General features: G+C 44.9%; 5 protein-coding genes across 11 annotated transcripts in view; 1 reads left to right on the top strand and 4 right to left on the bottom strand.

Moving 5' to 3' along the window:
* Positions 1-14,957, bottom strand: part of LOC146195954 (uncharacterized) — a 25,387-nt gene extending 10,430 nt beyond the window's left edge. The window contains exons 1-5 of the mRNA XM_084597980.1: positions 14,723-14,957; positions 5,893-6,055; positions 5,525-5,669; positions 3,500-3,775; positions 377-472 (exon numbers count right to left, since the gene is read on the bottom strand). Of these exons, the coding sequence (XP_084454106.1) occupies positions 377-472; positions 3,500-3,775; positions 5,525-5,669; positions 5,893-6,055; positions 14,723-14,875 (833 nt within the window). The 5' untranslated portion in view covers positions 14,876-14,957. The remainder of the gene's footprint in view (positions 1-376; positions 473-3,499; positions 3,776-5,524; positions 5,670-5,892; positions 6,056-14,722) is intronic.
* A 39,078-nt stretch (positions 14,958-54,035) lies between these two features.
* LOC146195953 (uncharacterized) lies at positions 54,036-67,814 on the bottom strand. The gene is made up of 4 exons (XM_084596887.1): positions 67,749-67,814; positions 63,590-63,757; positions 54,713-54,796; positions 54,036-54,080 (listed from the first exon to the last, which is right to left on the bottom strand). Exons 1-4 carry the CDS (start codon positions 67,812-67,814, stop codon positions 54,036-54,038), a joined length of 363 nt encoding a protein of 120 aa, XP_084453013.1.
* A 5,316-nt stretch (positions 67,815-73,130) lies between these two features.
* Positions 73,131-85,732, bottom strand: LOC146195952 (uncharacterized). The gene is made up of 4 exons (XM_084596885.1): positions 85,667-85,732; positions 80,530-80,697; positions 77,382-77,465; positions 73,131-73,214 (listed from the first exon to the last, which is right to left on the bottom strand). Exons 1-4 carry the CDS (start codon positions 85,730-85,732, stop codon positions 73,131-73,133), a joined length of 402 nt encoding a protein of 133 aa, XP_084453011.1.
* A 29,858-nt stretch (positions 85,733-115,590) lies between these two features.
* LOC146195951 (uncharacterized) lies at positions 115,591-210,162 on the top strand. 6 transcript variants are annotated; one of them, XM_084597979.1, is made up of 5 exons: positions 115,591-115,695; positions 139,759-139,846; positions 157,406-157,434; positions 159,622-159,690; positions 210,010-210,162. In XM_084597979.1, the coding sequence occupies exons 2-5, from the start codon at positions 139,783-139,785 to the stop codon at positions 210,124-210,126; spliced, it is 279 nt and encodes a 92-aa protein (XP_084454105.1). In that variant the 5' UTR covers positions 115,591-115,695; positions 139,759-139,782; the 3' UTR covers positions 210,127-210,162. The 6 variants fall into 6 exon arrangements, 4 of the variants coding, with proteins under 4 accessions (XP_084454105.1, XP_084454102.1, XP_084454103.1 ...); XM_084597976.1 differs by lacking the exon at positions 210,010-210,162 and adding an exon at positions 167,468-167,653; XM_084597977.1 differs by lacking the exons at positions 115,591-115,695; positions 210,010-210,162 and adding exons at positions 128,925-129,037; positions 167,468-167,653.
* LOC146195950 (uncharacterized) lies at positions 169,029-263,403 on the bottom strand. 2 transcript variants are annotated; one of them, XM_084597975.1, is made up of 5 exons: positions 263,305-263,397; positions 240,883-240,980; positions 237,901-237,966; positions 173,535-173,599; positions 169,029-169,314 (listed from the first exon to the last, which is right to left on the bottom strand). In XM_084597975.1, exons 1-5 carry the CDS (start codon positions 263,369-263,371, stop codon positions 169,302-169,304), a joined length of 309 nt encoding a protein of 102 aa, XP_084454101.1. In that variant the 5' UTR covers positions 263,372-263,397; the 3' UTR covers positions 169,029-169,301. The 2 variants fall into 2 exon arrangements, 1 of the variants encoding a protein (XP_084454101.1); XR_014706062.1 differs by lacking the exons at positions 169,029-169,314; positions 173,535-173,599 and adding an exon at positions 214,010-214,186 and having other exon boundaries at positions 263,305-263,403.
* Between the last annotated feature and the right edge of the window lie 24,955 nt (positions 263,404-288,358).

Below are 288,358 nucleotides of genomic sequence, written 5' to 3'. Positions count from 1 at the left end.
CAGTACAGTTACACAAAACTATCATGCCCATTGAAGATGGCAGTAGTGTAAAAATATGGCTTTCCACACAATGGTATCGATATTTCCTATTGTACTTTTGCACAAAATATTTCATTGGGGTTACTATATGCCATGGGAATATTAAGTGCTGATCTGGCACCCGGCCAAATGCATATGGGCCACAGTTATTGAAATAAAGTGGTCACAGTAGACACTTATAAAACGCAAGGCAATCTTAGATGTCCGCACCTTGACCGAATGTATTTTCTATGTCCATTTCAGGCCAATCTGGAGAGGTTGGTTCCCTTACTTGAGGAAATAAAAGCGAATCTGAAATAGCATCGTATACACAAAGGGGCAGAAGCTGAATACACACCCTTCCTCTGTTTGCACTGCTCTCGTCTTTTGCTCCACCACCATCGATCGGCAAAGACTGCAAATCACCACCAGGTCGCTTTTTACAGTTCCGGCTCTGCACACAAGACAGGTAAAGAGCATGGACAAATATGAGACTCCAATTCAAACTGTGAAGGCGGTTGGACAGCGAAGCTGTAAACTGCACTGAATTACCCATTGGGACAGAACTTAAATTCACACATGTGGCTCGACAAATTGTGGCGTATACTTTGCATAGTGTACCCATGGTAGCCTCGAATGAACTGAACGAATTGTTACGACTGTGGGAAGAAGGAAAAGAAAATGCTCGGGCCTGGTACTGGCTCTGTAGCTGAGCCATTTTCGCTGCCTTGTGCGGACAGAAAGGAAAATAGAGAATAAAGAAAGAAAGAGGGAGATGAAAGACGCGCGTCGTGGCAGCCAGTGCGTTGACGGCCACAACAGATACAAATCCGGATGGCATGCTAGCCCCCACTGCAATTAGGCGGCAGTGACCTACCAGTCCCAGCCCCTTAGGGCCAGGAGTCTTCCCACCCCTTGAACGAGTTGTTAGACCGGTCTCCCAGTTATAGAAGAAAGCGTGGTTACGTCACTAGGCGATTTATATGCTTTTGGGCCCTTTCCAAGGGAAGATTACGGTTGTGGAAGTTACTCAGAATGGAAAACACGCGTGGAGAGGAAAACACGCTTCGCACTTTTCAGGCGAAGTAATCATGCATATGCAGTTTGTAGTTCACTGAAAGGCTTTGAATGACTGACACCTATCGAAGGCCTGGTGCTTTTGCTAATAACACGAATCTTTTTTTTGGACGCTAGAGGTATAAAACCCAAATCATTTTTTTTTGCGCCGATATTCAGCATAAATCAGTTACGTGTTCCTAATCAAATTCGACACAAACACTGTGGTTGTAACACCATTTTTACTATTCATTCTGACGTCCCCGTTTTTTTCACGTCCACGCGGCTATATAGACGTCCGCGCTATTGTGACTACAAATACGGAGCCCTCCGGTACAGTGTCTCTTTGACTCCCGCCTCCCTCTCCTTTCGTGCGAGGTTCAGGAGCACACTGAGAAGCAACAAGTACATGCCCCTTTCCTTTCCTGTACTGTGCACCAATTCTACTGTATCGCCGCGGCTCCCAAAGGTTTCATCTGCATTACAGTTTCTATGACCAGAGGTCATCGGTACGACTACATTACGCCTGATACAACTCGAATCGAAAATCACTTGAAAACGGTTGAATACCAGGCAATTCGTTGAGCAAGATCGTTTCGAGATGGGAATAAATGCACAGTGACGCCGTAGTGCATCGTACTAGTACTGTGAAAGTTTATGCTTCAGTAGGGGTTCACACTACGTTAAAAAAAAAAACAAAAAACGCTACTGCAAAAAACCAGTGCCACGATAAAACGTCAGATGAATGAACCAGTAGCCAAGTCAGTTGCAGGCCACACCTAAAATTTAATCCAAAACGATTCCTCCGCGATTCATTCAGTCGTTTTGCATTATGACAACTGTTTGGAAATGCGGCGGCAGTACTTCAAAAATTTTTATTTGTCAATATATTTATGGCCACTGCCCCAAAAATGTCATTGCTAATTCGTTAATATACTAATCAGTATGCAGAGCTAGGGGTGTGCGCGGGCTCGGGCAAGCCCGAAAGCCCGTTCCCGGCCTCGTTCACAGACCAGGCTCGGGCCGCTTTAAAGCTCTTTACCTCTGGCTTCGGCTGGGTCCGGCTTGTATTTGTCTCGCGCGGGACAGGCCAGGCGCACCGATCTCGAGTACACACGAGTTTAGCGAAAACGCGAATATTGCCATGGTGCGCTAGGTGTCTGGAATGAAAAAAAAAATTGTGTTTTCCTGCATCCACCTAACTGTTAACGGTTAACTGTTAACCGAAGTTGAATCGCCTGCCCACCAGATACTTCCCCTTTAGCCTACGTTTGATTATTTGCTTTGAAATTCGAGTTATGCTGCCGCTATCGCTTCTATGCTGTGGCTTGCTTCTGGCCTTGTTAGCCTCGATAGATAAAGCAGACCGCATAAGTCCTATAGTCATCATCCGCGTTGCCAAAGTTGCATCGAGATTTCTGGGTCCCGACAATGCAGTGGCGGCGCGCCGTGCCACAACCATTAAGGATATACTAGTACTCGGGCAAAAAAGTTATAAATTAGCTAACTTATAACCTGGGAACCTTTCGCAAAGCAAAAAAGGTGCACACAAATGTTTCCCTTGCTAAGAACGTGTTAATCCTTCCAGACAACCTAGAGCAGCAAAACAAGCGCGGCTGGATTCAAGATCCTAAATCAGGACGGGTCGGGCGTTGGCCTTATTTCTGAGCAGAGGGTGGGGTCGGTCTGACAATTTCAGTGTCATGCTGGGCCGAGCTCCGATATGTAACGTAGGGCCCGGTCTCGGGCTCGGAATTTCATCCCCTGAACACTTCTATTCTGAGAATCCTCTGTATGTGTCAACTATACCTTATGAAACATCCACACAAAATTTTAAGCTGAAATTTAAGCTAGAGCTCTGGTGATCTGGGCCATTGCAGCACAGTATAAAATGGCGTGCCGAAACGTGACACAGTCCCCCCCCCCCTCCCATGCTTTTCCTTAAAAGATTACACAGCGTTTTTGATACCCGTCCCCTGCTACGCCTGCCGGTCTGCGCTGCAGCACTTGTCCTTTGCTATTCAACTAACCTTGTATTGTGCGGCTCCTTCTCCCATGCCACTCATTAGCATACATTCTCAGACTAGAAATGCGGCTATCATACGCGAAAGAACCACCCGACTGATATGAAGTCCTTTCGCGAAGCCGTGCGAACATGCTCATGTGGCCAAGGGTTTGTATTTCTAAACCTGGAACCGGGGATAGCGACGTTTTCGATTCGAATCCAAAATAGGCTAGCCAAATTTGCAGTTCATGACTAAGCGTTGAGAGGAAAATGACCCCTCAAACAAAAATAGTCCAAGGAAGTCTCCCTGAAGTTTACGAGAGATCACGAAACCCGCATAGAAAGTTAGCACACGTGGCAATGCCAGTGATGGGCTCGAACGCCTGCAAACAAATGACAGAGTAAAGACTTCCTACTAACTCTGTAGATGGCGTTTCGGCCGAAACAGCCTCGGAAGGAGCCAACTGCAGCGGCGCAAGTTGCGATGGTGCTGACTTGACACGAGGAATGTCGGCTGCCGCTTCAGGCGATGTCACGGGGTCCGGTGCAGAGACTGACGGTACTGGGCCAGTCAGCCCTGTGCGCAGGCGACTGTGCACTTTCTTCAAAATCTCATGACCTTGCCGCCAGCGCAATAAGAAGCGTCGCATTTTCTCTAGGCCTTCACGTTTCGGGAAACTCATCTCCTCGAAAATTCTGAAAATAAAAATATGCTGTGAAGCTACTGCACGCCTCTCAAAAGCACACTATCGCAAAACAAGTGGGCGAGATCCCAGTCGCCAATTATTTTCCATGGCAGGAGCTTCAGAAATTGTGCAAGTGACAGGTTTTACATTTGGTCTCAAAAAGCATTGAAACTTACGCGCATTGCTGCAGGCGCTAAACACCTCATTGAGCTAATAACGGCTACCGTAAAAACAAAGGCTTCTAGAATTGCATGGGTTTGTTTCACTGTATCAATGGGTTCATCATACTGCAGATATCATGAAAGTAATTATCAGCACAAATTTGATCAATTGAAACGTTGTTACATCCGCACTTAAAAATGTCTGCTCAAAACTTCCAGAAGCAGGAAGCCTGAAGTAACATACAGAGAAAAACATTTTTCAACAAACAGTTGGAAATGGAAATTCCCTACCCCAAAAGTTTCAAGAAAGCTCCTGACATTTCGCTCCTAGAGTCCAAGGCGAATGTACAAGAAATCGAAAACTTATAGCTTGCTGCTTCAAAAAAAAACATCTCCCCTAGCTTGCTAGTTCGCAGTTTTAACTTCGAGTGCGAAAGACTTATGTAACTTCATTGCGTTGTGCTTTGTGTTAAGGCACATAGACAGCAAAGGTCATGATGTGCCAAACGCAGTTTAATAATTTTAACTGGTGGAAGGTAGAAAATACTAGAGCAGGTTTGGAAGGTTGGCATCCCCTTAGGAATTGAAGAAGAAATATCGACGAGCGAATTTTTAAACTTCACCGCACTAGGCTGGAGCGGGGAGCTTGTCCTCAAATCATAAAAACTGCTCTTGTTCAACTTTCCGAAATGTTTGGCATGAACATGAAATGTGGTTTTGTGGTCGCCCCTTTTCTACACAATTTGTGTGTTGGTCTGTCTTGTTTTCCAAGACTAAGTGGAATGCACTGGTCACGGAAATGGGCCACAAGGCGACATCACGTTTTTGAGCATTACGTCCATTCTTCTATTGGAGGTTTTACTAGCTCATACCTCCGTATTTTGTTTGTTTTGCCATTTATCTCGAGCTGTAGCGCGAAGCAACTGCTGTGGAAGGGACGTTTCGTTGTATAATTGTGGCGTGCTTGTGCAGCCCACACGTCTCTTGTTTCATTCCCTCTTATTCCAGTTTGCCTTCCGTAGACACGTTTCAGCTACTCTTTTCACTCCTCGCCTAAATCCTGTACACGAACATCATGCGTGCCTGGAAACTCAAAATTGAAATATACTCGGCTGGCTCCTAAGCTACGTGTGCTAACTGCAGATAGCATTTAATATCAGTATTCAGTAGCTGCTATAAACAGATACTACAGCTGACAAGACACATTCATGCTATCGAGGATTTGTTTTTCGCTCGCGTATGTAGTGCAGGAATCGGTTCGGCAAACTTCAAGTTGAAGGCTTCTGGTGGGGCAAGAACAACCTTTGCGGTGGTCGACAAAAGGAGGACGAAGTATTATGCGGCAAAATTGTGCCTTTGTATATTTAAATCATTTGGTCCCTCAAAAGAAGCGCCTACTGCAAGATGTCTCAACATCCTGCCTGATGCTGCACTGAAGCCACTTTTTTCGATTTTGCAGCAGTTTTTGAGGAATACACGATTCAGCCACATTTTGAATCTGCTAGGGACACTACAAAATTACATAATAGATTAACTGCATCTTTTATCTATTGAAAACATCAGCCCCTATTAACAGGCCTTAAACAATCTCAACTTACAGTTGTATTTTGGGATCTTCCAATATATCCAGACCCACATTGGCTGTATGCCAGGGCTCGGCAGCCCCTGTGCTTGCAGTCGCACCTTCAGAAATATTCGAAGACAATTTCTTCTGTGCAAGGACATCGCGAGAAGAGGAGGCGCCTGCAAGAGATCACCATTGACGGATACCCGACCAATCTTAATTTGTTAGGGATAACCAATAAACAGCTGCGTTGTGCAGCGTTTTATGGCACATAAGCAACTCACGCCAAGATGTGCAAAGATCATGGTTTGAAATTAAATGTTGAATACTTAGAGATCCTATAGCTGGTTAAAATTATGCTTAAAGATTAAGGAAAACAGATTCAAAATATCAATGAAATACCTTTCTCCTCCAGGAAAGCTTGGGGGTAGCGGGGGTGTATTCTTTTAACATTGGTGGGAAGTGTTTCTGTAAGTTCCTTTTCCCCAGCAGATACTGGCTCCAAGACTGCATGCTCTTGTCCTTTTGGAAGAGCCTTGGCCCCTTCTTGTTGTCCTTCACTCTCCTGCATGAAAGAAAAATATTCACTCCAGTTTCGTATTAGTGTCGTTTGTTCGCCCCCTGTGTTTTGTTCCCTAAAACCTAGCCAAGCTATGAAAACCGCGAACGTTTCTGAGGCTGCTCAGGGTTAACAGTATTCGCGAGGGAAGAGGACGCATGCTCGGTTTTACACTGGAATGCGTGCATGCACAAATGCGTCCGACAACACGGTGTGCCGCGGTTAGGTTTGAATGATTTTTCTTAAACTAGGGTTAAAGTTTATAACAAAAGAGGGCAGAAAACCGAAAGAGATGAATAGACAATTGAGAGGAAGAGACACTAAAGGACATCTAAACATAAAAATTTCAGTCAAAAACTGTGCAGGGCTACGTAGTAATTTCAACCGCCTGATGATCTTTATTGTGCACTGATACCGCTCTGCACATGGACGTCTTTCCGTTTCGCCTCCACCGAAACGCAACCGCCGGAGGTCGCGATTGAACCCGGGTACTGCACGGTCGTCGGGAATCTTGAACACTCCACCACCGTGGTTGAGGAGATGAGAATGCAAAATTTAATTTCACTGTTCAGAAACCGGCCGCTGGGAGCCTGACAAACTGCGCAACACTAATGCGTGACGCCAGTGCTACAAAGCGTAATTGGCCGATGGACCCGAAGCAATACTCTACGCATGTTTCCAGCAGCCGACGTTTGCTGGAGCGACGTTCAATATGAATAGTTCTTTGCACGCATGTGATCGACGGGAATAGTGCGCCTTGTTAATATCCCCGTTCCATCACGTTTCCTTCTTGTGTGGGGTCCCATGCGCACATGAAAACGAGTTGCAGTTCTTATTTCCACAAGCAGACATTGCGAACAACGGGTTAGGCGTATGTTTAGTTTGTCCTCAAAACTGTTGAATAAGCGAAAAGCATTTTTCACAGAAGTTGACAAAACGGCAGTGCGTAGTGTTTGTAAATTAGATTAAATGATCCAGCATCATAGACCCATTAATAGTTCCTTCATTTTCTCGCAGCGAGAAGGTGTGCTTTGCCTACTTTGTACTTCAGGCCCCAGCATTGAGGCCAGCTCAAAAGGTGCGGGGTTGGTGGTGGTGAAAAACTTTATGCAATGTTGAGATCCTTAAGTGATTACACCCTAATGACGGGTCGGCTCTTGGCGGCGTGTTGTGGCCGGAAGCTGGTGCTTCCCAGCGACACCCAGCCCAGTCCGTCAGCCGCTTTTGAACGGCCGGGTCACAGCTGGACACCACAGTCTCCCATCGCTCGAGGTCGGAGAGTTGCCAAGTGGCTGGAGGGTGGAATTCCGAGCATTTGATCATGATGTGTTCAAAATCAGCTTTAGGTGTCCCACACAGGGTGCACTGCAGCGGGAACAGTTCTGGGTGGATCAAAGCTGAGAAAGCCGGGGATGGGAATGTACGGGACTGAAGCTGGTGCACACGTCACCTGTTGTAGCTTAGTCAGAAAGGTGAGGCACGACCTGTCTCACTACCCGTCGAGATTATAAAATATGCTGTCAAATTTGTGCACGCGTGCGACAGAACGGACCAAGAAATAGACGGTTGAAGGGGATGGGGGACAAGGTGGAGTCTCCCATCCCCCTTTAAGCATTTTCCTTCGTCACCTCTGTTACACGCGTGCACAAAAAAGAGCCTAAAATTGGCGCATTTTAGCATCTCGACACATTCCTCTCTTCCCTTATGGTGCGGTTCAGGTGTCGAAAGAAATAAACGACAAATACTGCGCCTTTCCCTTACTGTGAGACCATTATTATGTCGGGCTGAAATAATTTGTCAGAAAAATGCTATGAAATATGTATGCATAAAAGAAACCTCTAACCAAGAGTGGTTGTAATCTGCCCGAGACAGAAATTGAAATTGTTTTTTCGAGATGGGATGCCCTCATCACCGAAAGCGCCTATGAACGCCGATTACAAGATGCAGCCTCACCGCGGGCAAGAAGCCGAACGTAGAATGCATCCCTTAGTAAGAATGCTCATATTTTGCACTCTCCAGCCAAACATACCTGCTATCGGGAGTACAGCCGAGAGCTCAAAAGGAACAGAAACTAAAGGAACGTTTTGGGCAATGGCAACAGCGCATTGGGTTGTATTCCGATATAGAAGTTTGGATTGACTAAACCAGCATGTAACCTTCGAACGCTGTTGTCACACTGCAGGGAGCCTGGCTAAACAAAATGTTTGACAAAATGGAAATAGAATACGGAAACAAGGCTAACCGGCACACCGAATTATTCACCACTCCCAGCTATTCCCCAACGGAAGTATTTCACGAGCGATGCGAACGGTGCTAGACAGGTGTAAACCCGAGAAAAAAAAAGGCAACTTGAAGGGATCACCACAGAACATTGTCCTGCTGAAATGGACTGCCCAGTATGCATCAGGCTACTCCCCTTTAAACAGGTGCACATAAAACACGAAAACAGAGCAGGACGAACCAGAGCGCAATAGCAACTGATGTGTGATCGAAGAAAAACTTCACTCATTGAGCATGCGCGAGAAAGTTGCTAATGCGCTTTTGTCCGTCCTGTTCGGTTTTCGTGTTTTATGTGTGCCGCTTCTAAATGGATCAATACTAAGTGGCACAGCTTTTTCGTCAATTGAACTATTCCACTTTTTGTAGGAGCACAACCGTGCGGAGAACTACCATTTCCAAACTCTCAACCGAAGGCTCCTTTCAAGGTAGTTTCTGAGCCAACGTTTTGTCGGGAACAAGGGGTACTTTTCGGACTCCTAGTGGATCCTTAAGAAAACAATTATCAAATGGTCGGTTGGTTTGTGGGGTTTAATGTCCCAAAGCGACTCAGGCTATGAGAGACGCCGTAGTAGAGGACTCTGGAAATTTCGACCACCTGGGGTTCTTTATCGTGCACTGACATCGCACAGCACACGGGTACCTTGCTTTTCGCCTACATCGAAAAGCGGCCGCCGAGACCGGGATTCGATCCCGCGTCCTTGGGAACAGTGATCGAGCGCCGTAACCACTGCGCCACCCCGGCGGGGCACAATTATCAAATATTTAAAGTGTAATGACAAAAAAATGAAGGTTCGTGCTCAGTTTTTCTTTAACAAAAATGCCATAAATAACAAGCAATTGGCCTTATCCTTCACAATTACCAGAAGAGTTTCAACTACACATTGTTAATATATATTATTGATATTTGAAAATTTCTCTAAACTCATCTCGTTACTCATGACAGCTAGAGAGAGAGAGAGAGAGAGAGAGAGAGAGAGAGAGAGAAATAACATTTATTGGCACCCAACAAAAGGTTGACGAGGATCCGAGGCGCAGCTCTGTCCCAGCTATGTCCTCCCTTAAAACATTTTATTGCTGTGAAGGTGATAAAAACATGGAAAGTTTTCTAAAGAAACAAACTTCGGCCATCTCTGAAATTTTATTGACATTGGTTCAACAATTTAGAGCTTGAGCCTTTATCACCTAATCCCCCTCTTAAACGAATTTAATAATGCGCAATATATCCGTTTGATGTACGGATAGGAAATTAGCCAAATTGGAGTGTACTATAATAATTCTCGGTAGCCGCAAACATACGGGGATCGTCACTGAAGCTCCATTGGCCAACGGTGACGCGGTATCTTGTCGCAGCGGAACTGTCCGTCAAAAATTTAGTCTATAAAACTGACCTAAAATGCGAATACAGTGATGGTATTAAGAAAAATGTAACTTGAAGAGATGGGCCGAGTGAGTCAAGGAGCAAAAGTGAATTATATTGTGGGCTCACTTAAGGTGACATTTGATGCAACATAGCCTGCATTGTGAATGATGGCTGCATGGGTAAATTCCAGTTGAGATAAGGGAGTGCTTAACATGAAACTAAACCTGGAGCAGTAGAACTTCAGGGGGGGGGGGGGGGGGATGGCGTTAGCTCATTCTGGGGTTACGGTAGAGAAAGAAGCTGGTGCTATTAAGAATTATTAAAGATACGAGGGGGGTATGATTCTCTTGCAGCGGGCATAACCTGATGAACACGGCATATAACGAGGAATGATATGTGTACCACATTCGTCTAAAGTAACCAGGCTGCTCCGAAGGAAAGAAAATGCGTAAGGTAAGGAGACATGATCACCGAGTACTATTCGCAGCTTGCTCAGAGGAAGTACTCAGGGACGTGGAATGAGAGCATTTAGGGATAAGGGCTTATGGAGGACACCTCGGCAATCAGCGATTCGGTGCTTTCATTTCTTTGCTAAGAAACTGTGCGTAATATTGCGAAGGATGATTCATGACCTAAAAAAAATGATATGAAGATAAGGCAATGTAAAGGAACAACAATTTACAATAGGTAGGGAAACACGTAGTGGTAGGCGAATATGTATAATTAGGATCGTAACAGCAGATCATGACCATGCAATGATAATCAGGAAAAAGATTACGATGAAGCGCATTTTGCAGGTGATCGCTGAGTGATTAGCAGCTTACCAGTATCGCTAATGACATTTTAGTGAAAATGAAGAAATGGCTATGCATGCGCAGGGCATGCAGTGCGAAGAAAGGGTAATGGATGGCCGCTTAGGGTAACAAATTTGATTCCGAGGGATGTGTAAGAAGTTCGCAGGGATCAGATTGATACTGCTAGCAGAGAACCGGGTTAGTCGGCCTTCGCCCTGCAGTGGGTATAGGCAGGCTGATTATGAACTCTTAAAGCTGTAAAGTGTGTCCTAGCTCATTGTGTAAGCTGAGTATAAAGAGATGCAATACTTAATTATAACTTCCTATATTGCCTTGTAGGATGGGGTGTAATGTTTTGTTGCAAAAATGCTACGTAAGCCAGCTCGGCTCGTCGCGTATGTTTGTATGCCGTAGCCGCAAATGGCAGCAGCTTCCAATTTGGGTCTCATTTCACATGGGACGGTTATGTCAGTTGTTATACTCGAGTTGTGAATAGCGCGAAAAGCAGCGCCGGGAGAGAGGGGGGAGAGTGATTGTGTGTGTGTGTATGTGCGTGTGCGTGTGTATGTGCGTGTGCGTGTGTATGTGCGTGTGCGTGTGTATGTGCGTGTGCGTGTGCGTGTGTATGTGCGTGTGCGTGTGTATGTGCGTGTGCGTGTGTATGTGCGTGTGCGTGTGTATGTGCGTGCGTGCGTGCGTGTGCGTGCGTGTGCGTGCGTATGTGCGTGCGTGCGTGCGTATGTGCGTGCGTGCGTGCGTGCGCGCGTATGTGCGTGCGTATGTGCGCGCGTATGTGCGCGCGTATGTGCGCGCGTATGTGCGCGCGTATGTGCGCGCGTATGTGCGCGCGTATGTGCGCGCGTATGTGCGCGCGTATGTGCGCGCGTATGTGCGCGCGTATGTGCGCGCGTATGTGCGCGTGTCCGACAAAGTGGAAGGAGCCCGCTAGGCCTCACACCTAGCCGGTTAAATGTTTATTGCGTTGGCGTGAAAAGGCTCCTGAAAAACGCGAAAGAAGTCAGAAAGGCACAAACGGAAGAAAGGAATAGCACGGACGTTAACAAGGCGATGCCCAGTAGACAACCGTACACGTGAAGAGGGGCATAAAGGAAGAATAAGGTAAGAAAGCAATAGATTACTGAAGAAATCACGGTATGAAGCTGGGGCGGCGCCGTACGCGCGTGTACCTAACTGTCGCAACAGTAAAATGCAATGCATAGAGATTTTCTGACTAAAAAGCAATTCACACAACATTTCAATTAACAATATCATAACTAGAGCGTGTCGTTATAATGTGCTCTGGAGAACTCATTTTTGTAGAAAATAAGCACGTATCAAAACAAAACTTCACATAAAAAACATCACATGTGGCAAGCTAACATGTGCCATGAACACAGCTCATACATTCCTTGGTTAAAACAGAAGCTGACAGTATTTTTGCCTGCTTTTTTCTATCGTGGGAAGGCTCTTCAATAACATTGCTGTGAGTGCATAGTGCTAGACAAAAAGGAAGTGTTTAGGCCGACGTTTAAGGCAGTCCTTGGTGATCTCTCCTTGATAGTCGCTGCGAAGTTCCGTGAACTGACACCGCACCATACGACGCCTCAGGTTGTACTCACGAACCATGCAGTCAGATAATTGAAAACATCGCGGTGCTCTCTGAAATGCCTCGTTTCGCGCAGATCAACCGCTAGAGTTGGCAGACCGCCATTGCTGCACTTGGCAACTACGCGGATTGATGATTTTTCAATGAGGGCAAAGTTTTTGCAACGCGAGGGCAGCTAGGGCCCCATGTGGCATTAAATTTACGTCTTCAATATTCACCTAGAACGTTAACCTGAAAGTACTTCACGTCAATTTCCTCGTGTTTTTGCGCAGTCGCCTCTGAAATGTTTCACTTAAATTTGGTCATTTACAGCACTGGCAGCACATCCTTTACGTAATGAAACGTCATCTTGGCATCATATTATAAAGTTTATACATTACGTATTTCTCACCAAACTACTTCAGCCAGTCAGATTTTAGGAGGCGGCTCTTGACAGTGGGCAGTTCATTTCGCCCCATTCGTTAGACAAGTTTAAGTGCTTTGTTCTCTACCATCTACATCTTCCACAATTACTTATATATAAAATCCAGGCATCATGAATAGCGCTGCTAAATATCCGTTTTCATCCTCACGTCATTTTTACGCCACTGCAAAAATATAATTCGACAGATCGCAATTACGCGTAACCAATTTGAAATACGTGGCCTTTCTGAGAACCAATAGCGGAACAACATGGCTCCGAACGGCCGCCATGTGTGTCAAGAAATAGGACCTCTGGTGCAATATAGCTGACATGCCAGGGTAGGAGTTTGGCACCATATTGTTTGATTGGTTCTCAGTATAGTCAGGTGTTTCAAGTTTTCGGCGCGAAATGGCTTCTGTAGCGAAAGCTACACTACTGTGTTTTCAAGCCGTCGGTATGGCACCGTGGCACAGAGGAAGGAGCTGCCAACCTGTGTCGCTCGTTTCATATAGGACGGTATGTCAATCAACTTTCGAGGACCCTGGTATTCAAGTTACCCCTATAGGCCACTACGGCACGTTCATGCGGCTGGGTTAAAGCGGGGTTTTATATGTGGACTGGTAGCCTACTCTATCGCGCCATACTCTTAAAGGCAGAGCTTGGGTCCCCCACATTTAGATTAAATAAACGCCTTTACCACAACCACCTAAAACGCCAGTGAAATTTCATGCGTTCAAAGAAACGCTGGCTGTGTTCGATGCAACGCTCGGTCGCCCGCAGCCAAAGCTTTCGCACCACTCGTATGCCTTAGTCACAAATGGCAGGAACAAAGATACCTTCAGGAGGCGGCATGCAAAAGAAATGGATGAAGGTCGCGCTGCAGTAGCCATGCAAACGTTGCTTTCGCAGTTAAACTAGGGTTAACCAGAGCTAAACCACCGCCAACGTTTTTTTTTTTGGTTAACAAGATACTGCCGGCCTCAATCTAGGCCTATGGCTAAGGAAACGAACTAATGAAACTTTGTAATGCTTAGCCTTTAGGTGCATACGGTTATTGTTGCAATGAGCACAATCCTTTATTTATAAGCACATTTGTCTAAGAAAGGAATGACCCGAGCCCTCGGTGTTACCTACGAGCTGCTTTTGCGTTTTTCTGCAGTTCTCGAAAAGTGCGAATAGCACCGTCAGTCCACTAAGAGGCCTCGCTCGGCACAGCCAGGCTCTACACGCTTGAAAACGCAGCCCACACATTATTCGCCTGGTTTTTTTATCACATAAAGAGCGATAGTGCGGGTGGGGAGTTCCAACAACTGCTGTAACCTAGGGGCTGACAAGCTCAGGCAAGCGTCAGCGACTATAATGGAGCAAGGTTACGCCCCTGTTCATATAGCCTTGGGAGCACACTGGTTACGTTTGGCAAAGACAGTACTTCAAGGAAACGTGCTTGAAAAATGCTTTACTTTGTGTTCTCGCTTGTGACGACGTATCTTGTCTGACGATTGGAATTATCCTCGCGACAGTGAAGATAAATACATGAACATGACGACCTCACTGCTAAGAGCAATGCCACAAGATCCTGCCTCTCAACATTTAGGACGCTATGGGCGTGACGGGTACATGGAAACTGAAGATAACAACGGCCATCTCCCCCGAGATGATTATAGTTCCTTGCTTCGAGCGATACCGAAAGCGTAGCACCAGCTGTCCTTTAACGCTCAGTAGATTAGTTATATTAATGAGGGATAACACAGGGATACGCGGCATATAGCCTAAAAGGAACTACCTACATTGTTTTGCCCAGTTTAGTGGAAGGGATTTTGCAGACTTGCCTGCTTTTGGAACAAGGTGAGAAGCATGTCCCTCTACACTCTGTTTCTGAGTGCGAGCGCCGGACATCGCTACGAGTGGTGTGCAGCTCTTGCTCTCATTTCTGTGTTTACACAAAATGATATCTTCATTCCACAATATTACGCACATGGTTACGAGGTATGTCAATTTATATCGTATAATAGTTTCAACTCTGATTTGAGGTTTGCGCACATGCTATCTGCATTATTCGTCGTAATTACGAACACAAATCACGCACACGTGAACCGGAAACAAGAACTACAGCACGGCAATGACGCCACTAAAACTAAAATTACTATCTCTTTCTCATAGCTTTTAGAGAGGTAGGAACCCCTGGAAAAAAAAACTGGAATTATTTCGTGGAATACACGATGCCACTTGCCTTCGCAACCGGTGCCTGATTCGTGCCCAAGGCTGATTCTGTAGCCTCTGGTTCGCTTCCATGCTGTTCTGTGGGAGGCACTGGCGGCGGGGAGCGCTTCCGCGACCTTTTCATCGGACTTGTGGTCCCATCGTCGGGGCCGCCCTTGTCCATTAGGAACGCCGGGCAGTCAAGACGCCGAAGGCACACACCAAGCCTGGGTGAAGCTGTGCCTCGTACTGAACTGGCGAGCTGCTCTCAACATTCACGAAAGGTCCATGGCGCATGCGCACGAAGGGGCGCATGGGGGCGGTTCCTGGAGAGGGGCGTAAAATACAGCGACGCCGATAAAACGATTGCGATCTTCAACTGTAACACATCATACGAGGGTGATGCGCTGAATTGGAATTGTGGTCGCTAGATTGCGGCGTCACGCGAGAAAATAAAGCAAGTGGTGAAATCTTGCTGCAGTACTACTGTTTACGCATACCGATGGAAGGCAGAAAAGAAGTCCGTTGGAAATTGCGTTATTTATCATTTCAGGGCTTGAGAATACATATATGTATATATATATATATATATATATATATATATATATATATATATATATATATATATATATATATATATATATATATATATATATATTGCCGCGTTCCTCTCGGAACCGAAAAAAAAAAGATGTTCGCTGCCTTGTACTGGTTACATTTTCTGGTGGAGCAGCCGGGTACGATTTTCCTTTTTGCTGAGTTCCACCCCTCAAGGGCAACTGACAGCCACCACGGATTTGACACCGGTCCATCGCAGTTGCAGCCGCCGCTTTCGAGGAGAGTTGCTAGAGTTCTGGCCTCTTTCCTGCACGCCTGCAGCCAACATGCATAAATCCAATACGAACATTGCAGCTAATGGAGAGTCTTCACCCCAGTTCGTCGTCCTGAAGTCTCGAAAGGCACCGGCCTTTCATGAAGAGCTTTATGAGGACGCTGAAGACTGGCTGGAGCAATTCGAACGGGTCGCCAATTACAACGGCTGGGATGAGAAAAGGAAGGTTTTGGTTTGGTTTGTGGGGTTTAACGTCCCAAAGCAACTTAGGCAATGAGAGACGTCGTAGTGGAGGACTCCGGAAAATTCGACCACCTGGGGTTCTTTAACGTGCACTGACATCGCACAGCACACGGGCGCCTTGCTTTTCGCCTCCATCGAAAAGCTGCCGCCGAGGCCGGGATTCGATCCCGCGTCCTTGGGAACAGTAGTCGAGCGCCGTAACCACTGCGCCACCCCGGCGGGAGAAAAGGAAGGTTTATGATGTGTACTTTGCTCTCGAAGGTTCAGCGCGGACGTGGTTCGTGAACCACGAAACGACACTATCATCATGGGACCTCTTTCGTCGCCAGCTGTTGGCTACCTACACCGCCAACCACAGAAGAGAGCGTGCGGAGTCGGAGCTGCAATCTCGCTGCCAAGCCCCTAACGAAAGTATTGGAATGCACTATGAGGACATGATCCGCCTGGCGTGCTGATCCAAATATGTCAGAGGAGAAGAAAGTGCGCCACCTAATGTGCGGGGTGAAACAATAACTTTTTGTTGCGCTTGTGTGCAATTCACCTGGTACGGCATCAGATTTTCTAACGGAGCTCGCCACCACGATAGAACAAACACTTCGACACAGGGCTCAGCACTATTACTGTAACGTGTCCGCCATGTCACCGGTTGTCTATGGTTCCGGCTTCACCGGTTTTGATGATGCCTTAAGGGAGCTCATTCGATCTGTGGTCAGAAAACAGCTGAGACGCATTCAGTTACAGGGTCTAACGTCGTCGTCCAGGCTTCCATCACTCGCGGAGATCGTTCGCGAAGAAATTAGGCAAGCCGTCTCGGAACCGTCTGCTCCTGGTGTGTAGCCAACGTACACGTCCGTGCTTCAGCAGCATACTTTTTGTGATTCTCCAAGAGTGAACCCCACTGTGCCTCATCCAAACCAGCACCATAGTGGGTACGACTCCCTCAGAGTCAGAGTGGACACCCCTACTCTTGTTCCAAGCCAGCGCCGTCCTCCTCTTTTAGCCGAGGCACAGTTTCGAAGGACTGACGTCAGGCGTGCCCCTGACAATCGGCCACTTTGGTACCACTGTGGTGAGGCCGGTCACATGTTGAGGTTCTGTCCGTACCGCCGCGCCGGACTTCGTGGCTTCCATCCGCGTTCACGATGTCCTCAGAGTGTTGAACGACCACCCGAAATCGAGGAGTACCTGTCGACGCGTACAAATACTCCAGACGTCCCACAATACGGGTCCCGCGTCATTACCTCCTCCCGTTATCGTTCTCCAAGTCCACGTCCCTCTACATATCGCACTAGCCGCTCGCCGAGCCCCCGCTCCCCGAGCCGTCGGGAGAACTAGGAACAGCGACCAGCGGAGGTGAGGCCGCTGACGAGCGAAGTGCCAAACATCCTCCATCAAGTTTAGTACAAGATAATGGCTATCAGACGGCATCATGAAACGATGAACCTAGGTGCTCAGCTTCGGACATACCGGTTTCTATCGGCGATTTTCTCATTACAGCGTTAGTTGATAGGGGGACGGACTATTGAGTTATGAGCAGTGGGTTAGCCAGGAAATTGAAGAAAGTTTTAACCGAGTGTACTGGGCTTCAGATCCGCATTGCAGGGTGACACCTTATTACTCCGGCTGGAAGATGCGCTGCGAGAGTTGCAATTGACGGATATATTTATGTTGGCGAATTCATTGTTCTTACCCACTGATCGCGAGACGTCACACTCGGCTTGGACTTCTGACAGGCTAATGGTGCGATAAATATTTTTCAAGAATCACGAGTGATGTTTTCGCCGAGCCAAGCCATTGCGAGATCTAGCGTCGACGATTCATCAACGCCCGCCTTACGCATTAAAGCTGCTGACGTTACGGTCCCGCCACGGTGCAGCATTATGGTCTTGGTAGAAAGCGACTCACCATGCGACCACGACGTACGGGCAGAGAGGAACGTGGGCCTGCTTCTTGAGAAAGGGATCTGCGCTGCAAGATGAATTGTTCGCTTGCGGGACGGTTGTGCGAAGCTCTGGATTACGAATTTCGGGACCGAGTTTCAGCACATTGTGAAAGGAACGGCCATCGCGTATGTTGCCGACTTTATTGAGCCAGCGAACATCTGTACTCTGGCGCAGCCGTCGCCAGCCAGATGTGATGCACCCGATATTCTATCAACTGCGGACATTAATCCCAATCTGTGGGTGGTTGAGCGGCGGCGACTCCTAGACCCCCTTCAGGAATTTGCTGGATGTTTTGCAACGTCTTCGAAAGTTGGGAGTACCCCAGTAGCCAAACACCGCATTATGGTTGACGCGGAGACCAAGCCGATTTCCCAACACCCATACCGAGTGTCGTCAACGGAACGTGAGGCTTTTTGAAGCCAGGAGCAGGAAATGCTTACCGACGACGTGGTGTAGCCGTCTACCAGCCCCTGGGCTTCGCCTGTAGTGTTGGTGAAGAAAAAAGACTGCTTTTCTGCGTCGATTAGAGTAAGTCAAATCAGGTAACGAAACGGGACGTGAACCCGCTCCCACGTATCGATGACGCATTGGATCGGTTACGCAATGCCAAATATTTCTCTCCGCTTGACCTCAAGAATGGCTACTGGCCGATAGAAGTCGACGAAAGGGACAGAGAGAAAACAGCGTTCGTCACCCCTGATGGCCTTTATGAATTTAAAGTGCTTCCTTTCGATCTCTGTTCTGCGCCAGCAACCTTCCAGCGAATGATGGACACCGTTATTTTTGGACTGAAGTTGCAAGCGTGCCTAGTGTATCTCGACGATGTCGTCCTTTTCGCGGCTAGTTTTGAGGAGCACCTTGACCGGCTGCGAATGGTACTACAGGCGCTGCGTTCAGCCCAACATACGATAAAACCACAAAAATGCAATTTCGGATTCCAGGAGCTCCGCTTTCTTGGCATGTTATTAGTGCTGAGGGCGTGAAATCAGATCCCGACAAGACTGCTGCCGTGAAAAAGATCCCGCGCCCAACCGAAAAAGAGTCCGTTAGAAGGTTTTTGGGGCTTTGTGCCTACTACAGGCGTTTCGTTGAGTATGTTTTAGTGATTGCCGAGCCTCTTACGGGTCTTACCCGAGACAATGCTCCTTTTGCATAGCAAGATGACCAAGAGGATGCTTTCAACGAGTTGCGCCGGCAACTGCAGGCAGGCCCGATACTTGCCCATTTTGACGAAAACGCTGCTACGGATATTCATACCGATTCCAGTAATTTTGGACTCGGTGCCGTTCTGATTCAATGGAAAAATGGCACTGAGAAAGTTATCGCTTACGCAAGACCGCTCTCTTTCAAAAGCAGAGGCAAACTACTCAATCACGGAAAAGGAATGTCTCGCGGTAGTTTGGGCAATAACGAAGTTCTGACCCCATCTTTACGGCCGACCTTTTAGGGCTGTGAGCGACCACCCTTCGGCATGCTGGCTAGCCAACCTCAAAGACCCCTCTGGATGGCTTGCACGGTGGAGCCTCCGTCTCCAACAGTACGACATTACGGTTGTATACAAGTGCGGCCGTAAGCACAACGCCGCCGATTGCTTGTCGCGTGCACCAGTTCATACTGCCCCTCCCGACAGCGAAGATGACGACTTCCCGTTTCTTGCTGTAGTCACGACCACCGACATGGCCCAGCGTCAACGGGCTGACCCCGGTTTACGCCCGCTTATTGAGCATCTCGAAGGCTTGATGTAGCTGTCCCACGTGCTTTCGCACGGGGTTTATCCTCCTACAACATTCGCAATCGCATCCTATATAAGAGAAACTTTCAGCACAACAAGGAAATCTTTCTTCTCGTTGTGCCGCCCGACCTCCGGCCAGAAATCATGTACCATGCCACAATGAGCCTTCGGCTGGTTATTTAGAAGTCACGCGAACATTAGCACGCATTCGACAAAAGTACTATTGGCCTAAGTTGCTGCCTTCAGTCCATCACTACGTGAGAACCTGCCGATATTGCCAGCAGCGAAAGACACCTACGCTGCAGCCTGCAGGGCTCCTTCAGCCGATACCTCAGCCAACAGCCCCTTTCCAGCAAGTGGGTATGGATCTTCTGGGCCCTTTCCCAACGTCCGCATCAGGACACAGAGGGATAGTAGTAGCGACAGACTACTTAACGCGATATGCCAAGACACAGGCCCTTTCCCGTGCAATTGCTTCAGAAGTAGCCCAGGGTTTTCTTAAGACCAACGTACTGCGCCACAGTGCTCCCTCGGTTATTATTACTGACCGCAGTACAGCCTTTACGGCCGAACTGGCTCTCTTCAATCTTACCCGCACAAGTCATCGTAAGACTACTGCTTACCATCCGCAAACAAACGGAGTGACTGAACGCCTCAATAGAACACTTGCAGATATGATTTCCATGGACGTCGACGTTGAACATCGCACGTGGGATTAAGTCCTTTCGTATGCAACGTTTGCATACAATACGGCTGAACAGGAGACCACCCGTCTTGCGCTATTCGAGCTAGTCTACGGTCGTCCCGTCACCACTATGTTGGATGCTATGCTACCCATAAGTCACGGCGACGATGCCACCAACGCCTATGCGGACGTCGACATATTTCTGCAGCGGGCCGAAGAAGCGCGTCAGATCGCACGGTGCAGTATTCAACATCAACAACACCGCGATGCCAGTTGGTACAATCTCCGATGCCGTGATGTCCACTACCAGCCTGGTGATCTTGTACGGGTGTGGACACCAGTGCGCCGTCGAGGACTCTCCGAGAAGATACTTCGCGGTTACTTTGGGCTATATGAGGTCATTCGACATCTTAGTAACGTGACCTACGAAGTTGTTCCTCAGAGTTAACGTCCCTCAATACGACGGCGCTCAGGTGCTGAGACTCTTCATGTAGGGCGGATGAAAGCATAGTATGAGAGGCAGGGACCTTTTGCGTGCGTGCAGCTTCGTGTTCCTTGATTCTCCTGTGTGCATATAGCTTGAGGATGCTCCCAGCGTCGAGTCACCGCTCCGGAGGGGGGGGGAAGGGGGGTGGTAATGCCGCGAGCCTCTCGGAACCGAGAAAGAAGAGAACGAAACTAAATACATTGTGTGGAACTGGTCGGTTCAGTGTTCGCTGCCTTGTACTCGTTACTGCATATATATATATATATATATATATATATATATATATACAAGTGAAAAAAGCTTCATACTGATTCCAGTCTTATCTGTAGGAATATATATATATATATATATATATATATATATATATATATATATATATGACCCTCTAATCCGCGTTGGGGTGGCGCAGTGGGTAGGAATGAGGATGAAGGATCGAATTCCGGCAGAGGAGCCCGCTTTTGATGTAGGTGAAAAGCAAGGCGGCCGTGTGCCGTGCGATGTCAGTACACGGCAAAGAAGCTCAGTTAGTCGAAATTTCCAAAGCCCTCTACTATGGTGCCTACCACTGCCCGAGTTGTTTTCTGAAGTCGACCTCCACCAAACAAACCCAACCATATATAACTGTATACAGCACATGTAGTGCGAAGAGTCATTAACCGATGGTCAATAACAGCACCCAATTTATTCCAAGGGAAGGAAAGAGTAGCAGGAAGCGGCAGAAAATTTGGTGGGCGTATGATGTTAGAAGTTGGAAGGAGTCAAAGGGATGCAGCTAGCACAGCGCCGGGCTAACTAGAGGAAAATGGGAAAGGCCTTCGTCCTGCACCGGATATACTCCGGATGACGATGATGAACATTAGCCAAGTGGTAAAAATAAAACACTTGAGGTAAGCTAGACCACTTGCATACAGCTACCAGCCGTCTGGCGCACCACAAGTAATTTTTGGTTTGCAGTAACTGATTAGTATTAGGGTAATTTCCTGAACCTAATAACATTGACTTTGGAACAAAATTATTATTTTAAAATTGCGGAGCACTTTCTTTGACCCCGCTTTCCATTTATTTCTGATAAAGATATTTTCGCGTGTATCCTTTTTCCGAACTTCAAAGAAAACCCGTAAAATACAAAAACTAACACGTGATTAGCATTGTCGCGAGCCACGATTGTGGTGCAGCCAATCGTGATTTCGGTGAACGAAATTAGCTGCGTCCGCAACTGAACGGTCAGTTCCTTCGGTGGGCTGATATGTTGGCAATAGTTTCGGCAAGCTCCCTGCACTCGTTGCAACTTGCATCGTCACGTGCGCCAACTGGCTGACGCGGGCGAAGAAAACATTCGTAGCCATATCATCTTGCCGCTACAACGGGGCCATGGAGCCATGCCACGGCTCAACCACGGGTGACCGCAGCGCAATCGTGGCGCGCGAATGCGGCCGTTACGTGATGCTTTAGTATTTGGCGGGCTTTTTTTGGAGCTGAAAAAGGTACACGTGAGGCTTTCTTTGTCGCAAATAAATGGAAGGGGTTTTCTGAAGGTGATCTAAACTTTGGGAATCAAGTTTATTTTAGTCGTTATTTATTAACCCAGAAAAAATGATTCTGATTGCTAAACAGTGAATTACAAAACGAGAAACTGCCTGTGATGCGCAGGAAAGCTGGTATTTATGTGCCACTGGTTTCCTCGGGCAAGGTCTAATGTTTTGTTTTTAACTCTTGGCTTGGTTAGGTTCGAGAATGTATATATATATATATATATATATATATATATATATATATATATATATATATATATATATATATATATATATATATATATATATATATATATATATGTATAACACTAACTATTTCCCCGCCGGGGTGGCGCAGTGGTTACGGCGCTCGACTGCTGTTCCCAAGGACGTGGGATCGAATCCCGGCCTCGGCGGCAGCTTTTCGATGGAGGCGAAAAGCAATGCGCCCGTGTGCTGTGCGATGTCAGTGCACGTTAAAGAGCCCCAGGTGGTCGAAATTTCCGGAGTCCTCCACTACGGCGTCTCTCATAGCCTGAGTTGCTTTGGGACGTTAAACCCCAGAAACCAACCAACCAACCAACCTAACTATTTCGCTTTTGCAATGTGTGTTAACATTACAAGCTCTGGATATTTTTTTCAGCTGCAACATCTTCGATCATTTCTGATTGTATCCAAACAGCCAAGTGTGTTGTCCGTTAGTTCCGACACATGATAGTTCTTGATGGCCTTCTTCCAGCAACAGATTTTTTCACTTTCACGATGACCATATATATATATATATATATATATATGAGAAGTGGGTAGGTATCGGCGAAAAGCAGTTGATTAATAACGTTTCGTCCGAGGACTGGTCATCGTGAAAGTGAAAAAATCTGTTGCTTGAAGAAGGCTATCAAGAACTATCATGTGTCGGAACCTAACACACAACACACTTGGCTGTTTGGATACAATCAGAAATGATCGCAGATGTTGCAGCTGAAAAAAATATCCAAAGCTTGTAATGTTAACACACATTGCAAAAGCGAAATAGTTAGTGTGGACAAAAATACAGCGCATCTGTGCTTTCGTTTAATGATGAATTCGAGTGGGAGAGCAGGTGCACTCAAGAGCACTTCGAAAGTGCTCTCAGCCAAGCGGGCGCTCTTCAGTGGGAGAGCAGGAGTAAAATCACTGGCTACCAATGGCAGAAGAGGAGGGCTTTTCCTCCGCTGAGAGCAGGCGAGTGCATTCCCGGCTGCTCTCTTGTCTAAAGCGAGTGTAGAGGAAGACACATAGCATAAAGTGCCATATCCGCACCATCTTTTTTTTTTCTTTCTCTTGAGCCCGCGACGCTCAGAATGGCGGCTGCAAAACGTCGGAGTTCGGCGAGCTCTTCGGAATCAAGCAAATTTGCATCAGGAGCAGAAAGCATTGCTCAGGTGCTGTATGCATGTTAGACAGTCTTGCTGGTGTCGAAATGGCCAAAGGAGGCAGATCGCCGCTCTGTGAGAACAAAGGCACACATAACAAGCGGTTCTTCACCGAGCGTTGGCCTCTTCTTGGGTTGCAACTGCCGCCCCGGCGGGCAGGCGGAGAAAGGTGGGGAGAGGGGAGAGAAGTGTGGTCACGTGGTCGTGGCGCGCTGCTCTCGACACGCAGAGAGCGTTCCCGTGGCAGGGCAGTTACACCCTCGCGCAGCCTACTCTTGTACTGCTCTGCAATGCTCGGCGCCTCTGCTCTCGTCCCGCCAACCGAATGCGCCATAAGTTTAACCTTCCGACGGAATATCAAATTTGTAAATAAGATATGACTCAGAGAAACCCTTGAGTTATATCTGATTTACAAATTTGATCTTATCTCGGCCAAGTTAAACGAAAGCCAGGTGCGTGCGGGTATGTGTGCGTGCGTGTGTATGAGTGTGTGTGTGTGTGTGTTTTGCTTAGAGCTACGACGAGAATCATTTCTTTGCTCACACGATTGAGGAGAAACGGGTACTAATTTTGGTATATGTATCTCGCCGAGTGCAAACTAGCTTGCCTAAGAAATGAATTAAGGGTCACTTAAACCCCGCCTTGTTAGTATGACCTTAAAAGTAATATGCCGTCCTCTGAGGTTCAACAGCATTAAAAAGATGATGTAACGCATGTCTGCACTCCGAAGGCAGCTTTCACACTCAGTAAGTACAGACACATTATTTTTGGCAAGAATTAAAAGGTGGCTACCGCATGCTGGCATCACAGCATTTTTGCCCAAGGCGTCTTCGACCCTATCTATCAACTAGGGTATGACGATGTCGTCCACTTTAGACCGAATGTACTGTGTACGCTATCTCCGAAAATGTCTTGTACCGGCGTTGCTAAAAATGATGCTCGAACATACTTCACTTTGTATTTTTTGCATGATTTTGCTTGGTTTTTAGTTTAGAACTTCTATATTTTACAGTTTCACTTTTTCACAGGTATTGTAGTGGACGGCACCGGGCATGCGGGCAACTTTGGTTCTTTAACGTGAATGTATCGTCTTTGTCAAATGAGCAGAGCCCAGGGGGTCGATTTTGAGCTGTGTAGTGGAGGTCCTTCCTACTGGAGAGGGGACCAAATTTTTCTTACCATCAAAAGATTCGGAACACTGGAAATGCAGTACAAGCCACATGAAGTGGCTCAGAAGCAGGCCCCCTGGGCTCTACACATTTGACAAAGAGTGTACGTTGGACAGTACATCGGTGTTTTCCTTCGCGTCTTCACTGAACGTGGACGCCATGGCTACGAATGAAGCGCGGCTTATTAGTCGCGGACCACAACTGCAGTGCCCCGCGGGCGAGACACACACAGTGCAAGCATATGGGTTCAATGTGAAAGCCGTGGAAGAGAGAAAACCACTGTTTCCATTTCAGTACTACTGAAGGAGGCGGGATGTCAATGTGACTGTGGCTGTTGTTATGCGGAGCCACACTTCGGCTCTTTGAAACTTGTCCTGTGTATTTGTAATCGTACCACTTCAGTAGCAAACGCCTACTTTTGTCTAGTGAATTACCATTAATTTGACTATAAGTTACAGGAAAAACATTAAGTCGAGCAAATACAGCTTCCAGTATACACCTAGGTAATCTCACCGAAGACAATTACTTGTTTTGAATCCTCGCTAGGATAGATTACTGATTGGACGTTCGCCTGCTAAGGCTGACAAACGGATTCAACACTGCACCCGTTCCTACTGAGCCGAACGTAAAGCTTCGATGTACAGTGCGATATCGCTCGACATTATGAGCTCAGTAATTAAAAATTGTTCGGAGTCTTCCTGTGTGGAATTACCCGAAGCTCAAAATAACCACAACCATACCCATAACCAAGACTTCTGGGATGGAAACAATTTTACCACACATGCTTTTAAAACGTTGTCATTACATTAAATTAATACTAAAATGCCAACATCACTCTAAGTTTAAAAGAAACTCGGCATTTTACCTATCGTTAACGCTTTTTTGTTTCTTTTGAGGCTTTGTTGTTTTTATTGCCGCTTTATTTTGGAGGCATAATCTCTGTGCCTTGGAGTTCATTTTATGTCTCAAAACATTCATTTTGTTCAAACTAAGACCACAGAATTTGTGTGTGTGTCTTTGTCAGACGTCTTGTATTATGTTTCGGCGCGGCTTTCTGCTTCACTTGCTCTTTATTCATACAGTTGTAATGTCTAATGTAATGTAATTTAGAGCATTCTTTTTAGAAGTATTACTTGGTGAGTACATTGCCTGCTGTTTCGAAGTCAGCACCTATATTGGATCAATAAACACATGTATCAATGCTGAAACATTTCAGCGTTCATTCTTTGATGTTCCACGATGTGAGCATAATGGAACTGATTACGACTGTTATATATATATATATATATATATATATATATATATATATATATATATATATATATATGTGTGTGTGTGTGTGATTTTTGAAGTAAAAATTAAAAAGACAAAGTACAATCCCCAATGCTTTCCTTGGCATCGCCGTCTGTTGGCTTCTTTCCTTCGTGTATTATAACGGGCACCCTCATTTCCTCCTCTTCATTTATCTGCTTGTAGCATACGGGGGTCTCGGTTTTGGCAGTCTTGAAGCCATAGGTATCGTAAGAGGCTTCTAGCAAAGCTTTCGCCCTCGGTCTTGATCACGTTCTACGTGGCGCTGGCGGTAACACCGGACGTTCCACGTCCACCACTATGGTTGAGGGTGGCGCTGTTGAACACTCTCAAGGTTCGTATACAGACGACATTAATACCTAAGAAAGTAGCAGGTGGGACAGCGGCCGACGTAGCTCAGTGGGAAGAGCACCGGACGCAATATTTGGAGGTCGTGGGTTCGGTTCCCACCATCGGCACGTTGTTTTGCCTTCTACTTTGTGTTTAATTATCGTTCCCCTAACAGATTACATTACTAATTTATGTGATTATCGAAGTAAAAATTAAAAAAAAAAGACATAAAGTACAATCCCCAATGCTTTCCTTGGCCTCGCCGACGGTTGGCTTCTTTATATATATATATATATATATATATATATATATATATATATATATATATATATATATCTTGAGGCAAAATAGTTTCTTGATCCATGAGTTGCATCTGCAAGAACTGAGACCTTAAAGTGTGTAACGAACTGATTAAAGATTGAAAAAAAAAATAACTAAAATGGTGGTTTATGTGGGACCCGAACGCTGCCACCGGCGTGCGAGGCAGGAACGCTGTCACTCCGCTACGACGCTTTTTTCATTTCCACCTTTATCGAAATCGCGGTAGAGTCCACAGAGAATCTACTGGTCAAAAATGAGGGTCATTTACCATGAAACATTATAAATGTTCTGGGCCTCCAAAGCCTTTGGAGGACAAGAATGCACGTCAATCACGCCGATGAAATTATTCGCTCTACGCGTGAAAATTTCATTTACGGTGTGACATGTAGTAGGTTGCCCTTATAGGCCAACCCGAGCAGCTCGAATGGCTGATCCTTTTGGACATATTTGCTCCATTGAGGACGTTCTAGTGTTAAGTGTATATTGTTGCTTGACGCATCCATTTCTCTTCTGCCACGCGACGCTTCGAAGTTTGTAGCCGAGTAAAGGAGCGTACGGTGAATTCTTAGTAGTCTTAAAACGGCGTTAAAGCAGCGTTGGGGCAATGCCCCATACACAAACGTAAGCGTTCACATAAGCAACAACAGTGCACCACACAACCAAATGAATACAGAGATACCTTTGCATATTGTCGCATATAAAAAAAATGACCCCCCCCCCCTCCTCGCAAAATTTTATATTGACTGTATATAAGGCTTTATAGCCCTCGTTTTGCTGTGTCATAAGCTTCCCACATTGTTAAGAGGCTTGCAACTATTTGAATACGTATTTTTGTCACCGCAGTGTATGGCTAAACTCACCTCTTGTTGCTTATCTTCAGAGCTGTTCAGAGTTGCTGTAGGAACATTCAATTTCCTAAGACAAAAACAGCAAAAAAAAAAAAATCTGTTTCAGAAACAGCGCCGGTCGAAGGCGTAAGACAAACAGTATATTTCTGCATTGCACAGAGCTATCATATTCGCTATATCTAAGTGATGTAGCGAAATACCCTGCTAAGGGGGAGTAGTTTAAGATACACTGATAAACAATAAGCGATCGCAGAAATACTTCACTGGTAATCATGCCCACTGTAGACACGTATATCTGCATTCGTACCGAGATAACCTTAGACAAGGACAGGTTACGTTAACTACGCTGCTCTTCCTTAGTGACTGCATAAGCCTTCTTCAGCAGCGCCGAGAGAAGGGCTCATTCTCTGGCTAGAAATAATCTACGCTTCTTTGGACAGGTTCATCCGGCACGCGTCTCTAAAAAGCAGCGGTAATCTTCTTCGTGAAACCACAGTTATGTCTGGAGAGGACAAGTCTCGGCCGTTCTCCCCCGACAGCCAAGGAAAGCCCTCAAAGAAGCCCAGGGGGCCTGAAGAAGAAGACAGTAGGTCGCCTCCCCAGACATCGCGTTCTCCTGGTCCAAGCGCGGCAACTCAGGAAGAGCCGACGGCATCTTGTAGTCGCACTCCTATCAGTAAGCCACCTGTTAAAAGCCCCAAGAAAACTTCTAGGCCACGTTCGACCAGTCCCAAGTCGCCAGTATTGCGCCCCAAGTCACCACTGGAAAAAGTTGCCGCGCTCTTCAAGAAAAGCCCCAAGCCGAAGCCGCCAGCAGAAGGTGGCACTCCGAAGGACATCAAGCAATTGACTGAGCAATGGGTGCGCTATAAAAGTATCTCTCCGCCCCCGGACCCAATGGAAACGGAACCAGTAAAGCGACCTTCTACCAAGAAGACAAAAGGGAAGTCTGGAAAGTCACAGGCAGGCGCCATCGCTGTACCACTTTTCAATACGTATGATCAAAAACAAACAGTATTCGAGCGGCTGCCACAGGACGTACTCGAGCGGGAGGGAATCCCGAAAAAACCCCCAATAGCATCGGTCGAGACAATGTCGACCGCATCTGGATCTTCTCAAGAAAGCGCCAAGCCTTCTACGTCGTCCGGTGCAGTACGGCCACCGCCTCCGACAGAAACGCCGCGCCCCAGCGACTGGCCTGGACCCGAGCCAGTTGAAGAGCAAGAAGAGGCATCCGAGGAGCGAGAACTTCAACCGCGACACAAGGACGAACCCAAGCAGTGAACGCCATAACTTCCGTTGTCGAACAGTCCGTCCACCTTGAAATTTTATGGGCAGGCAGGTACAGTCAATCCTAGCTCCACCCATTTGTCTACCGTCCTGCGCACCTTCGTTCAGTGTGGCTCATTTTAGTGTCTATCTGCCTCTTGTCGCAGCTGCCTCTATTGCTGTTACATCAACGAGTTGAGAAACCTTGGCAGGTAGCATGTATTCTTTAGCCTGCAGCTGGTTCCATTGGTTTAAGCACTGCGAATACACGTGATTATTTTCTCTCCCTGAAGATGTCGCCCACCTCAAGATTATATTTCACACGCGTCACTCTGCTTTTGTTTCGCTAGCATTGCATATTTTAATTTTAAGCCCACATTCCCAGGCAAATACATTGTTCTTATACAGAAGGAAAAAAATCCGCCATGACACAGGCCCACCCCCCTGTGGGAAAGTGAAAATAAAGGTATTTTTGTATGAGCGAGTATTTTTCTGTGACCTGCGTGTGTGTAAGAGAGGCTGATTTCTTTAAGATGTATTCAGCACGCATAATAAGAAAAATGAGGACCAATAAGCATTGAATTGTTCAGCCAACATATGGACTGCCTGCCTAGTAGGCACACGTTTTTTTGGTGCACAATTTTTAGCATATATGCTGCTAATTTGCAGTTTCTACTACTCATCACACCGCAGAAAAATATATAAGAGCAGTGTCAAAGATTTTACATAAAAGAAAAAACATTTAAAGCACTCAATCAGAAATGCAACTTATTAGCGGTCGACTGCAGCTCCAGAAAAGTAACGGAAGATTTACAGAATGCTAATAGATTATTATTGCGCTAGATTTCTTGAAATTTATTGGCCGTAACATATACGTGCTCCAAACGCTATAGATTAATGTCGCTTCGTGGAAATATTGTCACACGTTTTAATTTTCAACAGTTGTTTTTAAAAGTTGTCGCTGATATCTGCATGTTTCCATGCGAATAAATTTGCCGCTATACTGAACCCTCTCTCAAACCGTATGGACACCTGTACAGTTTAGCGCGATTTGAAGGTTATCGTGCGAGCGTCGGCTAAGAATAGGAAATGTGCCATGGCCCAGAATTCTCTGCCCTGGTGACGGAGGTAACAGGCATGCTTCCATCACTCTTTTCCGTTCCATAGGCAGCCGCCACTCCCGACTGGGCGGGTAGCTCCTTAAGTTTCCGATTTCTTTAAGCGAACAGGGTGCGATCGTAGTTGCGCGTAACGTATTCACCAATTTTTGTTATCATCCGAGTAGAGAAGAGGTAACTGAGTCCGACCGAAGCGTGGCCTTGTGGTAGAGCATCCGCCTCGTGTTCGGGAGGTACCAGGTTCGATCCCTGGTGCCGCCGGCTTTTCAATGGGTACAAGCTCTCCCCCGGCATGGTGCTCGGCTCTTTGGGGTGGAATGTTTGGGAAAGGGATCATAGGTTTCAAACAGTTGCTCTGATCGGGCAACAATATGTCCGGCTTGTGCGGCAAAAGCCCATTATGTGGCCTTTTTTTTTTCCCTTGTGGATTCGTTAGTTTCTCGGCAGCCTGCCGAGTTTTTTTTCTGCTTTTTTCTTTCAGCCCTGCATTTGCAGGCCATTAGTTGTCCGAAACTTTAAGCCCTAGAAAGAGCACCAGCAGGGTTAGCAGAGCCTCTTCTAAACGCACACCACCGAAATAGCCGGGCGCCGGGCCGGGGGAAGCTTGTACCGAATTTTACCGGTGGGTGTCTGGCGGCGGGTTTCGAACTGACCACCTCCCGCAGCTAAAATATGTTGGCGATTGCCTCATTGTTTTCGGCACCACTACCCGACTAGAGAGCGGTCATCTGCTATTTGGGTCGTGAGCTTGATGTGTCACTCGCTGTGGCCATTCACACGCCAGCTGACAGCCTATGGGCGTCATGTGAAATGGGTACGAGTTAGCGCTGTATGAGCGCTATTTTTGTTTGTCATGTTTTAAAGGCGGAGATTAGATTAGACGTAATGCAGAGCGACAGGGGAGATTTTAGGGGGGGGGGGGGGGGGTTGTCTGGCACGAATGGGGGCACTTTCTGGGAATTTCCCGGGTATTACGCAAAGCTTCAGAGCCACTTTCTACGTCCTCTATGAAGCGCGGTGCCTACTGTTGGCGCTGTGCAAATGCAACGCAGGTAAGACCACCCAACAACTGAAAGCATATCCGTAGCTGTTTTTGTAGGAACATCCGACACGGCTTTTGGTGAGGGACCATAAGAAGGTGAACTCTAGCTGGAGCACCTTACGTCGTCCTATGACGATGTGCATGGTCAGAGAGCTATTCGCACAGTCCTGTGGGCAAACAATTTGAACAAATCGAATCGTCAATGATGATTCGCCCCTGTAGATATTAAAACAATTACTGATTTACCGGTAATCAACTACTTACACAAATATAATACAAGAGGCGCTGTGGTGTGAAAAAGTATACCATTCATTGTAAAATTCGCCAAGAAGAAAGTATTTATTCAATTACCTACAATGTTGATCCACATCAAAAGCCTGGGCACAGTGTTGAAACCTGTATCGTGTTTTTTTTTCTTAAACTCGGCTTTGAACCATAGCTTTGCTCCGTGCCCAATATTTTCTGCAATAGACGCAGAAGCTGACGTCAAGGATACTCGTAGGCACCGCTGCCCGGCGCTCCTTATACTTTTCTGTTGAAAGGCCAGACTGCATTTTGTTTACAAGCCGCATGCCACGCTATCTCGGAGCGGTTTTTACTGCGACGGCTCAGACCAATCATTGCGTTTTCCTGCTGATCAGCACAGATTGAACAGAAAGTGGCCCCTGCATTTGATAGCCTGGCTGGGAGCTGCTGGCTGAGTACAGTTTCTGTAGCAATCTTGATTAGCACCTCAAGTTGCCTTGCGGAATACCCCAAGCTTCCTGCTACTTAGCTGCTTCATTTTTATGTTCTTTATCCGTGTACGTTTGCATATTTCTTTGTTATCGATGCTGGCAGCACCCAGGTATATTATTGCAGTAAAGCACTGAAAGCCGGGATCCGTGCATAATCGAAATGTGTGGGACAATACAGTTTATTTTTCTCAGTATCCAAATAGAATTTATAAAAAAAGAAAGACCCACAATTGAGTGTTTAGAAAGCAATTTGTATTTTTCTGAAGAGTGAAGGAGGATTTCTGAGAAAAAAAAAGGAGCGGTGTAGAGGTAGCGGCTCTTCATTATCTTTTCAGAAATTTTCTTCGACTATCTTTCTTCAGATAAGTTACCCTGCCAACGACACCAACGGCCACTTAGCTAAAGCGGCGAGCAGGCCAATAGGAGCTGCGTAAAATATTACAAGAATGAACAAATATCCCACCACTACACGAGTTCAGAGGCGTCGGCTTCCTACTCAGAATAGATACTTGTGACATTAAGAAAATTCAGCGCAAATGAATAAAATGAAGTAACCCAAAGGCGAAAAGAAGGGACACTGTCTGAGTTGTCAGTCAGCGCTCATTCCTATCCCTTTTTCGTTTCGCGCTTAGGCTACTTCATTTGCGCTAAACTGTTTCAGGTCATAATGGACCAACTAGCCCCAATAAATGCTTTAATTCAGTACTATTCTTGCTTGCCTCGAAACTCTGTTTAGTGAAGCGCAGTCACGGCGGCAGGCCGCTCCGAGTTGAGTTCATTATTGATATAAACAGCGCGAACACGAAAACAAGGGACAAGAAACAAGAAAGCCACAGTACATGCGCTGTACTGTGGCTTTCTTGTTTCTTGTCCCTTGTTTTCGTGTTCGCGCTGTTTATATCAATAATGAATAAGTACCAACTCGCCCAACAAAGTATCCGAGTTGAGTATGACTGAAAATTTGTCTCCTGTGATTCCAGAATACCGGCAGCGGCAGGTCTTGCCTTAATAGCTTTACGGTATTCCCGGCCGGAATATAATACCCGTACTTGTTATTTATAATAGTGGCAGCTAAACCATTTTCATAATTTCTGTTAGTTGGCCACAATTCTATATGCGACACTTGCGAAGAAGCCCAACGAGCATTGAGCATGGGCGTTCAAGTTTTCATTTTAGGCAGTTCTCTCGGAACAGATATGAAGAAACTTGTCAAAAGAAACTAAACACATATACCGTCTTTGCCAAAAGTAACCAGTTTGCAGGTTCCGTTTTTCAGTCGAGTAGTAGAGAATTCGTGCCACTTCTGAAGATGTAAATAAGTGCAAAGTAAGGCTGGGCTCCGTTCCTCACTTATTAGCAAGTTATGATCGTCTGGAAAGCCACGTCGGCTTTAGAATACACGCAAGAAGTAAAACGTGCTGCCTGGTTACTTTTGGCAAAGACGGTACATGCGTCTCGGGTCTTGATGGAATAACATGGGCTAACAGGCCACTAGGCATGCCACAAAGCTTGTGGTGATTTGTCATGAAGCCGCGCCCAATTTTGCAGTAGTACTTGTAGAGAGACCTCCCGGACTTTTAGAGCCGACTGCATGGCGGAAGTACGCAGGTGGACGAGGCTTGGCCCAAACGCGATTATGAGCTACCGCAGCATAGTCACTAACTGGGTGGGCATCTACTGAAAGAAAGAATTATATAAATACAAATTATGTAGCTATGTCAAAGATATAAATAACAAATACTTTGATACCTTGCTTTGTGATTGAGATAAGCTATTTTGTTAAAGCACTATTAATTCGTTTCAATTTTGCAACACTTTTCTTGCGCCCCCTCTTAACGTTGAGCAGTGCCGAAAGTTGAACGAGTTGGTGAATGTTCATAATGAAAAGTGGCGCAAAAAGTACACGAAGGACGGATGGACGACACGGACAAGCGCTAACTCGCAACTGGGGTTTATTACTGAAGCGCGCAATTTATACTGGTCTCATGAAAAAAAATCAACATAAAAGAAGCAGCCTCCTTTTTGGAAAGCTAGGTTATAATAAAGGAAGTAACATGTACCACTCACTGCTAGGGAAGGAAGAAAGAAAAAGGCAAAGAGAAACCAAAGCAGATAAGTAGATCAATGCAAAGTAGAGGCTAATAAATCAATTTTGCAACCTATCAAGTTAACAGATGGCTCGCTGACACAAAATTGTTGCCATTTTTTAACATGATAGGCCTCAATAATTCACGTACCAGCTTGTCATGATGTCTAAAAAGAATAGAGGTCCTAGAAAAAAAAGTGGTGTGCACTTCTTGTTTCGCTTATGATCCTCTTTTTTGCTACAAGCGCGGTAATTCTCCGGAAGCACCACAACTCCGGAAGGAGTTATGGTGCTCCCCTAGCCTAATGTTGAGAGACCGCCCGTTTGTCCTAAGAAAACACCACGGCATGATGAAGGCAGATTAAACACCACACCGACCCCACACGGCACAAATGGAGAGCGGTGCTTTACGGTGCATCCACGCCTTTTTATCTTGTCGCCGTCATTTTCCTGCCAGTTTTGAATATGTAAGCACAAACCGCTCAGTTTTGTGACCCCCAAAAAACCACAGGAATGCCGTAGCGGCTTCAAAGTTTTTTTTTAACCCATGTGCCATTCTATGCGCATACGGCACCCCGCCAACCTTTTGACGCTTCCGTCTAACACGTTTTGACTTATGGTCCGCCTTAATCCACTGCACAAATGTTCCACAAGTAATCATTGTAACATGCACGGGATAGCCACATTCCTTCAGCCTGTTTACATGTGCAAAGACGCTCTTTTTTAAGGAGTGAATGCAGGAGTTTGTGATGGCTGCTTTGAGACAAGACATCGCGATACCATTGCAGATAATTTTTGAATGTCCAGAGGCAAAATTAAGAAGAGCTTCGGCAGACCGGGGGCTGTAAGTCCAACAAACGTGATCCCGGCACAGGGACAATGATAAGTCTAGAAACCGAAGTACCAAATCTTTAGGTTGTTCAACGGTGAACTTCAAGCCTTAGCTGCAATCTATAAACACCTTCAAAATGTCAGGAAGGCTATGATTTATATCAGATTGAACAGAAAACACTAAGTAGTCATCCACATACTTGCAAATATTATAAACCAAACCAACTTAATCACGAAGAATGTTCATGTCCAACTGCGCGGGGAAAATATTGCTTAGTACGGGGGCAACGCATGAACCTATACAAACACCAGTGCGACGAATATAGCAGCCTCCTTCCCAGCCGATAACTGTAGAAGATAGATAGAAGGATAGAAGTTTCATGAATGAGTCTCAGACACAGCGCATCTGCCCACAAAGGTGAATTCATCATTATTATTCATGATGCATTCCTTAGCACATTTCATTAACTCATCATGAGGCATGGAGCCGTACAAATCGTCGGCATCTGTGCTAAAAACACCACACTGCCTTGGCCTTGGTTCTTGGTCCTCAAAAGGTCGACCACCGCGTCGGAATTCGGGATGACGAAAGAATCCCGCACATCCAAGGATGTCAGATGCTTCTGCAGGTGAAGGGCCACCGAGTGCTGCCAGGTGTGACGCTCAGAGACACTGGAACGGAAAAGTATGCGGGTTTTATGTGTCTTAGAAGTGCAAAACACCATCAACAGCCCAGCGTCTGCCTTCTTCACGGAGTTCGCAAGCTTTTCCAAGTTGTGGCTTAGGAGCAAGGAAACAGCGTCTTCTTAAACTCTCTTGGCCTTGAACAATACCGTTTTAAAGTTTTTCTCGATGTCACTGGCAGCCTTTTCCCCGAACGTGCTATCTGGCATCACCACACAACAACTCCCTTTGTCAGCGCACACTACTCTCAGATCCTTCGAGACAAGGAAATCGATCAGAAGACTGGTGCTCTTTACCTTTCTTTGCCTGCCCTTCATCTTTTCGAGGACACCGAGGCATTCTTCCCCACACCTCTAGCGAACATCAACACGGGTGAGACGGGATACAGATTTTGCTGCTGGTAACTTTTCGGCAGGCTTAAGGACGGTCTCAAAGCCGAATTTCGGTCCAAGTTTGAGTAGATCCATGTGCTCGTTCGGGATATCCGTTTCGCCAAGGATGACGACGTTTCCTCGGGTTCCGTTGTGCTTTCTTCTTGGTAGTTTCGAAATTGCGGAATTCCACAACAGCTTCGTGATGTCAGACAAAGATGTGCACCACTCCCTGAAGGTCTTGTCTTTCTTGGTTTGGCTGCACGCCACTCGGAGCTCTTCGAAGAACCTGGCCTGTCGCCACCACTTGGACCGCAAGAGTCTGCGCAACCTTCTACGGTGATTCGCCGAGGTCTTTTTTAGACATCGTGACAAGCTGGTACGTTAAATTATGGAGGTCTACCATATTAAGAAAGGTCAAAACTTTTGTGTCAGCGAGCCGTCTGTTAACTTGGTAGATTGCGAAATTGATTTCTTAGCCTCCACTTTACTTTGATCTACTTATCTACTTTGGTTTCTCTTCGCCTTTTTCTTTCTTCCTTCCCCCAGCAGTGAGTAGCACGTGTTACTTCTTTTGTTATGACCTAGCTTTCCAAAAAAAGAGGCTGCTTTCTTTATGTTTATTATTTTCTATGTGACCAGTATAAATTGCGCGCTTCAGCAATAAACCCCAGTTCCGAGTTGGCGCTTATCCGTGTCGTCCATCTGTCCTTCATGTACTTTTTGCGCCTTTTTTAGTCATTTACTTGACGTTGAACCGTCCGACTTTGCAGGCCTTGTTAGGCTCTTTCGAAAGAGGCAGCAAAGCAGTTTCCTATTGCTGCCATCTAAGTGTCTGCGCAGGCTCCGGGGGATGGTACAAAGTCAGGTCGCTTGTCTCAAAATGTGCCAAGTTTTCGTCTTGCATGCAAGTTGCTTCTCAGTCACTGTAATGTGCGAGGATTCTTCCCAGTTTTGTAAGTACGTTGTTTTCTCGTTTTACGTGCGGCCATCGCCCCGTAATTGGAATCATTGTGGCACGATTCGAAATATTTTTTGGCATCTATGTACTGGGCGTCCAATTAGGAAAAAAAGGGGATGGTACACGTTACGCGAACACAGTGGGCGCTCGATCATCGAGTTGTTCACGCGAAAGAGTTGTAGGTATCCAAAATAATCTTGGCATGATATCCCGCTGGAAGACTCACATGAGAGCAGCTCTTTCAGTATGGCTGCATCCTGTCAGTGAGACCGTTTCATCTAATGACTCTAAATAAACATGTGGAAATCATAGATCTATCGTGCTTTTTTTTCCCCACAGGTTTCATAAAATATCACGATAAGACAGATCTGTAGAAAAAACTTCCTATTATTTCTAGAATACCATTCGTGAATGATGTTCGACGAACCCCAAATAGTGAATTCATGCTATAGAAATGTGGAAGGGGAAACACCATCTTGGGCGGCAGTCAGAAATTGGATAACACTCAGACGACACAACTGCGATTGACTGCCCTAGCCGAATGCAGTGATATTATTAACTTCTTTGTAGTTGCTGCTCTGTTCGTGCTGCTTTTTGTTCATTGTCTCTTTTTTTCCCCTCCTGCGTGCAAATAATTTCGCTTTATTCTGGCTTGATCCATGATTCGCCATTTACGTGTTATGTTTTACAATTACTGCAGTACATACGTTTTATCTTACTACGTTGCGGTGGATTAGCCAATTAGAGCTGATCTTTTACTTACTATTGCCTTTTGTTTGCCTTCCTAGCGTAAAGACTTAAAGAGAGAACTAAACCGGAAAGTTATGCGAATATACATGCACGGTTGTTCTTAACGTTGTTCTTAACGTTGTTTTTCGTGTCTCGTGTCTGATGTTATTTTAACTCGGTTTTGTATAAATTTCGTGTTCCTTTCTTGTATTTGACTTGTACCGCGTTCTTGTACGATATTCTTGTACCGATTTGCCCCCCTCACCCAATGCTCTTCGGGGCCTGTGAGGTACTAATAAATAAATAAATAAATGAACTGAAGAATCGTAACCTTAATTTGAGAATTTGAAGAAGACGCATACGAAACAAACAAAAATGTGAAGACAGGTATACGATCCTAAATTACATGTTACCGAGATACCTCGCGAGATTATAAAAAAAGTAAGCAATGCGTAAACTAGGTGCGTGGGAATTTAAACGCTGCCTGAAAAGCGTGACACGATAGCGCTTTGTGGTCCTCACAGGTGCTTCTGCAATTATAAGTGAGATACGTGGAGTTTGCATTCTGATGCTGGCCTCAGAATGAAAAACAATTAAATGCACAGAGTTGTGGCTTGGTTTGGTTTATCGGGTTCAGTGTCCTAAAGCGATTCAGGCTATCAGAGATGCCGTAGTGGGGGACTCCGTAAATTTCGACCGCCTGGGGTTCTTTAGCGTGCACTGACATTGCACAGCACCCGGGCGCCTTGCATTTTGCCTCCGTCGAAAAACGGCCACCGCGGTCGGAATTCGATCCGGAATCTTTGAGTAGTCGAGAGCCCTAACCACTGAACATCCCCGGCGGGCTGCACAAAGTTGTGTTTCACAGGGGCGCTAGTCCAGCACCATTTGCCACGCCAAAGACAATATGGCGTGCAACGCGCACTTTGCTAATCTCGTGGTTAGTGCTTCCGGAGTTGAAATCTATCTAATAAGCAAATACTCATTAGCAAATGGTAATACGGTAACATATTACATGGAACGCTATATTAGGCGCATAAACCCTATCTTATGCCGAGTCATACAAGCCTGCCTTTCCACCCCAACCAAGAGTTCAGTTGGTTCCCAAGGAACAACGGTCACAGGATCGAGTCTCGCATACCACCCGGTATTTTTTTAAAGACAAAAAGATTAGTTTTCGGCGTTCGGCTGCCTTTATTTTTCATTATATGTCTTGCTTAAATCTCTCTCACAACTGTTCTAACAACAAGGTTTACGCGAGCGCTGGGGTTTTTTAAATTGCAGAAGTAATCATGTAGCACCAATGAGATCATTTTATCGGTAATTTGCGCTTGACGACGACACTAACTCAGGCTTTTTTGCGACTTAGGTACTTAACTTTATCCTGTTAAAAGAATATCCCAGAAATCTTCTAATACGATGTGTTGGTGAAAGAAGGCGTTGTCGGAGCCAAGGCATGGAAAGGCTATCTGTATACATCGTGTTTACAGCTGAGCTTTTTATTGCGCTGAGCACACTGTGAGGCCTATTCAAAATTTCGTCTTTACTGACCTTCGTCGTGCATGGCGATATTTCTAGCCTTTATACAGATGATTATGGGAGAATCCTAGGCCCTGCAGCGGGTCGCGGCTAATGATAGTGACATAGAGCATGACGCGATGGTCGCACGTGAATCCCACTTGGCCTTCATAGAACTGAAACACAGCGTCTCCTACTTTTACAACACCTGCCGAATGCAGCTGATCGGACCGTCGAAGGCCATCTCCTGCCCACTTTTCCTAATCTCCCTCGTTGGCTGAGAACCGGCTTAGGGGTGCCACATGGCGGAAAGCAGGAAAAGTACTTTTTCGTAATGTTCACTTTTTCTTTGTGGGGCGCCTCTCTACATCCCTCACTGTTAAGGTGCCTCAATGTCAGCGAACGGTGACGCTGCATCGATGCGTCATATAGCACGCCGTTCCTGACAGTGCCTATTGTGAAGCTGTTGCAAGCGCTGATTTTGAAAGGAGGCACAAAGAATGGAGTGGAGCGGCGTAGCACCGCTTTGAAAATCTAAGACGGCTTGTTAGAATCATGTATTCCAACTAAAAGCTGAGACATATTGGCAGTGGTACTGAAACTACTAGGCACAAATATTAAACAAGATGATAAACTAATTTAATAATAAATGTAGCTAATTTGTTGTCGATGAAATCAAGTTTAGTAAGAAAAATGGGAGAATTTAATATATAAGGCGTGGTAAATCTTCCCGAGTAGGCATTTTTCGAAACTGCCAGATTGGATTAGCTCCTGCATCGTACCTCTAGTTCTGCCTGGATAAGATGCGATCGTCACGGTGACAAAGACTTTTCACTGTCCCTATTAGCTGCAGCTACGATTGTTTTCAGAACCAGAAAGAACTCCATTCTCGAATGCATGACAGTGAAGGTGATGTAAAAGTACGTATACAGACTGCTAATTAAGTTTTCGGCTAGACAAATCTTTTGTAACTGCTGCTCTAAGAGGATTCATTTGTGGTCTAGCCGTGCTAGTGTTCATGTTGCGCGCAAAGAAAGCACTGCTCGAGCGAGACGCGGAAGAAGAGGCGAAGACGTAGACAAACGCATGACCAGGGAGACAAAAAATGAGAAGGGTTCAGCGCTGCTGAACCTAATATGTAGCGAAAGCAGTTGCGGGTGAACGAGGGTTCTTTTTGTCTTCTTTTTCTTTTTCTCTTTCTTTTTCTTCTTTTTCTCTTACCTCTTCTTTTACTTTATCTTTTTTCTTTTTCTTCTTCCTCTGCACAATTAGACGCGGATCTCGCGCATGCGCATAACGAGTGGGGCACACTCACGCGAAACTCGGCTCTTATCCGCTTAGTTTAGCTTTACGCTACAAAAACACTGCGCAGGCGAAACGCTTTTATGCGCGAAACGAACGAAAGAAAAATATAAAACACTTTATTCCTCTGACGTTTAAAAGTAAACAACGTTCCAAGGCCTCAAACAACTCCTCTTGTATTGCCAGCCACGTTGCTCAAGTTATAAGTGGAGCGAATGCCGCAGCCACGTCTGAAAGCGACGAGCAATGCTGATCATCCGATTGGTGTTTGGAAAAGCGCTGCACTATGGATGATGCGAAAGCTGCACCAAAAGGTTTATGAAGTAAGAATATGGCAGACGTGTGGTTTCTAAATGTGAGCAAGCTATCACGCTAGCGTCACACGCCCGGGCGCAAGCATGACGCGCAGGCAGTCCCTAAGGTAGCGCCGCATCGCAGCAACTGTCTAAGAAATGCGTTGCGACGACTCCCACTGCGAAGAAGGCCATTCGACTGACATTTTAAAAATGGAGGAGGCGCTTTATATTTTTATGATAATCGGCGCAGTGATGTGAGCTTAGTTCCTGAATTCATAACCTCTGTTTATTGTCATAAATAAATTCAGTACGAATTGTCGACCGTTACTGAGACATTTTAGCCTACGCAGGAAGCCAACAACACTTAAATAAAAAAAGGGGAATATTTTTCCTGCTGATGAATATGATATAGTAAGCTAATGGTGCCGTTATGAAAAGAAGAAACAACCACATGACGCTGGTGAGACCTGGACGGGCAGCCTCCGAATTCCCCAACGGCAGATTCCAATGGAAATCGGCACTCTTCGTGTTATCGGAGTTTGGCGCTACCTCGAAATCAAGTGATATCGCCAGAGATAATTCAAATTTTATTTCTTAAACGTTGTTTAGCTTAACAAAACACAGCGCTCTCATTGTTTACTCGTATTAAATCATATATTAGTTATACTTACTCACCCTAAGGCGGGGACCATATTCGAGAGTGTTTTGCTGGGCTTTTCAAATGAGTCTTCTCTATCGATAGCGCTGTATGCTTGCTGTCACATGTGTTGATCATGGTCTAGAAACGTCCCAAAATGATAAGATTCGCACGAGTTCGCAGTTTTGAATGCTTAGGCTAAAGAGGAGGGCACACACACGAAGGCATCGATGTTGTTCGTTGAAAAGAGGCAGATATTCTGTTCATTCCTCCAGCTGCGTTGATTTTGCTCGCAGGGAATGGAAGAAGTGAACGACATGGAATCATCCGCAGGCGGCTGTGATCAGAAAAAGGGCCGAAGGTAAAGACAGTTTATATCGACATGTCATTGTGAAATGTAACGATACATATTAGATAAAATTGATGTAGAAGGTTTTCATTGTGGTGTACACAAGGGAGTGTGCTTACGAATAGTGCTCAAGATAAGAAAAGGGCCGCACTTAATGTGCAGACTAGGTATTCGAAACAGTAAGAATATTATGCTTTCAAAAATACTGGTCGTTATCATCATCAGCCGGACTATACCCACTGCAAGACGAATGCCTCTCCCATTTTACTCCAATTAACTCGGTCCTGTGTTAGCTGCATCCACATAACCCTTGCAGATTGCTTAATCTCATCCCCTCCACTCCACCTCCGCCTGATTTTCTGCCGTCCATGCTACGCTTACCTTCCCTTGGAATCCAATTGGTTACCCTTAGAGACCATTGGGTTTGGGGGCTGCGGCCTTGTCAAGTTGTCATTACAACTTTTTCTGCTGTGCTCCCTCATCCTATGTACACATTGGGTGTAAATAAAATATTATTATTATTATTATTATTATTATTATTATTATTATTATTATTATTATTATTACTATTATTACTTTCCGTGATACTTTTCGTCTCAGTTTCATTTCATGTATTATTTATTTCGTTTTTTATGTTCTCTCGGTGTGGGTAAACAGGTTTGTGCATTTTCATTTTTTTTCTTTTATTTGTGCTGCAGCACGAAGACCACATGGTTGTTCCTGCGAACATTAAGTAAAGATTGATTGATTGATTGATTAATAATAAAATATTACTATTATTATAATAATATTATTACTATTATTATTATTATTATTATTAATTATTATTATTATTATTATTATTATTATTATTATTATTATTATTATTATTATTATTATTATTATTATTATTATTATTATTATTATTATTATTATTATTATTATTATTATTATTGTCATTATTATTATTATTATTATTTTCTGTGAATTCTGTGCTGTTGGATAGGGTTGATGAAATTAATGACCTTGGTGTACTTTTTGACCGCACCCTCAGCTTCTCCTCTCACACTAACCGCATTGCTCAGCGGGCTATGCGCACACTCGGATTCGTTTGCAGACTTTCGAGAGAGTTCCATACTCCACTTCCGTTCCTAAAACTGTACCTGTCCATATGCCTGCCGGTCTTGGAGTATGCGTCGGTTGTTTGGAATGGCACTTGCAAATTGAACTTGGACAAGGTTGACAGAGTACAAAAAAATTTTTACGGATATTTCATTATCGCTTTCCTTGCGCAACTTCCCCCTCTCGCTCCACCAGGAGCGCCCAACTGAATCTTCCTTCCCTTCACTGCCGTCGTATCAGACTTGATATCATATTTCTGTACAAACTCCTTCATGGCCACATTATGTGCCCTCAGCTCTTAGAGTACATCCTACTGCGCGTTCCGCGAAAGAGCATGAGGGAATTCAGACCATTTCAGGTTTCTCCTCTTCATTCCCACTCCCCTCTGGACAGGATGCAGCGGTTATTTAACTCTTTTTGTCCTCACCTTGACATCTTACAAAACTCGCTCTGTTCATTTACATTGGATGTTCGTAGCGTTGTATTCTAAATAGTACTTTATCACTTAAAACTCCCTCTTTCTAGCCTTAAATTGTATTTACTTCACTTTTTGCTTTTTCTCCTGTTCAATGCTGTCTGTATCGTGAACTACTTTTTATCCGTTTCTTACTTGTATTTCAACTTTAAACTTTATATTCGAATCTTACTGCCCCTTGTTCAATTTTACTTCTTTATTGTATTATTCTGTATTTCTAGCCTGTGTTTAAAGTACCATGCATTGCTGCGCCTGGAAGGGTTGTTTATTTTATGTATATTTCTATATTACTATAATCAATGTCAGTTATTTGTTGTTGTCTTTTTTTTTCTCTTCCATCTACCGTTCTTTTTTTTTTCTTTATTTCCTGGTGTGCTAAAAAATTCTCTCACTGTGTATATAAGTGATGCTACTCATTGTTTGCTTACTTTCCGTGACACTTTTCATCTGTTTCATTTCATGTATTATTTATTTCTTTTTTTTTGTGTTCTCTCTGTGTGTGTAAACATGTTTGTGCTTTTTCATTTTTGTTTCTTTTTTTTTACTTGTGCTGCAGCACAAAGACCACATGGTTGTACCTGCGCACATTAAATAAAGATTGATTGATTGATTGATTGATTATTATTATTATTATTATTATTCTGGGTGTACTCTGGGTTTAGAGTTGAATTTCTCAATACTCATGCTGTTAACCTGTTTTTTCCACCTTTTTTTTTGCTCTCGCTTGGGTGCAGGGAGAAGCGCTGCTATATCTACTGCCTTTTTGTAGTCTTGGCCGTAACTGCCGGGCCCAGTCCCTCAAGCCTCTTGTTGGCTTATGACGGGCCTGAACCATATTGTATCATCTACAAAGTGGCAATAAACATTATTATTATTATTATTATTATTATTATTATTATTATTATTATTATTATTATTATTATTATTATTATTATTATTATTATTATTATTATTATTATTATTATTATTATTATTATTATTACTATTATTATTTCTTCAAACTACAGGTCCTGCCCATGCCCGTTTTTTCTTAATTTGGACTAGAATGCTAGTAACTTTAGTTATTACTCTGAACGCTTCCATCTCAATGTTGCACCTACTATTATCATTTCCATGGCCCTCTCCGTTGTCAACTTCAGTAGAACCCTATTCGTTAACCTCCATATTCAGCCCTATAGGTCTGTACCGGTAGGATGCAACTGTTATACACTTTCTAGCGATAACCCTGGCATTCAGTTCAAGGCCGTCGAATTGGCCGGCGTTGCCAAAAGTCTCCACGGCCTGCGGCACGCTAGCTGACTTCCCCTATTCCTCCCACGTATTGTGAATAAAGTTTTATCAGCCTCAGCCTCGTGAGTGATACCTGTAAGCGTCTAGTCATAAGGTTTGAGTGATGTTTGAGTACCTTCAAAATGCGCTCCACCATAATCTACTTCTAGTTATTTCCATTTCTTGGTCCGTGCTTGCAGTCACTACCTGTCTGAAGTAGACATATTCGCCTACCATTTGCAATACTTCGCTACCTAATTCTATTTATTATTTATTTATTTATTATACCCTCAAGTTACATAGTACATTATAGAAGGAAAATACAAAAATTAGGACACAAATGTCAAGCGTAGAGGTACAAAAAGAACAAAGAAGGCAAAGAGAAAAATTAATGCTTTCAAGAAAATATTTTATTATTGTGCCGAGTTTCACGTGGTAGCACGTACAAAATACATTGCAATTAAGCAAACAATGTTACTATACACAGTAATTCATTTTTTACATGGTGTAGTAAATAAAACATTCGACGGCTGTTTTAAAGTTATCAGTGCTTGTAATGCTTGTAAGTGACAGAGGCAAGTTGTTCCAATCTTTGCTAGTTTGGGGAAAAATGAATACGTTTAGATCACGGCGTTACTATAACGAGTATCCACTTTTTGCCGGTGGTTTAGGCGAAATAAAATATATGGTGGTGGTTGAACGCAAAGAGGATGTAAGTATCAATCAGGCTAATAAGCATTACATCAGTATGCTGCATATTTACCTTTAGGTTTTTAAGTTTATCATTCTGCTTCATATATATGATATATATATATATATATATCATGATATATATGATATATATATATATATATATATATATATATATATATATATATATATATATATATATATATATATATATATATATATATATATATATATATATATATATATATATATACATAAGCCTGTATCCTCAATTATTTCGTTTCGCTACGCCGGGGGGGGGGGGGGGGCGCAGTGGTTACGGCCCTCGACTACTGTTCCCAAGGACGCGGGATAGAATCCCGGCCTCGGCGGCCGATTTTAGATGGAGGCGAAAAGCAAGGCGCACGTGTGCTGTGCGATGTCAGTGCACGTTAAAGAACCCCAGGTGGTCGAAATGTCCGGAGTCCTCCACTACGGCGTCTCTCATAGCCTGAGTCGCTTTGGGACATTAAACCCCCCAAACCAAACCATCATTTATTTTGCTTCATTTTTTTCAAACAGTAACGTTTCGTGTAATGTAAATATATTTCTCCTGTAATCTATAACTGGTCATCAATTCCTCCTTCGCAAAAGAAGGAAAATGGGTAGTGTCAGAATGTTCTCGCGACATGTCAGTGCGCATGGCTATCTCACCATAGAGCCATGGATGACGTGAATGGAGAACGTCTGCTGGTAAACCGTCGAAGGACGTTGTCAGGACGTCCACAAGCTTTTGGCCGAAGGATTGAAACGGACTGTTTGTGTTCTGAAATTGCAGAACATAATCCACGCCTGATATTCCCACGAAAACAGATACGGGAAATGTTCGCTTACATTTTAAAGTGCCTCATAAATTGCCAATACAGAAGCGCGGAGCTTTGTAGAAGACAAGGAAACTGGCATATGAAATTACTGCGTAACTAGAATCGGCTGCACAACAGGCTCATACTCTATTTATTGATTGATAATGTAATGTTTTCTGGAAGTAACAAAATAGACCTAAAATGTGATCAACACAAAAACCAGAAGTATAAAAAAAAGATTTACGTTTTACAGAAGAAGGCTCTGCGTGCAATACTAAACGCCGATTCTGATATGAACACATGCGATTTATCTCGCGAATTCATTGCCCTAAAAGTATCTGAAATGTGTAATATTATGCTGGCTAAAAGATAAAGGACACAAATTAAATTGTCAATTACTTGTGCGACACGCACCCTTTCGCTAAATCTACAATTTTACCCTAGCAGGCGCAGCGAACTGTGCCATTCTCCAAAATGGCGCACAATATATGGTACAGATAGTTTAGAAAACGCATTGACTCTTCTTTTGAATAGGTTCCATGCTGCAAAAGTGTGCATATCACGATCATGCCGCAAAGTGTAGAGGATGTATGTGCCGCTTTTATCACTTCACCATGCATTCTTTGCTTTTTTATGTTTTTCGTTCCATAAGGTGTTAACCTGTTGTGAATAAAAAATGACCTGCTTTTCTGTGAATCGTGTATTTGATGTTTTTTTATCATTTTTTCTGAGTGCTTGATTTGCTTGTTATTTTTTTCTTTTAATGATGCGTCAGCCGTTTTTTGACCAGCATTGCTTGCAATTTGCGATGTTACTTGTCTAAGTAATCTGAATATTACCTACTGCCCTGCAATGTAGGAGTCGAGGAGCATGTCAAGCTACAATTTCAGGCTTTTTTGCTTCGACCCTCAACATGTACTCGTGGGAAAAAAAGTTGAATTTGAAATTGAAACGAAAAATCAAACGGAAATTAAACACCCCATTATAGTGGCACAAGCAAACTAAAGGCGATTTTCGACATGTTAATTGATTCTTTTTTCTGTATAATTAGTCAGATTGTTCCAACTTCTAGACGTCAGGGGGAGAATCAGTATTTGAATGCTATTTCATGCACGTACATTCTAGTGCACGTACATGCACTGACATTCTAGTGGAAATAAAGAAGAAATGGGCATGGACAGGAAATGTAGTGCGAAGAAAGGATAACCGATGGTCTCTTAGGGTAACAAACTGGATTCCAAGGGAAGGAAAGCGTAGCAGGGGGCGGCAGAAAGTTAGGTGGGCAGATGAGGTTAAGAAGTTCGCTGGGGTCAAGTGGATGCAGCTAGCACAGAACTGGGTTAATTAGAGAGATATGGGAGAGGCCTTCGCACTGCTGTTATTAGAGTCAGGTTGATGATGACGACGATGATGCACGTAATGAAGCTGCGGTAAAATAATGCCGTTATCTTGTTTTATACGCAGAGAATAGCGATATAACCTCGGATGTGTCAATATGATTTTGAATATTGATTAAATGAAAAACATTTAGACTACAGGTGCGGTTGTTGTGAGATACTGGAAACGAACCCCTTCGAATAAGAAGAGCAGTGTGATAGATGGGAGCGTATCAGCTGTAAATAAACAGCACTGGTTTGTTTTGAACTCCGTGTTAGCAATAACACAGATTATGACGCCATATTTTAACATGGGGCGAATAATGGTGTTACATGACAGTGAACGTATCCCGACATTCAGAGCAACTTTGAGGAAAAAGTCTGAATCGGACATAACCTGCCGCTTTGTCAACATGTGCTATGTCCAGGTAATGTTATCGCAGATGTGAAGGCCAATGTATACATTTTAGAGATAATTTTATTGTTAGCAACATAGTTTACAAGGAAAGGACTCTCTTTCTGAGTCATACGAGTGACCACTGTTCCACACTATAAGCAATGGCCGCTGGCCACATCATGTTATTACCTAGACGTTATCTTTAATAAAAATAATCTTTTTATGCAACTAAATGTTCGGCGTACAATGTAGTAGAAGCTCTGACTTGGGCAACAATATTATTAATAAAAAATCAAGAACATATTGGACCCAACAGCGAGCTCTTGGGACTGCCGAAATCATCCCGAACTGGAGGGCAGGAAGAATAATTTAGTTTCTAATACGGTTTCCTATAAGTGCAGCCGATGCGAATAATTTGCTATTTTTAGTTCTTTACTGAGCTTGCAAAGAAGTTTATTGAACGAAACCTTACCAAATGCTTTTTATAAGTTTATATTTATAGCCTCAGTCTGCTTTCATTCATTGCGTGCCTTTGTATATTCTGTAATAGGGCGTTTATTTACGCTCAGATGGAGAGTTGTGAGGAGAGGACCTTGCAACGGCGAGCCCAGCGTACTTCTTCTTTGTCTTCGTCGCACAACGCACTGGTGCATGTCGATGGCTGAAGTGCTGACTATCACAGTACATTTTCTCCCCGGGTAAAAAAAAAAGGAGCCATCCTGGCGACTTATGGCGCGGAAAGCACAGCGGGGTCATAGAATGGCTTCAATCGGTTCACGTGAACTGTTTCACGACCACGGCGACGCAAGTCCGCAGAGGGCGTGACGGGCTCAACTACGTAGTTGACTGCAGGTGTTTGCTGGAGGACCCTATATGGCCCGTGGTAGCGAGCAAGAAATTTCTTTGAAAGGCCACGGATTGTGGAGGGCACCCAGAGCCACACCAGAGAGTTCGGGAGATATGACGAAGCTTCGCCGGTATGACGGAGGTATTTTTGTTGCCACTGATTTTCTGTTGTGAGAGAGCGGGCGAGCTGACGGCATTCTGCGTATGTGACGGCATCGGATAGCGGGGAAGATTCGGAAACGTCAGGGCGGTAGGGAAAAAGTGTGTCCATGGTACAGGGTGGCTCGCGCCCGTAAAGGAGAAAGAATGGAGAGAATCCAGTAGTGGACTGTGCCGCGGTGTTATATGCGTAAGTAACAAACGGTAGAACTTGGTCCCAATTGGAATGGTCGGTGTTCACGTACATAGCCAGCATGTCACCGAGAGTGCGGTTGAAACGTTCTGTCAGTCCATTCGTCTGAGGGTGGTACGAGGTAGCGGTGCGGTGTATGATGCGGCATTCTTTCAGGAGAGCCTCAAGAGCGTCTGATAAGAAAACGCGTCCACGGTCACTGAGCAGTTCGCGAGAGGCACCATGGCGAAGAACCAGGTTTTTCAGAATAAAGGCAGCCACGTGGCGTGCGGAAACAGAGGGCAGTGATGATGTCTCAGTGTAGCGGGTCAGATGATCCACTGCCACGATAATCCAGCGGTTGCCAGCTGGAGTTGTAGGAAGGGGACCGTATAGATCTGTGCCGACACGATCAAACGGACGGGCAGGACAGGGCAACGGCTGCAATGAAGCAGGAGACTTGAGAGGAGTTTTGCGGCGTTGGCAAGACTGGCAAGAGCGCACAAAATGGCGGACAAAGCGGTACATTCCACGCCAGAAGAAACGTAGACGCAAGCGCGTGTAGATTTTCAAGACTCCGCCGTGGGCGCACTGGGGATCAGTATGGAAAGCAGCACACATTTCGGCGCGGAGATGACGGGGGATGACTAAAAGCCAGTTCCTTCCGTCGTGAAGATAATTGCGGCGATAGAGCAGCCCGTCACGAATTGAAAGATAGTGAGCTTGGCGGGCAAGCGCCCTAGACAAACGACCTGGAGAGTGACTTGAAAGAGAGTCCAGAAGTGTAGATATCCACGGGTCGCGCCGCTGTTCCGTGGCCATGTCGATAGTGGCAAGCGAAGACAAATCGTAGGCGCAGATCTCACCAGACAACGAAGAGGGAGGCAGCGGTGAGCGCGAAAGAGCGTCCGCGTCAGTATGCTTGAGGCCTGAGCGATATATGACACGAATGTCATACTCTTTTAGGCGAAGAGCCCAGCGAGCAAGGCGGCCGGACGGGTCTTTGAGGGACGCCAGCCAGCACAGAGCGTGATGATCAGTGACCACATAAAATGGTCGGCCATAGACATGCGGACGGAATTTGCCGATGGCCCAAATAATGGCCAAGCATTCTCTTTCCGTAACAAAATAATTTGACTCTGCCTTGGTCAAGGTGCGGCTTGCGTACGCCACCACATAGTCTCGGATACCAGGTTTGCGTTGGGTGAGAACGGCGCCTATCCCAATACCGCTAGCGTCAGTGTGAATCTCAGTTGGCGCATTTGGGTCGAAGTGGCGGAGGATGGGAGGCGAAACCAAAAGACGGCGTAAAGTGCTGAAGGCGTCATCACAAGCAGGTGTCCATGCGGAGAGGTCAGAGCTGCCGAAAAGGAGCTGGATGAGATGAGTAATAATAGAGGCGAAATTTAAGATGAAACGGCGAAAGTAGGAGCACAGGCCGATGAAACTTCGTAGCTGCTTCAGTGATTTTGGGCGTGGGAATTCGGCAACTGCACGAAGTTTGGTGGGATCGGGAAGAATGCCGTCCTTAGAAACGACATGACCTAGAATAGTTAGTCGGCGAGCAGCAAAGCGGCACTTCGTCAGATTCAGTTGGAGGCCGGCGGTAGCGAGACAAGTGAGAACGTCCTTCAGTCGGAGCAGGTGGGATTGAAAATCGGTAGAAAAGACTACGATATCATCGAGATAGCAAAGACAGGTTCGCCACTTGAATCCACGAAGCACAGTGTCCATGAGGTGTTCAAATGTGGCCGGGGCGTTGCAAAGCCCAAAGGGCATGACGTTGAATTCATATAATCCATCTGGTGTGATGAAGGCAGTTTTAGAGCGGTCAGCGTCATCCATTGGCACCTGCCAGTAGCCAGATCGTAAATCCAACGAGAAGAGAAACTCGGCGCCCTGCAAGCAGTCCAGTGCGTCATCGATGCGTGGCAGAGGATAGACGTCCTTGCGCGTGATCTTGTTGAGCCGGCGGTAGTCGACACAAAACCGGAAGGAGCCATCTTTCTTAGGTACCAACACAACTGGAGACGCCCAGGGACTATGGGATGGCCGAATGACACCACGACGGAGCATGTCGTCTACATGATCAGCAATTACTTGGCGCTCCGAAGCCGACACACGATAGGGGCGCTGGCGCAAAGGTGCGGTTTTGCCGGTGTCGATGGTGTGCTCTACGACAGAAGTGCGGCTCAAGTCAGTTTGAGGAAGGTCGAATGAAGAAGCGAAGTTCTGCAAGAGGGCGACAAGTTGATCACGTTGCGCAAGTGGAAGATCAGCATCAATAGCATGTTGGAAAACGTCGGAGGGCGTCGAAGCGGTCGCATCTTCGTAAGAGCACAGACTAACGTCGAAGGAGGGGGTTGAGTCAGCAAGAGTGGTGATATGATCGGGGCCAAGCTCTTCAAGACGTCCAATGCATTCGCCACGGAGCAGGACTGCTGGGCAAGAAAATGGGTTCGAGGCGTAAAGTGCACTCTTGCCGTCTTGAATTTCGAGAACTGCGAACGGAAAAAGGAGGCAGGGATGACGGGAGGCGGCTTCGGAAGGTGTAAAAATCGCAGTCAAAGGAGTTACCCACTCACAAGACAGTGGTACGAGGGCAGCAGAGAACGGAGGAATGTCGGTGTCATGGGCGACGAGAAGTTTTGCAGTGCGGGGAGGGGTATCACAGAAGGGGGCATCACAAAGTGGGGCGAAGTCAATTTGCGCACGAGCACAGTCAATAACAGCTTGATGAGTCGATAGAAAATCGTATCCGAGGATGATATCATGCGAGCAGTTCGGCAGAACAATAAACTCGATGGGGTACAAGACGTCTTGAATGAGCACACGGGCTCTGCAAGATGCGGAGGGGTGAATGTGCTGTGATGAGGCGGTGCGGAGCGAAAAGTCGGAAATCGGAGTGGTCACTTTGCGAATTCGACGGCAGAGCGCTTCACTGATGACGGAGACGGCTGCACCGGTATCGACGAGAGCGAGAACTGTGGCGCCTTCTACAGAAACTTTGATAACATTAGCGGGACGACACGGAGGACTTGAGGAATTCGAAACAAGCGCAGTTCTTGCCCCCGGAACTGCGACTGTTAGTTTCCCTCAACGGTGCTAGTAGAACGTCGCAGCTTTGGAGAAAACGATCGGCGCCGAGGAGAATGTGATCGACGAGTGGCATAGGTTTGGCGATCTTGTGAGACAAATTGAGAACCGGGCGGAATCATTTACGAGCGTGAGTTGGTATCGTACGGGTAAAGTCGAATGTCAGGCTGTGAAGGTTGGAGGCGCTGGCGACAAAGGCGTGCAACATGGCCCAGCCGACCGCAGGCGTAGCAAATCGAAAGGTTGTCCGTAGTACGCCAAGGTTTCATAGGATGTGGGCGGAACCTTGAGGGTGGGGCTTGGAACGAAGGCTCAGCATGCGGCGGTGAACGGTAGGCAGGGACCTGCACATAGGAGCCAGACGTGGGCAAAGGTGGTGGCCTAGCCGTTACTTGGGCATACGTGATAGGTGCCGTCACAGGCGGCAGCACGGGGTTGGACGGCAAGACATCAGCGACGTGTTCTTGCACGACAAGGAGTATAGTAGGGGCCAAAGATGGAGCCAGTTCAGGAACGAGGCGGCCCGAGTCTTGAAAATGGGGAAGGAGTGAGAGTTGACGTGCGACCTCTTCACGAATAAAATCTTTGATCTGTTGATTCAGCGGGCTCCCTTCAGAAGTTGGCGAACCACCCAGGGCTAATGCGAATACGCCTTCGTCGCACACACTGGAGCGGCGCCTAGAAGCGCGCCGCTTGCGGAGCTCGTCGTAGCTCTGGCAAAGCTTCACGAGTTCACTAACGCTGGTGGGATCTTTCGCTACCAGCATCTGGAAGGCGTCCTCAGAAATACCCTCGAGGATGTAGCGGATTTTGTTCGCTTCCGGCATGGCCGGGTCGACTCGTTTGCAGAGATCAACGACGTCTTCCATGTAGCTGGTAAAGGTCTCATCAGCGCGCTGAACACGATCGTGCAAACGTTGTTCGGCACGAAGCTTACGCACTGCCGCACGCACGCATTTAATTTGGGCAAGCTGAGTGGCGTTACAGAGACTAGTGCATATGCTTCAGAGCTGACACTAGTGCTTACAGGGACATTTGTGGCACCTGTCGTTCAGCTTCTGGCAGGAAGCCTACACCGGCAGTTTTCCCAAAGTGCCTTGTTTGCCAAAGTGTTAGAAGTCTTGTTCTCTGGTTTTATGATTGGATTTCTACGTTTGTTGTAATGATGTCATAAATATGCGGCTCATTTCAGCTACAACACAAACACTATCTAATTGTATAGGCGGCAAAAAGTGTGTATTTGCCCACGAGGGCGACATAAGTGAGATTGTTTAGTCTGGATTTCCATTTTACAGTGTATTTGATATGGAAGAAATAAAAAATTGCTGAGTATCCAGATACACTGATGTTCTCTTTATTAAATCGCACAATAACGCCTTATTTGCCTAATTATTTCATTTATTTATTGAAGTGTTTAAATGTAAAGGATGTATCCTATACGTATACCAGTTTTTTGGAACTGCAAATTTGTTCTTTGAGACTCTTTGTGTGCATTTAAATTTATGTTGATCGCCAACTAGTCGAAGAATACGTCCGTGTGTGATCCCAAACTCAACCGACATAAAGCTACTGCTACGCGCTCCTGTTTCACATCAGTTTTGCTGCTGTGCCTGCTGTGTTTGCTGCTGTGCCTAGTCCCAGGTTGTGTTGCTTTGTCCTTTACCTTTTGCCAGAAATATCACCGAGGTAAATATGTTCTGACGCTGTACACTATTTGCTATTTGGAGCTTCGAGGAGTGGTAGCAGAACGCTGCTGCGCATCCATCTGTTATAAGGAGGCGTATTACACATATATATTGGCGTTTTATTCTTTTCATTTTTGAATGCGAAAGGAATACGAAGTCATCCACCTCCATTCTAGGTCTTGGCGATTTATTCTTTTCGTTTTTGAATGCGAAGCGAATACGAAGCCATCTACCTCTATTCTAGCTCAGGTATAAGCGGGCAAAACAAAGTTGAGATTGTCATCCTTGATGCCTTCTTGTGGGAACGTACAGTTGCAAAACATACTGGTGCCAGTAGCGTAGCCAGGAGGTTGCTTCGGTGGCAGAACACCATCGAATTGTATTCGAGCACTGCATATTACGTTCTTCTTCACCTCATTTGGGCCTCTATTTCGCCCGATGTTTTTGTAGTTATTTTTAACATCCCGGAAAAATACTTCTCGCTACACTACGCCCTGGTACCCAATGTCGCATACTTCGTATCCGGCCTGAGAAAAACGAGGTGCAGTTTAAAACATCCTATTTATATGTCCGAGACAATTTAGAGTATAAAATAAGAGCCTTTTACTTTATTCTAAATCTGAACATTCTTGCAAATAGAAAGTGTTTTGTCACATAATCGCGATTCCAGTGGTTTCACACTGTCGTGCCAAGACATCCTGCCTTTCCCACATTTGGGGCATCATTGATTGCTAAGGCGGTAATTCTACAGCTCAAGCTTCTGTTCAGTAACCCAAACGCTGAAACCTATGATCTAATTTTTTCTTGGCATTCTGAAATGGCTGCCTCGGTAGGGGTGCAGTAAATATGTATCGAACCCATCGCGTTATTTTGCCCCAGAGAAAAGTAACCACCTTAAAGGTGAGATGAGGAAATTAATTTGTTGGAATATGTTCCTGAATGGAAGAATTTAGGCGCGAAAAAGAGCTTAACGTAAAGACCCACGTATGTGAACCCATAGCTGAGGATTTTTCAGCGTTGGATATCCGGTCGCGGTCCCAGTGTTGTCATAATGTTTCTCAGATATATCCTACACCCATCACAGAACCTTGAAATATGACATGGCATTAGGTAGTCCCCGACCTCAGAATGCATGAAATGAAAAAAAGGTATCACTCACCCCACCAATCTGCGAATCATTTCGGATACTACCAACGCCATCATACATGTAGCAGGTGGCAGCGACAAGGTGAAATACGCTGTACTGCAACGAAGACAGAAGTAATTTGATTAATGAAACCACTGCATAATTGTATAAGACATTCACAAATAATTGTTGGGCTTAAAAGATGGTAGTATATGAATGTTTAATTCGCATAAAACAGGCAAAAAGTTAGCGACGGCACATAATACTACACAGTTGCTCTAGAGGCAACAACAAAGAAGCAAGCGCAGGGCGCTTGTTTCAGTCAGCAATACCCTAGCCCATCTTCATTCACCATGTCCCAAGTTAATGAGCGGCAAATTTCAGGGAGTTCCAAATTATCGTGAAAAAATGCAATCGTAATACTCTATGACTCACAACAATCACCCTTAATATAACTTAATCCAACATAATTCCACTTAACGCATGTATTCTACTTTCACTCCGCAGCAGTCAATCATTCTATGTTTATTCACTCGTAATACACCGTAATACAACTTACTTCAATGTAATCCTCTTTTAATCATCTGGAAGCCAAAACAATTCAACGCCAACCTACTGCTCTCCAAGTTCATCGATCTAAATGTAGGCAACGGACATTCGCTAGGAGCCGCTGCAATCGCCTCAAGCCAGCGCCGCCCTGCGAGCAGAGGTGAGAGTATTTCAGGATCTCTCTGGGCAGGCGGCGTAGCAGGCCAAACAGTATAGAGCGAAACCGAAAGCATCGCAAAAGAAGTAAAGTGTGTGGCTAAATGAATGACTGAAATCGATTTATGCCTTACGCGTTTTATTTCTCAGTTCTGTTACTTTGCAGGCAATTTAAATGTGTGCGGGCAATTTTGAAGCAGCTAGGGCGCCTGAGAGAAGTGAAGCAGGTGATGTCTCGCTTCTCTTTGAAAAAGCATACTACATACCTTCGATGATCAACGCGCAGGCGAAATTACTCTTAATAAATTTCAGTATCAGGTGGGCTTAGAGTTCTGGCTGTTTTAGGGAGCGTTTGCGCATGACTAGTACGGCCAGCAAGATAACACATTTAAGTTATCTTAAGGCAACGCGGCATAGTTTCGATGTCTCCACGATGCGGTACCCAACCTTCCTATGCGTGGTCATCTATCACCGTTTTAAGCAGTGAGGTAAGCTAGATATGACTCGGAATACAACCTGATATGTGTCATTGTTCAGTTGGAAGCTCTGGAATGGTGTCATTTGGAAAACGGAATCATGATGCGCCCCGTAACTGGCCACATATGCCACGATACGGTATTTTCCACGAATTTAGCGTATTTATGGCACGGGAATTTTAGTACTTTCTGAAGACACCAAAAAAATCCCGATGTCCTGAGGCTGGGTGGAGGACAGCAAGAACAACAACAAAAAAAAAAATATTACGACCTTAACCTAGTTAGACTGTTCGAGCTGCACGGACGAAAGCTTTTTCGCAAAGATATAAGTTTATAGGGACGATGACGTTTTCACCTTAGAGGGGACGAGTAATTACCCTTTGGGATGGCCTGTATGCTCATCTATCAGTCATAAAAATAGGTATGCTCTATCAAGCAAGGCGAAGTAGAGGGCATATTGGGAAATGCTCCGCAAACAATTTCGTTTTCCGCAAATCCCAGGCGTGCTCCAAGATGTGAGCCATATCTTACATTACAGCACGTACGACGTAGCACACTTAAGGTAAAATCTGCGTATGCAGCAAACAATCTTCCACGCGTGCCTTTGGTTTTTTCAAAGCAGCATATATTTTCAATTGAATGGGAACGAACTAAGGCAGGTAAAAGAAGTAGGCATAAGGTAGGCATAAACCAAAGCAGAAATACTGAACGCTTCTTTATTTCTAGAAAATATTTAATAATATAGAGATCGCACAAGAATTCATCCAGTGTCGGAATTATAACACGCATGGATGATATGGACCTATTATTTTGTCTGTGTTGCGAGAACAAAATTCTTTCACACTATTGTCGACTGACGCTGTGGAGGAAAGTTAAAATGATGGCGCATACAAGCTGCATTCATATCATACATCCGCCGGTACCCAACGAGCGCTGTATCCTACCAGATCCAAAGCTAGCTGCAAGACAGCCGCAATTCACGGAGAAATATACTTTCGCGATTGCGGAAGAGACAACGCAACCGTTTGTTTAAAATCGACTGTCTTTGCTGACCAGTGATGCAGCAGCATCATCGCCGCAGTTGGATTGCAGCCATTCTTGCACGCGTGGCGGCGAACTAATCCTGACGTATGTGCGCTCCTCACCGCGAGCGGCGCTCTCGTCGGCGTCGAAATTACGCTTGCCCGTTGCCTATACAGCAAGTATTTAATCGTAATTAAACCTATTTCGCAATAATGCTGTATTGATTCACCACAATACACCAGAAACCATCCTTCACCTTCATTGAACCGCTTTAATTATGCTATTTTTTCTTCACATTTTGATTTTATTTGTGGTTCCTTTATGCACTTTCGCATGCTTGTAATATATTTTTGGGCGTGTGTTTATCTTATTGTTATTCTCCTTTTTGTGCCCTGAGATGTTTTTAGACGGCGCTTAAGAAAAGCCGAATTTCAAGTTGGTTTCTGATTAGTTTCCTAGAGGTTAGATTATGACGTAAAAGTCTTTTCTAACTACTTTGAGGCTTTCAAAACAATCAGACGTTTTCTAGGCATTGCTGCTCAAAACTCCGACACCTTTACCAGGTTTCGCTGACCACCAGCCATATAAGGATATCGCTTTAAGAATAGCGTGCTACAAAATCATTTAACAGTTTTGGGATAAGACGCTAAAAGACTACAGATGGCGTCGATTATAAAATTGCTTTGGCTGCCAGTGCGCTCTTATTATGCTTTATGCCCATGATCCAAAGAGGTGTGTCTTTCAGCAATATTTTAACAGCCCAGCTATCTGCGTTTTACGTGGTCAACAAAGCCTTCGCTTGTATTTATCACATGCATCTGAAAATATGATTCTAAAAATCTGCTCTTAAGAGTGGAATGAGAGGAGCAGTAGAAAATATTTTGGTTAGTTATGGAAACAGGCGCCACCCATCGGCCACCGGTGACTTTCAGCACTGCGGCTTAAAATGGCATTGAGAAAGAGAAAGAACGAGAGTGATCTCACTTCTTAGTGCCCCATGCAAGTTGGATATGCAAAGGCATGTGAAAGAAGAGAACCAGAAATGAAATGCAGCCACGACCATTAGCGTTTAATTGCGAGAGCGTAAGCTGCTATGTTTGAATGGTCAAAGCATGTTTCGGTTTGGTTTGGTTTGGTTTGTGGGGTTTAACGTCCCAAAGCAACTCAGGCTATGAGAGACGCCGTAGTGGAGGACTCCGGAAATTTCGACCACCTGGGGTTCTTTAACGTGCACTGACAACGCACAGCACACGGGCGCCTTGCTTTTCGCCTCCATCGAAAAGCTGCCGCCGAGGCCGGGATTCGATCCCGCGTCCTTGGGAACAGTAGTCGAGCGCCGTAACCACTGCGCCACCCCGGATGATTTGCCATATACTGGGTTCCAAATTTGGGTACCAAATTGTAGAGAACGTAACGACGATTTGTTTTGTGCACCCGCCTCCTCCTGCTGCTGCTTGTTCCGTCCGCCATAGACGCTACGGTGGGTCAGTCGTTAAGACTCTCTGCTTTTGACCCGCAGTACGCTGGTTCGATCGCGAACGCGGCACTCGCGTTTCGATGGAGGCGGAAAGCAAAGGCATCCATGTGGTGTGTGATGTCAGTGCACGTTAAAGATCCCAAGCGGTCGAGGTCATTCTCTAGCCCTCCACTACGGCAATACGGTAGTCGAACGTTTTGTCCCTGTCGTCCACCGACAGACCAACGGAAAACGCCAAACGGGATAAGAGCTCACACCTTGAAAATGTGTTCAATTGACGGGTTCAGGGAATGTTGAAGGTCATTCGGCTCCACTTATATTGGCAGGGCGAAAATAAAAACCGCGTAAAAGGGTAGGCACGCATTCACAAGAAAAATACAGAATACAAAAATGTAGAGAAATATACATTTACAATAATGAACTATATAGTACAGTAATATAAGCATGCACGTCATGTGCAAAATAAGATAGACTGCTCGAAACGCTACAGTGACAGACATATTGTTTATAAAAATGGCCGCCGGAAAAATCGCTCGGAACCGGGCAAGCATATAAGAAGTGAAATAGTATGGAAACTTTGGATAGAAGTGCTGAACCATCTGAAAACACTGGTTTTCATTTTGGTCTAATCGGATTACTGCGCATCCAATAAATATGTTGGATAGTAGTAACTGTTTTATTGGCGCCCACGCTGACTCAGTTATTTTAGTACTAAGAACTTGCACGGCGTGTACTAAGTAGCCCCGACTGAGTATCATTGAAGCTCGAGGGTGAACATTTACTACGTGCTAACAAGCCGGCTATCCACTACTGATACTAAGGTTAAATTATTCCGCTGGATTGGTGTGCAGCTTGTATCGCGTGCAAACCCCGAATAATTGGTCTCTGACCTTACACTGTGCTGACAGAAGTCACATTTTACAATGGCGTCGTTGGGGCAAACTGCCCTTGCGCCAATACATAGAACACTAAAATCAATTAGTTCTAACTAAGCATAACACAAAGAAGCCTTTTTTTGGTTTGCACTGAAATGCTATTTGATGCGCCCAGTATTATTTTTCGATGATAGAGAAAGTTTGGATAGGTCTGAGCGGCTTGATACATTACTTGTAGTAGAAAACGGGAAGGGAGAAGCGCGACGCTGACGCTATTTAGATCTTCGGCAAAACTGGCATCACATACCGGGCGAATTACGATCCTTTAGTGTGCTTTCTGCAAAAAAAAGTGACCAAGAAAAAATATATACTTTTATGATGTTCATAAGCATTGTTTTTATTTAGCTGTTAAATTCGCTGAAGAATCTTTACCAATTTTTTGTTGCGACAGCGCTGCCACAAAGGCTGCCGCCGTGAGAAAAATCGTGTCTTGTTTGGTTTAGGAGCCGTGCAAGTGCTAGAGGTATATGCCCGTTCAAAGCACAAGTTCTACAACAAGGCTGTGACAGTTAGTCATTGAGTCTAACGTGAATCGCGTGTGTGCTTATATGTGTAGGAAAAGTGTTTACAAGGGGAGCCTCTGATTGTTCTCTCAAGTTCTTGGGGCTAGGCCTGCTAACACCTTGGCGACCACGGTGCGTGAGCAGCACAAAAGCATAATAACCTTCTTCTCGTTCTCAGCATGTCTAAATGTTGCTAATACTTCAGTATCAAGTTCATTACACTACACAAAACCTCAGCTGAAAAACAAGACTTCCAACAAGTGGGAGTGGAAATGAAGCTTACAACTCTTTTCTCACAGTACAAGAAATAAATACTGCTTTAGCTGCTGGTAAAAAGACGGCGCCTGGCCCGGCCGAAACACACTATGAAATGCTAGCACGTCGGTCCACACCTGCGACAGGAGCCCTTGTGAATTTTTTCAATAAGATATGTGTATCTGAAAAGATCCCAGAGGCATGGAAGAAAGCATTTATTGTGCCTTTCCTGAAGCCACGAATGCCACCCACTGCCCCACTATTTATAGACCTATAGCCCTTACAAGTTGCCTTGCAAAATCATTTGTAAGCGTTTTAAATATTACGCTAACCTTTGTCCTTCAATCTCGGAAACTTCTAGATATCCACCATTGTGGTTTCAAAAAAGCATATTCTACAACGAACCATTTAGTCCGCTTTGAAAACACGGTCCGAGAAGCAGTTATTCATAAGCAGTACTGTCTTGCAGTTTTCTTCGATATGGAGAAGGCATACGATACGACATGGAGATTCGGCATCCTTCGCGACCTAGCGGATTTGGGCATCCGCGGTAGAATGCTGAACTGTCTGAAAGACTTCCTTTCGAATCGTACATTTCGTGTGCGCCAAGGGTCAACTTTTTCTAGGAACTTTATGCAGGAGAATGGGGTGCTACAAGGCTGTATATTAAGTACAACTCTCTTTGTGGTAAAAATGAATTCTTTAAATAAAATAATCCCTAAATCTGTATTGTATTCACTATATGTCGACGACCTACAGATAGCATACACATCCTCCAATGTATCAACATGTGAAAGACAAGTGCAGCTTGCTATAAACAAGCTGGCGACATGGGCACATCAAAATGGATTTCAGTTTTCACTAAAAAAACAGTGGCTGTTCTATTCTCTCTGCTACGAGGGTTACAAACCGACCCTAACCTGCACCTAAATGAAACGATACTGCCAATAAAAAACGAGCACAAATTTCTTGTTGTAACGTTTGACAAGAAACTCACTTTTCTACCACATATCAACAACCTCAAAAAGAAAGCTTCCCGGTCCCTGAACATACTGAACGTGCTATCCCACAAACGCTGGGGTTCTGACAGAACATGTCTTATGCGTGTCTATCACTCAGTAGTACGCTCTTCCCTGGACTATGAATGTGTTTTGTATGGGTCAGCAAGACCCTCTTAACTAAATCGTCTAGATCCTATTTGAAGCCTTGGCCTGCGGCTTACAACTAGCGCATACAGAGCATCCCCCGTAAATAGCCTCCCTGTCGAAACAAATGAACCACCTCTCGTAGACAGGAGAACAATGCTTACGTGTGCTTACGTGCTAAAAATAAGGTCCATCCCAAAACACCTTTGCCACTCTGTAGTCCCGAAGTGCCCATCTAGAACACTTTTTAACAATAAACCACTAGCGATAAGACCCCTAATTCTCCGTTACGAACAGATATGCCAGGAACTAAATATATATGATACACTTCCAAACGTTGTCCATAGTCCCGAACAAATTGCCCTTTGGTACAGCTTCCCATCTGTATGCGACCTCTCACTAACACAGTTTCGTAAAAAGCAGACACCACCTGTTCATATAATACAAGAATTCTTAGCCTTGAAGGAAAAGTACAAAAACCACACCGCATTTCATACAGACGGTTCTGAAACGAACGTTTTGCGTTGGTAGTGGTGTAGTGGAAGAAAAACTTGAAAAAACAGTTAGGCTACCTCTGTGTGCAACAGTGTTTACTGCCGAATGTTATGCCATCTCTTTAGCTGCTGAAAAGATAGTAAAGTGCAACATCGTAAAACGTATAATCTACACAGACTCACTTTGAGTGATCAAAGCACTATACACACCAGAAATGCAACACAACTCTTATTAGATAATATAATACATTGCATAAAAACAGCTGGAACACGGGGACACGAAATGAAATTGTGCTGGGTGCCAAGTCACGTAGGTATAAATGGAAATGAAAGAGCTGATGCGTGTGCTGCAGCCAACCAGAATGCAAAAATAGAGCAAGTAAATGTACCTCATACAGATGTCATAAAATATATACAAAAAAAATTGAAAGAGAAATGGCTGGATTCATGGGTCAAAGAAATCAACAATAAGTTACACGTACTGAAGCCCATGGTAGAGGAATGGAAACATGTAGCCACCAAGATCGTTTCATTGAAGTGGTTCTATGTCGTCTTCGCATCGGTCACACACCACCTTACACATAACTTTTTACTAACGAAACACGATCAGCCTACTTGTGAAGAATGTGGAGACGTGCTCACAATCAACCATATCCTAATCAGTTGTACAAGACTTGAAGATCTACGACAGAAGCACTTCGCACAACTTTACAATGAACATATACCATTCCACCCAAGCTTACGTTTAGGAGAAAAGTAACTCATTCACATTTTCTGCATATTTTCGTTACTAAAAGAAACAAAGTATCTAAAGTTATAGAACTTATAATAACTTTTTAATGCCCTTAACAAAGTCCAGATTCTAAACATTGCTTTTGGCGCATGATGGCCTTAGTTGCTTATGTGCCATAAAACATAACACAACACATAAATATTTCTAATAGCTGCCGATTTGTTATCCCATAACTTGCAGATACTGTTTCAGCATGAACGCCGAGAAGTTGGTTTTCAGAGCAGACAACATACACGTAGAATTTATTCGCATCATACGGCCACAACTAAATATCTCACTAGACTAGTTCACAAACTGTGGAGCTGCTGTCGAAATTAAAAGGAATTGCTTAAAAAGCCTGCCTAAAGGATCTTAATGATTAAAAGACCTGCCTATAGTTGCGACAAGTTTCCTATGCAAAGTCTGAAGGAGTGATTCCTGCATGTGCACATGATGCTCTTCAGATGTATAGCTACTCCAAGTTTGATTTTTCCTCCCAAAGGAGGCAGTGAAATCTCCGCTCATTCATACACTCCTCTGGTGTTCTGATTACAGTGACGGTTGCAGAAGCACTGGATTTGATAGAGGCTTCTCAGCAAGACATTGCCCAATGTCACAGTAGCCTCTATCAAATATCCGAAGCAAAAAGATCAGGGTTTCGCATACTGCTAGCGGCAAGAGAAGCAGCAGTGATGCTGCTAGTTAAAAAATGTCAAGACAAGAGTAGGCGAGACGCCAATGCACCGCTTGAGGATAGGAGGGAGTTTGCCAGATAAAGAGTAATGGTTGAAAATCATTATTGTTTGTGAAACAATGACTGTGAAAGCAGATAATTGAGGATGAAGCGAAAGGTTCGTACGATGCACAAAGGAAAGAAGCCAACAGTCGGCGGGGCCAAGGAAAGTGTAGGAACTTTTTATATAGTGTAAACAAAAATACAAATATACTACAAACAAAGCGTTTATAGTCATGCGTGAAATATGCTGCTGTAAAGCCTGCTTTCCCACTCTTCCATCCCAGCCCAGATTTTTAAACGAGCTTGGGATGCTTTCACAACATAGCTTAGTTTATCCAGGTGATATTTGTATAGGGTGCCGTAATAAGCTTGTTTAAGTCGGAACTCACGTAAAACAGCCTGGGAAGCAGGAACGGAGTGGGAACTCTGAGCGAGGAAGATATCAAGAAGACGCCACCGTTGCAGACGACGGCACAGGCGCAGTTGTAGAGGAGCTCTTCACTCCAAGTAGTGGCACCGAAGAGCCCGTAAAGTGCCCACAAAGCCGAGCCGAAGATCTACGCAGGAAACCATATGAACCCAAAACTAGCCAAATTGTTGCTACAGAAGACAATGTCGACGTCAGTTTCATGAGCGGCACCGAGCCTAAATAATGGGCTCATGACAACACGTACGCTGAGTATAAAATTGCATCCATACAGAGTTAGAAAAGTTATGCGTACATGCCATGTATTTAGCCACAAAGGAAAGATAGGGAAATTAAATAAATTACAGTAAAAACCCTAATATAGAATGTGTCAAAATTAGACTGGCTCTCCAGCCTGTCAACTTTGAAGAAAAAAAGATATAGTTGGCTATGAAAGTGACGGAATACACCTTTACTCTGAAAGAACTGGAATACAGTCAACTGGCCAGAGATGAAATGATTTATTTTCGGCTTAGTATCTATCACACTTGTTCTGTGGACTCATTGACCGCGCCTTTAAGTGAAAGGAGAAAGGTGGGAGAAAAAATTTTCACACGCATGCTACTGTACAGAATGCCACAGTGTGCCAGAAATTTGCTTGGAGTCCTCCTGGAGCTAAGTGACCACTTATTTATTTCGGTTCTCCCTACCTCATCATGTCTCACCAGGGTAACTACAAAAATGTAAATGTGATTACAAACGCGCTGTTTTTGATGCCATTAAACACGAAATCTTCGCAAATTTAGATTACTGAAGAAATTTTCAGGATTGCTCTATGTATACCACCTGGAATATATTTAAATAAAAATTTATTTCATCATTGATAAGCACATTCCACGCATAGTAATCGCGTCCAACAGGCAATCCCGGTGATTCAATCAATCTTTAAAAAGGTTATGTAACACAAAAACGCATTTCTGGCTCTGCAAAGCAATTTTGCAGGAAACACTTTGGGCTTGCTATTATGCTACTCCTACCGAATACAAAAAAAGCACTCAAGCTTGCCAAGGATTTATTTTTCAGTACCGTTGCCATCCCTTTAATTACTAATTCTAGGTAAATTTGGAGCCTAGGTAACAAAAGGACCATTCAGATATAACCATTAGCGACCAACTTATTTATTAAGACCTGAGAGTGCGCACTTGTTCTTAACACTGTAATTGTTACCGCTACGTATCCCCACACAATATCACCAACACGCCAAGTAGTTGGAATCACGTTTCACTAAATGTTGTCGAAAAATCTGATAATTTGAAGTTGAAAGAAACATTTTTTACTTGATATTCCCATAAATGCAAGAAATTGTAGCGTTGTCATGGGTTTCTCTTTAGCTCATAGCTTCAGGTCGTGACGGCATTTCATTAACGGAATAATTATTACGGCATTTAGTGTCAAATTTTGCTGTCTTGTCTTTTTTACGCTTATGTTTTTTATCCTCATCTGGCTTTTTTCGTTCCTTGTAATCTTTGCTCTTTTATGGATAATTTCTTTATTCTATTTATGTAATTTCCACTCTTTTTTACTCTGCGAACCGCACTTATATTTGCATATTTTTTGCTGCTGTTTTGCTTTAAACTTCCCTATGCAATGCTTTCGGGCCCTGAGGGCAAGGAAATGTATAAATAACCAAAACTGGAGTCGATGACAACTTGTTCTCATGCCACCTTCCTTCATGTATTCTCTTTTAACCACCAAGCACGTTGCAAGTCATAAAATGTGGAGAGCAGTAAACGCCGCAAGACGTCGCTGGCAGGTTTACATCTCGGCAAGTACCCAAGCATGTCAGCGACCGCGCTTTCGATTTTATACAGCTACTGAACCTTTTAGCCTTTTACAGCTTGGGCATACCAAAGCGCAGTCACTCTGCTAAAGAATAAAATAGTGATTAAGGCTGTTGACTTGAGCTATCTACTATTTTATTCACCAAGAAGCTTTTCCAGCAATGAAAGATATTTAAGGAAGACTTGATTTTTTGAAGTAGTTCGATGAAAAGCTTTGATTCTTGGTTTTACAAGAGTTTAGAAGCGATAACAGTGTAATGTGTTAAGCCAACTGTGGCATTTCTGCCAGACACGTTCGGGACGTATGTATCTTTAATGTGCATTATTTCAGTGAAAGTAACTTTACGCAGAGAGAAACTTGCATTTTCCAAGCTTCTTTAAGGTAATGATGAGCCTGTTATGACATTATGTCATGACATTATGAGAGTAAAGGACGTCCACAGTCGTTCATACCATGATAATAATTAAGATGAGCTCTATTATTACTTTTTAGTTCATGGCGTTCATAAGTTACGAAACATTATATGCGGCGTTACTGCTTTAAAGGCCACTGTCCAGGGTATGACGTTTTAAGCAAAGGAGCCCAATGCATTGATCAGGTACCAGATATAGTCCGTGAAAAATGCTTCAGCGATCGTGCGCCGCAAAGCAGCAAAAATACAAATCAAAGCTCTCCCATGTTCTCCTTCGGGGAACAAGCTTCCGCGTTCTCTATGCTGGCCCGTCGAGTCGCGAGTCTGACGTCAGTCTCGCAACGACATCTATTGGTCCGTCTCGCTGACTGACGGAGGATGGGCGTACGCCACTGTGTCCGCCGCTCGCTGCGCGCTTTTCCCTCGCCCGTTTCGTTCTCTCGCTTTCTCTCTTACGTGACCTCTCGTTTTTTCCCCATTTTAGGAGACGCCCCACCTCCCGTCAAACGCTGAGGAGGAAGGAGAATGTTGCTTGCGGAGGATAGACGACCGGGCAGGTGAGCTAAAAAACTCTGAAAGGAAACGGAAGGAGAGGGAAACGCAAAATCGCTTGATTGCAGTGGCTGTAACTGTGTTAACAATTACTATTTTTAAAAACTTTCTCCACTCTTGCGTTCTGGAGGCGAAGCCTCACAGTCACCGGGGAAGAAACTATTTTCGACCGGCGGGTGGACAGTGGGCTTTTAAGGTGGCGTATAGAAAGTCGAAGCGAAATTATCGTGGAACCGCTCGGCATTGAATTCGCAATCATTTCACACATAAGGAATCGAGCACACAAGCAAGAGTAGAATATAGCCAGATGCACGAGACGGAAGTGCTGTCATAGCATGAGAAAGCGAAGGACAATTTATTCCTTAGTACCGATATTTACAGAGTCCGCACCGACACAGATACCCCTCATCTCTTAAAATGCGCAGCTCCGTGTATTCTGAGACGCTTCCACCGAAGGTGCAACCAGAGCTTACATGTACGTGGCGTATTCTGATGCCCTCAGACGTATTTGTGCGTCGACCACTGCGGAGCCTTGCATGCATTGAGCAATAATGATGGCATTAGGCGCAAAGTTCAGCATCACAAGTTTTACTCATAAAAAATTTCGCCGTATGTAAACACGCCTTCTCAGTAGAGAGTAAAAGTAAATAAAAGAAAACAGAGCCAAAAGGTATCAACACCGTTGTAAACCAATCTATGAATTTTTCACATGAGTATAGAGAAGACTACTGTTATGTGGAAGAGCCTATACAGGAACATTTCGAAGATGTCCGAACGAGTGAGGAGGGCATCACTTCATATCACTGAAGCCTAACACGGAAAGGCGCTCAGGTGCGCACTGTTATAAAGAATGTTTTCTCATATTTTTCTGCACGAAGTGAAACGTCTACAACTGCTGCTATAAACACAGGCTGCGATAAGTTTACGAGGCTGCACAAAATCTTAGAAGGAAGATGTTTGAATGCTACCCCGTCCTTCTCAATTCACTAAGAGTAAGCAACTTGGGCCATAATGATTTTTCTGTTTCTTACTATCCTCTCTCCACAACTTGTCATTTTTCTGTTGACTTAGCATTTTCCGGATGATAAGCTACGTCCTGTCACGGTGCTCTGGTTTTCAGCCTCTGAGTCGCTGGATTACTAGTAAGTGCAGGCTCGTAGGTGTTGTCTGGTCAGCTTGTAATTACTGGAGAGTTATGTTCACGCTTTTTATTCTTTTGTATAAAAATAAGACGTCATGTAGAAAACGAAAGTGCTCCCTATTAAAGAGCAGCACGTAAAGTTTGAAAATGCCCAAAACCTACATACAGTACGCAGGGCAAGCTTTATAAACTCACCACTTCCACAAAGTTGAGCCACCCGTCTGGGGTCTTGAGATACTCTCGGACATATACGCCCACCATAGTTGTTAGGAGGTAGTTCCACTTCAGTTTTATCTGGTGAGACGCTGGGCGTTTGTACCTGGACGCTTGAGGTGATAAGCAGAAAATTGGTTCACTATGGTGTATCATCCACAAAGTGGAAAAATCTGAGAGACACTCCGTAGGGCAGGGCTTCAAAAGCTTTGACCACATCGTGTTCAATAATCAACCTTGACATACCACAATACCTAGGCGCCATGCTTTTCCCCTTCATCTGAAAGCAGTCATAGCGGCCGAAATTGAATGCCCGTGCTTGGCTTCAGCAGTCAAGCGCCCTAAAAGTTTATCCACAGAATCCATGTAGATGCACAAAAGATATCATTCGCAAGTACTTGGACGTTGCCTGCGCCGTGGATACGAAAACTTTTCAGCTTTAGGTTTAAATGCATATGGTCATTTCACTAAGTTTATCAGTTTGAAATTCGAATCTAAAGAGAAGAGATGGAGACGGGGATCGAAGCACTTGTTGGCTGTTTGATGTACTACTAACATGTTTCAAAATACTTATGTTAGGCGATAAACTGATGCATTTGATACTATATATCTCATGTATGCCTTAGAGATAACACCTAGCACATGTTACTGCGAAGGCGCATCCACTTTTGAGATCGAGAGCCTAAGGGCCTGTTCAAGCTCTAACGTTTTCACGGTTTCCACTCAAAAAAGGAGTACAGCTTGCTTAAGCACGTCAGCATTCTTGGGAGTCATAAATAACAACTTTCAAGGCTTTGAGAAAGGCATGTCATTAAACGTAGCGTGTACACAACAGCCGTGGCGTGATAGAACCCTGAACAACGGCATCTGCCATATCGAGAGGCACCTTGAAAAGTCAGGTAATGAAGCGCGAACAGTGGAGAAAACTTTGCGCGTACAAACATTGCGTTAATGAATGTTTAGTTTAGCGCGGACGGCTTTAGTAGTTCGGTATCGACTAAAGCTGAGTAGAAAAAAGTTTTTACATACTAGGTTCCTTGACTGAAAGTCTAATATTTGATGGGGTACTTTTACAACTCAAACCATACTTTAACCTGATTCCACGCTCATTGATGCGGTACTACAAATATCATATTGTGCAATAACGTTTTTCGTGGTTTAGTAGAACGATTTGTCATAGGTATGAGTCTATCAGAGACATGTAACAGTCTTTCACGCTCGTAAAATATTGAAGAAAATGATATCGCGAATTTAGCCCGCAGAAAAAAACAAGTACATTCCGCCTATATACAGTTCGATAGTGCTCAAAGTATAAGAATATTATACTTTCAAGAACCGCATAGTAAAAACGCTTACAAGACCCTGAAATTGAGAGCAATAAATACTAAATATGATAATTCTTAGTCGGGAAATTGTCTTAGAAAGCAATATTTTATAGTACGCCATAACCTCTAAAGTGCACCTTGATCCTTGTGCACCTTGATCCTTGTGCATTTTGTTCTGTTATTGTTTATTTCCGCCGCGTATATCGCACACGTGCTTGTTCTTATGCAATTTTTCGTTATTTACCTGAGTATATTTCATCATTTTCCCACTTTATTGTTTACTGTATTCCCAAAGGTGTGCTGCATTTCGCAGTTTTTATTTTATCTAGTGCGTCGTGCGCATGTTTGGTTTTCTGCAACATTTCTCCCTTCTTTCTTTTTTTCCTGTGTCACTCCATCATCTCTAAAATGTATTGTATTGTGCGTCTGTTTGTTTTTATGCTGTTTCCCCCCTACAACAATGCTCCAGTGGGGGCGCTGCAGGTATTCTGTGTAAATAAATAAATAAAAAAGTAATAAGAACGGTCTAAATTAAGTATTGGCTTCATTCTGCGTTAGAGAAGTCCACGGAAATTTCTATGGCTTGTATGAGTACTTATATATACAAAGACTGCGATAAGAAATAAATATACAATGTTTTATGGCATAAACCCTTCCACAGGACATTATACCCACACTTTATTTCGATTTAGCGGGCATTTCACATAGTAGGTAATGCTACTGGTAAGGTATACACTCACCTATACATGCTGTTGAAAAAATTGCAACAACGTGTATGTGATAAAAAATTACTAGAACTCTATTCCAGATTGCTGCGCGGAAAACATGTATTCGGATACGGTTTACCTAGATAAAAGTGTAGCAACTGCCTACCTACCGGTTATTCTTTTTCATCGCGGAATCATTCCCCCATCTCACCTATATATGCCTTGCTAAGGTCCGCCAACGATGAATACTTTCCTGAGACAAAGGCATGCTATCACATCAAAACCTCAGCTAGCGCAGTGATGCACCCCTCGAACATTGTTAATTTCGCTTGGCAACCTCAGTAACGGAGTTCAACAATGTGTTGCATGAATCGCGTATCCAAATAACTTGTCTTGTGCGCTCACCTTCGTTGTCTTCATCTCATGCTAGCCCTTCTTTTTCCTCTCCTTCAGGTTTTTTTTTTGTCATGGCTATCAGGAAAGCCCTATGCACTAATTTATATATCTGCGGTTTTGTAAAGATACACGAATGTTTTCCTTGCATTCGACTAGCTTTCCTTAACGATATTGCTGTGGTAACGAAATGTCCATTCACGAAATAAAAAGAAGCAAGTACAAGCCACCAGGAGTGCACAACTTCTCCAATGCAAACGGACTATTTTCATCAGTGGTCGTATGTAAAATTTAGGACATGAAAAAAATTGACGTTAGTTGTCTTGATCCTGATTTAAGTAGCCCGTTTACATTTTATTGCTGCTTGTGCCAGGTAAACCTATGAGAGCTAGCCTCGTCACCGGATGCACCGAGCTGCGTCCCACTCATAATATTTGTGGTGACTGATTCTAAAAAACATCTGGATCTTTTGCGCGACCCTATACCCTCTCAAATGGGTTACGCACTTTGATATGCAAAATGCAATTTTAATCGTATAATCACTTTAAGGACGTGTCGGGTATATTAGCGACAAGCTTAATTAACTTCAAAATAAAAGGCTCCAAATGCAAAAAAAAAGGTCAGCGGCGTCAAACTCAGCCTTTGCGGACAGCATATACTGCAGACATCTTATAATCATACGGTTTTATGAGCAAACACTCTGATCAACCTTTTAATAAGCGCATTTCCGTCGACAGTGATCATTTAGAGTTTGAAGCTTTGACTAAGATGATACCACATGGGTCTTTCAGGCGAAACAAAATTCATTTTTTTTTCTAGTGCAATAATGTGAGGAAATTCCACGCTTTTTCCTCATGATGCCGCCATTGAGCGTAATGAACATGCTCGAAGCATCGTGCTGGCAGCCTCTCCTCTGGCGATGCTTTGCAATTATTGCGCCAAAATCGAAATGACTGCTCGGTTTTGCCTTGATTGTTTTTTTCTTGGGCCCTTGCTTCCAAATAAAGAGAGCACATCTCGGAATAACCGTGCTTTTCGTGGCAAGAAACCGCGACAAGAAAGCTCTTTCAGCTTTAATTGGGCGCCGTAGTCACTGTAGCTTATCACTGGACGTCATGTTTGTGCAAAGTTTGTAATGTCTCAGTTTTGGTTCGGTGCAGAAAGAAGAGGCGCTGTAAATGATCCAATTCATTTGGGCTCTAGAAATTTAGTTTTTCATTGCTTTAATGTTGATACGGCTTCATTTTGTCCTCCGCTTTAGACTCCCCATTGGTAATAACAACCGGACTGTGGTATTACAATTGTTTAGAGCTAAAATACTTTTACAATTAGAAGAGGTTTGGATTAAATTGTCAGTCAAAGCTGAGATGTTTCTTCCGATTATTGTTGATTACTTTTGCATTGCCATGTTTTAGAAATATTTAATCTGTTCGTAAAACAGCCACTATACCTGTATTTCAACTGGTTTACCACCAATCAGCATAAGAAACAGCCTCGTCGCTTTGCTTTCCCAGATGTGTCTATAAGAAACACAAGCTCATGTCTGGTGGCGCGACCGCACTGCTCCCTTTTCACGTGGATGCGAATTCTCCGCTAGTTTTGGATGCACTTGCGGTGAACTAGTTGTGTGAAGTGATATTTCAGGTGCACGTAACCCGTTGGCTCAGCACAAAAAACATCACCATACCCTTGTGTCGGCTCAAATTTTGTCAGATTGTGTTCGAAATCTGGTAGGAAAATTGGATGCCTCAGTTTGAGGAGCTTTCCTTTTCGACATAGTGAGGGGCAGGTGCCTGCTTAGAACTGTGAGCAGGCGCCCGATGCTCCTCTGCGGCATCTAACGCTAGCGCAATAAAATACCTGACTCACGGATCCGGAACCAAGAGCGGCCGCTGGGCTGCACCGCCGAGCTCCCATCTCCGTCCGGAGATTGTGAAAATAGTGCGCAGGCTGACCATACGCTTCCAGCTTACTCCTGCATGTACGCGTTGTCAGTAAAGTGGGACACGAAAGACATGTGTGCTCATGCATGGAAGGCTCAAGGCACTGAGCTCACGGCAACGCCGTTTTTAGGCGAATAGCTCTGCTACTCTAGATATAACTCCGGACAATGCTTGAAAACAACAGGGTGACTATCAAGCTCGCCCAAAGTCAATCCGGAAACTGTGCTGCCTGGCAATATGTATTGGTTATTATAGAGTGCTGCGCAGCTGCATAAATGCCGGAACCTGGGCCGTGTATTGTTTAAACTTTACCCAATCTTACATCTCTGCCTTAAGTTTAAGCCGAAGACCCAACAAATGAAAACTGATCGGAACAAAAATATCTCCCACTGTAGGGGTTGTACGTGTCGGTAGTGGGTAGAAGGGGGGTGGCTTTACAATTGTATAGCAGAGATACAAGTTCCAATAACCAGGCACGTCGAGAACGTTTCATAGAAGTAATATGGTGCAATATAGAGCGGTATTCACAAAACAATAATGACGCCAATGTGTCGCCTAAACCCGCGGAACAATAATTGCAGGTGACAAGAAATAAAAAAATGGTGTTTTCAGTTGGTAGCATCAGCTTTTGACACCGTTAAGCAACCAATTGCTGTCCAGCGTAGCGTATAAATTTTTTATCCTGATACGTTGAATACGAAAGTCAACCACGCTACTCTATTTCACATAAAATTAAATTTAGTAGACTTATGCTTACATAAAGTTGCCTTAGGCTGAAAGTATGAACTATTATTCTCTACAGTTTTCTAAATGACATATAACATTTAACACTCCCAACAGTGCTGTTTGATGTCAGTTTTGTTCACTATAGCCTGAAAGTGGCAGCAATTTGTAAAGTTCAAGTTGGCGCACAGTTGAATAACACTTGGTTGCAGACAGCAGGGAGCACGTTAGATGGCGTCGATTTTGTGGCTTGAAAACCGGGAGAAATCCCGTTCATTCCTCCTGCTGCGTTGGCTTCGGCCGCAAAGAATGGAAGAAGTGAGCGACGTGGAATGATCCACAAAGGATGGCCATGATCTGGAAATGCACAAGCGTAGTGAAGTTTGTATTGGTGAAGGAGTAGAAGCAGAAAGGCTGCAAAAATGAAAACTAATTGATCTAGGTGGCGTTCAGTGTCCGCTGCAGTTTATGAGGGATGGATTTATGAATATTGCAAAAACAAATCAAATGGGGCAATAACGAGGCTAAGACACCTTGGCGAAAAACAAGGAATTGTATTTAAGCAAAAAACTTGAAAGCTCTACGCATAAATGCAATAAGTGATTTTAGCTTTTAAAAGTTCTATAAAGCGAAATAAAGGTACTGATGTCATGATCTATTGCGAACTGATTTTCCAACCAAGAACGTCCAGTAAACTACATTATACAATACCATTATACCCAACAAGGTACAACAGCGGTAAGTATAAGTTCTATATCGCCCTTGATATAGAATTTGGACAATTAGACTTGTGGATAGTAAGTAGTATTGCATTTTCTCCAGTAACTTTGCTCAGCCCTCGCGAAGCCGCAGTATATGCAACCAATCTTTACAGTCCCAAAACAATTGCAACGAGATGTTATGCAACGTGTTGTAAGCACACTACCATTGGTTCTAGAGTAGCCAAGTTTAGGAGTTTAGGACTTGCAGCAATCGCCCTTAAGTACACGTTTAACCCGTTTTGACACCTGATTGTCAGTGGCTCATAAAATGGCTCAAATGTCAACATTAGCGCTTATAGGGTAAAAGTTTATGGACAGCCATTAAGGGAGCGGTTAGTATATTGTCACGTGGTGGTGACCAGGGTCGATGACACAAATGAAGACACAGGCTTGATGGTACGGAAATTAACTCTTTATTGGGTTGACTTGCGCCCGCAAAAGAACTAACCAACTCCGCGGCGGCGATAGCATCAAACGTGTTGGTCGATCGTCGAACAAAGAATGCTCGTCACACTCGGCAGCACTCAATTTAAAGGGTGCACAGAACAATCTAGATAACGTCGCAAACAGCTACCAGCACGGGCTGGAACATTGTGGAAAGACACCCAAGTGGCCGGAACCTTCGAGACAGATCTCGGTGCATCTTGCGCTACAACAAAACTGATAAAGGTGTGACTCGCGACATCGAGCATTAACAAACAAAGATTACGGAACTGATACGCGGTCCAGAATCAGAGTGATAAGCCTGTATGCCAGCGGCTGTTAAAAAACGACAAATACTGTTTTGAAGGTTTCGCGGCATTACTCCCCCCTTAAAAAAACATCGCCTCGATGTTCCAGAACAGAGAAACTTAAACATAAACACTGCAAAGTTTAAACACCACAGATTCTTTAACGCGCGTAATATGGCTTCAGCCGCACAACATGTACAATTTCTGGGCGTGCGCGTCGCCGTTGTGATGCTGACATTCCGTCGGGAATGACTTCATAGTCCAGTGGTCCGACGCGGCGAAGGATTTTGTATGGCCCAAAGTATCGACGCAACAACTTTTCACTTAATCCGCGACGGCGATTGAAGGTTTCGCGGCAATATGCAGGCTCGGCGTAACCGAATGCTAAAACCTACTATAGAAAATATCCAGAGCTATTTGGAGGTATTCGGCTCCGATCAGTCGCGCTTGTTCAGATAAAGTTACACAGGGGGCGACAAAACGGGGTTACGCAGCCTCTCCTTGGCATTTTGGATCACTTCAGGACTAAAAGGTTTCAAAGCGTTGAAGTTCATGACTGTGCTGCAGCAGGTTTTTTGACGTAACATTGTTGAAAGGAACAGTGCTGGACATAGAACGCTTGTGTACGGACAGCCAATATAACAGGACATTGCCTGTGTTGTTCTAAATTCTCAGTCCGCAGCCCCTATATGTGTTATATTTTCTTTGTCGTCACCTGCGTTGTTCAAATTTGTTCGTCCTATCTCTTGCGCTGCTCCTTTAGAGAAATGTTTTGAATACTTGTGTATTACTGTCTCCTAAATCATGCCGCGCCCCTTCTGCATTGGATCAGTGGTTACTGCGCTTTACTGGCGATGTAGAGGTCGTGAGTGCAAACGCAACCACAGCGGGCGCGATTTGATGGATGTAAATTAAAAAAAGCTTGTGCTTGTGTAATCTGCAATATCGGTGGACGTTAAAGGACTGCATGTTGCTGCCACGTTTCCCAGACGACCCTTATGGCGTTCACATCGCCGATAGCTTTGCACGCGTCTAGCGGATGAACGAGGTCGATAATCCTTTTTCGACTAATTCTTCTACGCGAGAGCGCATATAGCTCATTCATCCAAAAGGACGCTGTTGGCCTACCACACCCAAATCGCACAGTTCCAAAATGAGTAAAAAGACTTACGATATCAAGAAACAATATATTTTATAGCCGTAAATACTTACGGAAGCGCTGAACCACAGACAGCTCAAATTTTACCAAATTAATAAATTCATAGCGGAAGAGGCAATTGCAGATAATTGGCCCTTAATTTGTTATTCTACGCAGCAGTTATCATCTGTTGCTAAAGTGTTTCAATGCTACTTCAACAGGCTAGTCCAGAAAGGAAGGTGCACTCTTCTAGCTACTTTTTTGTCAGTGTTATCTGCTTCATAAATAGCTTTATATTCGGAGACAACTCCTGTGATTATCTCAGAGATTCCTAACAGGGAGTATGCGCCTACAGTATAGTGGAGGCCATTTTGTGGTGGATGCGGCACCACGAAAATCTGCGTTTACATCCAATCACCTTATCATTGCCTACTTCAACTTGCTCTGCTTTGGTGTTTTCTGGCGGAAAAAATGGTTGCCATGACATCGATTCAACATCTCCTGTATTTTGGAGATGAAACACCGTTTCGTTGTTGCACTTATGTGTGGCATGTTGTTCTTCAGTCACTGATACCTAGATGTGATGTAGGGCGGGGCGCATCTATGAAGCTGACCAAAAGTTATCGGCTGGCGCAAAGTGAGAGCGCTTATTCGGGCTTCTCATAACCGCATTTAGCTCGAAAGGCATAAACATTATCGGTACGTGCCCTAACCGTGACAGGGGGAAACCTGCCTGAGTGCTGATAGCAGTAGTGTTTCATGGTACGAGTACCTAATCAGACCAGGTTAAAGCTAGTCCAGCTCTAAATAGAATAGTGCTGATGGACTAGCACTGTACATTAAACGGGTAAATAGATTTGAGCCCTGCAACTTTTTCGTGAAAAGCGGCAAAGTACGCAACCTGAGCCTCCTTAAAGATGTGTTTTTCGCGAATACAGAATTTTCCAACAAAGGATGCATGTACAGCATAATGTAAAGTGGTCGTTGAGGGGCTTGATTTTATTATTCGAAGTTGTCTGTCAAAACATACTGCTGGGCAATATCAAGGTATTCGATCTGACATACAGCTTCAGTGCAGCATGGCAAAATACAAAGCACAGTTTTGCTCATGATGCGCAGTTTTCTGAGAAAAAGTAGACACCAGAATGAGTCTATCATCACTTTCACCTTTCACGTAGTTGTGACGTATATGCCCTGCACCATGTTCACTCACCTCCCTGTTCCCACCACCATATGTTCTCAAACGCAGATATATAAATTAACTTTGCGATTCAGGGGAAAAGGTGCAGCGATATGACTGACTAGGATACGTGCTCTTATTTAAACGTATTTGTAAAGTTAAATTTTCTAGATACCTTTTACGATGGACGGATAAACTCAGTATCCAAATAACTATTTGGCGAACACGGGAGACTAAGGTTGTCAATAATTTTTCCACGTACTGTGGAAGAATGTGGTCACCCAATCTAGTATGTTCTTTAACGAGACAAGAAACATCTTGGTGCAATGTGCGTATAGTAAGAATAAGGTAGTTTCGGTCCCCATTCTTTAGTATACACCATGTATGCTGTAGAAACAATGCCACCCCGTTTAGATTTAACGTGCATCTTGTAATCGAAATTGAAACATAACTGCACGAAAGCTGCTATGACCTACATCAAGGTGAATTGAGACAAGTAAGTCGTTGTTGTTAGACCACAAAAAGAAGCCTCGGTAGCGTTCTATATGATGGAAGTTTACTACTAATTAAGGCAGTTCATTGAAGCCCTAGTAGTTTTCATATATGGGTTAAGACATTCATATTTTTATGAATTGTATAACTTTGAAACACCCTAGGACATTTAGCGTACATGATTACCTCTGAATGCTGCAAGGGTAAAGAAATATCGCTCACCCCATCAATGTGGGAATCATTTTGGACGCTTCCGACGCCGCCAAACATGTAGCAGGCGGCAGCTACGAGATGGAATACGCTGTACTGAAAAAAAACAACAACATTTATTTTGAATACGCATTAAGAGCCTATTTGATGGAGATGTAGCATTGAGAAAACATGACCGCGTTACTTGAACGGTTTTGCAGCGGAATATACATTCCGCTAAATTTTCAAATCGTCAGCGTGGCACCGTGTCACCCTGGAAGACAAAGAAGAAAAAGAAGGAAAAGGAGAAGAAAAAACAAAACGAAGAAAAAGCAGAGGTAAAAGAAGAAAAACAAGGAGAGGAAGCAGAAAAAGAAGTAAAAGAAGAAGAAAAATACGAAGAAGAAGCACACGTAAAAGACGAAGACGACGATAACTCAATAGCTGATAGATGCGAACAACAGCGAACTGCTAGGACAGAGGATTCGTTCGAACGTTGTGACGGAGTTTGACGTAGAGATGATGTCATACCAATAGAAGTCTTCTACACCAGAATGAGAATGGCCAACGACGAGAGGCAAGGGGTGCTCACACGTAAAGTGATTCTCCTATGCCATAAAAAAAAAATCTGAAAATATAGATTAAACTACTATGCGCGAAAGCAATGTCGTTATTTTGAAGCCGAACCTAAGCGTAGCCATGCAGATTGCTTTCGCGTATGTCTAGGTTTAATAACAAGTTAAACCCCACCTAATGTTTTATTCATAGCAGAGGGGCAAATATTGTCAGTTGAAAAGAGCTTTCGAATCTCGTAGCACTATAATAAAAGGCTACAGACGGCAGCGTTTCAAACAGCCCACCAGCTTCCCATACTCACTGCTTAAGTTTTACGCAAGTAAACAAAAAGAAATGTGCCTTTCCGAACTAGTTTGAAGCTCAAATGTTTCTTTTTTGTTGAGTTGAATCAGCTAACTCGTGCAAACTGGAGTTACAACCAATATTGCTTTGCTTGGCCAGATAAAGGATTCGTTTTCCTTCCACAGGGTGAGCTCAACAGGGGAAAGCAAGTAAACAGAACCTTGCGGCAAGTGATAGGACCAGGAAGCAATGACACCGTGTTGCCGAATGACATATTAGTCAGGTTTTGGGGAAAGCAAATGAAGGAAACCGACTCACTTAACGGCGCGCATCCTAAACACTGAGGGGAGACGGTGCGGCAAAATGTTAAAAGCAAAGGAGCGAAAAAATGCAACGCGGGAGGCATTTGCTTAGGGAAGAAACAGGAAAACGACGGGAATGTAATAGTGCGAGAATGGATGGAGGGGAGGATGAGCAGCGAATTCCCCAGAAAAAAATTCGTTAAAGCACTCAGATCTTTCTTAAGTACGGTAAGGGTAAAGCCTCTCCTGTGACGTACTCCTTGCACTTATTTGCAACTCTAACTCATTTTTGTTTTCGTTTTTCCCCTCATTTTTCTGTTTTTGCACCTTTTCTTTTTTACCGTCTGCTTTTCTCGCTTTTAGTAGTTTCAGTCCTTGTTTTTACTGCTTTTATTCTTTATTCTTTCTTACTATATGCTTTTTTTGTCTTTTTTTCTTGACTATTTAGTTGTAACGCAAGGCCCAGGCCTGACATTAAGGCTTCGCCGGGTTCTCGCAAATTTTGGCAAGTTTTAACGTACTTTGTGAAAATTCGACGCCCTTGGTTGGTTTGACGTCTGCACACTATATCGACGTTCATGTCTATTTCCATGTCGAATTAAAGTTTCTTGCTCTAATTAATTACCTAATTGCTCTACATCCACGAAATTATGCTTTCATGTGCAGACCTAACTTCAAAAATCATCCGAATACTATCACAAAGCCCAATAATGCTTTCCTGTAGTTCTAAAAGCCTAAGGTTGTCCTTTAAATGCAAAATTAACGCATAATTAGCAGCCGTATATCATTACTATATGATTATATTGTAATAGGTGCCCCTTGATGGAACAGCGTCTGCCGCGTGAGAGCTGGGTCAAGGGTGACGTTGATACCATATATGTTGTTTAGACATGCTACAGCCAGAAAAATGACCTTCTCTGTCGAGATTATTCTATTCTCTTTTCCCCCTTCCACTTCGTCGTACTTTTGGGATTGTGGAATCCGCTTCCGGAACGACACGACTAATAGTGCGCTGACAAGAAAGACACTGAACAACAATACAAAAATATCCACCGAATACCGCCAACTACAACCATGGCATCGGAAGAGCAGTTAGCAACATACGCAACTATAATGGGGCTAGGTCTATGAATGAAGGCTGTGTAGAGATTCAGACGGCTCAGCCTAGGCTGAAGGGAAGTTGTTTGACATGACAAAAATAATAATAACGATTTATTACTGCTTTTAGGGTAAAATGAATTAAAATAATATGCACCTCTCCAACTCTCTCCTGTTAGCCAACAAACGTGCTGCATTTTTTACCGATTACCTAAGGTTTTTCGGGAGGTGTTCATAAACTTATGTTCCTATTGAAGATATGATTTATTACGTGGTCTTTGTTTGAATAAAATTATTAGAAAGCTGTGCGTTATGCCCAAGCGCCGCAAGGCAACTGAGTTCTCTGAGCGAAACTTTTATTATTGACGTCTGTTTTCTTTACCATCGTCTATATTCTGTGAAGGCTATGCAATAGCGAAAATATTTTTTTTTTATTTATTTATTTACAAAATACTGCGGACACTGAGTCCAAGCAGGGTGGGTGAACAAGCCAATCAAGGTACAAACGAAAACGCAACACTTCAAAAAAAAAAAAAAAGACAACACAGTATAGCAGCAATTGGTTAAAACTCAAGGAACAGTGGATTAACTAGCTGATTCCAATCTGTTATTGTGCGTGGAAAGAACGAAAATTTGTAAGTGTCTGTTCTAGCGAATATAGGGGTTAGGAGACTGGGATGGTGTTGACGAGTTTGTCTGGTTGTCGCCGGCGTTAAGTATGTTTTCATACTAAAGCTTCATCCACATTGTACCCGAAAGCAATCGCTTGCTCTCATTTATAAAGTGCACAGTTATAAAGTACACCTGTTCACTAGCGTCACAAAGCGAGTTTTGAAGCCAGTTTCCTAAATACGGCCCTATACCTACTTAAAGCCAAGGCGGCGCTGCATGCTAATAATGAGCCCTTTCAAATCTGAACTCACATAAAAGAGCCTGGGAAGCAGAAGTGCGGTGGGAATGCTCAGCGAGGAAGATATTAAGAAGACGCCACCGTTGGAGACGATGGCGCAGGCGCAGTTGTAGAGGAACTCTTCACTCCACGTAGTGGCACCGAAGACCCCGTAAAGTGCCCACAGAGCCGAGCCGAAGACCTGCACACGAGGTCATAAGGCAAGCATTACTGGTTACACATTCAAAGCACTCGCAAATTGTTCACAACTGCACCAGTCTGTTGTCACGAAAATTTCATTGGTGGGGCACTCATCCTGTGTAAATTTTATTCTGTTTCCGCTGAAGGCCCCATGATGGTAAGCTCCACGCGAAGTCACATGAGAAACCTTTGCTGTACTTAGCACATAATTTGCGAACCAAAATCGAAATACCAGGAATTCTATTTACGTGAAAAGCGCGGCCAGTACTGTTTGTTAAAGCAGCCAGTGTGAAAATTCTGAGAGGTGATCAACAAGCCGAAACCTTGCAAATAATAAATTGACAGAGAAAGGCATTGAGGAGCACTATAATTAATCAGTTTATCCTGGTCTGTAAAATGTTTTCGCCTTTTATGTACGTTTGGTTTGCAGGTTTCATTGTCCGAAAACGTCTCAGGCTACGAGAGCAGCCCCAAAAATTCACACAACCTGCAGTTCTTAACGTTGACCGAGATCGCACAACTCACGTGCACCTGGCATTTGCCTCCGTATAAAAGCGGCAACCGCACCCCAGATTTTGTCACATTTCTGGGTTCAGCAGTCTTACTCCATAACCACTGAGCAACTGCGGTCGGCGTTTTGTGAGGAATCCTTGCATGTAATCTTTTCGGTTGTCTTTTGAAGTACCATGATACAGAGTGGCTTAGATATTACGAGTTGCCTAATGTTTATCTCCTCCACAGGCTGTACAATTGTGAACATTTACTGTTCCTGTGCGCGGTAAGCTTTAATGGCTCGTAGGCATAAATAGAAAGGATCTATTATCGCTGTGAAGTAAGATTCGTCTTGAACCAAGGCGAGTTTCGTGAACGCAAGGATAAAAATTACCGCCATCATCCCTTTCCAAAAATTTGGTATTGTCATATATTTATGACAAGCCTGGTAGCCACAAACGAAGACACTGGCGCGTCACTTGCGCTGACTTGCGCTCACAAAAAAAAAAAATAATAATCGAATTGCTTTCGGGGATAATAGCTAACGTGATCTTCAGTCGTCGAACTTAGAATACTCGTCGCGCGTCAACGCTCAATATAAAGGCGGCAAAGAACATCTAGATAAAGCCAAAAACTGACTAGCATAACCAGGAACATTGAGGAACACACGCGGGTGGCTGGAATATTCGAGATACATCTCGGCACATATTGCGTGACAAAGAAATTGATAAGGCTGCGTCTACCGACAATGAGCATGAACAAACAAAGAATAGAAAAGCGATTCGTGCGCTGTAGTCATAATGATAATGCCGCATGCCGGCGGTTGTCGAAAAAGAATAAAGATTTGAATTGTTGGAGACAATATGTTCAACTGAAATAAGAAAAAAAAAGCCTAACTGACAGTTTAGCTCACTAAGCAATTCTGTGCATGTAGAAGTAACTTTTAGCACACGACTAACCATCTGCATCGATTAGTTTTCCTCTGACAAATCATGACACGTTAGCCTGGCTCTGCTTCGTCTTTCAATTCTGACACACTGACTTCGTCAGAACCACGAGTGATAGCAGGAGCAGACGCACTAACTAGATGGTAAATTTAAGTGTGCTTTATGTAGCATTGTATCATGTGATGTTCAAAAAATTTGCATAATATCAAGCGTTTCTATGACAACTTAAATAATTAGGCTACATTTCAAAGCCAGCAAGTTTCGCCATGCTAGTGGTAAATGTCGAAAACACTCTGGGAAAGGTACAAATGTAACCCCATGAGTCACATGAGCCCTTTACTGAAATGACGGAGACATCAGGTTGTTCGTGCAACATTACAAGTCGATATGAAGACTACGATACTCCATAGCTCGGTGATGCTGCATGATTAAAACATTCGCTTCCTCTTCGGTAATCATGAAAAGGCGAAATGGCAGCTGCTATGGTCTCGGTGGTGACCTTGCCACATCCTTGAGCGGCCGCGTAATAATTACGTTGTCCGCAGACGCTAGCAGTCTTTTGCAGTGGTGTATAAATCACTTAAATGAATCATTTTCGGCCACGGCGCTCACTTACTCACCTTTACTCACCCTTCATAAGCTTCTATTGCACCCATGAACGAAAAATGCACAAGCATTGTGGACAACCACTCTAAATTTGTAGTCACGTTTTTGTTGCCCGTAGTCAAATCAGGTTTCATGTCAAATTCAGAATAGTGCTTATTTTGGGATCGAGGAGGACCACATAGGAGAATCACCCATCTAATTTTAAAGGCACATACAGACGGTCACAGTCAGATTAGGTTGGCCACAAATGTTTATCAAATCTGGACGATGTCGAATTTTAAGGCTCCAGGAACCAAACTTTAGGGTAGCCCACCTAATTTCAACCTACTATTGAGATCGTCATAATCAAACTCTAGGATTAACACGATGTTTGGTCACATTCGGGTATGGCAGCATGTCGGCAGTTAAGAGGGCCAAAGTTTGGGCGTGCGGAAAGTCACTTGCCTGGACACATGTCGTGGCTGTCCAAGGCTTAGAGAGTGAAGAACTAGCCTCGGTAAACCTCGCTAGGTGTCCAGATGCTCCCGATCGAATTGCCGAATGGCGGCTCCCAGCTTTAAACTCCTCACCTCAGGGTCTCCGACTTGTGAGGGCAGCTAAAAGAATTTCATGCGCAAAACGTACCACTGACTAGATGACAAAACAGGCTACCGAGATGGTGCAGTGGTCTGCCGATGCGCCTATCGAAGCTCATCGTGTTGCTTTCATTTGAATTCGAACTGATTCTTACCGTTTGTTTAATTGGTTATTCGAAGGTGAATACACAGCGGCCCAGCGCACATTCAAGGTTGCACGGGTAGTAATGCTTCTGTATTACAAAAAAGGACTACGGGATGTAAAAAATAAATTCTGCTTTCCGTATGGTTATTACAAGGTATGTAGAAGGAGGTCAAAATATGACTACCCGGTCTTTTGCGAAATAATTGCAAAAAAGCACTTCTCAATCATAGTTTTATTCAACGGTTGTGCGGCCAGGTGGACACAAATTTGTAGAGATGTTTAAAATGCGAACTTAGCAGTGAACTTCCATTCACCGTCTAATATTTATTCAGAGTAATCGGAATGAGTATATTTATTTAAAAATTCTAGGTAGTAACTATAAAGATTATATTATTTAGTACAATTTTATTTTCACGCCCGTATTCTGAGAAATACATGTCTTAGCGTTCAGCACAAAAATAGGCTTTACGCATGCAACACCACGGCATTTGGCATGAGTGTCCTGGCTGGAGTTACGTACTAGTTGCGTAAGTTTTTCACTTGAAAATAATATGGAGTGACTAGACACAATAACAACCTTGCATTATTGGCCTCAGGTACTGACATATCCCTGCAATAACAGGCTGTATGAGTGCTTTTCCTTCATCATCATAAACCCGAATCTACCCACTGCAAGGCGAATGCCTCTGCCATATTACTGACAAAAACAACGACCGGTCCTCTGCTAGCTGCATCTACTTGACCCCTGCGAACTTTTTAACCTTACTGGCCCACCTGACTTTCTTTCCCCTACTCCCCGCCCCCCTTCCTGATACTCTCTCCTTAATTTGTATCCTATTTGTTACCCTCTTTGACCTTCGGTTATCCGCTCTTGGTACAACATGCCCTGTCCATGCCCATTTCTTCTTGATGTCCACAAGAATACCATTACACCAGTTATTTCTCTCACATGCTCTACACACTTTCTATCTTTTAATACTACACCTACCATTTACCGTTACATAACTATCTTCCTCGTCCTCTACTTAAACTGTGCCTTCAATGATATCTTTTACCTGGTCAAGAACGAAAAGCAGTAACAGTTGCCTGTAAATCTTCATTATGTCAGGCAAACCACCACATGCACCGTCGAACCAGAAACGACTTTGTTGCTGACGGCCACGGCTTCACTTGCGCAAATAGGAGGATTGTGCTGAAGCTCGAGACATTTAAATACACTCATGCTTATCATAATTGCACAAAATAGCATCATCTACCAATGCTACTGCCTGTAATGCTGCGATATAAACACGCATGATAGAAAAAATGAATAAAGGGCTATATATTTCATTTATCTTCCTCACTGAACCCCGAAAATAATTGCCGAAGTTTTATCCGCAATGCCCAATTCTGCGAATGACTGCATGAACTGCTCGTCTTACTTTTCAAACATTTTGAGTCAGCGCTGTGTTCGTCCCTATAGTCTTCCTTCTTCTTTCCTTTAGCCGCGTGCCTTTGCGCTGAAAACTATGTCCTTAAATTTTACGATATGTCCTTCATGAGCAGCCTGTATAACACCCTACAGTCACGTGGACAGAACTATACAGAAAGCACACACGGAGATGAAACAACTAGGTATTACGCAATAAACTAACATTTCTAGCGTGCACGGATAGCCCCACTATCTTAGACAAAGACAAAGAGCATTACAGCAACAAAAAACTCACATTACACTCCAGTTAAGTCAATACCAGTTTTGAATGGTTGCTATGAACCTAACAAAGGAACGCATCATGAGGATGCATGAATATTTAAAAACAAAAGCTGTGTACTGTGCCGGCGTTTTTACTTTACCTAAATGAGGTCATATAGATCTGAAAGTAACAGTTGCTTTTCCATTTGTGCACCCTCGGCTTTGTCTTTTTCGTTATGCTGTGCATTTTTATCAAGTGCATTTTTGGACATGTTCAGGTGAGGTGTTTTCCATATACATTGCTCGCCTCCTCAGCCCAAATGTTGTTCCAGTGTATGTGTGTGTGTCTTCCGCTATGTAGTTACTGAGTGCCGTGATATACCTCAACTTCATGATATTTCATACATTGTTACTTACTGATTGCCCGTAAGTGAAGAAAAATAAAGAGCGATGACCTTGTGAAATTCAACTGCTCTTTTGCTACTCAGTCATCACAGCCTTTTTGCACCACCACTGGCCCCTTGCGTGCTCACCACTTCCACAAAGTTGAGCCATCCATCGGGGGTCCTGAGGTACTCCCGCAAATAGATGCCCACCATGGCTGTGAGGCGGTAGTTCCACAGTGAGTTCAATTGGTGAGGCGCTGGACGTTTGCCGCTGATTTCTTGTGGAAAAGAACAATAGGTTCATTATTCGCAAGCAGAACAACATTTGTTCTTTGTATTTGAAATCATGCTTGTCTCACAGTTAAGTACATTTTGTCATTACACTTTATTTAGAAACCTGAAAAATGAAACCAAATGACTGAGAGGAGACCAACGCAACCAAAATATTCACAGCGATATTTTAGGGGCTAAGTCTATTACTTCTAAAACGCATAATAAAATATTACTGGCGCTCATAAATTTTCGCATATATCTGGTTTCTAAGACATGGCCTTTCTCATTTACCTTTGTTATGGCCGCTGATGGTGAGGAGCCAGTTGCTGTGAAGTACTTTCAATATTGGCGTTCGTTTTTTGTTGTCCTCGATAAAGAGAGACAAGACTTTTTTAGGAAGAGTTATTTTATATTACAGCCAATAGAAATATTGTTTTTACCCGCCGTGGTGGCGCTGAGGGTATGCCGCTCGACTACTGCGCCCACGAATGCGGGATGAAATCCCGGCCAGGGGGCCGTTTTTGTGCGCGGGCGATAAGCTAGGCGCCCGCATGCTGGGCGGCGATATCAGTGCACGTAGAACTTCAGGTGGTCCAACCTTCACCAGTCCTCCACTACGGCCTATAGCATAGCCTGGGCCGCGTTAAACCCACACACCGAACCAACTATACCTAAAGCAGATGTAAATGCAAAGACCTGCAACCACTTATAAAGAGATATAATGTTAATTAGCCACAACGTGAAAAGGAAACAAAACAACACGCATGCTGAAAACTGACGCGCAGTGCTCGTGGATTAACATGACAAAAGGTGGATTCAACAAAGAGCCGATTAACAAAAACGTAGATTCTTGAAGCACACCGTTAACGAATATACTTATGGTGCTCACCTTCGTCCTCTTCTTGTCGTCAACTTCGTCTTCTTCCTCTTTTGTTAGAATGTTTTCTTTGCTGTAGTGCCAGAAAACGGCGTTTTTTGTTGATTTTGTGGGTGGAGGTGGTGGCGGTGGGGGTGCTGGAAATGTGTATTAAAAAGAGAGCGTTACGTGAAAATTGCTCTGGTGTCAGGCTTAGTGCCCTTCCCCTCACAAACACTAGATGAAGTCCCTAGTACGGGACCCCAGTGGCTTCCGCTGCCGCCATTTCTCGTTTGACCATCGCCTTTTAGGCTTTCAGGTCGGAGCAGGCGAGTAATGGTCGCCTCCTTGTCCTCCCGGGTGAGGTTCGGGGTAGGTGCAAAGGCAGGGTTGGAGGGGAGGATATTTCCCCACAGTGCGGGCACTTCCCGAAGAAGGCATTGTCAAAGTGCTTAAGTGACGCCGGGCACATCATGGTGTCCGTAAGGAGGCGAAAAAACACGCGTTCCTCCTCTCTCGTTAACCCTTTACACGGATGGGGGTAAATACTGTCTGTTTTGGTACAGCTGAGTAATTTCTCTGAAAGTCTAGGCTGGTGTGAATTCTTCTGAGGCGGATGGGGACGAGGTTGCCCGGTTAGGAAGCACGCGGGCGGCGGCATCTGCTGCCTCGTTTCCTCCTAGCCCCTACACTCTTAAAAAAAAGGTTGATGAATTCACTAAGTAACTACTAACCTTTTACTTGTCCCATAGATCACTACCTTCTTAGTAACTCGAGGTAGTAAAAATACAGCTAGTGAAATTTACTACCCCAGGAAGTTAGTGAACAGTACTAGCGCCAGTTAGTAATAGGTTAGTGAACACCAACACCTTCGTGCATTATAGTTTGCCTTTGAAGGGTAGTGGAATAAGCTACCTTCTAGGTAGTACGCAGTACTACCGCACCTAGAAATTTGTACTACATAGGTCGTAGTACTTATTACAACATATACCTAGTTCTTATTATGGGTTGCCATCGAAAAGGTAGTATAATGTGCAACCTTTTCTTTAGTATAAAATACTACATGGCCTAGAGGTTCTCACTACATAGGTCCTAGTGCTTACTGCGGCAGAAACCTAGTATCAATTGCTACCTGTATGGAGCCAATATATGCATCGATAGGTAAATTATTTCTGAAAATATTGAATATCTTAATAAATATTTGGTAATTAAAGTTAATTGTATTATTCGTAATATGTGGTCAATTGTTCTCGGCTTCAAGTTCGGTGCAACATTGAGCTGATCTGCAAACAAGATGCTAATTTTACCTTGTTCGCACCAGTCTTCAAGCAATGATGACGACAAAATTTCCGGACAACAAATACTCACTTTATTCGTATTTAAAGATAGTGTGGCTATGCCCTTTTCAATGGCAGAAATCGCCCTGAGAGCTAATGGGCATAGTGGCGATGGGCTTCTTAGGCTGCAGAAATACTCTAGCACTGCGCAAACGTTTTCGTTGCGCTTTGAATGCTTGACATTAAATATCCAGTGGCTCTCAATGGCATGCGTGAGTCCCACGATAACGTCCAGCATTTGACCTAGATATCTTCAAACCCAGCATATATTGCGTCGGCGTCATCAGGGTTCATCCGAACGCGCTCCAATGCCGGGTAGATGTCCTAAAATGCAACATTGAAAGTAATGAAATTAGAAGGCATAAATGAATTTATAGCAAATTTATACTTACTGGCCTCACCCGGAAATGTGGCTTTCAATTCTTTCACAACCATGCAGAGGCAAAAGTTCCTCCATTCAGTAGCAAAGTGATCTGCAAGTATTACAGAATTGACATATTTTAACCCCACTTCTTCAATGACAATAAAAGGAAGCAATAAATACTTAGAACTTATGAAATTGATTTTTTTTTTCAAATAATGAAGTCCGTTGTTTATTGAACACGCCTAAATTCCGCAGTAAATTATTACCTTTATATCATATATTCCGGAGCTTTCAGATTTACCGGCTGTTTTGTTTTTGCTATACACAAAGCAACATTCCTAGAATTATGATACCACACACAGATAAAAGTTTTGGGATGAGTATTTTATACAATCAATTCCAGAAAAGAAAAGATTTACAGCGCTAACAAATACACACACATAGGACAGGCACTAAATATCTTTTTTTTTTTCGAAACACCACCATGAAACCTCTTTGAAAAAAAGAGTTCTATATGCAATTCAAAAAATTGCTACACCTTGTCGTGAACTGGAAATGATTTAGTCAAGTAAAAACAATAGCTATAGTTGGTTGATTTCACAAAATGAAATTTAAAAAAATAAATATAGATACGCAGATATACATTTTGGGATGGATATTTTATAGAATAATTTCCAGAAAAGGAGAGATTCACAGCACTAACAAATAGACACTCACAAATACACACACACAGGAAAGGCGTTGACTCCATCTTCTGTTTCGAAAGGACACCAAAATGAAACTTGTTAAAAAAAAAAAAGAAGGTCTGTATGCAGTTCAAAAACTTCCTACAACCTTGTCGCAAACTGGAAATGATTTAGTCAAGTAACACCAGATGCTAAGCTAGTAAGTGCCTTTCACCAAAACGAAGCTTCTTCCAAAAAGATAGATATAAACACACAGATATAAATTTTGGGATGGATATTTTATACAATCATTTCCAGAAAAGGGAAGGTTCACAGCGCTAAAAAATACACACTCACAAATAGAAACACACAGGACAGGCGCTGACCCCAAACTTCTTAAAAAAAAAAAAAGAACATACGTTTCATTTTGCTGTCGTTTAGAAAAAAAAAAGTTGGAGTCAGCGTCTATTCTATGTGTGTCTATTTATGAGTGCGTACTTGCTAGCGCTGTGAATCTTTCCTTTTCTGTGAAATGCACCAACTAGCCCAGCAATTGGTTTCACTAGACTTAATCATTTCCAGTTTGTGACAAGGCTGTAGGAATTTTTTGGACTGCGCACAGATTACAGAAACACATTTCTAAAGACGCGCGTAGCTCGAGCAGATGCACTAGAATCCAATAATTCTATACAAAACAAAGCAGAAAAACTCAGCTCATACGAAGCAAGTTTGTGACCAAGTTATATGTTCCCGACAAATAACAAAAATGTCAGCAAAGTTTGAATTTACTACAAACCTACAGTTTGCTACAAAAAATTCTAGGACTGCGGGTGCCAAAAAATAACAAAAATGTCCACAAGGTTTTGGTTTAGTACAAACGTACAAATTACTACAAAGAAGACTTGTGCAAACCTGATTTCAAAAATTAAAAAAAAGGACACATTGCTTCCCTCGTACGAGGCATAATTTTTACTGTGTTAGGTTCGTCTTACTTTCAGCGGTGTTTATGCTCACCAAAAAACAGCATTTTCACAGGACAAAGAAAGGCGACAACAGGACATGTGCTACTGTCGTCTCAAAACATGTCGTTTTCGTTGAGCATAATGTTTGTAGCAAATGGCTCTACAGCTTACTCTGTTCAATTTCACTTCAACAGAGTTCACATTATTTCTACGGCATTTACTTCTTGTCAGGATCAGGAAACACTCTGCAACAATTTACTAACAATGGCGATAGATAATTACTTTTGCAATACGCAGGTCTTTGCATTCCAAGCAATGAAGATGAAAACGGGCAACTTACCTCGAAGCGCACGTTTTCTGCCCCATCCCTAAATCGCCATCCAGCAAAGCATTTATCAGATCTTCCTCCCGATGCTGCCCGCTGCCTTGAATAATTCTCTTTCGGTCTTTCCAAATCACTAGACATGGGCGACGAACACAGCGCCTCGGCGTCACTCTTCCCGTCAAAATCAGTATCGGTGGCAGACGGCGAGCACCTCGAAGCAGAACGAATGAAAATAAGCCAGTATGACAAGTCGATGCTGGCCCAATGCGCGGCAAACGAGCGGCGGCGCTGCTGTCAAAAACGACGGGATCCTGGAGTCGATGTCTGCAAGAGCCACATTTACGTGGTGCTTGATGTGTGGACTTTGCGATGGTGCTCATGAACTTTAATATGTGGACCAAGACACGCAGACATTTACGAAAGTGTGAGACTCGACAACCACCATTTCACCAGCACAACGACGACGCTCCCGTCCACAGCGCGCAGTTTCGCACAGCGGAAAGCATGCGCAAAGTGAGAGGAGAACATTCCCGAGCATGGTGTGCCCGAGTATTAGCCATCGCCCCATTGTTCTTTTTATAGCCGCGCGTGAAACCGTTTCATATTTCGGCGTCTACCGTCCGCCGTACTTCGGCCAACTGCAGCGCCGGCACGTTTGGATGCCTGGATCAAATGTCGACGGTACAGCCCCTGCCAGCCGTCTAGCCCACGCGCATTCCTCCCGGCACCGTTTTGTGTGCGTGCGTGCGTGCGTGCGTGCGTGCGTGTGTGTGTGTGTGTGTGTGTGTGTGTGTGTGTGTGTGTGTGTGTGTGTGTGTGTGTGTGTGTGTGTGTGTGTGTGTGTGTGTGTGTGTGCGTGCGTGTGTGTGTGTGTGTGTGTGTGTGTGTGTGTGCGTGTGTGTGTGTGTGTGTGTGTGTGTGTGTGTGTTTGCTTACAGGTTGTTGATGCTTTGACCATACGTAGAGAAAATGGAATAAAAGTTGATTGCAGGCAACTACATGCGAGGTGGAAAGGTATTGATTTCGTGTCGTTGTGCTTGAATAACTGGTGGAAAGCACAATGTTAAGATGAACAAAACAACAGCAGTAGACGCAAAAACCTTGTGCTATGCAACGTGAATACAAATTATTTTCAATTTTCTTAAAAAATGTCTTGCTGCTAAAATGAGGCCATCCGCACTTGAGCGTTAGTCCGTGACTGACTGCAGGTCGTTCCCACAAAGCGTCCCACTTGACTATACTGCAGGAATTTCCTGAAAGAGCTAAGTGTCGCTCTGACTTTTTTCGTCCCCGCATTACGCTGTCAGGAGCTCGCATGGGGCAAGAAAACTCAAATTCTGTAATGTTTTTTTTTCTTTAGCTTGAAGTGTGCGCAAAAACATAGACTTCAAAAAAAGAAAAAGAAAAAAAAACGAACGCCATTAAATGATCGAAAGTAATGTATCTCGTTAATTCCGGAATAAGTTTTAATGTATGACTGGCAAGAACAGCCAAAGCATGAATTTCTGAAAATATTGGTAAAGTTACGCTAGCAAGATACCATGGTAAAGTTGCCCAGGGATTCTAGCATTTAACTCGTCAAAACTACTAACAGAAACTCACTTGTTAGTAATGGGAGCCGTTACTACCTCCAAAAGTTGCGAGTTAGTTCAAGGTTAGTAAAAAGGTAGTAAAACCTATTCGAAGTTAGTAACTGCTGCATTTACTAGCTTCTTACTAACCTTTTTTCTAAGAGTGTAGTGCGCCAGAGCCCAGACTATAAAGCGGCGGGATGGACTTTAAACGTACAAACTGTTTTGCAGTAGTCGGTATGCCAGGTCCGAGCTGTTTGTAGTAGCGGTAGGCCAGGTACGGAACCCGGCTCCATTGAACGTTCCTACACGCGCCTCGCGAGTCCATTATGATTGTTTTGGAATCAGAGTGTGTTGCTGCCAACAAGATAGCGACAGCTTCTGCCTGTGTTACGTTTAGGGCTTTATATGTGAGCCCGCTTACCATTTTGAACTCGTGGATCACTGCCGCCGTGTACCAATCGCCTCGGTGCGGTCCGGACGTGTCCAATAAGTACACACCGGGTTTCCCTCCATAGTGGTGAGGTAAAGCCTTTGCCCTGGCACTGTGCATACCCTCGTGGTGGTCTTTGGACTTGTTAGTGGGGAGTGGTTTTACGAGCAGGGCGTATTGCCACTCCTGGGGAAGTCTTACTCTTTCCTCCGCTACAGACGTGTGTTGTATGTGTAGACGGCGACGCCCCGAAGGTGTCTGCTATAATCGCGTGTATTGGCTTGTCAGGCGGGCTTCTCTCAGCTCCTCGAACGAGTTCATCATACCCAGTCTTGCAGTCTCAGGTTCGACGTGGTTATATAGAGGTCGAGGGCCCTCTTCGCTATTTTGCGTGTGATCACATCTCGGATGTTCTTGTCGTGTTTCTTGAGGTGGAGATAGGAGGTCGAGTACAGGATTCTGCTTGTTATAAAGGCATTGACGCGTAGTAGAACGTCTTTGCTTTTCAGTCCCCCTTTCTTGTATGAGACTCTGCGGACCATTCGGCCCACCTGTTCTCCCACCTTTTTTAGCTTGTCGAGCGTGGTCGTCGCCAGCGTACGCTGGTGAATGAAAAGACCCAGGACTCTAATTTGCTCTCTCTCGAGTATCGGTTCTGATTCAAGTCGCAATTCTATTTTATCTGTGCATTCTTTGAAGGGACGAATATGGACGAATTCGGATTTTTTCGGTGAGCAATGAAGGCCGCATTTTTTCGCGTACTCATTCACAGCGGTGGCTGCCTCCTGTAATCTGGCCTCCATTTCTCCCAGAGAGTCCCGTGTGGTCCATACGGAGATGCCGTCCGTGTACAGCGCGTGCTGCACACGCGAGGCTTTCTCCAGGTGGACAGGAAGATTCTTAATTGCCATTTCGAAAAACAGCTGGGATAGCACCGCTCCCTGTGGCATTCCTCTCGCGCCTAATAGAAAGGAACCGTGTTCTGTGTTTTGGATTGTCACGCAGGCCTGTCTGTCTAAGAGGAAGCGTTTTATATACTCGTACGCGTTCTTTCCACACCCGTCTCCGAAAGGTCTGTCAGGATCGCCTTGTGGGTCACATTCTAGAAGGCTCCTTTCAGATCTAGGGCCAGTACTATCTTGTCCCCGTTCGGATGTTCTATCCGATTTAGTACCTTTCTGCTAAACTGTAGCAGGACGTCCTGAGCCGATTTATTTCACCTGAAGCCATACATGGAGTCGGCGAAGACTCCCATATTTTTTAGATATTCGAAGAGTCTGTCTCTGACCACTGTTAACACCAATTTGCCCACTCACGACGCGAGAGAAATGAGCCTGAGGTTGTCCGTATCTATGGCTTTGCCCGCCTTTGGGATGAAAGTTATGAGTGACGTCTTTCATTCGGTGGGAAGAGGAACTTCCTCTGCCCAGATCGAATTAAAGTGTTCCAGAAGGGATTGATACGATTGCTCTGGTAGGTTTGCTAGGAGTTTTATCATTATCCTGTCCTTTCTTGGCGCGGTCCCGCGTTTCATTCTCGCTAGGGCCGCCTTGAGGCCGTATTGTTTGAAAGATTCATCTAGCTCAACATTTTCGTCTTCACTGTAGTTTCTTGACTGTATTCCCCCTTCCCCCTTGGGCTTTGGGTCGTGCTCAAGTACTGGTCTTGGAGCTTCAGCTCTAGCTTGGCCTTATTTCCTTGAAATGCGTGTATTGCTCTCTGCAGATGTTTCTGCGTCTCGGTGTGTGTCTGGTTTGGATCTATGAGCACTCAGAAGAGACGCCATGTGTTTTTTCCAGACATCTGCCTAGCTGCCGCGTTGCACCTCTCTACCCAGCTAGCGTCCGCGAGTTGTGCCGCGCATTCTGCCTCCACTTTCGTTTGATTTGATTTGATTTATTTATTTATTTCACAGAAAGAAATAGGAGCAAGAGCAAAACGCAGAATAATGCCTAACATGGGCTCTTGCCCCATCGCCGAGATCCGGGCTTTTAGCTTGCAGTTATGTTTCTGCCTGCGCCATCTTTTGACCATGCTGGGTCTGGCTTCTCAGAGTTGGAGGAGGTGGGTATCCACATCCGTCACCCCCTCTGAGAGCTTTACCTGAGTTTCCATCAAACTGAGGCTCGCCAGCAGCTATTTGGTCCAGGCATATACTTTTCTGAATTTTGCCCAGTCCGGTCACCTAGCCTGCCCTGTCTGTCTGGTAAGGGGTTTGGTGAGTATCGTTATGTTGATCAGACTGTGGTCGCTACCGACTGTTTCCTCCGTATTCGACCACTCCCCTCGCCTCGCGTTTCCCAAGGCCCTTGTGAGATGATGTCCCTCATTGCTGCCGCTACTTGCAAAGCGCTTTCCGCTGCTTTCAGCATCCGCTGTGGAATTCTACCCGACATCAGGAATCTTATCATTAGTCTCAACCTTTATAGAGGTCATTGCCGCAGGATTTGCCAGATCATGAAATCTGAATGCCACCATTATGCACGTTGTCTAAAAGATTACTTAGCCGTACAACTACAGCGTGCACTGGAACCTAACGGCACAAAATGTCAACTGCGAGCGTATCTGCTATTGGTCGACCAAACAACTGAAGCCCTCTGACAACTTCAGCTCAAGAAACTTCGCTCCCTCCAAACTCATATGTGTTCGAGAGAAGGTCACAACGTGTACGTGTCTAAAGGTGGCATCCTTCCTTAAGGCATCAAACGAGTGCTGTCCCTCGGACCCAAGTTTGCAAGGGAGACTTCAAGGACTCCGCATGGACTGTTCTCCATGCTGCGACATCTTTCTCGCTCGCTTAGTCGTGCTATAGAATTCTGTGGACGTCCTCTCCTACTCTAAGACGTGCTCTTCAAAAATCAATGTGAATTGTGTTATGTTTCTTTAGCTAAGCAGACGTTTGTTTCATGCCTTCTGAAAAAGAGGGCGGTTGGTATTTCCCCACGGCTTATTCATTTAAAAATCCCACCATGCAGGTTCTGAAATATTTAAATCCGAAAGTAATGTTTCATTTGCCGAATTTAAGGCTTAATCTAAGAGACTTTGTCTAAGGCTTAATCTAAGAGACTTTGTCTCAAGCTTAGTCTCGGAAAAGTAGCAAATAGAATTGACAATATTAAGCGGCTGTTTGTAGAAGTGTTTTTCAGGGCGAATCTCATAAGGTTGACGTACCCTTAAGTGTTGTCATTTCTAAACAGGACATCTAGCAAAAGTTGTTTGCTTTTTTTCTTAGAGAAAAAACTCAACACGTTGACTATAAATGACCCATATACATAGTTGAAAGGAAGTGGTCAATGTGAAGGCACTTTCAGACAAGACTCTTCTTGGGTTCTCTATCAATTTGGAGAGTTTGTATTACTCCCTGCCTTATGACAACCTGCCTACTGTGGGACAGGATTCCATCCATCATTTCGGCGCATGTTTTTCCAAAACGAATCCGGATTGTACGCCAAGAATTTTTAAAAAAATGTTACTCGTTTATTTCTGATCCAGATTCTTAGGCTGGCAAGGCGTTCCTCACAATCAGAAACCGTGAATATGCATTGATCTTGTCCGACCCCGAAATAAGTAATCTGTACCTTGCACATCTTGACAGGTTCCTCCAGTCAATGCTCTTAATTGGGCTGGTTGGTGAACGAATTCAAACATGGTGACAGTGCACAAGAAAGACACACTGAAGGTAGAGGGACAGGACGCAGGTAGGGGGAGAAGACAACTAGCGTGTGCTCTGTCCTCCTACCTTCAGTATGTCTTTCTTGTGCGCTAGCACCATGTCTGAAAAGGTTCCTCCAAGATCGCCTTACCAGCCCCAAGCGGTTAGAGTCTTTAGATTTATTGACTGTTCTCTTTGTCATGATGATTGTACGCTATAGTGCTTAGAGCAGGCGGCTTCCGGAATTTTAACCGCTGTTCAAAGAAGTTTTTCCCGCTCTAAGAGACTAACGTAATGCCCACCGAACGAGACATATGTTTTCTTGACGTCTGTTTTAAATTATTTCACAATCATGTATGATGGGTCTCTTCACCTTATGCCAAAAAATCTGCTCACTTTCAAATCAGCGCATTAAAAGCTTCTAAAACAAGTCATTACTAATATGTGCCTGAAAAATGCCTTGGGTAAGTCGTGCACCCGCTAATGCGCCAAAACTTTCAAGAAAAAATCGTAACGTTTTTGTATGCGGGCTACCCAGCTGACATATCTATTTCTGCCTCCGAAAGCTTAATGAAAAAGAAGTGTCAAGCGCTGCAACTGCCATCTGTGCCTTTAGAAAAAAACGAAAGGCAAAAGTGCCGTCATTCTCTACATTCGCTGCCATTGTCACTATCTTCTGGCTTTGCAGCATCAGGTTTTTTTTCACCATCTGAAAAACTTAGTGCCTTATGCTAAAAACCTTGCCCCCTAATACACGTCCCCATCTGCTACAATGCACCACTATGCATCGAACATTTTGTCAAATGTTCTGACGGCATTGTCTACGATATCCCACTTTATTGTACTAAGCAGTACGTTGGTCAGTCCGGGTGTTGCTTGAAAGAAAGGCTTCGCAAACACAAAAACAATATAAATACATTTACTGACAACAATCTGGCTTTGCACTGTATGGTGTGTTGTTGTGTACCGTTTTTGGCCAAGTGTTCGATTGCAGCTAAGCACCGAAATCAGTTAACCAGCAAGATTATAGAAGCAGCACAGATCGTTGCTTTGGACGATAAATGTGTCAGCAAATCATCTATTTCCGTGTCAACTGTGAGCTACATTCTCAAGGAACAATAAACAGTGAGTGGTTGCTCGACTACTCTTTTTTCAGCGGCTTTTCTGGACGCACGCGGCTGTTAGTCTTTAGGTGTCACGTTTCGCCTTGGTAGCCTTAGTTTCTTTCAGTCCGAAGTTAGAGCTATGTTGCACACCTTTTCTGTTTTTTTTTTTCATCCTTTTACGCAGCACATATTTATGAGGAATCAATAAGTATGCGTTGGTTTACTGAGACAAGCGCTACGAAATGCTAGTAAGCTATTCAGTCCTCTGGATAAAATAACTTCCCTTTTCTTTTCACGCAGTTATGTAAAAGCAATAACATATATATGTTCTGTATACCTGTGTACAAACAAAGAAAATAAACTTCAGAATAAATGGAAATATATGTGTAGTTCAATAAAATTAGTATTATTTAAGAGCCGAAGTGGCCGATCGGTCTAATGTCGAAAGAAATGCTTTGCTGCGCTGCATGTTGGATGAAATCGTCGTTCAGTAGGAGCATATGTTTGAATAGTGAGCGCTGCTGGTCAGCCCGGAAAAGCCCGGAAAGATTGGAGACAGGGGCCTCAAAACGGCCGAACAAAAGCGGTAGAACAGGTCAGCGTTCAGTGAGGGTTACTAGATCGGGCCGAGCGTGGTGACCTACTTCTGCCCGAGCGTGGTGACCTAAGTAGCCGATAAACTCTGGCTCATTAGTTCAGCGCTTGGACAGATGTCAAAGCTTGGGCCTTGGGCGATTGCTGCCTAACAACCAGCCTGTACGTGTGCAAATCTGGGCCGTCACTCGGCCGAGAGAGAGAGAAAATGTTATATAATGCAAAAAAAGAAACATAATCTAGAGCTCCCGTGGTTGGGCCCTCAGTCCAGGACTTCCGCGGCCTTTGCTGCCCTGCTGGCCCGTTCAATCAGCCAAAGCTGGTCTTTCGACTCCGAACTGGACAGCGCAGCCTCCCACTGCTCCGGCGTGGCGTTGTGAATTATCGGCACTGCATCTATTTTCTGGCAGGCCCATGTGATGTGATAAACTGTCGGTTTTTGTCCACACCAGGGACACTTGTCCCTGTATACGGTCAGATGTATCTTGCTGTATAAAGACAGGCATGGATAAGAATTTGTTTGTAGCTGCCGCCAAGATATTGACTGCTCCCTGTTTAACAACTTGTGGGGCGGAGGATACCATCTTCTGGTCCCCCGGTAGTGCACCAAAATGTCTGCGTAGGTACGAGTCACTGCCCCGGTCTCTTCGGCCTCTGACCTCCCTCGGTTTGCATAACCTCGAGCTATGAGATCGGCCTGGATGTTCCCGGGAATGTCGCCGTGCCCCGGAGCCCAAAGTATGAATTGTTTTGTGTCGCTTATCCAGCCGGCCTTCAAGGTGGCGGCCACCGTTTTGCCAATCCTGCCGTTGGTGAATCCTCGGCAAGCGGCTTGCGAATCGGTCATTACTACCAGCGAACGCCCGGACCTATTGCCCTCTGCGACCGCTAGAGCAATAGGGGCTTCCTCGGCGTCAGACCCAGTGCAGTTACATTTTCTCCTTTAGCTGGAAATCTACAACCGTCACCACCGCATCTCTTTCGTTAGAATACATCGCCGCGTCTACATAGACGGTGTTCTTGTTCTGAGAGGTCTTGGCTAAGGCTTCCGTCCTGGCCCTACGCCTACCCTGATGAAAGACAACGGCATTTTCTTGGGAATTGGCGCTACTACAAACGTAGGCCGGATCGCGTCCGATATGTCTACCGTCCGTTCAATGTCTAGCATGTGATCATGATAACCTAGTCTTCGGAGGAGAGCTCGTCCCGCCGTAGTGCGTTGTAGCCTCATCTTCTGAGAGACAAGCTGGGCTTCCATGTGCTCTTCGTATGTGTTTGTTAAGCCAAGGGCCATTAAATTCGCGTTTGCCTTTCTTATTGGCAGCCCCAGCGCTGTCTTGTACGCCTTCCTGAGGATCGATTCCACTTGCTCTTTCTCCTTCTGGCTCAGGTGTTGATAGGGAAGACTGTACGTGGCTCTGCTTACCACAAGCGCCCGCACTAACTTGAGCGTGTCTTCCTCCTTCATCCCCTTTCATTCTATAGGTCACTCGCTAATCATTCTCGTTATCTGGGCCGAAGATCCAGATAGCAATCTGATTGTGTGGTCCGACCTCTGATTGGATTGAATTCACATTCCCAACACTCTCAGCACGTGCACTTCTGGCATGCGAGCCCCGGATAGCATAACGGTGAAGTCAACTTCATTGTCGTAATGGGGCCTATATACTCTGAGAATTTCAGATTTATTGGGTAAACACGAAAAGCCCCTAGCCCTTGCGTAGCTGTCGACACAGTCCGCTGCTGCTTGTAGCACCTTAGCTTGCTAAGTCGAAGCAACAAGAAGGCAACTTTCCACCATTGGCCTGCAGTCGGTCAAAGCTGCCTGGTAGCATTAGGAGTCTCTAACTCCTTGTTATATGTCTCCTTATGAGGTGTGTAAAAGAAAATAAGTACCTCGTTTCCTAAACTGTATTGTCATTATTTTTGCCTGGTAGAAAAGGATGTCCTCATGAGAATAAGCCTCTAATGTCATGCTTATCGATCAAAGCAAGATTGCTTGGCCTTGTGCTACGCAGTCTTCTGGACGTCATGCAGGCAGTCAGTGCACACAGGTGCCTTTATTCTTCTCCTTTTCCTCTAAGCAAGCCTTAAATTCACGCCTGACTTGTACCGAATATAACTATGTACATGTGCCATAAAAATTGTATGGAGCAAAACAAAATATTATTGAAACCTGAAGATACACACTGAAATCTACAATTGTAGACTCTCTTCAAGGTGAAAGCAATTCTAAATATTTTACGTATTCAGGACCCCGGTACTGTCTGCGCATGCCGTTCACTACTGCGCTATACGCCAGCCGGTAAATTTTCGACAACGGTTATACATGCGTACAAGCTTCGGTCACTGAAAACGTAGATGTCAGGAAAAAGCATTAAACATCTGAAAAATATATTATTTTTAGTGACATGTTTATGTTTTCACTTTTAATAATATGCCTCATGCAGCGGGTAAGTAATATATATATATATTGCAGGCATTACTTCGAAAACACCAATCCTCCTTTGATGTCACTTCTCCGACCTTGTGCCGAACTTCTGCACAGCACGGCATTATTACAGAAGGTACTCCTATTGTTAGCCGCCGCCCTTACCGTGTTTCTTTATCAGAACGTAAAATCATAAGATAATGTGAGTGATATGCTCTGACGAGACATTATTCGGCCCTCAGCTAGCCCCTGGTCATCTGCAGTCGTCTTGGTCAAAAAAAAAAAAAGGATGGGTCCGTGCGTTGTTGCGTTGATTACCGCGCATTTAACAAAGTCACTCGCAAAGATGTTTACCCTATGCCACGAATTTACGAATCCCTCGACTGTCTTCAGGGCGCCGAATATTTCTCCACTTTGGATTTGCGTTCCGGTTACTGGCAGATTCTGTTGCACAAAACCGACAAAGAAAAAATCGCGTTCTCTACTCCCGATGGGCTTTACGTATTCAATGTCATGCCTTTTGGACTTTGTAATGCCCTCGCTACGTTTGAGCGCATGATTGGCATTGTTCTTAGAGGACTTAAGTGGAAAACATGCTTGTGCTACCTGGAAGACATAGTTATTTTCTCTGCGACTTTTTCTGATCATTTTTGCCGCCTTGATCAAGTATTAACGTGCCTGGCATCCGCCGGTCTCCAGCTGAACACAAAAAAGTTTAATTTCGCCAAGAAAGAAATCAAGATCCTGGGCAACCTCGTCAGCCGCGATGGCATTCGACCCGACCCTGACAAGCTTGCTGCAGTTTTGAACTTAGCACGCCCTCAGTGGACTAAGGATCTACGCAGTTTCCTTGGCCTATCTTCATACTTTCGCCGTTTCATTTGCCATTCGCTACCATAGCTGCACCGCTCCACCACCTCCTTACCGACCGCACTGCTTTCAATTGGTCCGAAGAATGCGAAAAAGCTTTTCAAATCCTGAAGAATGCCCTCACTTCGGACCCTGTTCTCGCTCACTTCAACGACCCTGCTGCCACCATTCTCCACACCAATGCCAGCAGCCTCGGTATCGGAACCGTACTTCTGCAACGTGACACCGCTTCTAGGGAAAAGGTAATTGCGTTTGCCAGTTGAACTCTAACACCAGCGGAACGCAACTACACAATCACTGAGCAAGAGTGCCTCCCCGTCGTTTGGGCAGTTCAGAAATTCCGCCCCTACCTCTACGGCCTTCATTTCACGATCGTTACCGATCACCACGCTCTGTGCTGGTTATCAACCCTCAAAAATTTGACTGGACGCCTGGGCCATTGCAGTCTGCGTTTGCAGGAATACCACTCCGATGTCACATACAAATCGAATCGGAAACATCGAGATGCCGATGCTCTTTCCCGTTGCCCGCTCCCAGACTCACCACCTAGTGCTTCTTCGCGCCTTCCTGCGTGCACCGTCGACGTCCCAATGTCGTCCAGAGCTCCAAACATCACCTGTGCTACTCCTGCCGATGCTTCAAATCGCTGCACCATTATTTCACACCTGCGAGCAGATCCCTACTGTCTTTCCCTAATCGACCTTCTCACTGGTGCTTCTCACCCTCCTACCGCTAAGACGCGCAGGCAACTCCAAAAGTTCAAACTTGACAACGGCGTGCTCTCCCATTATATTTATTGCTCTGAAGGTACCCGTTGGGTCCCCGTTATTCCGAGAGCGCTTCGCACCCGTATCCTGTCGGCTTTCCACGATAATGCTACAGCCGGTCACGTAGGCTTTCATAAAACTTACCACCGCGTGAAAGCCCGTTTTTTCTGGCCAGGCCTCGCCTCAAGCGTGGCAAAATCTTGTCTGCCATGCCAGCGCCGCAAACGGCCGACTTCTCCTCCTGCTGGCCTACTACAGCCGCTACCTTGCCCTGCTACTCCTTTCTCTGTTGTTCGGGCCACTTCCATTGTCCGCAAAAGGTAATCGCTGGATCGTCACCACCGTCGACCACTTAACACACTACGCTGAGACAGCTGCCCTGCCTAATGGCTCAGGACATGAGGTCGCGACCTTCTTTTTGGAATCATTCTAACTGCGGCAAGGGGCCCCTCATGTGCTTCTCAGCGATCATGGTCGGACATTTCTGTCGACGATTGTAGCCGAAGTTCTTGAGGCCTCAACCAAACATCACGAACTGACCTCCAGCTATCACCCGAAGACCAATGGGTTGACTGAGCGGTTCCACTGCATGATTTCTGACATGTTGTCTATGTACGTCGACCAGGACCACCGAAGCTGGGACGTAATACTTCCTTTTGTTACGTTCGCCTACAATACGGCTGTACAGCGGGACACAGGTTACACCATATTTTTCCTCATTTACGGCCGTTCTCCCGCTACCCTTCTTGATGCCTCTTTCCTTGCTACACATGCCAGTTCCTCATCCTCTCTTCCTGACCAGTTCCTTTTCCGAGTGGCCAAATCTCGCCCGCTTGCCCAGGTCAACACGGAAGCTAGCCAGGAAGACCGCAAGTGCCGCTATGATGCAACCCAATCGCCAAGTTTCGTTTCGTCCCGGCTACGAGGTGTTGCTTTAGACCCCATTACTCACTCCTGGGCCTTGTGACAAGTTTCGGCACCGTTACATTGGTCCTTACACAGTTCTTGCAAAAAGCTCCCCGGTCAACTATCGCGTCTCCCCTGTTTACACTCCTCTGAACAGTCGTTACCGTGGCCCTGAAGTTGTCCACGTTTCACGCATGAAGCCTTTTATTCGGCGCAATCCTGCGGACTGATTGCGGCCAGGCTGGCCGCATCAACTGCGCGTGCGAAATAGTGTGAGCACTGTGTGGCGCTTCATCTTCCACACGGCTGAACGTGCCGCTTCATCTTCATCCTGCTCCCTCTTGTAGATACCCATCGTCATCGCGGAGTGTGGTTGGCTACAGTGTGCGACCAAGGCTTCAGGCCTCCAATAAAGTCTGATCCCCCAAGTCCGACCTTCGTGTTACCTTACAATATATATATATATATATATATATATATATATATATATATATATATATATATATATATATATATATATATATATATATATATATATATATATATATATATATATATATGTATATAAATTGTAAGGAAGATAGCGCCGACACAAACGACGACGAAGACGGCTGAGTTCCTGGCCGATCAGCTGGCGCGCGCACTCGAGGCTCGGACTGTCTTGTTCGGACGAGATTGTGCCTTACTGTACGATCGTCGTGTGTCACCGGTCGCTGTCTCCAGCCCTCCGGATAACCTCTAACAAACCCCTCTTCATTTGGCTTTGTCATTTGGATGATATTGTCGTTTTCTCTCCCGATTTTCCGACGCACCTTGTTCGCTTGCACCAAATCCTGAGCTGTCTCACTTGCGCCGGCCTTCAACTTAACCTGATGAAGTGTCGTTTTGGCGCCCGCAAGCTGACAATACTGGGTCATGTCGTGTCCAAAGACGGTGTCCTGCCCGATCCGGACAAAATACGTGCGGTCACTGAATTCCCGAAACTGACGTCTGTTAAAGAGCTGCGCAGCTTCGTCGGCCTATGCTCATATTTTCGCCGTTTTGTCCGGAATTTCGCTACCATCATTGCACCGCTTACAAAATTGCTGAATGGTCCTGCCGACTTGTCTACCTGGACTTCATGCTTGCTGGGATGTTGCTCAAACGCGACAAGTGTTTATATTAAAATGCTTTCAGGAATGTTGGTATCAGTTTTTACACACAAACATAAACAGCACACACACACACACACATATATATATATATATATATATATATATATATATATATATATATATATATATATATATGTTTATGTTTGTGTGTAAAACTGATACCAACATTCCTGAAAGCATTTTAATATAAACACTTGTCGCGTTTGAGCAACATCCCAGCAAGCATTAAAAGTGTATGAGAAAGGGATCGGGATCTGTTTTTCTATTTCTGTTGTATGAACACTCTAGAGTGACGGCAGCAAAGTGGGGACAAAAATATCTTAGAATAATGTGTGGTATCCTCATAATGTTGTTGAGCCAAACTGCCGAATGAAGCTCTCTACAGCTTGGTTTCACTGGACTGGCATATTTGGTATTGTACCAATTGTAATTCCCTCACACGGTATGCGGTGGCAAATGTAGTCGATGCTACAGAGATGTAGATTACTACAGAAGGTATACAAGGCACATAGTCTGTCCGGTTTGCCGTTCACTCGTAGGGAACTTCATCTGGTCTTTTGTAGACGTGCATAATACTGTCAGTGTTACCTCGCTTGTTTTCACGCCGCTTTTTGCAGTAAGATATTCTCTAAACCCTGCCCCGACGGACGTCACTGTGACTTCGTAAACATGTTTATTGCGAGTAAATGTAAAAGCAAGCAATTTTAAACAACTTGCGCCATTGATGCCACCTACCAATCAGTGTGCCTTTCCATGTCACCTGCCAAGTGGCGCTTGCTATGGGCACAATTGCAAGATAGACTATGATGAATACGGCGCAAATTGTCGTTGCCGGCGCGTGCATGCCTGCATGGTGTAGGGGCAGCGTGTCTAACTAGAGATCTAGAAGGCCGGGAAAAAGCTTAATTTTGATCTCAGCATCTCATCACAAATGGGGAGAGAATATAAGCGCTGCCTGTTTATTCGCTGTTCAGGGGTGATCAGGCGTTTGGGGGAAGATTGTGCGAAGTACAAACCTCAAGTTTGTGCAAGCACTGCCATTAGTAAAACCGTATAAAAGCAAGATATTCCAGCCCTAAGTTGGCGTTGTAGATGAAACCGTTGCCTACAACAAATTCAGCAACGTGGATTTCGTGGATAGCAGCTGTGTACAGTGATTATTCCTCGTCTGGATATGCTCTCGTAGTAGGAAGGAAAAAAGTGAAGACTCTAGTTCATTGTTTTGCCAACGAACGCAAAAAGAGCATCGAGGATCTAAATAGCACAGACAGGGTGAGCGAGGGCATATGTGGTAACAGCGCAGACGCAAATCTCAAAACATTGGTAGGCAATGATTGAGCACATGCACATGTTAAGTGTAGCGCAGTTCGTTTCAGAAAAAGAAGGTAACGGGTTTCGTTTGGTAGAGGACTAGGTTGGCAGAAAGCAAGTGTTGAAGAGATGTAGAGAATGTGTAGAGCGGGAGATCATTGGCGAATGTACAAGTCTGTGAGCACCCAATGCCGTTGTTCGAATTGCGCCAGTGTTGGAGCGGTCGCGAAAATGAAAGGATTGCAGCAGCTGATATTCAGGAAGATGTCTGCTGCCGGATGCTGGTTTGTAGACTGGCAAACAGGTGAGAAACCTGGATGAAACAGAGAGAGACTGCAAGGTGCGTGATTGGGGCAGCCATTGATTGGGTTGAAAATGGAAAGGACGGCGTCATCGAATTCATCCAGGATGACATTCCATATTACAGTACTAAGAGATCATAACACCTGGCCACAGGAATTCAAGCAAGCAAGCAAGGGTCGATCTTTCGCAATATAATCATGCTCCTCAAACTAATGAGACTGAGAAAAAAGATTTCATCGTTGCTCTTAAAACTTCACATTAAGTTATCGCGATGTGCTATCACATCGCGACAGTATACGAATTTTGGGTAAAAAAATTGTCTGCAAATTATTCGGCAATTCCATTGGACATATCTCGACTTTTTCTCTCACAGTCATGGATACGTTCACTTAATGCTTATGCGTGCCTATCTCCTCGGTATAGCTTGTAAACGTACATCTCCATTACTGGTTGGCATGAAGCTCGCGGATCGCAGGGCGACCTAATCAGTCTACAAAGCTGCTGTTAAGTTTCGGAGTAAGAAAGATTTTCATTTTTTGTGTGCGCGTTTCAGCTCGCCGAAGTGCACGGCAAATACAAAAAATATTTTCATAAATTTTTTTACCTTGTTCAATTTGTAATTCATACTCCCACGATCATAAAATGTATGGGTGCCACGAAGACTTTGCTGATCAATGACGATGCATATGAGAAGATCGGGGTGGTGAATGTGACAATCACATTCATTGAGAGGTACTGTGGGCGCTGAAGGGTCGTCAAACGTGCAAATTGCCGACGTCCCTATGGCTTCCAACTTCCACGTGCGAAGTAAAAAATTGATAAAGTGATTTAAGGCACCTTGCTCCTCCTGCAATTACAATTAGGCGTCCATTTACAGGACACAATTGCAGGGCACCCCAGTTGGGCAGCTAGGGCCCTGTCACCAAAATCCCGACGCGCAATCTTGGCATCTTCCTTGTAGTTTCATACTTGTCCCGCAGGGCTGCTGCTGAGTTCCTTTCGACAAAAGAAGTCGTTAGGCGAGTTTAAGATGATATTTCATTGGTACAGTGCGAACAACAGGACAGCAGAGAAAGACAGAGCACAACGCTGACTCGCACCGGAAGTCCTTACCGGATATCCTGTCGCAATATCCGCTATATCCGCAACTGCTGGCCAGAATTGTGAACGACAAGATACAGTTTGTGCATACGAAACAGCCACTATCCAAACACAACTGCCACGTCTCAATTATCACATTAAATAAATGTTTTTTGCGTTTTCTGCAAAAGCTATTGAATGCGCGCTAATACATTTTTCGTGAACCCGTATTATCATCGCCAACGCTTCAAAGTTTATTCCTAGCCGTGCGCAGTCCTGACGCAGTGACTGGCGATGGTCATCCTCATCGTTACTATCATCTTGCAGTATCTGTAGTCTTTTGTCATGTTCCTTGTAGTGGCCACACGTTCAACGCCGTATTCGTGTTCCTTTAATCTTTCATTGACACAATGGCCAGGTTTAATCGATGCACGTTTTCGCAGAGGACACTAACAACGAATAAATTACTCCTTTCTGACAGGAGACAGGTATAGCGCGCCTCTTCGAGCTAGAGGAGTTTGCTTTTTTTCTAGACTAGACAGTTTATTTGGTACTTATGATAGTCATTTCGAAACTAACGTCCCCTCTCATACGCTTCCTAATTCTCCTAATTGTGTGTAAAACGTGATGCATACGTGGCACTACCGCAACCTTTTTTTTTTCTTTCTGTCAGTAACTGTTTTCTACACGTAGCTGTCTTCAAACTTTTCTGCAGTTTTTTTGCCACGGAAACCATACCTTCCAAACGGAACAGGGCCTGCAATAAGAACCTACCTTGTTTTGTAAGCAGTGCTGCAAATATTGTTTACATGTCTTTGAACTGCGTTGTTGAAAAATGATTGAGCAATCGCTCTTTTCACGTGCTCTTAATGTGCACACGAATATAATGGAATGGCTTTTTACCACGGCGCTCAAAAGTTCAGCCCGCTGGAATGAAGTGAAATGAAGCGGGTGATCTGAAAACCTGATAAAGTTCATTACATGGTACTTCGTGGGTTAAGCCAATCGTCTGAAGCACTCGGAGAACTTAACCATAGCGTGACAAAAGTGCCACTCCAAATCGATGTTTTTACATTTTATGCTCCACGATCACTGTTCTCGGAAACTCTGGGAAAGCTACTAGACTGAAACACATTATCTCCCATCTAAGCTGACTTTATTGCTCAGAATAATATAGGTAACTTCGGCTTAATACAAACAGAAATCATAAAGCCTGTTACTGGAATTATTTTTCTAACATAACTGCCATTATAACCGTTTTGGAAGGTGGCTGTGGAACGCTCTTTTTCTTTAGTGGGTTTTTTGGGTTGACGTCCATCTCGGGTATCCGAGACACCCTCGGCTATTAAATAAGGTGGCATCCGTTTTTGGCCTTGCGTAGCTTGCTTTGGAAAACCTATCCCTTTTTTTGCCAATGAAGAACCAAATCAGATTTAAGAATTGATAGTTTTTAAAGAATACAAATAACAATTTGTGGAACTTGTGCACTGTCGTAAGGTGTATACAGGCTCAGCTTTTCATCTTATCCAAAATTAGCGTGCTTGCTGAGTGAGTAATTGTGCCGTGTAATCTGAAATGTTAAGGAGCTCTAAGGTGAAGTCTTTATCTGAGCTCGTGATAGAAACAAAAACGCGAAGACGCGGCATGAAATGTACCTCGCATTCAATCTCGCTAGTAAGAGGCAAAAAGTGCGTGACGATGTGCCGACTCCAGAAAAACTTCGGAACGACGTAACAAATACCCCGACATGGGTATGCACGAATAGCTTTGTCCCCCCCCCCCCCCCCCTTTTGTTCGGGTTTGTAGCGCTTCTGCTTTTTAACAAGAACCTACACCACCTGCTCCATTGCCCGCCTTGATGGATTTGCCGAGCATAGGAGCCTATTCAATGCAGGGTATCCTGAACGCTATGGGTTTTGCTTTCCGCAAGTGAAAGTAGGACTCTTTCTTTGTGCAGAGAAACGACGTCATCGGGTGACGACGACAGTACTTTCGGGCAATTCGGAAAATGCGAAAGCAACCTAAGGAATCACACGTTTTTTAATTATTTTTGGACATTTCGTCATATTAGTGCATTTATAATATAAGAACGCTAGGATAAAACCAGAAAGTATTATTGCGCAACTTCAGAATCGTAAGGCGAATACGAGGAAATAGCGCCACGCAGTGTTGAGATCAGTTCGAATGAATCTGGAGAGGCAGGCGCCTAATAGACGAAGTGGTGCTGTCATAAGTATGTTGAGTGCCTTTGGATGCCGGATTCGTCTTTCCATAGGATAGCGATGAAAACCGTCCAGGTGCATTACCCCCTTGATTTCGATTAACAGTCACCAGGTCGCTTCGACACTTGATACGTGTCATGGCTTTGGCGCCTGTATGAAAGCTGCATGTATGGGTCTGTACTGTCTTTAAATATCTACGTAGTAAAGCGAAAAACGTGTCAGAAATATTTTCGGTTCATTGCTATAATTTTATTTAGCCCCTCATCAGTAACGACCGTTACAAATCCCGCATGAGTCTTATATTAAAGAAAATAATCTTAGACTTCGACAAGTGCGCTGTCGAATGCGCTCTTCACTGGCCTTGGAAGCAAACCCGAAACTAGGTTGAAACCTAGACTTTGTGGAGGCAAGTTCCGACCGAACACCGTGGCGGAGAGAGACACCTGCAGATGTTCCGTCCCAGTAGCTTTGCGCTCACGCCAAGAAAAGTTCGCGGTATATAGCAACACGAAGCAGGCGTCCGCAAATCCTAAAAGCGCGCAAACACTGGACCATTCATGACAATCTTTGAAACATCTCTCGCTAAGGAAAGGAACATGCCACTTAGAGTTTGGGGCTTAGCATGATCCAATGTAGACACAATCCTTCTGAAGGCAAACAACACCATTCCGGTGCGCGAACGCTGACCCTATGTAATATAGCAGTAATTTGAGAAAAGTAAAAGTGATAGTTACACACACATCCTGTAATGCTATGGGGTCGGGATTATTAATAGGATCACTAACGGACGACGTGATTTCAGCCTGATCAACTGTGTATTACAGTCATTTATATCAACTGCAAATTTAGTGAACTTTCTATTGAAACTCAATAACTTCGGAACTTTTTACTCCTAAAGGTTCTTAAGAGGCAATTTATGTTATTTCTTTCTGAAATTTGGCGACATGTTTCTGCAATGGTCCATTCTGGCAACTCTATATATAGTGACCAGTTGACGAATAAAAATTTTAGTTTCGAGCCTAGCACTGAGTTCCGTCCTTCTCTCCAGTCACGTCTTTCGAGCTGGAATTATGATGGGGTTGTATTTTTCAACAAATAATTACATAAATACATGATATACCCGAGACGACAGCATATAACGGCCAGGGAAGAAATTTGTTTATAATAATTACGCAAAACAGTAGTGAGAGCAGATTAATATGGAAGGTCAAATGCTTCTAAATCCTTTTTTTTGTGTAGAGTTACTCCTGTCTCAGTAGTCAGAGGTTTCAAGGGTGGTTACATATAAGCACAAGTGTTCACCGGACGCAAACCGGGGCACATCGCTTTCAATCTGCCCCTGTGGCAGCTACTACATAAAATCATCCAGTTGATGCCAAATCGAATTGCGTCGCGGAAGAAATAAAATAATAATTAACAACAGACATAAATGTTGAAATGAATAAAATGTATGTGCGAAGGGTAAACGTGCAGAATACCAAGTATTTATTTGGACCAGATAAAAATATTAATTTTAGTGCCAAATTTCAGGACGCTCCTTGACATTGTAAGGTTGGCATCCGAACTATTCTTCGCGCTGCCTTTCCTATAAAGGCACTAAAGGCAACAAGCTAGTGGCAATAGCAACTGTTAACAACGAAGGGGTTCTGCAAGTGCTGCTGATAACGTCCGCTCTGCGCATTTTGCCGCTCACATTTGGCGCCCCCCGAGCCCCTAGAGAAGCCCTACTGCACAAGGGCACAAACAATGTGTGTAGGGAAGCGTGCGCTCCAGTGTAGGATGAAACGGAGCATGAAGGAAGCCCAATGACTACCTTGTGGAAAAAGCGGTCCAAGGAAGGCCTCATTAAGCGATCTGCAATAGGGCGTGTTTAAACTCTGACTGAGGGAAGGTGGGCCGCTCATAAAGCGTCCTCAGTCAGGTAAGGAGCGCTTCAAAATTTGCCTCCTTGGACTTTTATATAAAAATATTACCTAATAACCAGGTCTTTATTGATCCAACTTATAAATGTGCGCATGTTGTAGCCATTCAAATGGTGAAATAATTATACAAGGAGCTTTGTTCCCAGTCTAAACTCACTACAAAGAGCGCCCTAAATAACTGAAGGGAGCGGTTTTGACCAAGCTAGAATATGTACGCCGAGGTTCTCTTCCTGCTACATGGATCGTGTTTAGGAATGTAAAATTTTCGGAAATATCGAAGAAGAGAATAAAACAGGAAAATTATTCACAGAAAACTGAAAAATATCAGTTATTTATATCAATCAGTATGTTTAGTTGCGTTGAACTAATTAACAGCCTTTTTTCCTCAATTTTTGCTTGTGCTCATGCGCACATTGAGCTACTTCTACGGGTTTATAAAAGACAAACATGACAATTTTAGTGTCCAAACCCTTTGCTCTTCCTGGTCTGGCAACAGTGTTTTTACTGATGGCATCCATATTAAACCTTATTCTATAACGAATGTGAAAAGAACTGGTTAATGTTTGGCAGAGTACGCTCAAAGAGTATAAGACTAGAGAAGCCTTGGTGTTCACTTACTTTGAATTAGAGCTTAAAACTATTTGAGAATCAGCGCCGAAGTGGAGAACAGCGATTTTGAGTAGTACGAGAGAAAACTGCCATGTCCCTTTTTGTGCGTTTTTGTAGTAGGCTTTTAAAATTTTCGGATCGGATATGTGTCTGTGCAGAATTGTTAAGGCACCGACCCTTTATTTTAGTTCGTGATCCGATGTGGTATCACAGGAAGAGTATAACGCCACTCTGAGGATAAAACTGTTTATCCCGGGACAACAAAAAACAACAAGAAGGCACTGCGTAGGTATTGAAGAAAAATAATACCCAAAAGAATTCCTTCAGTGGAGAGGACAAGGCGGCTCTTGCTGCGGAGAAAGGAAGCCACACGATAACAAGATTTGACACAAAGACAGGATGCTATGGAATCAGCGAGTCACGCCGGGTACCGCAACAGGCTCCGTCTCGAGGCATACCACCGGGGCCGCCAGTGTGTCCTAGTCGCAATCGCGATCCTGCAGACAATCATCCCGTTTCCTGCTTGCCTTCGATGGTCAAGCTTCGCCGCCGCGATCCATCAATACCACGCAACGGACGGGCATGTGCCGTCGGGGCGCACCCGAGTGCACTCGCATTCAGAAAAAAAAAAAAGGAAGCGCATGAGAGCTGTAGAGCAGAGGCTAGTGTACACAGGCGTCAGTGGGTGGAGAAACTCACAAATGGTATTTGGAGTTTCATATAGGTGTAATTTTTGGAAACCAATCTTGAGAATCAGCTCTGTTTCTTGTTCTTGTTTCCTGCTTCTTGTGTTTTCTTGCTGGTTCGTTCTAGTTATGGTTATATTTTCATTGAAATGTGTGGAAATGTGAATTTTATTTTTTTCTGAAGCCGCTTATACTGTTTGGAGTTTATCACATCTTTCTTTAAATCACACACCTGGCCATACCTACAGGCTACATTTCGTTATATCTTCCGCCTTTGTTTTAATTGTGCTTGCTTTTAGTAGTGTTTTTCTTTTTCATGCGAATTTTTGCCGTGCAGGGAAATGTTTACGACATTTAACTTTATGTCAACCATGCGGGAATAAGTACTAGACTTGCTTGAGTGTTTTAAGCTATAATCCAAGCATTTGATGCCAAAAAATAAGGCTATGTTTTGTTTGTTCGGGAAATCTTGCGTAGTTAGGCTTATGTTTTCGTAGGCCCTGTTTTCGTAAGTAAGCCGCGTCACAAGAAGAAACAATGATGTTGCTATATGTGCATGTTCTCGTACATAGCTTGTTCTAGTCGCCACATTTGAACGGTCAGTAGTTATTTTCTGTAAAGTTTCTTAAAAGTTTCAAGTTCGCATTTTTCATTGAGTCAATGATGTGGCAAGGTGTGTTGGCAAAGTTCCGGCGTTCGTTTCTTCCTAGATTCCCCAAATCTGGTCATGCTGAGTTTGTTATATTTACTACGTGTTCATTTTGGGTACATTCAAATTATGTTTTGTTTATAACGATTTATTCCTCAACCACTGGTTAACGACACGACCTTTACAAATATCAAAGTTAAAGGCATCCTTCGAATATTTGCTTAATATTTGTTTCTTTTTAAAGTCGTTGCCGTGGAGGATGCGGCGGTAATCATTACCCAATCGTTTAATTAATACTCTGCAAACTTTCTTGTTTGTAATTATTGCTGCGAATCTTAGTTTTAAAAGGAATGCACAGGATATTAAGAGATAATTGTTACTGCATATTGCGTCTGTCATTCATGGATGTTTTAATTACCCTTTGGTTCCAAAGTCGCAGAGCGCCTTGAAAACGTATAGTATAGTTACACTAAGAAATCGAGATATCCTGCACAAACTACAGTATACTAAGAAATTGAGATATCCTGCACAAACTACATTAGTGATATTGATACTTTTTCAGCAACAACGTTATTAATTACATTAAAAGTTTGTACTGACAAGGTAAGATTTTTAGGAACATGGATATCAAGACACTTGTAATCAGAAACTGGATCAAAAGGGGCAGGATTAGGATAGTAAGAATGAATTTCGTGACAAGTTCCTGAGACGCGCAGAAATTTGCATCTTTTATGTTGATTCTATTCCCTATAACTGGCACCAAGCATAAGTAGCGTTAAGGGCAGTTTGCAGGGAAGAAATGGCAGTAATAGATGCTGTTTCCCTGAAGAGTATACATTCATCTGCAAATAAGTGAATGCTGGAGGAAACAGGAAGGTAAATCATTAATGTAAATAAGAAAAGCGACATGACCAAGCTGGAATCCTTGAGGCAAGCCGTACTCTACTGGACTGGGTTTTAACTTTGAGTGGTTACTTGAAACTAATTTTGAGCGGCTGAATAGAAAGCTCTCGAGTCATGTAAGAAGTTTGCGATCAATGTTCAGTCGATGCAATATAGACATAATAAAATTGTGCCATACTTTCTCGAATGCTTTTTAAAAACCTGAAAATATTCAATCTGCAAACAAAGAGCGGTCAAGAAATATATTTAGCTTATACGTAATCAATATTAGTTGCGTTTGCATAAGCATTTTTCCGAAAGCCATGTTGCAATCATGAAAAAAAAAAATAGTTGCAAGAAATCTTGCTTGATTTGAGGCAACTTGCATGAAATGCTGAAATGCTAGTAAGAGAAATAGAACAGTTCGTATACGGAGAATGCTTGTCACCTGATAACCTTCCCTACCTTCAATTCGGCCAGCAGGAAACATTTGTTACCATTGTTAATGTTAATTGACGCAGAAAAGAAAAAGTATTAGGCTGCTCACCCATGGCTCTTTTCTCTCTTCTGAGCTTATGTAGGACCTGTAATAAAACTCTTCCGTAGGTTATCTCTGCCTGGACGCAATCTAGGCTGCATTTCAAAAGGATGTAGAAGCAGTCATGTTACATTGCTGGATATAAATGAAGTTAGAACATCTGCATATAGTGAGAGCTGCTCTGGACAAACAAAATATGTTCGACAGGCGCGTGCGCGCGCAAAAACACACACACACACACACACACACACACACACACACACACACACACACACACACACACACACACACACACACACACACACACACACACACACACACACACACACACACACACACACACACACACACACACACACACACACACACACACACACACACACACACACACACACACACACACACACACACACACACACACACACACACAAACGCGCGCGCGAGCAGTGGTTACGGTACATATTTCAGGAGAGTAGTGCACTGGTTTACGTATGTGGGACGAAGGACTTAGGATTGCGAGTTGATTGTTCGCACATTCTGTGTCCGCTTCAGCAAGAATATTGGTTACAGCAATGCGAAATATAAAGTGGCGACTTGCTTTTTTTTATATTGCCAAAAGTACAAATAAATGTTTTCTAATTTCCAGTATTCTAGCTCAGAGATGGAATCATGCTGATCGGAATCTGCGCTGCGGCCTCCGAGATTCGACCATTCTTCTGCTGACATTCACACGTTGCTTTCGTTTTCAAAAGATGTTTGACACTTTCGAATAGATGCCTTTGATACGTTCTCACAAAGAAATCCTCTGAAATATAAACAAAGAGAAAGCTGCTTCTGTAATTAGAATACGTGTGAATTCTGTGTAGCGGAGCGCTCTACGCGCTGTAAAAAAGAGGCTCGTATTACTAGTAGTGGGACACACGATTCGTGCATTTCTACCTGGCTTTCAGCAAGGTATGAGAGGTACATACTTCTTGGAGATCCAGCTTGCCACTGGGGATCATACGGATTCACCTCCACCAGAGATGTTACGGAGCAATAGCAGCTTGTACAACTAGCGCTGATGCAAGCTCAGATCTGTCCTTCCTCAGCGTCGTCGTCTCAAGAAACTCTGTCGCACTTGAACGCCCTCTGGAGCACGACCAGCGAATACCGCTAGTAACACTGTAAACAAATTTACAGTGCCTAAAATATTGATAGATAATCTGTATATCGATGAATCACTCACACCTAAGTATTATAAAAACTGAGGACAAAATATGGTATGATAGATCCAATGAAAGTACCTACGAAGTACAAAGCGTGTACTGAATTTGATCATCGTGCTATGTCATTATGTGTGCAGCGAGACGGTGATCAAAATGCTAGCAACGTATCAATGGCGAATAAATTCACGGTGCACCAGTCAGAAACAGCGCTAAACACAGCAGCTCTTTTGTACTAGCTGATCATCACAATACACCAGCTGACGCACTTTTCCCCTTAATTCTTCTGAAGTGATTGAACTCACCAAGAAAAGTCGCTATATGTCGACAGATGCTCAATAGATTTGATTTGCGGTCTCGCTCGGCTACATAAACCGATTGTTCAGAGCGCCAAGTCACATCTGTAACGCAGGATGACAGAATAAAACTCCGCGACGAGTTCGGGAAACCCACGGATCTTTAAAAAGCAGCGCAGCTCAATACCACTATTTTCCATTGCTTTGGTGAGTGCTGCTAATATTATCTTTACTACAAGTGCCAAAACCTTCTACGCTGCTCTCTATTCCCTGGTAATGGATGTTAACTTTTGTTTTAATTGCACTCTTCTCTGTGCATGGTCTCCTCTGCATGATAAGCGTGTTGCTGATCGTTTTCCTTTTCCGTTTGTTTCCTTTCATTTTCTCTTTGTTTGTGTGCATCTAGCCTTCCGTTACTGATCATTTTCGTTCAAAAAATGGCTTGAGTTCTCTACGTTCTGTTGCTTTGGAGAGCCGGCAGCTATGCTTGGCTACTAAAAGCTGTACTGACAACGTGTCGGCAAAGTGTTTTAACGCCTTATTGGCCCTTCTCATCACACTAGCATTTTAAAACCCAGAGTTTAGAGAGCCTCGATTACCAGTCACGTAGGACAGCTTGATATGAAGTCCGCATTTGTTATCAATATCCTCTCGCCCTTGTGCACATGGTCATTGCATCTGATACGGCAGCTTACCCGCCCTTGTCCCACTGATGTTCCCATCTCATGCCTTTACAGCTGCCCACCTAAGTGCAGCGGATAGCTGCGGACACTGAGCCGTGAAAATGAATCTACCCATTCTTGGTTTTGCAAATGATGCATTGAGATAATTAAAGGGTGTAAATGTAGCAAGCAAACAGGACAAGTCGAAGTTGAATATCACTTAATCATGGGCATCTTACAAAGCTCACGAGTGCAAACGTGCTATCACTCGCTAGAGACTATCACTCTGTACAGGAATGTGATCGTGTTGTCGCATAATATCCATGAAATTAGACGAAGATCCAATTGTATACATACCAAATACAACAGGTATTTAAACCAGAAGACTTCACCGCTTCTGTAAAGCGTCAGACAATGGTACCACTAAGGTGAGTAAGCGGGCAGAAATTGAAAATGTTACCTATATTGTAGGTCTGATGGTTAGGCAGTCTGTTTCTCAAATGGAGGTCCGGTGGCCCCTGGGGTTTCGTGAAGCTATTTTTAGGGTGCGGAAATGCCACGTCAAGAGAAGAGAGAAGAGTGGTTATAGAGCACTGGGCGCTCTATAAAGAGATTTGCAGGGTCAAGGGCCCTGACGTTCAAAGCCGACTTTACTTTCTCTGAGCGAGCGGAATACGTTAGAAATGTGAGAAAAGAGCATTCGAGGCACAGAGAGGGAGAGTGTTCCTAACACACAAACATAAACAGCACACACAGACACACACAGATACATATATATATATATATATATATATATATATATATATATATATATATATATATATATATATATATATATATATATATATATATATATATATATATGTGTGTGTGTAAAACTGTATTTATGTGTGTATATATAGATATATATTTGTTTATGTTTGTGTGTAAAACTGATACCAACATTCCTGAAAGCATTTTAATATAAACACTTGTCGCGTTTGAGCAACATCCCAGCAAGCATGAAAAGTATATGAGAAAGGGATCGTGATCTGTTTTTCTATTTCTGTTGTATGAACACTCTAGAGTGACGGCAGCAAAGTGGGGACAAAAACATCTTAGAATAATGTGTGGTATCCTCATAATGTTGTTGAGCCAAACTGCCGAATGAAGCTCTCTGCAGCTTGGTTTCACTGGGCTGGCATATTTGGTATTGTACCAATTGTAATTCCCTCACACGGTATGTGGTGGCAAATGTAGCCGATGCTACAGAGATGTAGATTACTACAGAGGGTATACAAGGCACATAGTCTGTCCGGTTTGCCGTTCACTCGCAGGGTAGTTCATCTGGCCTATTGTAGACGCGCATAATACTGTCAGTGTTACCTCGCTTGTTTTCACGCCGCTTTTTGCAGTAAGATATTCTCTAAACCCTGCCCCGACGAACGTCACTGTGACTTCGTAAACATGTTTATTGCGAGTAAATGTAAAAGCAAGCAATTTTAAACAACTTGCGCCATTGATGCCACCTATCAATCAGTGTGCCTTGCCATGTCACCTGCCAACTGGCGCTTGCTATGGGCACAATTGCAAGATAGACTATGATGAATACGGCGCAAATTGCCGTTGCCGGCGCGTGCATGCCTGCATGATGTAGGGGCAGCGTGTCTAACTAGAGATCTAGAAGGCCGGGAAAAAGCTTAATTTTGATCTCAGCATCTCATCTCAAATGGGGAGAGAATATAAGCGCTGCCTGTTTATTCGCTCTTCAGGAGTGATCAGGCGTTTGGGAGAAGATTGTGCGAAGTACAAACCTCAAGTTTGTGCAAGCACTGCCATTAAGTAAAACTGTATAAAAGCAAGATATTCCAGCCCTAAGTTGGCGTTGTAGATGAAACCGTTGCCTACAACAAATTCAGCAACGTGGATTTCGTGGATGGCAGCTGTGTACAGTGATTATTCCTCGTCTGGATATGCTCTCGTAGTAGGAAGGAAAAAAGTGAAGACTCTAGTTCATTGTTTTGCCAACGAACGCAAAAAGAGCATCGAGGATCTAAATAGAACAGACAGGGTGAGGGAGGGCATATGTGGTAACAGCGGAGACGCAAATCTCAAAACATTGGTAGGCAATGATTGAGCACTTGCACATGTTAAGTGCAGCGCAGTTCGTCTCAGAAAAAGAAGGTAACGGTTTTCGTTTGGTAGAGGACTAGGTTGGCAGAAAGCAAGTGTTGAAGAGATGCAGAGAATGTGTAGAGCGGGAGATCATTTTCGAATGTACAAGTCTGTGAGCACGCAATGCCGTTGTTCGAATCGCGCCAGTGTTGGAGCGGTCGCGAAAATGAAAGGATTGCAGCAGCTGACATTCAGGAAGATGTCTGCTGCCGGATGCTGGTTTGTAGACTGGCAAACAGGTGGGAAACCTGGATGAAACAGAGAGAGACTGCAAGGTGCGTGATTGGGGCAGCCATTGATTGGGTTGAAAATGGAAAGGACTGCGTCATCGAATTCATCCAGGATGACATTCCATATTACAGTACTAAGAGATCATAACACCTGGCCACAAGAATTCAAGCAAGCAAGTAAGGGTCGATCTTTCGCAATATAATCATGCTTCTCAAACTAATGAGACTTTGAGAAAAAAGATATCATCGTTGCTCTTTAAATTTCACATTCAGTTATCGCGAAGTGCTATCACATCGCGCCAGTATACGAATTTTGGGTAAAAAAAATGTGTGCAAATTATTCGGCAATTCCATTGGACATATCTCGATATTTTCTCCCACATTCATGGATACGTTCACTTAATGCTTATGCGTGCCTATCTCCTCGGCATAGCTTGTAAAGGTACATCTCCATTACTGGTTGGCATGAAGCTCGCAGATCGCAGGGCGACCTAATCAGTCTACTAAGCTGCTGTTAAGTTTCGGAGTAAGAAAGATTTTCATTTTTTGTGTGCGCGTTTCAGCTCGCCGAAGTGCACGGCAAATACAAAAATATTTTCATAAATTTTTTTACCTTGTTCAATTTGTAATTCGTACTCCCACGATCATAAAATGTATGGGTGCCACGAAGACTTTGCTGATCAATGACGATGCATATGAGAAGATCGGGGTGGTGAATGCGACAATCACATTCATTGAGAGGTACTGTGGGAGCTGAAGGGTCGTCAAACGTGCAAATTGCCGACGTCCCTATGGCTTCCAACGTCCACGTGCGAAGTAAAAAATTGATAAAGTGATTTAAGGCACCTTGCTCCTCCTGCAATTACAATTAGGCGTCCATTTACAGGACACAATTGCAGGGCACCCCAGTTGGGCTGCTAGGGCCCTCTCACCAAAATCCCGACGCGCAATCTTGGCATCTTCCTTGTAGTTTCACACTTGTCCCGCAGGGCTGCTGCTGACTTCCTTTCGACAAAAGAAGTCGTTAGGCGAGTTTAAGATGATATTTCATTGGTACAGTGCGAACAACAGGACAGCAGAGAAGGACAGAGCACAACGCTGACTCGCACCGGAAGTCCTTACGGGATATCCTGTCGCAATATCTGCTATATCCGCAACTGCTGGCCAGAATTGGGAACGACAAGATACAGTTCGTGCATACGAAACAGCCACTATCCAAACACAACTGCCACGTCTCAATTATCACATTAAATAAATGTTTTTTGCGTTTTCTGCAAAAGCTATCGGATGCGCGCTAGTACATTTTTAGTGAACCCGCATTATCATCGCCAACGCTTCAAAGTTTATTCCTAGCCGTGCGCAGTCCTGACGCAGTGACTGGCGATGGTCATCCTCATCGTTACTATCATCTTGCAGTATCTGTAGTCTTTTGTCATGTTCCTTGTAGTGGCCACACGTTGAACGCCGTATTCGTGTTCCTTTAATCTTTCATTGAGACAATGGACAGGTTTAATCGATGCACGTTTTCGCAGAGGACACTAACAACGAATAAATTACTCCTTTCTGACAGGAGACAGGTATAGCGCGCCTCTTCGAGCTAGAGGAGTTTGCTTTTTTTCTAGACTAGACAGTTTATTTGGTACTTATGATAGTCATTTCGAAACTAACGTCCCCTCTCACACGCTTCCCAATTCTCCTAATTGTGTGTAAAACGTGATGCATACGTGGCACTACCGCAACCTTTTTTTTTTTCTTTCTGTCAGTAACTGTTTTCTACACGTTGCTGTCTTCAAACTTTTCTGCAGTTTTTTTGCCACGGAAACCATACCTTCCAAACGGAACAGGGCCTGCAATAAGAACCTACCTTGTTTTGTAAGCAGTGCTGCAAATATTGTTTACATGTCTTTGAACTGCGTTGTTGAAAAATGATTGAGCAATCGCTCTTTTCACGTTCTCTTAATGTGCACACGAATATAATGGAATGGCTTTTTACCACGGGGCTCAAAAGTTCAGCCCGCTCGGATGAAGTGAAATGAAGCGGGTGATCTGAAAACCTGATAAAGTTCATTACATGGTACTTCGTGGGTTAAGCCAATCGTCTGAAGCACTCAGAGAACTTAACCATAGCGTGACAAAACGGCCACTCCAAATCGATGTTTTTACATTTTATGCTCCGCGATCACTGTTCTCGGAAGCTCTGGAAAAGCTGCTAGACTGAAACACATTATCTAACATCTAAGCTGACTATATTGCTCAGAATAATATAGGTAGCTTCGGCTTAATACAAACAGAAATCATAAAGCCTGTTATTGGAAATATTTTTCTAACATAACTGCCATTATAACCGTTTTGGAACGTGGCTGTGGAACGCTCTTTTTCTTTAGTGGGTTTTCTGGGTTGACGCCCATCTCGGGTTTTCGAGACACCCTCGGCTATTAGAGAAGGTGGCATCCGTTTTTGGCCTTGCGTAGCTTGCTTTCGAAAATCTATCCCTTTTTTCGCCAATGAAGAACCAAATGAGATTTAAGAATTGATAGTTTTTAAAGAATACAAATAAGAAGTTGTGGAACTTGTGCACTGTCGTAAGGTGTATACAGGCTCAGCTTTTCATCTTATTCAAAATTAGCGTGCTTGCTGTGTGAGTAATTGTGCCGTGTAATCTGAAATGTTAAGGAGCTCTAAGGTGATGTCTTTATCTGAGCTCGTGATAAAAACAAAAACGCGAAGAAGCGGCATGAAATCTACCTTGCATTATTCTCGCTAGTAAGAGGCAAAAAGTGTTTACTGCATGCGTGACGATGTGCGTACTCCAGAAAAACTTCGAAACGACATAACAAATACTCCGTCATGGGTATGCACGAATAGCTTTGTCCCCCCCCCCCCCTTTTGTTCGGGTTCGTAGCGCTTCTGATTTTTAACAAGAACCTACACCAACTGCTCCATTGCCCGCCTTGATGGATTTGCCGAGCATAGGAGCCTATTCAATGCAGAGTATCCTGAACGCTATGGGTTTTGCTTTCCGCAAGCGAAAGTAGGACTCTTTCTTTGTGCAGAGAAACGACGTCATCGGGTGACGACGACAGTACTTTCGGACAATTCGGAAAATACGAAAGCAACCGAAGGAATCACACGTTTTTTAATTATTTTTGGACATTTCGTCATATCAGTGCATTTATAATATAAGAACGCTAGGATAAAACCAGAAAGTATTATTGCGCAACTTCAGAATCGTAAGGCGATTACGAGGAAATAGCGCCACGCAGTGTTGAGAGCAGTTCGAATGAATCTGGAGAGGCAGGCGCCTAATAGACGAAGTGATGCTGTCATAAGTATGTTGAGTGCCTTTGGATGCCGGCTTCGTCTTTCCATAGGATAGCGATGAAAACCATCCAGGTGCAATACCCCCTTGATTTCGATTAACAGTCACCAGGTCGCTTCGACACTTGATACGTGTCATTGCTTTGGCGCCTGTATGAAAGCTGCATGTATGGGTCTATGCTGTCTTTAAATATCTACGTAGTAAAGCGAAAAGCGTGTCAGAAACATTTTCGGTTCATTGCTTTAATTTTATTTAGCCCCTCATCAGTAACGACCGCTGCAAATCCCGCATGAGTCTTATATTAAAGAAAATAATCTTAGACTTCGAGAAGTGCGCTGTCGAATGCGCTCTTCACTGGCCTTGGAAGCAAACCCGAAACTAGGTTGAAACCTAGACTTTGTGGAGGCAAGTTCCGACCGAACACCGTGGCGGAGGGAGACACCTGCAGATGTTCCGTCCCAGTAGCTTTGCCCTCACGCCAAGAAAAGTTCGCGGTATATAGCAACACGAAGCAGGCGTCCGCAAATCCTAAAAGCGCGCAAACACTGGACCATTCATGACAATCTTTGAAACATCTCTCACTAAGGAAAGGAACATGCCACTTAGAGATTGGGGCTTAGCATGATCCAATGTAGACACAATCCTTCTGAAGGCAAACAACACCATTCCGGTGCGCGAACGCTGACCCCATGTAATATAGCAGTAATTTGAGAAAAGTAAAAGTGATAGTTACACACACATCCTGTAATGCTATGGGGTCGTGATTATTAATAGGATCACTAACGGATGACGTGATTTCAGCCTGCTCAATTGTGTATTACAGTCATTTATATCAACTGCAAATTTAGTGAACTTTCTATTGAAACTCAATTACTTCTGAACTTTTTACTCCTAAAGGTTCTTAACAGGCAATTTATGTTATTTTTTTTCTGAAATTTGGCGACATATTTCTGCAATGGTCCATTCTGGCAACTCTATATATAGTGACCAGTTGACGAATAAAAATTTTAGTTTCGAGCCTAGCACTGAGTTCCGTCCTTCTCTCCAGTCACGTCTTTCGAGCTGGAATTATGATGGGGTTGTATCTTTCAACAACTAATTACATAAATACATGATATACCCGAGACGACAGCATAAAATGGCCAGGGAAGAAATTTGTTTATAATATTTACGCAAAACAGTAGTGAGAGCAGGTTAATATGGAAGGCCAAATGCTTCTAAATCCTTTTTTTTGTGTAGAGTTACTCCTGTCTCAGTAGTGAGAGGTTTCATGGGTGGTTATATATAAGCACAAGTTTTCACCGGACGCAAACCGGGGCACATCGCTTTCAATCTGCCCCGGTGGCAGCTACTACATAAAATCATCCAGTTGATGCCAAATCGAATTGCGTCGCGGAAGAAATAAAATAATAATTAACAACAGACATAAATGTTGAAATGAATAAAATGTATGTGCGAAGGGTAAACGTGCAGAATACCAAGTATTTATTTGGACCAGATAAAAATATGAATTTTAGTGCCAAATTTCAGGACGCTCCTTGACATTGTAAGGTTGGCATCCGAACTATTCTTCACGCTGCCTTTCCTATAAAGGCACTAAAGGCAACAAGCTAGTGGCAATAGCAACTGTTAACAACGAAGGGGCTCTGCAAGTGCTGCTGATAATGTCCGCTCTGCGCGTTTTGCCGCTCACATTTGGCGCCCCCCGAGCCCCTAGAGAAGCCCTACTGCACAAGGGCACAAGCAATGTGTGTAGGGAAGCGTGCGCTCCAGTGTAGGATGAAACGGAGCATGAAGGAAGCCCAATGACTACCTTGTGGAAAAAGCGGTCCATGGAAGGCCTCATTAAGCGATCTGCAATAGGGCGTGTTTAAACTCTGACTGAGGGAAGGTGGGCCGCTCATAAACCGCCCTCAGTCAGGTAAGGAGCGCTTCAAAATTTTCCTCCTTGGACTTTTATATAAAAATATTACCTAATAACCAGGTCTTTAATGATCCAACTTATAAATGTGCGCATGTTGTAGCCATTCAAATGGTGAAATAATTATACAAGGAGCTTTGTTCCCAGTCTAAACTCACTACAAAGAGCGCCATAAATAACTGAAGGGAGCGGTTTTGACCAAGCTAGAATATGTACGCCCAGGTTCTCTTCCTGCTATCATGGATCGTGTTTAGGCATGTAAAATTTTCGGAAATATCGAAGAAGAGAATAAAATAGGAAAATTATTCACACAAAACTGAAAAATATCAGTTATTTATATCAATCATCTTTTTAGTTGCGTTGAACTAATTAACAGCCTTTTTTCCTCAATTTTTGTTTGTGCTCATGCGCACATTGAACTACTTCTACGGGTTTAAAAAAGATAAACATGACAATTTTAGTGTCCAAACCCTTTGCTCTTCCTGGTCTGGCAACAGTGTTTTTACTAATGGCATCCATATTAAACCTCATTATTCTAACGAATGTGAAAAGAACTGGTTAATGTTAGGCAGAGTACGCTCAAAGAGTATAAGAGTAGAGAAGCCTTGGTGTTCACTTACTTTGAATTAGAGCTTAAAACTATTTGAGAATCAGCGCCGAAGTGGAGAACAGCGATTTTGAGTAGTACGAGAGAAAACTGCCATGTCCCTTTTTGTGCGTTTTTGTATTAGGCTTATAAAATTTTCGGATGGGATATGTGTCTGTGCAGAATTGTTAAGGCGGCGACTTTATTTCAGTTCGTGATCCGATGTGGTATCACACGAAGAGTATAACGCCACTCTGAGTATAAAACTGTTTATCCCGGGACAACAAAAAACAACAAGAAGGCACTGCGTAGGTATTGAAGCGAAATAATACCCAAAAGACTGCCTTCAGTGGAGAGAACAAGGCGGCTCTTGCTGCGGAGAAAGGAAGCCACAAGATAACATGATTTGACACAAAGGCAGGATTCTATGGAATCAGCCAGTCACGCTGGGTACCGCAACAGGCTCCGTCTCGAGGCATACCACCGGGGCCGCCAGTGTGTCCTAGTCGCAATCGCGATCCTGCCGACAATCATCCCGTTTCCTGCTTGCCTTCGATGGTCAAGCTTCGCCGCCGCGATCCATCAATACCACGCAACGGACGGGCATGTGCCGTCGGGGCGCACCCGAGTGCACTCGCATTAAGAAAAAAAAAAAAGGAAGCGCATGAGAGTTGTAGAGCAGAGGCTAGTGTACACAGGCGTCAGTGGGTGGAGAAACTCACAAATGGTATTTGGAGTTTCATATAGGTGCAATTTTTGGAAACCAATCTTGAGAATCAGCTCTGTTTCTTGTTCTTGTTTCCTGCTTCTTGTGTTTTCTTGCTGGTTCGTTCTAGTTATGGTTATATTTTCATTGAAATGTGTGGAAATGTGAATTTTATTTTTTTCTGAAGCCGCTTATACTGTTTGGAGTTTATCACATCTTTCTTTAAATCACACACCTGGCCATACCTACAGGCTACATTTCGTTATATCTTCCGCCTTTGTTATAACTGTGCTAGCTTTTAGTAGTATTTTTCTTTTTCATGCGAATTTTTGCCGTGCAGGGAAATGTTTACGACATTTAACTTTATGTCAACCATGCGGGAATAAGTACTAGTCTTGCTTGAGTGTTTTAAGCTATAATCCAGGCATTTGATGCCAAAAAATAAGGTTATGTTTTGTTTGTTTGGGAAATCTTGCGTAGTTAGGCTTATGTTTTCGTAGGCCCTGTTTTCGTAAGTAAGCCGCGTCAAAAAAAGAAACAATGATGTTGCTATTTGTGCATGTTCTCGTACATAGCTTGTTCTAGTCGCCACATTTGAACGGTCAGTAGTTGTTTTCTGTAAAGTTTCTTAAAAGTTTCAAGTTCGCATTTTTCATAGAGTCAATGATGTGGCAAGATGTGTTGGCAAAGTTCCGGCGTTCGTTTCTTCCTAGATTCCCCAAATCTGGTCATCCTGAGTTTGTTATTTTTACTACGTGTTCATTTTGGGTACATTCAAAATATGTTTTGTTTATAACTATTTATTCTTCAACCACTGGTTAACGACACGACATTTACAAATATCAAAGTTAAAGGCATCCTTCGAATATTTGCTTAATGTTTGTTTCTTTTTAAAGTCGTTGCCGTGGAGGATGCGGCGGTAATCATTACCCAATCGTTTAATTAATACTCTGCGAACTTTCTTGTTTGTAATTATTGCTGCGAATCTTAGTTTTAAAAGGAATGCACAGGATATTAAGAGATAATTGTTACTGCATATTGCGTCTGTCATTCATGGATGTTTTACTTACCCTTTGGTTCCAAAGTCGCAGAGTGCCTTGAAAACCTATAGTATAGTTACACTAAGAAATCGAGATATCCTGCACAAACTACAGTATACTAAGAAATTGAGATATCCTGCACAAACTACATTAGTGATATTGATACTTTTTCAGCAACAACGTTATTAATTACATTAGAAGTTTGTACGGACAAGGTAAGATTTTTAGGAACATGGATATCAAGACACTTGTAATCAGAAACTGGATCAAAAGGGGCAGGATTAGGATAGTAAGAATGAATTTCGTGACAAGTTCCTGACACGCGCAGAAATTTGCATCTTTTATGTTGATTCTATTCCCTATCACTGGCACCAAGCATAAGTAGCGTAAAGGGCAGTTTGCAGGGAAGATATGGCAGTAATAGATGCTGTTTCCCTGAAGAGTACACGTTCATCTGCAAATAAGTGAATGCTGGAGGAAACAGGAAGGTAAATCATTAATGTAAATAAGAAAAGCGACATGACCAAGCGAGAATCCTTGAGGCAAGGCGTACTCTGCTGGACTGGGTTTTAACTTTGAGTGGTTACTTGAAACTAATTGTGAGCGGCTGAATAGAAAGCTCTCGAGTCATGTAAGGAAGTTTGCGATCAATGTTCAGTCGATGCAATTTAGACATAATAAAATTGTGCCATACTTTCTCGAATGCTTTTTAAAAACCTGAAAATATTCAATCTGCAAACAAAGAGCGGTCAAGAAATATATTTAGCTTATACGTGATCAATATTAGTTGCGTTTGCATAAGTATTTTTCCGAAAGCCATGTTGCAATCCTGAAAAAAAAAATAGTTTCAAGAAATCTTGCTTGATTTGAGGCAACTTGCATGAAATGCTGGAATGCTAGTAAGAGAAATAGAACAGTTCGTATACGGAGAATGCTTGTCACCTGATAACCTTGCCTACCTTCAATTCGGCCAGCAGGAAACATTTGTTACCATTGTATAATGTTAATTGACGCAGAAAAGAAAAAGTATTAGGCTGCTCACCCATGGCTCTTTTCTCTCTTCTGAGCTTATGTAGGACCTGTAATAAAACTCTTCCGTAGGTTATCTCTGCCTGGACGCAATCTAGGCTGCATTTCAAAAGGATGTAGAAGCAGTCATGTTATATTGCTGGATATAAATATATATGAAGTTAGAACATCTGCATATAGTGAGAGCTGCTCTGGACAAACAAAATATGTTCGACAGGCGCGTGCGCGCGCAAACACACACACACACACACACACACACACACACACACACACACACACACACACACACACACACACACACACACACACACACACACACACACACACACACACACACACACACACACACACACACACACACACACACACACACACACACACACACACACACACACACACACACACACACACACACACACACACACACACACACACACACACACGCCCACACACACACACACACACACACACACACACGCACGCACGCACGCACACACACACACACACACACACACACACACACACACACACACACACACACACACACACACACACACACACACACACACACACACACACACACACACACACACACACACACACAGACACACACACAAACGCGCGCGCGAGCAGTGGTTACGGTACTTATTTCAGGAGAGTAGTGCACTGGTTTACGTATGTGGGACGAAGGACTTAGGAGTGCGAGTTGATTGTTCGCACATTCTGTGTCCGCTTCAGCAAGAATATTGGTTACAGCAATGCGAAATATAAAGTGGCGACTTGCTTTTTTTATATTGCTAAAAGTACAAAGAATTGTTTTCTAGTTTCCAGTATTCTAGCTCAGAGATGGAATCATGCTGATCGGAATCTGCGCTGCGGCTTCCGAGATTCGACCATTCTTCTGCTGACATTCACACGTTGTTTTCGTTTTCAAAAGATGTTTGACACTTTCGAATAGATGCCTTTGATACGTTCTCACAAAGAAATCCTCCGAAATAGAAACAAAGAGAAAGCTGCTTTTGTAATTAGAATACGTGTGAATTTTGTGTAGCGGAGCGCTCTACGCGCTGTAAAAAAGAGGCTCGTATTACTAGTAGTGGGACACACGATCCGTGCATTTCTACATGGCTTTCAGCAAGGTATGAGACGTACATACTTCTTGGAGATCCAGCTTGCCACTGGCGATCATACGGATTCACCTCCACCAGAGATGTTACGGAGAATATCCTCGAGCAATAGCAGCTTGTACAACTAGCGCTGATGCAAGCTCAGATCTGTCCTTCCTCAGCGTCATCGTCTCAAGAAAATCTGTCGCACTTGAACGCCCTCTGGAGCACGACCAGCGAATACCGCTAGTAACACTGTAAACAAATTTACAGTGCCTAAAATATTGATAGATAATCTGTATATCGATGAATCACTCACACCTAAGTATTATAAAAACTGAGGACAAAATATGGTACGATAGATCCAATGAAAGTACCTACGAAGTACAAAGCGTGTACTGAATTTGATCATCGTGCTATGTCATGCGTGCAGCGAGACGGTGACCAAAACGCTAGCAACGTATCAATGGCGAAGAAATTCACGGTGCCCCAGTCAGAAACAGCGCTAAACACAGCAGCTCTTTTGTACTAGCTGATCATCACAATACACCAGCTGACGCACCTTTCCCCTTAATTCTTCTGAAGTGATTGAACTCACCAAGAAAAGTCGCTATATGTCGACAGATGCTCGATAGATTTGACGTGCGGTCTCGCTCGGCTACATAAACCGATTGTTCAGAGCGCCAAATCACATCGGTAACATAGGATGACAGAATAAAACTCCGCGACGAGTTCGGGAAACCCACGGATCTTTAAAAAGCAGCGCAGCTCAATACCACTATCTTCCATTGCTTTGGTGAGTGCTGCTAATATTATCTTTACTACAAGTGCCAAAATCTTCTACGCTGCTCTCTATTCCCTGGTAATGGATTTTAACTTTTGTTTTAATTGCACTCTTCTCTGTGCATGGTCTCCCCTGCATGATAAGCGTGCTGCCGATCGTTTTCCTTTTCCGTTTGTTTCCTTTCATTTTCTCTTTGTTTGTGTGCATCTGGCCTTCCGTTACTGATCATTTTCGTTCAAAAAAATGGCTTGAGTTCTCTACGTTCTGTTGCTTTGGAGAGCCAGCAGCTATGCTTGGCTTCTAAAAGCTGTACTGACAACGTGTCGGCAAAGTGTTTTAACGCCTTATTGGCCCTTCTCATCACACTAGCATTTTAAAACCCAGGGTTTAGAGAGCCTCGATTACCAGTCACGTAGGACAGCTTGATATGAAGTCCGCATTTGTTATCAATATCCTCTCGCCCTTGTGCACATGGTCATTGCATCTGATACGGCAGCTTACCCGCCCTTGTCCCACTGATGTTCCCATCTCATGCCTTTACAGCTGCCCACCTAAGTGCAGCGGATAGCCGCGGACACTGAGCCGTGAAAATGAATCTACCCATTTTTGGTTTTGCAAATGATGCATTGAGATAATTAAAGGGTGTATATGTAGCAAGCAAACAGGACAAGTCGAAGTTGAATATCACTTAATCATGGGCATCTTACAAAGCTCACGAGTGCAAATCGTGCTATCACTCGCTAGAGACTATCACTCTATACTGGAATGTGATCGTGTTGTCGCATAATATCCGTGAAATTAGACGAAGATCCAATTGTATACATACCAAATACAACAGGTATTTAATCCAGAAGACTTCACCGCTTCTGTGAAGCGTCAGACAATGGTACCACTAAGGTGAGTAAGCGGGCAGAAATTGAAAATGTTACCTATATTGTAGGTCTGATGGTTAGGCAGTCTGTTTCTCAAATGGGGGTCCGGTGGCCCCTGGGGTTTCGTGAAGCTATTTTTAGGGTGCGGAAATTCCACGTCAAGAGAAGAGAGAAGAGTGGTTATATAGCACTGGGCGCTCTATAAAGAGATTTGCAGGGTCAAGTTCCCTGACGTTCAAAGCCGACTTTACTTTCTCTGAGCGAGTGGAATACGTTAGAAATGTGGGAAAAGAGCATTCGAGGCACAGAGAGGGACAGTGTCCCTACGGCATTTTTCGATACCAGTATTGCGGAAACTCGAGCTCTGTCATATGTTTGGACGGAGCCGTGATGAAAAGCATTTATGGCGTCCGCCGAGTTAGCAGTCCGGTGTTGGGTGTACTTTAACCCCGCCTAATGCCGTGAACACTGGCACTAACGCGTTTAAACTTTTTCCGCGTCTTCTGCAAGAGGTAGAATTCTGTATTTGCCGCGAGATCGAACTAGCGGTGGCTCCACCATCACTCCGATAGTGTAGATCGGTGCCGGTGGCGCTCGAAGAAACCCACGAGGTGTTGTTCTGCTACCCAGTTCACGGCGGGTTTATTAGCGATCAGAACGTGCCTTCTGCAAAGAGTCAGCGATTTACTGCTTAGTGTTCTAATTTGGAAGAAACGAATCCCTGGATTTCACCAATTCAGCAAAAGAAGCGCTGGTCTTAGGAAATTATGGCACGCAGCCACCCGTCGTTTACACTTACTGGCATCGCTTTACTCGCTTTTTGCGTTGTGCCACGCTCACTGGCCTGATACTTGTGATTGAAGTGTACGACTTGCCTAATGACAGCTTTATATTTCTTATCACCTTTTCAATAGTGTGAGCGTGTCTTATAGGATTGAGACAGGCAAATTTAGTGTCAAGCCCACGCAAATACAAGGTTCGGGCTCTGACTTGCACTACTTTAGAACGAATCAAGGCAGCTTTGTTCATTATATCGTACCTGACCCAAGGATTAAGCAGATTAAATGCAGCAGACATTACTGCCTGGCGGGCTGCCGTAGATTAACTGCACACCAACTCTGGCTAGACAACCAAGCAGATGCATTCCGCAGAAATGAGATTAAGCCGACACTTTTCAAGAAACCTCGCCGCACAGGAAAGCTGACTGATCACGTCTAGAGAGCTGAGTTCATTGAGTTTGCTGAGCTCACAAGGAGGCGGATGCTCCTTACAGCCAAAATGAGAGGATCTGATTTTATGAAAGAATTTGAAGCACTGAGCCAATGACTCAAATTATTTCCTAAAACCGGAGCAAGTATATGAAATTTTTGATGTGTGTGATGATAAATGCAAATTAGTGTAGTATTTATTTTTTAGAATGACAATGAATTTATTGTGTGAGAGAACGTGTACACACTTGATCGAAGTTTCGGTAACGTTAAAGTAAAATTAATCAATCGTTGCTAAGACAGTAAAAAACTGCTCATGAGCGCTGTCTAATTCTGGAAAGGCGTTTTAAAGGCTGAAGAGTTCTCAATCACTGTAAATTATTGAGAAGTGACTCACTATTATGCGAAGCAAAATAATAGGGTTACTTCCAAACAGGTGCTGGATATAAAACGATCTCGAAAGAAATGTAGTTCATCTTATCGTTTGACTATAAAGACGTATTTATTCCCGAGATAAAGATGGATAGTTAAGCTCATATGAAGCTGTTTTACTCCCCTTGTCAGAAACAACCAGTTTGCTGGGAAGACAGCACATAGGCGCTAAAGGTACTCAAATGTTTCTAATAGGTCACCATTGAAGTGCATTGATCTAGATTTTTTGTGTAGCATTTAGTGTAAAAATTAGGCGTTCGGAAGATATGTTTCTCAACGTTCGAGCATTTCTCTAAGGCAAAATATGCTCACTACCACTGTTATAGATGTGCAAAACCCTTCATCAGCAAAATAGAGAGAGTAAGAGAACGCATATAGCCCGGGGTTTAGCGAACCAACGTGACATCAGCTATGACAAATGATGTAGTGGCAGACGTCGGTGTCGTCGACTACGTGCGATTGTTTAACATGCAACAAATTCCACGGCATAGGGACGCCTTTCAAAACGACCGTCATTGAACCCTCCCGTTCATGATATCTGCTGTCGAGCGCCCTACCACTGAGACACGGCGACAGCGGTTTAAGAGAAGATAAGAAAACAAAAGAAGGTAATTAGACAACTCTATCGAGCATCAGAAGGCACATAGTGGCCGGTTCAAACTGCATTCTGCTATGCAGAAATCTGCAGTCGAATGTTTCAGTAGCTGCGGTATTCCAAACAGAAACGGAAATATACAATTTTTAGCGTCTGCCTTTTGTTTTGACGGCAGCGATTTGTTTTGGTTTGACAAGGCGCATAAAGACAGCACCACTTCGTTTGAGATGCTGCGTGTCAAAGAATCTCAAGCGCTGACGATCACGGCTGATGATGTCCTTATCCAGCATGATATACTCGATATGGACAAGTATATTTCTTTTAATGAAGCGAGAGATAACCTGTTCACATTTCTTGTACAACATGGAGATAGGTAAGCGAAAGCGTACAGGAACAAAAAAAAAACAAGAAAAAAACACTCTTGTACACTCCGCACGCGCGCGCTTAAATCACTGCTTGCTGGCACGCGACGCGACGCGAACACGCATTCACATTGAGAAGGGTTCGCCGCTGCGCCGCAAGGTGGCGACTCTGTTTAATCTCGAAGACATAGTAAGTGCGTGTTTTTCAAATGCCAATTTAGCCTTGATTGAGTCTTGATTCCGAAAATTGCTCCCGGAACTGGGATAGCGGTCTGTAGGTGGAATGCGAGGATCAAGTGTGCTGTGCGATGTCAGTTCTAAAGCACGATAAGGAGATGTTTCGTCCTGTGGGGCGCGAAGTTCTTCACTCGGAAGTCGTTGTGACAACGCGAAGGACGACAACTGACGTTTGAATACAGTCGGATGAGACGCGGTCTTGCCATCTAGGTAATCCAGCAGGTCTTTAGCTTAAAGATCGAGAGCTGCTGCTGTGCATAATCCGCCTTTTGCGTGAGTTCTATGCGCATGCGCGAAGTCCCAGCGGCGACTGATGGAAACATAACGCGTCGCCGCCAGTGCACGGGGGCTGGCGGCACGGTGACCGTTGCAGGCTTGGCAAAGCGATGCCAACCGCATCTGCCGCGTACAGTTGCCGCTCTCGAGGCGTGCCGGGATGCGACCACCAACGGCGTAAAGCTTGAATTAGGGCTACCAAGCGTCAAGATATGAATGGGCGACCTCAGCAACCGACTGCGTACTCTCGACTGTGCGAAAAACACTTCGTTACAGGTATGTATGCATCCAAAGGAAATGTATGTGTTGAAAAGTACCTACTGGAATTAGCACCAAGCCTGTAACCCAAACGGGATAGTCGCACTGAAGATTTGTTAGGTGCGTGTTTTGGTTTATGAGCAATGGGGCCTGATCGCGATGTATTTTGTCGTTTGTTTTCTTTATGTGCGAAGGGGCCGGATTATGCAAGGCGGCTATCGCGCTCGACCGTAATATTTAACATATTTTATTGCGACTGCCGCTTGACTAACAAAAAAAAAAAAAATACGGCTATGTTATGATGCGCCGCCGTTCGGGAGCCGATGTGGTTGAGCTGGTCATGAGGTTCGCGAACGGCGGCGCATCACAACCAACACCGTATTTTTTTTTTTTTGTCAGGCGGCAGTCACGATAAAACATGCTGAATATTACGTTCTAGCGCACACAGCCGCCTGTGATATCTGCGCTATCTGGCCCTTTCGCTTATAACGAAAGCAAACGACAAATTACATCGCCATCAGGCTCCGTCGCACATAAATCAAACATGCACCGAACAAATCCTCATTGCAACTATCACTGGTGCGTTACAGGCTGGGTGCGAACTGCAGTAGGTACTTTTCATCATGCATATTTCCTTTAGATGCATATATACCTGCATATCTGTGTTTTTGCTGCTCGGAGCATATGACGCACTTGACACTATTGCACGACGCAGTGTTAATTTTGTTTACCATACAAGCTCGTCACGAAAGCATTCAGATTTTGTTCCTTCGGTGCACGCAATCAGCTGCACTTTGTTAGGGAGCTTGAAAGTCGTCATCGTCCAAACGTCTGCAACGACACGGAAACCGCCGGCACAATGAGTCTCCTGAAGGGTTCATGCTCGTTGACTTGCGAAGAGGAGCGCTCTAGACGTGGAACAGCGTTGGTTCCTGACCGATATGCGCATCTGATGTGTAGGAGATGCGCATATGTCACCATGCAGTCGTTGATTCCGAAGAAATCGCTGCGGAGGCAGAAATGTTGCGGATACTTTCACAACAGAATGACCCTTCTCTTTGAACCGAGAACCTTTTCACCACTGCGAACATATCCGTTCTGGGGGCAGAAACCGGCTACAGCGCTGAATCATTCATTTTCAAAAAAAATGCCGCGCGTTTCCTGCAGGTGTACATTTCGACCGGGACAATACCCTATTCAGGGGGTGTGGATAAGTGCCTCTCTGTCAAGTTTCGTAGATGAAATCCTATAGCTGCACGCTTGTAGACGACACGAGGAGAAAGCGACGCCCGTTGCACTATGTCGGCGCCGCCATAGAGAAACATACTTGTATATGTTTCTCTAAGGCGACGCGGTGACCGCGCTGTGCTCGGTAACTCAATACGCCCTCGCGCATATGCGCCGCTCGGAAGTCAAAAGAGACAATTTCACCTAGCTCTGCAGCATCAACAAACACCTGGCTTCTTTGCCCTTTGAAATCACCCTCTCTCTCTCTGCCTCCGCGCTCTCCGGTCGTGTTTTTTTTTTACAAATTTAAGTCAGTCGTGATTCAAGAGAGTCTCCTTCTGTCACGTCCAGCACAGCCCGCGCCATGGCCCGTGCTACTCGCTATTTTAATACAAAGACAGTATATGCATGCGTTACGAGTAAATGGTGAAAACTCTGAAACATTCCCCCCACACTGCGCGAACATGAAACTTCAACTACTTTCCGCCCCGAAGGCAAAAAAAAGGAGGAGCTTTCGCTTTTTTCCTGCGTTAGCGTGGCCATTTCTCATGGTGCGCTTTCGTGTCGTCTGCTACACTGCCGTCCAGTGTGTTTCTCACCGCTTTCCGCATGATGGCGCCACATCCTCCCGAAAAAGGCAGATTGCTGGTGCTTACCGGTCTCCGGGGGTGCGTCAAAAGGGGCCCGTGACCAGAAGTCTGCGTGGGAATACTTGCGACCAGACTTGTAGGTTAACCTGATGTCAAAGTCTTGGAGGCATAAGCACGATCGCGCAAGACGACCGGAGGGATCTTCCAAGATGGCGAGACAGCAGAATGCGTAGTGATCGGTTACCACGTTAAATGGTCGACCGTATAGGTACAGGCGAAACTTTGAATTGGCCCAGATGCTCGCGAGGCAGTCCTTTTCTGTCTTCGAGTAATTGGCTTCGGCTTTTGAGAGAGACCTGCTAGCGTACGTGATAAATTTGCCATTTCTGGTACTCTTCTCAATAAGAACGACACATAGGACCACACTGCTTTCATCGGCGTGAATTTCGGTCTCGGCGTTATCATCAAAGTGGCCAAGGACAGGAGGGGACTGTAGGCGGCGCTTATGTTCGCTGACAGCTTCTGCTTGTGGCGCTTCCCATTTAGATGGTACAGCAGTCTTTGTAAGCTGCGTCAACGGTTCGGCGATGCGAAAAAGGTCTTGAGAAATCGCCGATAGTAAGTTCACAGCGCAAGTAATCTGCGCATAGCTTTCTTGTCTGTGGACGTTATAAACTGTTCGATAGCTGCTGTTTTCTCTGGGTCTGAGCGAACACCGTTCTTGCTAGCGACATGACCTAGAATCCGCAGTTCCTTATTTGCGAAGTGGCATTTCTCGGGTTTCAAGGCTAGCTCTGACCATTGATTTCGCCGAACACTGCCGGAACCCTTTTTAGCTGATCTTTAAAGTTGGAAGAGAAATCAAGGACGTCGTCTAAGTGTACGAGATAAATTCGCCACTTCAAGCCCGCTAGTACAGTATACATTACTCGCTGGATCGTGGCTGGTGCGGAGCAGAGACCGAAGGGCATTACCTTGAACTCGAAGAGGCCGTCAGGTGTTAGGATCGCTGTCTTCTCATGGTCTCTGTCGTCACCCCCAATTTGCACGTACCCGCTCTTTAGATACTTCGATGAAAAGTACTTAGCCTTGCAAATTCGACCCATAGTGTCATCGATGCGAGGGAGCGGGTAGACATCCTTCTTCGTTACTTTTTCAAGTAGTGGTAATCGACGCAGAAACAAAGTTTTCCGTCTCTCTTCTACACAAGAACCACAGGCGCAGCTCAGGGAATCTTCGATGGCTGGATGTCGTCATCGCGAAACATTTCTTGAACTTGATCGCGGATGTTGCGTTCTCGTGGTAATACTCGGTAGGGGTTCTAGCGGGGAGGTCGGGTATGTTCGTCGGTGACAATGCGATGTTTAGTCAGTCGTGTTTGACGCACCTTCAATTCTTCCCTCATCGCCCCCCCCCCCTCCTGCCCTTCTGGCCGACAGGAGGGACAACGCCCCGCATTCTTTGACGAATTTGCTACGCGGCCGCGTAAGCTGTCTGCCATCCACGACACGCTTGTCAACTAGCAAGCACGCAGCACCGAAAAAAAAACAGGGATCGCACCGGAATATTCCACTGCCCTACGGCTTGAATGCTCCTCGCAATCTCCAGCTGTTCTACAGCTCCTACACTTTTTCTTCCCATCCGTATTGAACTTTCACTTTTTAGATATTTACTTCTATTCTCTTTTCGCTTGGCTAAGCCCTTTAAAAGGGGGAGCGGCAAGAAAGAGAAATGATTCTTGCAAAAGATCTGTCCCCCGATTTAAACGTCGAGTCAAATAAAAATGTTTCTTTAAATGAAGCGTATACTTGGCTGTATAATTTATATTTGGCTGTAAAAGTGAAAATTCTTGGGATTGAAAGTTTTCTGTACTGAATTTAAAGGTGATGCTAGAATAGAAAAAATGTATTTACTTGAATATCAAGCAAAATATTTCCCTTAGAGACTGCCTTCCATAAGATCATTTTGTCCTTCATTTATCCCCTTTGTTTTAATCAAATGAAATACCCCCCCCCCCCCTTTTCCCGCACCCTGTTTTCCTCAGCTGGGGTTGAGGTCTTTGCTGTGAGTTTCATTACATATGTTAGACTGTATTCCTTGTGGTCTTAAATATATATTAGTTCGTTTGGTTTGGTTTGTGGGGTTTAACGTGCATTACATTTGTGCTTATTTTTGCTGTGTTTGGTCGTTTTCGTCCTTCACTTTGTTTTATGCATGACTTACAATGCTTACGATAGCCTTCCAATTACGCCCTCTTGGATACACGACATATGCTTAATTGCCAAGCAGTACAAAGCCGAGTACATTGACGACTAAATAGCCAGACAAGCCGCATAACCCGTGCTTAATGTACCCAAAGTTTTAGTGCATAAGAGGAAGAGATACTGCTTGATTAGGTATTTCAAATGTGCGACCCAGCCATGGTAGATCCCACCATGGGTGAATATTGGACTTCTGTTTCAGGCAAGTGTCGACAGGGTTGTTTTCACGATTCGAGATTAGAGTTATCAGTTAGGTTCTGGGTTTTAAACGGCCGATTCCAAAGCTGGGATATCTGTTCCAATTGTTACAGTGCGTTGGACCAATATATATGTTGTTGTGCAGAAAGGTTACTTGTTACTTCTGAAACTAAAGAGGGTATTTGTGAGGTCAAGCTTTTTCAGATGGTACGCAGTATGATACATTTAAACATATTGCTAAATGAAAGATATCACCAAATGTTACCGAATGCTGAGAAGGGGTTGAACCCCAGCTGGAAGTAATCTTTTTCAAATACGTGGCAACGACATGGCGACAAATTAGTAGTCGAATCTGAGACGCTTGCCCGATATTGTTAGGGGCATATAGATATAAGTATACAGTATATATACAATAATAAGTATTACGAGAATCGAGAATAGGCACACGTTTCCGCGGCCTATTGGCGAGTGCCTCCTGCCTTCCCTTTGAATAGGTGGACAGGACACTTGTATATGAAAAACAGAGAAAAGTTGCAAAGCCGAATAACCGGGAGCTGGGAAGCGTGATCTGCCACTGATGATCGTTAATTATCCTTTGTCATTAGGATTTAGCCTATCATGCTTCTTCCATTTGAGCCCTATCTTTTCATATAAAATAAGAATTACTTCTTTTCCCCTCAAGTGCCATCCGTACGCAGAAATGAACAAGTACATCAAAACGGTTCACTGTTTATTTTTTTATCTTTTTTCCCTGAGCGCTGTTTCAATGAATGCATGATTGTGTAATTTCGGGCTAGAAAATTTGGAAAATTAAGCCTATTTTCGGGCATTGAATTTGCTTTTATCTTTATTGTAACTTCCTTCTTCACATACATGATTACGTCATTTTCTTTCTTTCACTTTTCGTTTTTGGGGTGTTCTCGAAAGAATATTTTTTGCTGCTTTTTCTTACAGCATTATTCTCATAACGGTTGCTTGGCGGGCTAGTTGGTTCATATCTAACTTGTATTACAGCGCGAATCACAATCACTCTGTCTGTCGTCGTCCCTTCTTGTGGTTCGCGCTGTAATACAAGTTAGACTATTCTCATGGTTGCTAATAATGTATACTACCTCCTTTACCGTCAGTTCAAGTGTGACTAGCCTGCTCTGCTTTGCCTAAAAAGGCAGCACCATGTTTATGCATAGTGTTGTTGGCTGTCTTTCCAAGGTTGTGTTTCAAAGCCTCCATTTTACATTCTGATTGCGCATGCTGCTTATTTATCTATCAGACATTTAAGAGCCTACATGTCTGATGAATTCATGCGTTAGTGGCGAATTCGCTCTGTTTTTCTAGAAACTGCTTTCTTCACTGCTTTTCGTCGGTTTCCTCATTGATGCATGGGGTACAGAGACCGCGAATAGTGTCTTCTTGAAACCGTTATCAACAGAGAAAATGCTTAACAGAACATTTAATTATCCATCGACGTTAGCTCGCTTGTTATAATCGCGTCCGGTTATTACGAATAAAAATTGAACACTTCTCACATTCTATGCTGAACGCGTCAAGAATTTCTTGAAATTGAGTAGAAAGTTCTGCGATCCTGTTATTGGTGATGTCTGTGTATTCCTGGCCGTGTAGTGCTTTCCTTTGCTTATTTCACATGGCTCGTGTTTCCGGTCGCTTCTCCAGTCTAATATCCAGCATACCAAAGAATAAAAATGGACAGTGGTCGTGCTAGAAAGCATTAGGCGGATTCTCTAGAGCAAGAAGTGCAGAATGAAACAACCTTTTTTTTTTTAGAAGACCCTCATAATGACATGGATAACCTTATAAAGTACCAAATGACAAAATGTAATGTCCGTGGTCTCACACTAAAACGGCGGACCTGGCTAGATCGTTGAATTTGAACACGGTTCATGCCAATAAAGAAAGCTTCACTTTCACTAGCACGACAAAGGGAAATTGGAATACCCATCGAAATGTACATTATGTTATCAGCCGTTTTAGCTCAAGACTGTTAGCGAAGTATGCTCTTAAAAAAGAAAGCCATAAGACGAAAAGGAACAAGGCTCACAAGTGCTTCAAATTAGTGAAAGTTCCTCTTACGTTTTGCGAATTTGCTGAACTACGGATATTTATAATTTGTTTATTTCGAGGATAATTTTTGGCGAACAAAATTCTAATAGCATTGCAGCTGTGAATTTTGCAATAAAAGTAATGAATCGTTTCTTTCAGGTGTTCCTGAAAACGACCATTGCTATGAAACACCTGATATCTGTGATTTCGTTATTTCTGACAATCTTTGTCTTCACGGCGGCAAAAAGTGAGTGGTGCAGATTTCTTTACACCTACTTACCATGAGCCTAATGGTAAAATATTTGCTGATGTGCAAGCCCAGTTTCATACGCTAATACTATGACTAGTACTCCTGCTAGGTACTCGCGAACTTTGCGCAACGTTGTTCACGCGTCTCTTGCGGCTACTCGCTAGAGGTTTAGAGCGGACCGAGGGCAGTTGTAAGAGGCCGGGGCAAGCGAATGTATGACAGTGATCCACCATGTCTTAAATGTAAGCTGCTGTAAATGGGGTAGGGAACTTAAGTAGCTAGGCGGGCAAGTTGGTCACACATTTCGAAAAAAAAAATAAAAATAAAAGCAGGAACAATGGGGTAGTAGTAGCATGCACCTCTACTTTGTACAGTAGTCTGTAATGCAGCATAAACTTCTCTGTTGTAACAATTTCTGTGCTTAATTGAACTTGTGTTTCCATGAAAATATAACCTGTCGCTCTGTAGGTTAATCCAATATACAGATACAAATCTAAGCATATATGCATACGTTCTTTTGTTGTTATGCGGGCCAAATGGGACAAGAATGGATTTTTGATAATCAGAACTTCAAGCCAAGCTACTTTTCTCCGTGAAAATTTGTTCGCTAAGCTTGAATTGTACGAAAACGTCGTCTGCAAACTATATTAAATATTCGCACCATCCTAGGCAATGCTCAGTTATCTTGATATTTCCCAACCCCTTCCAGAAAGTTTTCGTTCTTCGATTTTGCTGTGTTTTTCTAGTTCATTTTACTTCTTCCAACCTTTCAACTGCATTTTTTGAGAAACCTGCTACTCGTGGTATCGGAACAATGAGGGGGATACTCGAAGTTGGGCCACCTTCAAACCGTTTTTCTCTGAAGTGCTTCGCCGTCCGGAAGTCAGACAACGCCGCGCTGAACAGCGTTTGCGTGAATGGTCGCCGAAAAAGGGCAAACGCTTTACGGGCTACACAGAAGATGTCGTCGACTTATGCAAGCGGGTGAATCCCAACATGTCGAAAGCTTTCGGGATCAAGCACATCTTGAAAAACATAGACGATGACGTTTTTCATACGGTGTTAGCCCATGACTTGCGCACCGTTGCCAAGGTCTTCACACTCTTCCAGAGCTTCGAGGAGCTGCGGAAGCCAATGGCTCTGACTCGTCAGCAACCAAGACAAGTGGAATTGCTTGTCGGATTGGCACCTGCCACCGCCAGCTTCTCCTTGCTGCAGGAGATAACAAATTTCATTCGTGAAGGGGTGGCGCGTCAGCTTTCACTTCTCCCTAGACTCCAAGAACAGCCACCGTATTTGGTCCCTGCCCTCCTTCGAACCATTCAAGGGCAGCTTGCTGAGATAGTTCTGTCCTCCGATCCGCCCCCACCTGTCGCCGCACCGCTGACTAACGCCGACGTACCACGATCTACTACCGCTCCCGCACTTACGCCGACATCGCCCTAAGAACTATTTCCGTTCAGCCAACTTACGCCAAGCTCGCCGCAATACCTCGACCGAATTCTATCTTGCGATGTCAAAGCCTGTACAAGCGCTGGCTTTATTATACCATCGACCGACTCCACGAGCAAGCAACTCATTGCGCACAAATGATAACAGTCCTATTTCTTACTTTTTTGTATAACCAGGCCGCATTGCCCGCTATTGCAGTCAATGTTACTCAGTGCCGGCACCATCGGGACAAACTTTCAGGCACTGACCTCCATCGCTTGAGTACTCCGCGTGTGATGAACAAACATCGAGTCATTCTTTCTCTCCAGAATGCTCCGCCCTCTCGTGCCACCGTTCCCCTTCGCCGCGACGCCGCTCCATCTCTCAAATGGCCATCGCAAGGATACTCAAGAGCAAAAGTAGGTGCCGCATTTCCTGAGACAGGAGTTGCGACCCCATTGAACTTTCAAAGACGTCATCGTTCACCTGCCATCCTTACAGAAGTTTCTGTCGAGGGCATTTCTGTTATGGTTCTTATTGACATCGGTGCCGCGATTTCACAAATGGACGCTAATCTTCGTCGCTTGTACAATGGTGGCCGTCCTGCGCACGGCCACCGCTGAGCCCATAGTATGTTAGCAGCATGCACCACTCAAGACATGATCCAGGACTGATTGTACACAATAGACTTTTTTGTGCTGCCTTCTTGCTCACATGCGGTCATCTTAAGCTGGGGTTTCCTGTCGCGTCATGCTGCATAATCGATTGTTCTTGCTCTGAAGTTGGCCTCTAGACTATGTCCAATACCTTGCCAGACGCTGCTCCGTCGAATTCTCGCGCGAAAGCCATCGTCGCCGAAGACCTCGACCTTCCTCCTTGCTGTTCTGTGCTTGTTCGTGTCGCTTGTGACCGTTAACGATGACAGTGTTCTCTTCACACCAGCCCATACTTTCCTGCACTGCAAGTGCCTTCCCTTGTCTTCACTGTGTTCACTCCTTATGCTGGCCTTTCCATGTTAGAGGTCTCTAACATGCTTAACTCTCCCACTTCCATGCGCCATGGTGAATACCTCGGCAGCATCCAGCGAATCACATCTCTTTTGATCTCTGAGAAGCCTGACTACGCGATATAATCTGCTGTGACTGCATTCTGCCCCCTCCCCTTCCACGTCATCTGTGCCAGCTCCTTTCTCTACAGAGCTGTTTCTGCGGTCCATTGGTGCCGATTTTACCGGCGCAGCGCACGCAGTTTTTGAACCAGTAAAAAGTCACTCCTTCGACTCTTGTCAAAGTTCTTTGGGTCAAACTTCTACAGTCACTCATTGCATCGACACCGGCACCCACGCGCCACTACAACAGCGCCCTTATGGCGTGTCTGCAACCTAACGCCAGGCTATTGAAAATCAATTCGACCTAATGCTCTAGAAAGGCGTGATTCAGCCCTCAAGCAGCCCTTGGAAATCACCAGTTGTGCCCGTAAAAAGAACGATGGCTCTATCCGCTTCTGTGTCGATTACCGCCGCCTTAGTAAGATCACGAGGAAGGACGTCAACCCTCTCCTGCATAACGATGACGCTCTCGACTGTTTGCAAGGCGCCCAGCTCTTTTCTGCCCTAGATTTGATTTTAAAGTACAGGTATGCCCCCATGGAAGCGGCTGATTGCCACAGAACCGCCTTTGTAACTCCCGTCTGCTTGTACGAAGTTACAGTTCTGCTGTTTGGTCCTTGCATTCTCCTGCAAGGTTTGAGGGGATGATGGACACTGCTTTGTATGGTATAAATGGGAAGATTTGCCTATGTTACTTGAACGACATCGTCGTCGTTTCTGCCGACTTTGGAACAAACCTCTACCGTCTGAATTACGTTTTGACCTGCTTCATCTGATGCCGGAGTGCAGCTGAATTTGAAAAAAAAAATTAGTTTTGCTGCCCGCCTGCTCATCATTTTCGGCCACGTTGTCTCCAAAGAAGGTGTGTCTCCAGACATTGCCAAACTTCGTGCTGTAGCTACTTTTCCCAAACCGACTTCCATCAAAGATTTACGTTGCTTCCTCGGGTTGTGCTCTTATATTTAATGCTTTATTCGAAATTTTGCTTCCGTTGCTGCTCTCTTGTGCGAACGTCTATCCGGCAGTTGCGACCTTTCTCCGTTATCGCCAGCGTGTGACGATGCCTTCAATACTTCGTGCCGCATTCTCACGGCGTCGCCTGTCCAGCATCACTTCGACCCCACAGCGCCTACGTAGGTCCACACGGCCGCCAGTGGTGTTGGTCTCAGCTCCGTGCTCGCCCAGCGCAAATCAAGCTTTGCTTTATACTTGGACGCCTATGCTAGCTGCACGCTCACGAAGGCTGAATCCAATTACTTTGTCACTGAAAAGAGTGCATAGTCAATAATTAGATTCTTACAAAATTCCACACCTAAATCTACGGCCTTCCGTTTGAGGTAGTGACGAACCACCACGCGCTTAGATGACTTTTTTCACTGAAAGACCCGTCCGGCAGACTGGCAAGATGGGCTCTTCGCCTCCAGGAATATGATGTCCGCGTTGTTTACCGCTCTGGCCGCAAACATCACGACGCCGATGCCCTTTCCAGATGCCCCCTTCCAGCTGAAGTGGCGAGCATTTCCCTTTCCGATGGTTCCCCGCAGTCGTTCCAAATTTACGGCATGCTGTCAGCGCAGGGGAAAGCTCCTTGTATCTCTTCTCTTCACAATTTCCTCTCCAATCCTACGGCTGCTTCTCCATCTGGTGCTTCTCCCCGCCATGCTTTCCAGTACGCCATTCGTGATGACTTTCTTTCCCGCCGCAGCTACAGCGCAGGTGGCCACAAGTGGTTGCTCGTTATTCTTCAGCAACTACACTCGCAAATATGTAACTATTTCCACGCTGACCCAAAATCTGGTCTTGCGGGCGTCTTCAAGGCATACATTCGTCTCTGATTGCGCTACTACTGGCGGGGTATATACACCTTTGTACTCAAGCACGCTCGCTCATGTCTGAGCTGTCAAAGTAGCAAGCCATCTCCTCAGCGTTCTGCTAGAAAGTTTCGGCCGCTACCCCACCCACCACGCCTTTTCGACTACGTCGGCATTGATATGTACGGACCGCTTCCGTAGACTGGAACCGACAATCGCTGGGCTCTTGTAGCGGTTGATCATCTGACAAGGTATGCAAAGGCCACCACCCTTAAATTTGCCACAACCTCGAGAAGCAGCTTACTTCAATTTGCAGCAATTTGTTCTTCGCCACGGCGCGCCTCGAGACCTGCTCATTGACAGAGGACGCGTTTTCGTAAGTGACGGTGTGAATGCCTTGATCACCAAATTAAACGTTATTCATAGAAACACCTTGTTGTGTCCGAGCTAATTTATTGCTCAGAAGGCGTTGGTGTGTCTGCGTTCGCTCCATGGGCATCTCAGCAAGCTTCGTCTGCAGATGCCCACCCGGTCTGCACGCACGCTTCAACAGCCGCTGTCCTCACCCATGGCCATTTCGAGCGCCGATTTGGTCGCTTTGTGAAGAAACGGCCTGACTTCTCAAGAAGAGCCTGGCCTGTTAATGACCTACAGAGGGGCGGCGGCGGAGCAAGCGACCGTCGTCGGAGCCGAGCGGTGTCGGGTTACGGTACTCGACATTGGACAAAAGCGGAGGGAGAAGCCATCGTCGGCTTCGCGCGAGCTCTGGCCTGCTGGCTGAAGTGTTTGCCGCTGAGGGGGAGACCCACAAGGCGCCGGACCAAACGGACAAAAACAGAGGCAAGCCGTGAGAATAGAACGATGGGGGGTCAATTGTGAACTGGCGGCGTGTTTGTTAAAGTGTAGTGGCACACGTGCAAGAATGTGCGGGGCGGGGCTCAGTGATGCATTACGCAAACTGTCACCTCGCGCTTTGCGATTGGCCCGTGCCGAAGATGAACTAATTCCCTGCATAGGGACCTAGGGAGACCCAAGAGAAGAAAACCTGGTGTCCAACATTGGGAGAGGGCTTCCTTCTGAAATCTCCAAAGTGTACACATGTCAATAAACTACTTGTACTCAGCTCTAATGAAAGCTCCACGTCTCCGCGGTTCCTCGATGCCTCGCCGGTCAACGCTACCCTCGGCTCCGGTCCTGTGCGTCCGGCGTAGCGGCAACTGATTGGCAGCGTGGTGGGATCGAACCTGGCTGACTGATGGAAAAGAGCACACAGAGATCACGGAGACTGGCAGTTGCGGACTGGTGAGTGCTGGCATTGCGTTTGAGTTCCCAGGGTAATAGGATAGAGGTTATGGGGTGGTTAGTTCTCGTAAGAGAATGCGCCACGGGGGGGCTAGACGCTACAGTCGCCTTCTAGCCCCGACGTGCCAGCCCTAGCAGACAGAGCTGTGACCCCCAACCCGCGGTGCGAGAAATCGCCACTGCGGCGGGTTCGGGCCAGAGGGGACAAACACCGAGTTACGTACTCGAACAAGAGTTTATTGCACTGCTCGAGTACACGGCAAAGGAATAGCAATTAATAACAACCACCGTGTAGTGAGCGAACGCCGCGTACGTGGGTGAAATAACAACCACCTAAAAGGGAAGCGCGTCAAGTAGGTGAGAGGAAGTGTCTGCTCACCTGACACAGCTTCTCGCTCACATCCCGTTGCGGTGCCTACGGTCAGTGTGCGATTCTCGGTGACGGCGGTGGTCTCCTCGGCAGAAATCATGAACCGCGCGCGTGCGCGCCCATTCGCCGGAGACCCGAGCGAGTTGCTGCAGTCGACACGGAACGGGAGAGCTCCTCGACACGGAACGGGAGAGGAGGTCTCCCGGTTACGCCGGCAGGAAAGAGGGAAGCCCGCGGCAGCGTCGCCGCAGGGCCCGGGAGGCGGCGGGGGGTGGCCAGCATGCCCTCTCCTCCGCCAACCTCTCTGCCAGCGCGCGTAATCACGCGTGTTAATTACGCGCGGGCGTTACAATGGAGGAAGGGGATTGTGAATCCCCACATCCCCCCTCCTTAAAACCGCCGTACGGCTAAAAGTAGTCACGTTCACCGAGGGATACATCGAGGGGGCCGGCTAAACGCCGTTTAACTTTTAAACACAAAGAAAACCGTTTAAACCCAAACAAAAAGTGCCAATATATAAAAAGTTGCAGACAGCTCACAGCCACGGGTATCGGAGGGGGAGGCAAGGCCGACGACCACAGGAGACGACCTTGGAGCTGGGGGCACACGTGCGGCGGCCGCAGGTCCCGCTTCTTCACCGTCACTCGGCCAGGCTTGGAAGTGTCGATGGCTGCAGGCCTGCTACTGCATTCATCATCGGTCAGCCAGGGCAGCCTGCCGGGGAACGGTTAGGAACTGCGTCTTCGCGTTGCGTAGCATGCTGCAGGCCCCCCTCAGCGGGTCGTCCGCTCGCTCCCGGTCGGCCCCTTTTCCCTCCGTCGTTGACGCCGCCGATGGCGAGGGCAGCGGGGCGCCAAGCTGCTTCCGCTGGTGAAGCCACGGCCGCGAGCACCGAACGGCGCCGAGGCGGGCTCTTTGCTGCAGCTTTCATCGTGCTGGACACAGGGGCCTGTTCCACGAACTCCGGCTGGCTCGCTCCATAGCCGACCGGAAACCGTTTGTCTTGGCCCGGTTGACGGTGACAGCAGGCTCTGGCTGCGGGAACGCCACTCCTTGGACGGCCTGCTCCTCGATGCTGCAACGGTCGTCGTGGCCTCCGCCGGCTCCCCTCCTTGCTGGCTGCAATGCTGTATTTTCCCTAGTTACATTTTTTTTTGTTTTTTTCTTTTTCAAATCTACCCCCACTCGATCTTTTCCAAACGAAAGCGCGTACTTTCTCTGGAAGCAAAATGCGCTGAATATTAACAGAGCGTCCCATCCATATTCAGCACAAGAAATTACTCCCTGCGCATTGGTCAGAGTACGTCTGCCGTGGGCGCAAGTCGTAACGAGGCGCGATGCTCGAAATCCCAAGCCTTGCCTCTCGCTGCAGCTGCCTGCTGGTGGGGGCACGGTGGGGGAGTGCGTCCTCCTCGGGCCACGCAGCGGGGCTCGGATTGCGGTGCGCTTTGTGTAAAGTCTAGCGCCGCCATCTTTGCTTGCAGCTCTGTCGCGCGTCGGCGTGTGCCCAACGCAGCAACCGTGGCGTTGTTGCGAACTTATAGAGCAAGTTCTACCCATTCGACAACATCACCATGCACATCACTAAGCAGCGAAATGACACAACTTGAAGAAAAGTCTAAGGGCCGTTCGCATGCTCAGCGATGCACATGTGCGATATAGCTCGTATCAGCGTGGCGTGACCAACCTCGAAGGACTCACGTGTATCCTTCGCGTGGGGAAAGGATTGCGCAAGGTGCTATAGGAGTACTGACGGCAGGGATCCAACGCGCTCACAGCAATACAAGCTGTGTAGCGCCCGCGCAGGCAGCAATACCAGCGTGCCCTTTGTGCGCCGCGGCCGCGCCGCTCGGCTCCCGGAGCCCGTCGAACACTGGTCTACAAAATAAAAGAAAAAACAGGATCCTACCGCGTTCCTAAAGCTCCCTTAAGGCTGACTAGGCTCCCCACTGCACTGATGGAATTAAAACGGTCAGCACTTAAACTCAGAGAAGCCGGGTAGGCCGGCCCTTCTCTGAGGCGGCGAGCCATCGCGACGAACTGGCTAACGGGCGCGGCAGAAAGGATAGTAATAACACTTCTCATGCCTTCAACGTGCGCGTGCAAAAGTACATATGCTACAACGTTTCCAGTTCTCCCGTAGAGCATGGTAAGTCAAAACACTACGAGAGAATGTCCATCACACCAGCGTCCGCGCGTCACCCTGCTACAGAGCGGTGGAGTCGTGTATGACATCCTGCTCTCGCAGAAAATTACAAGATCACAGTGGCTAGCGTCAGCTCCTGATCTCTCGCAATAAGAACAGTTAAGATGGTTTTGCTTGCTTGCCGTTGTGCAATCACCACTGCAGTATTAGAAGAGACTGAAAAGTCAGTCCTGCTCACTGTCATGGCTAGTCTATGTGTCGGCGTCGTACACACACACAGACACTCGATTTGTCACACCTCTGGCCCCATGTTGGGCGCCAAAATATGGGGTGGTTAGTTCTCGTAAGAGAATGCGCCACGGGGGGGGGGGGGGGGGGGGAGGGCTAGACGCTGCAGTCGCCTTCTAGCCCCGACGTGCCAGCCCTAGCAGACAGAGCTGTGACCCCCAACCCGCGGTGCGAGAAATCGCCACTGCGGCGGGTTCGGGCCAGAGGGGACAAACACCGAGTTACGTACTCGAACAAGAGTTTATTGCACTGCTCGAGTACACGGCAACGGAATAGCAATTAATAACAACCACCGTGTAGCGAGCGAACGCCGCGTACGGGGGTGAAATAACAACCACCTAATAGGGAAGCGCGTCAAGTAGGTGAGAGGAAGTGTCTGCTCACCTGACACAGCTTCTCGCTCACATCCCGTTGCGGTGCCTACGGTCAGTGTGCGACTCTCGGTGACGGCGGTGGTCTCCTCGGCAGAAATCATGAACCGCGCGCGTGCGCGCCCATTCGCCGAAGACCCGAGCGAGTTGCTGCAGTCGCGCTCCTCGACACGGAACGGGAGAGGAGGTCTCCCGGTTACGCCGGCAGGAAAGAGGGAAGCCCGCGGCAGCGTCGCCGCAGGGCCCGGGAGGTGGCGGGGGGTGGCCAGCATGTCCTCTCCTCCGCCAACCTCTCTGCCAGCGCGCGTAATCACGCGTGTTAATTACGCGCGGGCGTTACAATGGAGGAAGGGGATTGTGAATCCCCACAAGGTGTAATCTTATTTCTGGGGAGGCCAGCCGCTGAAGCGTAAATTAAAGTACTTTTGGGTGGAGGCCAGGGCATTGTCACACTGCTGTCATGGATTTGAAAAAACTGCTCAAGTCTGAACTCGTGAGTCTGGGGGTAGAGCTAGGCATCAAGGTTGGCCCTGAAATGACAAAAAATGAGGTCATGGTGGCAATAGAAAGTTCGGATGCCGAGAGTGAGAAAGTAGAAGAGACATGGTTGGAGATTCAGAGAGCCCAGGCGGAAAAGAAAAAGCAATTAGAGCTTGAAGTAGAGAAACTCCGCCTGCAAGTTGAACTCAGAAAGACGAGCGTTGTTCAAGGAGTAGAGGTAGCGGTCCGACAAGATCTTTATGATCTATCAAAGTTATTGCAACCATTCAAGGTTGGGCAAGACATAGGCCTCTATCTTGTGACGACTCTCTGCGGAGGACTCTCACGACTACGATAAAGTTAAGGAGAGCGTTCTCAAGAGATTTCGTTTATCGTCAGAGGCTTTCAGAGAGAGATTTCGGAGCATTACAAAGAAGCAAGGTGCTAGCTATGGAGAGTTTGCCTATGAGTTAAAGGCAAACCTGACGGAATGGATGGTAGGCGCCAAAGCCAATAATGAGTACCTCAAGGCCTTAGAAATCATTGCTATCGAGCAATTTCTTTCTAAACTTCCTGAGGCGATGAGAATTTGGATTCAGGACAAGGCGACTGTCAGCTCGGTGCAGGCAGCGGCAGAACTTGCGGACGAATACGTCTCCCGCCGAGGGGTGCGAGAGGAGCTTTCTTCCGCTATGCCGACTGATAAGGGAAATAGCGTGACAGGGTCAGGACTGGGAAAGCGCCAGTGGAGTTCAGGATCTAAGCTGGGAAATGTGACAACGGACACTACGAAAACGCTTAGTGTTGAAAAGTCAGAAAGTGAGCCTGAAAAAAAGGGGGCGCAGGATCAGTTACAGAGGAAGATTTTTGAAGCGCGCAAATCGCCTCTCTGCTATAACTGCCAATAATCTGGGCACATTGCCGCGGGATGTCGAAAACCAAAAGTTACGTTCGCATACACTTGCGATTTGGTGAAGAATGAGGAACTACTCAATCCTTATTTGTTTGATTTGACTGTCAATGGAAAACAATGTCGAGTGCTCAGGGACAGTGGGGCAATAATTGACCTTGTACATCCTGATTACGTGGAAGAAGAGCAGTTCAGCGGGAAATGTGCGTGGATAAAGCCGATTCTGGAGGAATCTAGTGTTTGCCTTCCAGTAGCGGAAGTCGTAATCACTGGACATTTTGGTGAAGTTCGTACTGAGGCTGCAGTTTCAAACAAGCTGCCACCGCAGTACCCCTACTTGTTTTCTAACCAAACGGACCAGCTTCTGAGAGCTCAAGGGAAAAACTTGACAGAGGGAGTCGTTCAGGCGCTCACAAGAGCTGAGGCGCGTTCCCTTGCTGCCAAGCTAGAGAGGAATGAGGCTGACTCAGGGCAGGAGGAGAGAGATGTCGCGGGTGCACAGTCTCCGACATCGCAGAGGAGCGATGAACAAGGGAGCAGTCAGGGGGTGCGAAACAGGCAGTTCAATGAAATGAAAAGCAAGCAGGCCCCATAACACTTCGATGAGAGAGAAACGAGAGACAATTATGACAATACAGGACAATCAGAAAGTGAGGGAAACGATTGTAAGGGGTTGTCAGTGCTTTAGTCGATAGTGTCGCTCGATCAAGGACTCGAAAAGGTGAACAGAGAAACGCTCATTAGGGACAGCAAGATGCCGAAATTCTAAAAGATGTGTGGGACGCAGCCAACATGAAGGAGGCACAGACTGGGGCGGAAAGTTACTACGAACGAAATGCAAAGTTGCAGTCGTATCAAGAAGGCGATCAAGTCCTTGTCCTGTGCCCATCGCGAGCGAATAAGCTCAAAGATCATTGGGAAGGGCCGTTCCGAGTGGCGAAAAAGCTTTCAGAGACGAACTGAGCCATCGAGCGGAAGCGAGGGCGCCGAGATTTCATGATCACCACCACCTAATGAAACGATGTGAGGGAGAGATTCTCTGTCAGGTAGATGAAAACGGAAGTGAACAACCTGTGCTATTCGCCAGCAGAAAGCTAGCAGCAAGAGAGGAGGCCTATAGCGCATGCGAAAAAGAAAGTGCTTGCCTGGTTTTGGCATTCAAAAAATTGGCATGCTACCTCTACGGAACACCGTTCGTCTTTGTGACGGACCACTGCCCACTAACATGGCTCTCGCAGAGGTCGGGGAAAAATTCTCGACAATTGAGAGGGAGCATTGCGCTCCAAGATTTGAGCTTTAGTGTGCGGTACCAAAAGGGAAGGACAAATGATAACGTCGAAGGCTTGAGGCGTGCATAATACTCCTTTAACCGCTTCCGTGAACGAGGAAGATACAAATGTATCCCGTACTATTCTAATAAGTGTTTAAGTTAGATATTGTTGCACTGAATATTTCTTAGCAGTTTTCCTAAGTGAGTGAATTTGTAGCTCTTTTTGTGAACACAAGAGAGGGAGCGAGGCGAAAACAGAATGGCAGTAGTGTGACAGGGTCCGCAAATATGATACTGGGCAGAGGTTTTTGTTTATCATGCAATAGCCTGGGAGCTTGAGAGCTTTTGCTAGCGCTTGCTTGGTTTGTGCGTCAGTCTTTGCGATTTAGGAGTGGCCCAACCACCGTACGAAGAAGCTGATCTCTAACGTCGAGCAGCGGAAACTTCTCGCCGTCCGAGATCTTCCCGTCGGCGGAGGAGCTGTTGTGTCCGAGCTAATTTATTGCTCAGAAGGCGTCGGTGTGTCTGCGTTCGCTCCATGGGCATCTCAGCAAGCTTCGTCTGCAGATGCCCACCCGGTCTGCACGCACGCTTCAACAGCCGCTGTCCTCACCCATGGCCATTTCGAAGCGCCGATTTAGTCGCTTTGTGAAGAAACGGCCTGACTTCTCAAGAAGAGCCTGGCCTGTTAATAACCTACAGAGGTGCGGCGGCGGAGCAAGCGACCGTCGTCGGAGCCGCGCGGTGTCGGGTTACGGTACTCGACATTGGACAAAAGCGGAGGGAGAAGCCATCGTCGGCTTCGCGCGAGCTCTGGCCTGCTGGCTGAAGTGTTTGCCGCTGAGGGGGAGACCCACAAGGCGCCAGACCAAACGGCCAAAAACAGAGGCAAGCCGTGAGAATAGAACGATGGGGGGTCAATTGTGAACTGGCGACGTGTTTGTTAAAGTGTAGTGGCACACGTGCAAGAATGTGCGGGGCGGGGCTCAGTGATGCAGTGCGCAAACTGTCACCTCGCGCTTTGCGATTGGCCCGTGCCGAAAATGAACTAATTCCCTGCCTAGGGACCTAGGGAGACCCAAGAGAGAAAAACCTGGTGTCCAACATTGGGAGAGGGCTTCCTTCTGAAATCTCCAAAGTGTACACATGTAAATAAACTACTTGTACTCAACTCTAATGAAAGCTCCACGTCTCCGCGGTTCCTCGACGCCTCGCCGGTCAACGCTACCCTCGGCTCCGGTCCTGTGCGTCCGGCGTCGCGACAACCTCCTAGAAACACCTCCGCCTATCATCCCAGACTAATGACCTCTCTGAGCGCTTCAACTGTACTCTTACAGACATGCTTTCTACGTACGTCGACTCCAGCGACTCAAATTAGAACCTCGTCCTTTTGCACGTCAGTTACGTTTACATAACAGCAACACAGTGTGATACAGGCTTCTGTCCTTTTTCTTCTCCTCTACGGCCGTCACTCTTTTGCTACAATCGACACCATACTCCTGTATCAACCTGGCATATCCGAATATTCTCCTACTTCTGAAGCCGCTCAGCATATGGTAGACTGTCGACAAAGCGCCGTCGCTCTCATGCCTTGCACCCAGTACCGCCAAAAATCCCATCATAACAACCAGTATTCGATACCGGACTTCTCGTCGGGCACTCTTGTGCGGCTGTGTATAGCCTCCAATACTGCAGGGCTGTCATAAAAATTTTTTGCCAAATAACATGGCCCATACCGCTTTCAAGAGCGCACCACCGGCTGATTATGTGACGGAACCTTTGCCTCGTTGTCACGATAATAAAAAGAAAATAGCGACTGTTGGCTTTCGATTTGACGGAGACCTTGCGCCACCAAAATGGATTCCTGTACATTACCAGCAGGTGATGGACTCGGTCCATGTACTTGCTCTGCGCTCTATGTCGTCATCAGCCCTAATCTTGACACTTCTAACTTAATTTCAGAAATAGCCGGTTGTCATGCTAAGAGCTAAGAACATACATTTCGAAACGATAGCGCTAAAGTCGTCGTTCACTGGAAGATGCGGCGTCGGCGTTGTGACTTTTAGCGCTGTGAGCAAAAAATCACGAGCATAGCGTTGGCAGATGGTAGGTGGCTGCTGATATGCAGAGCGATGATCGGTCGTCTAGTTCTTTTACGTTACGTTTTGCAGCCGTTTAGTTAGTTGGGGTAAAACTAACAGCACTTCAATTCTGTGATCCTTGAATATCAATTGAATGAATTTTGACAGATCGTCCTGTACACGTATGTTTTGCAAACTTTCAGTGTCGAGCTCTAAAGAACACTATCATAAGATTTTGCGACATCAAGAAAAAAAAGAAAGCCGGTGTAAAAAAGGAACAAATTTTTATATTCAAAGTGGCACATCAGATTCAAGGCAACGTATGGCGGTCTGCCGGAAGCGCTATAAATCAAAATATTTTATTTTTATTGTTGGAGGAGGCAACACTTGATCCGCAAAAAAGCCACTTTTTTTTCCATCTCCGGACAAAGAGAAAAGGAGAAAAAGAAAAAGAGAATAATGTCTCTGGAGTAAAGAGAAAAACAAATTATGTGTAAGAAAGCCATCAGATCGCCTGGACATCACACATGCACATACGAGTGATTGCAGCAATAAGCAAGCACCTCAACCAACCCATGCAATTACTCTCTGAGCTGGATTTCAGGAGCGCCTTTCAATGCAGTACGAAAGTTCGCTACGATATCACAACTACGAAATCAAAGACAACTACGGCGTCGCTTGCAATAGTGCAAACGATATCCATCAGTGTCTGGAATGTAAAAAGCAAAACCCAACATAGGAAACTCGCTGGGATCCATAACGCAGACAATGAACGGCTAATGTGGATGGCAATTAAAAATTAGGGTGTATTTTATCATCTTCGCGCTATTTTATCATATTCGCGCACTGCATCGCAATCATTTGCGCTCCTCATAACCTACGCAGTGGCAATCACTGCGTAGGTTATGAGGAGCGCAAATGATTGCGATGCAGTGCGCGAAGATGATAAAATAGCGCACATGAGAGTACATAGTGGCACAGATATGTTCAAACGCATAAGTGCATGCAGCAAAAAGCAAAAATCACCCGGCAGAACCTTACCAAGTGAAGGGGTTGCCCACTAAAATATAAACAGCAAAAGCTTAATCCTCTCGCTTACTGCGTGCCTTAAAATCACAAGAGTACAAAGACATTGACACCCTGTTTAATATCGATTCCTGCTATCTTCAGCGTGAAAAGTAAAGCCAAGCGGATTCATCGAAGAACGAGAAAAAAACCTACATTCAGCCAAAGATTGGACATCAAAAACTGTGTGGAGGTTGAGTTGTGGCTCCTAAACTTCTAGAGAGATTCAATACAGCTCTCCGGTATCCCGGGCCCACATAGACAACCACCAAGCCGACCACGCACCCTCTTGACTGAACCAGCATGGAAAGATGACATTGCGGCCACAGTGTTTGCCAGACTACTAAGTAGTTTTGCAATATCGTCTATTGCTGAGTAAAGTTTGCAAAACAAGCATTAATTTCACACTCCTAGCAAGCGTGTATGAAGTACACCTAGACAAGAGGACTTGGAAAGCAACCAATTGAATAAGTTCTTTCTGCTCCTGATCTGCCAATTTGCAAATCCCACTTAATCTTCGGTTGCAAGTTTTGATTATGTTACTAATTACGATGAATAATGAGCGAGTCAAGTCAAAGTGAAAAAGATTTTGAGCTACACTAGACTACTGACAAGACTATGCTTCTGGTTTGATTTGCGCGAGAAGTGTATTTCATTTGTGAAATTAGGGCTCAAAGTATCAGGGATAGCTCGTTTATACGTTCGCCTGTGTACAGAGAACCATGAGCAGATTTCCAGGTGGGCACGCATATATATACATATGTCTTAAATTGCAATGTTCGTTGTTTTCTGTAGGAAAGAGCTCAATTGAATAGAGTGAACGCTCTTTCGATACGCATTAATTATCAATGTTACCATAAGAGCACGGCCTTTCTAGAAAATGAGGACACCTTGCACTCAGGCGTCTTCTTAAAGGTTACCACAGGTAGAGAGGACCCATTAAAGAGAAAATGAAAACCTAACGACGGAATCGCGGAAAAAAGCCGACTCTACTTCACGGGAACACAAAATGAATGGACATAAAAAGCACAAGAGCGAGCCTGCGCGTCCGATGGGGAAGTAAATGAAGCAATCAACGAAACAAATAAAAGTGTGATGGATGGCCAACAGCTGAATAGAAAGGATGATAATGTAGCGTGGTTAGCCTGGCGGGGATCGTCTGCTCACTTTCATTTGTTGTGGCAAAACGCCTAGACACAGGTGCTGCTATCGGCGGCAAGAAAATGATAAAACACAAAGGAGAAGTTTCAGTGCGCGAGCGGAATGGGGCAACCGGGACATAGACAGCAGGGACAACACAACGAGACAGGGACAGCACAACCCCAGGGACACAGACAAAGATGAAAACTTGAGCAGAAACGAAATCAATACAGTCAAGCTCTTCCAACCATAAATTGTTACAAGGGTCCGAGCAAATGCAGAGCAAGCACAAAAATTCAAAATAAATATCACTGATTGGGACAGTGTTCTATAAAAGCATAAGTTATAATAGGAGAAATATGCATCACTATCTAATGTCCTACAGTAAGAAAGTGATCAATTACAAAGCAACTAAGGGATACAGTGTTTTGTAAACAATTACTCACCGCTCTCATTTGTTTTTCAGTGGCATCGCTATCGCCTCTACCTTACAACATCAGGGCCGGTACAAGCCACCGGCTCCAAGAGCGAGTAATTCCTAGCGCACAACAGATAATCGGCACGTTTCTGATCCTACGGAGTGCCTTGCTATACTGTACTTCATTGCCGTCACCGTCTCCCAGTGTCAGCACCAACTTCCCAAGCTTCAATGTAGCCCTGTGTGACGCCTCAGCACCCCATACCAACTGAGCCACTAGCAAGGCGTTCTTCCCTCAATTGTTCAGTCCTTTTTGGCCAACCGTTCTCCCTTTTGCACGGCACCGCTCTTTCTTCTGTGTGACGTTGACATAGCGCTTCTTGAAAGGAAAATGTACGCTTGCAGTCTGCGCGCTCTTCGAACTTTCGAAGTCATTTTCTTTAACATGCAAACATTATGGAATTGTCTGTCGAGGACTATTCTGTAAAGCCCTTTTTCAGCATCGTTGCTGCAATTTTAGTAATGAACAGGAAGGTTGTATTTCTTTGAGGAAGAAAAGCCGCCTTTGACAAGACACTCCTTGTGTTCAGCATCCGCTGTTCAGATGAAGGCTTTAGCAGTGTGAACTGGTCGCGTCAGAATCCAGGACTAGCTTTTGCAATCGATACGTCATGCTGCCATTTTTATAAGACGTAGTTATCGAAGTTAGGTATTTCCTGCAGCCTCATGCTACAATAATAGATTGGGCTCGCGCTGAAGCAGGGTTTCTCACTGTGACTACGCTCGTTACATCTAGACCCGGCGCTAATGCCCTTGCCTCCGAAGACATGGATCTTGCTACCTCCTCTTTATGCTTCTAGAAATGCGTTGAGACGCCGTGCGTGATTATACTCTCATGTTATGCTGGCCCATACATTTCACCAACTTTCCATATATTGGGTTGTCAGTACGGTAATCACAAATTTGCTGTTCTATCGTTGGCATAAGGCTTGTTACCTTCGCTCTAGTAGCAGCGGTCTAAGAACCTTCGAGGAAGGGGAAGTAATCTAGCTGTACCAAAAATATGTTTTGAGCTCTGGCTAAATATACTGCATGATCGACTCCAAAAACAACTTCAAAATGTTGGAAACAATGTTTTATTGATATATATATATATATATATATATATATATACATATACACACAATAATTAAACCTTTCGAATCTGTAAAACGCCCTTTCTACTAACATGTTAGGCAAAAGCTGTACTAACTCGTTGATAATATAATTTACATCGGTAGAGTTACTGCATTCATTAGAGTATTTTGCCTTATGTGCAGTGAAAAACATTATTCATTTGATTTTTATTCTGCCCTTTTCTAAAAGGCAAGAAAAAGATATCTGTCAAAGCAGAGGTGAGTGCATTTTTCTTGCCATATACCGCTCATTTAGTCGTGGACAATAATGTAGTATAGCAGACAGCCGAAAGAAGAAATCGAAATTCCATGAATTACTTGAACGATTGGCTTGAAGAGCGCAGCATTTTCTCGTCTTCATAAGTTCAGTAGTAGGGAAAACATTCCAGATTTTATTTCCAGCCGACAGCAGAGTAGAGTTTCAATATTTCGGTCGTAAATTTCATAATGGTTAGCCGCCTCAGTGGTGCGGTGGTTAGGGCGTTCAGCTACTACGCCCAAAGATCGAATCCCGGACTCGGCGGCCGCTTTTCGATGGAGGTGAAAAGCTGTGCTGTGTGCTCTGCGATGCCAGTGCACGTTAAAGAACCCGAGCGGGCCAAAATTTCTAGATCCCTCCACTATGGCGTCTCTCATAACCTTATTCGCTTTGGGACAATAAACCCCACAAACAAACAAACAAACAAACAAACAAACAAACAAACAAACAAACAAACAAATTAACTAACAAACAAACTTTAGTTGTATCCAGATTATGAGATTGACCCATTTTCAGGTACATGGAAGGAAAGCTTTGTGTAGCACTTATTTGGGAAAATAAACCCCACAAACAAACAAACAACAAACAACCTTTAATTGTTATCCAGATTATGAGATTGACCCTTTTTTCAGGTATATGGAAAGACAGCATTCTGTAGCACTTATACATTTATTTCTTACTGGTACTTCAAAGACCTCAGGGGCGCCGGTTTTCACATACGGACTGTAAGTCACTCGTGTAATACAGAATTGCTAAATGGCGATTTTAAAGTTGTTTGCTTTAGTATGACAGATGATGAAAGAGCACTGAAGAAGGGTTGCGGGGGAATCACAGTTCGCATGTCTAGCTAACATTTCAACAAGGGGACTTGATTTGCCCCTTCGTCAGTGTCTAAATTCAGTTTGTGTTTCATGGAACGCTTTTGGGCTGTAGCACGGCCAATCCCACGTCGACCATTCTGGCAGACGTGTACAGTGCTGCATGTTAAAGGGGTTTATTAAATGACCCAGATGACACAATTGACATATGACAGAATTTCACGCAGTAACAAGGGCACTTTCGCCTGTCCGTTGCACAAAGCTTCTGTATCAAAATGCCCGGTTCATCAATGTATCAGTGCCCCAGAGGCTCTGTGACTGCTCGGTATCTAGTTTTAGTGGAGAAAGTCGTTCACTTAGTTTAAGTAGATAGAAATGACTTAAAGTGTATTCATAACCTGGCCGCAGTGTGCAGGCGTTTGAGGGCGTTTATTTCGCCAGTTTCTTATGCATGGGAAGAAAGTCATCATTTTTCTCGTTTCGAAGAAATATAACCAGTCGGAATTCAGCTCCGACCCTGTCCATGTGTGTCAGTGTATTCGTCTTTGTTAGCGTTGTGGAACCGCTTAGGAAGTTACAAATGGAGAAAAATTCTTTGTGATGATGACGACGTCTGCACAGCGCTACCTTCTGGCAGGCACGGATTTTTTTTTAGTAAAGAAATGGAGACGTTTATGTACAGTCTGTGAAAGCCGGTGAAATGAAATGTTGAAATTATTGGTGGTTTCGTTTGTAGGGTTTACCCTCTTAAAAAGAGTGAGGGTATGAGGGATGCCGTAGAAAAGACGTTTGCAAATTTCATATAGCAGTCGTTGAATACCGCCTGCTGAGGTCGCCCATTTTGCGGGCGCCTTGCTTATTTAATTCATCTAAAGCGGCCTCCTCGGCAGGGATTGAACCAGCGCCCTTGGGATTAGTTGTCGAGCCCTTAATCACTGAGCCAAAACTTGGAGTTTGACATTGAATAATAACCAGTTATGAATGCTCAATAGAACAAATTACATCAATAAATATTCACCCAGTACACTAGGACTTTGCTGCAATTTGAGACAAGGATAGTATCAAATAAAGAAATCTAATCAGAGCTCGTGTATGGAATATCACACACGATAGTCAAAACTGTTATATCCTTTGATAATGTCACTATATTGAATGCGATGAGTGATCCTAATTGGAATTCTTTATTTTGCACCCAAATGGATATTGTCCACTTTATAGTTTAGGTACCACTGAAAGTATTGTGTTAACAAATTAACAAAGGACTAGTTTAACTGGCTCGCAGTTTAATTGACATTTTGCAGTCCTAATACGTTTCATTACTTTTACCAGGAGTGGTGCAAACCAGTCGACTGCCTTACCAGCACACATACGCCACAAAATGATGATAAGAACTGCAGCGTAAGTAAATACGCCATCTGGCTTTTATTTCCAGAAATCAAAATTTTAATTGAAAATGAAACCCATGGAAGCGTGGCACTGCTTACGCTATCATGAATACAGACCTCAGTATGGTAAACATTTATACAAGTATTGAAGGGCTGAATTGATGACCAGCCAGCAGTAACTTTTACCTTATTTTATTTTTCAATGCTGAAAATATATACAGAAACAACACCACATCGTACAGAACACAAATAATGCGCCAACAGGGCGCGGCAGTACGGCAGCGCGTGCTAGCATACAAATTGCGCGCCATGGCGCAACGCATTTCGGCATTTCAACTGCTCGCCTTTGACCGAATCCCGATGTGCGTCAAGCATGAGCCGCTTGGTGCGCTACAGTTAATTGGGTCGTGGGCCCTATGGAAGTGTCCGCTCTTTATACGATCCTTTCTCTATGACGGTAACTTGTTGCCAACGTGCCAGCAGGCGAACGACGTCGCCTTTTCCGCTTCCCGTTTCCCACTTGCTATGCTGGCGTACTTCACGGCAACTTGACTGGCCGCGCGAATGCATGCGGCAAAGTATCCAGAGATGAGAGACTGATCGCTGCATAAGCCTTCTTCGGTTTCATCAAGTTATAGTTTCAGTGCAGGGCACTTATCTAACACCTACAATGCAAAGCACACGCCCCCCGAATAAAGTTGTTGGCATTGACCCGTGACATGAGACTTCAAATTCGTTCTCTTCGCGTACAAATCTAACTATGACAAATATATACCTCGCAACCCCTTTCACCATCTATCGCTAGTCCTGTCGCGTGTTTCGTGGTATTTTAGATGACGAATACAATCTTAATGAGCTCACAGCTTCAATGTAATCAAGTGCGGTGGGGATGTTTTCGCGTCTCGTATTTCGCTTGAGGCTTGCCGCGTTAGGTGTTCGGAGGGTTTGCTTTGTGTTCCATCGAAATTTTTCAGTGCTGAGAAGAGCTCTCGCCAAGTCTACTAAGCATGAGTGCTCCGTCGCACCAGTCCATGCGATAAATAAATATATCATTGCAAGCAAAACGATCATGCTGAAGTGCGTTTAGCTCAGGATAGTGCATAGGCCCTTATTAGTAAAATCGACATCAAAGATTTAATATCCTCAATTTTAGTAACCGAGAAATGAAATATTATATTAGGAACTAAGTTTTATACTCTTGCACATCAAAATAAAAAAAAATTCGACAGACCGACTCCCCCCCCCCCCCCCACACACACACATTAAAACTATTAAATTAGTTGCGGTTTTAAGTCTGGTTAACCCTAGTTGAATTACGATAACTACGACAGAAGCTTCTTTTGCCTGCTATTTTATTCCCCTATAACGCCATATCAGTGTAATGTGCTACATTATTGGGGACACTTAAGCTTATACTTTAAGGCTAGGACGCGAAAGAGTAAGCTACCAGCACACACATAAATGAGAAGGGTTCAATGCTGCTGAACTGAAAGTGGAGCGAAAGCATTAGCTGCATGTGACCAAGCGGTATTCGTCTTCTTCACCTTAGACTTCTTCGTCTTGATCTTCCTCTTAGTCTTCGTCTTGTTCTTCTTCTTCGTTTTCGAAGCTGTTGAAGGTCAAACGTGTCCTTTCCCGGGAGTACGCGACGGGCCGAAACCTGGCGTAGCATTGCTATCACAATACTATCACAATACTAGGCCAATAAAAACTAATGACAAATATGCATTCATAACATCTGCGCAGCATGTGAGCCGGAACGTGAGGAACGTGTGAGCCGTGCTGGTGATGTACAATAATGTTTAGAGGCGAGTTATTCGTTGACATGATGTTTCAGAACTTTGGGTTTTTTTTTTTTTTTGTGGTGAAATGAAAATGAAAACAAAACGTTTCTTGTTGGTGCGGCTGAAAAGTTTCGTCTATCTTCACATATTCAAAGTAATTGCCCCATTCTGAATGAAGGGCTGATAATTTGCCTGGCCAGAAAAGAAGATTTTTGGTTTGTCTAAACCAGAAAGGTCTGAAAGATCGCAGAACAAATAAATAAAAATGAGTAAATAAAAAGAATTTAAAACAAATGCATCAGCATCTCCTCGAATGTATGTAAGAGGGATGCATGATTTCATGAGCGATAAAAGTTTTTGCGTGCGAAGCAACCAATCAGAGCTAACTACTCGGGAATGGACACATTTACTGAAACGACAACAAAAACCTTTCAGATGATGATTAAATCGTGCATTGTCGGCTTTGTTATGGTGATGAACATATTTTGTTGATTGCTTCCGGAAGGGGCTGGGAAAGGAGTATTTAAACAATAGCGGGTTGTGATCACTGATGCCACCAGCGCACGAGAAAGACTGAATAAAGGCGGGATTCAAGACAGCTAGCATTCCTGCCACTGAAGAAATATCTCTTTCGGAATGTATATGTATTCGTAAACTTCAAGATTTACTTTAGTAACGTCGTAATATGAAAACAAAACCGTGCACAGATACCATGCTACAGCTGAAAACGATGGTCGACGAGTGAGCCACTTCGTTTCACAGTGCTGATAACACTTTTGCATATCTTAAACATACTATTTACGAGAATATAATTACATAGCGACCTTAAATCGGAATGCACTTCCTACACTGTCTTCGCACAGGTACGAAACGCATTTTATGATCAATAGTGATTCATCATCGTCTCTCGACTGCTCTACAGCTCGGACGTGAAGGAGATGTTAACTGACTTTAACTAAGTTTCCTAGATGTAAATATGCGGCAGATTATCTAATTATTAAGACGGAATGCTGGCGGTATGCCGTGATGCCCCTGCGCAAGCGCGAGCACGCGCCAGAGAAAGTGCGCGGCGCACGCGGCGCAGGGAGTGATTTGAGCCGGCGGCGTCCCAGTTTGTACTTTTCTGTCACAGATAAAGCTGCACATCAGGAGCCGCAGCGCTATCCAGAGATGCTTCGGGATCCTTTCCTATACAGTAACTCTAGAAAAAAACTGCACCTAAACGCTTCTATTGGGAGCGGCAGTGAGAGCGACAAAAAAAATTTAGACGAAACCCGAGCACCGCCACGATTGTCAGAATAACCGATAGCTGCTGCTATATATGCCGTTAAAGTACAGTTTTCGTGAGTTCCATTACTGGCTGTGTATAGGATACCCCTATTACTGACGACTGTACATACATGCACACCTACCTAAATTAGTACATATGTAAACACTTTCAATTCATTAACAGTGTATCGCGGCTGTCGACTGCCCGGTACACTGGCGCCTAGCCGAAGCTACGCGAAATCTGGAGAGAGAATGATCATGCGGGCATGAGCATGTTTATTGAGCGAGTGCCATTTGCTCGGCTTTTCTGCTGCGCTGGCAGCAACCCCTCAAATTAGGATTCATATCCGAGTACTGAGAGCGCTTGTTCTATCTGCTGTATGCTTGTTGATCTGATTGATGCATATTTTTCAGGTTACAAATATCACACTTGTTCTCGGTTCCAATTGCAGGAACTGCATCGAGCAGGTTTTTCTATGAAATAAATGTGCGAACAGTTAGAGGTCCTCGAGAATAATGACTTGAAAATTGCTACTATTTTGCTAATATTTTAACAATTGCTAATATTTTGGATATAATATGTTTATTGCCAGTGTGTTGTTTTTGCAGATATAATTTGCGCTCTGTGCAGACGATATAAAACAAGTAGTGCGAGCAGGGGATGTTTCGCACTATTCTGAACAGTGTAGCAGACGAGGTTCACTACAAGAGCAGGAACTGTAGACTTGCCAATCACTCTCTTGCATTGTCACCTCTTGCGTCTTCGGCGCAGCAGCGCCGGGCCGTCGAAATTTGCGCGTTACTCTTAAAGAGCTTGTCGGGCGTACATAAACTCATTCATCAACCCGTCTTTGAACTCGTCTGCCCACCAGCTGTGGAATGTGGGACTCTGCCGTTTACAGAAAGGAGGGATGCTTCTCGCTAGCGCATATGACATAAAAAACTCTGGGCCGAGGTATATAGCTTCGCTTCAATTTCTCATTAATATTTTTGCGCAGATGTCTTGTCGATCCCACTTTGTTGACATCACAGGATATCAAACAGAATTTTTAAACAAAAATGCTCAGCTCAGAAAACTTCAATACCTTTTTTTGCGAAATATTTCCTCAGTGATTCTACTTCTTATTTTTCAACTGAGGAGCAAATTTAATGACAGTGTAGGAAACGAGATACTTTCGATGTTTATGCCCTTCAGATTGGGCATTTTAAAGAATATATTACTGAGTTGATAATCACGATTACTTTTCTTCCTCTATATAGAGGTACAAAAACCGCGAAAAGTTTCAAAATTTTCTTCAGAAACCTGCGTGATCTAGGGAGAGTTAATGATTGACGTGTATAGAATAAACAAACCAGTATATCTTTGACAACATACGGAGTAAAGACGAAGTTTTCCTGGTATCTGGGCAAGAACCTCAAAAATAATAAAAACAGAGAAAACAAAGCCAGGCTGCACATATGTAAAAAAAAAGGAACGGTGATTGCTCATTAGCCTTCGATTTGGTGGCTACCATCCAAACGGACGCTAAGTTTTCTGATATCTAATAGCTGTCTGAATTCGGAAATTGCACGTGATACAGGAGAGCACGCTTTACTGCGTCACTAATTTTTGCAGCAGTGAACATAATCTGCATCTCGATTCCGACGCGTTTCATATTTATACAGGTTGATTTCTAGTAGTATGTCCAGAAAGGATTACGCTGTTATATATACGACTTTATGAGTGTATGTTTCTTCCTCTGCAGTAAATTATTAGCTACTAAGCCAATAAATCATGCATAGGGGATGCAAGAAAAGGACCTCTGGTTTATCTACCGAAAATGACAGGATTCTAATATGTTTGAGAACGTTGCTTCTACCCTCATTGTGTAGCACGATCAGTTTTGAGATGCTCAGTATAGCAACACTATTAAACGATAGCTTATACAGCACGTTCGGTCTGAAACCTACATCATAGTAGTAATAAAAGCAGTAATAGTAGTAGTAAGAGTAGTCAGCCCTGCATGTTGGAGATAATTGGGCCTGCGCTAAAAATCGTAACATGATAATTTTTCCATAATAATTGATGATTTATTGGTAGACGAGTTACTAATTGCATTGTAATTAACTGTTCATTCAGTAAATTTAACAAAGAAAACATATAAAAACTGAGTCGAAAGTATAAAAATGATAAGAACGAATAGGCAATGTTTATTTATGCTAATTAAGAAATCTTAGAGTGTGTATTTGATCTGTTAATTATTTCAGAAATGGAAAAGCGGGAAAACTGAAAAAAAAAGAGGGGTACAATGCTATGAAAACACCCACAATAGACGACCAATACTTGATATTGTTACGGGGCAACCAGCGGATGCACACAGTGAACATAGAATAGAGAGAGAAGATGGTCAATGACTGAAAGATCATTTATTGAATTGTGGCGGGCCTAGCGCGAGCACTCCTGCCCGCGCCACTGCCCGCTTCCTCCTCGTCCGTTACATTAACCTGGGGCACCGAGTGATCATCCTGATCACGGACGAGGAATTTTGCCGATGCCGATGCGATCCAGGGTATGACGATCGACGTGACTAGATGGCAGAAGAAGGAAGAAGAAAACGGCTTCCAGACACGATGATTCCAAACGAAGCCTGGCGCAGAACGCTTTCGGGCCACAGGCCAGAAAGAACTGATGGCAGAGGCCCAGGGGAGCAGTAGAAAAACATCACTTTGCTTTGTTTTTTTTTTACAGAGTTGTCTCTATCTTTACCCTGAGATACCGTAAAAAGCGCTTTAGACTGAAGCTCTGCTTGCCATGAGCTACAGAAAATAAACATATTAATAAATAAAACATTACAATATCTGCATAGCTGCATTCTTAAAAAAGCACTCCAATTCATCATCTGTTGTAAATTCTACAATTTAATTCTACACATTCTACACTTTAATGAACCACTTGCTGATGGAGTATTGGTACGTCCTAAAATAGAGACAAGAGCAGCTAGTCCTAAGCACTCCAATTTACAAGTGTGTTGCAATAGTTATGGGCAACGTCTAATCGAGTTCAGTGGAGCTTTGATTTGGAATGTCATTCGTAATGAAAGTAAAATAGGAATAAAAGTTTTGCAAACTCCGAAAACGTTCCTGATGAGCATGTGAAGGTATGGTGTGAACTGTGTCGTTTTTTTTTTTGTTTTGAAGATAAGTGTATTGTGTTCGCGTTCCTTGTTTTCTCTTAATGCGTTGCAAATTTCTGGCGTTTATTTCACGAATGGAATGTATTCGTCTTCCCGTGCTGCACGTATATTGCATTTTATTGTATTGTGTATGGACCCGACACTAGCCCTTGGCTATGGGTTCAAGATCCTATTGCATATTCTATTGTAAAATTATTGTTAAAAAAATCGCCTTAGGTATACTTGTTTATTAAGGCCTTAGATTGAATATGTGTGCATAGTTTGTAACCAGTGCACTACAACGCATATAAAAAAGCTCAATAAAGTTCAAATAAAAGTTGCCAGATTTGGTGGGTACTCGAAATTTTCGAACCTCGATTGCCCTGCGAAATTATTGCGAACTCAAAGCATAGCATGCCTTGAAGATCGGTGAAGAAACTTTCGTTCAGAAAGTCTTTACCTGTAACATAACGAATTAAGATTTGACACATCCCAATATTTAATTTTTCATCGTGCCAGAAGCACTAAATACTATTTTACTGATCTATTCTCGCCTTATTTTGCTAGAACTAACTTGTATAAGTTTTTTTTCCCCGCGTCATCGCTGAATCAAATTCTGCCCAAGTCTGATTGCGCCGCAATATGAACTAGTGCCCGTGTTTCTAATTTTGTGCTATGCGTTGTGTATCTTTCGTACTACCAAATGCAAAAATTTATATACAGGCACTTCCATTTTTCTATATATTTTTCATTGCACCTCAACATTGTTTATAGGTTTCATGGCCCTATTACTTTGCAAACTACCTGTTTGAAGCTCTATTTAGGTTGTAAATTGCTTTCTTGTGTAGAATGTTATTTGCTCATGAACCTACCCATCGTCCGCAGTATGTCTGTAAATATGATAAATAAATAAAGATATAGATAATTAAGGTCTTAAAGTCAGGTCCAGATGGCCTATATATACTATGATACCACATCCCTAACTGACAGTTAATATATGCTGAAAGCTGCAGTTTGTTCTACTTATGCCTTGAGACAAGCTCTGAATACACCCGTTATTTGCTTGATTTATACTTGCGAGGCTTTTGTTAAAAACACCGACCTGCTCATAATGAATTTACTCTAGTGTGAACATTTGTTTGCCGTTTTCTGTAACACTAATTTACCAAGGGTCCAAGTGAGAGAAGATAGCTCGAGATATGCAACTTCGGATCAACCAATGTTATAACGTTTGTGAATGTTTTAAAGAAGAAAGCCTGGCCTTACAAAATGTACAGGGAACTTATAGGTGTGTTGAAGGGGCTTGGGATATTACAGCAGTGCATTATTTACTCAACTATATGTCTTAACCGAATAAGGTAAGAAAGTTTTGAAGGGCAGAAAATTTCCTACAAGCTTTAGAAACGGGAACATGTTTATCATGTAGTCAACTTATATAGATTAAACCACTTTTCTGCAAAATAGCAGAAAAAGCTGCGGACTTCATTACATTCTGGCTTCATCTTTCTTAGGATCATTTCGTTTTTTTTTTTCAGAAGAGATTAGCAGTTAAGTTGTCGGTTTGTTTTGGTTCGTATCTTTGCAGTTATTGTTAGTACTGGGCAAAGATCCAGATCCAAAGCAAGCAATGCCTTTGTGTGGCCACTGCAAGAACGGATCTTGTACAGATATTCACTGGCCAGGATTGCCAAAAGACGAAAATGACGTGATCACGTCGAGCAAGTAGAGAGACATGTTTTCTTCTTATGTAAATAAACAAATAGCTGTCAAAACCACAATAATGCACTTAACTCAATCAGTTTTGCTATCTGGGCAGGCATCAGCTTTATTCAGGAAACGTTCTAGCTTACCAAGTGCGGTACTATTAATCTCTTAATGATTTGTGTTAAACAGGAAGAAACTGGTGAAAGCAGGCAAGCTAGTTCATCCAGAAGAGAGGGCGGTTTTTTTCCGATAGTTCCTACATGAACTAGGAGAAGTGTTGAAAAGGTTGGGTGTATATTATATTTAAGGGGCAGACCCATATAGGATTTGCGACACGGGTATATTCCTACGTAATTCTGAATGCACATCTGTAGACCCTTCAGTGCCACACAGCACGGGCCTCAGTTTTAGGAAAAGAGCCATGGCGGAAGACTTGTGGATACGTTCTGCATTTCCTTTGTGAGTATGGATTTCACCTCGTGCATTTGGTAGTGCCGGTATTTCATAGCATCAGATGTATTCGCTTTGGGAGCAACGAACAAGATGTAGTGTAAATTTAGACCGATTGCGGCATAGAAGACTAGTGTCACTGTGTACCAGCTATTAGCAGGCTCGCTCTCGGGCAATTTTCCCACTTCTATTATAGTGCGACCGGACATAAGTTCCTCAATATTCGAAATGGGACACTGTCTCAGAATGCCCTGGAAGCATCTCCAAATGTTCTATTGGTCTGAGAATGTCAGTACAAGGGTCGTCAACGTAGAGAGGCTAAAGGGTTGTTATAGAGCCTGTTAATAACATCGTGTGGACCAATCGGCGAGGCATCATGGAAAGGAGCAGCGCAAGGAAACACGGACACATGAACACACTAAAAACAGGACTGGCACAGGCTACCAACTAAATTTATATTTCATTTCAAAAGAGGCCGTATTTTATACTCCTAAGCACATAAGACCAGTACTCGTAAACCACGAGGCACGATCACAATACCTGCCAGCACGACAGTCGTCATATCAACCCACAATGATCAGAGGCAGTCAATATGCTTATATGCCTAAGGGGAACGAAAAAGATTATAGAACTTGCAGTTCTGAGTTACCATCATAGCAAAAGCACAGTCGGAACATGGTAGCAAAGGCGTACTCAAAACGACTAAAGAAACAATCAGAGGCAGAAACAAGTGTAAACGTAACAAAAGAAAAAAGACATTTACCTTTATAGCAAAAGCAGCGTCGGAACATCGTAGCAAAAGCAGAGTCAGAACAACAAAGCTCTGAAACCTACAAATACGCTTTTTTATATTAATTTAAACACATATTCAGACGCGGGTAGGAATTTTCACGCCGCTTTCTGCCCAAAGCGCCCTTTTGTTCGAATGCAGAGACACGCGTCGTCTGCTCCAATAGCCATCAAGACAGCATCAATGGAGCCTACTGTGGTGGATAGCCTCGTCTGCACACAGTGCTTTATTTTTTGCCGTCAACACCGATTGCTGCTGTATGATCGGCTGCTGAGCTGACTATGCGGAGGCCTTGTAGAGGGACCGCCTCGCGTATTCTCTTCGACCACAAATCCAGACTGTTGCTTTGAGCTGCTGCCTTGAACATTGTGGGTATTTGCGTAGTGCAAGATAAGTCTAATTATGTGCTTACTGGAAAGAAGTACCTTCTACGTTGCTGCAACCATGAATACTTCCTTGTCAGAGGAGGGTAGCCCTATCCAGTCTTGCTGAAAACAGAATTAGGAGAACAGGTCAATAAAGGAACGTTTGTCAAGCCAAAAACAACCATTTCAAGTACGCAAATATTATGTGTGCATCAAAATAAACCAGCTGCGAAATAAACCAGTAAGAGAATGGAAGCAAGGTGGAGATAAAAAGACTGAAAGAGAGAAAGTGATGCCGCAGTGGAGGACTACAAGTGATTGCGACAACCCGACGATCTTTTACGGGCGCTGACATCGCAGAGTATACGCGCGCCTCTCCTTTTCACCTCCATAGGAATGCAGCCGGCGGTGGCCGCAATCGAACACCTGGTATTCCGGAACAGTAGTCGTGTGTCTTAACTACTGTGTCATCACGGCGGGGCAAACAGGTTTCATTTATATTAACCCAACCTTATTTTTTCGGTGCGTATTACTTAAGGAAGTTGTATTAGGCAAGGCATTGCAGCTCGTTCACACAAAAGGCCGAAGCCATCAGTGCTGCTGTTGCCCTCACTTACACTGAGAAAAGCGGTATCGGAAAAAGCACGCGCCTGAATTAACATCAAGATTAAGACCCAATCATCCTTTCTGAAGCATTCTGGGTGATATGACACCGCTCCGATTCCCACTTAGCATGGTTCATCCAGTCACGTTAGAGGCAAGTTGACGATAGTAATTCCTTCGAGTACTTATGTGCTTCCTCAACGCATTTCAACGTATTCGCGAAATGAAAAGCTTCTGCTAAAGTTTTCGAGACAAACCCTGTGCCTTCATTCAAGAAACATCGCGGAATAAAAAACATTGCATTAAATGCAGTGCTTCTGTCCTAGAGCGCAGCTTAGAAAACCCTATATTTTCGTTGTACGGGGTTGGGGGGGGGGGAAGTAACCCTCTTACTGAATTATTGTGCGCTTCTTTTTAAGAAAAGTGCTTAAACAGATTACTGACCAAAGAGCAGATGCTTTTGGAATATTATTGTTCCTCAATTTTATTGTAAAACTTGTTCACACAGATACATTGTTGTAGATGGATAGGAATGAAGCAGCGTCCATTCAGTTAAGTCCGCTCTCATTTCAGTTTGTGATATATATATATATATATATATACATATATATACCTGCGCTCAAGCATTGGCCCATATTTGCTGATGCGTTGTCACCCGTTAATAATTATGGGGGTATTATTAACGATGCGCCCTTTACGGTGCGCACACTCCCAGACACCCTTAGAGTGAGTGGGGGTAGCGGTTCCGGTCGCAAAGGAGATGTCCTCAACCTGCGTGGCAAGCTCAGCCGGAATTCAACTACCTTGTAGTGACAGAAGGGGGTGGCCGTTTGGTGCCCAGCGGTCGCCGGTTCAAGCCAGAGTAAGGTTCGGAGTCTGAAGTAACAAAAACACAATTTATGCACAGCAAAGACGATACAAAGGAACACACAAGATCACTTGAAATGCCCAGACGAGAGGTTCACAGAATAACAAACGCTAAGCATGCAATTACACAGGTATTCAATAACATAGAGACTTTACAACAGATGAAACACGAGAGGGTTACATAAACAAACACCAAATTGTTAACCGGGCACTGTTGCAGTCCGACGCCTCAAGAGTCACGATGTGGCCGCCATACGAGACGAGCGCCGCTCCCTTGTAGGTCCGTGGGCTTGCCAGCAGCGGGTGATCCCCGGGAGTCCAGCCGAAGCACAGGCGAACACGTCGCAAACGCTGACGAACTGTCTGACTGACTGACTGACTACACAAGCGGCGCGGTCTCTTTAAATAGGGCGCGCCGCGTCTGTCTGTTAGCACGCGTCAAAGCTAGCGCGCACACACACTTAGCTTCGCTGGTTATAGCGCTCTCTCCTCCTCCCGTCGAGCCGCGCGTCGTCATTGGCCAGGTCCCATAGAAGATTCTCGATTTTTCTGGCGCATTCCAGACCGATGAACCACCGTCCTCCCCTTGCAATGGGAAAGAGGGTGATGGCAACGCGTACAAAGCTACGCACTCTCCCGCGCTTGAAAGGAGGTCTTTCTCTACATGCTTTCCACGCGACACCGCGCGGACCTCGCTCCGTACCGGCTTGATGAAAATGTGCGCCGATTTCCCGACATGCGTGTATATACATTCTCCACTCCAGCATCTGTCAACAAGTTTACATCAGAGAATATGGTGGTTATCGAGCAATATTTTCCAAAATTCCCGCTCCTCTGTTGGTACGCAGATCTACTACTGCTCACGCCTTTGTGTAAGACCTCCTCACACCTTGTGAAATAATGTACCCGAAACTATACTTGCAGTATACAACTAGCAATTAGGTTATTTTTTTGACAGCGTGACACTTGTGGTTTTGTGGGCTAAATTCATTCAGAATATTACTGGTTGCACGTTTCCTCCGTCCATTCATGGCTCATGCCTGATTTCCCACTAATGAAACCATAACTGACCAATTTTCTACACCTCACACGAGAAAAGGTGTTAATGTATCGTATTCCAATCAATTAGAACCGGACGGTCAGCCTTCATCTACAGAAGCAAGACATTTTGCTGCAGATAAATATATCAGACACAGAGGCGAAGTGTTAGGGTGTGAACAAAACTTAAGTGAAGGCTGTTGTTTAGCCTAGAAATTGATTCCAGATATATCGCTCAAATAGAAGCAGAAAAATTACAGCGTGAATCGTGGAAGGAATTGAGATTTCATTGGTGCTTCATTTTTCTATCTTCGCAAAGCCACCGAAAGAAAAACTTGCTGCGAAAACTATCCTTAAGTGTAAACGGCCTGGGCGGACTATGTGCAACTGTGTGAGGTATGTTAATTAATTTGAACAGACGTTACACGTAGGTAGATGTCTTTTTAAATTTATTAGATGCTGGGTTGTTTTCTCAAAGTGCGAAGACACGTTCGGTATCTGTAGTCATCATGCACAGAAAATACGATCAAAGGGTACTCAAGAGTACTTGGGGAGGTGAAACGCTGTATAGATTAAACAAATTAAAAATACCACTTTGTCTAGCACTGTTCTGGTCATTTTTTATAAAAAGACGGCGTTTCTCGCATATCTCCTCATATTGATCAACAATGCTATAAATTGGTTTTCAAGCTAAATTCAGCTATTCTCATAATAAAGCTAGAGTATCAATTCTCTAAACGTAACCCAATGCCGGCTCGATGGAACAGCCTAGACGTGATTAGAATGGTTTTTCACCAACCATTTACAGAAACAATTTACCAGAGCTAGTGATATATCTGCGCTTAAATTGCGTCAGTATGACTTTCTGAATTTCGGAGAATATATCACGTGGATGTTACAGTTTTTCAGTATTATTGTGGATTTAAAGCTAGGCGTTGAATGGCATATATCTTCTATCAATCAGAATCCTAAGCAAGATTCACATTATTATATAATGTAAAGAAGAAGAGTTTCTTATTCTTAAGCATTGATTCGAAAAACACTGTACTTCTATGAAGCATGTTGCAAGAATTACATAACGTTGCTAGTGTAAAAACTTGAGAGAACTGGTGGTCGATCATTCCTGGCACAACGCAGCCTACACTGCTTTAGGAGAAACACACGGATGTTGTCCATATCGGTTGCGCTGTGTCAAGAATATCATATTTAAGGAGTGGCCTATTTAACTGAAGTAATTATAATTTCATTCGTTCTTCCGTTCCCTCATTAACATGTCTAGCATTTATTGCGGCCTAACCGCCATCTCTGAAGACAACAACTACATGTAGCAAGAAAGATTTTTGACTTTGTATAATCCCTTTTGGATAAGGAGCAATTCCAGCCATATAGCACCCCAGGCAAGACGCTTCTGCCCAAGCAAGGTGGCATGTTATCATGTCATGTCATGTAGGCACCAGATGTTGAAAAAATTGTGTGTATTGTAATTCGTGTGGGTGCATCGACAACAATGCTTAATGACCGCACCTGCCCCATATGAGGCAAATGCATTTAGTTTTTGGCAACTGCTTCAGGGAGCAAGTAAAAATAAAACGCTTATTTGATCTAAAGATGTTTTACCATGCTGCTTAAACTTGCATTCCTTAACTCCTCTTGCATCGGACGATGGCCTCTCCGTTGTATAGTTACGAAGAGGCCTAGATACATTGTTTTACCTACACATGCTTCTCGAGTGACAACTGCTTTAAATAAAAACTTAATCTTTGCGCATCGGAATTCAGTAGAGGTCGGCTTCAAGAAGGACGACATGCAATTCCAACGATTGTGCGTATACCTACCAGACACCCTTTCCATCATAGACCACTGAACCATTGCTTTGAATGCATCCGTCATATATCTTCGTCTGTAAAAATGCAAAAATTACTTAGCCAAGAATTCAGAACAGTGTGCCATGTCTTCAATGGGGATTTCTGGTCGTTTTGGCTCAAAGTTAATTTTATAGCAACGTGCCTGCCTAGCCTAGGGATAACGTGAATGCGAGGATTTGACAGGCTTATTCTGATGTCACCCTACGATATGAAATCAGATGCCCGAGTTGTCAACTGGTGCAAAAACGTAATGTCAGGAAGCCCTACATCCAGTTAGTGCTCTGCTATGCCAACTGCCAGCTAGGGCTTCTTAACACGTTGTTTTTCTTTTTCTAGCCTTTGCTTATAAGGAATGAGAGGTCACTGCGATTATGAGTGCCTAAAGGCTTTCGCCTTATTAAGATTAAAACTTCTGCGTTCTTAAATTATCATGGGGCCGGCAGGCACGCTGGGAATGGAAGGAAAAGGCGGGAATATATCAGCCGGGCGGTCGCATAGGCAGGCATACACATGAGTTATTGCAGGAAAATGCAGAGAAGGTGGGTGGAATGTTGAATATGAGAGGGGATAAAAGAAATGTGGCAAAGAAAAACGGTACAAAAAGGGTTGCATTGGATGATGTGGTAGAGGTGTGAAAATATATACAGCCATGAAAATTAGAGCCCAAATCGAATGTAGAGTTCAGTTTCACAAAGAAAAGGCAAGAACCTATACCATAAGCACAATTTTCTATTTCCCCTGCCAAAAACCGAGTGCTCAGAGAGAGGCCTATTTTGGAAGGAAAGCCTGCGGTGTTCAAGGAACAGGCTTGAGTTATCAGGGGGCTGATGATGCTTTACTTCTTCGTTTACGCCCGACATTCAAGAACTTCGCCGACATTACAGTGATCTCGCCAAGCCAGCTTCTGACTTTCCTATCAATACCTTATTATGGGTGTCAGGTCCGGCTGATTCGAAAAACTCGGCAGTGTATCATGGCTTTTCCCTGTCTTGCAGAGTAGATTACCTTCTTTGAACCACACTTGTGACGGACGAGAAGTCGTTCACGTCAGGCGCCTATAACCATGCTACCATACCCATGCCGCACTCTCGCCTCCCGTGGCAGGATGGCTCCCCTTTCCGCCTCGTAATTGTACAAAAAAAAGTTACACTGCGTCGACACTGGCGATGATGAAGGTTTTGTCGTTTTCGGTGATCAACTGTGATGAGCTTTGCAACCTCGAGCTGCGGTTGTCGGATACTGTATTGAGCTTCGCAACTTGATCACTTTATGTCGCCGGCCGCCATTCTGTGTCCTTCAGGCAGCACAATACACTACTCTTCAATGTATATATATATATATATATATATATATATATATATATATATATATATATATATATGAAGGAAAGAAGCCAACCGTCGGCGAGGCCAAGGAAAGCATTGGGAATTGTACTTTGTCTATTTTTTATTATTAATTTTTACTTCGATAATCACATAAATTAGTAATGTAATCTGTTCAGGGGAAAGATAATTAAACGCAAAGTAGAAGAAAAAAACGTGCCGATGGTGGGAACCGAACCCACGACCTCCGAATATCGCGTCCGATGCTCTTCCAACTAAAGCTACATCGGCCGCTGTCCCCCCTGCTACTTTCTTAGGTATTAATGTTGTCTGTATACGAACCTTGAGAGTGTTCACCAGCGCCACCCTCAACCCAAGCGGAGGACGTGGAACGTCCTGTGTTACCGCCAGCGTCACGTAGAACGTGATCAAGAGCGAGGGCGAAAGCTGTGCTAGAACCCTCTTACGCTACCTATGGCTTCAAGACTGCCAGAACCGAGACCCCCGTAAGCTATAAGCAGATAAATGAAGGGGAAATGAGGGTGCTCGTTAGAACACATGAAGGAAAGAAGCCAACAGTCGGCGAGCTCAGCTATATATATATATATATATATATATATATATATATATATATATATATATATATATATATATATAGGGAAATGAGGGGCTCGTTATTCAAGAATATATATATATATATATATATATATATATATATATATATATATATATGTGTGTGTGTGTGTGTGTGTGTGTGTGCGTGTGTGTGTGTGTGTGTGCGCGCGCATGTATTGTGTGGGCTTACATACAAAAAGGCATACACAGATGCTTGAGGTGAACAGTATTCGGCCGTGTGACTAGAATGGATCCACACTTAGATGAAATCATGATTTAAATATACTAACAATGTCAAATAACCATATTTTCTATGGCCGTCGTAAGGTCAAGTTATGTACACAAAAACCTGGTAATTAGCAAAATATGGTTGTTTGCACCATCGCACTCAAGACACAGGAAGTTATTGTGCAAGGTGCTGGCTGGATGCGTATGCCTTGATAGATACATCCTTTCTGCCTGCAGCAAAATCGCTTTCAAGGAAGGCTTCCGCATGTGTGAACATCACTGTGTCGCACGAACGGTTTGCATTACAATATCCGGGATCGATCCCGGCTGCCGCCCGCGTCATTTAGACGGATGCGAAATGGAGAAGGCCGTGCGCTGTGTATTGTCCGTGCATAGTAATATGCCTAGGTGGTAAAAATTACTCCAGAGCGCACCACCATGGCACCCCTTCCTCTCGTTGTGGTAATTCTCACCTTCCTCCCAGCCTTTATACCGCGCCTGTGGTGGAAAACATTTCTGTGCAGATGCAAATTCAGGCGATTACGCACGGGCTGACATTGATGGGGGGAGAAGCCCTCACAAACACTTGGTGGAGGTCTCTAGTTCGGGGCCCGAGTGGCGTATGGTGCCGCTCAGGATCGGTCGACTAAGGCCCGTTTGGACCTAGAGGTCAGAACAGCCGTGCGGTTTTCCTTCCGGTCCTCCTGGGCTGGGTTCAGGTTGGGAGGAATAGCCGGATATGAGGGGCAGGCCCACAACATGTAGTACATGTACAAAGACACCACCCCACAGTGCGGGCAGCTGCCAAAGAGAAAGAAGGGTCGAAATTTTAAGAGCAGCCATGCACAACAGTGTGCTGGGATAGAGGCGGAATAAGAGCCGCTCATCCGCTTTTGAAAGGCCTTTACATGTACAAGGGTAAAGGCGGTGACTAGATTGGTAGTAATTTCTAATGTATAAGCCTGAATAGGGGGAGGAGAAAGAAACTTCCTGGAATGAGAGTGAGCTTCGGTGCGCGCTCAGGAGTCTACAGAACGTGTGACAGGTGCTGCACCTTCCCCTTCCAGAGAATTAATAATAACAGTTGTCATTATTATTATTACTATTATTATTATATTATTATCTGCTGTATGCAGTTGCCTTACTTCTAGCTTGTTATCTAGAGATGAACGTATGCGCAAGCAAAGGGGCATACTGGCTAAGATAGCTCCAATTCGCCATACATGTTTTGAGGGAAAACATTATTTAGTATCCTTCGAAGATTGAATCTTGGGCTTATTGTAACTGATTACCCTTTATACGCCTTTCTCCTTCGCAATTAAAGCGTGCAGGAGGAATCGTTCTAGGAGCCAAGGGTTTGGCAGGAATATATTTGAATATGAGTAGCGCACAGAAGAAAGTATCAGTGAACTTTTTAAAATTCGCATCGGCGCTGCAACGATTGAGAATTGCGGTGAAGAAGGCAATAATTGCAAGACGATTTACTCGCCATTGCTTTGAGGAAAGTTCTTCCACGAAATTTCTCCACCTAATATCGCTTTTTACCCTTCAAATGGGAGGAAGATAGAAATGCTGCCAGGAATTTTGTATAACATGGGACACCGTTCAACAGCAGTGTGTCCAAGGAACTCCCTAAATAGGATTATGCCGTGATAGCGCACTACCACCGTTTTAATTTCATTTATTAGACTAGACTTTGTATTTTTTTTTGTCCTCAAAATCAATAAAAAAGAGTATTTCCCTCCATAATGCTTTGGTTCAGGAGTACTAAGAGCTCGACATTATAATCGATATGCGTGCTCTTTCTAAAACGAGAAGGAATATATCCATCTCGCCTGTATTGTTGCACTGGCGTGGTCACAGACGCTCTCCTTTTATCGCTAAGGGAATATTGAAATCGTACATGGAAGCAATCATTCTAACGAGCGGAAATTTCTAGTTTCTGACAAGTTCCGTTAAATAAGCGAGCAGTTAAATGAGCATAATAGAGCAGGGGCGTCGAAGAAAGAAGGTGCATAAAGAAAACGTTTTCCTCCTTTTAATGGTAATTAAGAATTTCAAGGTCTGCTTCGGAGGAATACAATGCCATATAGCTTATATTTTATTACGGAACTGAAGCACTACCCTACTTGAAATACAATATTTGCATTTGTCTACTAAGCCTAATGTTATTGGGAATCAAATGAATGTATTATGCGCTTCGAAGATCCAAAGCCATGAAATAAAATTTAATGTCATGCTTCCTTCAGACGGTCGATATTTACATATTACAATACCGATGACTCTGCCCAGAGCAGGTCTCTTTTTGTGTATCCCAAAGCAGCTATCTGTACTAAGAACTGGTGATGCGAAATTCTTCAAACTTAAATGACGAAGAATTGTTACAGGTAAAAGAAGGAAGATAATTTATATGTCAGATATGGGCGCGGCGTCTATTAGATGAACTACTAAGCTGGTAGCAGATAATTACTACAATCGTATTCACCCCCACGATTTGTCCTCAGACAGAAATGATTTTCGTTGCTCTTTCTGGGCGGCAACACCAACTACGTTCAACATTTCTTCTGGCCATAGATGTTATCCACTTTCCAGATTCTCTGAGTGAATAAATTGAAGTAAACCGCTTGATTTTGTCCACGAAAGCAAAAGTATTTATTCGCATGCTCTTCCTTATTGTTCAGTATTAAATACTTGCCTTCAGTATCACAATTACCACTTAACTGGGTTTAAGAACAAAGCAATTTTGATCAAATGGCGAAACCGGTTTTCATTACAGCAAAGTGCCGCGAACAGTTACACTTTTGGGGCTATGTTTGCTTCTCTAATGTGCGTTTGTGTGTTCTGGCATTTTCTGCATAATGCCCCGCTGAGGGCTACACGAGGTCCTCCTATACTGCAGCTATTATCGCGGTGCGAACGGGTCTTCACCTGTTTCTATGACCAGGCATATGGAATATACCTTAGCGGCCATACGCGAACCAACCGCTCCTAGACGTCTACTACAAAATGCCTAACGCAGCAAGGATTAGATATTACATGGCAGGTGACCACTGCGTAATGGCTGAAGGGTTTCAGAAACGCACCGGCTTCCTCGTCCTTCCACTGGACACCTCTCTTCTTTTAGAGCAAGAATACATGCCAGCCTAGACCTTGGGTTAGGTAAAGGTCAGCTAAAGACATTCCAGATGGACTTTATTGTATACGTCCTGGCCCTTGCGCCAGAAATGAAGGCTTCGTAACAAATTCGTGAATGAAACCATGTTTTTCTGTGCTTTACATTCTACCTTCCGAATACTTTCAAGACACAACCTAGCTGCTCTACCTCCTTAAAAATCCTGCGCATAGCCATGACCGCAAAAGTAAAAGCTAAATTATTTTTGCTATTTTCACAACATGAACATCTGAGAACGTCCAATAGACTTCGAGGGGGCTCTCAGCTTTTCGTAGCACCGCTTTCGGCCTACAATAAAATTTGATATCATTCGAACCCTTTTGAGAGATAAACCTTTGAAGCTGCCAGCTCCGTATCCTGTATCAGGAACTTTGCTGGTGAAAGGCTTGAGGCGAGCGCTTGACCCAGCCGGGCACTAGCTGGTGGACTCGGTGCGTGCAGTCGTAAGGTCACTTGTCAAGGCCGAATGGGAAGACACGTTGCTCACATTAGTTAGGTAAGCCTGGTGGAGAAAAAAATATGACCATGGCGATTAGCAGACTTTTAGCGTCTCGTAATACAATATTTGACTGCTGTCCCGAAAAAATGTACGGCGTAATGTGCATGTTAGATGTAGACTGCAGCTCGCTGGTGGCTTCGGCGCATCCATGAGGTGTTATATGCACTTTAAATAAAAACAAAACTGTGCGAGAAATTTGGCGCGCACCTTAATGACACAATACTCATTACAAGTCTGCCACTAATGGAGGTAGACTGGGCAATTTTCGCAACCAGCAGAGGCATAAAAGAACGATTCTGGTGACTGCACGCAAAATAATGAAGCCCAAGCGCTGAAGTCAACTGTGAGCAGACTCTTCCAGTAATGAATATTTCAGACCGGCTGGACTCTGAGCAAGATGTTGGAATGTGGGTTGAAGGATGCCCTCTAGTCGATGCCCCTTTACTCAGGAACGTGCTATCAATGTCAGATTCACCATGCAAAGGATTGTTCAGTGCTGGATCCCACTGCCTATTTACGGGAGATTTTCTCCTGCTTTCTTTCTCCTCCATGGGCATATTGCGCGCGCAATCACGAGGAGCCATTGCGTACACTTGAGCTTTAGGTATGCCCGGAAAGGAGGTTATCCCGAATCGTCGCGGAATGTTTGAATAGGTAGTCAAGAAGAGATGTGATCCATGAATCATTTCGTTGTTTGGCGAGCATGTCACTGATGTCGAACGAAGGCGCTACGGAGCCTATGACGGAGAGGCTTATAAGGTATGCTGGAAGAGGCGAGCGAGACAAAGCATTGGCGTCTTGATGGTTGCGATCAAATCGGTAAATAACACTCATATCATGTTCTTGGAGACGAAGAGCTCACTGTGCAAGCGGCCGGAGGTGTGCTTGAGCGGTGAAAGCCAGCAGAAGGCGTGATGGTCCGAGGCCACGTCAAAAGGACAGTCGCGAAGGCTAAGGGTGAAAATTTGTGAGTGCCCTGACAATAGCCAAGCACTCCTTTTCCTTTAGGTCGTAGTTAGATTCGAATTCCTGAGAGTGCGACTGGCGCAACCGACTGAAGGCCATTGAGTAAGCATAGCGCCGAGAGTGACATTACTGGCGGCTGTGCGCACTGCGGCGAGCTCCTGGGAATCACAATGGTGCAGGAGTAGCGCGCCTCTCAGGAGGTGGCGCAAGGTGTTGTCGGAGTCATCTCCTTTTGGTGATCACAGCAAAACATTTGAGTTACTGCCGAGCAACGGAGACATCGGGGCGAGAATTGAAGCAACGTTCTGTATAAAACGCCGAAAGTATGAGCCCCAAGAAGCTCCTTAGTTGCTTACTATCAGTAAGTTTCGGGAAGGCAGTTAAAGCCCTAAATGCGGCGGCATTTTCAAGTTGAGCGGTAGACCTACGCTCGCGAGACATGTCAAGACCTGCTTCAGGCAAGATGGGTGGATCGCAAAAGCCAGCAAGAACACCACGATGTCGTCAATGTAGCAGAGGCACGTCTTCGGCATTAGGCCGCGCAGAATCGTATCCATCATAAGCTCGAGCATAGCAGGGGTACAGAGACCACAATTCACGGTGGTGAATTACATGAGGCCATCGGGAGTGATAAAGCGTTCTTAGGTTCATTTTAAGCAGCCTTGGCGACCTTCCAGTACCCGGATGGCAAATTAAGGAAATGAAAGAGCTGAGCGCCTTGTAAGCAGTCCAATGCATAATGCACACGCGGAAAGGTAGGTGTCTTTCCGCGTCATTTTATTTAGGCCACGGTAGTTGAAGCAGAAGTGAATAGAAGTCTTTCGTCCTCATCAGAAAACATGGGAGGACCACAGAATGTTAAATGGTCACTGGCGTCATTCTGAAGCCGAGTGCGAATTTCGGCTTCAATAACTCGGTGCTTGGTGCATGCACGCAGAGTAGTATAAGAACCGGCGTCAATGTGGTGGGCGAAAGTTGATGTTCGGCTCAAAGCAAGCTGGTGAAAGTCGAGTGAAGAACGAAATTGATGAAGCAGTGCGAGAAGTTCAGATTAGTGATGCACAGGACGAATGGCCTCGTTATAGGTGGGGAAAACGTCTGGGGACGACTAGCCCAGCGCAAGGACTAGTGGTGTGTAGTGCAGCAAATCTGCGGCCTGTGAAGCGGTTGTTGCCTCACAGGTGAAAACAGAATCAACGAACTGGATGGGTGGCGAGGCATTCACCACTACGCAGAGACGCGGAAATTGAGAATGGATTAGAATTACAGACCGCTGTAAGGCCAGCTGATATAAAAATTTTGGCGTAAGGAAGGGAAAGACTTTTTCAGTTTAGAAAGACGGGTGATGGGCTAAAAAATACGTCGCTACTAAGGTAAAAAGCTCACAAAAGCTGAAGCGGTAGGCCCGTAGACTAGCAAGCGCATAGACAGAGCAGTATTTTCGGCCGCGATGACATTGGAAAAAGAAACGTCGGCGATGGTTCGTCAAGAGCAAAAACCTCCAGTTCGGTACGAACATATTTGACCACTGATTTATGCCGCGATAGAAAATCCCACCCGAAAATAATATCCTCCAAACAGTAAAGAAAATGGCTAACTCTACTGCTTACAAAACGTCCTGAATGATGATTCTTGCTGTCCGTGCCGACAAGAGCCAGTACTGCAATACTTTCAACTAAAACGTCAAGCAGATTTTCGGGGGATACGTGAGTCCTTTTACAGTTCCCTCTTAGGGCATTTCCTCAGGAACTCCGCATTCAGCTTCCTCCTTGCGAAAGTTTAGGACGACGTCGCAGAGGATACAAGCAGGGGCGACACAGCATTGTTGAGCGGTGAGAAGGAAAGGTGGAGCAATCATTCGCGACGGAACCTGCAGATGCATCAGCAGCCGCGTACTGAAAAATGGGCTGAAAGGAAGCTGATGTTACCCAGGTAGTACATGCCATCGGCACGATATTGAAAACTGATTGGCGACGCCTTTTCCGTCAGCGGCCCGGTGTCGCCATTGCGCTACCAATATTGGTTCAGCCATTCGATAACTATGACCACTCTTGGACCAGTGATTTACATGTTCCCCCTTGTTGGCATTCAGGTGGCTAACAGTGGGCAAAAATGACCTTGTGTATAGAATTCCTTGCTAACATTGCATACAAAATGATATAAGATGACCATTATTGTCCAGCAATCTGCAATGTCTTACCCATAATTCGTCAATCATGGCATACATTGGTAAATATTTTCCTGCCGGTATATATGACTTGTCGATATTGAATATAGCTTAGAATTCATTAGTCAATTTTATTCCGCCAGTCTTAGTGGTTTCCCAACATTGTATGCATCATCAGCTCCAGTGGCCGATATTTCCCGACGAGCGGTGGCCACTGGCCAACATTGCACATATCATGGCATGCATCGGTAGATACTGCCCTGCCAGTATTGATGGCTTGTTAACATCGAATATATCTTCGCATACATTGGTCAATAACCCCCTGCCAATCGTGACGGCTTGCTAATATTGTGTATCATCAACAGCCTGACTATACCCACTGCAGGGCGAAGGCCTCTCCCGTATTTCTCCAATTAATCCGGTTCTGTGGTAGCTGCATCCACTTGACCCCTGGAAACTTCTTAACCTGAACCGCCCACCAAACTTTTTGCCGCCCCCTGCTACGATTTGCTTCTCTTGTAATGCAATTTGATACCCTTAACGACCATCGGTTATCCTCTCTTCGCACTACATGTCCTGCCCATGCCCATTTCGTCTTCTTGATTTCAACTAATATGTCAGTAACTTGAGTTATTTCTCTTACCCACTCTGCAAGCTTCCTATCTCTTAATGTTACCTCTACCAATTGTTGTTCCATAGCCCTCTGCGTTGTTCTCCACTTAACTAAACCCTTTTAGTTAGCCTCCACACTTCAGCAGCATAACTGAGTACAGGTAAGATGCAACTGTTGCATACTTTCCTCTTGAGTGATACTGGTAAGTTGCTAGTCATAATCTGCGAGTGCTTGCCAAATGCGGTCGATCCCAATTTTATTCTTCTTGTTATTTCCTTTTCATGGTCCGGATCTTCGGTTACTACCTGTCCTAAGTAGAGATATTTGCATACTACTTCCAGTGCTTCGCTACCTAACGTAAACTGCTGTTCCTTCCCTGTTGAATATTACCTTATTCTTCTGCATATTGCCGCGAAACCTCCAAACTGTATTTGTTGTTTTTTAACAGCCGCCGGCATACAGGCATATCACTCTGATTCTGGACCGCGTATCAGTTCCGTAATCTTTGTTAATGCTCGATGTCGCGAGTCACACCTTTATCAGTTTTGTTGTAGCGCAAGATGCACCGAGATCTGTCTCGAAGGTTCCGGCCACTCGGGTGTCTTTCCACAATGTTCCAGCCCGTGCTGGTAGCTGTTTGCGACGTTATCTATATTGTTCTGTGCAGCCTTTAAATTGAGCGTTGACGAGTGTGACGAGCATTTCTTTGTTCGACGACCGACGAGCACGTTTGTTGCTATCGCCGCCGCCGAGTTGCTTAGTTGTTTTGCGGGCGCGTCAGCCCAAATAGAGTTTTAGTGCAATCATCGACACCCTTCATTTGTGTCGTCGACCTCGTCACCACTACGTGACATCTGGTGGAGGTGCTGCCTTTGATCCTTCAAGCGAAGACCCAAGCAGTGTTCCTGACGCCCTGGAAGACCAGCCTACAGGTCACAGAGTCAGCCGCCGACTTCAAGGCCTACAACCCGAACACGGTCTGCTGCCTGACTCCATTCGATCTTGGAAGGCATCGACGCTGACAATAGCCCAGCCTACAGCACCGGTTGTTTTCGTCCAACCCCGTGAGCCCCCCTGCTTCCATGGACGATCGGATGAAGGTGCGGGTGAATGGATGGACCTTTTCGACCGTGTGGCAGAATTCAACGGTTGGAACGACGCTGCGAAACTTAGGCAGGTCTACTTTGTTCTTCAAGGACATGCCCGAGTTTGGTTTGAAAATCACGAGACTTCTTTCAAGGATTGGGAGATATTCAAAGCACAGTTCTTGATGGCCTTTACAAGTTCTGTCAGAAAAGAAAGAGCCCAGGCCCTCCCCCAATCAAGACTTCAACTCCCTAACGAGCCTGTCTTGGCGTATGTTGAGGAGATGAAGCGCCTCTTTCGCCGCGCCGACCCTAATATGACCGAAGGTGAGCAAGTCAAACTTCTATTGCGAGGCGTTAAAGAGTCGCTCTTTGCGGGTCTTGTGCGAAATCCGCCAAGAACTGTGGCGGAATTTGAAACGGAGGCGTCTACTATTGAGAAGGCGTTGGCCACCCGAACGCGCCACTACGAGCGACCACTTCAGCCGGACTGCTCAATCCACTACCCCAGCGCATCTACAAGCGGAGAGAACCTTCGGGACCTCATCCGGGAGATCGTGCGAGAGGAGCTCCGCCGACTGATGCCATCATCGCAACAACCGCAGGTGGCGACGCTCGCGGACGTCGTCCGTGAAGAAGTCCAGCAGGCGCTGGGCGTTCCTCAAGCGACGGCTGCGACTGTTCCAGCACACGAGGCAACAGCGATGAACTACGCTGGTGCATTACGTCGCCCTCCGCCCCGACGTGATGACTTTCCGAGTACTCGCCGCAACCGTCCTGTTCCTGAAAACCGCCCCTTGGCCCCCGCCCGCCAAGCCTACCAACGACCCCCAAACCCTAGGAAGTGCGACGCCTGGAGGACTGCAAACAACCGGCCATTATGCTTCCACTGCGGTGAGGCCGGCCACATTCTGCGCCACTGCCCGTACCGACGAATCGGTCTCCGCGGATTTGCAGTCGACGCTCCACGACCACGCCCAGGTGAACGACCACAAGAAATTGACAACTATCTGCGTAGCGGTGAGATTGCGCCACCAATCCGTCGATTCAGGTCTCCATCGCCGTACAGGGCCCGCTTTGCGTCGCCAGTCCGTACCTATGATGAGAGTATGCGCGGAAGGTCCCCAAGCCCCCGTAGGGGAAACTAAAAGCAGCAACCTTTGGAGGTAAGGGTGATCAACGGCAAAAAGACGAAGATCCTCCGCCGCCGACGACCACTAACGACGATGCAGCCATTTCACCGCCGCTCCACACGCCAACATCGACGACAACACGACCAGAGTGCAAGCCGACACCGCCGCCCAGCGAAGTAACAACGGGATGCCCCGGCCATGACCTGAAGAAACTTACGACGACGCCGCGCAGAGTACAATCCAGGAGACCAAGTGTGGGTTTGGACACCAATTCGCCGTCGCGGATTAAGTGAAAAGTTGTTGCGTCGATAGTTTGGGCCATACAAAATCCTTCGCCGCGTCGGACCACTGGACTATGAAGTCATTCCCGACGGAACGTCAGCATCACAACGGCGACGCGCACGCCCAGAAATTGTACATGTTGTACGACTGAAGCTATATTACGCGCGTTAAAGAATCTGTGGTGTTTAAACTTTGCAGTGTTTATGTTTAAGTTTCTTTGTTTTGGAACATCGAGGCGATGTTTTTTAAGGGGGGAGTAATGCCGCGACACCTCCAAACTGTATTTGTTGTTTTTTAACAGCCGCCGGCATACAGGCATATCACTCTGATTCTGGACCGCGTATCAGTTCCGTAATCTTTGTTAATGCTCGATGTCGCGAGTCACACCTTTATCAGTTTTGTTGTAGCGCAAGATGCACCGAGATCTGTCTCGAAGGTTCCGGCCACTCGGGTGTCTTTCCACAATGTTCCAGCCCGTGCTGGTAGCTGTTTGCGACGTTATCTAGATTGTTCTGTGCAGCCTTTAAATTGAGCGTTGACGAGTGTGACGAGCATTTCTTTGTTCGACGACCGACGAGCACGTTTGTTGCTATCGCCGCCGCCGAGTTGCTTAGTTGTTTTGCGGGCGCGTCAGCCCAAATAAAGAGTTTTAGGGCAATCATCGACACCCTTCATTTGTGTCGTCGACCTCGTCACCCTACGTGACAATATTGATTTTCAAGCCTACCTTTCTACATTTCCTGTCTACATCATCAACCGTTATTTACAGTTCATCCCCGAGTTACTTAGCAAGGCAATGTTATCAGCAAATCGCAGATTACAGAGGTATTCTCCATCTACCCTTATCCCTAACTGCTCCCACTCCGTCTCTGAATACTTCCTCTAAGCAAGCTGTGAGTAGTACTGAGGAGATCGTGTCTCCTTGCCTGATGCCTTTCTTTATGGGAATTTTGTCTCTTTATGCAGAACTATGGCTGCTGTGCAGCCACTATATATATCTTTCAGAACTTTCACGTACGGCTCTTCTACCCACTGATTTCGCATGGTGTATATCTGTAGATAAAACAGTCGATGATGGCATACAATGGTAAATATTGTCCTGCCTGTATAGCTGCCCAGTCGACATTGAATATGTGTTGGCATATATTGGTTAGTGTTATCCCACCTGGTTTTAGGGCTTCCCAACATGTATACATGTTGGTTCTGGTGGACGACAATGTGCAATGAGCTGCAGTGTCAGCCCAGCATTGTACCTATCATGGCATCAGTTCAGTTCAGTCGTTCAGTCGTGTCCAACTGTTCGTGACCCTATGGACCATATCACGCCACGGTTTCTTTTCTTTCACTTTCTTCCTAACATCACATAACTTCATCTGCAGCGCCTAGAGGATTCCATCTAACCATCGCGCTCGGTGCCTATTCCTTCTCCGGCGACCCTCAACCTTTCCTGACATCAAATCTTTCTCCAGCGAGTCCTCTCTTCTCATCAGACGACCAAAGTAGCTGAGCTTTAACTTTAAAATTTGAACCTCCAATTAGCAGTCAGGGTTTATGGTCGACAATATCGACTGATTTGATATTCTGGCAGTCAACGAAACTCTCAATAGTCTCCGCCAGCATCCCAATTCAAACGCGTCAATTCTTCTGCGTTCAGCCTCTTCACAGTCCAACTTTCGCATTCATACATCACAACCGGAAAGACCATAGTACGAGTTATACGGATCTTGGTTGGCAGAATAATGTTACTTCTCTTTACTAGGCGATCAAGGCTAACCATGACTCTCTTTCCCAGAAGCAGGCGTCTTATAATTTCATGGCTGCAGTCTCCTTCCGGGGTAATCTTGGAGCCCAAGAAGAGAAAATCTGTCAGAGCTTCCACTTCTTGTCCCTTGATGCTCCAGGACTTGATAGGGTAAGACGCCTTGATCTTTGCCTTCTACTGCTCAGTTTAAGCCCAAATTTCTCTCTCTTCGTGTACGCGCATCAGAAGTCTCTTGAGTTCCACTTCATTTTCTGCCATCAAAGTGGTATCATCCGCATATCTAAGGTTGTTGTTACGTTTTCCAGCAATCTTCACTCCAGGTGAAGACTTGTCCTGACCGGCCTTCCTCATGATGCACTCTGCATATAGGTTAAATAGGCAGGATGACAGTATGCAGCCTTGTCTCACTCCTTTCTCAACCGGAAACCAGTCAGTAAGACCATGTCCAGTTCTGACTGTGGCCTCTTGCCCTTCATGCAGGTTCCTGAGGAGAGAGATGAGGTGTATTGGAACTTTCATCTCTTGGAGAGCTTGCCACAATCTGCTGTGATGTACGCAGTCAAACGCTTTCGCATAATCAATAAAGCAGAAAGAGATGGGTTTCTGGAACTCTCTTGCTTTTTCCATGATCCAGCGAAGGTTGGCAAACTGGTCTTTAGTTTCTCTGCCCTTGCGATACCCAGCTTGCACGTCCGGAAACTCCCGATCCAGATACTGCTGCAGCCTACCTTGGAGGATTTTCAACATCACCTTGCTAGCATGCGAAATAAGCGCGATCGTGCGGTAATTGGAACAATCTTTGGCACTGCCTTTCTTTAGAATGGGGATGTAAACTGACCTCCTCCAATCTTGTGGCCACTGCAGGGTTGTGTTAATCTTCTGACATAATGTATGCAGAACGTTAACAGCGTCATGGTTGAGATTTTGAAGCAACTCAGTTGAAATGTCATAAGTTCCGCTTGCTTTGTTCTTAGCAAGGCTGGCTAAGGTCCATTTACTTCACTCTTCAGGATGCGCAGCTCGAGATCAGTAATCACAACCGTCTTATTATGGGTTTGCACATCGGGGTGCTTCTTGTACAGTTGTTCTGTGTATTAGTGCCACCTCCTCTTTATCTCTGAGGCCTCAGTGAGGTTCCTGCCTCGTTTGTCCTGTATAACGCCCAGCTTAGCACAGAAGCTTCCTTTGATATCTTTAATTGTCTTATACAGAGCTCTTGTGTTCCTTAATTGGCTGTTGTCCTCAACTGCTTGGCACTGTATGTTCAGGAAGGCATTATCTGTCCTTGCTCTTTTCTGAAAATCCGCATTGAGAACCTTGTATCTTTCTCTTTTCCTCATAATGTTTGCCATCCTCCTTTCCTCAGCTATTTGCAAAGCCTCCTCAGATAACCAGTTTGCTTTCCTGCATTTCTTTTGCTTTGGAACTACCTGGGTAGCAACTTCTTGTATTATATCACGAATATTAGTCCACCTCTCTTCAGGCTCTCTGTCTTGTAGATCTAATTATTGAAATCGATTTCTCACTTCCACACGATATCCTGATGAAATTTGATCCAAATCATGCCTGAAAGGCCTTCTAGTTTTCTGCGTTTTCCTCAATCGAATCGCAATTTTGGCAACAAGAAGCTGATGATCGGTGCCACAATCGGCCCCAGGCCTTGTTTTTACTGCTTGTATAGCGCTTCTTCATCTCTGCCGGCAAAGAACATAATTGATTGATTCTTGTACAGACCGTCCGATGAAGTCCATGTGTACAGGCGCCCCTTGTGCTGTTTAAAATAAGTATTCGGTATGGTCAGGTTGTTTTCTTGACAGAACTCTACTAACCTCTGCCCAGCTTCATTTGGCTCACCAAAACCGAACTTGCCTCTAATTCCGGATATTTCTTCACTACCGACCTTAGCATTCCCGTCTCCTATGAGAAAAAGGAAGCCTGATGATGGAGTGCGGTCCAAAAGGTATTGCAGGTCCGCATAATATCTCTCAACGTCAGCTTCTTCAGCAGTAATGGTTGGTGCATAGACTTGGATAACTGGTATGTTGAATGGGTGACCTTGGATCCTAAGTGAAATCAGTCGGTCGTGTTTGGGGTTGTACCCTACCGCTGCTTTGCCCATTCTTCTGTTTACTATGAGAGCGACCCCATTCCTTCTCTTGGATTCGTGCCCACTGTAAAAGACATAATGGTAGCCGTAATTAAAATCTCACATTCCGGTCCCCTTGAGCTTACTGATACCCAAAGTATCAATGTTCAATCTGTCCATTTTTCGCTTGATGACATCCAGTTTACCTTGCGTCATAGATCTTACATTCCATGTTGCTATGTGATATATCTCCTTGAAACATAGAACGTTCCGGTCGCTTCTCGACACATCCACAACTGAGCATCCTTTTGGCTTTAGCCCAGCTGCTTCATTTGTCCTGGAGCTACTAGGAATCGCCCTTTGTTCATCCTCAGTAACATGTGGGACACCTTCCAACCTGGGGCTCATCTTCCGGCGCCATATAATTATTGTTATTGTGACTGGCCATAGGGTTTTCTTGGCAGGAAATACTGGAGTGGGTTGCCATTACTTTCTAAAATGAATCACAGTTTGTCAGAACTCTCTGCTTTCGCAAGCCCCTCCGCCACGACAGGGCAGTGATCCATGACATACATTAGTCAATATTGCGATGTCAGTATTGATTACTTGTCAGCATCTAATGTATCTTGGCATAAATTGGTCAATATCCTCCGGCCAGTCGTCATCGCTTCGCAACATTTTATATCTGTAATTACAGTAGTTGATGTTGCCTGCCGAACTGTAATGGCTTGCAAAAATACATTACAGCTTTACATAGTTCAATACATATTCTATCATATTGATGGTCTGTCAAGTCAGAATTATTACTGCCATATGATGCTTAATATTTTATTACTCTTTGTGATGGTTTACGAATATTGTGTTCATCATGGGTATAGTGGTCAATATTTTATGGGCAGATGCGATGGCTTGACAACATTGCACGCATCATTGTATGCTTTAACTGATATGATCCTGTGAATATAGGTGGCTCATCTACATTGAATACATTTTGGCATGTATTGGTCGATGTAATCCCTCCAGGGGTCGATATTGTGTTCGCTATCGTCCACAGAGTTTTGACGGCTGAAACAAATTGCACGTCCATTACGGAAATGTCTAATCTGGACTTATATAAAAACGCATTCCCGGAATTGGGCAGATATAAAATATATCGACCAATTTTGGCAGATAGGTTATATAAACCCAATTCTTAATTTGCGGCATCACATGTGGCATATCTGGTTAGGTATACCGTATCTGCCCAATTTCTGATTTGCATTATCAGATATAGCATATCTGCTGATGCATAATTTATTTTCCTAATTCCTGATTTTTAGTACCTGATATATCGCCTGATATTGGCCGTAAACATGCTAAGAGCACAACGGATGGTAGATAGCCTTTTGAAAATCCCATATCTGCTCCAGATATGGAACATATGCTGCCAGATACAAATATATAAGGCAGCAAATAAGACCTTATCTGGGCCAGATAAGGTCATATATGTGCAAAATGTTGCCCTTATATGGCTCAGATTTGGCCATATCATGCAGCATATAATCCATATCTGAACGGGTAATGGGACCTTATATGGCTTGATCAGGGGCATATATGGTATCCTCGCGACCTTATGTGGCCTGATAAAGGGCATATATGGCATCACCTTATATAGACAGACCAGGGCCATATGCCTGGCATCAACAGGACTTTATATAACCTCATCGGGTCTTAATTATGTAGACGCCATAGTGATTGCATAATAGCAATATATGACCTTCGTCTACATTCTGCAAATAAATGTCCAATATTGGCATCTTGTGGTCGAGCTTCAATTTTTCTACACTCAGCATGGCCTGCGTGCTTAGTGTTAATTGTATCCAGTTTAGAAAATAGCTATGACTCCTAATATTTCAAAAATTCTGCAGATTTCGCTGCACTATAATTATTACAGCATCTGTTCCTTAATCCAGGAGGGCGCTGGGTTATGGCTACATGCTCCTCTTTCCGCCTACTAACTCGAATCTTTATTTAAAATGCGGCGGCCGTCCGGTGCACAAAAGCAAGGTCGGTTAAGTTGAGCGATTCAAAATATCAAGAAAATGATCTTTGCACATCACAATTCAGAACCTAATCTTTGCACATCACAATTCAGTAGAGGTCGGCTTCAAGAAGGACGACATGCAATTCCAACGATTGTGCGTATACGTACCAGACACCCCTTTCCATTATAGACCATTGAACCATTGCTTTGAATGCATCTGTCATATATCTTCGTCAGTAAAAATGCAAAATTACTTAGCCAAGAATACAGAACAATGTGCCATATCTTCAATGTAGATTTCTGGTCGTTTTGGCTCAAAGTTAAGTTTATAGGAACGTGCCTGCCTAGCCTAGGGATAACGTGAATGCGAGGATTTGACAGTCTTATTCTGATGTCGCCCTACGATATGAAAGGAGATGTCCGAGTTGTCAACTGGTGCAAAAACGGAATGTCAGGAAGCCTTACATCCAGTTAGTGCTCTGCTATGCCAGCTGCCAGCTAGCAATTCTTAACATGTTGTTTTTCTTTCTCCAGCCTTTGGTTATAAAGAATGAGCGGTAACTGCTATTATGAGTGCCTAAAGGCTTTCGCCTTATTAAGATTAAAACTTCTGCGTTCTTAAATTATCATGGGGCCGGCAGGCACGTTGGGAATGGAATTACATGGCGGGCATATATCAGCCGGGCGGTCGCATAGGCAGGCATACACATGAGTTATTGCAGGAAAATGCAGAGAAGGTGGGTGGAATGTTGAATTGAGAGGGGATAAAAGAAGTGTGACAAAGAAAAACGGTACAAAAAGGGTTGCATCGGATGATGATGTGGTAGTGGAGTCAAATATATACAGTCATGAGAATTAGAGCCCAAATCGAATGTAGAGTTCAGTTTCACAAAGAAAAGGCAAGAACCTATACCATAAGCACCATTTTCTATTTCTGCTGGAAAATCGAGTGCTCAGAGAGAGGCCTATTTTGGAAGGAAAGCATGCGGTGGTCAAGGAACAGGCTTGAGTTATCAGGGGGCTGATGTTGCTTTACTCCTTCGTTTACGCCCGACATTCAAGAACTTCGCCGACATTACAGTGATCTCGCCAAGCCAGCTTCTGACTTTCCTATCAATACCTTATTATGGGTGTCAGGTCCGGCTGATTCGAAAATCTCGGCAATGTTTTATGGCTTTTCTCTGTCTTGCAGAGTAGATTACCTTCTTTGAACCACACTTCTGACGGACGAGAAGTCTTTCACGTCAGCCGCCTATAGCCATGCTACCATACCCGTGCCGCACTCTCGCCTCCTGTGGCAAGATGGCTCCCCTTTCCGCCTCGTAATTGTACAAAAAAACTTACACTGCGTCGACACTGGCGATGATGGAGGTTTTGTCGTTTTCGGTGATCAACTGTGATGAGCTTTGCAAGCTCGAGCTGCGGTTGTCGGATACTGTATTGAGCTTCGCAACTTGATCACTTTATGTCGCCGGCCGCCATTCTGTGTCCTTCAGGCAGCACAATACACCACTCTTCAATATATATATATATATATATATATATATATATATATATATATATATATATATATATATATATATATATATTGTAAGCACTGTGAGTGACCTTCATCTTCATCTCAGCGTAATCATCATCGGTCATCGGGTCGTGCGAAGAAGACGAAGTGTTGCTAAGCTGTGGCTAGTCGGTAGCTGCTGCTTCGGCCTACCTGAAGTAAAAAGGTGAATTTGCTGGTGCGTTCTTCTGCCTCACAAGTGGTGGAAGTGACTCCTGATCCCAGCGTCCTCAACGCGGCACCCCCTGGAGCTCCGTTCCGGTCGTGTTCTTGGCGGCACATCAACCGCCATGGCGCAGTCACATCCCCCTGCTCTCACCGTTCCGGCGTCTGTAGCTACCGATGGGCATCCCACGGCTGCCCATGCCACCTCTGCACCACTGACGTCCCAAGGTGCACTTGCTCAGCACCATTTGACCCACCCAACTTGGTCAGTTACCTCACGTCAGCGCGACCCTCCGGTTTTCGCCGGTCTCCGCGGTGACGACGTCGAAGACTGGCTACAGCAGTACGATCGGGTGAGCGCTTTTAACGGTTGGGACGCTTCTATGAAGCTACTCAACGTCTCATTCTACCTGAGTGACGTGGCTAAGACGTGGTTCCTCAACCATGAGGACGCCATTCCTGACTGGCCTCAATTCACGACACAGATCCGCCAGATATTTGGAACTGTTGGTGCTGGTTCGGCCTCTTTTCAAAAGAAGCTAGAGACCCGTGTGCAGCTTCCAGGAGAGACATACACATCCTACATTGAGGACGTACTCGCCCTTTGCCGGCGAGTTAACAATGGCATGGTCGAGGCTGAACGTGTCGGACATATTTTAAAAGGAATTGGCTCTTTTGCCTACGCAGCTCTAGCTGCCCAAAATCCCGTCACGGTGGCAGACATTCGTGCCACTTGCCAGCGACTTGACTATCTACAGTCGCGCCGCCTCAACAACACCTGGGATCCGAGCCAAATTCCCGAAACTGATCTGCGCACCATCATACGATCTATAATACGGGAAGAGCTCCACAATGATATTTCGTCGGTTCCTGCCTTCTCACGCCCACCTGCTCAATCTACTGGGTTGCGTGGCATTATCAAGGAGGAGCTTACTTCACTCAATCGTCCCATGGCTACAGAACCACCAGCCCCTCCCTACGCTCCGACGTATGCTGAAGTCACTGCGGCTCCTCCTCCTTGTCCTCCTGTCCATCACGCGCCTGTCCCACCCAGCCTCGCCGCCCTGTCCCCGCGACCACCGGTGTATGGTAATTGGCGGCCTCTCCCACCTCGTCCAGTATGTTTCTACTGCGGAATCCGCGGCCATGTAACACGCGTTTGTCGCCGACGACTGCGAGATGAGCGTGCGAGCTATGGGTACGTTCGACGTGACGACGCCTACCAGCTTCCTCCTCGCCAGTACTACACCGATAATGACCTCCGTCCCTCTTCCTCCCCGTCGACTTCTCCTGACCGGTCTAGGACAGCACGGCCATCGCGTCGTCGCTCCCCGTCACCCTTTCGCCGGACTTCGTCGCCCCTTCGCCCTCCATCTTCAGCTTCTGCCCGCCAAACGGAAAACTAACCTGTGCAGTTTCCGGAGGTAAAACTGCACCGCCTGTCGTCGCTCCAATTCCTCCTCTGCTCCCATCAAACATGTTGACTGTATTCCTTGAGGGACATGAACTGGAAGCTTTAATTGATACCGGCGCCGCTATTTCTATTATGAAACTTGACTTGTGTTTAAAACTGCGAAAAGTGCGCACACCTTATACCGGTCCTCCTTTACGTGCTGCAAATGGACAGAATATTAACCCTTGTGGAGCGTGCACAGCCCGAGTCACCATTGATGGCATCTTGCACTTCATTGAGTTTGCTGTCCTATCCTCCTGTGTCCATCAACTCATCTTCGGCTGGGATTTCCTCCAAAACGCCTCAGCAGTCATTACGTGTTCCCCTCCCACTATTGAAGTCACTGAATGCAACATTCTTGCCGATAGAGAACCACTTTCTTCCCGTGTAGTTATGCTTGCCGATCACGTCCTCTATCCGGGCAACGAAGATATTCTATCTGTGACTTCTGACGCCGTCACCGATGGCGACGTCCTGATTACACCCAGCCCTCGTCTCCTGTCAAGAGGTATTATCATCATCGTGTCCCTTCTTCGCTTCTCCAGCGGTTCTTCTCTTCTCGCCGCATTCAACACCACATCAGAGCCCATTCTTCTGCGACGCGACTCTACTGTTGCATCAATTGCTTCCGCCCAGCCTGTCACACTTCTTCCCATTTCCACCTCCGATCGCTCTGATTCATCCCCTGCCTCGCTCAGTGCAGCACTTCGCCACACGATCAGCACCGACCTGACAACAGACCAGACAGACGCATTGCTCGCTGTATTGAACAAGCACGCAGACTCGTTCGACGTCAATTCCGGCACACTGGGTCAAACCGCTGCAGCAACGCATCGCATACTCACCGACGGATCAAGCATAGTTAGACGCCGGCCTTATCGTGTTTCTCCAACCGAGCGCAAAGTTATTCAGGAAAATGTTGCTGACATGCTTGCACGCAACATCATACGCCCATCGTCTAGTTCCTGGTCATCGCCTGTTGTGCTAGTGCAAAAAAAAGACGGTTCGGTTCGTTTTTGTGTAGATTACCGTGCTCTAAACAGAATAACTCGTAAGGATGTGTATCCCCTCCCTCGAATTGACGACGCCCTCGATTGTTTGCAAGGTGCCCAATTTTTCTCCAGCCTTGACTTAAGATCAGGCTACTGGCAGATCCCCATGAATGAAGATGATAAAGAGAAGACCGCCTTTGCAACACCGGACGGTTTATACGAATTCAATGTAATGCCTTTTGGACTCTGCAACGCTCCTGCTACATTCGAGCGTATGATTGACACAGTTCTCCGCGGCCTCAAATGGAAAACATGTCTCTGTTACTTAGATGACATCGTCATTTTTTCTTCGTCATTTCCTGATCACCTTACTCGTCTCGATGAAGTTTTGACAGCACTTTCCAGCGCTGGCCTACAGCTAAACACGAAGAAATGCCGTTTTGCATCAAAATCCATTAAAGTTCTTGGCCATCTCGTAAGCAGCGAAGGAATTAAGCCTGACCCTGAAAAAATCGCTGCTGCGCTGCACTTTCCCCGTCCAACTCGGGTCAAAGATCTCCGCAGTTTCCTCGGCTTGGCATCATACTTCCGCAGATTCATCCGCAATTTCGCCTCTATTGCCTCACCTTTACATGCGCTTCTTCACAACGACACGCCTTTCATCTGGTCTCCTGCTTGCGAAGAAGCATTTGAAACTCTGAAGCGTGCTCTGACTTCGGGTCCCGTCCTCTGCCATTTTGATGATAAAGCACCGACAATTTTGCACACCGACGCCAGTAGCCATGGCATTGGCGCTGTCCTTCTGCAACGCCAAAACACCTCTACAGAAAATGTTGTTGCCTATGCGAGCCGAACTCTGACTTCTGCGGAACAAAACTACACTATTACCGAACAAGAATGTCTCGCCGTCGTCTGGGCTGTTCAGAAGTTTCGTCCTTACCTGTACGGCCGTCACTTCACAGTCGTCACTGACCACCACGCCCTATGCTGGTTATCCACTTTGAAAAATCTGTCCGGTCGTCTCGGGCGGTGGATCCTCCGCCTTCAAGAGTACGACTTTACTGTCACTTACAAATCGGGCAAGAAGCACAAGGACGCCGACGCTCTCTCTCGTTGCCCTATTGCTTTGCCGTCGCAACCCATGTCCTCGCATTCCTCTCCTGTCCCAACGGAGTCAAGCCATTTAAACCCTACAGTTATGCAGTCTTTGAGCGCCGCCTCTATTGCTCCCATGCCAGATATACACTGCAATCTTGCTCACCACCAGAGTGCTGACCCTTACTGTCAAAAGCTGATCGATAGTCTCAGCGGTGTTATTAGACCTCCAAATGCCCGTCTCCGTCGTCGGCTCAAAAATTTCAAGTTACAGGATGGCACATTATTTTGGCACAACTACAGCCCACTGGGCCACACATGGGTTCCCGTAATTCCTTCTTCCCTGCGTCCTCAAGTTCTACAAGCCTTTCACGACGACCCCACCGCAGGTCACCTTGGGTACCACAAAACCTACGACCGCATCAAACGTCGTTTCTTCTGGCCTGGCCTTTCAACCTCAGTATTAAAATACGTAGCGTCTTGCATCCCTTGTCAACGACGCAAGCGGTCTACGTCGCCTCCTGCCGGTCTCTTGCAACCTCTCCCATGTCCTTCCACACCTTTCGAAGTCGTCGGAATCGACTTGTATGGACCCCTGCCCTTGACTCCAGCTGGCAACCGCTGGGTCGTTACTGCCGTTGACCACCTCACCCGATACGCTGAAACCGCAGCACTTCCTTCCGGCTCCGCTTCCGAAATCGCCAACTTCTTCCTCCACACCATACTTCTTCGCCACGGCGCCCCTCGCCTCCTCCTTAGCGATCGTGGCAAGTCGTTCCTCTCCACCGTCCTCGCCGCAGTGCTTCATGCTTCAGGCACGGTGCATAAAACTACATCTCCTTACCACCCTCAGACCAATGGCCTCACGGAACGCTTTCATCGCACCCTCTCTGATATGCTATCCACCTACATTCACCCTCAGCACAACAACTGGGACTCTTTACTCCCCTTTGTAACCTTCGCCTACAACACTGCCGTTCAACGAACCACCACCTACTCTCCGTTTTTTCTTGTTTATGCCCGCCATCCTACCTTCTCCCTCGAAGCATCTTTCTTCACAGCTTCTACTCCTTCTGCCGCGCCTTCCCACGAACAGTTCGTGTCTCGTATCGCCCACTGCCGTGATCGTGCCCGCCTTCAAACTGAAGCCACTCAAGCTTCCAGGAAAAGCACGTATGATGCGACTCATCGCTCAGTGTCTTTCCGCCCTGGAGACGAAGTGCTACTCTGGACACCTACTCGCATCCCCGGCCTGTGTGAAAAGTTTCTGAGCCGTTTTATTGGCCCGTACACGGTTCTGGAACAAACTTCCCCTGTAAACTATCTCATCACACCTGCATCGCCTGTTCGCGATCGTCGGTGTCGCGGCACCGAGATTGTGCACGTGTCGCGCTTGAAACCCTTTAACCGCCGACCTTAAGATTTAATTTGCGACCAGGATGGTCGCTTTCGTTCGAGGGGGAATGTTGTAAGCACTGTGAGTGACCTTCATCTTCATCTCAGCGTAATCATCATCGGTCATCGGGTCGTGCGAAGAAGACGAAGTGTTGCTAAGCTGTGGCTAGTCGGTAGCTGCTGCTTCGGCCTACCTGAAGTAAAAAGGTGAATTTGCTGGTGCGTTCTTCTGCCTCACAATATATATATATATATATATATATATATATATATATATATATATATATATATATATATATATATAACTTAACAGGAGCGAGCAGTCTACGAGTGCAAGGCAAACGTTGTTATTTTTATACTGTTGGCATTTACTGGAATTTGTCTTACGGTGATTATTGGGATAAAGAATATTAATTGCAAAGCGCAAGGAAAAACAAGGCGCCGATGGTGGGAATCGAACCCACGACCTCCGCATGTCGCGTCCAGTGCTCTTCCAACTGAGATATATCGACGGCTGCCCCGCTTGCTTGGGTGTATATGTTTACTAACCGGTTTAAACATGTGAGCATGCACCAGCGCCATGCTCATACCTAGCGGCAGATGTGAAACATCCTGTTATACGGCGAGCGTCACGTAGCACGTGATCATTAGGGAGGGCGGAAGCTGGGTGGTGACAGCCCTCTTACGCTACCTTTGCGACCTCCAGACTGCCAGAACCAAGACCATCGCAAGCTATTAAGCAGACAATTGAGTGGGAAATGAGGGACTCGTTATTAAAGAATTTAAAAGAGTGAGCAGTCTGCGAGTGCAAGGAAAACGCTGTTTTTTATACTGTTGGCATTTACAGGAATGTCTTATCGTGATTATTTGGACAAAGAACGCTCACATGTTTGAACCGGTTAGTAAACGTATATACCCAAGCAAGCGGAAGGTGAGACAGCAGCCGTCGATGCAGCTCAGTTGGAAGAGCACTGAACGCGACATTCGGGGGTGTTGGGTTCGATTCCCACCATCGTCGGGTTGTGTTTCCTTCCGCTTTGTATTTAATGTTCTTTATACCGAGAATCAAATAATTACCATAAGACAACTTACTGTAAATGCCAACAGTAGGATAAAATCCTAACGTTTGCCTTGCACTCGGATGCTCACTTCTGTAAATTCTTGAATAACGAGCCCCTCATTTCCCTATATATATATATATATATGTATATGTATATATATGTGTGTGTGTGCGTTTATTGTGTGGGCGTACATACAAAAAGGCATACACAGATGCTTGAGGAGAACAGTATTCGGCCGTGTGACTAGGATGGATCCACACTTAGATGAAATCATGATTTAAATATACTAACAATATCAAATAACCATACTTTCTATGGCCGTCATAAGGTCAAGGTATGTACACAAAACCTAGTAATTAGCAAAATATGGTTGTTTGCACCATGGCACTCAAGACGCAGGAAGTTATTGTGCAAGGTGCTTGCTGGATGCGTATGCCTTCATTTATACAGTCGTGCCTCGTTAATATGTACACTTTGGTTTCCGACCAAAACTGTCCATAAATCGAGTCATCCATAATAACCAGACATGAATAAAAACAAAAAGGATTTTATTGAGAAAAGAAAATTGTAATTAACGACTGCTTTTGTGCATAACGGTGCGCATTGGACTCAAAAGTTCGCAAAACACCGGCAATTTTGAGTGCATTATCCTTGTCATTGTTGTCTTCGAAAAATTGCAGTGCAGTCTGAAGCGACTCGCTTACCATGACGCCCGTGATGTTGGGCTTTGTGTCGGTCGAACTTTCGAGCACGCACTCCTCACTGGCCGATGAATCAGCGTGTGATTCTCTACTCACCGCCACTTCAAAAATGGCCTCTTCACTGAGCAAAGTAGCCGCTAAGTAGCTGCTTGAGATTCTCCTGAGGCGAGGAAACAGCTGACGATACTAGTCCCTCGCAGCTTGGATTGACTGAGATGGCTTTTGCGGCTTATATTCACAGATTTCTTCGCGCCTGCTTTAAGCTCTATTCTTTTGCGTTTAACTCCCGCCATGCCAAAAGCCAGACACAAGTTGAGGGTTACAGGCACCTGATGCTGTGCACTTTTTTGCCTAGTTAACCTTTCCGCCTTTTCGTTCTTCTGATCCTTTCTTTTTTTGGCTTCTACTGTTTCTGTAAGGAAGCAAGGGAGTCAAGTTTGCAAGCTGCTATGCATAGGGCTATCGAACATCCCATCTTCTTGGCGCCGTTTTTATGTGTTCCCATAAAACAAACACTGCAAGCCGAAGTACAGTTTAGAACGACGGCTAGCCGACTACGAAGAGCTCAGACCTTGTAAAGGCCACATTGTTGACTCAAAGCGAACCGACATACGGACGGACCGCCTAGTGCGCATAGTTTGGCAGTTCGCAGCGCAACAGGGACGAAAACCAGGAGCATGAGAGGGAAGCGCGTCCCGGTTGCGTGTTCGTACGTCGCCTTTCTTCTGTCGCTCTACTTTGTGAATGTGTCTTAACTCTCACCGAAAAGCGTTAACGGCTTCATGGAACACACATTGCGCTTTCGGAAAGAAAACTTTAGTTCCCACAGCCACTGTAAGCACTTGTCTTTCTTCCTGCCATTTCTTTCTTACGCTGTACCGGCCTCTCTGTTCACGTTCAGCAGAATTTATTGCAACCACATGTTGCTGTTTTCCCGACTGCGGCGGCACTTCCGCTGCACCCAGAAATCTCCTGTTTCCCCTCTTTCGGGGTCTTTCTTACGCTGACCCTCGGTTTGCTGTGTACGTTCTTCTCCGCAGTTGCGCTCCCCCTCCCTTAGAACGGCGACACGCCCGCTTTGGTTCTTTGCAACCCCACAGGACTCGTTCAGGCATCCCGCCGTATCGGTTGTCGCGTAGGTTCGTGGGCGGCGCCCCCTTTAACTTGCGTTCGGACTCCTCTGCTTTTTTTTTTCAAGCACTGTCCATATTAACGAGACAAAAATACATGGGCCCAAGTCAGGCGCGTGCATTTTTCTCCTGTACATTGTCCGGACAGCGAGTTTCCATATTAACGAGGCATAAATACATTGAAAAGGTTTCGTCACCAGAAAAACTGTCCATAATTCGGGTCGTCCATATTAACGGGGGTCATATTAGCGAGGCACAACTGTATATCCTTTCTGCCTGCAGCAAAATCGCTTCAAGTAAGGCTACCGCGTGTGTGAACATCACTGTGTCGCACGAACTGTTTGAATTACAGTATCCAGGATCGATGCCGGCGGCCTTCGGCTTCGTTTAGACGGATGCGAAATGGAGAAGGCCGTGCGCTGTGCATTGTCCGTGCATAGTATATAGGCCTAGGTGGTAAAAATTACTCCAGAGCCCACCACTATGGCACCCCTTTATCTCGTTATGATGTCATTCTCACCTTCCTTCCAGCCTTTACACCGTACCTGTGGTGGAAACATTTCTGTGCAGATGCAAATCCAGGCGATTACGCACGGACTGACATTGAGGGGGGGTGGAGGAGCCCTCACAAACACTTGGTGGAAGTCTCTAGTTCGGGGCCCGGGATGTTTTCCTCCCGGCCCTCCTGGCCTGGGTTCGGGTTGGGAGGGATAGCCGGATATGAGGGGCAGGCCCACAACATGTACAAAGTACATGTACAAAGACACCACCCCACAGTGCGGGAAGCTGCCAAAGAGAAAGAAGGGTCGAAATTTTAAGAGCAGCCATGCACAGCAGTGTGCTGGGATAGAGGCGGAATAAGAGCCGCTCATCCGCTTTTGAACAACCTTTACATCATCATCATCAGCCTGACTATACACACTGCAGGGCGAAGGCCTCTCCCATATTTCTCCACTTAACCCGGCTCAGTGCTAGCTGCATCCACTTGACCCCTGCGAACTTCTTAATCTCATCCGCCCACCTAACTTTCTGCCGCCCCCTGCTACGCTTTCCTTCCCTTGGAATCCAGTTTGTTACCCTAAGCGACCATCGGTTATCCTCTCTTCGCACTACATGTCCTGCCCATGTCCATTTCTTCTTCTTAATTTCCACTAGAATGTCGCTAACTTGAGTTATTTCTCTGACCCACTCTGCACGCTTCCTATTTCTTAATGTTACCCCTACCATTTTTCGTTCCATTGCCCTCTGGGTTGTCCTCAACTTAAGTAGAACTCTCTTGGTTAGCCTCCACGTTTCAGCGCCATAGGTGAGTATAGGTAAGATGCAACTGTTATATACTTTCCTTTTTAGCGATACCGGTTAGCTGCTAGACATAATCTGCGAGTGCTTGCCAAATGCGCTCCATCCCAATCTTATTCTTCTTGTTATTTCCTTTTCATGGCCCGGATCTGTGGTTACTACCTGTCCTAAATAGACATATTCGCCGACTACTTCCAGTACTTCGCTACCTAATGTAAACTACGGTTCCTTCCCGAGGCTGTTGAACATTACCTTAGTCCTCTGCATATTAATTTTCAAGCCTACCTTTACCTTTCAACTTTTCCTGTCTAGGTCATCGATAATTATTTGTAGTTCATCTCCCGAGTTGCTTAGCAAGGTAATGCCATCAGCAAATCCAAGGTTACTGAGGTATTCTCCATCTACCCTTATCCCTAACTGCTCCCATTCCAAGTCTCTGAATACTTCCTCTAAGCAAGCTGTGAATAGTACTATGGAGATTGTGTCTCCTTGCCTAACACCTTTCTTTATGGGAATTTTGTTACCTTCTTTATGCAGAACTATGGTTGCTATGCAGCCACTGTATATATCTTCCAGCACTTTCACGTACGGCTTGTCTACCCCCTGATTTCGCCATGTCTGCATCACCGCCGAGGTTTCAACTGAGTCAAATGCTTTTTCGTAATCAATGAATGCTATGTATAAGAGCTGGTTATATTCCGAGCATTTTTCTATCACCTGATTGATGGTATGGAATGATCGATAGTATAGTACCGTTTCCGAAACCCTGCTTGATTCTTTGCTTGATTGAAGTCTAAGGTTGTCCTGATTCTATTAGCGATTACCTTAGTAAATACCTTATACGTAACAGACAATAAGCTGATTGGTCTGTAATTTTTAGGGTCCTTAGAGTCCCCTTTCTTATGAATGAGGATAATGTTTGCATTCTTCCATGCTTCCGGTACCGTCGATGACACCAGGCACTGCGTATACAAGGTGGCCATTTTTTTAACACAATATCCCCCCCCCCCCCGTCCTTCAGAAAATCCGTGGTTATCTGATCCTCTCCAGCTGATTTCCCCTTTTTCATAGTTTCTAGTGCTTTCTTGACCTCGTCCTTCGTCACTGGTGGAACGTCTGACTGTTTTTCCCTACCGCCAATCTCATTACGGTCCTGACTACTTTGGCTACTGTAGACATTTGTATAGAACTCCTCGGCTACTTTGACTATCTTATCCATATTCGTGATGACGTTGCCCGCCTTGTCCCTTATCGCATACATCTGGTTTTTGCCTATGCCCAATTTCTTCTTTACCGCTTTAAGGCTTCCCCCGTCCTTTACAGCATGCTCAATCTTCTCCGTGTTATACTTCCTTATATCGGCCACCTTGCGCTTATTGATTAGCTTTGATATCTCGGCGAATTCGATCTGGTCTGTTGGATTGGAAGCTTTCATTGTCTGGCGTTTCTTAATCAAATCAATAATCAAACTGATCATTGGATTTCCCTCCTCACACGTAAATTATAAACTATCGACATTTGAGCTCATTCGGTAAAATAGATAGCTTTAAAATTAATTTTTATCATTTATATCAAAATCAGCTGTCTGCTTAGTTAACCATCCGCCAGTTAAGTCACGACGAGACATGATCCCCATGTCGTTTGCTATTCGCGGTGTGAGTTGCACTCTTGCATGCACGCCATGGATGGTGGTCACTAAGATTTTTTTCATCGGCAAAAATATTTTATTCACATATTCTCTTTTTTTTTGAAAAGCCGTCACTATAATATGCGACCTGAGTGATCTTCAGACTTATTTTGGGCTTCGTCTAGAGATTGTCGAGGATGCCGAATTCGGCCGGCTCAGGCTGCATAATTAAGGCATACAATCAGAGGCATATTATTCTCAAGTTATGAGAGTTAGCTTGTTTTAGCAACAAGCGCTCTTGAATTAAAAAGGCACTTGTCCAACGTTTCCTTCGGCCGTGTACATGCGCCTCGAAAGTGGGGGAGAGGTTAGCATTATATGTTCCTGATTGTTGAGCTGTTTCTGTCGCTCTTTCGGAAAAAAATTAAGAGCAAATCTCAGACAAGCTTACCTTGACGCAATAGTATACCTTGCAACATTGGAGGAGCAGACGAAACATTTGAACGAAGTGGTAGCTCTTGACATGCTGTTTTATATGTGCGTGTTAGGCAGACCTAATTATTTTCGGCTGGTAAAGAATTTTCGCAAAACTATGTTCAGCCTAGTGATGGCCAGCGCACAAAAGCATGTGCCGCCGCCGCCACTTTAGTCCCGTCAGCGCAAAGCACAACGCGATTTGATTGCCGAGACTGCCAGTCGCCGCCGTCTGCGTCTCGCCTCCTCAGCAGCTGGGCGCGCGACTGCGACCGACTCCCTAGTGTTACCATGCCTTTTTCTAGCGCGTATCTTGCAAATGACTCGTGAGTTCTTCGGCGTAAACATACACCGTTTAGTATTTAGTGTGCGAACCCTAAACTCCGGCAGGAATGCGACGATTCGCGTATTACGACGGCGACACCAGCATGCTTTTTAGATAGCTTTTGCAACGACTGGATGTATGCTGCTCGTTCGCACTACATAAAATGCGAGCAGAGCTAGCAATAACGAAACTATCCACTTCTCTTCGAACAAGTTGGACCAGTATTTCTTGACGAACTACAACTGTGCTGCATAAGCGCCGTGGAGGCTACGTCCTCTGCCTGCGCCAGCTATGCACACAAACGCCGCCGACAGCTGCCGCCTGAGCTCGCTAGACTGGGTCGCATAACGAAGCTTCCCGCTCAATGTGAACACGTTTTCTGACGTAAGCAGTCGTCGATTTAGGGTCGCTACTGCCGGAACTACACTCGATGGTCACATGCAACCGCTAAAGCTTGTGAATGCGCGCTCCGTAATCGCCGAAACTCTAGGCCCGAGCCCCGCATACTCGCGCTATAAGTCTATTCATCGCCGAACGGGCCAGCACTTCGTCGTGCACTAATGTTTATGACCTAGGTCATTGCTGATGACAAGGGGGAACATATACAGTATAGCTTCTTGTTTCCGGTTTTCTAACACGGTTAAGCGACAGACAAGCGCGCAGGTGTTCAGGCCTTTCACTCATTGCGTATCAAGTTCTCGCTCGGCCTCCTATACGACCAAAACAGACCGGACGACCGTCCGCTTATCAGTTTCATCGGCGTCACGAGACCGCAGAGCGTCACACTACGACGATAGGTGACCGCTGCTCCTGGCGGTGTCGTCGCCTTTGTGATATGTGACATATCAGGGCGTCGATAAGCTAAGGAACCTATAACAGTGCAGACCACTGACTGTTATCGCGCCTTATGCCGAAGAAAACATTTCTATCGCGTTTTTTTTGTTCTAATATGCACCGCGCGCTAGGCACTAAAACTTTGGGAGTAGAATCACAGACCTGTTTATTATTCTGGAAGCCTAAAAGGGCAATACATCAAACGACCCTGTCCTCGCCAATTTAAATGGTCTTAAGTGTCCGAAGTTTTCCGGCATCGCAACATCAATATTCGTAGTATTATGATATTTCTACGATCTCTTTACACAACTGCTGGTGGCCAATTTCTACGCATGATTAGGTGCAGTTTACTACCGTACTTTAGGCGTGTCGGCGCACTTCGGCAGCCCTTTCGTTTACTATCTGTGCATCGACGCTGAAAGGTGAATAGAGCACCCTTTGGGGGGGGGGGGGGAAGGGTGCAGTATCGCGCCGCCTCTCTTTCACTTTTGAATATAATAAATGATAACGTATATTACTACGGATATTTCACTGAAGAAATAAGAGCTTAATTCTAACTCAAGGTGCGTTTATGTATGGCAAATCGGAAGGCGAATGCCAAACTGTTGGCAATGCCTGCCGCGAGAAGTAACAGCTAGAGAACTGCAGGTTAAAGGCAGTAAAGTCGAAAGTGGCGAACACGTCAAGAAGCATACCGTCTGCGGCACCACTGTACCATTTGTATAGCCTGCCTTCGCTCCAGAAGACTTTTTTTTGAGGAAAGTCAAAGTGAAAGTTTATTAGATTGAACATGTTTACAAAATGCATAAAAATAGAGACGAGGGTCCCATAGTCATAAGACTGCACCGGGGCCTTCGATAGATCACTGCAACTTTGGGCGTTTTCTGCTGGCTAATGATATTCGCTTCCTTTTTTTATAAGCGTTATGCATCAATCACGTATAACTGTAAGGTTCACAATTCTTAGATATTCAAGTACTAGCCGCACGAAACAAAATATGATTTTTGACGAAATACATGTCGCACCGAAAACCTCTTCCTGGATAAACCACGTGAACTTCTGCAAATTTCGCACAGAGGAGTTGTTTGGTTGGCGGGGTTCAACATCCCAAAGCTACTCAGGCTATGAGAGACGCCCTGATGTAGAACTCCGGAAATGTGGACTACCTGGTGTTCTTTAACGTGCTCTGACATCGCACAGCACACGGGTACCTTGCTTTTCGCCCCCAGCTAAAAACGGCCGCCGAGGCCGGGTTTCGATTCCGCATCGTTGATAACAGTAGTCGAGCGCCGTAACCACTGCGCCACTCCAGCGAGGTTGAGGATTTGAGTCACTCAGCATATATATTGAATGCATTTATATGTACTACATAGGTTTCAAATGTTTGGTATGAAAGCCGATTCTGACGTCAATTGCTGCACATGAAACAAAGCCATCGGAGATATACAAGTGATGCATCAACCAGACAGAAACTAAAATATCTTGTTCTGTTTAGTTTCATAGCCACTGACAGAATCGTCATCCACACCGATAGGTGGGACAAAACTGTTTTTGGACAATCGTGCTTGCTTTATATAGCGCAAGGTTGCATCTGCGGACACGTATGTCTTACGACTTGGAAGACACTTCTGTAAATGACCGAATGCTTTTTTCTTGAGCTACATAGTTTTAAAACCAGGTTACTTTGCTGTTGTGGTATCTAAGTCCGAAATAACCAACTAGCTTCAGTACAGGTTTGATGCACCTTGGAAAATCGTTTGGAAAGGCTTTCGTATTGCTATCCTTTGCGCCTTATTTGTGTACACGATTACTGGTGTCCGGAAGCACGACTTTACTGTAGATAGCAAGCACATTGATCGTGTTCCGACCGGATCATGTATGCCCATACGCATAATGTTTTCACGCCGCCCGTGGCGTCAGTTATGGTTTTCAATTTCAGGCGAAATTAAGTAAAGCCACGAATTTAAAAAATTCCCGTGCACAACTTGGGATGTTTAGACGAAGGTAGATACAACGTGGGCCATTGCTAGGCGTATTCACATAGCGGACCGAATCGCTAAGCGACACGTCACGTTATCTCTGACGATAGGTCCGCCCGTTCGCGAGAAACATTCATGCTGACGGAGATATAGCAGACGAAAAGGCCGACCAATATTCTATCTTCACGAGTATTGCTCGAGAAGTGAGCATTAAGCAGGCGCGCTGTTGGGTTGGGTAGCCTGCATTATGAGAGCTGGGCCGGCGCCTCCTGTAAGCGCTCGCTGAGTGGCGCGCAGCTGGCGCGGCGGTCTATGGCAGGCTTGTACTTTTATTGCTGCTGTGCCGTTTTGATAGATTTTGTACATGCTGATTTTTCCACTGGAAGTGATTCAATATGTAGGTGGTTTCAGGGCAAGTGATCGCGCTTATTTATGAGAATTTCATAAACATGCTACTTTGAACTTTTGGAAATGACTCTTCGGACTACTGCTCCTGTGCTCCCGGTACTTGTCAAGAGCCGATGCTTATGCATCGTAATTGTAAGGCTACAAAACGCTAGAGTAAAGAGCCGAATGCCTTCAAGCGACTCCCTTATGCAGCCACGTGCACAAGGCTCACGCATTCGGGGTCACGTATGTTTAAAATTCTGCCACGGTAATTCATTTGCACTCCATCTGAGACGAAAGAAACATACATGAAGGCAACAACATGGCTTTAAATTAGCGTCTAATTTCACTCCAAAAAAGAAGCGATTGTCGCAGGGTACTAATGAGCTCATGTAATCTTTTGTATGCGTCTGAATGCAAGAGACATGTCGCTGCACGCAATACAAGCATCGAACTAAAATGATAGATGTGCAAAAAATTGGGAGCCCGTTTGTGCCTGCTTCGCTCCAATTCTTCCAGCACTTTAATGCTATACTATGTTACAATGTGCATGCATTGCAAGGGAATATCGCTGGAAAGCTTTCCGGGAGAAAGATAAAAACAACAAAAATGTTTCGTTCACGAAGGATCCGAATGTGAAAATGTCTAGGGCCATATCGCGAATCTTTGCTTGCGGACTGAAAGCAGCAGTAACCACTTACGTATGGCCACGGAAGGCCGGATCGCGAGAGCGCTTCGCGACTTCGTCCGCCATGTGAGTCCATCTTTAGAGTGGCAGCAAAGGTAAACGCGACTGATGTAGAGTTTCGGCCTTATGTTTCACTCTCCAAATTGCTGCTGCTTCTTGTGTGCAACGGGGTAGATGACAACTCTTGTCTTCCAAGATTACACGGCAGACCTCACTCCTTAAAGCGAAGAGCAAGTACACTTCGTTACCTTGTCAGAGTGGTAGATTTTTAGAACGTTTTCATACAAAGACGTGCAATAGGCGCAACTGTCCCGATGTGCTCTATCGTGCAATTTCGGTGTCCGACCTGGTTGTTTACGATGCTTTGCAGAAGCAGAGCCTACGTCTGCAGATTGTCGGTCATTTACGCTTATATTAGGTAGAATTAACTTCTTCACTGCAGCATCACATGGACTGCAGTGTGTTTCAGCAGTACATGAATTGAACTGACATTTCGTTTGAACTCAAAGTGGGGCATAGTGACTGATAAATAAAGGTTATTACCATGTGTGACAAGGAAGAGTACGGAACGAGGTGCGGCCACGTACTTTAACAAATATAGCTTGTTTAACAATCTACAAAGAAGAAACAAAAATAAAGAATAATTGAAAATGTGACACATACTCATTCCTCCGCCTTTATTATTTAGGATACCTCGTCTTAAGCAGAAATATTTTTCAACTCTGGAGTGTCCTAGTTTTTCTCTGGATGAGCAGAAGCATCCAAATATTCAACACTTTTCGTTCAAAGTAATAGTTTGCGTGGAAAGTTATTCGCGCTTTACTGCGCAAAGTTGACCTCCCGAACCACTGCTTCATTGAAATCGCTCACGCACTCTGCTAAGCCTCGCGTAAAGGGGAGGGTTTGCCACCGTGGCGTTGTTGCGTTAAATAAAATCCGCCAAGCTGATCAGGCATACGTTGTTCCTACGGTTATTGTGGAATAGACATCGTCTACATTTATTTTGTATGAAAAACGTATTCTATAAATTTTTACGAAAATACCTCAGTTCTTGCCCAACTATGTGTATTTCGTTTGCCCAATCATGTGCTTCAGAAGAAAGAAATCCGCTAAAAATATCTGCATGAGCTTCAAAGCAAGTAAGGCATCCTCTGGATGCTGCGCCATCGATGATGTGCAAGAAAAAGAAACTTCCAGAATTCTGATACAAATTATTTTCAGAAATGACTTGGTCCTTTAAATGCCTCGATGTCAGTACTTTTAACATTGTGTGGTATCTTTTTTGAGCAATAATATTTTCATTTACTTTGTTCTTTGCTTTTCTTTCAGATGGCACTAGCTTTTAATGCTATAAAAATATCAAGGACTGCATGCCTTTATGTGGCTTATGCAAGAACGGAACGTGTACAGGTTTGGCTTGGCCTGGCTGTCTCAACCTTACATTGATGTAGTCAAACTGCGACAGTAGATATATATCCGAGTCTCTGTTGTAGATAAATTAAAATTTGGAAAATGCCCTGTGATGCACTTTTGTAAAATTGTGGCAGCATGCAATTTATATCCTTCGTTGGTTTGTGGGGCTTAACTTCCTAAAGCGAATAAGCTATGAGAGACCCCGTGGTGGAGGACTACGGCGTTCTCCACCACCTGTGCTTCTTTACGTACACTGATATCGCACAGCACATGGGCGGGTTGCTTCTCGCCGCTATCAAAAAGTGGTCTATGAGGCAGGAATTAGATCCCGCATCCTTGGGAACAGTAGTTGAGCGCCATAGCCACTGCACCACCACGTGGGTAATCTATATCGTTTGTGGGAGAACGTCTAAATAACCGAGTTTATGGTGCTATGAAGCGTTCATTTGGACATATTTGTTACTTACCCAGATATTAGAGGGGTGGGGGGTATCTTGTGGAGATTATTTCGCTCCGTAGTAAGCAGTCCTTGCCGAGAGTTCTAGCGAGAAGCAGGCTTGTGGGGCTGAATGTTTTGAGGACGCGAGAACAATTTACTGTGATTACTAAATTACAGTGCGTTTGGAGCTTAGAAATGTGGACTATTTATTCTGGAATAATCTATTGAGGTTGCAGTTTTTAGCGACGCGGCAGAATGTACTCCTCCGTCGGGAGTAGTACAAGCTACTGAGTTTGTTCTGCCCAGTATACGCTGCCGAAAGTTGGTGCTGTCTATGCCTTACTTGGTTGTCCGTGGTTGTATGGTTTACAATAAGTTTACAATTTGGGCTATGAAAGCTGTATAGTGCCCGGCATTGCAAAGCCACAGTTACATTTCTAGAAATTATATGACGAGGTTAGCAAAGTTTATGTCAATCGAAATTTGTGAATTAAATTGTGAGAGCAGCGGTGCTGCTACTTACCAGTACGGTGGACCATCATCATAACATAGGGAGTCTTTGGCCAGAGCTTGGCTTATCCGGATGACAATTTCGCGGATCCTGTTTGGCTGAAGACTTGTTTTTCAACCAAACAAGTGAAGAAACGTTCCTCACTGCAGAACGCTTGGTCCGTACTACATTACTTACTGCTACACTTAATAGATTTTCAGCCTCTGAACATGAATATTCCACCTGATAGCTCTTACTTCCCACTTATATTGTCGCTCTTTGTAAAACCGAGCCTATTTTGCTAGTTTTAGAACATATTTCGTGGAGTTGACAATAAAGTTTCTGAAATATACCCGGATAGACTATCGGCGCTTTAGTATGTATTATGTCAGACAAAAGCATAAAAGTTGGCTATGTACCCGCGGTTGTGACGTGCCATCTGCACTAATTCTTCAAATGTTTTGAATATTAACAGGTAGAAAAACAGCACGCTAAATGTTTTTGTTTGGTATTGTGGTTATGGTTTTGTGTCGTTCGTAACAGGCTGATACTTGATGCCTGAAAAGACATGAATCTGCAGGTCTAAAACAGAGCTTCCGTGGTTAGCCGAACTTAAGCATCTTCTTGACTGAACGCTTATGGAAGACATCAAATCTTTTATACATACCGTCGCCGTTTCTACCCCATAATGTTATGCAATGGGGGTCTATTTGCAAACGCTGTTCTCTTGCTACATGGTGCGGGGACGAATCCCCAAGAAGAATAGAAGACTGAGCCGCCCTAAGTGTCACATTCGATAAATAATGCGTGCGTGAAAAATGTAAAAACTCCCGAACTTTGTGCATGTCGTTTATATCCTAATAGTAAGATGGCATCTTTGGGCGGTTTTTATGGGTTCTAAAGAGGCAAGCGCACCGTGAGCTTCGAGGCTATGACAGGTGACAAGGAGTGATGGTTTGGTTTGTCTGCTGCAAACTACTCAAACATTTCGGAAAAGCTACTCGTAGTGAGAAACCTTACCTTGGAAACAAATTGTCACTTCATGCAATGCAGCAGTATTAGCAGCACGGCTAACCAAAGTTTAGCACAGGGTTAAGGACCACCATTTCTACTGTGCCCTCGTGCGACACAGTATACGAACACTGTAACACGTTATGTCTTTTGAGACGGTGTTCAGCTTACGAAAAGTTCTGTTACCTTACTAATGAACGGAAATACTTCACGCCACTTTCCAGCCTTAAAATTACATGTACTACGACACACAAATGTATTTAGGGACTAATGTAAAGGTGCCGTTCAAATTACATGAAAGGTGGCTCTAAAAAATTAACAGAAACAGAAAATCTCCTCTCCAGGAAGGATGATTTGCCGGGGGTATCGGGTAGATTATGATATTTTGATGGGTTATGAGGGTCATTGGGACGCGGCACTTTAGGGATCCATATCTATTACACTCTGACAATGACCAGATGATCAAAGTTGTTTGAGTTTGCGTCTAAAAACACATTTTTAAATAAACACCACTTTACAACTAGGCCCAGATGCTTTGTTTTCTCTCAGAAAAGCTCTTATTTGCCTTCAAGAAGTTTTCTCTGCGACCTTCCTACCCGCAGAATGAGGAAGAGGTGGAATGCTTGCGTAAGCGCAAACACAACAGTTCCCGAGTGCAACGCTTTTTCAGTCGGCGACGGACGTTTTCTTGTTTTTGCTACAATTTAATTTCGTGCGTGTCCCAAGAGGGCCCCTGAAACCATATGAAATTAAGCGCCCTTACACAAAATGAGATTGCGTCGACTCGTAGCAATCTCTATAGCAGTGGGTAAAACCGCGCGCATGCGCAGATCACAAGTTTGTGTTCCGAGGAATATACTGAGAGAGCTTTCTTGTCTTTGCGCTTCACATGATTCAACAGAAGAGCCTTCTTAACCATAACAGATTCAGCTTCACTCTGCAATAAGGTCGTAAGGCTGGTCGAACAAGTCCAGACGGCAGAAATTATAAGCTCAGTATGTGGACTATGTTGGCAATATACTGGCCATATGCTGGGCCGCACATCGCCACCATGGTGCTAATATTGAGCGAATGAATTGTGCTGCCTGGGAACTTCTGGCGAGGGACAATTGTACACGCTAGAGTCCATAATTGAAATACAATGCTGTATTTAAGAGATCAGAACTTGAAACCATGAACTTAAAGCACGAATAGAATCCAGTGCCTACTATTCGCGCCATCGTCTCATCGAGCAAGCGAATAAATTGGTAATATTGATTTTTCAAAACAGACTATCGTGCCAAGGCTACTGAATCTAAATTTAATGAACTTAGACAATTCTAACAAAATATGAAGGACACCAAAACAATTTAGCGAAATAAAAGCCAACAGCACTCAAAAACGACACAAAGTCCCGCGTCTCGAAATACAGCCTTTTAGCCTGCTAAAAGTTCAGCAATCCTGTGAATTGAGGTAGGAAACCGCTAATTGGGCAACACTGATTTTTCGGCACTTTTCCTCAAAACAATATATCTAGAAGAGAATGGGTGGCAACACATATTTATCACTATATATGTGTTAACTTATAATGTTATTCTTGTGAGCATCAGGTAGCATTCAAGCATGAAAGCAGCTTAAAATTGCCTCCTTCTTTTGATTTTACCGTCATTCTCCTACAATATGCGGAGCGAAAGCACATCTTCAAATGCAGTTAGCACCTCTGAGAAACAATTGCTTTATTTTAACAACAGATTTTGCTTTTCCCAGAATGTACACATAATCAATCGTTATTTATAAAATATAGTGTTGGAGTCTAACGCGATTAGACCCGCCACTTCTACATTGCGACTGAAAAAAAATTTGTGAATGACTGATGTGTGATTACAATTTAAAATTAAATTTTCAGATGGAAGTTAACCTTGCAGTTACCCATGTAAGCAAACAAACGTTTATTCGATGAACCGACCAGCTTGTACGCACAAAAATAAAGCAATGAGTTGAATTATAAATATTTGAGCGGACGTTATGATAAACCAGTTATTCTGATAAGGACTGTTTTTCGGTGCTCAAGCATTTGCACAGATATGCAGTTTGGTGTCAATACACTGTCCGTTCCAGCATACTCCAACCATGCACAGCTTTCCTCCGCCTTTCCGGGTTGAAAAATATTGTTTCTGTAAAACAATGCATTTGTATCACGGCAAACAGTCGCCACAATACTCGGAACAGGTTAATATTAGCCAAATAATGAAGTTATTTAGCAATCATGTCTGAAAACAACACTCAAATAGCTGTACCAAATGTCCCATTCCCAATGGTTTCTGTCCAAAGCACTCTCTTTCCCTCTTTTTAATTCAATACTCGGGGGGGCCTGGCACCAGTGCTTATCTAGTTTAGTTGACAGCGCAGTGCTATTGGTACGGTGGCCAGTTTCGCTTTTGAATAATACAGTGCTTTACAAGTTTTCTTTGCGCAGTTATGGTATATACATGTTGCCTCACTAATAGAGCCATGAGTTACAAGTTTTAAAACATAATTTCTACTACTGGTTGACAGCATCGAATTTTGTCTCAAGCAGCCTCCATTTTCCCAGTCTTTCGCTTTCCCATTTCACTCACCAATTATGACACTCGGAGACAAATCGAAAGAGCCTACTGTACAGCACCGCGGAAGGGGATTCTCATGGCTTTTAGTTGCTGTAACAAGTTTTTGCTAAAGTTGATGACCTCGCTTCTATGGCTATATTGGCGTGGAAATCTCGAAGATTTAGAAAGAGGAACAAACAAACAGGCAGGGAGGAGGCAGGCGAAGGAAAGCTTCTGTTGTCACCGTGCACCTCCAACTATAGTGCTTTTCTTGTGAGCCGCTCCTTGACTGTCTCTTTCTCGGCATCTGCAGGTATTCTACAATAGCGGTCATTGCCTGGCGAGGTCGTTCAACTCTTCCTTCCCCAACGTTGGCTGCTTAGTCGCAAGTGGCTGTCGACGTGGATAGGTCATTCAAGTCTAATTATAAGTAGTAACCAGCGCCTCAGGTGGGGATTTATGTGTCTTTTGCTTTGCAATTGACTTCTTGAAAGCAACTATGTTGGATTCATTGAATTATTACGAAATACATAAAGCAACCTAACATAACTCTTCTATAAAGAAAATTTGCAACGAATCGGCTATTTATCCAATTATCAAACGCTCGTCACTAGTCATATCCGCTGCTAACCTACCACTGGGTGCCGAAACTGCCAGCACCATTAATTTGGTTCTTGAGCAAATTAGAGTATTAGAAACGAAATATGAGAGTTACGAGCGGTGGTAATAACATTGACATAGCTTAAACACTGCAAAGAATATGCAAAAAACGCGCTGACGTTATTTCACAGTGCTCCTTTAAGCTATCAAGTTATGCAGACGATCTGGCTTTATGTAGACAAGTCTGTAGATAGTGTGCATGAAGTAGATTTATTTAAATTTATAATAAATTCGATGCCTCACCACGATTCTGCATGTTGAGTTCGGTATGCAAACAAAGAATGATTAATCGGCACTGTGAATTAGTTATTTCGAAAAAATCTCATTCCTATAAAATAAGTGTTTAACTGCGGAAAGTGTATAAACTGACTCACTTTGAACCGCATTGGCACTCTGTCTTGGTGATGAGCTCTGTTTCTCTCTCATCTAGCACTCTATAACCTTTAATCGTGGTGTATTTGCGGCGTTTCATAAATTCTGTGCATCTAGTTCATGTATATATAGCACATTCTGATCGCAATAAATTCATGTACAAACATGTGGCGACAGCACACCGCTCTCGAGCCTAGGTGCATTCCGGGTCGTGTTTAACACCTACTGGGGCCAAGGTTGTTTTTAGGAGAGCCAAAAGTTGAGCTACTTGGCTGACACGCATACTGAAAAGTTTGTGCCTTGACGCAAGGACAAGTTTGCAAAATAAAGGTGAGCATGTGCTGATAACTAATGTTCATTCAGGACAAGAGCTTGTGTGAATAGGGAGAACCAAGAAGAACAAAGCAAAGCTGACAAGAAGAAAGTCACGTGTGATCCCGGATGTCTTAGTGCCAAAATCTGAAATTTCTTTTTACAAAGCAGACAGAAATCTAATTTAGGCACTTATGTCCACTGATACGCACATGGAAAGCTTCCATAATTTCGCGCACAAGTTGATCTCTGTGCCTAAATATAATTGTTTTATTGAAGAGTGGTTTGCATTTCATTTTCTCCACTGAGTAATCTCCGATATTCGCCCAATCGTTTATGGACGCGTCGTCTGGTTTGGCCGATGCGAAATGCACCCCAGAACTCCCCTGGCACTAGGAACAAATGGGGCTGCATGCTTGATACCATTCAAAATATTTTGTATTTTTCTTTTGCAACCATCATCCTTCCGGCTCTGTACTTGTAAACTCTTTCTGTCAACTTTTGAGACGCGAAAAAGACCACTAGAACGTCCTAGCGCCCCACTACCTTCCTTAGTCCATGTACCAGGACTAAGGAATGTGTCGTGGACATTGAGGATTTGCTCTACTGAGTGCCAGATATTGAGCTAATGAAAAGCGTCCAGGCTACTTTTCGGAGCGCAATGACGAGGCTGCATTCGTGTCGAGGTGTAGTGTTTTGGTGGGATCCTTTTTAGAAATACTAGCTTTAAAAACTAGTATTCAATTGATGGTTATTGGGTGGAAGCAAACATTTTTGTCTAGTAAACCAGCGCTTGTATCGGGTCACGCATGACCTCTGCCCTGGCTTCGCGTACATCTGCTGAAGGTTTTCTGAAGCGTTTGCGCAGAGCTACATTGTCCCTTTTAAAACCGAATTTTGCAAGGGACATGGCTTTGCGTCTCAGAAGAGACACTGAACAACGCAACGATTGAAGAGGACCTGCAGAATCCTTCTCCGTAGGTGATGAAGTTTACGTGAAGACCACATGAGGTAAGGCCGTGTCATGGCACGAAGGTACGGTCGAACAAGTCCAGTCACATACCTGATAAGAGTTCAGTCGACTACAGTTCACTCACGTTGACCATTACAGCCAAGACAAACTACAGTGTGAAATGAAGCCACCAATAATGCGACGCAGTTACCTTGTCCAGGGAATGAAGATATCGGTCTGGGAGGCTCAGAAGTCCAAAAAGGTCTTTTTCACGAATTCTCTTCTCAAGAGGTCTTTTCCAGATTGCCAAGGCCTAGAAGCAAGGTGCGAACCAAACCTAATTCAAGGGATCAAACTCGGGAAACCGCACTAGAGCCGAGCCAGTCTGACGGTGAGCCGTCATCGAGACCGCCACCCGACCTACCAACAGTTGCAGGAGGAGGCAATCTGGACTTTAACACAACCGATAGCAACCTCGTAGTAGAGGAGCGTAATTCTACAGGCAACCAGTCACTAGCACCATTACTCCGATGAAGCACTCGTGAGCGAAAACCCCCTCACAGATACACTACAGAAGATTACAGGAAGAAGCAGTGTAAAAATTAAATGGCATTTCTTGCACCAAGAAGCGAAGATTGTGATATCTGATAAGACAAGACAAGGGCTATATATAAGCCGCAGCGTCCGTTAATAAACTTTCACTTCCCTTCCTAGCTGCTTGCGTTCGTATCTTTCTTCGGCCACAATAAAGCAAATATATATATATATATATATATATATATATAAATATATATATATATATATATATATATATATATATATATATATATATATATATATATATATATATATATATATATATATATATTGTAGGGGTGTGTTTGTTCAGTCAACCCAGATAGATCCAGCCGCTCAGAATGAACTCGTAGCGGAGCATCAGGTGTTGCGAATCACCAAGACAGCAAACAACTTCTTCGTCCTCGAGTGCGCCAGCACGCAATGCATGTCAGTGGCTATGATGAGAAAGATTACCACACTACATTTTCCCCCCGGCTAGAGAAGGAGCCATCCTGACGACTTATGGAGCCGAAAGGACAGACGGATCGTAGTAGGGCTTGATTCGGTTCACATGAACTATTCGCGTCCGCGGCGACGCAGGTCCGCAGATGTTGTAACAGGCTCAACTACTCAACTACGTAGTTGACAGGAGATATGTTTGTTGGAGGACTCGGTATGGACCGTGAAATCGAGCTAGAACCTTATTTTAAAGGCCGGCGGTTGTGACAGGGACCCAGAGCCACACCAGGGAGTTAGGTGCATATAAAGAAGCCTCGCCGGTGCCATGTTGGGTTTAGCTGCCACTGGTTCTCCGTTGTAAGCGAACGAGCGATCTTCTGCGCACTGGGCGGTGTCTGAAAGTGGCGTCAATTCAGAGACATCAGGGCGGTAGGGAAAAAGCGCATCCATTGTTCAGGTTGGCTCGCGTCCGTAAAAAAGAAAGCATGGAGAGAAACCAGTGGTGGTCTGTATCGCAGTGTTGTACGCGTAGGTTACGCAGCGAAGAACCTGGTCTCAGTTGGAATGAGCGTCGTTGACGTACATGGCCAGCATGTCACTCATAATACGGTTGAAGCGGTCTGTCAGGCCATTCGTTTGAGGGTGGTAAGAAGTAGCGGTGCGGTGAATATGCGGCATTCTTTCAGTAAGGCCTCAAGAATGTCGAAGAAGAAAACACGTCCGCGGTTGTTGAGTAGTTCCTTCGGAGTTCCGTGGCGAAGAATAATGTTGTTGGGAAGAAACAAAGCAACGTCTCTTGCGGAGGCAGAGCGTAACGGTGATGTTTCAGTGTAGCGACTAAGCTGGTCTACTGCCACGTTATTCACCGGTGTCCTGGAGGAATAGTTGGAAGAAGGCCATATAGACCTATGCCAACGTCGGCAAACGGACGAGCAGGACAGGGTAACAGCTGCAACGAATCAGGGGACCTCTGAGGAGTTTTTCGGCATTGACAAGATTCGCAAGCGCGCACGAAAGGTCGTAAAAAGCGGTAAATTCCACACCAGTAGAAGCGCAGACGTAGGTGCATGTAGGTATTCAATACGCCACCATGAACACACGGTGGGTAACTATGCAACGCAGCCCAAATGTCGGCGTGGAGGTGACGCGGGATGACTAGAATCCACTTCCGTCCGTCAAGAAAATAATTGCGGCGATAGAGAACACCGTCATAAATGAAGAAGTGGTGGGCTGGCCGGACGAGTGCTTTGGATGAATGAAGGGAGTAGGATTTGAGAGAAAATTCAAAATTGCCCTGATCCAGGGGTCATTCCGCTGTTCGGTAGCCATGTCGATAGTGGCAAGTGTCGACAAATCGTAATCACAGACGTGGTCAGACGAGGTATCACTTGGCAACGCCGAGCGGGAAAGAGCATCCGCGTTCGTACGTTTCAGACCTGATCGATAAATGACATGGATGTCATACTCCTGGAGGCGGAGAGCCCAGCGAGCAAGGCGACCGGATGGGTCTTTCAGAGAGGCCAGCCAGCACAAAGCGTGGTGATCAGTCATGACATAAAACAGTCGGCCATAATTTTTTGATGACCCAAATAACGGCCAAACGTTATCTTTCTCTTACTGAATAATTATACTCAGGTTTCGTCAATGTTCGGCTGGCGTATGGCACAACATACTGACTGAAACCAGGCGTACGTCGGATAAGGACGGCACCAAGCCCATTACCGCTGGCGTCAGTGTCGATCTCCGTAGGCGCAGTCGGATCAAAGTGGCGTAGAATGGGAGGCGAAACCAAAAGGCGGCGCAAAGTGTCGAAGGCTTTATCGCAACCTGGAGTCCAAGCGAAAAGGTCGAAGCTGCCGGCAATGAGCTGAGTCACAGGAGCGGTTATAGAGGTGAAGTTCAAAATGAAACGTCGAAAGTAGGAGCAGAGGCCGATGAAGCTCTGGAGCTGCTTCATGAAGTTGCCGATATATATATATAAATATATATATAGGGGAAATGAGGGTGCTCGTTATAATACATGAAGGAAAGAAGCCAACAGTCGGCGAGGCCAAGGAAAGCATTGGGGATTGCATTTTATGTCTTGTTTTTTTTTTAATTTTTACCTCGATAATCACAGAAATTAGTAATGTAATATGTTTAGGGGAAAGATAATTAAATACAAAGTAGAAGAAAAAACAACGTGCCGATAGTGGGGACCGAACGCACGACCTCCGAATATCGCGTCGGTGCTCTTCCAACTGAGCTACATCGGCCGCTGTCCCCCCTGCTACTTTCTTGGGTATTAATGTTGTCTGTATACGAACCTTGAGAGTGTTCACCAGCGCCACCCTCAACCATAGCGGCGGAAGTGGAACGTCCTGTGTTACCGCCAGCGTCACGTAGAACGTGATCAAGAGCGAGGGCGAAAGCTGTGCTAGAACCCTCTTACGCTACCTATGGCTTCAAGACTGCCAGAACCGAGACCCCCGTAAGCTACAAGCAGATAAATGAAGGGGAAATGAGGGTGCTCATTATAATACATGAAGGAAAGAAGCCAACACTTGACGAGGCCAAGGAGAGCATTGGGGATTGCATTTTATGTCTTGCTTTTTTAAGGAAAGATAAATAAATATAAAGTAGAAGAAAAAACAACGTGCCGATGGTGGGGACCGAGCCCACGACCTCCGAATATCGCGCCCGGTGCTCTTCCAACTGAGCTACATTGGCCGCTGTCCCCCCTGCTACTTTCTTGGGTATTAATGTTGTCTGTATACGAACCTTGAGAGCGTTCACCAGCGCCACCCTCAACCATAGCGGCGGACGTAGAACGGCCTGTGTTACCGCCAGCGTCACGTAGAACGTGATCAAGAGCGAGGGCGAAAGCTGTGCTAGAACCCTCTTACGCTACCTATGGCTTCAAGACTGCCAGAACGGAGACCCCTGTAAGCTACAAATCAAGGTTCGTATACAGACAACATTAATACCCAAGAAAGTCGCAGGGGGTAAAGCGGCCGATGTAGCTCAGTTGGAAGAGCACCTGACGCGATATTCGGAGGTCGTGGGTTCGGTCCGCACCATCGGTACGTTGTTTTTCTTCTACTTTGTATTTAATTATCTTTCCCCTAAACATATTACATTACTAATTTCTGTGATTATCGAAATAAAAATAAAAAAAGACATAAAATGCAATCCCCAATGCTTTCCTTGGCCTCGCCGACTGTTGGCTTCTCTCCTTCATATATATATATATATATATATATATATATATATATAGTGTGAAAGAAGGCTAGGTCGAGAAGGCGAGGTTGTGACGGCAAGGACAGTGAAGCCTTGTGTAGCGTTTTAATCCCATCTCGAACCCAGGCGCGTGCCGGATCCGGCGCCGCGAGACGGTGATGATGGTATGTACAAATAAAAGAAGTTTATGGAATCTAAAAATGAAAGACGATCCACGGAAGACTCACACAATCTGCCCAGGGGGTCGGAAACGGCCAGTCTGGCCGCTCCCAACTAACCGATGCACCACGGCGCACAAACGGTTTCAAGCGAGAAACAAACAATTTCAGTTCCACGGTGGCGTCGATCGGCTGGGGGATCAACAGGCGTGACTTTGTAGTTAACTGGAGAGCTGGCTGTTGACCTCGTAGGGACCAGGGAGCAGTGGTGGAATTTGTTACAAAGGTCTGGAGTGCGCATTGGTGTATAAAGTAGTCCTTCGTCACCAGGACGAAAAGAGACCACGCGATGCGTAGAATTGTAGCGACTCTTGCGGTCTTCCTGGCACGCTACTGTGCTGAGGCGGGAAAGATGACGGCATCTGGCCACACGAGATAAAAACTGGGTAGGTACTGATGTGGAGTAATCGGGCGTAGAGAAAAAGGAAGTGTCGAGAATTGTAGTGGGAGGATGGCCATAAACGAGGAAAAAATGGAGAGTAACCGGTAGTCCGCTGTACTGCTGTGTTAAAGGCGAATGTGACGAATGGTAGAATAGTGTCCCAATTTGGATGATCCGGTGCGATGTACATTGAGATCACATCCGATAAGGTACGATGAAACCGCTCAGTCAGACCGTCTGGGGATGGTAGCTTGAGGTTGTCTCATTTAGGGTGGATGACGCGTAAAGAACTTCGGCAAGGACTGTCGATAGGAAGGCCGTCCGCGGTCACTTAGGAGCACCCGGGGATCGCCATGACGCAATACGATTGATCGAAAAAAGAAATTTGCAACTTCTTGAGCGGAACCGGTCCGTACAGGTGCTGTCTTAGCATAGCGTGTAAGGTGGTCGACAGCTGTTATAATCCAATGGTTACCCCCATCGGAGAGAGGTAGGGGACCATATAAGTCGATGCCGACTACGTAGAATGGCATGGATGGACAGGGAACAGGTTGTAGAAGGCCAGCGGGCGAAGAAGGCCGTTTGCGACGTTGGCACAGAGGGCAGGATGCGCCGTATTTGGCAACGCTGAAAGATAGGCCAGGCCAAAAGAATCGTTTTTTTACGCGGTCGTAGGTTTTGTCAACACCAAGGTGACCGTAGTAGCGTCATCGTGGATAGCCAGCAGTATGCGTGGGCGAAGCATATGCGGCACGACTGGCATCCAGCGAGTTCCATCAGGGCAATACATGTAGTGGAGTAGGACGCCATCTTCGAGCTTGAAATTGCGAAACTGTTGGCGAAGCCGAGCATTGGGTGGGTCCGAAGCGCCAATAAGGCGGTCGATGATGGGATGGTAGTAGGCATCGGCTAATTGCTGTGAGCGGAGAGAGTGTTTGTTCTCAGAGTCGTCAAAAGAAACGGTTGTGATATACATCGGAGGAAGAGGTGGTCGGCTGTGGTCATAAGTGGAAATGCATTGGGAAGGAAAACTGCAAGCCGATTCCGAAAGTGGCCATCGAGAAAGAGCGTCGGCGTCTTGGTGTGTGCAACTAGATTTATAAGTGACGTCGAAATGATAGTTTTTCAGGTGTAGAATCCAGCGGCCAAGTCTGCCTGTCAAATTTTTGAGCGAAGAAAACCAGCAAAGAGCATGGTGATCGGTCACAACTGTGAAGTGCCGACCGTATAGGTAAGGGCGAAATTTTTGGACTGCCTAGACGATGGCAAGGCATTCATGCTCGGTAATGGTGTAGTTTTTCTCAGCTGGAGTCATAGTCCGACTGGCGAAGGCAATCACTTTCTCACGCGAAGTTGCATCACGCTGCAGAAGTACAGCGCCAAGACCGTGACCACTGGCATCAGTGTGCAGGATGTTTTGAGCGCTGTCACTGAAGTGGCCAAGAACAGGATCTGATGTGAGGGCTTGCTTCAGGTTGTGAAAAGCAGTTTCGCACTGTTCAGTCCACACGAAAGTGCTGCGTGCTTTAAGTAGTTCATGAAGTGGAGCAGCAATAGCAGCAAAATGCCTTATAAAACTCCGGAAATAAGACGCCAGGCCGAGAAAATTGCGCAATTCTGTAGTCCCTTGTGGACGAGCAAAGTTGAAGACCGCGATATTGTTTTCATGGTCTGGACGAATGCCCTCATGGCTGGCTAGATGTACTAATGTTTTAATTTTCTGATGTGCAAAGTGGCACTTCTTGGTGTTGAGCTGAAGGCCCGCTGGAGGGAGACACATAAGGACCTCATTCAAGTGCGTGAGATGGTCGTTAAAAGTTGACGAAAAGATAACAATGTCGCCCAAGTAACATAAACAGGTTCTCCACTTTAGGCCACGGATCACAGTATCGATCATTCTTTTAAATGTCGCTGCTGCGTTACAAAGTCCGAAAGGCATAACATGTAATTCGTGACGGCCACCGGGAGTTGCGAAAGCGGTTTGTTCTTTATTGCCCTCGTGCATAGGTATTTGCCAAAAACCTGAGCGGAGGTCCAAAGCAGAGAAATATTCGGCGCCTTGGAGAGAGTCAAGGGCGTCATCAAGTCTTGGCATCGGGTATACATCTTTGTGGGTAATTTTGTTGAGTCAACACAAAAGCGTACCAAGCCGTCTTTTTTTTAACTAACACTACTGGGGAGGACCATAGGCTTGTTGAGGGATGAACAATATTGCGTTGGAGCATGACATTTACATTTTCTTCAGTTAATTTTCGTTCAGAGAGGGAAACCCGATAAGGCCGTCGGCGAACGATAGAGTTACCTTTATTAATGATGAGATGGTGCGCAACACTAGTCCGTGCCAGTGGTGGGGAAACGTGGCATCAAAAATGGCTTGGTGGTGTTGAAGCAATGTCAGCAGTTCTTGGCGTTGGTTCGGCGTGAGGGTAGGATTAATAGCATTTGTGAGAACAGAAAGAGAGACTTCTGGCGAAACACGGTGCTGAGGCAGAGGGGCGGTGAGCACCGTCAAGTACAGAGGTTGAACATCCACCATGCAAGGGAGAGAAGTTTTTTAGGGGAGCCCGAGGGATTCACGTGAAGTGTTAGTGGCCGCTACTGTAACTGAGCCATTGCAGAACCTGACAAGACTAGACGGGAAGGCGATGCCACGTGAAAGATGACAAGATGGTGCGATGAGTACGTCCCCGTCTGTGATGTCAGAAAGAACGGTAAGTAGTTTTTCGCACTGAGGAGGCAAAACAGTATCAGTGGCGGCAACGAGGGGATGATGTCGTTCAGAAACTTCAGATGAAAAATCGCTGTCTGTCATATGAATAACATGGTCGCCACAAAATTTAACGCCGAAGCGGTTCACAAAAAATCCTTCAAAAATCATCAGCAGCCCACAAGGTAAGAGCACTGCAAACTGCACATGATGGCGGACGCCGTCAATACTAACCCGTAGAGTGCACTTTGCTAAAGGGCGCAAAGGGACGTCAATGTTTCCACGGAGTTCAAACCCATCATATGATGTGGTCACGTTTCGCAAACGGTAGCACAAGTCAGCGTGAATGACATAAATTGCAGCCCCTGTATCAATCAACGCTTCGACCAGTAATCCTTCAGCGAGAACAGAAATGACATTATGCGGGCTATCAGGCGGAATTTTAGTAAGTTCGAAGAGTGCAGTTCGACCTCCGAAAACTGCAACGCTAAGTTTTCCGGATGGCAGACAGGGAGAGTTATTGCGGCTCTGAGAGGGGAAACTGAGCGGCAGTATGGGGATGAGGACCGGCGTCGGGATACACGGGTCCCACGAATCTCAGAAGAGGATTCTGCAGGTGGGGAGGATCGTCGAGGTGGGCTTGGAATAAACCGGCGTTGATAATAGGACTTTGAAGGAATGTCACTTTCGAAGGTGTCGTAACCACGGCGCTCGTTCTGAAGGCGGCGATGACAGAAGCGGGATATATGTCCTTTAATGCCACAGTAATAGCAAACTGGTCGGGAGGGGCGCCAAGGTGCGCAATAGGGTGGTGCAGGTTGAGCCGTAGCTATTGCATTGACGTGATTGTAAGTTGGTGCCGGTCGGGGTGGGGGAACCAAAGGAGGGGGGGATGCTGCAACGCGCGCATAAGTCTGTACTGAGCTGTGTGCAGGAGGATCGGATGCCATAGATTAGGTGATTGTAGCCAGCTCTTCTTTAATGATACTGCGGAGACCGGCATCATTAGAAGTTACGGAAGAATGATCGTACCCGTGTCGACAGACAGGCTTGAGGGCTTGGTGCTCCTCGCGGATGATGGCTCGAATCAGTGCTCGCAGATCGAAGGAACAGCATAGGTCGGGCCAGTAGCGATGCCGGGCTGCAATCGAGAGGACTGCGGCTGGTCGATGCGTTGGCAGGTCGTAATAATGCAATATATAGTTGAAGGATTCTGGCCAACTAGGGTGTTCCATAGAATTGATTCCTTTCAAGACGTAGTGTACTCATTCAGGTTCCGGCATGGTGGGACTAATACGCCGGCAAAGTGTAGGTATGGCCTCCATGTAAGACGCATATGACTCATCAGGACCTTGAAGGCGGGAAGGGAGCTTGGTTTTCGCGATCTCAGTCCAAAGTGCCGGGTCGGCGAAGTATTGGCGGAACTGCTGTTTGAATGTGGTCCAGTTAGTGGTGAGGGGCTCGCGATTGACAAACCAGTTTCTGGCGACCTCAATTAGGTAGAAAGAAACATTGAGAAATTTCAGAGCATCGTCCCACCGGCTGTAGGCGCTGCAGCGTTCATAGGTGTGGAGCCAGTCATCGACGTCTTCATTGCGACGACCAGCGAACAGCGGCGGGTCGCGCTGTCATGTGGGAACAGTCGGAGGGGATCGTGTAGCCGAGTTAGAGGGACCGGCTGGTTCGGGGTACTCTCGGTAGGCATAGCGAAGGTGGCAGTTGCCAAACGGCGACCGGAACGTAGCTACAGCGAGAGGCAGGACCCAAGGCTCCAAGGGGATCCAATTTCACCTCCACCACTTGTGAAAGAAGGCTAGGCCGAGACGGCGAGGTCGTGACGGCAAGGACAGCGAAGCCTTGTCTAGCGTTTTAATCCGATCACGAACCCAGGTGCGTGCCGGAGCCGGCGTCGCGTGACGATGATGATGGTATGTACAAATGAAAGAAGAAAATAATGGCATGAGCAAATGAAAGAAGATCCACGCAAGGCATACAATATATATATATATATATATATATATATTGTACCCGGACTGCAGACCCACCCAGAGCAATCAAGGTAAGGACGCAAGCTACCCGAAGAAGCATAAACGGAAGCGGTAATTCTTTCCGTGCTGTGTCGCGCTATCGCTCTCCACACCCCCTTCGCTCCTCTTCGTCGGCGCAGGGTACCAGACCGGCGTAGGCCGCACGCCGTGCCTAAAATTCCTGTAACATCTTTCCGTCTGAGGGAGGGGAAAGAAAGGAGGAAGCGGGGTACTGTAGGCTCGAATCTGGGTAGGCCAGCCGGTGGGCATGGCAGCCTCAAGTGATGCCGTTCCACTACAGTGGCCGCTCACTGCAGTGCAACATGGCATAGCCATTGCGCGCAGGTGTAGTTTCTCCTCGACGGCCTCCAGCTAGCCCAACAGCATCTCTAGGTCCCAGCGTTGCAACGTGCTGGGCGCGCGGGCGTATTGCGATTTCAGCTTCATGCATTCTCCCACCACGGCGCCTAGAAAAGAATGAGCACTTAGCGGGAGTTGCTGGTCACCTGGCCAATATTGGACGGGTTTTTGGTGCACAAGTCCGGCTTGACAATTGCACCCTGCCTGACCTTCCACTTCGGACCGCATGGGCGTCATGTCGGGCACGAACCTTGCCTTCTTAGGGTTGTTCCCATTCTCCTGTTTACCCTTCTAGCTCAGCAAGGATTCATCCTCGGCGCTCCTGCCCTCATCCATCGTGATGTCGTTTTTGTTCTTTCCGTATGCCCCTTTAGTTTTATTTGGCTTCTATAGCTCAAATGCAAACTTGTGCTTGTGTAGGTTCGGATTTGGTCCTGTCAGTCCGGCGCATCCACTGAGCGCCATGTATATGTGAGCAGATCCCACTCCTACAATCATCGGGGCGAAAACCAATACTGTTATCCCAGCCTTCAATTGGAGCACCGCAAATTTTGGACGCCTAAATCTCCAGATGCATCCCTGTCCCGCCGAACGTTGGTCTCAGTGAGCGGCTGCGGGCGCTACCCAACTGCAGCCGCTCAGCACTGCAGCACTTCCTTCTTGAGCCTTTCTCGCAGCTCCCTGTAAACACATACCAGCCACACCGAGTAGGCCAGAACACCATCGACCTCAACCGCAGTTACAAACTCTGCAGCATCTCGCGTTTCCTGCGCTCACACTCGGCCAACAACCTTTCCTCCTGCCGGTGAATTTCCTACCCATACCTAATCTTCAGGGTATCCAAATCCGTGCCCACCTCCTTTGCTTGTGCGTCGTCTTTTCGTGCCTACATGGACTTTTTCCCCTCTTCGTTTCAGGTGTATGTCTGTTCTCGGCCCGTTGGTCGTCGAGCTCGAGACGCATCTCCCCCACAATAGCCGCATGTGCCTTTTCAAGCCGCTGCTTGGCCCCCTCGGCTTCCTTCTTTTTGCGTGATAGCTTACTTCCCTCATGGCTGTGGGCCTCGACGACCTCTGACAGGTGGGCACGTAACTCCTTAGCCAGGTGAGTCTTCTCCTTACAAGCCGCTCCAGAACGTCAGGACTGCGGCGGCGCTGTGTCCGCTCTGCCTCCAGCTCTACCTGATGGGTCTTGCTCATTTCCTTCACTATGTCCTCGCAGGTGTAGCATTGAGCCGCCAATTTATTGGCCTCCTGGTTGAGCTGCCACAGGTGCGCGCACACAACTTCCAGGATCTCGGCCGGCCCCTGGGCATAAGCGAGGCGAGCCGCCGCCTCCGGTCCTTCCTGTCTAGGGTCTCCCGGTGGGAGCGCTCCAGCTCATCCTCTCACGAACACGCTCGTCCACGCACCGAAGCCCATGCCCGCTGTAGTTCCATCCCCAGCTGGTGCCCAACCGCCGCAGCCGTGCCTACTGCTCCTCAGCAAGCTTCTGCTTGGCTTTGAAGTTCTTCTGTTGCTGCACCTTGCTCAAGTGCTGTTGCACCTCCTGCCTCTACTCCTTCATTTTTGCGTCTTGAGAGAGCGGGCGCTGGCACTCAGTCACCAGATCATGCTCCCGCTTGGCCGCTCGCCTCCGTAAGTGGACTTCTTGGTTGGGGTCCTGCTTGCAGTACTTACCAGTCGCCTGGACAGCGAGGCTCAAAAAGGCCGTGATCGAATCAGAGTTGCGGAGACCGACCTGCCGCTGTACCGCGAGATGCAGGATCGCGTCCACAAAGGCTTCAATGCTGACCGGGGCCACGGAGTTTTGTAACACACCCGCCAGCGACTGCGATGACAACCGCTGGACATCTGCGGCGGGGTCCTGAAGCTTTTCTCGAGCCTCTGCCTACGAGCACACAGGCGCTGGTATTGGAGCCGGGGTAGTGAAGCTCGACCGTCGTTCTCGTTTGGCGCACCGCACTCGGCGAGAGTGAGCGACATCCCACTGCAGCAAGCAAAATATGTAGCGGAGCGCCGGGTTTGCCCCGATAAATCCAGAAATGAATGCAAGAGACCCGTAGAAGCGCGACAAGCAACGGCGATTCTTTTCGTGATTTGTCGCGCAGTAGCTCCACGCGCATACGCCGCGCTTATTCTTCATTGGCGCAGGGCACTAGACCAGCGTAGGCCGTCCTGCGTTCCTAAAATTCTGCAACACTTTTGATGCCGTAGTTGAGGCATGCGAAACGACAACTGCACTTTACTGTCCCTGGAAGCCTGCTCTTAATAAGACAGCCCGATTTCTCATTCGTAGAAAATCCTTCATCTTAATGCACCGAGCTGGTTACCGTCCAAGGCGTGCTTCGGTGTGTGGCTGCCGTTGCTTTGCTTGCTTGAACCAAAACTCTCAACCAGACCTACGCTGTTACAATAACACGACTACTCCGACGCGTCAGTCGCAGCTCAGTAATCTGCGACAATATGCATCGTCTGGCAGCTCGCATCCTACAAACAATTCCAGTTTGTAGGTGTTCAAGGAGGTTTTCCATTTCCTTGTTTATGTTGTATATTATGTGCAGAAAGTGCTAATAATATCTATACTCGCAAAATGCATCTCCTTTCTTGGCCTATTCCGACAGTATGAATAAATAAATAAAATAAAAAAAAATAAGTAAATAAAAATAAATAAATAAATACAAATTTTGTGAATACCATGGGAACTACTCAGTACATAGATATCTGCAGATTCTGCAGCTCGCCTCCGGCGATACCCTCCTCAATGCTTCGGTTCCTCAGTATTGATGATACCATCCTTCTTCCCACCAGAAAGGAACCCCTTCTGTACCTGGGACAATTCGGCACCGGGCAGCAGTGGGTCTTTCCCCAAACAAACCGTCATCTTATAATGTTTGGACGCAGGGGCCACATCATCGTTCCTTCTTGACTTTACGAGATACGCCAACCATTTTTCTTTCAATTATCACAAGCTTTGTTTTCTTTTCGCATAATGCTTTATGCCCTGAGGCAATAAACAACGTTATAAAAAGCTATTTACTGAAAATTGAAAATGCATACGGGTTATAGGTATCTCATAAGTCTTCTCCGCAACACAAGAATGTATAACCTAGGTTAAAATGCGGGGGAAATATCGGTAATCACAAATTGCACTCCTCTCTCTCTTTCATTTGAGAGCAGACCAGCGCTGAAAAATAATAAAGGAAAATAAGCCATGGCGGCGCCATACCCCGCCCAGTCATTCCTGCATAAGGTGGGCCTTAGAAGGCTACAATGAGTGGACGCACTAAGAAAGAACTAGAAAACTGGCGCGGGAGGTGTGCCCTTAGTCGGCTCCCACCTGTCGTCAGGAGAACTTGTTAAAACCATTTTGAAATTTAGAAGCTCCATGCTTTAATTTTAAAATAAGACTTTACTGTTTACAAAGGCAAACTCTTCGGTTTTATTCCATATAATGTTGTTAATATTATTGGTACAAGGGCACCTTAAACCAGCACGACATTTTGTTTTCTGCAAAGCAATAACTGCGTGCTATTTGCGCAACTTTTCTTTAATAATTTAGGAAGAAACTATCGTAACTGTATTAGATTGTTTAGAAAATGCCTATCTGAACTCCTTTCACCATAGTATCATTTGTACAACGAAGTTTATTTGCCGGGCCATAAGAGTGACGCTATCAAATTAAATGCTGGTATGTAATAGTTGTGCTGCTTGAGCCTCTAAGAGCCCGTCCAAGATAAGCAGAAAGGCTCCTTTTCCTCATCGCTCTCGTCGTCCAGGATTTCAGTATTTCTTTAGAATATGGTAGGGTTCATCGTGTGGACACGTGGGTGTGTTCTTTATTTCCTTAGACATAAATCTGCATGAATAGTATACAATACTATGAAAAGGAGAGATATGTCTTAAACTTATCCGACTTCTTAAATAATAATCCTCAAGCAAAAAATAAAATCTCGCCAAATTATCCTCACTAATCACTTGAAAGAAAAAAACATTATTGCACATTAGGCCATGCGATAGTCAACACTCCAATGTTGTTTTCATAGTCCTGTTTTATTAAAATCTTTGTTACATTCAGTTGGGAATCCGTGTATGATATGTAACCGCAGTGAACATCCCAGCCGGATAATGTCACCTCCGTGTATTCCTCCCTGTATTCCAATTTTGTTTCTGTAGCATCCGTATTTGCTCTGCAAACGCTAACATCATCATCCTCGTGAGGTTTTTCAGCCTTTTTGCACCGCCCGGCTGCCCTTAAAAAGTGCTGGAAATACTTTCACGCACCTTCAGTTATTGACCCTTGAGAAAATACGCAAGTGTGCCTATTATAATTTTGGATAGATTTTGCAAAACAAAATGCTTTTTTTTATATCATCTAGTTGAAATCAAGCTACACTTAGCCGCTTAGCGCACCAATTAGCGTGAGCTTATTACCATTTGCGGGCAAAAGTTTCAAAGGGTGCGAACGTCTGCTTAAGAGGGAAAGTGCGGAACTAGGCCAATTTAGAGGACTACTTTCATTATCAGCGTCGTCACTGTCACCGCTGCTGTCCCCGTTAACACAACGATAATGAAGCGACATGATGTACCTACATTGTTAGCGAGCAAAAGAGACTACAGAACCAGTTGTTTTTCCCCTGGGATACAACCACATCTTCAAGCCGGAATTCAATTGTAACGCCTCAAAGATACAGGCCTCATCGACTGCTTGACGACAATTCGGCTGGTAGAAATGCAGTGGCAACAGGAGAGATGTTCGAGATGATTAGGGATGTGGAATGGGCAGTAAGAATAACATGCAACGATTTGCCTTGTGGAAAGAAATCTAAAAAAATAAGGGACTGAAGGGGTACTTACTTAATTCTGCTAGAGCACTTGCGGAAGCTTTTTTGGGTAACAATTCCCCATCGCCAAGGCAAAGTTACATATCAAAACTTATGTCCAAATTCCATATCAGTATATGCATCGTAATCGCGTTCCCTACTATCACCATCGTCACTGTCGCAGCAGTTAGCCTCAATATCACCAAATAATTACACAGTAACGTCATCGTTATTAACCCCATTGTCATATGTAACCGCAGCGTCATTCTAGTCGCTGCTTTCATCCTTAAGGTAGACAAGAATTACGATCCGAGATGAGTGTGAAGGACGTTTCCTGATAATAATTTCTGCTGATTTTTTCCGTTGATGCCAAGCAAGAGTCGAAAAGGTTTCCAGCTTAAAATGCGCGGTATGGCAGAACTTTCCAGACATAAGCTGGGATTGCGGAAGGCTGACGTCCCTCTCTGTCCCACAGCGATAACTGAGAGCAGTTCAAATAGTTGTTAGAACCACGTCTACCAAAGCGAATGCGTCCGTCAGCACAAAGTATCGCAGTCATGGGTGAGTGTTAGCTATCAGACGACTTATGAAGAAGGCGACCAGGGCTAGCGGTTGTTTAGTACGTGCGATACAAAGTTAGATGACTTGGTTTAAAAGGGTAGGGAGACGAAATGTTTGTGCAGCACTTTTGTGTTGAAAATAGTGCGTAGCGATACTGTAAGCATAGAGCACGGTGATAGAAGCCTAAAATCGCCTTACATAACTAATTATCAAATTAGTAGTACGCTGCAGGTTCGGTTCGCAGTTGCCAGGTTTTTAACTTGATGTCAAAAAGCAGAAGACATAACATCAAAATATCACGTGAGCCAAAATAATGGTGACGCCAACGAGTAGGCGCATCGTCTGCTCTGTTTGCAGTGTGACTCCGTCATATGCTCTCACGGTGGAGCCACACAGCAGAAAGAGTTGGTCAATTGCATCCATAAACATGATGTTTGCGTCGTTTTAGCGATCGTTTCACGCTGCGTCAACACGAAATATTCGGAAACAACCCATTGTCGCCTGTGAACAGCTGTCGCCAACACGCTTCCCGACGACTTGTTGCTGGTAGCAGTGCCGATGTCGACCGCTGCTTCGCTACAATTTTGAATATTGCTATGAAGCATAATTTTGGATACAGTGAGTCGTGCTGTTAATGTGTTAGAGCTCTTAGAAAGCTACGGGTGCAATAGAACAGCTGAAACGAGCTGAGGAGCAGCATCGACTCTTATGTCAGAAAACTGTTCAACGACGTTACAAGTACTTGATTATGGTTTTTTCAGTGAAGCTACATCACAGTCAATGCTCTAGCGATGGTCCGCAATGCAACAGCTAGCATTTTTACTAATTTCAAAAAAGGATTCAAATATGATTTAAACCTCCCTTCAGTCTAATACGTGAGATTATCTTCAAACACAAAGGAAGCGCATGACAAGCGTTGCACAACCTTGTAATTTGGTGTCTCTACCCCTTGAAAGAAGCGGCCAAGAAAGATGAATGACACGGTTCGCCTCTGGTTGCAATATAAGTTTACGACGTATGTTATTTTTAGGTAACATTTTTTTACCCATTACTAAGTGGTTATGACGCCATGCACGACGTTACAATGTCAGCGTGACACAGTGGCATTAAAGCCTTAGGGACTCATGCCAGACTTTCCACATGCGCGAAAAACGAGAATGATTGCGAATTGAATAGAGCAGAACAGGAGATGTGTTTTCATTGCTCTATTAAAGTTTTTTGCAGTCTTTTTTCGATGTACAATTGCACACAGGAGGAAGGAACATTAAGTTAACACACTGAACCGTCGCGCATAGGCGAAACATAACATGACGTGCCACCATATGCACTACACTGTCGCACTTGTGTAAGCGCAAGATCGCCCGCCGGTATGTGTTAGAAGCGCCTCTCTCATTTCACCAGGAGAGTCTCCTTGTAGCTTAGGAGATCCAGCCTACTCTAAATAATACACTTTTTTCTGAACCACTCTGATCTCTTCTTTGACTATTGAAGTTTGACTTGTATTTCGCACTATAACTGGTTGTGCTTTATTCAATTCCTAATGGACTCTTTCTTAGCCATAATGTTTCATCTCATATTAACATCAAGTATAGAGATTGCAAATTTTACATACAATTTTCTTCAGGGCTTCTGGTAAATTGAAATCACATTCGGCGAATACTTCTCAAATCGGTTTCAAAGCTTTTTCCTCGTTTCTTCCCCTTTGTGGTCCGTATTCAGAATGACTACGTGCCAAGTTTATACATTCGAACACTGGTTTGAACAACACTGCATATGCTGGTGAATTCCTAGAAGGCACGAGACATTACCGTAATTTTTTTCACACTATCTGCCTCACGTAGGCACTTGAAGCAGCCTATTTCCCATGCTTTTGTGTATGAAAGGCATAAAACTGAACATTCAGTGATTGTTCTGAAACATAAAATTCCCCGTGTCATTGAGCCGAGTAATGATTGCCTAACGCTTATGCCGCATTGCACTGTCAATTCCTTTCGCGTACACGAAGAGTGCGCTTTCGAGTTGCCCGCTCCTTAGCTTGCCCCGCGTTTACCAAATATCCGGCGCCTCTTTTCTTTCTCTCCTCTAAAACAGCGGCGTCGACGACCTCTATTTCAAAAGGTAAGACGCTAAGAGCTGTCGAAAGCTTCCCGCAGTGCAAGCTGCCCGCGTCCACTAAGGAAATATAACTGAATAATTGCTACCCTCTCAGGAATAAAAGGCTGTAATTGCGTTTTGTTGTGCAGCTGTGCATAGGAATAAACAACAACGTTTTCTCTATTTGATTCCTATCGACGAATATTTCACTGCTACCTTATTATCAATATAGCAATTGCATTTATTCATTACGTAGCCAAAAACATTGAGAGCATGGGAGAACCTGCTGTAGATAAAAGCGAACGCCTGAGTATTGCTACCGCTGTTGATGTACTTGACGCGTCATCCTTTTCTATATCTTCCTTTCCCTTTTTATGTATTCAATCTAAGTTTTGTGTTATTTTGTTTATGGGTTTTTCTCCCCATCAACGCCCTCTACCGTCCGTACGCCAGAAAAAAGGAATCAAGGACACGTTCGCATGACATCGGCTTTGGGTTAGCGCGTTCGGCTCAGACATGTAAGGTGGATTGTTTGTTTCTGGCGTGGCCACGATTTTAAGAAAATAATAATCGACAGTGCATACCTACAAGCTATGATAGCATGTTCTAGTGGCGCGATCTGTCCACAGTTCATATCCATGCCACTTATAAGGCAAGAAAGGCTTTAGTAATAAACAGTGTAGAAAGTGTGCTCTCAGGCTGATAGCTTGGTGCAGGATAGTTCCCTGAAGATTGAGTTTGACGTTTCCAGAAAATGTATTAAACAGCACTCAGCTTCAACTTATTAGAAAGCCAAGCTACATAGCTGCGGTAAATTCTTAGAGTAAAGCCAAGGTGTATTATACGCTAGATATTGTAATTGTCTGAGAGAGAAGGAAGCGCGGTGCTGCAGCGCTGGACAAGCAGTGGATAGGAGGTTACGCGCAGAAGAGAACGATGAAGCCGGTAGTGTATGCGTCTGCCTCTGTGACTGCACCTGTTTCCTGAGTGTGATATTACCCCGCAACATTTTGGGGGCAGCATTGGGATGGCGGTCGCCCCCGCTGAGCGCGGTGCGCCAGACGGGACCGATGATCGAGCTGCGCAACTCCAGCTACAATTCCAGCTGCTGTGTGCTCACTGGCAGAGGCCCGGTGAAAGCTTCCAGGACCTAGCCACAGATGTCCAGCGGTTGACGTCGCAGTCGATACCGAGTGCGCCACCAACCGCAGTGGCCCTGGTCGGGACTGAAGCGTTTGTGGACGCGGTCCTGGATCTCAATGTCCAGCGCTAGGTCCGTCTCTAGCACCCGGACTCGCTCCCCGCTGTTTTCAGTCTCACCGTCGAGGCGGCTGGCAACTGGCGCAAGCGGAGCCCCGACCAATATGCCCACCTATGGAGGAAGCTAGTCGAATGTGAACGAGACCTTAAGGCTGAACGCTAGTGCAGGTTCTTGCGTGTCGCCAGGGTGAAGGAGTTGAGGCGGGAGCAGGTCAAGCAAGATGAAAGTGCACCAACAGGACAAGAGCGTCAATGCCAAGCAGGTGCTTAATGAGGAGAAGTTGGCACAGCTACGACGGCGGGTGCACCAGCTGGAGGTAGAGCAACAGCGGGCATGGTCCCTGGTGCGTGAACGGGTGCGTTCGCAAGAGGAAGAGCTGGAGCATTCCCACCTGATGACCTGTGAGCGTGATCGGCAGGGCGCGGAGGTTCACCTGGCTCAGCCAGGAGCAGGCAGAGACCATGGAGGCCGTGTGCGCGTAGTTGCGGTGGCGGCTCGACCAGGAGGCCTATAAATTTTTTGTCCAACGCTATGCTTCTGAGGTGGCCAGGGAGTTACGTGCCCGCCTTCCGAGGACGTTGAGACCAACAATCATGAGATGAGTGAGCTATCACGCATGAAGGCGGAGGCTGAAGGGGCTAAGCAGCGGCGTGAACGGGCACATGCGGCCGCTGTGGAGGAGCTACTTCAAGAATTGGTCCACAAACGAGCCAAGAACAGAGACTTACACGTCAAGATCAGAGGTGGAAGAGGCTATGCCGCTATATGAATGAAAAGCTGAAGCCCAAGCTAAGCAGTTGAGCACGGAGCTGGAGACTCTGGAAGAAAGACTATTGGAAAAGTGTGAGCGCAAAGAACGAGATCTGTTGGGGCGATTGTAACCTCCAGTCAAGTTGGGTGGTGGTCTGGCCTACTCAGAATGGCTGGCGTGCTTTGAGCGGGAGCTGCGAGAATGTTTCATGAAGCAGCAGCTGCAGCGTGGTATGGGCTACCATATCGCGCTGGAGAAGAACGGTTCTTCCGTGGCGGATGTGAAGCGCCGGCAGCAGCTAACACTCAGCTGGGCATAGAGGTGTTCGCTGACCGAACCTTCAAACGCTTTGAGGTGCTCAAGTTGAAGGCTGAGGGTACGAGTTTTGACTTCGCCCTCATGGTTAAAGGGAAAGTTTCATGCGATGACATACACCTGGCGCTCAATGAAGCTGCCGGGCAGACAGACCAAACTCGAAACGTACAGAAGTCCAAGCTTACGCCTGACCGAAAAGAGACAATGAACATTAAAGGCGTCGAAGGAGAGACCAAGAACAAGACTAAGGCTGCGGAGGGCAGCAGCGGCGAGCTTGAGGAGAGAGATGAGTCCATGAAAGTGGAGACCAAGGTTGACTCCTCGTCGACCAAGGATGGTGAAAAGGGGGATAAGCACCAGCTGAAGGAGCCAAAGTTCGAGCGAGATATGGCGTCCACGGTGACCGAAGTAGGTAAATGCGGACATGGAAATCATCGCCCAGCTGCACGAGGTCAAAGCGTCCAAATTCGACCAGGTCATCAACTTCGCGCAATGGTGTGAGCACTGCGTGAAACTCGTACACCTGAGCCTGGCGCAAGCAGCCATTGCTGTGGGACAGCATCACTTGAGACTGCCTTGCCCACCGGCTCGACTACCCGAATTTCGACATGAATTGAATTCAGACATTCATTGGACTTTCTTGTCCCCCCGGTGGAAAGATGTAACGGCGCGGAAGAGAGGGAAGCGTGGTGCTAGCGTGGGTGGATAGAAGGGTGCCTGCAGAAGCGAAAGATTGTGCCGGTGGTGTGCGAGTCTGTTTCTGTGCCTGCGTCTGTCTCTTGAATGCGATCCTACCCAGTAAAATAATTAGCGAGATAAAACGTTTAGAGCTTATTAGCTTGAATTTATGAGACACACATACTGGCAATATCCACCATTGCTATTTCCTCTTTTGTTGCCTAAATATAATGGATATACGACGGAAAATGATTCTTTGAGCTTGAACGTCAACGGTACATTAGTTGCAACTCCTAAGATTTTCCCAAACAGACATTTTATACATCGAATCCGGCACTACTGTAGACCTAATTTTATCGAGCGATGTGTAAATCACGTAGAATAATAGTTCTCGGGTATGCATTCTTGGCATAAAGGCAAGCACCAGACATACGTACTTTGAATACATTCCAAGGAAAAGAGATGATTTTCCTGCTCAAGCTTGTCTATTGAAAACTGCACTAGTCAAGGCGCAGTCCTCTGATTACTCTGACTCAGCGGAAGTAGACTGCGAAGCGGGCCGCCAGCGTTTGCTACCGAATATATGTATACGTACCAAACAGCCTTTTCCGTTGTAGAAATTCGTTCTATTACTTTGAACACATCCGTCATAGATTTTCAGCTGGAGAAAAAAAACAGAACGAAATAATTAAGCCAGGTACATAGCTGCGCAAGAGATTTTCAATTCTCTCTACATGGAAAGACCTCTGTTATGCCCTATTGTACCGTAATAGTCATATGCGATTACCTTGAGCTGGGGAGTCCTGTCGCACACCAATTTATTCAACAAATGTGCTTAGATACAATTGGAGATTGCTATCATGCCCCATCCCGTGCGGGGTGCTGGACTTCAGTGCTTCTTTGAGCTACTGTTCATGTAGTCGACAGCACCAATATTTATACGTGCTCTTCCGTGAATTTGATTCTCTTCTAGGACTGTGTCTGCGACGCAAGTGTCGTCTTCACTCCATCTCTTAATTTTCTGCACGCCACTGTATGAGGCTGCCTTCTTCCCCTCATCGTGATACCTGTCGACTTCACTGAATTGCGAGTTTCGAGCCCGGGTTCAGTCCTCGTCGCTATTGCACCGCGGCGAATGCGTCGGTAACGCGCAATCCTTTTATTTTGTTTTGAACTTCGACTTCACTGCAGAATCGGCGCCGCTCGACATCGATGCTTTCAGGCCACCTATGTCTGCAGCCAAACCCAGTGCCAATCGACAGATTTCGTCACCTATTCGCACCTCTCCTCCTCCACCTGAGCGAACGTTTTTCGCCTTTTGAGGAATCCCGCGCTTATTTCCCTTACCAAAAACCTATTTTGGGGAGCCGCCGATTGTCGAGCACCATAATGACAACAGAACGCATGCCTCTCTGCGTCAGCGCCCGTACCGTATTTCGGCCCACGAATGAGACTAAATTGAAGACCAGTAGCCCTAATTACTTCAAAGAAGGTTTATGCAGCCCTCCAAGAGTTTACAGGCATCACAGGGAGTCCTGTATATCTCAGACTGTCAATTAATACTCAACTACACGTCTTCCTATGGCGCTGCTCGTTGTCTAGGCGGTTTATTTGGTACTTTGCATCGATCGTAGCGCAGTTGGCTCTGCTGCTTGGCAGCAGTGTCAGATCGCCACCTTGGTCCTTTTCCTGTGTCGTCACTTACAAGACCTTGCAATGTGTAGTCACGAGCCTGCCATATTTAAATTCGGTTATCCGGTTAGCTCGACTCGGATGTCAGTGGCATTGTTCGTAGTGCACTGCTCCCCTAGCGCACATCTGGTATCAACGAATATGTAGTTGCATATGCTAGCCGCACACCTGAGCCGATCCGCTATGCAACTAAAATTATGTCTAGTCATTGTGTGGGCCCTAGACAATGCTTCCCCCTACTCGTAGGCTGTCCTTTTGATGTGGTTAGAAATTGAACGCCTTTTGTTGCCTTTTTTTTTTAAAAGAATTTTCACTCCTTGGCACGATACACCTCATCTACGGCTTAGGCTGCATGCATCAGGACGCTTATGCTTCATCCTATCCCCTCTACAAGCCGATATTATCAGCCTCTGTGAAACAGACGCCTGCCCCGACTCCAACCATAACTGATCCGCCTTCTGAATAGTGCCAGAATCCTTGTACTCAAGCTCTTTTCGACTATTTTCGGACCCAATGGCAGTTATGCCGTCATGAGCCCTGTACCCTCAAGAATTATACTTGGAACTGCGAGATTACTTGCTTTATCACTATGATCACGATTCCGATGGAATGAAATGCGTTCTCGTCCTTCCGTGCTGCATACAGTACTAAATCTGGTGAAGTGCGCATGAATACATTACGTACCCGCGTCTACGTCCCGTGTACAACTGGAGTGACTTATGCGTACAATTTTGTTTTAAAATATATCTGCTCGTGCCTCGACTACAAATACCGCAAGACATACTCATCCTACTGCTGGCGCATTGCAGGCGGTATCTTGTCGGTCTCGCTGCTTTGGCTGAATTGGTATATATTTTTATAGGCCTCTCTATACACCGCTTCTGGCATGCAATGTGTCATTGTTGTCGTTCATCACCTGGATCGCCGGGTGAGCTATCAGAAGTCACCGCGCAACCGGCTGCGGCAGCTACGGAAGCTCAGGAGGGCTTATCCTTCTTTAATTGGTGTTTAATCCTTGGACACGGTGGTATCTTGTCAATAGTTCCTTGACAGATGCCACATATTCGTATCTCACATCGTCGAAGCACTACTCCGCAACAGCAAATTAATTCGTCTGACTTGGGCTATTTACCATCTCCTGATGCCAGGCTAATGACGTTTTACCTGCGCTGTGGTTAAATGTCTGGATACGTACCAGGTTCGAGTCAAGAAAGCGGGGCCTGCATTAACCTTATAGAGTCCGTCTACAACACTGCGACGCAGTTCATTACCTCCTTTTCTCATCCCTTAATTTTGACAGCTTACACACTTCTATTGCGCTCTGAGCGCACCACTGTTCTTCAAGTGGTCAGGAACGTCGAATATTGCCGCCAGATTGTATGTTCGCTCAAAACAGCTTATAACGCCCTAAATAGCCTATACTTATAACGAACCCGATAAGACGAAAAGACGAAGGAAAACGTGTCCTGAATCTCTCGCCCGGCTCTCATGTCTGGTTGTGGATACCCTGTGGTACTCCGGACGTCTCTCGTCTAATTGCCAAGGCTCATCATTCATTTTGAAGCGCAAATCTGTAGTCAAACGTTGATCATCTAATCACGCCATTGTGAGACTGAAATTTATATTGTCTCAAGCTTCAGTACGACTCCTTTGTCTTTCCAGCTCTTAAAGTATGTAAACAAATTAAGGTAACGATATGCTAGCCTGTAAGCCGCCTGGTGGTCGCCTGTCTCAAGCTCCTGTCTGCCTCACTGTCATCGAACTGATTTAGCCCTGTTGTGTTCCCAAGTTCATCAAGATGAATCATCACCTTACATTAGCCAGTTTTATTGTCTTCATAAAATAAAACTCAGGGTCTCGTGGCATAAAGTTTCTGCATACTTACAGATTCTGGGGGTGGTGTAGTTGATTTACTGTGATGTCCGAACAGCATGTCGTATGGAAGGTAAGCGGATATATTTTGCTTGTCTTGCCATGAAAACGCTCCACGTAAGAGAAAACAGGGAAGAGAAAAATTTATTCAACTGGCCTGCTGCATTGACTCATATCGCAATGTCTTAAATTGAATCTCTAAAAAAATATAACCTAAAGAGGAAGCATTTGTCTTTGGCGTCTAAAAGTGGTTAGGTTTAGACTGTCTTTATCTGGTGATATCGCTTTTTGTGTAGCTGCTTATCACTGCCGTAATTTTTCACACCCTCACACTAATATTCACACACTCTGGCAGCGTCGCCCGAAGGTGCATTTTGTCGCAGACGGAGTGAAGACGGTGGGTTTTGGCACCCTTTTATCTTCGTAGATTCACGAATCCTCTGAATTGGCATACTCTCCCTGCAGCTGGCTAAAAGTCCAATCTTTTCATTTACGGGCAGATAGCAGACATCGCATTGCCTCTCTGATAGGGCTTGTAACGGTGACTCACTAACATACGTTTTAGGTAGGTATTATTTCCTGCTGGCGAATCATGTGTGAGGAACTGACACGATCCTAGAAGGAGGGCTATTGGCGAGAGTTAATAGTGTATTGTTGCGAGAGCGGTTTCATTTACTCCGTGGTTTACATCACTAGACAATTCCTCCTAAAGAAATATCATCACCCGTGGCGTAAAAACCAGCAACAGTCGTGCATGTTTTCTAAGAGCTAGACTGATTGCGCTTGATACTTAAATATAACGGCGAGCTAGACATCTCACTTGGTTTCATTTGCCTAATTATTTTTAATTTGCTGATTATTGAGCACAACATTGTCTTGCTAATAGCTAGATGTCGAGAGTCTTATGCAACGGAGTGTATGGATGCGACATATCATTTTTACAAATCGCGCAATATCACCCCTGAAGCGAGAGTTGCGAACATGGATGACTCTAAGGAAAATGTTACTTTTCCAGACGAAGACACAGAAGCATATAGAAACAATACAAAAATGTGTATACAACCAATCGCAAACAAACCATAAACTTTAACGGATGGGCAAAGCGCTCTATGGGGAAAGGGTGAATTAAAACACCTAAAAAGGCAGTACGAGCAGAGATATCCCAGCAACCACTTATTGAGGTGGCCCGAAAGCAGACGTTGAAACTCGCAGTCAATGCGAACAAAAAAAAATTCAGTCGGACTGGAGTAGAACCTTTCTGATACAAGCAAACATTGAACTAGAATAATAATTAAATGCAATAAAAAGCGGAGAGGAGCGAAACCCTTACAATAAGTGAATGGCAGCGCGTACGGCTTGTGAAAGCAAAAAAAAAAAAAGCGGAAGGGCTTAATTATCCGCCCAGAAAAAGCGGCCATTAGTTAATGGGCCCTTATGTAATACCCTCTAATGAGGGTGTTTAAGGTATTGAAGTGAAGTGAAGTGAAGTGAAGTGATGGGAAGGCGAAATAAAATGCTCATAACAAATTAGGAAGGACATGCTTCCAAAGAAGGGACAGAAACGCATGACTATGGTTTAATGTAAAGTCGTAAAAAAAGAACAACGTACGCAGTCCTGCACGAAATCAGACGGAACAGAGAAATGGTTTGAATAACCACTTCGGCAAACCAGTGTAAAATATAAATGTAGCTAATCAGAGAAGCAAGGAAGGTTAAAAGGATTTGTTGACAAAATACATTTGCCGTCACACAACTCATTAGAGGGAGCATCGATATTTCCCAGAGCAAAAAAAAAAGAAGCATTGAGGTGATAATCTGTCGAAGAAGCCCCTCCAGTTCTGTTTTTCGACAGCTCGTGAAAGGCAGCATTTCTTTATTTTCTAATAAAACACTGGTCAGCACAGGGGTGCCTGCAGGCACAGCCTCGCAGTCTACACCAAGATGTTCAGGTTGAGCTTACAGAGCAATTGCTGACAGGAACGGAAGCATATGACTAAGCGAGCAGTTTTGTTGACGCATAATATTAACCCGCTTGTTTCATTTGCATTGCCTTTACCTCCATTCGTATAGATAATTGCTGAGATGCAAGCGAATTTTAAAGGTCACGTAAGCAGTCTTCTGTGTATATTTTCCTTTTCGGAAGAAAAGAAATCTTGAGAGACTAGGCCGCGTCACTGGTAATAATAGCCCACGGTTTCTTTCTCAGAGCTGAAATAATCCGTGTTTTTATAAGCTTGCTCTCGTTTCCCAGAAGAACGGTGTTTATCCACAAAGGCACTTTTCGGATCACCATAACAGCAGAACACTTCAGGCGGGGTTGTATTGCCGGTATAGAATATTATTATTATTAATATTATTATTATTATTATGAAATAAGGTCAGTGCATATTTAGTGAGCCTAGTCAAACGTGAATGTTAAGAGACGGGAAGACAGAGTGAAATAATATAAGTGCAGATTAAAAACGAAATAGAGCAGCCAAACATGTACAGAAGGCATGTATTTGGTCGCAATATTGGTTAGCGCGACACTATTCGCACAGGTTTGCAAGAAATATAAGCCGGTTTTGATCGTTATGAACATTCCAATAAAAATATGAGTCATGCAATGCAACAATATATTACTAATTATCGTGACAATTCCGAACTTTTTTCAACTAATTTCCACAGAAGAAAGAAATATTATACTGGCATTGGAGTATTTATGGTGTGGCGGAGACAGATCAGACAAAAATTAAAAGGGAATAAAATGTTTGCTGTTTTGCTGACTTTAGATTATATTCTATTTGCACCGACAAATGCCGCAAACCGGCGAATGCATTGTCCTATGGTCCGCCTGCCTCTCGTATCGCATCTTTGTCGGGTACGCAGCTCTCCGCGAGACCTATTACGGGCCGCTTAAGAGCCATGCTACCATCTTTGTGGCTGTTGCGTCTTCCTTCATTCCATTTGCGTCTTCCTTCATTCCATACAACAATAAACACGGTGGATTCACGCCATAAAGCCTAAATTGCTTTTCTATTAAACCACTACTTCCCCGAGCCATGCCGACTACGCCACTTGACTTGAGAAGCTATTGTAAAGAAATGATCGCTAATGCAGGAACGCAATCACCAATTTAATTTTTGAGCGATTAGAAAACGTCAAATAGTTTGAAGTGTAGCCAATTAGACCATTATCATATAGATAACCGAATAAGAGGTCAGAAGTTTACATTTCACTGATAATAGCATTCATATGGGAGTATACAATTCCTGTTTGGAGTTTGGTGGGGGTTAGCAGGCACAAACTATCGGTAGCCGCGTTTGCTGCTCATTTTTCTGTGAGGTAGAGCATCACGTTGGAATGGTTCGCTCGGCATACGCGGATCGCATTCTCCTTTTGTGCTCGGAGCTCGGGCAGAGACAGTTCGAGAGAGATGCAGAATGTCAACCAAGTCGGCCGCTTCTTCTTAAGCACTTCTTCACAGCGAGCTTTATCGTCTGGGTCATCACATGCAACCTGACGCCTACGCCAAGAATTTGAGCCGTACAGCGCGCAACGCGCCTATAGTGTGGCCAGGATGAGGATCAAGTGCCGGAGAAGCAGATGTTATAGACTTCTCCTAGTCAGGTGGTATCACGACGAAGAAGCACGGCGAGTGTGCGCAGACGCTCCTAATCAGCGGAGCATCATGTTACTTGACCTCACACACACCTCAGCTCCGACTGCTCAAGGTCATAATGCGCCGTACTTTTGCTTGGGAGTTGCAGTGAGTAGAGTACAGCTACGTTCTAAATAGCTGTGAAAGAACGTGATGTTCCCGCTGTTGTACTGGGGGGCAACAACCTCCTTAAGAGTATACTCACGTTTATTAACTATTGCTAAGATGCGGTTCGAGTGCAGTCGAAGAGTGTGAAATCAGAATTTTGCGAGTACAATGTGTGTGTTTTGCCTATGATAGACCTTGCTATATGTCGGCAGGTACTGAACTTCTGGGGCTCTGCACCAGTATAAAAAATCATTTTGCAACCCTCCTCCTGCTATGAGAATAAACCACATGAACTAGCCTTTGTTTCGGTGATATCCTCGGGTTGTCTGAGGCCAAAATGCGCACGTCTGGTCAAGTGCTCTCTCAAGACGCCAGCTACAACGAAGAAGTACCTATGAGATATGCGCTCATTGCTGAATGCAGAGCAGCGTTACCACTGATTTCCTGCTACTCTTGCAGGAACGGACGGTTGACAGAACTTTCAACTTGTAGTTCAAGCAGGGGTAAGGACACGCATGACATGACGAAGTAGGTAATCAAACTTGAAAGGCAAGGCAAAACCGCGAGATGCGGTAGGGCAACTGTTAGTTATAGGAGCCACTGTGTATCTTCAGATACATTTTAACCGCGCGGCACATATGCTCTCTCAATTGCTTTTATAGCGCTGGTGCATCGGTAGAAAACGACATCCTTGTTGTGTGTGATTACGTGACTTCTGCTCTCTTCTCTAATGACAGAGGAAAGTGCGATGAAATTCAATGAAAAACGCGGAGCACCGATAGGCGCCGCGATCTTCACCTCTTTTTTTGTACTTCGCAGAAGAGAAAACTTGAGCTGAGTCTGGGGTTCACAAACTGCATTCATTAACAACTTGTGTAGGCGATATCATAGCCCCGACCTATTAGACATATATCATGGGCTGCAAGGGGAGACTAAAATTATCTGCATGCTTTACTTCTCATTAGAAGTAGGTGCGAGATCACGTTTCCTACAGTCGTATCATTACACAAATTGTAAACTATTTCTAAGAATATCTATTTATTTTTTAACGATTATTACTCTAACTTCCGTGCACATTCAACGCATGTTACTTAGTCATAAACACTACACTACTTCCTTTAGGCGCCCTTCTATTATGCTTCGTACCAACTAAAGTGAGCAGGAACTCATACATTTTTTTTCTTGTAGATCGCTGCCTATATGGAATGTGATAGGAATGCCATCATTCTTGGAGACTTCAATTAGCCGACAGAGTTAGGGACAGCTGGTGAGCTACCGCAGTGCTGGTTCATTTAAACAAATTGTTCTAAGTGTGTTACTTGAAAGACATTCTGAAATTTTGTCGAAATGATGTGCGCCTCAATCACGCACAGCAAGAGGGACGCCCAGGTAAGGCTCTTTAGAACATGTCGTTCCGCTAAGCTTAAGCATTTTATACAACAGCTATGGCCGGGCATGTAATGATTATTGACCACACAGTTAGGGTGTGTACCATCATACTCAATAAAAAGAAGTCGCGGTCTGTATGGCACCTCAAGAAGCTTAATGACAACCTTATTCAGTATGAAAACTTTGTACATACTGCACAACGACGCGTAAGGAGGACTTTGGAAGCGAAGCCCGAACCAGTACTTGCGTTATTGGAGCACCAATAAGAGGAGCTGAAGATAGGCACTATTGAGTGATTGGGTTCGCTATAAGAAGGTCAATGGACCAAAGAAAAAGAATTGCAAGGTGCGCTTGAGTTTTGCTTGAACTTAGAGCATAAACAAGAAATTATATCCGCGGAAATGATGGAAGGTTATTTTCCGAAGACGTCTCCACCAAGCAAGCGTTACGACAAAAAAAAAAAAAAAAAAACGGTGCGCGACGACGAAAGAAAGAAAATATATAATTGCGAAAAACACAGTCAATGGCAAAGGTGTAAAGACGCAAAGGAATGACCCACCTACGGTAACGCTCTCGGGCAAAGCGGGGCAATAACTGAATACAGAATAAAGACGTTTTTCGCTCATTGGTAACCCAGAGAAGGCGATTGGAAGTAAGATTCGAAAAGGCCCTTTGCCACTGACACCTAGGCTCGATGATATTGTGAAAGCAAACATGGAGACGTTAGTGTGCATCGAAAGATTTAAAATGTGCAGAAAATTCAACTCGTTTTGGTAGATTGGGCGAAGCTTTTAATAAAGCTGTCAGAGTGCAGTTGTACAGGCATTTCGAACGCAACCATCGATTCGAAAGACGCATGTGATTTTTGTACCAAACAGCAACGACTCTGTCAAACTGCTTAAGTCCTACTGCCCAGTAACACTCGAACGTGTGGATCACAAAGTGTTGCAAAGGTTGTAAGTAATCGGTTATAAATACTTAATAAATATTTTCACGGTCGTGTCAAACTTGTGCACTGAAAGGTCGAACTGTTTATATAATGAAACGTAGCTATAGACGCTACATTACTATTTTGGAACGTTTCGATAACTTTGAAGATTACGCCACAGCTCTGCATATGTATGGATCTTAAGGCGTTATTTCACCGGGTTAGCTATTGTCACCCGTTAATAATTAAGGGGGTATTATTAACGATGCGCCCTTAACGGTGCGCACACTCCCAGACACCCTTAGAGTGAGTGGGGGTAGCTGTTCCGGTCGCAAAGGAGATGTCCTCGACCTGCGTGGCAAGCTCAGCCGGAATTCAACTACCTTGTAGTGACAGAAGGGGGTGGTCGTTTGGTGCCCAGCAGTCGCGGTTCAAACCAGAGAAAGGATCGGAGTCAGAAGTAACAAACAAAACACAATTTATGTACAGCAAGAGACGATACAGAGGAATACACAAGATCACTTGAAATACACAGACGAGAGGTTTCACAGAATACAAACGCTAAGCATGCAATTACACAGGTATCCAATAACGTAGAGGCTTTACAATAGATCAAACACGAGAGAGTTACATAAACAAACACCAAATTGTTCACCGGGCACTGTTGCAGTCCGACGCCTCAAGAGTCACGATGTGGCCGCCATACGAGACGAGCGCCGCTCCCTTGAAAGTCCGTGGGCTTGCCAGCAGCGGGTGATCCCCGGGAGTCCAGCCGAAGCGCAGGCGATCACGTAGCAAAACGCTGACGAACTGAATGACTGACTGACTGACTGACTGACTGACTGACTGACTGACTGACTCAACAAGCGGCGCGGTCGCTTTAAATAGGGCGCGCCGCGTCTGTTTGTTAACACGCGCCAAAGCTAGCGCGCACACACACATAGCTTCGCTGGTTATAGCTCCCTCTTCTCCTCCCGTCGAGCCGCGCGTCGTCATTGGCTAGGTCCCATAGAAGATGCTCGATTTTTCTGGCGCATTCCAGGCCGATGAACCACCGTCTTCCCCGGGCAAGGGGAAAGAGGGTGACAACAACGCGTACAAAGCTACGCGCTCTCCCGCGCGGGGAAGGGGGCTTTGCTCTCCATGCCTTCCACGCGACGCCGTGCGGGCCTCGCGCCGTACCGGCTTGATGAAAATGGGCGCCGATTTCGTGACACTGCCCCTCCCTTAAAGAATATTGTCCCACAATATTCACAACCACGAACATCGCGCGCACATGCATGCGCTCACAAATATATGGGGCAAATGACAAATCACACACATTGCACAAATTGCAATAACACATTACAAAATTCATACATCAGTGCCATGAAATTCACAAACATGACAACACACTGCCGTCGAATACACCTAGGAATCAACAACACCGGAACGCACAGCTATTCAAATGCAAGCGCACAAACTCAAGGCATGCTTTCGCCTATATTTCCACACTCGGGATGCACCTTCTTGGAACGTATCGGTTCCTCTCCAACTTTCAGGTAACCGAGTTCTCCCTTTTACTAGACACTGCCGTTTCTTCCTCCCGCGAGTTCGGCTCTTTTTCCGTTTACTATAGAGCCTTTTCCATTGCGAGTTGTTCTCGCTCCGGTCTTTACTCCTGAGTTCTGCTTCCCGATCGGAAGTTAGGCCATATCTATCGCTACCTTGCCTAGCAGCGCTTCGAGCAGGCCGTCTCATTCTTTCTCGGTCTGGGCGGCTCCGCATGCGCTTGCACGTCCAGGCGTTCGGCCGCTTCTTCCTTCTTTTTCCATGAGACATTTCCCTGTTGACTTTGCCTGACTTGGCTGGTTTGGATTTGTTTCTTTTCCTTTCCACTTTTATTCGCACCTTTGGCCGAGGAACGTTTGATCCAGTTTTACCCGCATAATCAGAACATTGTTGTCTGAAAGGAACGTAATTTTGAGAACTTTGTTCTCCCCCAATCCTTTTCATTTTCTTTCTTTTCTTTGCGACCTTAAGTCGTACCTTCTCAAAGCAGGACTCATTTTCAACTAGGGACTCATTATCTTCACTTTTGGTTACCTCCTGTTCCTTAAAATGTTTCTTGAAACTTTTCATTGAAGTGCAGTCTTCGCTTTCTTCCATTTCTGAATCCTCAAGGTTAGGATCTGCACTGCCACCTTCATCCAAGCTTTGGTGCTCACTGCTATTTGAAAGCTCCTCATCCCGGTCACTCATGCACTCAGCCATGGTGTCATTTAATAAGGAGCTACAATCCTGCCCTTCTTCATCTTCAGGCTTTGAAAACACCGAGGTTTCTGGCTCGACATCTGCCGTTGCAGCTTCTCTGCAACCTGTCGTCTCGGAGGGCACAATATCATTTTTCTGAGAATTCTGAACTCCAGTTAGGTCATCTGAAGTTTCTGTTGCAGGAACACGCTGATCCACAACCTCATTCTGGCTGCTGGAGCCAGTTTCTACAGTACCTGTGGCTGTCAATGTATCGCTTGGTTCACTGTACTTTCTAATATAAGGAAAGGTAACCTCCGGAGGCTCGGTAATACCTTTCAAACGCCGAACTTCAGCCAGCTTTTTGAGAAGGATATTTCTCTCTTTTAAGAATTCTTTTTCTTTTTCTGCCTGCTTCCTGAGCCATTCTTTTTCTCTTTCTGCTCGTTTCCTGAGCCATTCTTTTTCTCTTTCGGCTCTCTTCCTGAGCCATTCTTTTTCTCTTTCTTCTTCTTGTCTCTTTGCCTCTGCTTGTTTCCTCAGCCATTCTCTCTCTCTTTCTTCTCTTTGCCTCTCTCTTTCTTTCTCAGCTTCTTCTAGAACCTCCCTTTCTTTTCGGTCCACCCATTCTCGCAGTTCAGCTCCTTTAAGACCTTTCTCTAGGCCCAACGCAATAATCTCTTTGAGATTCATCTCCAATCTGAACTGCTTAATGCTAATACATAGCACTTTCAATGCACCTTACACGACCGCTTCAGCGCGGTACCTCTTGTTATCGCTCTGCTGTTACACCGTTTACGACCTCTTCGTAAACTCTTCCAACTCCTTCCCCGTCCTCTGAGCTTGAGTGCACCAAACGTCCTGTCGCGGACGCCAGAATAATTGTCACCCGTTAATAATTAAGGGGGTATTATTAACGATGCGCCCTTAACGGTGCGCACACTCCCAGACACCCTTAGAGTGAGTGGGGGTAGCTGTTCCGGTCGCAAAGGAGATGCCCTCGACCTGCGTGGCAAGCTCAGCCGGAATTCAACTACCTTGTAGTGACAGAAGGGGGTGGTCGTTTGGTGCCCAGCAGTCGCCGGTTCAAACCAGAGAAAGGATCGGAGTCAGAAGTAACAAACAAAACACAATTTATGTACAGCAAGAGACGATACAGAGGAATACACAAGATCACTTGAAATACACAGACGAGAGGTTTCACAGAATACAAACGCTAAGCATGCAATTACACAGGTATCCAATAACGTAGAGGCTTTACAATAGATCAAACACGAGAGAGTTACATAAACAAACACCAAATTGTTCACCGGGCACTGTTGCAGTCCGACGCCTCAAGAGTCACGATGTGGCCGCCATACGAGACGAGCGCCGCTCCCTTGAAAGTCCGTGGGCTTGCCAGCAGCGGGTGATCCCCGGGAGTCCAGCCGAAGCGCAGGCGATCACGTAGCAAAACGCTGACGAACTGAATGACTGACTGACTGACTGACTGACTGACTGACTGACTCAACAAGCGGCGCGGTCGCTTTAAATAGGGCGCGCCGCGTCTGTTTGTTAACACGCGCCAAAGCTAGCGCGCACACACACATAGCTTCGCTGGTTATAGCTCCCTCTTCTCCTCCCGTCGAGCCGCGCGTCGTCATTGGCTAGGTCCCATAGAAGATGCTCGATTTTTCTGGCGCATTCCAGGCCGATGAACCACCGTCTTCCCCGGGCAAGGGGAAAGAGGGTGACAACAACGCGTACAAAGCTACGCGCTCTCCCGCGCGGGGAAGGGGGCTTTGCTCTCCATGCCTTCCACGCGACGCCGTGCGGGCCTCGCGCCGTACCGGCTTGATGAAAATGGGCGCCGATTTCGTGACAGCTATGAATTGCTCTTTTCATTAGTGGACCATTTGAATACAAGCAAAATCATTTTTGTTGCTATTCAAAAGGTGTTTGCCAATATTTCACTCGCATTATCGTTAATCGTCTGAAAGTGCTTTACATAATTTTGCCTGTTAGACAAAGAAGCGCACTTTAGGGAAGGAAACAGCTCAGCTCTTTGCTTGTGTGACATAATAACAGGGTATCCAGCGCAATATACATACACAGAAGACGTCATCACGGCTTCTTACTTCAACTGTTAATTTGGTGAAAGCAGCCGACATAAAAAGCCTTCTGGACTAATGCGCACTCGTACATGGCATCAGGGAAACAGTACCAAACTTATCGAAGAAGGTGCTTGGGACATGTTTGTTCAGCCATATAAAGAAATACTGACATGTCACCGACATTGAAACTGTTTTTTATTTAAAAGTCTTCTAGAGTTTCACTAGATGTCTATTTTCTGCCCCTACCTAGAATCCTCTCGTATAGGAACCATGGTGTGAATTGGCGCCATCCCTATATTGAAGAACAAGTCGCTAAACCTCGTTGTTCTCACTATATTTTGCATGTTACCTAAGTCGTTCATGCGCGCAACATCCTCTCAGTCCAATATATGATTTTCCCATACCACCGGTACATTAAACCGGTTTGCACTTTTTAGGCCATGAGTAATTTTTCGGTGTGCGGACGCACAAGATGCGTATATTTTCCCACCATTTAATTCCTGCTCACCCGAGTTTTAACTTATTCTTTAGTATTTTCACCACTGGCCAGAGGGAAGCCGACTTCAACAAGCATCTCCAGGTGTTTATTGAAGCTGGCTGATATCTCATGTACGCACGACTTCGGGAGCTACGAGTCCAATCAGAGGGCTGCGGTGCTATTTTCACAACCTTTGAGTGGGAGAATCATACGGCAAGGGACCCTTCTGAGCATGTGGGCCCAGCATATGTGTTCACCTATAAACTTAAACGCAATTATAGAATCAAGAGCATGTCGTTATCCTGTATTCAAACGTAATCGCTAGCTTTTTAAAATAATCTAGAACAGTGTTTACGGTTGTCTGAGTTGACAGAGTCTGTAAATTGTTTAAAACAATTCAAAAGTTGTCCCTGTAACGAAACGCTTTAAGGATATTGTCATTATTGAAATGGGTAAAACGTTCGTGTAAAGAGAGATCGATGGATGATTAGGCTCAGCAAGCAGTTCTGTCCCGCCTCCTTGGATAAAATTGGTGCTGTTTCCTTGATGCCTTGCAAGCGTACGCATTAGCCGGGAAGGCTGTATATGTCGGTTGCTTTTCCTTGGTTAAACAGTTGTAGTAAGCGCCCGTAGTGTCCTCGTTCTTCAGAATGAAAGGATCGGAGCATGATGACTTGTAGAAAGCAAAATAACGATATTATCGAAAACTGACTATAAAGCATACTTCTGTCATGACAAAAACATGTTTCAGTGACTACAATAGATTTTAATTATCAGTGGCCAATATAGGCGACGGTCAGCAAAGCCAGCTGTGAAAACTGCTTTGGGTTCTGGCACTGGGGCTGGTGCAACGCACCTTTCTTTTTCGAAAATATTTTATGATTACTTACACCTGCAAAGTAACTTGTAGCATCGCTTAAGCAATACAAGGTTACCAGAGAATGCTGGAGCGATGAAAGTGAGTGGGTGGGGTTAAAGCAAAGTGGGAGGCTTTCATTTTTGATTCTTGAGCGTTTTACTACACACAGTATAAACAGTGTTGCCCACGTCTAGTATGTATTGCAAGGTTTAACGTGCAAATATTTCAGTCTTTTAGCACTTTTCGTCTCGGTTTCGGTTTGATGAGAAGTGAAATTTGGTTTTGTGTAGTGAAGATTAGAGGACTTGGTTTGGCTGAAGTATATTTACGACAAATGGTGTCCAGGTTTAATTCTTGCATAGCGAAAGAGATCATTTTCTGAGTTCGCTTTATTCCCAAATTTTCAGTGCAATTTAAAAATTTCAAACGCTGCAGTATGAGGGTTTCTGTTTGAAGTTAATGCTTATGCAGCCTTTCAAACTTACGATCCTGCCTGAAATACCTAGTTGCTGTAACCCAAAAGTGCCTGTGTAATAACTCGTTCTATGTAATATTACCAACACTTTTTTATTGTTTGCTACACTGTGGATGGGAAGTACGGTGAAAAGAGTAGAAGCATACAAGTAGGACCGTCACGAAAGGTTCATTCTTTCTTTTAAACAATGGCACTTTACCTAACTGCTAAATCATGGATCAAGGGAACCGGCTTCTTCCTCTCATGGTTAGTTGAGTTTCTTATCCATCAAACATAAAACAAAGAGCATCATTTCTTTCAGTACCGAGACACAGAATTACTTGGCGGTACCTTGCAGATAATTTTTATAAAGAACCTGGCAATTACGCCATAAGCTGTAAGGAAGTGTGCAATAAGAAGTATAAAAAAATATATTGCAAACGATAATGTCGTGAGACACGGTGACGTTGATGCGCGTTCAATACGCGAATATTTTATTGCTTCAATTTGCCCCTTGCTTCTGAGCAGGATACAAAGCCCGATGTGCGAAATCTGAATATATGCCTGTTTTGAGCGAGCCAAACAAAATTCAACATATAAAACAGCGTTTATGAACAGCACAACAGTGCCATAAACAGCACATATGAACCAGCTAAATGTGCATTAGTCTGGGACCTTATCACTGCAGTGATCAACTAGAAAGACGTTTGAAGTAAATTGTGAGAGAGGAGAAGCAAGCCATTCTGTGCAAAAACAAGTGACGACGATGACGGCTGAACCCTGCCTTTGCATTTCTCTTAAACATTTTTCTCGGGTACTGGACAACGACCCCGTACCCCAAAAGTACTCGGCAATCCTGAACTACTACAAAGGCTGCAGAATGCGGTATCCACCCCCGCACAGATTCCTAAGCAAGGACTCCGTCACGTGGAGGCAGCTACAGACAGCTTCCTTCCCGAGCCTACACACACTACACAAAATGTACCCCACACAATACGCAAATAAATGCCCATGGTGCTTAGAGACACCCACGCTATATTACATAACGTGGGAATGTCAGGGAATTCCAGTAGCGCCTATCATAACAAACCCGAGTGTGGAGCAGTGGGAGGGAATGCTCTCCAGCGACCGGCGGGAAGACCAAGAAGGTCTGATCCGATGGGCCCAGCTGGCGGCGGCATCCTGCGGGGCCCTGGAATAAGGGCGGACGACCACCGCTACGGAAGATGGTAGACATCTAACCACCACAAACTCTATTGATGAAATAAATGTTTATTCTCTCTCTCTCTCTCTAGGGTACTCTCCGCTTAGCCGCGCACGATGATGATGTGCTTACGCAAGCCATCATCTCGCATTCTTAAAATTTTTGTCAATAACATATGCGAAGGTCGCTGCACATTCGAAAATATTAACTTCCCGACAATCTCACGAGCAGCCAGAAGCACATATGGGTTGGCCCTCACAGCTTTAACCTCCATTCTACCATATCAAAGTGTGAGACTGAATGAAAATTCTGAGAAGTGCCCCATTACTACAAATATAATGGCCTTGGAGTTAAAGAAAAGCACGCCCGGCTGCCTTAATCGACGTTTTGACTTCTTTAATACCTCGTTTCCTTTCAGCAATTGAATTTACGTACAACTCAGAGATGGCTAGTGAAAGTTCACAGAAAATCTCCGTCTTCTGACATTCATAATTTTACATGTCGTGCGCTCCATAGTTCAAGCACAATCGGTGGCTCAGACGTTAGTGCGCTGGTAAACTCTGCTACCGCTACCGTGTCCATGTTTTTCTCGAGAAGGAAATTCACATTTTAACAGCGAAAAAGCATAAAAATAGATATGAAGAAGAACCGTTCGCCCTAAATTAGTTCAAAAAGTTTAATATGTTCAGTTCAGTTCAATCGTGTCCGACTCTTCGTGACCCTATAGACCATATCACGCCACACTTTCCGGTCTCCCACTATCTTTGTAACCTCACATAACTTCATCTGCAGCGCCTCGAGGATGCCATCTAACCATCGCGTTCGCTGCCTGCCCCTTCTCCGGTAACCCTCAACCTTTCCCAACATCAAAACTTTCTATAGCGACTCCTCTCTTCTCATCAGATGACCAAAGTAGCCGAGCTGTAACTTTATAATTTGACCCTTCAATGTGAAGTCAGGGTTTATGGTCGACAATATCGACTTAATTGATCTGCTCGCAGTCCAAGGAACTCTCATGAGTCTCCGCCAGCACCACAATTCAAACGCGTCAACTCTTCGGCGGTAAGCCTTCTTCACAGTCCAACTCTCGCCTCCATACATCCAAACTGGAAAGACCATAGCACGAGTTATACGGATCTTGGTTGACAGTCTGATGTCTCTGCTCTTTACTAGGTGGTCAAGGCTAACCATGGCGCTCTTTTCCAGAAGCAGGCGTCTCCTAATTTCCTGTCTGCAGTCACCTACCGGCGTAATCTTAGAGCCCAAAAAGAGAAAATCTGTCACGGCTTCCACTTCTTGTCTCTTGATGTTCCAGGACTTGATAGCGCAAGACGCCATAATTTTTCTCTTTTTAATGTTCAGTTTAAGCCCAAACTTCTCACTCTCTTCTTGTACGCCCTTCATAAGTCTCTTGAGTTCCACTTCACTTTCTGCTATTAAAATGGTATCATCAGCATATCTAAGGTTGTTGATACGTTTTCCAGCAATCTTCACTACAGCAGAAGACTCGTCCCGACCGGCCTTCCTCATGATGCACTTAGCATATAGGTTAAATAGGCAGGGCGACAGTATGCAGCCTTGTCTCACTCCTTTCTCAATCGGGAACCAATCAGTAAGACCACGCTCAGTTCTGACTGTGCCCTCTTGTCCTTCATACAGGTTCCTGAGGAGACAGATGAGGTCAATTGGAACTCCCATCTCTTGGAGAGCTTTCCACAATCTATTGTGATCTGCGCAGTCAAACGCTTTCGCATAATCAATAAAGCAGAAGTAGACGGATTTCGGGAACTCTCGTGCTTTTTCGATGATCTAGCGAAGGTTGGAAATCCGGTCTCTAGTTCCTTTTCTCTTGCGAAACCCAGCTTGCACGTCCGGAAGCTCCCGATCCACATACTGCCTCAGCCTACTTTGGAGAATTTTCAACATAACCTTGCTAGCATGCAAAATACGCGCGATCGTGCGGTAGCTGGAACATTCTTTTTGCACTGCCTTTCTTTGGAATGTGGATGTATACTGATCTCATCCAATCCTGTTGCCACTTCAGTGTTGTCCAAATTTGCTAACATAAGGTATACAGAAGGTTAACAGCGTCATCGTTAAGGTTTTGAAGCAACTCAGCTAGAGTGCCATCAATTCCGCTAGATTTGTTCTTAGCAAGGCTGGCTAAGGCCCATTCAATTCACTCTTCATGATGCCCGGCTCGAGACCAGTGATCACAACCGTGTTATGTTGGGTTTGCACATCCGGGTCCTTCTTGTACAGGTTTTCTGTGTATACTCGTCACCACTTCTTTATCTCTGACGCTTCAGTGAGGTCCCTGCCTCGTTTGTCCTTTCTCACGCCCAGCTTAGCTCAGAAGCTTGATTTCATATCTTTGTCTTATATAGAGCTCTTGTGTTCCTCAATTGGCTGTTGTCCTCAACTGCTTGGCACTGTATGTTCAGAAAGGCATTCTTATCTCTCCTTGCTATTCTCTGAAAATCGGCATTGAGAACCTTGTATCTTTCTCTTTAACCCATACCTTTTGCCATCCTCCTTTCCTCCCCTAGTGAAAAATCCCGTATCGCGACAAACGGGTTTGAACCGGTCCTGTATTATCCCGTATAAATTTGATACCGGTGTGACCAGTCCTGTATGAAGCTTAAACTGGTTTATATCGGACAGGTCATGTCCGATATGAATCTCAATCCGGACGGTCCAGTCCGGTATAGAGTTAATACAGGGCAGACCATTTCCGGTATGCATCTTATACATGACATCCCAATCCGGTATTGATGTGAAACAGGGCGGACCAGTCCTGTATGAAGCTTAAACGGGTTTATATCGGACAGGTCATGTTTGATATGAATCTCAATCCGGACGATCCAGTCCGGTATCGAGTTAATACAGGGCAGACCATTTCTCGTATGCATCTTATACACGACATCCCAGTCCGGTATGAATATGAAACAGGGCGGACCAGTCCTGTATTGAGCTCATATACAGGACAGGTCATGTCCGGTTTAACAGAAACCGGACAAATCCGATATGAATGAAACTGATACGGGACAGAGTATTTCCGCTTCTCAGTACCACTCGGGCGGATCGTGAAGCTCAGCCAGGATGACCACGTCGGAATATGCCTTCACGCTAAATAAGCATGAAACCATACATAATATACGTTAAAACTTTTCTGTATATGTGGAGTACGCGTTGTTTCGTACATACCTAGAAGATATGAAGCCGTGGATGTGTGCGCTAGCAAGTACATACATGCATCGCGTTTTGTTTTCGCGTGTGCAACAGTCGCTGCAGCTTGTACGATCTCGCGGTGCATCTTCATAATCTGCGACTGAAGATCTGCCACCTTCAACGCGAAAGTGCAAGCAAGAACGTAGCGTTTCGTTAGCGCGGATAAAATACGCTCGAGAATAAATGAAACATCGCTGACCATCGAAATATGCACAGGTCAGCCGAACATCGGGAGTCGCTTCCTCAAGTGTTTACGCATGCAAAACACTTGGTCAGAAGTAAATTCATTGAAGTCGCGGCTCCGCTGGCAGCAGGTGAAGCTAAAACAAGCAGTATTACAAGTGTTGGTGCACCGCATATATCTATATGTAGCAAAAATTGCATGCGTTCGAAGATGATGACAAAACACATAAGCACTAGTAAATTGTGACATTCGGAGGTTTGTCTGCAAGAAAGCGATACATTGTAAAGATGCGGGACACAGATAACCCTTCGTGATAGCCAGGAAAAAGATGCAGCGTGTTTAAAGGGCGATCGTTCAATTACGACCACAAATTCTTCAACCTACAAAAATACAAACTACAAAAGAGCAATCTCGACTACATAACTAGATATATAACCACCATCACCCTGTTCTGCCATGGTCTAGTGGTTAAAGTGCGCGCTTGCCGGCTAAAAGACCGAAGTTCGAATCACATGTCAGCTTTTTTCCTTTTCTTTTCTTTTTTTTTTCTTTTTCAAATGTAGTTGTGTTATGTATTATTCAGCCTGTATCAATTAACCAGAAACCGGACGAACGCGTCATTTCTGGAACTGATACCGGGCAGAGTATTCCGCTTCTGAACAGAAGCCGGGCCGATACGAAGCTCAACCAGAATGACCATGCCGGACACACCAGCGCACTAAATAAGCATGATACCAAACATGTTATACAACTGTTCTGTATATAAAGGGCGCGCTTCGTTTCCCAAATACCTCGAAAATGCGAAGCCGTCGAAGTGTGCGCTAGCAAGCATATACGCGCGTCGCGTCGCTTTTGCGCGTACAAAGTCGCTGCAGCTCGTACGATCTTGCGGTGCGTCTTCATATCTGCGACTGAAGATCTTCCGCCTACAACACGAAAGTAGAAGCACGAACGTATCGTTTCGCTAGCGATGACAAAAAACTGTTCGAGAAAAAATAAACAAACATCGCTGACCATCGAAAGATGCGCAGATAGCCGCACACCGCGCGACGCGTTCTCGAATGTTTACGTATTGAAACCGCTCAGTCGGAAGGGTATTCATTGGCATCGATGCTCCGCTGGTAGCACGTGAAGCTAAAACGCCCAGTATTACAAGTATTAGTGCAGCTGATATCTCTATGTAGGAAAACTTACAAGCGTTCGTAGACGATGAAAAACACATCAGGACTAGTAAATTATGATATCTCGAGGTTTGCCTTCAATAAAGCGACGCATTATAAAGATACGCCACATTTGTGAACCCTCGTGATAGCCTGCAAAGATATCAGCGTGTTTAAAGGGCGATCGGTGAATTACGGCCACAAATTCTACTGCCAAGGAAAATATAAAAGTACGAAAGAGCAAAAGTAGTTACATATACTGAATAATAACCGCTGTAACCATAAACCGCCGTAGATTAGTGGTTAAGGTGCCCGTCTGAAGACCATTAGGACCGAGGTTCGAATCCATATTCGAAACTAAATTTTTTTTATTTTTTTTTAATTTTATATATTATTTTAAATGTAGTCGTTTTATTTTATATTGTTGCATGCTTTTTCCACCCTGGCGACGCGTTTCTTTCCGGAAACCAGGGCCATCCACCATACAGGCCATTCCCGTATCAGAGCTCCGCGCGGTTTCATTCCGGTCTTTCCAGGGCAATGCAGGAATTTGCTGAAATAGCCCCCAATCCTGTATCCCAGATCCTGTACAGTAAACCTGTATACGATTTCCTGTACGAATTTTATACAGGATTTTTCAGTAGGGTCAGCTATTTGCAAAGCCTCTTCGGATAACCAGTTTGCTTTCTCGCATTTCTTTTCACTTGAAACTACTATAGTAGCAACTTCTTGTATTATATAACGAACATCAGGCCACATCTCTTCAGGTTCTCGCTCTTTTAGATCTAATTCCTCAAATAGATTGTTCACTTGCACGGCATACTCTGAATAACCAGTTTGCTTTCTTGCATTTCTTTTCACTTGAAACTATAATAGCAACTTGTATTTTATAACGAACATCAGGCCACATGTCTTCAGGCTCTCGCTCTTTTAGATGTAATTCCTCAAATCGATTTTTCACTTGCACAGCATACTTGATGGAATTTGATCCAGATCATATCTGAAAGGCCTTCTAGCTTTCGGCGTTTTTCTCAATCGAAGCCTAAATTTTGCAACAAGAAGCTAATGATCGGTGCTACAATCGGCCCCAGGCCTTGTTTTTACTGCTTATATAGCGCTTCTCCATCTCTGCCGATAAATAATATAATCAACCTATTCTGATTGATTATATTACATGTATTATGTTATTTATACATGTTAGACATGTATAAATGGTCTTATTGAAACTTGTACTAATAGGGATCCCCGAGTAACACTCAGCTTCATTGCAGATCCAAAAAATGCCCAGGCGGTGCGAAAAATAGAAATTTTTCTTCCCCGTATATTTTAGAAATAAACACTAAGGCTGGTTTAAAAATAAGTTTATCAGCTAATGTCAGCACCTAGAAAAGATTCTCATTTGCAGCATGGTTAGCGCGCGCCTTTGCCCAGTGCCTTTTATAGGCTAACTGCGCACTGTGCAATGCGATAGCAATTTATCCTCTATATTCAGCACTTTTTTCTTTCAACCTTATGTCGCGAGAAACAGGGGCAAGAATGAACAATATTACGCAGCGCCTAACAATTAATAATGGTGGGCAGATTAATATCTATTTCATGCGGTAGGCAAACCGCGGGTGGCTTTTTCACCACGCCCAAAATAATGCTGAGTTGTGCACTTTAAGAAGCAACGCTAATATAAACTCAATATGTTGGTGTTAATGGCGCTCATAATAAATAGCTCCGCTACAAGATACCAGACGTCAAAGTAATTACGCGGAAAAAGACCTGCGAAAGCAAAAATCGCTTCAATGCAGAACACAAAACTTGTTGAATGTAAATGAAGTTATTATGGAGTAATACAGGTAAAATTCGCGTTGCGATTTAGCGCGATAGTGTTAGACATCAGCTTAAATGAAAATTAGCCCTATAATTCTGGGGTTTTTCTTTAGCAAAAATAAATTTTTTCAGAGAACGATATCATCGCAATGTGATGAAATTTAATTACTATCCTAAGTAATACATTCAAACATTAAACGGGGCGGATAATTGACATTTTTTGAGTGTTCAAATTCTCTTGCTTCAATTAACGTGTCCCCTGCTTTGGTAGTAAGGTAGAGAGCATGGGGTAATACCTAATATTTCGATATTGTTACGTGGTGACATGACAAGCGATGGAAGACGGTGACACAACAGAAACAGAACGACGTGATGACATGGCGATGAAATATGCTTTAATGGCCAGCGGGCCTGGCGCGAGCGCTCCGCCCCGCGCCACTGCTCGCTTCGTCATCTTCGTAGCATTACCCGGGGCCACCGAGCGATCTTCCCGATCGATTGCTAGAAATCCAATGCATGACGTGACGATGAACACAGACACAGGATTGGGACATGAAACGCTGGACACCGCAATGAATGCGAAGATGGGAGGAATGCTTGCACCGGAGCATGAAGTCCAATATTCACCGTTTGCCGAAGGCCAAGGCTCATGGACACGCCGAAGGGCTTGGGCGGGGTGCTGTCTTCGCTCGAGCGGTCGTGAGGTCGCTTCGTCGTGGGGTCGGCAGGGTCGGTAGGGTCGGTAGGGTCGGTAGGGTCAGCTTTGGGCTCTTCCTGGTCGTCGTGTGTTGTGGTCAGGCCTGGGGACGAGGCTGGGGACAGCGTTTGGTCGAGTCTGAGCAAAAAGGGCTGGGGCAGAGCTGCGCGGCGATCTCCACGGGCTTTCGGCAGATGGACCCGGCGTACGGTTGGCTTCGTTAGTGCAAGGCGAGGATGGGGATGAACCGCACCTCCCACCAAATGTTACGTGGTGACATGACAAGCGATGGAAGACGGCGACACAACAGAAACAGAACGACGTGATGACATGGCGATGAAATATGTTTTATTGACCAGCGGACCTGGCGCGAGCACTTCGCCCCGCGCCGCTGCCCGCTTCGTCATCTTCGTAGCAATATTATTGCTTCTTTTTGAAAAATTATATTCGCCAGCGCATACAAATTCAGATATCGGTGCCAGGATATGTAGTTCGTATACCAACTCTAAATAAATGTGGTAATATGTTGACTGCAGCGCCGCCTACGTGAAGTAAAGTGGCAGACTTGACCATGCCAATAATAACAATACTCAGAAATGGTCAAGATACAATTACGATCATAAAGGCAGTTTAAGGAAAGTAACAGTCCTATAATACAGGTGGCGTCCCACGAAGACGCCAATAGCCTAGTAGGCCCGTTATAGCACTGCCGATGACAGCGTCGTTACTTATATAGCTGTGAGGTCTGCGTTGTGATTCGTTAAAGAATTGTTTATTACACGAAATGAGACCTGACAACAAAATCAGTTAACAGCTTTAACATGGAGACCCTTTGACTTTTTGCTGAGATCTAAAATACTGCACCACCTAAAGACAGAATCACAAGAAAATAAGTACACGGGACGCCGCTGGACAGCGCTGTCCTGTACACTTTGTTTCTTGTTTTTTTTTTTTGTCTTTAGATGGTACAGTTATTATCATTCAATAAAACAGAGAAAGATATATTCATTAGGTAATAGTCTCCTCTATCTTCCATCCCTGGTTATCGGAGCCAAGGTAAATGGGTGCCAATACTCGCACTTTTTGTCATGGCTTCGAGCTGCTTCTCGCGCGATCGCCCAACGTATAGAGCGCAGCGAGAAGGGAGCTAGGATTGCGCGTGGATCCGCAGAGTGCGCCCATTGGCGCTTAGCAAAACCTTCTTCTAACATCCTAGCAATTCGTCCCCAAGAGGCGTTGGTAGCCTTAATTTTGCTTGAACGGCCGTATCGGAGCTGATTACTAGGCTTAGAAATAGAGGAGTCTGTTTAGGCTGATGTGGATAAAATGAACGCCTTATGACCTTGTAGCACATTAATAACTGTATAAGTATATATGCTTTCCTGATGCCAAAGAAGGTTACTCTGCTAGCCGCATCAAGAAAACAAACCTTGGGTCTTACACGCAATTTCACATCACTTTCTTAACCAATTTAAAGCAAATATTTCTGACTACGTGGCACTTTATAACCTGGGGTGTTCCACCTTGCGGTGAGATTTACGATATTATATAAATATTGCTGATATTCAGCTCTTAGAGAAGACTGTTCTTTTAAAACAGAGCATAAGTGTCCAGCAAACTTTCCTTCTACTTCTCGTCTATTTCTTGCATTTATCTATTTTTCCTTACTCCAAAGGCGATCTTCGTTTTGCAGCTAACATTCCATATAATGTCTAAATGCTAGTGCCATCAACGGGACACGGTTTTGTGACTATGAACTTTATATGCGACACTTTTCAAACGACGTTCATGTAATTAGTCGGTACAGACATACATCTTATACATTGTGGTTTGGAATGCACGAACACAAAAAAGACATTTTTGAACTTCATATCTTCCTTATCTATATTACAAATTTTACATGTATGTGGCCCACAGAAACAATTATAGCTTTCCTCGTAGAAATGCAATGAAGACTCACTTTTACTGTTAACATGCAATGATCCCATGACTGCAAGTAAAATAGACCAGAGGCAGATATTAAACATCGGTATGGTCAGCGTGGCTGACGTATCTAAAAGGGAGACCGCATGTTAGTCTGCAATGGCACATTTTATGATCACTCGTCATTTATAAAATGGTCGAGAAGGCACTTAATCGCAAGGTAGCTATCTTTCACACAATGCAGACCACTCAGGATTAGCGATTAGAATACTTAAGAATACAGGTTTTTCAGCTTCCACAACAGACTCTATGAATTGTGGGACGCATATATGGAAAGGGAAGTACATGTAATAAGCGAAACTACGCAGGGTCTCCACCTGGGCAGCATAGCCGCTGTGACTGTTCTTAGTCACACGATGTAGCTCCACATTACTATCGCTCCTCAATTCACACTTAATGCAATACAACCGCCGTGGTAGTGCAGCAGGTAACGCACTGCACTTATGTGACCAAGTGTGCGAGGTCGAATCCCGCGCGTAGGCGGACGGTTTTCTACGGAGGCGGAAAGCAAGACGTCCATGTGCTTTGCGATGTCAGTGCAAGTTAAGGAATCTCTAGTAGTTGAAAGTTCCAGAGAGTTGCGCTACGGCGTCTGTCATTGCCAGAGCTCCTTTGGGCAGTTACACCTCATAATCAGGCTATAAAAGCAACATTAGGCAACAAAACAGGTTTACACACAACTTTCTTCTGGGGAATTTTAAAGAGTTACAGTGAAGAAAAGAGGGTCGAACTGCAAGCCATTCCCTGATTCCTGCCCGCGGACTGGGGATGGTGTTGGAACAAGCTCAGTGGCTGAGAGCACTCTTGCATATCCGTCTATACTGAACTTGAAGCCAACAAGACCTTCGAACTCTAGATACAATACCAACAGCTATAAACCTCACTCCAGGCTTGCTTTCATAATACTGAACATCCAGAAGTCGTTCTTGCAGGCACGCAGGAAGAGTATCCGCCTTCCATCATGAATGCTTCAGCAATACCGCTAGGAGAAGCATCACGGGTTTGCCAACTGTGCTCGTCGCTGCCATATCGATTAAGTGACAGATTATTCAGCTCTCCTCGAGAGCACGCGTAGATTTGAGCTTGTAATTGGTATGGAAAATAGGATCCATGCGTTTTTTAAGTGTCTCGGCCTAGACCATGTAGTTAGTGACGAGGAGGAAGTTCTACAGCGAAGTACCTACGCGGGTGCTGTGACGACTGCCGTTTGCACAGTCCACTAACCACACGAGAAGAGGAGGAAGTTCATCGGCTCTGGAAGATAAACGCAGGCGCCCTCTTCGAGCGCGAAATCCCATATTGTACTTAGTCCGCCAGTAAATCTACAAACCATAAATCTGCACTGAAAGCTGTACTATGTTAGCACTGCTTCTGGCTCATCATCCGTTTCCATGAGAGTATCCCAGGACAACTGAGTGGCCCACCCACTGCATGCCTGTGGCTTTTGCCAGTACGCTGAGAACATGAGGCAACTTCCAGGTTATGCATTCAAAATACGATGACGACCATCGATCAACAAAGTTACTGTGAAATAAATTTCTTACATCCTCGAAAACTACCAGCAGTACCAATGTTTCAAATAGATAATTATGTAGTTTAATTATAAATTCCTTAAGCAAAAGCAGGCTTTCCTAAATATATCAAATAAATCTCTGAATGGTGTCTTTATACAGTGCTTGCTTAACTTTCAGGGATGGTCATAACTACTGAACACTTGTGCGAAAAGAATCAATCCTCATACTATTGCAAACGCATCTATGTAGAACGAGAGCAAGAAGTTGGTTTACACGGTATGAAAGAAACTGAACAAAAGTAAATGGAGAACGCATTAGTTCGCAGGTCGAGCCAACGTTTAGACAAGTGCACTTGTCTTCGTCTGAATGCTCTCTCTTCTCGTATATTTCGAGCTTAAGCTTAAACACCCCCTGACAAATTCACAAAGAATAGGTGGCAGTTCTTGATTGATGCTGTATAGGCTATGAATACTGGAAGCAGGAGGTCGATAAAATGAACAAATTACTACAAAGAATTTAGCCGAAATGAGTCTGCACCAGACAGGCTCTGTATTATCAGGACTGTGCAAAGGGGTTACCCTTAGGTCAGCTCGGATAACTAAGGCAACGCCGCCACCTTAGCAACTTCGCCTTTTCTATTCCCTATTTGTTGGAGATTTCGCACTAATTGAAAAAGGCGCTGGGGAGAGAGTGTGTGTCTAGGTGTCGATGTATTCGTCTGGATAGCTTGTGTGGAGCTGTGAAAGGGGAGAGGGGCAAATGAACAACTCGGTATCGGCAGCGCTTCGTTTCATTTGATACAGGCGTAGGTTTAGAATTCCTCTGCCCTGCAGCGAACAGTACGGCTGCCCAAATATTAAGCTGCCAAACATGACGGCCTCATTTTCTGGGCTCCAGATCCTTAGGCGGATAAAACTTGCCGTAAGGTCAAGATTAGGCAAGCACATGGAGAGGCTTTGCTTAGATTTTGAATTTTAACAGGTGAACTCTGTGGCGCTAAGAATAAGAGAAAATGCGACAGTCACAAACGTCAGTTAAATGTTTGAAGGGTTGTACCTAGGACAGGCACGATGCTGAATTAATCTCAGACAGAAAAAAACACTACTACATAGTGTCAAGCGTCGTGCCTGAGCATCTTGGTACTTATTGCGAACTTTGTGAATTGGCGGGCAAGACGAAAAGCAGGCCGTGCTGCTTTGCATTAAAGGGACACTAAAGACAGCCAAAGATGCTATGAAAATCTAATAAACTATATTTGATGACACTGTCGCCGCATATCCGGCAGAAAAAAATCGAATAATTGCCGAGATATTGCGATAAGAAGTGTGAGGTTTTCTCTTGTTCCCGCCGGTCGAATTCAAACTGTGGCCTCCAACTACGTAGTTGGAGTTGAGTGACGCACACTATGACGTAAGCGGAGACTCCGTGATGGCTAGCGAGCCGGCGCGGCCCGCGGCGTCGCATCCCTCAAGGGCCAACTTGGCAACAGCGTACTCGCAATGACGGCCTCAGCCGAAATAAATAAAACTATGAAGAGAGTAATTTACCGAGCGATGGGCCCATAAAGGAAGAAAAAAAAAAACAGCTTTTGCGCTCCTTCTAGCCCTTGGTCATTGCAACGCTTCCTGACATGTTTACATACAAATAAGATTTAGTTACCAGCAAAATAGTGTCCTCGCTGCTGCGCTTGTCAGTTTTGAAGCTTCGTCGCACTTTTTTCCTTCAAGGTTTGGGCTACAGCTCCGTGTTCAGCGAAAATTACGTCCACGGTAGCAGAACATGACCGAAGTGCCGGCGCCACTACATTTGCCAGCGCTGTGAAATTCCACATGTTAATATGAATCCAGTGCACAGTATAGTGCGCATAGGCATCCAGAACATTAGTTGCAAGACGTGAGAGCAGGCAGCATGCGCCGATGATGAAGTTGTTGTAATTTTTAGACCGGCAGCAGAAACACTTTATTGTAAATAGGCCATGACATAAAAACTAGCCTAGCCTAGCGGCTAGCGCCGAACGTTACGGAGCAAGCAGTAGCGAGTTCGAGTCACCGCTTCTGGCAGTTTTTTTTTTTTTTTTTTTACAAATCGATTTTTTTTTAACCTTTTGTGATGTATTTCTGGTGCTTCGTTATTTTTAGTTTTTACTTTTTACCCGAGGCCCTTTTTTTCGCCGGGCGACGAGCGCAATATATCGACGCTCTCCTTGGTATGAGCGGCAAGTATGCCCCTTTTGTTTACGACGCCTGCAAATAGCACGTTGAAGGTCTTGTTCACGCAGTATATGTTGGTCAAATGAGCCATGATTTAGTGAACAATTGAATGATAATGCGTTTTTCCTTCGGTACTTAGCATATGTATGCTTTTCGTGGCGTACGTAGCAGCAGTCAAGCGGTCAGGTCGCAGTCGAAGCGGCAACGGCGGCGATATGTTGGCGCAGAAGTGTGAAGGAAGGAGTGTGTCGGCGGTAGCGGATTTCGCTCGCCCGTGCCTCCGATTGCTCAAATGGGAACCATCAAGGCGCATCTGCTGCTCCAAGCTCGTAATTCAGGCGCTGCAGGTTCAAACAAACTATCCGAGTGCGCACGAAATGCCTGAGCCGAAACGACCAAAACTGAAGTGGGCGCCTGTGGCGCCTCCAAGTATATTTTTGTATTTGCCTTACAACGTTTACGTTGTCTTTTCGCCGTCGTTTACGTATGATAAAAGCGTGTTATCATGTTTGAGAAAAAACGTACTACCGCATTCAAACATGCAACGTAATTCGCATTTGTCAGCCTCCGGGATCCCTAGCGCGTCACGTGATTTGTAGTTGCGAGCCTCGGCCGTTTGGCTGTGGTGGCGATACCTGTATTTCTGTTATTCTTCTTTACTACCTTATAACAGCTCTGTTTTCAGTAAGAGTGGTCTTTTTGTAATCAGGAACTGGCATTCTATCAATGCAAACCCACTTCCTTTCTCTCTTTAGTGTCCCTTTAAAGAGTTGTATAAGAAAAAAAAATGGGGCAAAGCTGCTACAGAATTTACCGATGACTTCTATACGATGAAAAATGAAGATGCGTGTTTTAGCACCCCTTCGTTGATACTAGTGAAAAAGGAGTGGTCACTTCGGGAGGACATTTAAACTATGCTAATTTTGCCGAGTTGGTTCGTTGGCGTTGACAGAATTTTTTACGTTTTTCTTTCTTTCCTTTTCTCTTCATTTCTTTTCTTCTTGCTTTCGCTCTTTATTTCCTTTCTTTTTATGTGTGTATGTTTTATTCTTCTTCTGAGTGTAGACAATAACGATCCGTATTTCGCTACTCAGCGTTGTATTCGTTGCTCTACTCTAGTATGCGTGTTCGGGCTTGAGCCTTGATTAACACCGCTGGTTTCGACCTAAAAAAAACTGTGATACTCCAAGCTGATACTTGTATTCGCAAAATTTGCATGCTTACATTATTCCTATTGTCAGTTCAGTTCAGTCGTTCAGTCGTGTCTGACTCTTCGTGACCCTATGGACCATATCACGCCACGCTTTCCGGTCTCTATCTTCCTAACATCACATAACTTCATCTGCAGCGTCTCGAGGATGCCATCTAACCATCGCGTTCGCTGCCTACCCCTTCTCCGGTGACCCTCAACCTTTCCCAACATCAAATCTTTCTCCAGCGACTCCTCTCTTCTATTCCTATTGTAACTACGTACAAAATTATCTGTTTTTGTTTGAATATAAATTGTATACCGAATAACGTCTTCAAGTCCTTCAGTGACGGCAACTGAAATAAAGTGAAGGGCAGCCATGAGTTTGGTCTTTATTTGAACTTTCCTAAGGTGTTTTATTTATTATTTCATCTAGTATATGTTGATGTCGTTTTACATATTTTATCCACTAATCGCCGCGTGATTGGTAATTATAAATACGAGTGCAATTATAAAACTCCTCTTAGTCATACTTGATTTTTCTGCTCGATTTCCTTTTAAGTGGAAATCTTCCACTACTGTGCAGATGTATTGTCTGTTGACATTGTCGAAGACAACAGGGCAAGACGTGAACAACAGGGCTAGGAGCAGGCTGTGTTCCATTCACAGCACGCGAGTTGACTTCAGTGTCCTCTTCTTCTAGGCGCCACGTAAGAACATCAGGAACATCAGGTGGCATTACTCCCCTTCCTAAAGAAAAAGAAATAAGAGACGGAGCTCGAGCAGTGGGCAATTCAAGCGAAACAAAAGATCAGCACTCGGACAGAATAGATAACAGAGGATGGGTAAGTTGTTCGACTTGACAACGAAACGAGCGCATAGCACACTACCGCGTGAAATAGGGCTTCATGCGGACAACATGCACGACCTCGGAGCGTGGTTGCCGAAGCAAGGGCTGCACAGTACCCGCTGGAAGAACTTCGTATGTCACTTGCGTGACACGGCGCAGAACTTCGTAAGATCCGAAGTAACGGGAAATCAGTTTGTCACACAAGCCGGGCCGACACATCGGGGTACACACCCAAATTTTCTGCCCAGGATGGTATGTGGCATGTCGATGACGGAGGTTGTAGCGGCGTGAATTCGTGCCATGCTGTTGCTGAATGTGAATGCAGGCAAGTTGACGTGCTTACTCAGCGCGCGGAGCCAACTGCTCGGCGTCTGGCGTGAGTAGATGATCATCTGTGCAGCTCGGAAGCATTGCATCCAACATCGTCTGAATGGCACGTCCGTGGACTAGGCGAAATCGTGTAAAACGCGTCGTCTCTTGGGTGGCCGTGTTGTAGGCATATTGTGATGTAGGGGATAGTCTCATCTCAGGTTTTGTGCTGCGAGTCTATGTACATTGCGATCATGTCGGCGATGGTTTTGTTGAGTCTCTCCGTGCGGCCATTCGTCTGCGGGTGATATGCAGTGGTTTTTCGGTGGCTAGTATGACTAAGCTCGAACACCTGGTGCATAAGCTGTGCCGTAAACGCGATGCCTCGATCGGTGACGACTAGAGATGGTGCGCCATACGCCACACGATTTGCTGTGTAAAGAATAGAGCGATCTGAAATGACGTGCCCCGCTGCACTACCTTGGTTTCCGCATACCATGTGAGATAGTCTGTCGCGACAATATTCCATTTGATGGCAGCGGAAATAAGCCCAGACCTTCGATTCCGACTTGGTCAAACAGCGTCCGAGGTGGTTTAATAGGTTGAAGCAAACCCGCGGGCTCAAGAGGCGGCACCTTTCGACGTTGGCACTCGCGGCAGCCTCTGACGCAGCGATGGACGGCGTCGGAAAGTTTAAGTCAATAACAGGCTTTACAAACTCGAGCGAATGTACGTGCAAAGCCCAAGTGGCCGTACAGTAGGTTCATCGTGTCAAGCAAAAAGATATCGGCGCGAAGATTGGCCGGCACGACGAGGAGGTGCGCTCGGTCAACAGTACTGGAGTTTTTCTTGAATGAGACGCCATTTTGGTGTCGGCGCTAGGTATCGATCCCAGTACATGTACTGTACACCACTGCACACCCAGGACACAACTCCTGTGCCAGTCGACTCCCAACACCTCCACCAAAGTATGTTGCTGACAACAGAGCAAGGCGTGAACTACAGGATTAGGAGCAGGCAGTGTTCCGTACACAGCGCGCGAGCCGACTAGAGAGTTCTTTTTTTCTAGGCGCCACCTAAGAACATCAGGAACACCAGGTGGCCATAGTTTTCTTATAGGTGGCGATGTTCAAAGTGATTGCGAATGCATGAAAGGATAAATCTTATAATGGCCGCCTAGGCTAGTGTTATGGGAGCTCTAAACGGGAAAATATTGTTAGTCTACGTCCTTGAGTTTAATTCTGCCGGCAGTTTTAGAAGGGGTAACAAAGAAAATTTTGACGCAATAGAAGCTTTGTGTTGGCTAGTTGGTAACAGGTTTGGAAAGCATAGTGCAAATAAATACACGGACAAGATATATGTAAACCGGACAGGTGCTGACCCATCTACGTCTCACTCGTCCGAGTAATTATTTCCCAATGTTCTTAAAGGATGAAGATAACACTGAATGGGTACCTGATATTTGTTCAGAGAGCAAGGAAAACTCGACAAACGAGCCTAGATAATTTGCAGCAGCGGTTCAGTGATATCCGACAAACGAGCCTAGATAATTTGCAGCAGCGGTTCAGTGATATCCAAATGCGAGACCGTTTTCGCCCCTCCGGGTTGGCGCAGTGGTAAGACGCCCGGCTACTGTGCCGGAGTTCCCGGGTTCGAATCCGACCTCGGCGGCTGCGTTGCGATGGAGGCGAAACGAAGTGGCGTCCGTGTGCTGTGCGATGTCAGCGCACGTTAAAGATCCCCAGGTGGTCGAAATTACTTCGTAGCCCTCCACTACGGCTCCCCTTTCTCTCTTTCCACTTTCCCTCCCACCTTCCTCCCTTCACTTACGGCGCGGTTCAGGTGTCCACAGTGCAAGTGTGACAGATACTGCGCCTTTCCCTTCCTGTGAACCAATCAGACCGTTTTCTACCTCTCAGCAGCATTTTTATACACAACTTTGTCGTCACTCATATTGTACTTTATTATTAGTGCTTCCGCAGGATTTTATCAGAAATAGAGACCGGCATAAATAAAAAGTTTCGAAAGCGCTGTAGAATTGGAAGTGGAGAAATGATAAAGCCGGAGCTTTGGTTGCTGCTGCACACGGTACATCACGCGTTTCAGCGGCGTTGCATAATTGATTTAAAAGAATTGAAAGGCGCAGTATCTCTCACTCTCGCAATCTCGCGGACGTATCTCACCTACGCGAGATTGTCACAATGAGTCTACAAAGGCTTCCGTATTATTAAATTGTTCACAGGAAGGAAAAATTCCGAGAGCAGGGCGGAATCTACACGGCAGAAATTCGAAAGCCTCAGTGTTGCGGGTGCAGATAGTTCATCACGTTTGTTCTCTATATCATTATGAACTAAATGCACTGTAAGTAGCATCACTAGTGTTATCATTATAATAATCGCTAATTTCAGCGTCTTTGTAATCGCTACTGTCATCCTCATGGTAGACAAGGAGAATTATGAAGGGCGTTTCACAATCCTTGGGAGTTGGTTAAAGCGCAAGTCTGGGGATCCGATGAATGGTGGTTCGATTCCCGGTGCATATAAAATTTTAAATATTTATTGGTAAATAATGACCGATTTTTGCTATTATATAATCACTATTAGATTACTCAGTTAAGTCAATGATGTCACCAGTTTGATGAACCAGATTCCTGCTGACTAAAGTTTAGAAATTGCCGCCTAACTGGGTGTGACATTAACTGTGTGTGACAAAATAATGGCCGACAGTATGAGCAGTAAAGGCTTTCGCCCTAAAATGCGCAGTATCTGTCACAGCTAATTGTTTCTGTGATCATCTGAAGTGATTTTGGGTTATCATCGAGTCTTTATGCCAGCGACCGGATTTTCGAATAATGGGACTAGTAACGCTTTCGTTTTACTAAGGTTGCACCTGATGAGCCTTGCTCCTGTAGGCTTGCCTATCTAAAGTACTCATATTTAGCTTTTCTGGTCATAACACAATTAGAGAGGCAGATGCAGGGACTTTAGATCTAGAATACAATTAAAAACTTGACAATTTGGATTTGCAAGTGTCCTTATAATTACCGCCTTTTCGTTTCTTAGCTTAGTGTATATGCTAGTAATCGACTTGAACTTTTAACTAAAATCTTGCAAGTGCAAGTGAATATTCATGAGAATACGTTGAACACGTTACAATAATTTCAGTAGTAAAACATTTGCTCGCAAGACGTCTTTGTAGTCTACAAAGTGGACCGTTAAACCTTGTATTTCGTGACGAAAAATCTAACGAAAGCCAGCGGCACGCAGACAGCTTCAACTGTAGACGCAAATTCATTTGCGGTTTTGATATGTATGGTCTTATTGCAAGTTTCCCACCCCTATTACGTACACATGTTGTTTCAGCAAAACACCTTACCCTCTGTATTTTACAAGCTTACATTAGCAGAGGCCGTATAAAAATGTATCTTAATTATATTAAACTAGAGCTTTGGTTGTTTCATGTCCGTTCGTTCATTTACACCAGATAGGCATGCTGTCACCGAGTTTACTAGGAGCAAGCCTGAATGACCTCGAAGGGGCATACTGGAAGGTTAGTCAAGAAGGGCGGACAAACAGGACATAAAAATCAGTTAAATTCCTAACATGGTCTGAATAACGACTTTGTTTTGATAGAATAAACGAGTTTATTGGCGTCCACAAAACGAACCAGGCACTAGACGGCTAATTCGGTAAAAACTTGCATCAAGATGGAGCCCATCTTTCAATAATTTGTTTATTGAAGCACACCTGTGCTTAAGGTTTCCAAAATAAATCCGAGATTCGACATTCTCATAAGATGCGTGGCTCATTTACTCATGATCATGAACGCTAAGAAGTGTGGCAATTTTTTACAAGCATAGAACATGCTCAATAAGCACCGATTCGTCGTAATAATATCATCCTTGGCCATAACCTCAGGCGCTATTGAAATGACATATCTACTGCCGTTTCTGGTGAAATCCGCTGGGGTGGCTAGGTGGTTGGAGTGCTCAACTGCTCAAACCAGTGACACAGGGCCGAATCCTGGCACCGGTGATCTCATTTTGATGGAAGCGAAACGCAAACTCGAGTGTGCTGTACGATGCCGCTGTAGGGTAAAGATCATCAGCTGGTCGGAATTTTCGGAGCTCTCCACTAACGAGTTTCTTATAACCTGACCATATTTCAGACGTTAAACCATAGAAGCAAGCCTGTTAAATTGTTATTGTCGCCATTAATACACTGTTATTAGGGTACCAGAGTTCAATGCCAACAAACACCAGCCAGTGATATGGCTGTAAGATTCAACTCACTGCACGCCATTTACGCAACATATTGATAAATGGGTTTTTAAGGCTGTGGAGTTAAATTGAGTGGGAATGTTTCAGCGCAACTGCGACTATCCTCTTCGTAGGCTTTTCGCATAATGCGTTTTCATTCTCCAACCTTCACTGCAGTTAAATGTTCAAGATCGCCATATATGGTCGGTGTCCATGTGGTTCTCTTTTAAAAAATTGTTCTGTTGTGCAACCTGATCAGAAGGCCGCCAGGTAGAAATGTTACTACGCATCCACAACTCCATCAGTGGCTTCGGTATCAGAAGCAGATTGGCGCTAAAATGCCTCATCACTTGAAGATGGATGAAGGAAGAATGAATAGGTGCCACGCGAATATCTCAGAGGACGTCTTCTTCTACAAACAATATTTCCGCCTGGTAAATCATATCAGGTTTAAAAAAGTTGGGAATAGTTGGAGCTGTATTTTGCGTTATGCTGCATCTATTGTGAACGTGATAGTGGCATTGTATTCTAATTTCTTTAATAAATTAAAAATAACAAGTAAATGTGAGCTAGCATTAGTCGTGTTGATAACATATTTTCCATCAAAAGATATAGAAGGTGCTGCCTTTTCATGATTGTTTAGTAACCCCTTAGTGTGTTTATCGTTTGCGTGATACCGGCAAATCTGTTGAAAGTTAACCGCAAATACCTGACACTGCTCTTAACGCGTATAGAAAGGAGCTGTTTGAAGCAGAATGGTACAAAATTTTGAATCAGCGTGACGCTGGCAACACCCGCGATGTTTATAAATATGTTCAAAGGATTGTACAACCTTCACCTTTATTTTAAAGCGGCCAATAAAATGTAACATTTCAAATCTCTCGGCCACATGCGAACTGTATTACCAAAGTGTAGTAAAAAAAATTCTGTGCAGACAATTCTGCACTCGAAATCCTTATGCTGTGATCTTTTTAAATATTGTCGGAACCAAGTAACGAAAGAACTGAAAATTGCGAATTGCACATGAAGATTATGTGCATGTTTAAGGTGTCAGAAATTTGCCAAGTTAGTTGCTTTGGGACAATTAGACACGCTACTGCTTCATAATAGCCAGCGTACTTGTATATTGAAACTTACAATTTTTGGTAAAGATTTTCATTAGACGAAACTAACTTATGCTATCAATGTTTGTTTTACAAACATGAATAAGTCGGGTAGCAGCGCATATGCTCTTCAGTAAATTAAAATGAGCAAATGGAAATTCTTACTTCTGCGATTACTACGGTACAGAAGTAATGAAGCGAAGCTGTAGGGGGACTCAGACAATTAAAACAGAGCCACTATTATACAATACAATATCCTGAAGCCAGTTCTTGTGCATGTACTGATATCTCACTTAATGGACATTTCTTGTGGAAATGAAAATTGCAAAAATTAGTGTTTTTTCAGAGTAGAATTTAAAATGCATTGGCATTTACCATCCAGTATGCTTCTGACATAAGTTTTGAAGCCTTTTGACAAAAAAGCGAACAGTTCGATCTCCCATTTTGCTGGTCACTACAATGTAATAGCAAAACAATAGATTATGTTCCGAACGAGCATGTCTACAGATTTAGCTCCTCTTCAATAAAATATTGTTAAGGGAAGTATTCACAGTACGGCAGTTCTCCACACCACTGAGGATGATCACAGCTCAGCACTCGCACAGCACAGAACTCGTCTGTGTCTTCTTCTTCTGGAAGTCTGTCGCACTTCTTTTTTGTCAGCACGGTCAGCGAATACCGCTCAGTAACACTAACCCCCCCCCCCCCCCCCCCGGGAAAAGCACAGTCCCAGTGCGTTCTACGTGTGTGAAACAGAACGTGCATAATAGGGCTTCAGGCGGGACACGTGTACAATTTCAGAGGATGGCGCTTTGGTCGAGGATTTTGGAGGCACAGATTCAACTTCGTATGTGACGTCGGTCACGGGGCTCAAAACTCGATAAGGCCCTTTGTAACAGGGCAAACGTTTTTCACACAAGCCCACGAGACGGCCCGGGAGCCACAGCAAGACGAGTGACCCAGGACTGTAGTAGACATCGCGGTGGCGCCTGTCGTACCGGAACTTTTGAGAGTCTTGGGACGCAGAGAGCCTTGCATGAGCTATCCGGCGGGCATCATGAGCGCGGGCTACGAGTGCTGGGCTGTGCGAGTGCTGAGCTGTGATCATCCTCAGTGGTGTGGACAACTGCCGTACTGTGAATATTTCCCGTAAAAATATATATTACCATAATTCAAAAGCAAGATTATAATGATTGGCCTATTTGTCAAATTTATTAACACTTCTATTTACTGAAAATTGACGTTCTGCCTCAGAAGTTCTACATTTACTTTATGCGAGGGTGCTGCTTGTGTAGAATCCTCCCTATCCTATCGACGTCAATGTAAAAAGTTGGGAACATGATTCCTGCCACTTCTTTGGGAAGTTCCAAAGCTCAACATAATAGGCCCCTTGCTATTTATCCTGCATGTCAATGACCCTGTTAAAATTCGGAAAGGCAAATTTAATTTACTGGCACATGTAATAAGATGTTTTTCTCGCCAATAAAATAGACAAATGTATATCTGATTGCAATGGCACAATATTCCAACCACAGCAATGGTGCTCATCAATTTGAAGATAAACAAGAACAAAAAAAAAAGCGAACATCTTTCTGCTGAAAATAAGCCTGTTCCTTCTCATACTAATACCATTTTGAACTCTCCAACTTTTGATATATCAAAGAATTTCAAATGTCTCGGCGCAAACTTTCATGCCAATATGTCCAGAGAATGTGATGTGAACTTATTATTAACCAAGCTTGCTCCAATAAAGAGTGTAATCGGTCGTCTTGGCACATTTAAGAGACGGAGGGACGCCGTACTGAAATATTGTTTTGTATTTGTGGCTGGTATCGCGTATGTAGGACGGGTTAGTGAGGGGTATGTGTTTGCTTAGGGAGTCTATGTAAGCGGAGATGGGTTCCGTGAGCGTGCTGATTCCGTAAATTGTTGCTCTACCTTGGTTGTTTTCTTTATGGACTTTTGGGAACATGTAGAACCGGCCCGGAGATGGGTTGGCTACTGTAAGCGCCTTGTTTATTCGAGGCGGTATTTCTCCTTCCTGGGCTAGTTGGTTCAGAGTGGTCGTTCTAGTATTTTTGTGTTCAGCGGTGGGGTATGCAAGGAGGGTATTGTAAAATGGGAAATTGATAAGTTGGCGGTTTCCGTCCTGTATGTATTTTTCTGTATCCAAAATTACTATGCCCCTCATTTGTCTGCGGGTTAGGTAATGATATCGCTTCGTTTGTTGGAGCTAATTAATCACGTTCGTTTTTTGACAGGTTTAGTGAACCAGCCAGTTGTTTTGTGAAAGTGTGAAGCATATCTTGCTCTACAGCCTTTATATATACGTCAAGATGTTTATCTCTTCCGGGTGAGGGTGTCCATTGCTCTTCAGTTGGTGAAAAGAAGCTAGCGGGTCTTTGTTTTGCAAAAAAATATTCTTGTAGTCGAAGTTTACGAGAGAAGTTATCCAGGCCCTTTCGTAGTTCGTATTCATTGTGGTGGCCTCTGCTTGAGCAAAAGTTTAGATCTCGGGATAGAACCGATACCTCCTTCTTGGTTAGTTGTGCTTTCGAGAGGTTAATTATGTTATCTTTTCGATTAGTGGTGTCTGGTCCTTAATTATGGGGGCAAGGTGAGTGTTGGAGCGCTCGTTTGTATCCCCGAGTGTGACGTTTTGGTGTCCACGAGTATGACGAGCGCTCCAACATTCGCGAACGTGGTATTCTTTCCGGCCGGCACGGCGCTGCTGTTGTTTGAGAACCACGAAGACAACCGTTCTACCTTTGACAAGTTTGTGGAAGAGATAACCAACTGTTTTTGATACTGCACATCTAAGAGATGCAAGGCTGAGCAAACCCTTTCCCGGCGAGCACAGTTACCTGGCGAGACTTGCACGACATACATAGAGGAAGTCCTGAAGATCTGCCGCATTGTTAATAGACGCATGCCCGAAGAAGACAAGGTTGGCCATCTCTAATAGGATTCGCCGTAGATGTTTATAATTTTTTTATCCCAAAAGAAACTCTAGCCAGTACCTCGGACCTTATCTAGTACTGCCGTACATTTGAATCTTTAAACATGCGGCGTATTGTGCCCAAATTTCGACGCCTCTCCAACGTCCCAACAGTTGCCAGCGTTTACTATATTGTCCACGACGATCTCCCCTCTCTGGCGCGCAGAGTTGTGAGTGAAGAGCTGGCCAAGCACCTGCAAGGTGCCGACGCGCGACCTGTGTACTCCAATTGCGCAGTTCAGCCACAGTAGGCTGAACATCCAGCCTCGTGGGCGTGCCAACCAGAACTTCCGCGCTATTCCTACGACAATGAGCGCGTCTATTCGCCTCTGACCAGCCGCTTTCCTCCACATTCAAACCTGCGTCATGCAGCTCCCATCGTCTCTCAACCCCCGTCGAATTCCTCCGGATCCAGCGCCCAAGCTTTTCGTGAGCCGCCCGTTTGTTACAACTGAGGCCGCCGCGGGCACATAGCGCGGTTTTGTTAATGCCGGCGACAGCAGTCCTCGCGTTCTTGGACGCGCTCTTGGGCAGGTTTCCGTAATCACGACAACATGGAGTGGCGTCAACCTCGTCCACTACAGTCTCGCACGGGCGTCTTTCGCAGTGCCTCTCCCGCTTCTGTCCGCAGCTTCACACCACCAACTCCGTGCCGAGTATGGTCCCTGTCCCCACGTCGACGCTCGCCTACGCCACCATCGGGAAACTAGCGGGAGCGGCCGATGGAGGGGAGGTCGCGAATCGGTAATTTTAGCCAATTCCTCTGCCAACTGTGATGTTGAAGAACAAAGTGCATGTTACTTTAAATGGTGTAAGTACGTTAGCTTTAGTGGATACTGATGCCACAATTTCTGTGATGAGTACCAGTTTTAAAAATCGCCTTGGACCGACAATAATGTTCGCTTGAGACCGAGGTGCCAGCTTTCGCGGTGTTGGGGGAGAACATTTGCGTCCAGTGGGTCTCTGCTGAGGGTCAGATGTCATTGCTAGGGAAACGTTTCGAGTTGAATTTCGATATATTACCGGCGCGGCGACAGGGGACGAGGAACAAGAAGAGACGACAAGAAAAGCTCTCGGACTAACAACTGAAGGCTTAATGAAACATACAAGGAAATATATTCTCACATGACAACCAGAAGCGCATGCGCTATCCCTACCACCAAAAATCCAAAACATACAGCTATGGATCCAAATATCACAGTTCACAATCATTGATAATTACTGAAGGTGTGCTAACGCACGTGTTACTATTTTTATGGATGTGATAGGCTTCACTGAGTTCTCTAGTCAATTTGTTTTGATTCCTGAAAATAATGTTAACTTTATCAAGGATCAGAGTGCATGTGTTTTTCGACACCTTCGATGAATCGGGATCATTAAGATTACAATCTCTGTAATGTAGTGCTAAGTTGGATGAGGGAACCCCTTTCAAAGACGTTTTATGCTGGCGCAGGCGCGTATTGATGCATTTCCTCGTTTGCCCTATATACCTCTTCCCGCATGTAAAGGAAATAACATAGACTACTCCTTCTGCTATGGTAGATAGGAGACGCAAAGAACAAAAACAAAAAGCTAGCAAAGGATGTCAAGTAAAACATGAGCTGCGTTTTGTGCCATGCGCAGAAGGAGTAGTCTGTGCGGGAAGAGGTATATAGGGCAAACGGGGAAATGCATCAATACGCGCCTGCGCCAGCATGAAACGTCTTTGAAAGGAGTTCCCTCATCCAACTTAGCACTACATTACAGAGATTGTAATCTGTTGTGCATGGGAAAGAGAAGGACAAAGTGGACTGTGGCGCTTGTGAAAAAGGAGAACGAAGTGGTGGCGCATAGATTCGTTCGGGGACAAGCTTTGCTGAGACTGTACGTAGCTTTCATGCATTACCCGAATATTCTGTTATAGTAAACCTATTTCCCCCGTAACAATATATATATATATATATATATATATATATATATATATATATATATATATATATATATATATATATATATACATACATACTGTTCGAGGCAAAAAATATTCGGCCATTTGACTGGGGTGGTTCCACGCTCATCGGGAATGAGACGGCATCAGACATAATAGAAGCGTCAAATACGCACGAAGCTTGCCTTTCTCAAGTCTAAAGGCATATGGTTGTTATACATACATACATACATACATACATACATACATACATACATACATACATACATACATACATACATACATACATACATACATACATACATACATACATACATACATACATACATACATACATACATACATACATACATACATACATACATACGTACATACGTACGTACATACATACATACATACATACATACATACATACATACATACATACATACATACATACATACATACATACATACATACATACATACATACATACATACATACATACATACATACATACATACATACATACATACATACATACATACATACATACATACATACATACATACATACATACATACATACATACATACATACTGTTCGAGGAAAAAAATATTCGGCCATTTCATTGGGGCGGTTCCACGCTCAGCGGGAATGAATGAGACGGCATCAGATATAATAGAACTGTCAAATACGCAAATATTTCCTGCTGTCACACTCAACTCAAGCGGAAAGCACTAAAGCTGAAAATTGAAAACAAAAGAACTTAGATCATTCTCTTCACCGCACTCAGAAAATGGGAATGAAATTTGCTCGCTTCTGACAAATCATTTCTATCAGCATCCAAGTCACTTTCTGGGAGTGATTCTGCGTGTGTAGACGGCACAGTCTCACGCAGTTTGTTTTCTCGTGTAGTTTGAATATGTTGTGGCCTTACTTCTATCCACTTTTAGGAACGACATAGATGCTCGCGAAATGAGTCTTCTGGACATGATTGGACGCGCGCAAAATGCAGTTTTTGAGGTTAAGCCACAGTATTTTTGGAACATAAACCTGTGTGCTTTGAAGGTCTTCACGCGGTTTTAACCTTCTTTATTCAAAGATGTGCAACTAGATGCATTGGTCCTAGCGGCTAAGGACCTAGAGTTTGTGTTTCCGTATCGAAGATCTCAATATTGGCGCTGCATGTAGTGAAACTGCCATATGCCAGTGCTTTCGCTGAATAAAATTCTTGCACGCAGCTCAATGTAGCATCGAGTTCAATCATTAAAATAGGAAGAAAATGGAAGGAATGCTTCGAAGCTTTGCTTACAACAGCGGTCTGTGCAAGACCCTTTTTTCTTAGGTTGCTGATTTTCGCAGTGATAGAATAAAACTGCGTTTTTCGTTTCCTTCAAGCCGAGCGCGCAGTTGTATTTTCTGTCCTTTTGCGATGCTTGCTATTGCGTTGGGTACACATCAATACTGTTCACCAGAGCACCTTGCGATTCTATTCTCCTGTTTTCATTGCCTAACTAGCCTGTAAACGATTCTAGATATTGCGATGACAACTTTTACGACTATGGTGCCGCCGTTTCCGTACAATTTTTTAATCTTGCCATGTTCAGCGAGAACAAGGAGAACATCAAGACTTGCTACCACTTTTTGAAAAAGCTCGTGATCCTATATCTGCCAATCCTTTCTGCATTTGTGATAATTTGCTCTACCAAAAAAGTACTCGTCTGGAGGTGCACTCTTTCTGCTCGTCGTTCCGGTTAGCCTCTACTCCTCTGTTCTACACGCTATGCACGATGGCGTTACGGCTGGGCACTTGGGGTTTGTCGGGACTCTTACCCGCATTAAGGAACGTTTTTACTGGCCAAATATGCGTCCAATGACGTAGCATTACGTGAACTCCTGTGTGCAGTGCCAGCGGTTCAAGCTTCTCACGACTTCTCCGCCGGGCTGCTTAAATCCGGTGAAAACCACCGACCACACCATATGAGCCAGTGGGTCCTCATAGGCCTGTTTCCCCGCTCGTCCAAAGGCAATCGCTGGGTCAGCATATGCGTTGACCATCTCACGCGTTACTATGAAACTGCCGCAATCCCTTCCATCACCGCCGCTGATGTCTTTTTTTCTTCTTCATGTTGTCGTCCTCCGTCATTGGTCTCCACGTGTCACCATCAGTGACCGCGGCCGTCAGGTTACGGCAGATGTTGTGGAAAAGCTTGTGCGGTTTTGTACTTGCCGATTGCGTCACTCTACACCGTACCATTCCCAGACAAATGGCATCGTTGAACGTACAAACCAGACACTGACGAACATGGCTGCGATGTATGTTGACTCTCAGCACAAGAACTGGAATAACGAGCTTCCCTTCACTACTTGTGCCTATAACACCTCGGAGCATGAAACAACAGCTCATAGTCCATTTTTCCTTCTCCACGCCCGTCCGCCTCGACGTTCTCTCGACACCATTCTGCCATTATCTCTCGACACCGTGCGCTGAAGAGTGTCGTCGGGTCACCTGATACGCACTCTGGCCTCGCAGAACCGCTTTAAACAGCGCTACGATTGTCAGCATCAGGATGTATGCTACCTTCCCGGCTATTTAGTATCGCTCTGGACACCTCTATGCAAGCGTGGTTTGTTCCAAAAGCCATTGTCGCACTATACAGGCTGATTTATTCTGCTCACACGCATAAATGACTTGCATTACGTAGTGTCTCACCCATGTTCTCAAGGTTGGCCCCCTCAGAAAACACAAGTTGTCCATGTCGCAAGAATCAAGCGCTGGCACCCTCGGGACTTTGACTGACAGTCCAAGGGTCTTCGTCTGCGAAGGGGAAAATGTCAGGCAGCGCCAAGGCGAGAACAAGGAAGAGCAAAAAGAGGCTCGCCGAAGGAAGGACGAGGAAAACGAAGCTCGCCAATGTTCAGTGAACGCACCAGCTAAAGTGGAGTTATCTCTAAATAAACTTAAAATTATCAAAGAATATTTGCGGTTCTTATGAAGACCCCACTACCGCTTTATGGGGTTGCACGGACCAACATGGCAATCGTAGCGAATGTGCACATGTGCAGGCTTGAACTTCTGGAAACCCTTTCGACGAGAGTATATTGCATCCCTCACAACCGATGATATTTTACAATTCCGTAAATAAATGAGGCAGTTGGTTTCTCACCATAAGGATTTAGCTCGGCAGTTCGGGACGGCTCTAAGTTATAAGCTTTTTCTGAAACCGGGAATATATAAAAATTATCTTGTATTAAAGCAATAGACCCGTTTCGTAGATGTTAAGCGGGCTTCACTGCTATGCTTCATTCCCCAATAATGTCGCAATAGTAAATATTTGAAACATCATATTTTGGCCATAATTCGCGTGATTTATGAAGCAAAATATGTTCACACTGTTCCTTTAGCCATACATTACATGTGCCCGTGGAGCAGCAGCATGCAAATTTAGCCCTTTATCTCCGTTTTTTTTTTGGCGGCAAGTTTGGTTTAGTTTGGTTTATGGAGTTTAACGTCTCAAGCAACTCAGGCTATGAGAGACGCCTTAGTGGAGGACTCCGGAAATTTCGACCACCTGGGGTTCTTTAACGCTCACTGACTTCGCACAGCACACGGGTGTCGTGCTTTTCGCCTCCATCGAAAAGCTGCCGCCGAGGCCGGGATTCAATCCCGCGTCCTCGGGAACAGTAGTAGAGCTTCGTAACCACTGCGCCACCCGCGGGGGGGGGGGGGGGGGGGGCGGTAAGTGTAGCCATGGTTAGGGCGTCATGCAATGCTGGAACGACAACTTAATGAATTATAAAAGGGATCCATTGCGCGGGTATAGCTGGTATTTCCCTTATCGCTAAGCGAATATCTAAAAGAACGATGGAATTATTATACGAGCGAAATTTCTAGTTGTTGGAAGTTAGTAATAAATAATAGAGCTCTTACAATGAGTATATCAAAACAGCTGCGAAAGGAAATTAATGTTCGAGAAAAAAAACTGTTTTCCTTATTTTAATGTCAACTTAGAAATGAGGTTATCATTAATGCCTGCTTTTCTGAAATACCATGTCACATAGCTCATATTTTATGTCGTTACTGAAGCCGAAACTGACTAGAAATATAATATATAAGTTTTCTTTCTTAGCAATACGTTAATAGGATGTTAATATGCCTAAGCAGCCCCGGAACCATAAAATATGGTTGATAGGGGAGCTTTCTTCAGACATTCATTACAAAGCAAAATGCGGATGATTTTTCTGATGCAACCTCGCTTTTTTTTGGTGTGTGCCAGGCCAGTTATCAATAATGTAAACTGATGATGTGAAAAAATTTAAATTTAAAGTACGATGTCTGTAAATTGCCTGTAACAAAGATAATTTGAATTGTAGAGATGGGCGTAGCGCAGGTTTAAAGAACTGATATACTGGTAGCAGCTTGATGGTACATTCTTATTGATCTCACACGTTGTTCTTGAGCCATTTATGAATTTTAAACATTTCTTCAGCTCAACATTTCTTCTGTCCTTAGATTTCATCTACTAGCCACGTTCCGTAAATGTCCACATTTGACGGGAGAGCCTTCTCCTTCCTCCCACGAAAGCGAAAGTAGTTAAAGGCATGTTCTTTCCTACAGTTTAATAATAAGACATTCATTTGATATCAAAGTGCCCCTGAGGCGATTCGACAAAAAGAAATACATTTTCATCAAATGAAGAAACATGTTTTGTTTACAACAATCTGCCGCAGACAGTAACAGTCGGAACGTTTCTACGTTCTGGCATTTTCTACATTCTGTTTCATGTGCAGCAACATGATATCCTGCTACCGGACTACAACTATTCGCCTGGTGCGCATGTGCTTGTGTATGTTGTTATGACCAGGCATATGGAATAAATGTTAATGGTCACGCTCTCACCCAACGCTCAGCAGCATTCCCGTGAAAAAGGCCCAAAACAGCAGAGCGTTCAGCTATGTGCGTGACAGGTGACAGCGGCTTGGCAATAATCTGGTTTGAAGGACACATCGCCTTCCTCGTCTTTTCGCTCGCAGCCTCACTTCCATGTGACTACCACCGTGAATTCATCGCAGCCTACACGTAAGGTGAGCTTAGCACATCCCTGAGGGAGATTAGTATATAAGACCTGCGCCTTACACCGCAAGGCGTGGCTCCGTAACGAACTCATAGCTCAGGCAGTGCAGCCTCGTGATTATAAAATCTTGCTTCCACGCTCTTCTTAAGACAGACATATCTCCCTTATTTTCTTTAAAAGCCTCTAAATATTTTTTACTGTAGAAGTTAAACAGAGATTTCTGATATTCCCAGAAACACAAGCCCTCTTGGAGTTCAGTCCACTTCAAAAGGGTGCTAAAGTGTTGTAACGCCATTTTCGCGCTATTTTATTCCAACAAAAATAAATGAGATATAAATAGGTCGCTCTTAAGAGACAAACTCCGCAGGTCATTGCCACTCGTGGTTTGTGTCACAAAGTTAGCTGGTTAATCAAAGCATGCATGTCGTTAGGTGAGCGCTTGGCATTGTCGATCACTAACTGGTGGACTAGGTGCGTGCAGTTGTAAGGCCCGCTTACACTATCGATTGGAACGATACGCTTCTGACATTGCTAGATGAGCCCGCTGGAGGCCTAACATGAACGAATACAACATTGTACACTTATTAGAGTCTCGGAATACAGTACGTTGATGATGTCGTGAAGTAATGTGGACTGACACGTGCAAGTAAGGTATGAGCTGATCGTGTTAGTGGGTTCGCGGATTCCATGATGTGTTATATGCGTCATGAAACGCAAAATGTGCCAGCCCTTTGCTGCCCACCTTAGCTCGTTCCTTGCTTCAGTACTCGCAGGGTATGGAGGTAGACCGTGTAAGTTTCGCAACCAAGAAGTCCATGACAAAGACGAATATGAAGCCTGTAGATATTATAATCGATATGAAACACGCAACATGTAAGTAGACCGGTGAAGGAACGCCAACGAGGAATCCAGCGCATGCTGCTTAGCTCGCAGAGGCTCGAGACGTAACCACCGTCGCCGTAGAGTTATTTGCCAACAACAATGTTTTTAAACATTTCCTTTTAATATCGCCGAGTAAATCATGTAAAACTAAGGTCCATGCGCCAACCTGTCCGAAACAACACCTCAAGCGAATTCATGCAGCTAATGCTAATAGAGTGAAGACTGTGCAGAATTCCACGCCCTCCCAGAAAGGAATTTAAATACTCGCTTGTTCACGTTATTAGTTAAACTTCAAAGCGACGCATTCAGACGCATTTCGACCAGTGCATGCCACCACGTGCCGCGACCGTGCGAGAAGAATTGCATGATACAAGGTTTACCGCAAACAACACAAAGACGTGCGCCTACATCTGCCGCATTTGAAACTACGTTCGTGCTGTGCGCCGCTTTCAAATAGGAGAAAAAGCTGACAACACATTTCTATTCTCCGGATGACAATAAAACGCAGACACCGCTGAACTGCTACCTTCCCGCACGGAAGCCCCCATCGCGTGCTAGAATCTTCCGCCAATATAAGGGCCATGGTAGCAGAACTTGTATAACGCCCATGTGGACCGACTGTGTGAGCAATTTGCACCGCCCTGCCGTCCTGAGAACTAAGTACTAGTGATAAAAAAATGGAAACACAAAACCACGTCATAGAGACGCATGCTTGGCATAGATTCTGAATCTTTTTTCTCGTAGACACGGAAGACAAGGCAAACGACGACGAAGACTGGGCGATGGTCGGCTAAGTCGGCACAAAATTGACCTCGTAACTACTGGGGAAGTTTGGTTTGACCGAAAATGTGACAGCTAATTTAAGGCAACTGATGGGGCTGAACATGGTCTATTCTTAGGCGACTTCTCCAAGAATTGTTCAGTCTCCGTCATCATTGGCATTGCCTTTCTGTGCCAGACATGAGAAACGTCCAGCTTTACGCCGCTAATATGTCCACCCTAATTTTTCTGGCATACACAGGCCTAATAAGTGACATATGCGCCGTAGTGCTTGCACTCCACGAAAAAACAAAAAGGCAGAATGGGGTATAAGAGAAGCAACACCAGTTTATAATGTCAGCTTTCGGAGCATGAATATGTGCAGTAAATGGAAAAGAAGGCCTTAAAATAAGATAGAATATACAGCGAAAATGTTAGCACAAAGTAGTATGGCGTAGCAACAGCACGGCCAAGCTTGAAGATGAAAATGCACATAACAAAGCGTGTACTGGTAACACGTATTTTTTGTTGTGTATATGTTATTACGAGATATATTGTGTGCAGTTATGTGCCCGCAGACTCGTGGCATGCAAGTGAAGGACAGCCCGCATGGAAATGAACGTGTGGCAGTCTCTACAATTATTACATCAAAGAGTAATGTATTCGGTGAAATGATCTCTTTACAAATAGCAGTCAGCTTGCAGACGATTCCCATCAACCCAAATATTCCGCAACTAAAATATATATATGCCCCAAAACAACCTTTTAATAAAACCAGCGATAAAACGTCGGACACCTGAATAGACTGAAGTTGTTGTTTACCTGTGTACCTGTGGGACTTCCCATGAGCGGCCACGTAACAAAATAAGGCCTTTGCCTCGCAAAGCAGTGAAGCCTAACTCGCGTGAAAATGAAAAATGGTTTATCATATGCCGCAGCGTTGCACTGCCAAGAATGTTCTACGTTCAAGGATGGAGCAAAGAATTTGCTTGACCGATATTGCCTCTAGACCCAATTCAATCAATAACAACTTTTAAAAGGCGTTCACACGCACCAAACATAAGCAAGAAGCGGTTCTCATGAAATTCTAATGCCTCCAGCCATCAACACCTGTGCATTATCGCAAAGTTTCCACCCCTATATGGCACGGTATTCCAAAAGGCCATTAAACCTAACGAAATGTGTTTCAGGTCTTTATCTGAATACACCTCTCATAAAACATAGTACATGTAGGCCCGGGTGCCGAAAATGAAGCTCGCTGGTTCCTACTAGTTAAAATATTTAGGAAAAAACCTACCTTCAGGGGAATACACATTCAACCAGAGCTGCAGTGTCTTGACCTATGTTCATATGAAAAACAGTCTAAATTATGTGTAACCCTTTCGGGATGAAAGTGAAGTCCCAGGGCAATCCTTAGTTATAGCAGCTGCAAAGATAACCACAGTGTTTATTACTTCTGAGCTTCAACCAGTGCAGCAAATGATGATGATTATTATGCGCGTATAACTTTAGTATTTCGGGCAAGGTCCTCTGGCGGCAACGGTTTGTGGATGGGTGAAGTTTCGCGATGCGCACTCGAGGCAGCTGGTGCTTCTTTCGAAGCTAGGTATGTTCGAGGTGGTAGAACAGCAGCTATTACAGGAGGCTGCAAGATGAGTTAGTAACAATTTAGAAAAATGCGCGCCACAATGCATAACATTTCAGGTTAAATCTGAGTAGACACAAACCGAGCCTTGCTGCTACCAGTATATCTCTTGTGTAGTACGCATTCGTCAAGATGATAATAATGACCTCTGTAAGCTCATGAAGAAGCGGAATAATTGGAAAGTGGATATTTTAAAAAACTCTAATGAACACTTCTATTACTTTTCGCGGTTGACAATTCGCTTAGAACACTTGTGCTGATCTAATGCTCTATTCCAGCACTATAATAAAAATGTGCTGTAAAGTGCCAGAAGGGCAAGTGTAATTTATC

This window comes from Amblyomma maculatum, chromosome 3 (assembly GCF_055883805.1).
Source record: "Amblyomma maculatum isolate TAMU_Amacu chromosome 3, ASM5588380v1, whole genome shotgun sequence".
In the NCBI taxonomy this organism is placed as follows: domain Eukaryota; kingdom Metazoa; phylum Arthropoda; class Arachnida; order Ixodida; family Ixodidae; genus Amblyomma; species Amblyomma maculatum.
Note: the sequence above shows the minus strand (reverse complement) of the source record. Positions and strands in the feature narration are given on the sequence as shown.

Bases quoted from the DNA above. Each gene is read 5' to 3' on its own strand.
- LOC146195950 (XM_084597975.1), bottom strand. From the start codon at position 263,371: ATGTTTAATATCTGCCTCTGGTCTATTTTACTTGCAGTCATGGGATCA. The intron at 237,967-240,882 runs GTAAGTATGCAG...TTTTTTCTCCAG, and splicing joins CTACACCACCCCCAGAATCT to CTGAAAATCTATGACGGATG. The intron at 173,600-237,900 runs GTACGTATACAT...GCATTTTTACAG, and splicing joins ACAACGGAAAAGGCTGTTTG to ACGAAGATATATGACGGATG.
- LOC146195952 (XM_084596885.1), bottom strand. From the start codon at position 85,732: ATGGTGGGCATCTATTTGCGGGAGTACCTCAGGACCCCCGATGGATGG. The intron at 77,466-80,529 runs GTGAGTTCAGAT...GTTTTTTTTCAG, and splicing joins TGCTTCCCAGGCTCTTTTAT to TACAGCGTATTCCATCTCGT. The intron at 73,215-77,381 runs GTGAGCGATATT...GTGCATTTCCAG, and splicing joins ATGATTCCCACATTGATGGG to ATCATGGCCATCCTTTGTGG.
- LOC146195951 (XM_084597976.1), top strand. From the start codon at position 139,783: ATGAAACACCTGATATCTGTGATTTCGTTATTTCTGACAATCTTTGTC. The intron at 139,847-157,405 runs GTGAGTGGTGCA...CTTTTCTAAAAG, and splicing joins TGTCTTCACGGCGGCAAAAA to GCAAGAAAAAGATATCTGTC. The intron at 157,435-159,621 runs GTGAGTGCATTT...TACTTTTACCAG, and splicing joins AGATATCTGTCAAAGCAGAG to GAGTGGTGCAAACCAGTCGA.
- LOC146195953 (XM_084596887.1), bottom strand. From the start codon at position 67,814: ATGGTGGGCGTATATGTCCGAGAGTATCTCAAGACCCCAGACGGGTGG. The intron at 63,758-67,748 runs GTGAGTTTATAA...TTTCCTGCGTAG, and splicing joins GGCTCAACTTTGTGGAAGTG to ATCTTCGGCTCGGCTTTGTG. The intron at 54,797-63,589 runs GTGAGTTCCGAC...TCTTCGTTGCAG, and splicing joins TGCTTCCCAGGCTGTTTTAC to TACAGCGTATTTCACCTTGT.